Genomic DNA, 253,839 nt, shown 5'->3' with positions numbered 1-253,839 from the left:
ATACGCCCACATTTTCGAGAGATGGATAGAGAACAAGCTAACAAGAAAGTGATTTTTCCTACAATCAAGGGCCATAATTCAGGAAATTACAATTCGATATGCGCGAATATCGAAATGAACTGAGATCTTTGTGTTATAAACTTACATTTCAAGTTTCAACAAAATCGGATAAAGATAGGTTGCCAGGCAACAAAACATACGCCCACAGCAACTAAATCGGTACTTTTATCGGTAATTAAACATTTTTAAAATACAGATGTGACGTCACCCTTTGATGTTGGCGTACCATTATCTCAAATAATCGTACGGGCAACTTGCCAATAGTACTTTATTCATACCAGTGAGATATTGGACTAGTGTGACGTAAAAGCTCGTGCGGAGTGTCAGTATTTTAAGATGTTTAATGGTCTCGAGCTTACGACATTGCGTAATATATTGTAAAAACATTCGGGCCTGCGGACCTCATGTTGTTACAATATATTACTTAATGTCTCGCTCTCGACCATTAAACAATACATAATACACTAAAATCTGATTAAGAGCAACAACTCACGAAGTAATTATCAGAAAACTATTAGCATTTGTTTGGTTTTTATAAAGTTCTGCCCCATGCTAACGTTTTGTATGCAAAGCTTTTAATATCATGGATTTAACTGTTCAAGTCATAAAAATTCATTGAAAATCAATATACTTGTTCGTCTCAAGATCTTAAACTCTGTGTATCAATCTGAAGTCAATCGGATGATAACTTTAGCCTTTAGAGCGTCACAAGATTTTGCAAAGTGATCAAGGGCCATAACTTTGGCAGTAATTATCGGAAATCGTTGAAAATCAATAGGAATTTTCGTCTCATGACCTCAAACACTGTGTATAAATTTAACCTCAATCGGATATCAACTTTAGCCTCTAGAGAGCATCCACAAGATTTTTTGAAGTGATCAAGGACCATAACTCTGGCAGTAATTATCGGAAATCGCTGAAAATCAATAGGCTTCTTCGTCTCATGACCTTAACACTGTGTATAAATTGAAAGTCAATCGGATATTAACTTTGGCCCCTAGAGCGTCCACAAGATTTTTCAAAGTGATCAAGGGCCAGAACTCTGGCAGCAAATATTGGAAATCGCTGAAAATCAATAGGCTTCTTTGTCTCATGACCTTAAACACTGTGTATAAATTTAAAGTCAATCGAATATTAACTTTCGCTTCTAGAGCATCCACAAGATTTTTTGAAGTGATCAAGAGCCATAACTCTGGCAGTAATTATCGGAAATCGCTGAAAATCAATAGGCTTCTTCGTCTCATGACCTTAAACACTGTGTATAAATTTAAAGTCAATTGGATATTAACTTTGGCCTTTAGAGCATCCACAAGATTTTTTGAAGTGATCAAGGGCCAGAATTCTGGCAGTAATTATCGGAAATCGTTGAAAATCAATAGGCTTCTTCGCCTCATTACCTCAAACACTGTGTATAAATTTAAGGTCAATTGGATATTAACTTTGGCCTCTAGAGCGTCCACAAGATTTTTCAAAGTGATCAAGGGCCATAACTCTGGCAGTAATTATCGGAAATCGCTGAAAATCATTAGGATTCTTCCTCTCAAGACCTTAACCACTGTGTATAAATTTAAAGTCAATCAGATATTAACTTTAGCCTCTAGATGGGCGGACGGGGGTGACGACAATATACGACCACATTTCAATGTAGGCGTATAAAAATTGTGACCTCTATAGAGTCCACAATCTTGATATACCATAGATTTAATCTTTATGAGATCGAAGGACGGACATTTTTTCTGTCAGTTTTGGGCTGATTTTCATGAAATTCGAACTTGTCCTTAGGGTGTAACGGTGATATAATAATACGTTTTTTTTAAATCGGATAAAAATTATGACTTCTATAGGGTCCACAAGCTAAAATCGCGATTTTTCATACAAACAGGGGCCATAATTCAGGAAGTTACAGTCCGATATGCGCGAATATCGAAAGGAACTGAGATCTTGGGGTTATAAACTTACATTTCAAGTTTCAACAAAATCGGATAAAAATTGTGACTTCTATAGGGTCCACAACCGTGATATACCATATTTTTACGCTATTTGAGAACGAACGGCAGCCATTTTGTCTGTCAATTTTAGGTCGATTTTCACAAAATTCAAACTCAGAAATCCTTAGTGTATAACGATGATATAATAATACGTTTTTTTAAATCGGATAAAAATTATGATCTCTATCGGGTCCACAAGCTAAAAACGCAATTTTTCATACAATCAGGGACCATAATTCAGGAAGTTACAGTCCGATATGCGCGAATATCGACAGGAACCAAGATCTTTGGGTTATAAACTTACATTTCAAGGTTCAACAAAATCGGATAAAAATTGTGACCTCTATAGGGTCCACAACCTTGATATACCATATTTTTACGCTATTTGAGAACGAACAGCGGCCATTTTGTCTGTCAATTTTGGGCCGATTTTCACGAAATTCGAACTCAGTCATCCTTAGGGTGTAACAGTGATATAATAATACGTTTTTTTTAAATCGGATAAAAATTATGACTTCTATAGGGTCCACAAGCTAAAAACGCGATTTTTCGTACAAACAGGGGCCATAATTCAGGAAGTTACAGTCCGATATGCGTGAATATCGAAAGGAACTGAGATCTTTGGGTTATAAACTTACATTTCAAGTTTCAACAAAATCGGATAAAAATTGTGACCTCTATAGGGTCCACAAGCTAAAAACGTTATTTTTCGTACAAACAGGGGCCATAATCCATGAAGTTTCGATCCGATACATGCCAATATCGAAAGCAGCCGAGATCTTTTTGGGATAAAGCTATATTTCAAGATTCGTCAAAATCGGACAAGAATTGTGACCTGTAGAGGGACGAAGACAATATACATCCACATGAAAATGTGGGCGTATAAAAATGGATAATCGAGACTTTGTTTATTATCATAAAAGTGGTAGCAATCACAATCAAGACTACACTGTTCTTCAAACAGCCATAACTTCACTCAGAATGAATTCATTTGACTGAAATTTTGATTATATGCCCTTTAGGAACTACAATATAAAAACATTTATATTTTCATAAAAGTTTGTCATTTCTCATAGACAGGAAAAATATAAAATTTCACTATTTTTCATAAAATGAAATGAAAATTTTTTCAAAATATAAAATTAACCATAATTAGCTACTCCCAATAATAAATTTCTGTACTTATAAATCTGGATATGAATATGAGAATTATTGTTTATGACCCCCTGCTTGCTGCTCTTTCAGTCAATGTTATGTGGGTATATGAACATAGGAGAAGATGACTGCGACCATTAATACCACCAGTGCTACTGGTGGGATGTTCTTATCTGCATAACACTGGCTGAACACTACTTTATGGACCTGATATAAGTTATTTACTCTCAGTGCAGTTAAAAAAAAAAAATCATAATATTTGATAATGCTAAAAACATAAAGTCATGAAATGTGATAAAAACATTTAAAAACATAAAATTTGATAAAAATACATCATAAAATTTGATTGAAAAATATCATAAAATTCCATTAGAAGCTTTCATAAAAATAGTTATTTTTGACAAAAATCTATGTGTACAGTGCCCGAAATCTTTTATAGAAATCTTACATAATGGACCTTTAAAACTATTTTTGAAAGAGATTTGCCATGTTACAGACCATGAAAATGACCTATTTATTGCAGTAGAATAGGAAACCTTGATAGTATTGGGAACTATATCGGCAACTCCCACAGTTGCCTAAAACCCTGCATACCCCGATTGTTATTCCGTTAATTTTTTTTTGCATTTTCCTTCTTCAGAACTACATGGTGGGTTTCTACCAGATTTGGTAAGTAAGTTGATTGGGAGATAGTTATTAAGGTTTGTGAGGGTACCATAAAGAGCCGATTTGGACTTTTTCATATGAGCCATTAAGATAAACCATAGTCCACAAAGCATTATAAATATATGTAAAACTTTTTGTTCCATATAGAATATGTGTATATAAGCGATTGAAAACATTGCTCATAACAAATAAACATGATATATTTTTTTCAAAAAATAAATATCTCATTTTATATTATTTTACATCCAACCATACATGTAATTTATACATCAGCTATACACCTTATTTGTAATACAAATAAAACATTGACTAATTTCAATTCATCAGAAAGCATAGATCTGGCTCTCATCTGTATAGACTCACATAATGTGTGTATATTGTGTATACTCTACATACATTTTTGATCACAAAATCAAAGGGTTATCTTCCTTGAAAATACAATACAAGACAAAGTTCTTGACGAATTTAGAGTTGACATTTTAAACTTGTAAATACAGGACAAAATTCGCAAACAGTGTAACAATTTAGGGACAAAAACTTTAGCCTCTAGTGTCCATGGATGTACAGACAGACTGGCTACAAAGCCTCCGAAATCAGTTATCAGAAATTGTTGAAAATCAACACGCTTATTCTTCTCATGACATAGACTTTGACCACAAAAAAATTGTGAAAGTGTTTTTCTTAATCTGTTGATAATATTTGTACAGAAAACATTATACAATACTTTTGATAGAATTGGAAATAATAATTTATAACGACATAAGAGAGAGAGAGAGAGAGAGAGAGAGAGAGAGAAATGTCCACTCGACACAAACTAGGTCATTTTGGGACTAACATATTGTTCAATTCTATTTCAATAATTCGCTTGTACGTAGGGGTCTTTAGCAATGGGAGGAAACCGGAGGACCCTGAGAAAACCCATAAGGTTGGACAGGCTACCCTATGCCTTGTCATGTACAGCAGGGGATTCAAAACCATGCCAGTTGACTCAATGACAGGCCTTATGATACAGCGTGCATGTGCTAACCATTCGGACATCCAATCCCCTTATGGCGACATAAGAAAAGTATTACCACTCTATATACATTATAGTTTATGTTAATGAAAACATTATGATAATAGGTTCTACATTATGATTACAATATGAAAATAGGTTATATTTACTCTACATGATTACAATATGATAACTATAGGTTAAACATAATCTTTATACTGTAATTGCAAAATTACAATAGGTTATACATCTTTATGATTACAAAATGATAATATATCATCACATACAAATATACCAGTATTTAAATCACAAGCATAATCAATAATGTATACACATAAAAATAACAAGTTACTAGCCTAGACTAGACATTAGACATTAGGTTTAGTAATTTAATTAACAGTTCAACAGTTTAAAGCTACAATTTCATATTTTTAAGTTATATTTTTAAAATGTATTAAAATAAAGCCTTAAAATCGATGCTATGTATAAACAGTCCTACCTTGATAAAGAATAATCCTATAATTCACTATTGCCAGTTGAGAAATTGGCAAAAATATCATTTTCAACTTCAAATTCAAACGTTTGAAGATTCCATGGTAGGTAATTAGGAGGTAATTGTGTTATTATTTCCGGTGTGAAACATTTTTGAGTGTGAGAATGATAACTATGATCGATATAATAGTGAGTTGACAACCTATTGAGCAAAAGACAGAAATAATTTGTTTTGACTTTCTTAGAAAATATGAAATTTTTGCTTTAAAGGCTTAATTTAATGGCTCAAAAGGAAATAATTTTGTGCAATTCTTTCTTTATGTTGTTGAATCAGTTTGAAAAATTAAATAGGATATCAGATGTTTAGGTCAGAAAAATGCTAGGAAGATCTACATGTATTTTAAGTCTACTGATATTGGATCTTTGACATGTAGACCCATTTCAAGACTTCAGTTTTGCATCAACGAACCTTTAGAATATTGATGTATTAACCTTTGGACATGTGTTATAAAAAATGTATAACTGTGTTAGTTTTGTCATGTTTCAAATTGCTAAATGCTACTAAAGGATTTAGTTTGTAGAAGCTTCAATTATACAAAATAATGATATGGATGCAGACCACAATTAAATTTCACAATCATCGAACCCGTGCATGTGGTTCCTTATATTAATAGTATTTTTTCTCTGTCTCTTTTCTCCCCTTTTGCATGGCCATTTAAGTTGATTTATTAGTCAACAATCAAAGAAGAGGGTTTGAATTGACATTTTCTGCTGGGTTTGGTCAATTGTATGGTTTATTGGTCGAGAGCGAGACATTAAGTAATATATTGATACTGCACGACACGTTAGCCGAGTGTTGTCTCAATATATTACGCAATGTCTTTAGCTCGAGACCATTAAACAACTTAAAATACAGACACTATCCCGCACATGCTCTTCAATGAAATACGTCACGCTTGTCCAATATTTCATCTAGTAATGTATAGATAATCTACGATTGGCAAGTTGCCCGTACATTATTGGAAATAATGGTATGCCAACATCAAAGGATGATGTCACATCTGTATTTTAATCATGGTTAAATGGTGGAAGAATAACAGAAATAAGGGTTTGGATACGGTGATAGTACGGCGACTAATTACATGTTTATAATATAGTATGCAGTGAAATTTTTGGAGCAAGAACATGACCAGTTGTTGCTCCATCGGTGATGGAAAGAATTCAGCCAAACGAAAATTTAGAAAAAGGTGGGGCCGCGCAAATGACAAGAATCAACATTAAAGACAATGAGAAATTAATGGTGGTCTTCACAACTTATCACAAAGTAACACAGGGAACCAAAAATAAAATCATATAAATAATCAAATATCACTTTTCACTAAAGATTTAAAACCTATAAAACTTAAAATAACCATAAAAAAACCATATAAAACTTAATATAACCATATAAAACTTAAAATAACCATATTATACTTAAAATCACCATATAATAACAAATATAATATTGAATTTATGCTAATTACACTTCAACTATAATCATACTTCAGAATGAAGTAAAGTGGTGTATTTTATGTTATTTAATAGTCTAGAGCTACACATTGTCCAATATAATGATAAAACACTGAGGTCTTGTGCAGTATAAATATACTTTGTTCAACTTGAAATATTGGCACATAATATAACCTATTAAATATATTAAAAGGCAAGAGACAATAATATATACTGGTATTATCACAAATGTGCCATGAAATGCTGAGAAAAAAATCAGGAATTTCATGGTTTCTTTGTTCATGCAAAATGAGTTGCAAATTCAAACAATAACTGTAACTAAATGAATATTAGAATAAAAGTTATTTGTGAGATGGTGTGTTGTAGAACAAAAGTTATTTTGAGATGGTGTGTTGTAGAATATAAGTAAGATATTACATGGTATATTATAGAATAAAAGTAAGATGTGACATGATATGTCATAGAATAAAAGTAAGATGTAACATGGTGTATTATAGAATATAAGATATTACATGGTATATTATAGAATAAAAGTAACATGGTGTATTATAGAATAGAAGTAAGATATTACATGGTATATTATAGAATATAAGTAAGATGTGACATGGTGTATTATAGAATATAAGTAAGATATGGTATTGTATGTCATAGAATAAAAGTAAGATGTAACATGGTATATTATAGAATATAAGTAAGATGTGACATGGTATATTATAGAATATAAGTAAGATGTGACATGGTGTATTATAATATATAAGTATATTAAGTATAATATAAGTAAGATGTGACATGGTATATTATAGAATATAAGTAAGATGTGACTTGGTGTATTATAATATATAAGTAATATATAAGATGTGACATGGTATGTCATAGAATAAAAGTCATTTGGGACAATGTGTATTGTAGAATAAAAGTAAGATGTGACATGGTGTATTATAGAATGTAAGATGTAACTGTAAGTCATTTAAGATACAGAACAAATCTATAAAAGGAAATATCCAATGGACAAATTTAACTAAATCAATGGCAATGGAGGGAACAAATTTCAAAGAAAAAACTCTTTGGTTTGATATGTCCTCACAAAGACAACAAATTTTTATTACATTCAAAACTTTTATATTGTATAATAGGATACTTGTACGCTTAAAGAAATTAAATTATCACATATTCTAATGACAATATTTGAAAAAATAAATCGGATACACATTTACTGTAGCTTTATAGAATTTATTACATCTATAACAGATTTTTGGCATTATATAAACTTCTGTATTTTAACCTTTGTTGGACAAAAATAAGTGGAGATTATATCATGTTTCCATCTTATTCTTAATAAATAAAATTTTTGATCAACTAACATCAAGAATTAGCAACCTAACTTACGACATCGCATATGTTTCAATAAAATGAAACAGCAAACTGGAGTCGAACTATGCCATCATAAAAGCATGACATCATAAGGAAGACATTTTACAGTCATATTTTGACTGGATATTATGCACAAACTTGTTCAGCTTCGCATAGATGTTGTGGTCCACTAAGTGCACTCACAATATAGCAAGGCTAACTATTATACAGAAGGACTTCAGGTAATTAGTCATGCTTATAACGCCCCCTGACTTATACTGAACACCAGGTTATAACAGACACCATAGTGAGATTCTAATGTATCATAAAATTGACTATCACAATATTTTGTTATAAATTGATAGCATAAAAATACAATTGTCTACCACTATTTGTCATGCTCACACACTTTTACAATATGTGGACGTCTTTCAATTTGTTTTAATATGATGCTGTTTGTCATACACTAATGTGTTATGCATTCAACTCATATGGTTTTAACAATCTTAGTAAAAACAAATAACACCAGCCTTTCCCAAGTCCCACTTGACAAATATATTGTCTTCCCCCACTTTATGACCTGGAAGCTATACCTTAACTACAATACATGATCTAACACGGGAACACATAACTTCCCCTTTATGACTTCTTTGGACATAGTGTTAGCCATACTGTCTTCAGTGTTATCATATACAATCTGACACCATCTGTCATTAACAAGTCATTACATGGCCATGGCTTTCTTCTGTTTGTTGAGGCTTTTAGGTAGAAAAATACACATTAAACAACTTAACATAAAAACCAAACCAAAAAATATGAATGATAAATTAACATCGAATGGTGCTCCAATATGTTGTGATCCGTAACCTACAGACCAGGCAAATAAACTACCTCCTACTGTTGGTGCCAACGTTCTGAAATAAAAATAACAGGATATAAAGATAGCTTGGTCAAACTGAATGAATCCATCAATGTGGTTCAAATTACTAATGGTGAGTATGGTGAGGTTGGTTTTAACGCTTCATCAACACAAGAATTTGGTAATTATGAAACTAAAATTTTGTTAAATTTCTTTATTGTCACATGTGCAATGATAGGGAGGTGAACTTTGCACGGGTGTTTCTGCCTCATCTTCACACAATTCAGACTTTTAATTGTTCTTTTATATGGATGTCAGTGTGTACATGGGAGGACATCAGCCATTTGTCCTATCAGAACAACTAGAGCTACTCCTGAGAACGTGAATTTGTGGGATCAAGATGCTATTAGAACAGAAAGAAATGAATTGAAATGTGATTTAACATACTACTGTTCTGCTCTAAATGAGCTCATGAAGACAGGCATACACATTACACAATATAGTGTAATTTGAGGGAAATTTTGTCCGGACTGCTGTGCTACAGCCTACTATCATATCGTATTCCAACTGCCAAGGGATCTTCTACATGCATGCTAATGTGTACACTGAACCTTGTTGTTTTTTTTGTCCCATCTGAACGACTCTAAATGTCCCTTGCCAGGCCCTCTATCCTGCAACACTGACAAGGGGGAACCATGTAGGAAAATCCCAATGAATAGTGATTGTACACAGGATCTCCAGGTTAGTGAGCTAACATCTTACTAAAACATAAGACTAACAGGCTAATAAAAAAAAACAATTCCTAACCTTGCTATGGCTGTAAAGGTCATTGCCATACCATTAACAGCTCCTACCAGCTTTGGTTCACAGGAATTGTTAATAAGTAGAGATGAACCAGAAAAACAACAATTAACTCCAAGTTTCTCTGCTAGTAAAATCAGTATCAAAAACACCCATAGGACAATTTTTCTGAAACGAAATCAGAAAAAAGTTAATGTTATTATCAAGCACTGAAAACTATTGTCCTCATCCTCGGTTTCCCCAGTGGTCTCATTCTGTTTTACTCCACTATACCCTGCGTTAATCCATAGGGTTTTCACGATTTCAAATTATCTGCTCTACGAACCAATCAAATAAACAGATTACAAACCAGTCTTACTAAGACTCTTTAGCCTCTTACAATATGGTGGCTTGTTGCAACACGATGAAAGTTACTTCCTTCGCCAACTTTCTTTGCAATTAACAATTTATGGGACTGGCTGATAAAAATAGCACAATCATCAAGGGCAGATAACTTAAATATGTATCCTCACCATGGATTAACCAATCTAGGTTAGTGGAGTAGTGCAACGAAATGAGAACACTGGGGATACCGAGGATGTATTGTACTATATTTACAAGTTACATATATTACGCTATTTCAGCCAAAGCATTGGAAAGGTGCCCCATAATTTAAAAGTTTTTATATACAAGTACAATTTTAGTCAGTCCAAATGATGTTTTACAGTACTGTAATGAATTCAATTTTACAAACTGAAAGGAAATGTTTTACATGTTGTTTAATGACTTATGGGGGGGGGGGGTGGATGGCCGAATGGGTTGTCTCCAGTTTCCTCCCACTCCTAAAGACCCCTACATTCAAGCAAATTATTGACATAAATTTGAACCATATGTTAGTCCCGAAATGACCTAGTTTGTGTTGGGTGGACGTTAAACCCCATTTCTCTCTCTCTCTCTTAATGACTTGTGAATACATTTTTTTTCGATCATTTTAAGACAACCAGATGTGCCTAACAAAATCAGTATTATCAATATTCGCTGATGAAGTGTAATAAATCTCAATAATTGGCTCCAGTATGTTAAAATCGATTATCATTTAAAATGAAAGTCAACATAAACCTTTGCATTAAACTTCTAAAAAGCAGAGAGAAAATTATTTGCAAGTTGTGCTGTTATGGGTACCGGTAATTATAAATAAGTGGTTTTGGTTTGACAATGGATGTAATGTCCTCTCACATTAAGGATTTCTTACCTCTGGTATACTGTATAGTAACCTATAAATTTAGATTTATATTAAATACAAATAACTTACTTGTCATATATCAGATGTAAAACTGGCAGTGTTTGTACAGCTATTATTATAACAATATTAAATACAATAAATGACTGAAAAATAAAGAAGTTATATTTAATACATCAAATATATCATTGTAAAGAAAGAAGCAATGTTACCATTAAAAAAACCCCAAACAATTGTAATTGTTCTTTCAAACTGACCATAAACAAAAGTTTAATTAACTGCCTCTTTATCAGTTCTTCCAATATTTAAATTGTTCATAAAAGCTGGCCATAAACAGAATCTAAAAAACTTAAGTAAGCTATTCTTTTGACCAACATTGTAATTCCTAAATCAGTGATTTTAGAAGAAAATATTTACTATACTTTGAGATTTTTGAGAAGTATTTACTCTGCTTCTATTTAACAAAACTGAAATGGTTAAATCTTTGAGTGTATGAAAGTTGTAAAACGGATTTGAATAGCAAATGAAATGAAATGAAATGGGGTTTAACGTCCTACTGTTCTGCTCTGAACTGGGCTAATGAAGATGGGCATACGCCATACAGTGTGCTATGAGGGAAATTTTGCCCAGACAGCGGCACTACGGTCTACTCTTGTATCGAATTCCAACTGTGAAGGGATCTTTTACGTGCACGCCAATGTGTACACAGGACCTTGGTTTTTCGTCCCATCCGAATGACTAGACAGCTGTCCTTGCCAGGCCCTCCGTCCTGCATCACTGACAAGTGGGAACCACGCCGGAAAATCTGGATGAACTTTCTCGGCCAATGCAGGGATCGAACACCCGACCTCCAGGCTAGCGAGCCAGCGTCTTATCCACTTAGCCATATGATCCCCCGATTTGAATCGCATTAAGACACTAATTCTTAAAGTAGATAGTTCTCTTGTGCATAACGCTGAATATATATGACATGCTTGGAAACCAAAAGATAAGATACAATACAGTATAAAAGAGTGTAGTAGATTTCAATACAAACCATTTTAATGCCTAGTTTATTAACTATAGGAGGATAAATAACAAGTTGTATCAGTAATAATGGTATAGCTACAGCTCCTAATATGGTTCCTATTTCACTTGTATCAAAACCTAATCCATCTGAAATACATAATTAAATGCATGTTTTTATTATATAGTGAGCTCTGACTCTGAAACACTGCACAATATAGAGCATAGCTACTGCTTTAAAGACATTATGACTCTAAGAGCTTGTTGCACAAAACCAGTTAAAGCTACTACATGAACATTAAATATTTATGTCCGTGAATGAAAATTACATATTCATGTAGATAGTCTATCTAATCAAATTTCGATTACAATCTCATTTCAAAACTATCGGATGCAAAAACTCTGACAAGAATTGCGGAAAGACAAAGGGAGGATAACTCAGTGATTTGAGATAAAATGAGTTCTAAATTCCGATAACCTAGTCCAAATTTATTAAATTTTATAGGGTTATATCATACACATAATAAAAAATCTTGTCGATTTTTAAAAAAATTATGCCAAGATTCGGGAGATTCTGACCTGTAGAGTGTTCATAAGAAAATGATAACATCAACAATCTAAAGAGAAAGAGAGAGGGAAATGGGGTTTAATCAAATTAGGCCATTTTGGGACTAACATATGATTCAATTTATTTCAATAATTTGTGTGTAGGGGTATTTAGTAGTGGGAGGAAACAGGAGGACCTGGAGAAAAACCCATGATGCTGGACAGGCAAAATGATCTAAAGTAAATACCTAATCTTGGCTCAGTAGATGCCCAAATTGTAAAAATATCTTCAAATCCAATAACTCCAAATGAATAAACTGTATACAGTAATATACTGTTTCGTATATCTGATGTACTGAAAAAAAAAGAATATGCTCAAAAATTTAAAAATAAAACTTTATATTGGGAAATCATTATGGCCACCTCAGATCAAAATCAATATATTTTGTTTCCTTAAAACTCATAGTTCACTCAACACAAACTAGGTCATTTTGGGACTAACATTTGGTTCAATTTTATTTCAATATGAGTAGTTAAGTCTTTAGCACCAGTCTGATTAAAATGCAGATCTATATTTCGTTTCGTTTGTTTTATACTTTCGATGGCCTCTACTACATGACAATCTGACATGTTGTAGGGGAAGGTTGCGTCCGGGGTCACACGAGTGGCTTTTGACCCTACGACGTCAGACATTTGATTAACCAATCGGCGTCAATGTATCTAGTGGGTTACCCAATGTTCCGTGCATCTCACACCAAACACTCGCCGTAACAGACCGTTTCATTGGCTAATCCCTCACAACATCCAGAATGCAAGTTATATTATATAACTCTTCCAGATCCTAGTGCAGTAATGACAAGTAAAACAAAATTTTGAACTATAAAAAAAAACGAAACAAAATAGGATCTGTGTTTTAATCGGATTGTTTTAGCACTGGGAGGAGACTGGAGGACCAAGAGAAAACCTCTAAGGCTGGAAAAACCACCCTACTCCTTGTCACATATAAGCAAGGAATCAAAACTACTTGACTCAGTGACAGATCTTATGATATAAGTGCATGCATTCAACCATTTGGCCACCCAACCTCCTAAACTCATAGTAAGTTGACCATTAATACATACCGCATCAATACAACTGGTGTACTATTTACAAATCTTGACCAACAAGATTCCTTTTTATTACTTTCTCTATCTTTGTCATCTTCAGTACAATCTGTGGCTGAATCCTGACCCTTGTCATCTTTTGTTTCATATCTATTATTCAGTTTATTTATACTTAAATCAGAATTTGACTTCAAATCATTCTTTGCACTGGATTCTAGAAGAAGTTCTGTAACATTTTCACCAGAAATTATTTCATCTTTTGTTGTTCTGTTAATTTTAGCTTCACTTTTGTTTAAGCCTTCAGTGGATTTCAGAATTTCCTCTTTCATCAGATTTGTTTTAACAAAAAAAGTGCCTGCTTCACATTCATTATGTAAATCTTCACAAGAAATAGCCTGATATTGATTTAATTTCAAATTTTCTACAGATCTCGATTTGTGAACATTTTCAGAACTTGTCAAATCCATTTCTTCAACATCTCCATCAATATCTTCAATAATGATATCTATATCCCTAAAACATAAATAGATACAAAACATATTCCAAAAAGAGAATAATAACATCAAATCTTGAGCTAAAGGTATATTTTTTTTAGCTTATTATAACCTTTGTAAGGTCATGTGACATAGGAACTTTATAAAATATTTTACAGAAACAGAGATGATGATATTAAATATGAGAATTAGAACATAGAAGTGGTGGGAGGGAAAACACATGCCAACGAAGAAAGTTTGATCTTGAGTGCAGCCATGGTAGTGGCTCAGTGTGTAAGGCACTGTCTCATTAACCTAGAGGTCACGGTTCGAGCTTGATGTCTGCAGAGAAAGTTCCTCAGGGTCTTTCAGAATGCTTTCATCTTGTCAGTGGTGTAGGATGGAAATGAAGTGAAATGAAATGGGGTTTAACGTCCTACTGTTCTGCTCCGAACTGGGCTAATGAAGACGAGTATACGTCATACAGTGTGCTATGAGGGGGAATTTTGCCTGTACAGCAGCACTACAGCCTACTCTATTATCGAATTCCAACTGTCAAGGGATCTTTTACGTGCACGCCAATGTGTACACGGGACCCCGTTTTTTTCGTTTCATCCGAATGACTAGACAGCTGTCCTTGTCAGGCCCTCGATCCTGCATCACTGACAAGGGGAGGGTGTGGGATGGAAACCTTGGTAAGGAACATCTCGTCATTCAGATGGGATGAAAAAACAGTCTTGTGTATTTGACGGCATGTACATCAAAGAACCCTTGACAGTTGTTGGAATTTGAAATAAGAGTAGACTGGGAAAAATTTTCCTCATACCACACTTAATGGTTTCTGCCCATCTTCATTAGTCCGGTTGGTGCAGAAAAGTAGGTTGCTAAACCCTATTTAATTTCAATCCTGAATTTTAAATCCTTGTTTCCCTGAATAAAGCTATAATTCTATTAAGACAGTGTGAGATAATTTTATTTATTTTTGAGTTACTAAAAGATCTTTCAATACTTTAATGTCCTTACTTTTTTGTGCTCGTTTCTTCAAACTTAAAGAAAATCCAAGCAAATGAGAAGAGAGATACAGTAAAACAGCTAATACCAGGTAATACATATGGAAACATTCCTAGAAAACCATCTGGGTCAAATAAATTAGGATATTTCTTAGCTGGCGACGCTAACCATCCTGTGACAAAAATAGCAAAGTTTAAAAGTTAATAGAGCTATAAATTATATTTATGAACAAACAACATATTTCCAGTAATGACATTTTGAACAATATATAACCAAAGATCAGATATAACCAGTTATGGTAAAATTTTGTATTAACCCATGACTTTTAGGTACTTTGTAGTTCCTTCTGTGACTTTCTTTCATTCACCCCACTACAGCTGACAGCCTGACCCATGTACGGAAGTCACTAGAACACTGTACATACCCCTATATGAATAAATATACATATATCAAAAATGTCTAGAGTGCAAAGAGATTATAACTATTAGATCCCTAGGGAGCTGGTAAGGGTGCCTTAAAAACAAAAAACGGCCAGGCTCTAAGTTCCTGAGGTGCATCTCTGCTTCAGAAGTTCAGTCTAGTCTTCCTTATTGATAATACAGCCCTTAGAAGAAAAGATTGTAAGTAACAAAACAACCTCCGAGAAGCAACGGCGTCATTTTTATGCACTTTTATAGTGTAGCATAAACAATATGTAATTGTATTCTATAATCCTTTGTTTCATTTAATGTGACCAATTACTCAAATATTACCGTACCTCCTAGAGTTGGTCCAAGGATTAAACCAGATCCCCAGGCAAGAGATATAGTTGACATACCAATAGCTTGATTAGTATCATCAGATATTTCATATAATACCGCTTTAGCTGTTCCTACTATCCCTGAAGAAAGTGTAAAACATAAAATATTCATGGAACAACATAAACAATTCTGAATTTCAATAGGATTCTTTCTCATTGCTAGTCATTTTTGCAAGTCTTGAATGACTGGCAGTGAAATTGATCAGCTTATAACATAAATTTGGATTAAAACACAATCAATACAGTTAAATTTAGAGTTTTTATATGTGAAAACACTTGAAATTTTTGTCAAAAAAGGGGGTAAAGCTAAAAGAAATTATTTTGCGAGAATAACTAGCTAATCTGAGATGAACAAAATTTGCCAAAAAACTGATTAGCTGTTAATATTTTGAAGTGAAACAATGCCAGCCATTTCGATTAAAAAAATCTCTCTAAAACTCTGACCCAAAGAGCATTTACAATATTTTGGTGACATGGTCCATATAAAAATCATGGGCAACTCTAAATTTCAACAACACTCTTCCTTAGACTAACCAAGAAATCTCAGGATGTTCATAAAGAAAACCCTTAATGGGTTAGAGGACGGATAGTCAAGAGTGACCACAATAACTTTCCACACAAAATCAGGGTGGAATCAATTACCAGTACATTCCAGGGATAGAATCACCAAATGATTATCACAGTTTGAATACTTGGTTTATGTATTACCCAATTGAAGGACACAAAAATTTCATTTCACAATATACCATAATGTCATGAAAGTAAAGTTCTTGTTTCGTATTTTTAAAAAATATTTCAAAACTGTTGACAAAACATACCATTTAAAAGTCCTGCCAAAAATCTGAAAACTATAGCTAAAGCTAGATTAGTTGAAAACCCAAATGCCAGACAACATGAACCATTACAAAATATGCAGACAAGAAGAACTATTCGCCTTCCTCTAACATCTGATAAGTAACCCCATATATAACTAGAAAAATCAAAAGAGAAGTGGATTGAAAAATTATATTAAAATCTAGGCTATATAAAATTAAGTTTAAGTCTATGTTATAGAAAAATTATGTTTAACTTTAAATCCAGGTTACAGAAAAAGAATATATTATAACAATGTTAACAAGCCAACAGTGAGGCTGATGTCCCCCACCGAAATCCCAAAATAAATAGATGACACATATTAATTAATCGCACATTTATTTTTTTCAAAAGTATCGAGCAATCTAACTACACACTAAGTTTCATCACTCTCTATCAGATAGAATCAAGATTATCTTGTCCCAAAGCATCGACCAATGAAATCGATTAGCTCTGCTTAGCTTTAGCTTGAAATGTTATTCATTGAAATCAGTCAAGACATTAACCTAATGAACATCTACAGCAGGTTTAAACATTCTACCTCAATTAAAAGCAGAGTTTTTATGTTCCAAAGTCTTGACCAATCAAATTGCTTATCGCTCCTTAGCCCAGGCAGAAAATTCGCACAATCGAACTTAGTCAAGGTAATGATATAATGAATCTATATAAGGGAGTTTCAAGGCTCTCACTTCATTATAACCAAAGTTATCTTGCCCCTAAAGCATCAACCAATCAGATTGCTTATCTCTGCCTACCGTAAGCAGACAATGTTCATCATCGAACTCCATCAAGGGATTCAACTAATGAATGCCTACACCAAGTTTGAACATTCTATCTCAATTAGAAGGAGAGTTATTGTGTTCCAAAGTCTCGACCAATCAAATTGCTTATCGCTCTGCTTACCCTCAGCAGAAAATGTTCTTCGAACTCCATCCAGGGATTCACCTAATAAACACCTACACCAAGTTGGAACATTCTAGCTCAATTAGAGTTATTGCGTTCCAAAATCTTGGCCAATCAAATTGCTTATCGCTCTGCTTACCCTGAGCAGAAAATGTTCAATATCGAACTTAGTCAAGGTATTGATGTAATGAAACTATAGACCAAGTTTCATCACTCTCACTTAATTAGAACTAAAGTTATCGTGTCCCAAAGCATCAACCAATCAAATTGCTTATCATTGCTTACCCTAAGCGGAAAATGCTCATCTTCGAATTCCATCAAGGTATTGACCTAATAAACACCTACACCAAGTTTGAACATTCTAGCTCAATTAGAAAGAGAGTTATTGTGTCCCAAAAAGTGTGACGGACAGACAGACGGACGGACAGATGGACGAACCCATTTTAATAGTCCCCTGCTTTCTTTGAAAGGCGTGGGACAATTAAAAATATTGTTAATAGTAAAAACCATACCCCATATTAAGCTAAATGTGCTGCCATAAATTATATGGTGTGCTTTTCAAATGCCAAAAACAAAGTAGTTTCTGGCTTTATTAAAATATAAATTTACAGATATACTATACCTGCCAATGATTCTGCCAGCAAACACACTAGATGCAATTAACCCTACATAATATCCCTTTTCTTCTTCACTATAGCCAAACGTCTAAATAAAATAACAATATACCAGTTAAAAATTAGATATACATGTTCTATATAAGAGTTTGTTTGTTTCTTGGTCGGATGTCAATCCTAGATCATGTATATAATAACCCTCTACTTTATTATCAACCTGAGTTTGAACCTGGTGCCAGCCGAGAAACTTCCTTATGATTGCTCAGTCTGGTTTCCCCTTGGCAAGGAAACGTGTCTAGTTGATCAGATGGAATGAAAAATCAATGTCCACCCATTCATGTATAGGCATGCATGTACACGCGCCTGTTTCTTCATTTCATAATAATAATAATAATAATAATAAAAACTTTATTTAATGAGGCAACGTATTTAGTTTGCAAAAAAAAAACTAATCTTCCATAGGTCCCTCCTAAACTACAAAGACATATATACATGTAATATCAGGATAAATTTAAAATCATTAGAAATGCAATAGCATTTTAAAGTGGGAAGTTTGATAAGTCACTCCCAAACTACAATATAATTGATGATTTCTAGCAGCTACAAGTAAGCCAGTGTACAAATGTATCTTGTTTAAAAAACATTTCTTAAACCAACATAGTAACATACAGACAACAGAATAAGAGTGAAAAACATCATTTCAAAAATGACAAGTTTATTTTATACTATAGTTTTGCACGAGGAGTTTGACATATGCAATTAAGGTGCACGGATTTAGGCAAATACATTATTTGGGATTTTTTCCTTCTATTTTGGCATTATTTGTTTACGTCATTAATTCATTTAGTCGCCGATGCATGATGTCTAGACCGACAGCATGCACTTATTTTGCGACGGACTACTTTTTTCCCCGGGGTTGGTCCACCCCACATACACACACACATTTACGCCCCTGGGTAATTGAGTTTAATGTCTAAATTATCAGTATACTTTGAATTTAATATTTAATACAGTATACAGCTAGTTAAACATATCCATTTCATTAAACTTACCAAAACCATTTCAGGTAAAAATGGAAACAGAAAACTCAAACTGAAGGCACTTGATAACTGAAATTGTGAAATATATTAACAGAATATATTAATAAATAATCATTGTTACAGTGATAAAAAGAAAGGGCACTAGAGCTGGATTAATCAAAGACCACAGAAAATGGAAAATGTTTTCAATTGAGTCAGTTCCTGTTTCTGTTCAAATTTAGTATTAATGAAGGAGCCTTGAGGAATCGCAGTCGGTCAATTTTAACATGGTTTGCGTAAATGGTTGAGAAGAGCTATTTCATAAGGTTAATATATAGCTCTTAAAATTTGATTTCAGGCAAGGATGAAAAGCTTTCCTTTCATTTCATTATGACTGTGTAAACTACGCGCAACATTTTGGGATAATTTGTACCATAAATATTTGCCAAAGTAAAAGAAGATTACCAGAGCTACAAACATCAGACCAATACATTTCCAGTTTGGAGGTGTGGTCCCTGGTTTCACAACATTTAATTTTCTCTTGATCTTCTGCCATTGTGTGATCCTTTCTTCCGCCATTTTTTGTTTCAACAGTTAATCTTTATTACCTGAAAATACATTTTATAAATTATTGAGAAATGAATGGAATGTTTATTAGTGGTTTTCTATCAGGCTAAAAATCAATCAATGAGAGAAATTGCTTAGTATTAACCAACATAGTTAATCCCCTATTGGCAAAGGGCTGATTAAAGGTTATGTAAGGACTGTTTGTTAGCTGAGAATTTGGTCTACTTGACATGGAATGACTCTACATGACCCTACGGTTAAAATAATTAAAGTCTTGATAAGCCATTTGCATTTCCCACAGTTTAATCCATGCTGATATTTAATTTTGAAAACAAAATCAAAATACCAAAGCCAGATAATGTCCCGGCTTGGATTCAATCGGATTTTAAGAACGCATATCAATAATGCAGTGGTCTTACTGCATTGTGTGACGCATAGATAAATGAAATTTCAATTTCACATATCTTCGTAAATACTGAACGTAATAGAGCCATTTTTATACGCCCACATTTTCATGTGGACCTATTATGCCGTCGCCCCCGTCTGTCTGTCCATAATTTGTTTATGGACACCCTACAGGTCACAATTTTTATCTGATTTTGACGAAACTTGAAATATAGGTCTATTTCCCAAAGATCTCAGTTCCTTTCGATATTGGCATGTATCGGACCATAACTTCATGGATTATGACCCTGATTGTAAGAAAAATCACGTTTTTAGCTTGTGGACATTCTAGAGGTCACAATTTTCACCCGATTTTGATAAAACTTAAAATGCATTTTTATAACCCAAAGATCTTAGTTCCTTTAGATATTAGCACGTATCGGATTGCAACTTCCTGAATTACAGCCAATGATTGTACAAAAAATCGCGTTTTTAGCTTGTAGTCCCTCTAGGTCACAATTATTAATATATTATCCGATTTAAAAAACAGTTCAAATATATCACTGTTACACCGTAATGATGTTTGAGTTCCAATTTCATGAAAATCGGACGGAAATTGCCGACCCTCGTACACAAACAGTGTAAATTTATTGTATATCAAGATTGTGGACCCTCTAGAGGACACAATTTTGATCTGATTTTGATGAAACTTGAAATACAATATGTTTATAACCCAAAGATCTTTTTTTTCTTGTTGATATTCACACATATCTGATTGTAACTTCCTGAATTATGGTCCTTGATTGTATGAAAAATCATGTTTTAGGGTGTGGTCCCTCTAGAGGTAACAATTTTTATCCGATTTAAAAAAAACTTGAGTATATCACAGTCACACCCTAATGATGGTTGAGTTTGAATTTTGTGAAAATCAGACCAAAACTGCCATACAAAATGGCCACCCCTCGTACACAAATAGTGTAAATATATGGTATATCAAGGTTGTGGACCCTCTAGAAGTCACAGTTTTGATCCGATTTTGATGCAACTTGAAATATATCTTTATAACCCAAAGATCTTGGTTTCCAGTCGATATTCACGCAAATCGGAATAAAAATTTCTGAATTATGGTCCTTGATTGTACGAAAAATCACGTTTTTAGCTTGTGGTCCCTGTAGAGTTCACAATTTTTATCCGATTTAAAAAAAAAACATGTGAATATATCACTGTTACTCACTAATGATGGTTGAGTTCGAATTTAGTGATAATCGGACCAAAACTGCCAGGCAAAATAGCCGCCCCTCGTATGCAAATATTGTAAAAATATAGTATATCAATGTTGTGGACCCTATGGAGGCCACAATTTTTATCTGATCTTGATGAATTTATATCACAAAGATCTTGGTTCCTGTTGATAATCACACATATCCAAATGTAACTTCCTGGATTATGGCCTCTGATTGTTCAAAAAATCACATTTTTAGCTTGTGGATTCTCAAGAGGTCACAATTTTTTATCCAATTTTAAAAACCGTTTGAGTATATCACCTTTACATCCTAATGATGGTTAAGTTTGAATTTTGGGAAAATCAAAATGAAATTGCCAGACAAAATGGCCGCTCTTTGTACACAAATTGTGAAAAATTATGTAATACGACGGTTGTGGACCCTCTAGAGATCACAATTTTTATCTGATTTTGATGAAACTTAAAATATATCTTTATATCGCAAGGATCTCAGTCCTGTTTGTTATTTGCCCATTTCAGACCATAACTTTCTGGAATACGGCCCCTGATTGTACGAAAAATCGCTTTTGTTTTTAGCTTGTTCTCTATCCATCTCTTGCAAAATGTGGGCGTATCTTGCCTGGCAACCGCTGGTTGATATTCCTCTTAGAAATTCATCTATACTATAGCACTAAAATTACATATAAGGACTTTAACAAATCTATCACTTACTAGTTCCTATGTCTCTATCAAGCATTAAAAATAATTATGACGCAAGTATGCGGGTATGGTAAGGCAAACTAGACTTAACTGTTGTCAGTGTTGATTTCATCATATTCATAATTATTTTGGGCATTGCCGGGGGGCACTTTTTTTTTATTTGACTTTGTCGTGTTCGAAAAGAAAAGGAGGTTTAAAACGTAAAAAGGGCATGACGTCGATATGCTATTTTCTTATTTGATAAAGATCATACCTAGATTAACATAAAGATACGACATTATTGTTTTCTTTAAAACTTTAACATTGAGCAGAAGTCACTCTCACGTTTCACGTTTGACCTTCTTTCAGTTTCGCTTCCGGTGGTTAGTTTAATATTCAGATTTGGATAGAATCCGCATGTAATTTTGGACAGCAATATTTAATATGATTAATATAAAAGCTGCAAGACAGTGTTAATTTAAAGTTCAGTATAAATTGTCAAAACGTGTTGTGCTACCAAAAATGATTGAAATTCAAACAAAACAGAATGTCCCAATTTTCCTATTCACATTGCACATGTTCCGAAACCAAAATTGAGATATAACTGAGTAATCTACCTTTATAAAAGGCAAGCTAAAATGGCTGACGAATATTTTGGCGAATTATAATTTTATAAATTATTGCGAATACTTCCTTTTCTGTCAACAAATAGCTGCTTTGTCGTCTGCATTCCGGTTTATTTGGTAATATTTTGGTGCACTACATTTTTCCTTTTAAAAATTGCACTGCCTAGCAAGGTTACTGAACCTGGGTATACACCCCACCCTGTTGTGGTGTGTCTCGGAGTCGGATATATTAGTATTTTGTCTAAAAGTTTGGATTGTTCGTACTTGGCTTTATTTTAGTCAGGGTGTACTAGTACTATAGTAGTAGCATTGCATAAGCTTTTTTAAATTTTTGAATCTGACTAAAATTGAATATTTACTAGTTTTCCAACCCCTCTCCCATTTAAGAAACCCCCCCAAATTTCAATATCGATTAAGAAACTAGAACTGCGACGCAGTAACGACGGGTTTCACTGGTGCCCCGTTACCCTTGAACATATGTCACTTCCGGTACCGATGAAACTATTAAACAGGTTTCCATGTAAGCATTTCGCACATCAAATAAAATGTACGCAGAATCAACCAAATCCGGCAATATCAATTCATTGTATACATTTGTTACATGTAAGTGATCCTGACAAAATTACATTACTTCCGGTGATAATGAAAATTCTAAATTAGTTTTATGAAATCAAATATAATTTTAAAAACAATACAAATCAGACTCATTTGAATAAAATATCTGTTTTGAAGGCTAAAAATACAGTTTTTGCCAAAATGACGTTACTTCCGGTGACAGAAAAAGTGTTAAATTACTTGTATAACATCGTAAATGGCATTAGGTATTACACACAGGAAATTTTATGAAAATCGAATAATAATTGACACTTTTATGGACCAAAAACCTTGAAGAGTTACCTGTTGAAAACCATCTTTTTCTCCGCAACTGAACAAGTTAGAAACCATTTTGTGATATCTATATGATCGTATGGGTTCATTCTATTAGTTGCTTGGAATCAAATATCAAAATTTTAAACAAATAACAAATACGACTCGTTTGAATAAATTACTGGTTTAAAGGCTATAAATACATTTTTTGCCCAAATTACGTCATTTCCGGTGACATTGAAAATGTTAAATTGGTTTGACCTAGTTAAAATTGACAATACGCATCAAATGGTGTCACTTTTATGAAAATCGAATAATAATTGACACTTTTACAGGCAAACTAGCGTAAAAAGAGCCTCATGCAAAATTGCCCATTTCTCGGCAACTGCTTATATTACAAACTAATTTTCACATACATTCTCTTCGTATGGATTATTGCTACTAGTTTATGAAAGTTGCGAAAAAAAATTTTAAAATATGAAAAGCCTGAATGGGTTGTAAATAGCTCATTTTTTCACCCTTTTTCACCTTTAAATCGAAATTACCTGAAAACGAAATCGAAATTAAAAAAAGTGAGGCCGATGTTTTCTGCGCCTTTACAGGGCACACCCTTTCAGTCATACCAGATTTGAAAAAAATAATATTTGCTTTCAAAAAGTGGTACCGAACTCTCAAAATTGTAGTTTTTGCTAAATTTATGTCACTTCCGTTGCCAAAAGTCAATTTTACTGGTAAGAATAAAAATGACATTTTGGACCACGGAGTATATGAACTTTGTTTTATACAAATCAAACAATAAATAATTAATCCAAGACTGAAAAACTGAATAAGCCAATGGGGGCCAAGGAAAAATATGGTGGCGAAAAATGTTGCCATTTTTGGTCAAATGAGATGACTCTTTAACCCTAAGTAAAATACCACATAAAAATATTCATTAATAAAAAAATTTTTTGTAAAAATTTAAATTTTCAAAATTTGGCACCTAATATCTCCTAAGATTCGTCGAAAATAAAAAATCCAAAGAACTGTAGCTATGTGCCTTGTCTCTGGCTATGTCAAAATGTATCAAATATTACAATCCGACAATTATTGATAACATTATGGCAAAATATCGAAAAACGACAACTTCGGTGATTTCGGACATTTCGCATTGTCGCAGAACGTTGGAAATAGCTTTAAAATTTAAGTCAAACCCACTTTCCCAGTAACACCGAAGACATCAAATCGATCCGACAAGTAGTTTCTGAGATATACTCAAATGGAAAAATAATAATAATAATAATCAAAGAATAATAATCCGAACAAAAACAATAGTGTTTCACACTGGCTAGGCAGTCTGAAACCCTAATAAGAATGTTATTGAACTTTTATGGCCCAAAATTGATCGTGGTCAGTAATGACAGTATACACTTTTTTTTAAATTTGCAAAAAAAGTGACCGAAGACAATTTCTCAGCAACCATTGAAGAGGCATCAAATTTTCAGGAAACATCCATGCAACCATTAACTATTTATTGGAATTTTTAGATTTGGGCTATATAATTTATTTCCTTTGATATAGGGGTCTTTCTATCAGAAAATATGCTTACATTCAGTGACGAGCGCCGTTTTTGCCTTTTCCTGATTATTTTATTTTTTCGAAATATAAGAAATAAGTTGTGAATGCGTTTTTGAATGTCCAAACCACGCTCGACACAAACTCTGTTTTCGTCTCAACACGAAAAGCACAAAGTCGCTGATGTTGGTGTTCATACAACTTCCCAAAGTCGCGTAACAAAAACGACACATTTTACGGTCAGTTTTTTGACATTGATAAAAATATTATCAGTGGTGCCTCTAGCAAGCTTTTGCATTGCTTATAGTAGGCCTAGCTCTTATGCTTAGACTAAGAAGGAAATTTTGAATTCCTTACTCCTTGATATCCAAAATATATATGAATATCTGACATCAGAGACCTATGAGGTCAAAATTGTTTCCAACAGTAGCCAGTAACATCCTTAAGTACTCTTAGGCTGTCTGATTTCATGATGATCAGTCTATTGAAATCAGCCAAGAAATGAAAAAAAAATCATAATTTATTATTCAGACTTCACTTCCAATTATTTTTAGACCATGAACTAGTCCATGGAATTCTAACTTCTAGTTCCATTAAACTTTTAATATTGTATTGGTATTGTAGTACAAGGTATATACATGTACTGGTACATGTATGGTATTATACATGTTTATGATTGTTATATGTTAAGATGTCAAGCTGAAATAACATAATTTTCGTGACAAGCAACAGCTACTGAACTATTAGGTCCTGTTACAACTAAATTGCTATGTTGTCTTTAATGTTTACTTTTATTTTTTGCAGTCAACATTGTCATCCAGAACCCAAGACACCAATATAACATGAATCCAGTGGGGAATTTTAATGGTTTTCATTTACCACTACCAATTTCTTATTTAAATCAAGATATGAATCCAAATAGTGGCTATTATCCAAGACTGAATCTTAGACACAAAGTTGAATGTGTTGAATGTGAGAAAGACTTTACAAGTGATGCGGCTTTAAGAGAACACTATGCCAGCCATTTTCCCCCACTGCCATCTGCCACTCCTGAACGATCCAGTAGTAGACCAGAAACTAGCCAACCATCTAGAATTAGACAGAAAGGTCATCAATGTGAAGTGTGTGAAAAATACTTTCGACAAAAAGCAGTCCTCAAAACACACATGAAAATACATGAAGATGTCAAGGACCATCATTGTCCTGAATGTGGACGAGGATTTACATACAAGGCTAATATGGACGTACACAGGCGCATTCATAGTGGCGAGAAACCCCACAAATGTTGCCACTGTGATAAAGCATTTAGTCAGGCTAACACTCTAAAGTTTCATTTATCAACTCATACAGGTTATAAACCTTATGTTTGTCCCTCTTGTCAAAAATCTTTTATTACCAAAGGAAATCTTCAAGATCACATGATTAGTCATACCAAAGAGAAACCTTACAAGTGTGAAATATGTGGGGATGGATTTGCACGAAAAGTCTCTCTTCGAGTTCATGAACGTTTACATACTGGTGAAAAACCGTATGGTTGTAAATACTGCACATCATCATATGCTGCCTACTCTTCATTGAAATATCATCAAAAGAAACACTGTGGTCCCAACTCTAGAGATTATCTCAATAAACATAACAATAGTAATAATAGTATGGAGGATGATGTAGATTTTGACTTTTTACTAGATAATGAAGTGTTAGATCAAGTAGACACTAAACCCAATTCTGAGAAAGGCGATGCCTTGTTATGTTCAAATTGTAACAAATCATTTCGTTCTCGGGTAACATATATTAAACATTGTCAGGGGTGTACTGGTGGCAATGGTTCCTATTCTTGTAATCAATGTAGTGCTGTTTTTCATGAACCAGTAGCACTAGATCATCACATACAACAACATCGAATAGATACAATAGCTTCGGCTCGTCTTCATGCTGCTAATAAGAAGCATGAAATGGAGTCATCTATATCAGCAATGACATCATCCTCTTTAAAATCAGATCATGCTTGTGGAGTTTGTGGTCACAAGTTTAGTTCTTTAATAGCATTACAAGAACATATACCATTTCATCGATTTAAACTATTAAATAATCATTCTTCTACCATTCACGGCTTTTCTTAATACCTCAAATAGAGTTTTTAAGTATAAATTATTAACTATGTTATTAAATTCGAGTGTAGTGCCAAAGTAAAGTAGATCACTATAAAAAGTTTTGTAGTAACTTTGTAGACAAAATGGATCCGTCCTATCTAAAATTCTGGGGAATATGCTGATTTTCTTTGATTATAAGAAGGACAATAATAAATAATTAGGTAATATATACAAATAATTCAAATATATGTTTTCTGTAACTGATCAGCATAATGGATTTCACTGCTCATATAGTTTTAATATTAGTCATTAATTACAATCTTGTAGAATGGAGTACACATGTGTCTTGATACATTTTGTACAGCCATCTCTTACCGGTATTTCAAATTCCAACTGTCAAGGGATCTTTTCCCTACATGGGATCTCAGTTTTTCGTTCCCATCCAAATGACTAGAACACTTATCTTAGCTGGCCGCCCTTCCTGCTCCACTGACAAGGTGAACACAGGCTGGAAAATTTTTGAGGAACATTCTCAGCCAATGCAGGTATCAAGCCCATGACCTCCTGGGTTGTGAGCCACTGCCATAAATGTACAAACGAAAAGGAGAAGTTTAGTCATTGCTATTTCTTTATACATGTATGTTAATTATTTTGAAATATTAAATTAGTTATAAATTAAAAATGCATGATCCGACACACATATCATTTGACTTTAATTAGCAAATTATGACACCAGTCGTAAAGTTATGTCATAGTCTATCAGTCACCATTTATACTCTTCAAAAAAAGTAGTGGATATTCAGAAACAATACAAAACTGCGGAAATGCACTGCTGTATGCCCGTCTTCATTAGCCCAGTTTAGGAGCAGAACAGTAGGACGTTAAACCCCATTTCATTTCATTTCATTTCATAGGTATTTGCATTTCAATATCCCCTACTTTTTTTGAAGAGTATATAATCAAAGAGCTTCATGTGCTATTTAAGTCAATGACTTTCTTATTGTTTATACCACACAGCCACATGTTTCCAGAATAGAGAGAGTAGCTGTTATAGCAATATCACCAGGTTTTCTTTGTAAATAGTGACCAACAGTATTTGGGCTTGTGTATTTTTGAAACTATTCTAACATTAGATAATGAATGAAATATGATAATGGATGGAACATTTCACGAAGTTTACATAAGCTTACCTGCTTGTAGGTTATATTGAGTTGTATAGTGTATTGTGAAAGTGAAGCAAGGCCAGGCAGAGTAGAGAGCTTTTAGGTACAAGTTTGTCAGCCAAAATGGCTTTAATTGTTCAATAATTTGAAATTAGAAGATCTGCCTATGCTGATAAAAGATAAATTAATATTTTTTTATCAGTAGACCTAGTGGTCCATTTTTATACGCCCACATTTTCATGTGAAACTGCCAATCAGTAGAAACAGGAAACACAAACCAAATACAGACGGTTTGATGGGATCAATTTTGACTAAGTCAAAATGATGCATTTGATATTCGTTTTATCCAACGTTTCGTCAGTAAAAATACTAATGAAGAAGTTAGTATTTTTACTGACGAAACGTTGGATAAAACGATGGTTTTTTGATATTGTATTCTATTAATTATTTTATATCACATTTTCATGTGGACGTATATTGTCGTCGCCCCTGTCCGTCCGTCCGTCCATCCGTCAACAATTGTTTATGAACAGTCTACAGGTCACAATTTTTATCTGATTTCAATGAAACTTGAAATATAGGTTTATCACCTTAAGATCTCGGTTCCTTTCGATATTAGCATGTATCAGACTGTAACTTAATGGATTATGGCCCCTGATTGTACGAAAAATCACGTTTTCAGCTTGTGAACACTGTAGATGTTACAATTTTTATCTGATTTTGTTGAAACTTGAAATGTAAGTTTATAACCCAAAGATCTCGGTTCCTTTCGATATTCGCGCATATCGGACCATAACTTCCTATATTATGGCCCCTGATTGTACGAAAAATCATGTTTTTAGCTTGTGGACCCTATAGAGGTCATAATTTTTATCCGATTTAAAAAATCGTATTATAATTACACCGTTACACCCTAAGGACAGCCGAGTTCGAATTTCGTGAAAATCGGCCCAAAACTGACATAAAATGGCTGCCCTTCTTTTTTAAATAGCGTCAAAATATGGTATATCAAGGTTGTGGACCCTATAGAGGTCACAATTTTTATCAGATTTTGTTGAAACTTGAAGTGTAAGTTTATAACCCAAAGATCTTGGTTCCTTTCGATATTCGCACATATCGGACTGTAACTTCCAGAATTATAGCCCCTGATTGTACGTAAAATCGTGTTTTTAGCTTGTGGACCCTATAGAGGTCATAATTTTTATCCGATTTAAAACAACGTATTATTATATCACCGTTACACCCTAAGGACAGCTGAGTTCGAATTTCGTGAAAATCGGCCCAAAACTGACAGACAAAATGGTCGTCCTTCGTTCTCAAATAGCGTAAAAATATGGTATATCAAGGTTGTGGACTCTATAGAGGTCACAATTTTTATCTGATTTCGTTGAAACTTGAAATATAAGTTTATAACCCAAAGATCTCGGTTCCTTTCGATATATGCGCATATCGGTTTGTAATTTCCTGAATTATGGCCCTTGATTGTAGGAAAAATCACTTTCGTTTTAGCTTGTTCTCTATCCATCTCTCGAAAATGTGGGTGTATCTGGCAGCCGCTGGTTGTGTTTTTTAGTAGTCCAGTTTAAGGCAATAATGATAATTTGTATTGTTGTCCTGCATGTTGATATGTTAATGATAAATTTTAGAGAAAAGTGTACACGTGACGTAAATAATGTTGAATAGTTATTGTTAATTGTGGTTGTTGTTGATAATTTATTTCATTTAAAGTTATGTCATGTCCTGTTATGAATAAAATGTACACCATATACAGTATGATACCGCTGACTCCATATTGACACAATGAAAATATCTTTAACAAAATTATGTAGTGAGAATCATGTGACCAATAATCAAATGGCATAAAGCAATAATATTTTCCATGCATCATGAATTTATAAAAGATCATTTAATTATAATAAGAAAAAATAAATATTCATTCCTTAAACATTTTACCCAACGGCATAGGGGACATTTATATTTTACAAGAGTAGAATTCTTATGCTCTACCACTTCCATATTCTTAGTAGAATTCTTATGCTCTACCACTTCCATATTCTTAAAGAAGGCTGTATCCCTGCATCTAGCCTACGGTTACTCAGTTGACTTGCCAAGGAACACTGCCATGACCACCTCCCCTATTTTACGAAAAGACTAGATCTGCCCCTGTTTCCTAAAATTAATTCCAAACTGTGTGGTTTTTTTTTCAAAAATACTATAAAAGGTTTAACATAATTTATGTAAAGAAAGTTTAATGAACTACTTCCCATACAGAGATAATATTTAGGGCTGTGATGTCATTGATATACACATTTGGCATCCCTACGAAATGTTTGACTTGCAAAAGTTAAAAACATGTATATTGTATATGGTTGCTATAATATATACTTAATAGAATCACTAGTTTTATCCGCAGTTGTTAAGTTTGGCGGTTTTTATTTATAGCATTTTCAATAAATTCAGTTTTGTTAGAGGCATTAAATATCAATATAAATTTGACATGATTTGTCTTGTATTTTATTGGGTATCTTATATGAAAACAAAGTGGGTCAGTCTCATACGTGCTCCATAAATAAGTGGTTAATCTGGGATGTTTCATTTTAGATATTATAATTCAATATCAAAACTCTCCCTTGATGAATTGTATTTATTTCCTAATTCATCTTAAACCAAACTGTGTAATTTATTAACATTTATATTCAGTCTTGTAGCACAGTTACTGAGTATTACTGTAAAGTCTTTTAAGGAGTGTAAGATTCCACCCTCATCATTCTCCTCGATCCTTTTCTTTTGATGCCACAATGGCAGAATGTTGCTTCAATTACATGTTCTCTCAATTATCCTTTCGACACCCTGCAGAACACCTCATTATCTGGTATAATATTAAATTTAGAAAACTAGTGAACTAAAATGAATTCAGAACAAGCATAGAAATACAGCACAACAATATACATTACAAATAATACAAAAAATAAAGCACCTGTAACCTGGAGTTAGCTCCCTTGCATAGAATTCATTCAGGTTTTCATTTAGGATATCCGACCAACATACTCTAAAGAAAGTTCTTTACAGAATAAAAAGGTCAACAATTATTTTCTCCATTTGGTAAGCCCACTTACTATTGCTCAGTTGTAGGCAACCTTTTATCGTCCCTGGGATTGTGTTTATGACTAACAGTATACAGTTGCAGGAGTCACAGTGGGTCATTTGCCGAGAGAGAGAGAGGGGGTGGGGGGTAACGTCCACTCGACACAAACTCGACTAACATGGTTCAATTTTATTTCACGCCACTTGACTCAATGACATACCGTATAATGCAACGCGCACGCGTTAACCATTTGGTCACTCAATTACCCCCCGGTTAGTGGTGCAGAACGGAGGACCTGGCAAGGAACGGAGTCTATTCGTATGTGATGAAAAACCGGTGCCCCGTATACACGCACGTAACTGAAAACTTGACAGATGCAACAGAAAAATGTCCAACTTCTTCATGTGACCAAATCATTATAAATAATTTATTGGTGAATTGATGAATTAATTAAATTAATGTGCCAGAATTTTTTTATTTTTAAATAAATAATTACAGCACCATCATACAATGAATTATTACTGTATATGGCTATAAATCAGTGGCGTTTTATCTGGTTTAAGACGCAGGTGTACGAAAGCTCATTATGTAATAGCTATTAGCTGTATATTAATCACAATAACATAACAGTCACAGAGTAGAGACTTTTGGCAAGCGTAAATTTCTGGTCCGTATCGCGTGTCCGTATGGATTTTGCGTATGACGTCATCGATGTGTGTATATTTCTCATACGTGATACGACACACGGATACGGCAGCGTGTATCGAACAGCTTTTATACGGAAAAGTCCGTATAACATTGTCGTGTCCTTTTACCGTCTTTTTTGCTACTTTTAGACGCTGAAATGTTGTATCGTAGTGTTTTTATGAATCTTTGTGTATTCTAGAACTTGTAAATCTGTAAATGATTTTATTCTGTGGTAAAGGAGTATAAACTTTCTGAAATGATACATTAGTGAAACCAAAAATTGCAGTCGAGTCGAAGTCGAAGATTTTAAATAAGATTCGACATTAATTTTTTTTAATAGCTCGGCTCTAATAGGCACTTGACTAGTACTGATGGTGATCTTGGTAGATATCTGCCATCATGCTGTAATAGAACTAAGCTCGGCTGATCGACGCACACGTACGCGACACGAAAATCTGCCAAAACTCTTAAACTACAATGACGCAACGTATCACGTATCACGTATACGATACGGATGGGACAATTCCGCTTGCCAAAAGTCTCTAGTGTATCACAATAATTTCCGTATCCGTGTGTTAACTGTTCAACAGATATGACCTTGTCTTTTGTTATGGAGATATTTGTAATGAGTTAAATTTGGAGAAAATGATATAGTTCTTTTATACATTTTGCACCTAGAAAAGTAGAACGTTAAACCCCATTTTCATTCATTCATACATTTTGCCCCATTTTCGATGACACAGAAATACGCCCAGCATACTATATAGTGAGCGCGGAAATTTCATTTCTGTTGATTGTAAGGACACCATGTGATCAATATTAAAGGGGAATTATTGAAAATTTCATTCATATTACTTTATCAATGGTGGTAGTTTTGATATGGTGTGTGTATTGATAGTAACCACCGTACTGGTCATTCGAGTCTTAGCCTCTCTTCTCCATTTATAAATTAAATCATTAAATGGCCGAACCATTCTAATCTACTTAATATCTAAGTATGTCGAAGCACTACACAAGGGAAAGGAAATCACTAAGAACTACAGTTATTCATGTCATGATTGTGATGAAATTTGCATTCTTAGAAATAGAGCTGAATATCACTGATCTTATCAATCATTTTCAAGCCTTTTTTTTTTAATTATCAGAATCTATGCCAAATGAAACTGTAAAGAAGACGTTTCCTTCAAATTATTTATGTTTCAGTTATTACATCAAAGTAATTCGTTTCCAGATATGTATTCAGATTTTACATGTCCAATTTAAACAAATGTGGGAGTATATTGTCGACACCCGTGGCTTGAGGTTCGTACACTTCGCTTATTGACAACCGAAGGAAAAGGAGCCCAAGCATATGTCAAAACATTAGATGAGGATGTACATGGAATATATTTTTTAGTAGATGCAGTCAAAATAAGTCTAAATTTAGAAGGCAGAAGAATTACAAGTGAATTTAAACCGATGTTATGTTTTTGATATAGATTACCCAAGGCCGTATGCCATGTGTATGTGCTTATTGTTACTTTTATTATTGATGAACCAAACACTTAAGGAAACAGAACGAGAAACAAGGCATTTGTAAAGCAATTGCAGCAGGAATTTGATGAAATAACACCCAACTAATGTATAACATTACACCAGTTCAGGTGGAAACTACATGAATTTGCGAAATTGGTTATGTGCGCGATAACCGACTCGGCCTCGACGACTACAAATAGCACATTTTATGTCGGAAATTGACACAAATGTAAATTAAATCGTCTATCGCCTGCTTTTAACGTGTACGGGCGAAATCTCAACATCCGAGCTCCAATTTTTTGAAAACATTTGACACTGCACATGGTTGGAAAAATGGGCACTTGGGATTTTTTAGAAGATGAGACCTGAACTTCAGGAACCCACTTTGGTAATGGTCAGACATATGTTACAACCTTCTTTTTTTATATCAGAAATTGTTAATAAAATTCGTTATAAAACATTATCATCCCGAGGGATATGGATTTTATCACACAATTTATTAATTAATAAGTATATTGTATAAAACTCCACCGATCAATTAACAATTTCAGATCAAAAAAAGCCGAATATAACCTCGGCCATAATAAAAATAACCTCATCTTTATCTGTCTGCGATAAAATTCCATATTATTGACAAAAACAAGAATTTTGATTGAAATATCATATTCATATATTTTAATGTCCAACTTTACGGGTATCACTTGTCTAAATCCGTGTATTTCTTTTTAATACCGAATATGCATTGCTAAATGACATGTGTGTCCATGTCTCAACGTCTCTGCAATATCGCACGAAATGACCCGACCAAAATATGATAACTGCAGCATGGTATTTTATGCAGTTTGTATGCACTGCGAAGAATACGAGCCCGATCTGCTATGATAATGTAATGCACTAAAAAAAGAAGGTAATGTCGTTATGTCATTCACTGCCCGTTAAAATTTTTACACTATGCTGATTGCATAAATCAGTGGTAAATAATAAAGATAAACGGAATGGGTGGACAATATTACACGATATAAATCATTATGCATGTAATATACCTGTATTAAAGCATTAACCACCGCTAAGCATTTAATGTGGAAATGCGAGACGGTTTTTACCCGAACCCTATTATCATGTAATTTTAATATATTATGAATATTACAATGACATACAGTTAGTTCATTATAGTATAGAGGTACTATTGAGCAACAATCATACAATAGCCGTGTAATATATGGTTCCAGTGATTAATTGTACTGGCATCACCTATATAGATGATATGGCATTTTAGATCGAAATAACTCGAAATCAATAAGCTTTGTACGGCGTTATGTGCTAGCACGACGAACGAATAGGCTCACTATTTCCCTACCGTTATTCTCTCGCGCCTCGCTCTGCTTTCTAATTAATATTTACATGTGAGCTGGACTGAGACAGTGGCGTAGTGAGTGGCGGTTTGCCATAGTGTTCACAGTTATATTACTTCAGTTAGCCTGCTATTAAATAATGTCCTATGTCCCTAAACATTGGAATACGTGGTGATAATGTCCAGCTTGTGAATTATTGTGTTTTAACTCGTACGATTGGTTTGCAAGGCTAGTCGATTTGGAATAGAATCTGTACCAGCCTCCGTACATAAACTTCCAAAATGGCGGATCTGGAAGCAGTATTGGCCGATGTGAGCTATCTAATGGCAATGGAGAAGAGTAAATCGACTCCTGCCGCCAGAGCCAGCAAAAAAATAGTATTACCAGATCCAAGGTGTGTACGACGAGCTCGTTTTTGTGTATTTAATTGTCGATGTACCGTATGTGTTTGGAGATCAAAGCGAGCCGACAGTGCCCTGTCATCCGTTCCTTGAGCTATTACATATTCACTATGGTATATAGATCATGTATATTATGTTCTCTATTTATTTCAGCGTGAGGAGTGTTATGCACAAGCATTTAACTAAAAATCACGAAGTCACATTTGACAAGATATTTAATCAGAAAATAGGTAGGTGGCATCTTATTATATCGGTGTTGTAAATTCCTCCATCATTAAAAACTCCTACAGTCCCGGTGTGTGTGGTTTTTTTTGTTATATAGAGCAATGCTCCCCAGTCACAAATCATAATAAATAGAGGATGCGTCTAAATGTCAGTGTCTACTGACTATCATTATAGACTTGATTGACATCATTCTATAGTAGACAAAAAAAAAAGTAAGATACATGTATAGATAATTACACATAATATTATTGGTAAATATGTAAACAATAACTGCAGGCAATTATACAATGTTGCAGTCATGCATAGTAAGATTTGTTTTGGTGCCATATTTTATTGAATAAGTGCAGCATGGATAATGCAATAATCTGATATAATAATAATATAAATTTACTTATAATAATTCAAATATTATAATAAACATTATGCAAAATCTTATTTATCAAAAGAGGATTAGTAGGTTATATAACAGGATATTATTTACATGGTAAAAGATATTTGCAATCATACATACTATAGACTCATTTTACACATTATAATGCATACTATAGATGTATTTAATCATAAACATTATAATGCATATTATAGATGCATTATACACATTTAATATAATGCATACTATAGATCCTGGGTTCCCAACCTCTGGGTCGCGACCACAGCAGCACTTTTCATGAGGTTGTGGCGGACTACTCTGAAACTTTTGAAAAAATGCTATGGTGGGGTTGTGGATGACTACTCTGAAACTTTTGAAAAAATGTTATGTTTTCATGAAAAGCATACAAATAATCGTCTCTCCTTCCTCATGCTCACGATTTGTTTCCTCAATCTGTCATTACGACATTTTGATATGTAAATAATGATGATGTTTCATAGTAAAAGGTGACTTTGTTCTTCAAGGGGTCGCGATCAGATGATGGTTTCTGGAATGGGGTCGCATCCAACAATAAGTAGGGAACCACTGCTATTAGTGCATTATACACATTACAATACATATTATAGATACATTATATACGAGAAAATGACAATGTATTTTATATATTACTTATTTTTGATTATGCACGAAAAGCAGGTTCGTACTACGGAAAACTTTGATTGCTGCTGTCCATAAATCATTGCTACCCTTGGTTCGTGTTGACATGACTCGGGTTCGAGTGTCGTATGATTGCATTGACTATTACACTGTTAAATGTATTTGACATATAGAGTGTTGTGTATGGATAGTAATTATGTCACAGGTTAAAGGAGTATGTCTATTACTGCATTATTCCTAATAAAAGTACTTTTCACAGATAGTCAATGATTTTCATTGTGCATAGGCTATCCAACCATTGTGATTAATAGCAGCTTTGAAATTTCAAAGAGATAATAAATATAATGAGTGATATTCACACATGATATTAGAGTTGTACAATTCAGAACTGCCTCTGAGCCTTTAATGTAGATTTTCATGATCACATATTTGCCGAAGCATACTGTTTGGTGTGGGGATTGACCTGAGGTACAATACTGGCTCATTCGCCTGTTTAAAGTCTTTAATGTAGATTTTCATGATCACATATTTGCCGAAGCATACTGTTTAGTGTGGGGATTGACCTGAGGTACAATACTGGCTCATTCGCCTGTTTAAAGCTCTTGCCATCTTTCAGATCGACCTACCATAACATGTATATTAAAGTCATGAAACAAATGCAGAATGATTACTATGCAAAAGAGTGTTACACTTGTCTTGGGGCATTTTCATTCTTTTGGTTACTAATGTGCGATAACCTTATCTTTAACAAAACAGACTAATTACAACCTATTTTTGGAAGTTGTTCACCGCAAACCTGTGTACTGGTACAAACAATAATTGTATTTGTTTTATTTCTTTTTCTCGAATGTGAACGACATTGGTTGTCAGTTCTTGAATATTTGTACACTTGTGGGGACAATGTTATGTCCACATGACACATTTGCATTATTTATACACTTGTATATGAATTAATTTGTTTGAAGAATGCAGGGGACTATTAAAATGGGTTAATTCGTCTGTCTGTCTGTTAATCTGTCCATCACAGTTTTTGGGACACAATTCAGTTCCTTGATGAATATTTTCTGCTTAAGACTAAGCAAAGATAAGCAATTTGGTTGATGCTTTTGGACAAGATGACTGATTCTGATTGAGTGAGAGAGCGAGAGAGAGAAATAGGGTTAAATGTCCATCGACACAAACCAGGTCATTTTGGGACTAACATGGTTCAACTTTATTTCAATAATTTGCTTGCTCGGAGGGGTCTTTAGCAGTGGGAGGAAACCGGATGACTCAGAGAAAACCACAAGGTTAGACAGGCAACCCTAGTCCTTGTCACAAACAAGCTATGAATTGAAACCATGCCACTTGACTCAGTGGGGGGGGGGGATGGTTAGCTTATGCATGCTGTATCATAAGGTCTGTCATTGAGTCAACTAGCGTGGTTTCGATTCAACAGTTATACGTGACAAGGAGTAGAGTCGCTTATCCAACCTCATGGATTTTCTCCGGGTCCACAGGTTTCCTCCCACTGCTAAAGACCCCTATGCGCAAGTGAATTATTGAAATAAAATTGAACTATGTGTTAGTCCCACAATGACCTAGCTTGTGTCAAGTAGATATTAAACCATCTCTCTCTCTCTTTCTCTCTCTCTCTCTCTCTCCTATATGGTGAGCATTTTGTGCTCAGGCTAAGTTTGATTGCTTGATGCAAAGATAACTGTGCAATTAATTATTTATTTTGTGACAGGGGGAGGGGGCGGATCCGCCTCACTGTTTGCTTCTTTATAATATTTTATTGTTATAATGAGTGGGGTGTAAGCTTTACATATTTTCTGATATTTTATCGTCACAATATGTACAGTATAAATTTGCCAATGCCAAATAATTGTAAAAAAACACCTGTTGAGCTATTGTTTACCACACCGTGCAACATGTGCATTCAAACCACTATGTTCTTGTAATCATATGATGCCATATTGTTAACATGGCTAGAATCAACTCCGACAAGTCATCTTCAAATAATATATTACACACAAAAGACATATTTATTTTATGAAGTAAGTCTTGGCAAGTTTTTATATTAATTCAGTATTGATTCAGCAGTGTTACAAATTTATATATAGTCTTAAAAGAACTAAATTGCTAATATTTGGGATCTAGAAATTGACACAAATGGGTCGCAACGCATATAATAATGTTATGTGAATGTATATAAACTTATTTACATTCAATCGTTTCTGTTTTTACTGCAATTTCTAATCAGTTATGTTAAGTCTCAATAGAAAGGCAATCTCTAGATAACGTCTGGTTATTCCACTCTATACCGATAGTATTTATTGTGCATGCTCTCCAGATAGGAATATGGCATCACCGTTTGACATGACTTGTGGAATATATCTAGCCTCTTTCTACGAGTCCTTTGTTAAAAATGGCGCTGAAATGCACCATGGTACACGATTCGTGTACCAACGCTAAAATGTTTATTTTGTCTTAATTAATGGATATCAGAAGCCCATCTTTTCCCCGTAAGATCACAACATCAATGTTGATTTAAATTGACAAATAATTCGTGTTTTCAATGTCAAAGATTTTGGATGATATTGAGTTAGAGACTTAGCTACTTTAAGTTAAATTCAGCATTAATTCTCTCCTTGAACTTTGAGATCAAGATGGCATCGAGACTTTATGTTTTGTACTCATGGTTTAGATTAAAGGAGGCAAGTCTTAATATCATTCACAGTCTTCGACATTGCAAACATGACTTATTGGTCAATTTAAATCAAATTGGCACACAAATCTCGTGCCAGAATGCTTCCGAGCACCATTTGTAATGAAGCGACTTGATGAACGAGGCTAACCACATATCACAGGAGAATACTACTGGTGTAGACTTGAGTAACCAGACACCAAAAACTGCCATTCAATTTAGAAATTACAGTAAAAAACAGAAATGTAAATCAGTTATGCTACAGATAATAAATTAGGAGTATTTCAATGTTCTGTAATGTTTGGATTTTGACATGTGCTTAGCTTGCCTTACCACATTATTTCAACACCCTCATTTCTGATCCTGCATGACTTAATTACCACTGTTTTACATAACCTGTAGTGTGTTAAATGTTTTGTTTCTATTTCTACATTCTCTTTACATCTTTTTCACTGTTTAAAAATTAAATTGTTGATTCATTGCTTAAATAATTAATCCCTTCACCACAATTGTTTACATTTTTGTTTTAAAAATTGACATGTTTTATGTGGGGGAGTAAAGCCACAACACATTTAAATAGAACAATGGGTTTAGCACGTTTACACCATAAACATCTGAACAACATTCCGTGTATGAAATAACAGTAGAGGAAAGGATAAATGATGCACAAGTCATGATTTAGAAATATTAATGATACAGGAGTCAAGATTTAGAAATATTGCCGAATGTTGCAAAATCTTTTTAGTTCGTACATCCATAAATGATCACCACAGATGTTATCTTGTAATTGTATGATCAGCTTTTGTTTAAACTGTATGATGTTTTTAATGGATGGATTAAATGATGCAATAAAATCTTAAATCTTAAAATCATATCTTTCTAAATATTAAATATTAATTTTGGATTGTTATTCCTTTTACTTTGATTTTAATCTTTCACAATATCAGATTAACAATCCTTCAAATGATACTTTAAGTAAAATTGAGTCTTTCAAAATATAAAACAAAGAACAAAATTGAAAGACATCTGATTTAAATCATATTACTCTTGTCATATGTATATATATTCCTTTTTGTAGACTGGTATTTTAGGGTGCAATTCTGATATCCAAGTCTGTATTCAGCTGAGGGGTTGGGTGGTCAAGTGGACTAATGTGTGTGCTTTAGATCAAGGTCTATCATTGAGTCGAGTGGTGTGTTTTTTGATTACCAGCTTGTATGTGACAAGGTCACCTGTTAAACCTCATCAGTTTTCTCCAGGTCCTTCGGTTTCCCCCCCACTGCTAAAAACCCCCATACTTAAGTTATTGAATTAAAGTTGACCCATATGCTAGTGCCAAAATGATCTAGTTTGTGTCAGTGGACATTTAACCCCTCTCTCTCTCTCTCTCTCTCTCTGTATTTAGCTAAAACTATTCCCATATTCATGCATTTAAAAGCTTACTGAATCAATGCTGGATTATGGTTTTCAGTGGAATCCTAAAATGCACAATGACAATGCTGCAGTCATTGACTAATGGATTAAAAAATGACATTGCAGAAAAAGTATTAACTTAAAAATCATAAATATCCATTACAATATTGATTTGTTGTCATCTTGAGCACCATTTATTTTGTTGATTTTCTATCAATTTATAAAAAGGATAAGTTATAAATTTATATTTTGCAGTCTCCATGACATTTCTTCATGGTGTAATTTTTAATAAAATGTAACATGTATATAAAGATTCAGTATGACTGTATGACTATTAATATTTTTGGGTTGTGGGGTAACAGAGGATACTCAAGATAGCCGACTGACACTCCGTGATAGAAAAATGACCTGGTTAGTCTCAAATTTACCGAAATAAACTGTGGACAAAACATTCCTGTGTTTTTGCCTTTGTAAGTATGCCATCTCAACATAAGCACAAGACCATAACATTACCCTTGACCCGATCGACACAGCCTAATGGTACCAAACAGTGGGTCTCTGTACTATACTTCTAAATGCCAACACAACCGCGCCCAAAAACAAGTTAAGTCATATGATTGAAGCACCTGGCATTTGAGCAGTTTTTAGCCAGGTTTAATCATGATATTGTAAGCATTGCAAAGTAGTTATTTATAAAAAATACTATAGATGAGTAGTCTAAGTATAATATATACATACAATGTATGAAGTAGGAGTTAAGATGTCCATTATGTGCTTGAATTACCTGTAGAGTATTGTACTGTCTCCCATCATCATTACATGTAAACTATTTATTTATATATTTTGAATATTAGATTAAGTTAAAGTATGTTTTCTAATGGATCCATTAGTTTTAACATGCTTTCTACCATCTTTATTTAAACTGCATTCCTTTGTATTAAAGTCCCATTTTCACATTACAGTGGTAAAGTTACATACCATTACACTGATTGTTATTGTGTATTCATGGACAAGGAAATGAAATGGTGTTTACTTTTCTGCCAAGACTAAGCTAATAGACGGGCATGAGGGAAATTTTGCCCAGACAGCAGCGCTATGGCCTACTCTTATATCGAATTCCAACTGTCAAGGGTTCTTTTACATGCACTAGACACCTTCCTACACCACCTTGAAAAATCCCAGGGAACTTTCTTGGTCTTGGTCAACACTGGGATGAACCCTCATTTACTTGGAATATGACTGCCAGTTAGGACTGATAGCACTATATTGTAACAGCATTAAATTTTTTAATAATGGTCGAACTGTCCAAAAAATATATAAAGTGGTGATTATATTTTGAATATGTAAGGGGTCAATAGCTGTAGATATAAAATAGCTTTCAGAATTTCTGGCTCCCCCCAATAATTAAACCTTTGGAATTTTTCTATTGTAATAGAATATGCTTGATAAATTATTATAATCTGAATATACCTGGAAAAATATCATACTGTAGTATAAGAATATTAAAAAGTGTGAGTTGGGAGATATGGCAATCCTTACAACTAAAGCTCTTTAGCTCAAGATGGGATAATTGTACGCTGGGACTTAGTACGTCTCATACAGGGAAATTGTTTTAATCCTTATATTGTCAAGTCTCAATCCCAGTGAGTAAGCTATTAAGGATGTATAAATATGAACTTGTTTATGTCAGTAAAATGTTGGAAGAAGTCTTAACAACTCTCTCCTTTATTGGGTTAGTTTCTGGATAAAAATTGTGAATTTCGTTAGTGTTCATCCTGTCTGGACCACAATCCCATTATATGACCGATACAGTAGAATGACTTTGTAGATCTATATGAATACTATTATACAATAGATGCACTAAGCAGAGGATGCTGAACTTATTGGTTCTTGCATTGGACTAAGAATAAACCATGTACATTACTTAATTACTGACATATGACAAAGATTTGAATAAATTAAAAGAAAAATTACTATTTGGTTGCAAGCTTCTATAAAGTCATTCCATTATTAAAAGGACCCTATCCTTGCAGCTTGCAGTTCAATAAATTATTTTTAGCATTACATATTAAAACACGTATTCACTTTGTGGGGGGGGGGGGGCTGAATGCACTTTAGATCTGTATGGTTTAAATTCCCAACTTGTATGCGACAAGGAGTACATATAGGGTTGCCTGTTCAACTTTATGGGTTTTTGGCGAGTGGATGTTAAACCCCATTTCTCTCTCTCATCTAACAGTCCTGATACATTGTATTGGCTATACCACCCATAAGGCAGTATCGGTATCCCTAACAAGAGTGAACCAAAGAACCTAACAACATGACTACATGAAAAAATCGTATCACTAGTATCTTAAAGATTATAGGCTTGTGATGTTTTCTTGAGTTAAATGGGAGTTAAAATAGTATAAATTACCTTTAACTTTGGATTCCTGTAATATTAAAGATCTCTAAAATAACTGACAGCATGTGCTTCTTTTCTTGAAAAAAAAAATGCATCATGAGAGTGTAATTAGATGCTTTGGACAACCAGACCTACAGCTACATGTACCTGTAGTTTTGTATATATTCTGCATGTCTGGTTGAATCTTGACTATTGTCATTAATAATGTTTGTAAACATAGTTGCTCTTGTATAATAAAACTGTTTGTTTTACCATACACTAACCATGTACCATGTTTAAATTTAATGATGCACTTCTTGGTAATTTATAACATGCAGCTTGGCAGCAGACTTTAATTTGTTTATTTGAAAATTATATTTCTTATAGTTTATCTATTCTACATCTGTTCTAGAGTGGTGGGGAATTATAGGAATGGGGAATAATGGGGGTGGGGAATGGTGGAGTGAGATTCTGAAAGTATAACAAGATCTTTTTAATATCAAAGTCACTTAGAGACACAGGGTAACTGATTTATGAATTTGGTATCAAGTTAGTATTTTTAGACATGATAGATAAATCTGTTGATGTTAAAGTAGCTAAGTCTCTAACTCAATGTCATCCAAAATCTTCAACATTGAAAACACGATTTATTTGTCAAATTAAATCAACATTCATGTTGTGATCTTATGTAGACAGGAATAACCAGACGCTAGAAATTTGCACTCGCTTGAGACTGCTGGCTTATTTCGCCAAACATATCTGATTTGAAATTGGAGTAAAAACGAAAACCATTGAATGTAAATCAGTTTATATACATTCCTACTACAGTATTATATGCGTTACGACCCACTTTTGTCAATTTCTAGGTCCCAAATGTTAGCGATTTAGCTCCTTTAATATGTTAATCAGAGTGATTTAATCTGTATAGTATCCTGGTGTTTTATATGTAGTGGAATAACATTACACAATAGGAGTAGAGTGAGTAAACTATATCCAACCAAATGATACACGGTTTTATAGATAATTATGTATATTTATTTCTGTATACTTATAGGGGTTGGGTGGCCAAATGGTCTTAGATGTGGGCTTTAGAGCATAAGATCTGTCATTTTGTTATGTGACATAGTTTTGGTCTCAGTTGCCTGTACTGCTCAAGACCCCTTGCAAGCGAATTGAACCATATGTTAGTCCCCAAATGACCTAGGTAATTGTTGTGTGGATATTAAACCCTTCCTCTTCTCTCTTAATTATCTTCATTATCACAATTATAAAAAAAATACCTTATAGTTGTTATTTGTCTATTGTTTAAAGGCTTGATGCTTCATTTGCATTTAACACTGCACAACTCTCAATGAATGTAATTCATCAACGTGTGTTCTCTAAGTATCAGAAATAAATATTTCAGGAGCAAATAAATAACAGCAACAATTAAACAGCTTATAATTAATTTCCTGTAAATCGGACCTCCAACCATGGACCTTATAATAATCCTTATAAGACATAGAAATAGATTTCACTAAAATTAACACACTTAATATAAATTAAATGTGAGTGTAATGACCCGTATATTGGTGAATTGAAACTATTACAATATTGTAGATTCCTATAGCACTAAACAGTGCATCAATCCTTTAATTAATGGAAATACTTATTGGACTTTCTCTCACGTTATTCTGTTAACTAGCAGATGACTCAAACCTCCTACTTCCCAAACGAATACACCTACCCCATAGAATTTATCGTTTATTCTGCAGTTCAGTATTTATCATCTCCATGATGTTTATTGTCATTCTAATGGCTAGTTTTGAATATTCATTAAATGACCTTAAACATGCTTACTCACAAATCGAAAGTTATGGATCCTGACCCGTGTTTGTTCCCTAATTGATTTGAACATTAACCTTTCCATCAACAGAACTATTGTGTTCTATTTGCTGTGAAATCATTATGACTTTAATTGTCAAAGCTTTTAATGGTGCATTTTTTTGTAATGGAAAAAGCTGGGATAAATCAATGTAATTATAGATTAATCATAAAATTCATTCAGTTTATTGTCGGTTGGTGACGTCAGTGGAACGGTTGATTGGTAATAATTAGTATTTAATAGGTAAACAGATGTATAGTAGCAGATAGGTAAATCTGTTTATTAATATATATAAAATGTTTCTGACAAATAATCTATAATGATCTTAACAAGGATATTAATATATACCAATTGTATACATATCTATATTTCCCTATAGGCTAAATAATTTAACTATAATAATAATGCATTGCTATATCTAGATGTGTACTATTTGTTTGTGAATCAGGTGAGAATAACACCATTCCCAACCTCGGCAACCGCTGAAAATTTTTGTCACAGAGGAAATTTGTAAATTATCATAATGATCTGTCAAGAAAGTCAGGTGACTTTTTTTTTACTTTGGACTTTGGTCCATGAGTCCCAATACCTGTAGGGTTGTCAAAAAAATTTTTTCACCAAATAGTGCACAAGAAAATAATGCATATTTGGAAGTATTTAACCCACGATGCTGTGTTGGTTTAAGTCTACATCTGTATGGTAAAGTAACAATAATTCACAGATTTTGATAAAATCAGTGATTTTCTGTATGGATAGATGGGAATTATTTACAGTACTGATAGTGGCATTTGCATATGCCTACAAAATGATAAATTATATTTATAATATGCAGGGTAGAATGAATATAAATTATTGTAATATTTAGCTTTTGCTGTTTAATTTGACTTCCCACAGTCATAATTTCCCTGTTTACAACTTACTTAAAGAAGCATTATATATAGAAAACTAAGATTATTGTGTATATCATCCATGTTTGTGGGTATGAATAAGGTGTAATTAGTTCATATAAGCCTCATTTAAATGTTAAAAATCATTTGAAACTTAGTGATATAAACAAAAAGTTGTTAAGATGGGACAGAGCTTTTAATAACCTTCCTAAATAAGCCAACAAACTTCAATACTTGTAATTTGATATTTTATTCATTTTTACGTTGCTTTAAATTGATGATTTAAATTTGATAAATAGTGTTGGATCTATAATTGCATCTACATGTGTGTAGGTGTAACATTGTAACAAATATATTTAATTTCTCTTGTTGATGTAAGTAGGGAGAGAGTGAGAAATGCGGTTTAAAGTCCACTCGACACAAACCAGGTCATTTCGAGACTAACATAATATATGGTTCATTTTTATTTCAATAATTCGCTTGCGCGTAAGGGTCTTTAGGGAGGAAACCAGAGGACCCAGAGAAACTCACGAGGATGAACAGGTGACCCTACTCCTTGTCACATACAACCGGGGAATCAAAACCACGCCAGTTAACTCAATGACAGACCTTATGATACAACGCGCACGCACTAACCATTCGGCCATTGAACCCCCAATGTAAGTAGGAGTTAGGTATTCATTGTATAGATTATGTAGTGCTCTTTCAGAAATAATTCATACATCATAATATTTGTTAAAACAAGCCAGAATAAATGTCTTTACACTAAAAGAGTAGGACCTAGATACTTTGGACTCCTGAGGTAAATGTGAACGATATGAATTATATTAAATACCCTTGCATGTCTTTAAATTGCCAAAAATCAGGGAAAATGCAACAGTATATTTTCTGATGTATATTTCACAACTATTTAAATAACTATTTAAAGAACTCATTCACCTCTTTAACATCATCACCTAGTATCTTTGCAATTTTACATACATTCCCCTTTTTTCAGTAAGTCAAATCATTAGAGCCAAATAATATATAGGCAGGGAATAAACTCAATCATCAATCCCTATATTCCCGATTTCCACTTTTTGGCAGTTCAAAGAAACGGGACCATTGCAGTAAGATTATATGATACTGGTATCTAGTATTGACTTTTACTGTTGCTGTAATTTTAATCTGTTTCTCAAACTATTGTTCCCGGTTATTTATTGATTATATGTGCTGGATATGTTATTATAGAGAATGGGATGTGAAGAATTCAACCCACACAATTCATACAAATAGAAATACTTTATTTGTATTCAGTGTATTACTTAATATCATTTATGTTGAATGTCAGTCTGTATTTAAATGTTATAATGATAACTAAGTTAATAGCTCACCATTAAACCCTTAGATTAACAATGTACGAGACAAAATATGTAATGTCATTTATATGGGATATATTTAATATGTATTTAAAAATACATAAAAGATTAGATTATTTTCCAGTCATCTGAATATTGATAATTGCCATTTTGAACCACTGACAACATGTCAGACTCTATTTGAGACTACTACAGGGACCTTCGCTGTCATCACGTTGTCATCTGATCACTGAAATGTCATTTATACAAGGAGTCATACCTCCATTCAGTTCCATTTAAAGAAAATAATAATCCCGCTTTCTGAATAGTTAGGTCAAAATAAAAATTATAGTTACCCAACCGACCCTATTTTTATTATCCAAAATCACTGACTCTAAACACTTTTCTTTCATTTTCCAGGCCCTGTAACTTGATTTTCTGTAGACAAATTTCAACATTAGAATTTTGGTATTATTTTCAAGAACCTTACTCGGTTATTAAGCTCAAAATGCTAGGAAATAGATAATATAAACCCCACGAAAAAAAAAAAAATAATTTAAAAATATAAAAATTTCCCAAACCTTTTTTGGGGGACCAAGTAACTGTAAACACAGGTTTTTTTTTTCTTGGCTGTACGTTGACTGGAATGTCAGAATATGAAAGAATTTGAAACGAAATAAAATAAAAGTCGGAAGAAAACAACAGAAAATTGTCAACCAAATATATTGGCATGATGTACCTGACAAAACCTCATTGTTTATTAGAATAATTCATGTTTTGCTAGATACATTTGTCATTACTTAATGTCCATTTACCATATATATTGTAGCCTAAGTAAATTCATGGACTATCTTCTGCCAATTTCTTTTTCAGCCATTCAATTGCAGAGTCTGTTCTGTTGTACGTTTAAACCCCTCAATGTCCCCAAAACTACCTAACCATACAATGACAACCACTCCCTAAGTCAAGCTAGCAGACAATAATCCATCGGGCTGCTAGTTAGTGATACTCTTGACATTTTTGCCCACTGCTTGAACCATGGATGTTTTTGAGGGAATCCAGTATTTTTCTAGTAAGATTGGTCTTCTCTACTTTCAAAATATACCAAATTTGCCAAACTTTAATTGGAAATAACTACCCTATAAATTCTTCAGTGAGAATGTATCTTTAAGAAAAACTCTTGGCCAGATTAGGTAAAAAAAAATTTTGTTTTGTTATACTTAATCTTGAGGAATCAAATGAGAAAGTGGATCATAAGTGTTCATGGATGCTTTTGGAATCATATATTACTTTCAATTTGATTGATTTACACAATTGGTATTGGCTCGAGTCATTTTCATGCATTTTCTTCAGTTTGTAATAACAACTTTTGAAAATATATATACTAGTAGACAACTTCTTTATGTAACAAATATTTGAGACTAAACTTAATTTTTCTAATGTCTGTGTGTTATCGTTTGCCAGTTGAATGTTGTTATCTGAGTTTTTTTGCACATCATATATACCATTATAACAGGTTTATTCATTAACTACAGTATTTATGGCATATCTCCCAAATACTTTTGAACTCAAAGTCATTATAGGAAATATCAACCAGTAGAGTATATCAAGTCAAAAGCACAGTTGTTGATAAGCAGCTAATTACTTTAATTTACAAAAATGAAAGTTCCTTTCCTAAACCTGTTTATGTTTTTCCATTTTGTTTATTTGTGTGTTTTTGTGTAGATCTCGGGAGTTTTTTCTGTCAGAAGTATTATTAAATCATTGGGGGCCAATTTGGAATGTAGGATTCAGCTGTGATGTTTCTCTCTGACAATTATTTTTAAGCAACTGTAGCAGAACAGAAGTTATTATATGTTTTGATTGGGATCTTTCATTGTAGTCTTGTCTGTATGTTATTTTTGATTTTTTTTTTTTTTCATGTATTCCCTGTATATCAGCAATATGCACATAATTAGAGAACATACTACATGTTATCACAGTTTACATAGCTCACAACAGTCTTAATACTGTAACCCAGGCCAATTGGAATACAAGTAATCTTTTAGAGGCATTTAGTAACTGGATAGAGCAATAAACTATAACACATACTGTTCGAAACGTTGTCGTCTAAATAAATCAATAATTATTCTTCCATAAGAATACAAGTAGTGAACTGGTTCTTTTAAGCTGGGTTTTCTGTCGCATCATTACTTTCAGATGATGAAGATGAACTGGGGCTTTTTAAACCAGATTATCTTAGTTCTTTAACCACTCGAAACTAATATTCCGTAGAGCCCCCCAAACTGCCAGAATCATATGAATAGCGTTGGGGCCCCTAATTTGAGGAGGTCATGGGAGCTGTAGTTGGGGATATTTTCTGGCTGTACAAATTTACTAACTGCTAATGGCTTAAGCATCTGAACAGTATATTATGGTGAAGCCATAATTATGTATTAACTATAATCCAGTTGTAGTTGTTAGTCAGCCTGATTTTATTTCTACATTAAGTCAGAACCATAAATAATATCTTTTGTTTTAAAGGTCCCTGGGTCTGTGTATTTATGTAAATAAAGTGTGCAGTAGTAGGAGGTCTATAACATATAGATAAACCCAACTTAATAACATATTTACCACACTATATATAAACATAGAATGTAGGTCAATATATATATATGTATAGGAGTACTTCACCTAAACCTACTATTTAAGAGTCAATAGTTTACCAGACTGCCAGATGATATAAAAGATATATTGCATATCAGTTTAAAGGTAGTTTTACACAAGGAGAAAATAATAAAACAGATATTTGGTAATATTACTAAATATTGAATAATTATGCGTCCATGACAACTGTACTTTCTACGAGATAAAACCATTTACAAAAAGGCTATCTTGCATTATTTCATCCTATTTTCAAATCTGAATTTTTGACATGGCAATTTTACTTTCTACAAGATTAAATAGTTTACATTTAATTCAATTGTCAGATCTGAATTTATCTCATGGCAGCTTACTACAAGTTCAAAACAATTACAAAAAAGCCATTTTGCATATATTCATCCGAACAGCAAAAATCTAAAATCAGTTATTTTATACTGAACACCCATTTTCTCTCAGTAAACATCAATACAGAAGCAACTGGCATATGTGTTTTTTTTCTTACTTACAAAACACATACATAATAAACGTCCTCGGTGTGGACTGATAAATAAAATTAAATTTTTGTATTATACACACAATCTGATTTACACTCAGTCAGAAAATTTTGGTTCTGTACTCTTTTGGACCAAAATTTTAAGTTCTGAAAAACCAAATTCTATATAATCTCTAGTTGAGGTCATGATCTACTCAGTACTCACTGATGGTCAGCTAATTTTAACCAAAAGTACTTGATTTATTAATCAGTTGGTTTTAAAAGTATCATGTTTATAGTTCAGCAGAGTGTAGCATTTAACTTTTATTAGGACTTTTGACTGTGTGGGGCACCCTGCCTACATCTGAACAGCATCATAGATTAAACATAACTGTATGAGGGATTGGATTTGAATCAAGACTTTGAACTTGTGGTGGTACACATACCATATTCAAATAATAACCCCCAAATTATTCAAATTATACTTTAAAAAATAGGGTGCTTATTATGAGAGAATTGGACAATAAATTGACTAGCCTTGTTCATTGAAGGATGACTGATCATATAAGAACATAGAGCATGTAAGTATTTTATATATGGATACACATGCATGTATGTGTCTCTTCAATTAACCAGGCAGATCAATATGTAAAGTAACTAGTCATTAACGTCTGCCCATAAAGAATGGTGTTTGTCATACTTTGATGTTATTTAGAGAAATTAAGCTGGTTTAAATTGAGAACTCTCAACTTGCATGCAATAGTTATCTCCTAGAGCTGATGTACATCTTCCTGGCATATAGTGGTATAAAAGTAATGGTGGTGATTTGAGGTAATAAAACAGTCAGGTCAATGGACTCTCAACTAAAATGTCCCAGATTCTAATCCTCGCAGGAGCCAGGAAGAATCATGGGATTTTTCAAACCCAACACAAACTTAAACATACATTATGCAAGAGCTAAATCTGCCTATTGTAGGTCTTTCTTTAGGCCTGAAATGTTATATAAACTATCAATTAGACATTAATTAACGTATCCAGACCATAATCAACTTTCGATGTCAACGCTAGCCTGCGATAATTGTTGGATTATGATCTGATTTGCTGCATAACTTTCCTTCTCGATATAACGATTAAATGGATAATCGAGACTATGATTTTTGTCGCACCGACTTCAGTAATGATGACCAAGGCTATGCGGAACTTTAGATCACTTATTTCTTGGTTCATAGTGGATCAATTTGACTGAAATTTTCAGCAAATTGCCTTTACATTATCTAGTTTTTAACTATTATAGTGAGAACTGCCAACTCGTTATCTAATCTCCCATAATGTATCTTTAACTGTCATCAGCTGATATAGTGTTGCCTTGTGGGTTGAAAAAAAAAACGTGGTCCATCATATACTTTGGCATGGACATAAAATAACCTGTGATAGTTAGAATTTGATAAAGAGTAGGTGAAAATCTGACTGCCTGGGAAAAATTCTCTCCTTAACATTACACATGTCTAGAGAAAAAAATAATCATATGTATGTATGTTGCACTAAGAATGACTAAAGCACTGGGTTAATGAACTGTTAAAATGCCATTCAATACTATGTTCACATTAAGGTTGCAATAAAATATTGAGTAGCATTAGCATATACTGGTGATGAACATTATCAGCTCATTCATATACCATGATAAATGAGTGTTTCTCAATATATCTTCCCACATACTTTACTTAAATATCCTTCCTATAATGTATATATAGGGGATACATACATTTACCCCACATATCCCTTGGAATTGTTTTTCTTTCCAAGTAAATAGGTGAGATCTTTTATGTTGTTTTAGTCCAAAATTTGTTAATTCTTACTTTATTTCCACATATAATAATTCAAATCTAGTCACCCTAGCTAGGCAGGATGAGGGAATCACCATTTTAATGATTAGGGTTGCAAAGGATGGGAAACTTTTTAGGAATTTTCAGTGTTGGGAATTTTCAAATCTATTTTTAGAACTGAAAAATACTAAGATTATAATTATTTACTGGAATTTCCTTTTCTCTTTTACTTTCATGTATATAAACTATTAAAAATAGTCATAATGTATAGAAGTCTTTTAGATGGAAAAGTATCCCTGCAAGAATTAGCCATAATAGAATCTATCAGTATTGAAGCTGATATCCTAAAGATATTACTTAATAAGTTATCATAACGATATGTTAACAAACTTTTTAAAGCTGATAGAACCAATAGCTCAAGCAATAACTGAAGTAGAAGGAGATAAAGCAATTCTATCTGATGTGTTTAGAATTTTCAATGAATTGGAAACAAAACTTACTGAAAATGTTCAGCAATCCCCACTTACAAAAGCTGAAGAGAAGTCCGTACTTTGATTTTTACAGAAAAGAAAGCAATTTTGCCTTAAGCTTATTCATGCCGCTGCCTATATGCTAGATCCCAACTTTAACCGAAATGCTTTACCTCTTGGTGATATGGAAATTGATAAAGAATATGGATTCATTAGTTCCCTTGCATCACACTACAAACTTAATGATGGCAAAGTAATGGCTAGTTTGGCTAAATATCGGTCAAAAGATGGATTGTGGAAAGGAGAAAGTATTTGGGCATCATCAAAATATATTTCTGCATCAACTTGGTGGAAGGGACTGTGTGCATCAGAAGCTGTTCCGAGTATAGCTTCATTAATTCTTGCAATATCAACTTCATCAGCAGCATCAGAACGCATTTGGTCTTTGTTTGGTACAACTCATACAAAAGTTAGAAACAGATTAACAAATGAACGTGTTGAAAAATTGGTCTGTATAAGATCTAATTTGAAACTCTTCGAAGCTGACAACGATCCTTCCAAAACAGAAATTTCAGATATTCATGAAGATTCATCTGAACCTAAAATCTCACTTTTATCCACCGATGATGATGTAGATAATGATTTCGAAGATAATGATGAAATGGCAGAGTTACCTAACTTTGAGCATTAATTATAGAATGTGTAAACTGTGTATGAACAATTTAACAGAACTATCTCATTATTAGTTATTTGATTTTAGTATATAAGACATATCAGATAATATGTTTTGTATCTTTTAGTTATTAAAATATTACTGTCACTTGCAACTCATTAATAGCGACACAGGTTTCAGTTTATGACACCAAATTGAAAATTCCCAAAATTCCCGGGAATTTTGCAACCCAATTAATGATCATAATGTGAGAGCGCAGTTATATTATGCATATGATTTTATGTGAAAAAACCCAGTTAAAACACATTCCAAATGTAATTTTGACATAGAAAACTTTGCTTTTGAACGAGGATATAGGCCTGTTGGTATATAACTTTTAAAAAATTGTTACTAGTTTGACATCAGTTTATATTTTGGGCAACTGGAATAAACTGTAACTGATGTTTAAAATACAAATAAAGCATTAATCAAAACTAGGTATTTCACAGACTTTTTCTATTTTACTTGTTTTTTCTGATCTTGTGACAGTCAATTCTTTTTATAATTTGTTGGTTTCGAACAATTATCCTCTTACAGTCTTGTTTAACCCGTTAATTGCGTAGGTCGTTATATAATGTCCTAGACAACTGCCACTGCCTTGGAGGTATTTTCCCCAACCTATTCTTAGAACATAGTTCGTCACTTGGGCAATTCCCACGATCGCAGCATGTGTAGGATGTTATATTATGTCCTGGACAACTGACACTCATTGTGTGTAGGGTGTAATATAACGCCTTGGAGGTATTTTCCCCAACCTATTCTTAGAATATAGTACATAGTTCTTCGTCAAATTAATTACACAATTAGGGGGTAGTTAACGTTTTAAAAACGTCACGCTTAACGGGTTAACAGCAACTCTTTGTCTTCACAAGATTATCAATCAGTTGATAATCATTTGTGTTTCTGTTATCTCTCTCTACTTCAGTCAGTAACAATAATTACTTTCCTTTATTTGCATCATTTTCAGATTCTTCTAATTCCTGTTGTGGATCAATTGTAGTAAAGATCTCTGATGTTAATTTTTTTTAACCAAGTCTATCACATATGTAATATTGATGGACACCAACATTGTCCTTTAAAGGTACCGGTATATGGTTTGATTGAATCTTTACAGCGGTCAATGTACTGACATTTCTTCTTTGTAGGTTAATAAACATCATGGGGAAAACTGTTAAAAAAATAATAGGCAGACCAAACAGACATAATATCCACACAATGATAACAATTTCAAATGTCAAACAGAAATAAACCTTAAGGTGTTGTCAAACGTGGGTGCACGTAAGTCACCAGAATTATATTTTTTCATTTCTTATGGTTTCTGCAAATGATTTCTAGTGGATTGTAACCTTTGTATATACTATGTGGGCATGTGTGAGCTATTGAATATAGATAGAATTATATTTGATGCCAGGAATTCAAAGAATGATGAGTAGTCTTGAAAATATTTTAGTTCAATACTACTACCAGGATGAGCAAACATGGAAATGGAATCGGTAATCAGATTTCTCGAAATAAGTTAGGAATTTCGGATTAATTAAACAGTTCTTTTCTTGAACATGATCCCCACTTGTAGTCCTAGGGGCACTCTTACTCAGATTGAAAACTTGTGATATAGGTGAATGTTAAGACACTTTAATAGACTACAGACTGCGAGTGATAAGTGTTTTCTTCCACTTGTTACAGATCTGCTATAATCCTTCCTGTGCTTCATGGATGAATATTAAAAAGCTGTAGCAGAAGCCATTTCAGTAGATAATCTTATTGAGATATGTTTGAGATAATCTATAAATAATTGGATTCAGGATAAAAAACGATGAGATGATTCATCTTGCCAAATATTCCTGATGTTTTTGTTGGACTTGACATGCATCTTCCAGAAACATGTAAAAATTATTGAGATTTTCTTCATAATATTAAGATTGTGATCACACCAGTATTTGATTAAAGCAGATTGGAACACCATTGTATAAATTTTGTAACAGGGACCATAAATCAACCGCTTGTCTGTAGAAGCAAAGAATAGCTTTGAACGTAAAGGCATGGTAGCATACTTTTTTGGCAGCCTTAATGTTATTCACATTAGTCTAGCCAGATGGAGGTTTCGGTATTAAGCTATCTCTGCATTGACCGAGAAGGTTCATCCAGATTTTCGGACGTGATTTCCCCTTGCCAGTGATGCAGGACGGAGGGCCTGACAAGGACAGCTGTCTAGTCGTTTGGATGGGAAGAAAATCCGAGGTCCCGTGTACACATTGGCATGCACGTAAAAGATCCCTTGGCAGTTCGATTTAAGAGTAGGCCGTAGCGCTGCTGCCCGGGCAAAAAATATATCAAAACTTGAACAAAGGGCAATAACTTTAGTAATTATTACTGATAATTCGTGAAAATCAACCATTCTGTAGGATATACAACCCATATCAATTACAAAATGGTATATGGATTATTGTAACCTCTTGTGTACTAAGAAATGTGAAAGACAGAATGATGTAGACCATAACATTAAAGGAAAGGGCAAAACAATCAAGATAAGAAAGGGCAGAACGATCTAGGTGATCATAAAAAATCACTGAAAATAAATAGCCTCCTTTCTTTGAATAAGCTAAGCAACTTATACAAATTTCCAAGAAGATGGGATCATAATTAACATGATTTTGTAGAAATGTGGAATAACTAGAAGTTATTAGCAAACAACTCGCACAAATTGCAAAGAGATAAGATGATAATTGGAATATGGTTCTTCCTTTCAATAGAATAGAAAACCATTGTAAATTTGAAAAAAAATTGCTTAATAATTGCAGTCAGTCAAATTTCATGAGAAAGGGGCATAACTCTGGATGTGATTATCAAAAAATGTTGAAACTTAATTCTTGTTCCATTTCATACAAAAAAATTATAGATTTTCCAGTAATGTGGACTTCGAGGAGTAACAAAAACCTATTAGACTGGTCTGTATAAAATTGCTTCATCCCCTTTGTATTGGCATTAATAATAGATTTTTAACAGATTAGATACTTTCAGATATTGGTTACATTTTGGACTTTGAGTTGATCTAATAAGATTAAAAAGTTGAGGACAGAAAATGCTTGATGTTGACAATTTTAATCAAATGGCTTGTGAGCTATTGAATTAGATGATGTGCAGTTTGGACAATTTTTCTTGGGCGAAATGTAACAAAGCTGGAGTAGCCCTTTAATTTTGAGCTGTCCAGCCAAGCCCTCCTGTATTATTTCATGTTTGGAAGCTTTTTATGTGTTATACACATGTGTTTTACACAAAATACCAACATGTTTTATATTGTCTGATTCGTTAACTCATGTTATAAATAGATCATTTCCTGGCAATACGTTATTTTATTGATATAGTGCATAAAAAAGTCTTACTTGAAATGTTCACCTCCATATCAGTTTAGTCTGTGTGACATAAACAATCTGAATTCTGAGACCTACATAGAAAATCATGATGGGCAAAGGTCTAAGCTAAGAATATGAAGAAATTTGCTGTTCAGTGTAAATCTCTATAACTATGTGATAAAAGCAAAATTTGATTAGAATGTAACAAGAGCACAAAATAATAAAACAACCTGAAATCTAATTAAAATGTATGATTAAAAGAAGAAAATAAGTTATATTGCAAGCTGAATAATATCTTTATCTATAAACCAGATATACTTTTAACTTTTTCAACTCCACAAATTAAGTGATATTTTGATAAAATTCTAGTGCAAAACACTTTCAGGTTCTGAAAGTACTTGTATTACCATATCAACATGAATGTGACTTATATTTTCGCAATTTGTTGATGATAGAAATACAAGTAAGAGAATGTTGCCTTAATTGAAGTTTTATCAACTATATTTGTGCAGAAGAATTACTATATATATTTTATATCAAAAGAGCTTTGTATGTGGGCGTATATTGTCGTCTGTCGGTCCGTCGGTCCATCTGTTCGTTTGTCCATCGTCCACAATTTCTTGTGAACGCTATAATGCCAAAAGTTATCATCCGATCGTTTTAAAATTAATAGATGTTATTGTGAGATGAAGAAGTCTATTTAATTTCAATAGGGGGGTGGATGGCCGAATGGTTAGCATGTGCACGCTGGCGTGGTTTCGATTCCCCGGTTGTACGTGACAAGGAGAAGGGTCGCCTGTCCAACCTTGTGGGTTTTCTCCGGGTCCTCCGGTTTCCTTCCACTGCTAAAGACCCCGACGCACAATTGAATTTTTGAATTAAAATTCAACCATATGTTGTGTTGAGTGGACATTAAACCCCATTTGTCTCTCTCTTAATTTCAATATTTCTACTCTTCAAAAAAAGTAGGGGATATTGAAATGCAAATATCTATGCAGGTTGTGATATGATAAATAGTCATGGACACTTGACATGCTTTGAGAGTATGTTCACAGATGAAGAACTTATCGCCCCTACAGAACCCCTGAGCTGCACATGCGACACACAATAGCGCCATACACGTGGGAGGGGTTCATTGTCAAATTTGATACTTCAATGAAGGGTTGATGAAAACTGCCACGTACTGGTTTATCCTATCCATGTTTGCTTTCCTATCGGTTCTTGCAAAAGATTTACTGTTTAGCGTATCTTTGCTTTAGTGTGTTACGTTTAATTTGCAATGACACGTCTTCAACATGATAAAGGTCTACGTGCTATTGGCATGCTTCAAATGGGTTCTACACAGCGAGCAGTAGCCAACATGCTTAATATGTCACCGTCTGTGATCAGCAGACTGTGGAACCAGTACCAACAAACACACAATGTTGATGATAGACCGCGTTCAGGTTGTCCTAGAGCCACTACACAAGCCCAGGATCGATACATTCGTACTTAGGTCCTGCGAAATCGAGGACAAATGGCCAATTAGCTTTCTGTAAACTTGTACTTAGATATCGGCTGCATGCAGCCCATTTTCATGCACGATGACCGTGTGTTGTGCCTCCATTAACTCGCCAGCACATGGCAAACAGGTGTCAATAGTGATCTGATCTGTATGAAATTGTCTTGTAAATGCACCCAATTACCTACAAAAGCATAAATATGTGACAACCCTTGTCGACCGCTCGAACGATTTAGTGCTATGAGCGTATGTTTCATTGCCTGGCAACCTATCTTTTAAGCATGTATTTAACAAGACTAAAATTGATTTTTATTTTAAACTCTAATATTACATAGATATATTATATATATATATTTCTTTGATTTCAGGATTTCTGCTATTTAAGGATTTTTGTAATACTGTATTAGAAGAACAAGTTCCTCAGCTCAAATTCTATGAAGAGGTAAGAAAACATATCAAAATATTTAATAGGCAAAATATAGATGTACTGTATAATACTGTGTTTAAGACAATGGTTCACTAAAACACATCACACGGAACCCTGAATTACCAACATCTATCTACCTTATGACGTGAACGAAAGAATTTTACACAACAATTCACCCCGAGAAGGGTAAACACCCAAATTATATGAAATGAAGTATTGAATTGTACACAACAAATTCACATTGGTTGTTGAATTGAACTTAAATTGTACAATGTTGACTTTGAACTGCACTGATTCAATCCACTCGAATTTTGGACTGTACAAGTCTATCATATAAACACAAAACTTGTGAATGCATAAATCATCAGACATTACAAAATCTATACTAATATTTATGACTGTCGTTTGTCTGTTCAGGGTTGGCAGCTAGACTAGGGCCGTCCCTAGGCTGAAATTTGGTGTATAGGGGTAGCTCGGACCAGGGAGTAACATAGGCTAGGTGGCGTTGGCCTACCACTTCCGGTTTCAGAGTTATACTACATTCACGATTGGTCAGTGAAAATGAAAATGGTTCACTAACTAATAGTTCCAATGCATGAAGCAGGCAGAAACGCTGTCGTTCGTAACCAACACCCTTTTTGTAGAATAGGCGGAACACCACTGTCCAGGCCAATTTCCTTCATAGCGTACTTCATGGTGTGTGTGCCTCTCTTTAGCAGCTCGATTTGTGCAGTAAAGTAGGATGTTAAACCCCATTTTATTTCCATCCACTGGACACAGAAATATATATTGATATCAGCTTCAAGTGGTATGATAAAGGTAAGACTAATATGTGTCTAGGTTGATATGTGTTTTAGGGATTGGGCTTTGTATTTTAGTTAACATACTTTGATGAGTGAATGCGTTCAAATCAATACCAAAGTGAAGCTGCCTTATTATCTTTTGTGGAGATATTGGGGCTTAGGGTGCAAATGGAACCTGCGTAATATTGTGCACTGTACAGATTTAAAAATAATTTTGTCTAATCGATAAAAAAACACATAAAACTTGTGTATTAACTAATATGGCAATTAACATAAAAAATGTAAATGAACCAGTAATTGAATAATGTTACTTTTAGAATTTTTAACAATACATTTGTAAGAAGAACTTATGCTGGGACTTTGCGATAAGCACAGATGTTTCTAAAATGATCAAGAAATGAATACGCAGATTTAAAGATTTTTCTTTAATTTGACTTTATATTTTACAGCCCGTCATTTGCTTGCGTCATCGCTTGTCAGCTAAATGTTTTTATTACTACAAAAACTGTCACTAATGATGGAAGTAGAAAATATTGGAAATGTTTTTCTATTTCTCATTGTTTCCGCAAAGAGTTTCTAAGACAACAATTGATCCTCCATAGTTGGTATTGATTTGGTAATGAGCTTACGGGAAGAGTAGCATGCTCCCAGTTAATCATGACTAGCTCTATTGACCACACCTTATAAATATAAGATGGTAAAATGAAGGGTCTGTGTGAATACCTGGACAAGAAGATTATAATGTACTATATATGTTCATGTATATTAATCAGTTTTATCATTACATATTGACATATACAACATACACTTGATTTAACTTGACTTTATTCCAGCTTAGCCATTGATTTATATTACATATTACTGAGTTTATGGTAATACTACAGTATTTAGGTGGGTGGTGGTCGTCTATACAATAGATTGTGCAATCATATATTTTTCACACACTGAACTATTTCAGTAGGTATAAGGAAACCAAAAGCATACAAGTTCTTTTTCATATGGTACTGCTGTTGTTATGCACACATATTAAAATGTGGTTGTATGTTGTTGTCATGTGGGTTTGTCCGTATGTTCATCATACAGTGTAAATGTATGCAGCTTTGCTGGCAGCAAAGCTTATCATCTGCTTAAGTATTGATATTACATCTACAGTAGAACTTGCTCCGGCGTGCACTCCTAATCAGCGAAAACTTGCTTCACCGAGCACCAAAAAATCCCCCCGAGCGATTTTTAAGTAATTTAACCTATACTAAACAAGCACCTGTTCAACGCGTGCAACGGGCGTCACGATTAATTCCCCCCGTAAAAACTCTACTGTTTCAACGGGCACTCCTCTAACGCGGTCAGTGGTCACTATTTTACTAATAAATTCAACAAAACATCGCCCATTCAACGTCCATTGTTGAATGATACCATCTTGTCGTTCTTTCTCTTTAACAGTCCCGCTAATCCCGTGAGTAGTAGTTAATTAACTGGACCCCCACTGATCAGGTAAAAAGAAATGTAAAAATAACAATCAACCCGGGATTATCTGTTTATTAATCTTTTGTTTTATTAAACGACTAACCTGGTCATTGTTTTCACGCGTAACGACACATTATTTGATACTGATTGAATAAAATGAAAGTACCGAGTTTTGTCACGATCATCTAGTATCTCTTTTCCATTGCCACTTTTTTTTTATTAAACAGACGTTATAGTGCCCCCTATAATACAGTTACATCCCCTGTAAATCAGTGATAAAATCGGCGATGTTTTTTTGTTCATGTGCTTTTTTTGATAAAATAAAATTAATTCATCGATTTTCTTCACAAAAATGGATAAATATTATCGAATGCATTACAATGGTAGACAGTAGTATCGAAGGTTGCTACAAAATGACAAGTTTACAGAAGTTATGTTCAAGATTTGAGTAAAGAATTTTTGTTCGCCGCAAGATTCAGCGTCGGTCAAATTTATCGATGCAAGTATTGATGTTCGCTCCCAATGCACCCAAGCGTAATTAATTTATGTCAGCACAAAAAGCACCGAGATTTTTTTAAGTGGTCGCGTAATCCCTAAAATAGTTGGGGTGGGAAATACTCAAATTCACGGCATTTTGAAATGCTATGATTCGGTATGATGAAAGTAAAAGAAATATTGGGGGGCCAGAGATCCAGTATTACTAAACAAACATGTATACGCAACTACTTTGAATTCACAACTAGATGTATTGTTATTGTTATACTACATGAATAAAAAAATATATGCAATCTATATCTTTATTTTTTGTGGTAGGGGTTGGGGCAATATTAGATACCTCTAGTCAAAGAGCACCTACATTAAGCAAGCATTTTTAAATTTCCCTTGGGTGCTTGCTTAATACAAGTTCTACTGTACATGTATTATTTATTTATGTTAGTCCTAGAAAAAAGCGTATAATTATTTCATGTCTTGCTGCCCTTGAGCAAAAACTGCTTGACCATAACTGCTGTGGCATGTATGTTTTGTTAACTGGAAACCTGTCTTTACTAGTACTTACAAAACAAAAATCCTGAAAGTAAAAAAACAATTTCAAGAACAAAATTTTGTCATTAAGAAAATATATGAAAGAGAACTAGCTACTATTCAAGTGACAGTCTACCTTAAATGGTTTCCTATAGAATATGTTGTTGAATCAGAGTTTACATTAAATATTTACTAAGAAGATATGCCAAAGTGATATTATTTTGGGTATGACATAGTTTTTGGCTCTGTTTTCTTTGTCAGTCTATTTGCAGTTTAAATCCAACCTAAAATAGATGTGTTAAGGAAATATCTCTGTAGATTCTATGTATGTTATAGTTATAACTTCTTATGCTACAGCTTATTGAACAAATTTTAATTTCTGTAATGTACATATAAGTAATTTTGTAATTGTATCCCACAACTACCAGCTAACGCTTTCAGAAATCCTGGAGGCACCAATGCCAATAATTTTGGATTTTTACAACTAAACATTATTTAATGTGAAATAACTGCAAGGAATATAAAAAAAAATTTTTTTAATAAAAGGAAGGCTTGAATTATGTTGAACACATTTTGGACAAAGAGTTCCTTAAGCTTACTTGCTGTTTTTCAGAATACTAATTACTATGTTGTAAAATGGCCTTGCCTTATACTTTGCTGCATAGATTCTATATAGCCTGCTTTTAGGCTTAGCTTAAACTTTCCTAAGACTTCCTTATTGTGAAGCCAAAGCTTCTTTAGCTTTTCTTTGATGGCATTTAACCTTCATCTGGAACATCTCAATATGGTATAGCAATATCATCAATAAAGATGTTGTGTCGAGCAAGGTTATTAACTGTGAGGTATTTAGTAGAATGCTCGTATCTTTCATAGATTATCATTCTACAGTATTTACCTCCAAGCAGATGTCCTGCTTCAATATCCTATTGATAAAAGATACAGGGTAATTGATTGGTCGATAATGTGGATGCCATTATTGGAACCACCAATCAAGAAACTCATTATAAAATTTTAGATCGAGTAAAGATATACATTATACATTTATATATATATATATATATATATATTTTATATAACTTGCTTACAAAGATGATAGAAATTGGTTGTCGTGGTAATAGTTTTGTTATTTTCTGGAAGCCATGTTAATTTACTATCATGCTGTCTATTGGCCTATTGATTCTGTTTTTATCATCAATATTACATGTTTCATAAGTTTCCTTACATGACTAAAACAACCTCTCAAGATCATTAGGAAGAAATGAATCTAACATTAAGACCAAGCTATTGGAAATAAACTTAATTAAGTCTTTTCACATCATCTGATATAATCACACTAGGATAAAAATCATAGTGCTTAATAACATTTGTTCACAAACAGGTTTGTCATTGAAGACATCTCTTGTCTAGGCTTCCCAGCATATACCGTAAGCTACAATTAGTATCATGTCATGCCAAAGCAGAGTATGCTTAGTCTTTCCACTAGAGACTATCCTTAAAGATACATTATGTAAGATTTAGATAAAGAGCTGACCATTCTTGCACACACCTCTGAATAAGTCGCGTTAAGGGTAAAAAAAAATGTCCCTAGCATATTGTTTGTATTTTCATTGAACACATACCAAAGGCTGTTCAGAAGTGAAAAAATGAAAATCTTCTATAGACTAAATTCGAAAATATGCCAAATATAAGAAAAAATATATCTAAAGTTTACTTCTTACGCACTATTCTGACAAGTTATAAGTTTGGTTTAAACATCTATTAGTTGAGATTATGTCAAATTCAGGACAGGTTTTTTTATTTTATTTTTTGAATTTGTTTCAATCACAATTCGATCACTGTGCTTTCTAAAGTGGGTTAGCTTTGAAAAATGCCTAGCAAGGATGCCATCTTGGAAATTTGTTAACCTAGATACAGTTTTTTTTTACAAGAATCGGATAACATTTATAAACAAGCTAGTCTAGTGGGAGGTTTAGTTATAATAATGTGGGATTGTATTTTAACAATGTGTATATTAAGAAATATATCGTGACTGTAGATGTTTATTTATCTGTGTGTATTAAAGTTAAAGAATGTGATATCTTTGTTACAACAGCTTGTAAATCTCATGATTTAAACAGATTTACTCAATCAAACTACTCTTATATAAATATTTCATTCATTAAGTTAACATGAACAGGGCTAGCTTGCATTTCATCAGTGATGTTATCAGAAATTTTTGGAAGTTAGGGTGGGTAAGATTGTTAACTGAATAAATATTGTTTTTCGTCATTTGTAAAATTCTTGTAGAATATGGGGTTTGCTCAAAAAAGGGAATGTTTTATAAAAACTTAAATTGGAAACAAGATAATCATGATTTTGTGGTTGTGGCAATTCTTTTTTTTTTCGGATGTTAACATTCAAAAAAGAACACTGTAAATCTTGTGAAAATTTAAAAATTATAAGATTTCCAAATTTTTATCTCTAAAATATGCTACATGAAGTAATGTTTGGATTGTGATGTTATGTTTACATCATCTGGCTGTAGCAGTAATTATTATTATATATTAAAGTCTGCTGACTGCATGCAACACTAGAATTAATCCTATCTAATTAATAGATATGATTCTGCACAACACAAAAACTGCAACACTGGAGTTAAAGGCATACACATGTGTTTTAATAACTTTGGCATGGTGATATGTGAATTTTAGACAAAAGAATCTGATGCCCCAATGCATCATTTCTAAATATGAGGAAAGAAATTGGGTTAAATATGGTAAATGCCTAATTGGTTCACTTCACAAAACATGTGAATGTCATTTGAAGGATTGCGGAATCAATTGCGTGCTACAAAATTGTGCAAGCTAAATCTCTAAAATCAGTAGAAAAATGATTCAATTCTGTTCAGTATTTACAAAAATACGAGGAATTGAAAATTGTCAACAATCTATATGTCCTCGACAGAAGACATCTGTAACCTTCCCTAAAATCCATTGATGGGCCTTTTTTTTTTCAGTCTAACCCAGGAGATTATCTACTGTGGATATTTGGATTTTGTTTTCATAATTAGATGTAAAATAATGGTTTGAGTACACTTTAATGCGATAAAACTAAAAAATTTGATATTTTCTCACAAATGCAAATGACCCTCAGATACAAATGTAACAAATGTTCTACAGTTTTTACCCATCATATTAATATCAAATTGTTTGTATTCTGAAAGACTATTAGTACATTGTACATTTAGTAAAATGCAGGGTTGGATGCAGAATTATGTTCAGTCATCATTGAAAGTTGATCTCATGATCATAAATACAAGGAAAAGGAGCAGTGTTACCCTCCTAACCTTGTTAACCCCCACATGCTAGAGAATTAATAAAATTAAACCCCATACAAGTACCTCATCATCATCATTCAGAAGCATCTAATTCAAGGGACAAAAACCCACAAGATATAGACCTGTCATAAAACCCATTTGGTTTAATTTATGTCTATATTGTCCCATGTCTTGTAAATGCTCTTCCATTACTGTCCTCTTATTTCATCTGTTCTTATCCGGAGGTTAGAAACTGACTATATCCACAATTTGTAAGTCAATTACTAGCTAACTTTTCTCATCAGTGTCTGATTTTAGCTCAACTAATGTGAATTTTATATGCATGTGTGCCAGAAGCTTGTCCTGGGCTGTTTGCTCTATGGCTGGTATTTAATCATCAATATGATCTTGCTAGCGGAATATTCCTCACGCTTTCCCCTCCATTAACTTGTGATGATGGAGCTATTTAAACATGTATTTACCGGCAACATTATTAGGTTTTGTATAGGAGTGACTGGTCGACCTGTGACAGTATAGCCAATGAACAGATTTCTGATAGGAAAAGTCAATCAGCCTGTAAACTGTCAGGAAAATAATAAATGGTTCCATTTTCTCCCCTTTCTTTGTGGATGTATATTGTGGTCACCTTTGTCTGGCATCAGAACCACAATTTTGTCTGACCACTCTACAATTTAGTATGTTGTTTTGGGGCATATTAGTGGACCTGACAAGCCCCAGTCTATGTTTAATCTAGCATAGTTCAATTATGTGTGTTCAAATAAACAATAGGATTCTGACATTGTGACATATAAATGATTGATGAATAAACACATGGTTTTCCTTTTTATGCCAGTCAGAAGTCAGAACACTATAATTACCACGAACATGGTGTGTATGTATTCATACAGCCATTGACAAATATTATTAGCTTAATACTATATACTTGTTTACACTGAGAATGTACAGTGTAAAGGTTTGTGACCAAATAATAAGGAATTCTGCTTTTTTAATGGAACTGTCTGGGTTACAGAGTAAAAACAGTGTTGCGTAAATCGTGCATAGCTTTGGTGTAATATGTAGACCAATTGGACCTGACATTCTATTGAACTCAATTTCTGCAAGCTCTTACAGTACTCGTGCTTCATGCTAATCATATTATTAGCTTTTTACTTTATTTCATCAGCTACGCTAAGTCTGTTATACACAATGGCCTTGGGATATAATTATGTTACTGAACCCAGTATACTTCTTATTTCTCATCTCTAGCCACTCTAGGACTCTTAAGCTAAACATGTATATGATGCTCAAAGATTATCCCAGAATTTTTAACTGCCTTAATAGTATTTGTTAGCTAGGTTTGATGTATTGCCTATTATATTAGTCTTTCACCAAACCAGTTTATTAAAAACTTATAATTTTCAAACATTAAGTAGCTGACTTTTGATATATATTCTTCTAGGAATACAATGCTATAAGATATGTTATTTGTTAAAACCTCCAGGCTACAGCATTGTTTGCCTTTGTGGCCCCCAGAACCACTTGTTGCTTCATGGCACTTTTGGCCATTATGTCAATTCAAAAGTACCATTGATAAAGAAAAAGAAACTGATATTTGGTGAATAGATGATTTTGGAAGTGTATGTACTTCAAATTTTGAGCTGAAACTTTCGGAAATAGTCTGTTCCTTTACATTTTGGTGTTTGCTCTATATACTTAAAGGAACTTTTTCTCTCATTAAATACATCTAATACATAATCAGAAACTGCATTTACGCTTCAAGTTACTTTTTTGAAAATTTGCACCTTTTATATTGGTATACAATAACTATTCTCGCAAACATTGCTGGTTTGGAACTCTTCACAGAAACATTAATTTCGGTTCCCCATACATACCACCCAGATAAAAACAAATGCTAAAAACATATATCGTTTACACCACGCAAAGTTAACAGTGCTATTGTTTTCAGAACGGTTGCCAGACCAGCTGACTCTGGTGGTCCAGATTGGAGCTAATCTCAGAAGGGAACGCTTAAGTTTGACCCATGGTACACTACTGTACAATGAACTGTTCTGTTCTTGAAAAATCAGGTTATATTTGGCTCAAATAAATGGTAGTATGCCTTTAAAATGGTAGATAAATTAAAGTGGATTGTGTATTGTTGGTATTCATGTTTGCAGAATTTCCCCCAATCCTTAATTGGAGCAAACCTTATTTGCTGCATGTGCAAATGGACAGATTTTGTTGTCCAATCCCTTTAATTTTGGTTAAATGCTTTATAGACTAACAATGGAACTTGCTCAATCATTTAGAAGAGTAGTGTTCAGAAATAAAACAGTACACAGATACACCAGAAAATATTTATACAAGGCCAAGGCATCAATCATCTTTGTTATCCACTCAATATTCTTGGTTAGTCAAACTGGACTCTCGCAGGCCACATATAGTTCATTTAGTGCTGGTGATATGTTTTGACCATTAGTTTATGAAGTTGTACTAAGCTATTGATTCTGGTTATTGTGTCTTAACAGTTTACCACACAGATGGTCTTCCTTGTTTATTTATTAATGGGCATCTGAAACACATTAGTAGGCTACAACTTTTTAAACCTTGAAAGATATGTAATACACTTGTGTGGTCAGTTGTAACAATTTTGCGTTTCTGTGGTTAAAGTTAGGGAGAAAGTCTGTAACATACTTGATTCCTTTATTAATGCCATCGAATTACCAGTACTGGTAGGCAGGATATCAGGTAGGTCAATAGATATATCTCTTATCAACCATATAAACTATAGTAAAACAACACTCTCTAAACTACTGGGCAAAAGAAAGTTGGCACTCTGGTTACATATTCCATAAAAAAAGATGAAGAAAGTTTTGATTTAAACGATGAATATTTTATTGAGAGGAATAAGTTTCTGATGTCTGGAGCAAAAATCAAAACATTAACAATATTGTACTGGCCACAAGTCAGTGTTAAAGATCAATGGGGTCTAGATAAATGATTACACTGACACATGAGTCAAGGAGAAGCCCTTGAATAAGTCCAGACAAGAGACAACATTAGTAGCGTGTGTGGCCACCTTTGGCATCGATACATGCCAAAACGCATCTCCTCATGGACGTCATTGGGAATCCTTTGCCATTCTTGCAATAAAGCTTGCTCAAGCTGATGTTGGTTTGCGAGAGGAGGTGTCATTTGGCGATCAAGATAGGTTCATATCAGGAGAACCTTCTGGCCAAGGTAATGTGTGGACATTAACATTGTTTAAATAAACACGTTCCAGTCTGGTTTTATGTGGTTGGGCATTATCATGCTGCAAAATGGTAACGCTTTCTTGGCACTGCCCCAGGTTGCAGAACTTCATCTCTGTATCTTTGGCCAGTCAGTTTTCCACAGATGATAACAACCCTTGTTCTTTGCTGATCACAAATTCTTTCCAAAAAAATTGCCACCTCCATCATAAGGATGAACATCTTGAGTGCAGTTAGGTGCCAGTATCTCTCCTCAATGGTGATAAACACGAACCTGGCCATCATTTGTGAACAGGTTGAAGCGGCTTTCATCTGTTGCAAATCACGCTGCTGCCATCAATGTACAGTTCTTGTCCATTGTAACCTGCGCTGATGGTGTTGAGGGGACAAGATCATTCCTCCAACTAGGCAGTAGGCTCTTACACCAACAATGCGTGTTGTCCCAATGCTGTGGCCGCTGTTGCCATCCCAGTCAAAAGCCTGTTTCGGAGGTGAATTGTCTGAATATAGCAGTCTTCAGCTGGAGTTGTGACCCTTGGCGTTCTGCATTTTGGTCAGTCTTGAGTTTGGCCTGTTTGCTGAAACTGCCAGAAGAGATGACTGATTGAGGTTGGAATGCAGTGAAACGTTCTTGCAATTTGCCATTCAGAAGCTCTATCGGTTCTTGCATAAAATTTACTGTTTAGCGTATCTTTGCTTTAGTGTGTTACGTTTAATTTGATCGAGAGACGTGTTCGTCAACTTCAACACTGCAAGAATTGGTCGTGGCACTGCAAGAGGAGTGGGTCAGATTGCCCCAAATCGTGATTGGACAGTTGATTAGGAGCATGCCACGACGAATTGCTGAATGTCTGAGGATTAGTGGAGCAATTACTCATCAAGACAATTGGATGCAATTGGCCTGTTATTAACATACACTGGTTACCTCTAATAAAAACAGCAGTGCATTTCCGCAGTTTTGTATTGTTTCTGAATATTTCCTACTTTTTTTTTCGAAGAGTATATTTTGTCAAATGTTTTCTAGATAGAACTGGATTTACATGTGTCAACTTTCTTTTGCCCAATAGTTTATATAATAAATAATTTCAGTAGAACAGGACTTAGAAACAAAAGTATATCAAACTCATCCCACAGTAATGGCCAGATTGACCTACCTATGGGCCCAAAACCAAACTCATCAGTGGGCCGCCAAATTTATAGAAATATTGGCATGTTTCAGTATCCAATATATAACCTATATGCTGGCACACTGCATGCCAGATTGGTTTCAGTGGGCACCCCAGATACCTGTGGACCCTATGCCAATGGCCTTCGTGGGCTATCGGTAAATCTGGCTCTGTCCACAGTTAATGTATTTTAGGACAGAAGACAGCACCACAGTATATACAATCTTTAAATTGACCCTAACTGTAACATTGTCCTTGCGACTCACGTATACACGTTATGCACATGATATGATCTTTGAATCGTGTGTGGCAATATTAAGAGTTATCTATAACACAGACAAAAAGGAGGTGTTTGATTCTGTATAACAGATTGTTATGCCACTAGCATCAATTATCTACCCTTGAAGAGATGATGCTTATTATAACAGAGGTAATATGTGCTAATGACATTCTAACATTAGATAGTAGATGACCTAACCACTTTTCACAGTCATGTCCTCGCACCTCATTATCATTTCTGTCATAATTACAACTTTAATTACAATTTCAGTAGATAACTCCAGTGAGAAGTGAGCTGGTAAAGTTTATAGATTTAACAATTTTGTGGTATTATTAACATTTTCCAGATATGAATGCAATCGTGAATACAGTTCTTTTGGTCTTTTTTTTTAAAAAGATGATAACATTTACGTTTCTCACAAGGAGTTCATATGGTAGGACCACAGCACCTCCTTTAATTTTGTATTTCAAATTCTGTTACTCAGAACTTCACATGCCCCAGAGCCCATGTTCAGTTTTGTTAAGTTGTAAATTCGGTTACTTTCAACTTTCACAGTTGGTAATGAGACTCAAATCTGTCAGAAATCAACCAGAATAACCAATTACTGGCTTGGAATGGTTCAATATATTGATAGTTAACCTATGACCTTTCCTCATCTTATACACAGGTCTTTGTTAACAACCTAATCACAGCATGTTATGGGTGTGAAAAACATACTTTAATGTTTTCAATCTTAATGTTGTGCAATGTCTTTTGTAAACTTGTTCATAATTCTGAAGTGGAACATAGGGTACTGGGTGGAGATTTCAGAGTTTATCCTAATAACAGAAGCTACAACTGTGTCTAAAATTATTAAGGTGGTCCCAATCCATTTATTATTCATGTTAAATGATTTAGATATGAACCATAAGATCTATTGTATAATTATAAGGACAAATTAGTCATATCTTAGGTTTTTTTATGAATGGATTCCCTTTCATAATTATTGCCCTTGATGAGTTTAAAATATCTTGGGTATAGTTTATAGGCTATATTTATGCAGAGTATTATTTGTGATCAAGAAAAAAAACCACTCTAGAGTTCTGGTTATAAAATGAAGAATCTTATAGATTTTCAGTGATTTCTGGTAATTACTTTCAGAGTTATCTTGTAGACTTTCTAGAGGCTATAGTTAGGGCTCATGTTTGAGTCATATTTGCTAGTCTTGAGTGACTGACAGTTTAATTAATCGGATGAAGCATTTACTTATCGATTTACATGCATTGAAATTAGAATTCCCAACAATTTAACCATAAAACACAATAAATACAGTTTAATGTTTAGTTTTTAGAAGCAAAAAACACTAAAAAATATATAAATGAAATTGGGACAATGCTAAATATTTTACCAATTGTAGGTAAACAAAATAGCAAAATTTTGAAATGTGCATGTAGTGTTTTATGTTTATGAGATGAACAGTCTTTTGATTTTCAAGTATGGGGTATTTGCGTGCTGTATCATACAGTCTGTCATTGAGTTGTACGTGACAAGGAGTAGGGTTGCCTGTCCAACCCCGTGAGTTTTCTCCAGGTCCTCCAGTTTTCTCCCACTGCTAAAGACCCCTAAGCGTAAGCAAATTATTTAAATAAAATTGAACCTTGTGTTAGTCCCGTTTCTATGAAGTGGATGTTAAACCCTATCTCTCTCTCTCTCTCTCTCTCTCTCTCTCTCTGTAAAGAGTTTATGGTAAAAAAATCTGTTATCTATGAATAAATAGACTGCTCAGTCTACTTAGCTGCTTGAAACTGTTTATAAACTAGATAAATAAATAAAATTGTTAATCTTAAACCATTTAAACATACTTTTCATACCATTATATCTTAACTTTATGAAAATTCAAAATATGTATGTAATTTTGGAATATTTTTATCCACTCAAAATGATTATGTCTTTAGCACCAATAATCTTGATAAATTATTCTCAAAATATCAGTTTTGTCAGGGCTGTTCTTGCGTCAGTTATGACAGTTCAATTAATTACAAAATATTCTATTACTTGGCCTGTTCAGTTTTCAATATAGTTAAATTAAATACAGGACATTTAACAAATGACGCTCAAGGCCATAGAGAACCTGACGTCTGGAACTGATTTTAAAATGTTCATTGTGTCTTAGATATTGGATATCAAGTGCCCATATTTCCACAGTAAGATAACAACATCAATATTTATTAAAATCAACCAATACTAAACCCTATTGAGTTACACGCTCTTTTAAAATCGAAACTAATTTTGTTATAGTTTAAACAATATTTTATGCAATGAACTGAATAGGATTGAATAACAAACTATACACTGTGATAATAAATAAGAAATCTTGTAAATCAAATTCAATAACAAATAAAATATACAAACTTTGTTACAGATCTAAAGGACAATAAAAGAATATTGCCAAACATAGACCAGTCTTGGATACATGAAATTACTTTGTATACAGTCAGAATGATTGAAGAGGTTAATTAGCGTAATATCTATCATCTTACAGAAATAGGAAGAATTACCTTTTGCTTGATGAAACACAAAACAAATTATATATGATTTCTCTTTATTTGTCTTTATTAAACTTGCAATTAGCCAATTTCTTTACAAATTAACCTAAGTAAAGTGAATAATAACCACTGATTGGAAGCTATTGAGCAGACATATGATATGCAAATCAATGTGGTGGCTGTCTGTCACATATATATATATATATATCTCTCAGAATATTAATGCACAAATGAAGAAAGCAAATAAAGAATATCAATTGAATGGACGAGAATTGTAATCACCTTTTCCGTCCGTTGGTCCGTTCACTTTTTGCTTCTGCTCTCTGAAATATGGACTTATAGTAATCTTTCCAGTAACAGAATGTACCAACACTTGCTCACTCTAAAAGTAATTCATGGATTGACGTTGTGCGTCAATATGATTATGAAAATTGGTGAAGATCTGAGATATGGACTCGGGCTTGGCATATTCTCTCCATGTACCAACCGGTGCTCACCCAATAGGCTTTAATTATGTATGGATCTTTTTGATTATTATGATGTGCAGCATTGAATTTGGTGACACCTATTGATTTTCAGTAATTTCTTGTTGATGCTGAGGAGGCTAGTGTTCTTTATGGAAAATTTGCTGTGAAGCATTGGAACCATGATAGGATGAACGCTATCAATTTTCATACTTAGCTGTGCATGCATCCATATTTAAAGTAATATGGATATTTAGATGCTCAGATATATTCTGGATCTGATGCAATTCAGCATTGAATGTCCAGAGACTTTACAACCAGAGATATTGCCAGCATAGCGGCAAATGGAGATTACTCAGTAGTCAAGGCATAGGATTGGCATATTTGTAAAAAAGATGCTGCCTGATGGAGTTTATGTTGGTATGTTACGCTATAACTGTCGCATCATGTTACATAAGGTTGACTAACTTTATACTCATAGGCGTAGGAGCTCAAAGTAATTCAGGGGGGGCATAAGGGAAAATTGCCCGAAATCAATACCGTTTTTTCGGGCATACATATCATAAGAGAGCTTCGGGCATATTTTCGGGCATGCAGTGGACAAGAAAAAGATGAGAAAATACTTTTCGGGCAGTGTGGATCTCATAGAAATAAGTTAGTTATATTTTTTCTCTAAACGTTAATAGAAAAAAAAAGGTTGTTGAATTTTTTATTGCCCGAAAATAAATTTTTTGGGGGGCAAATGCCCCCCCCGGCTCCTACGCCTATGTTTATACTGCCTTTGGATTTCTGGAATATATCAGCTTCATTTCCAAATGGCTATTTGACATTTTCTGGTGGAAGGGAGAGTATTGCCTGTTTTTTTTTTAAACCTTGATACCAGGGGAATAATCTGTGAATTACATTGTGAGGTGTATACAGATTTATAAGTCTTTTACAGATTCTTTAGGAATATGGTTTAAAGAAGTTCAATAAATTCTGGGAGAAAAACATGAAATTTGCAACTAACCTTCTTCATACTGCAATGTTTGAAATAGGTCTGTCACTCTTGTCCATACCAGAATAAAAGTTATACATTTTTCTGAATTTGATAATAATTGATGTTAGATCTGAATTGTAAAGAACTTTATCAGTCAATTGTTTCCGGGTTCTGTGTTTAATATCCTGTATTTTGATTTCTGTTGCTATTAATAATCTTGCTGTCAATGTTCGTTAGTACATTGCTTGTTTTTATACACCCACATTGAAATGTGGTTGTATATTGCAGTCGCCCTCGTCTATCTGTCCGTTCATATGTTGGACCGGCATCCACAATTGCTTGGGAACATTCTAGAGGCTACAGGTAATATCCAATTATTTTTAAATTTATTCATAGTATTTAAGGTCATCAGACAAAGATGCCTATTGATTTTCAACAATTTCTGATAAATAAATGGCCCTTCATCTCTTTAGAAAAATCTTGTGGATGCTTTAGAGGCTAAAGTTAAATTTATACACAGTGTTTGTGATTATCAGACAAAGATGCCTATTAATTTTAAACGATTTCCGATAATTACTGCCAGAGTTATGGCCCTTGATCTCCAGAGGTCAAAGTTACTATCCAATTGATTTTAAATTTATACACATTGTTTACGGTTATGAGACGAAGAAGTCTTGATTTTAACAATTTCCAAATGACTAGACAGCCCTCCGTCCTGCACGACTGACAAGGGAAACCATGCCAGCACCGAGTTTGAACCCACAACCTCCAGGCTAGCGAGTCAGCATCTTACTCACTTAGCCACCGTGGATCTTTAAGGTCATGAGAACAATTAAAACAAATTCTAATGACTTCTGATAATTATTTAATGGGTTGTTACTCCTAGTCAAATTTTATTGTGTTGTAAATGTTTTCATTACTGACAAAAGAAAAAATATACGACAAAGCTTGCTGACTGCCCGGATGACTTAGCCGCTGTGGGTGTATGTTTCGTTGCCTGGCAATAATTTACTATACCAAAATTTTACTGCTGAATAATTTTGTGGGTTATTATATTAAAATGCTTTTATTTAAGGCTTGATGCATCATTTGCTTAATATATGCTAAACATGCACTTAGATTGGTTATTTAACATTTAATGAAAAAAGCATCAAAATGCCAATGCTGGATAATCTCATGGCTTGAATTCAGTTGGATTTACACTAGGCCCATCAGGTTTCTCCACTACCAATAAAAGATGGCGGTGTCTTGTTACACTCAAGCAGCATAGATTGATGAAATATCTATTAATCATAACTTTATATATACTGAAATTTTGGACTGATATTCCTATTAGATATTGACACATCAAGCCTTTAAAGATTTTTTTATGGAATAACATGAACAGTATATATTTGCATGCTTTCTTCAATTTTCAAGTACATCTTGTTAATTAATAATGACTTGGATGATCGAGCTTGCATTGTATACCTTCCCCCAATTGGCAATCTTAACTAATTAGGTTTTTGGAGATGTGTAAAATTTCTGATGCTTTATTAATTGAAGTTAAATCTGTATCATATATGAATAGATAATTATATGTAATATTTTCATATGCCCACATGGAAATGTATTCATATATTGCAGTCTCCTCCCTCCGTGCTGAGGGTGTATGTTTTATTGCCTGACAACCTATCTTTAATTATAGCTTAAATTTAGTTTCAGTTTTGTTTATGTCTCGAATTACATTATAATGAAATAGATAAAGCCACCATATACAAGAAGTAAATGTCACCACAGATATTCATCATATTAAACTACATGTATCCTATTTATTTTGCCCTTTGCAAAGACTAATGATTTTGGTTAATTTTATCCTTATTTCAAAGAGAATAAACATTTGAAGTGATGAATGTATTTCAATTTTTTGCTCCTATAATGTCACTATAGTTATTTAACTAGATAGATAGATACACAGCCCACGTACAAACCACACCTTGCTTTTTTTCTGGTGATAGTTATTCATTCTGCACACAGAGATCTATCTCTGCCACATTCAAAAATTAGTGAACTATTTTCTTATGCAGTTCTATTCTGTATTACATCTATCATACACATAAAAACTAAATAACCAGTTTCAGTTCCATAGTTTTCATTATTCTTGAAAGATACTTAGTGTTTTTATACGCCCACATTGAAATGTGGTCGTATATTGTCGCCCCCGTCCGTCCGTCCGTCCGGCGTCCACAATTGCTTGTGGACACTCTAGAGGCTAAAGTTAATATCTGATTGACTTTAAATTTATACACAGTGTTTAAGGTCTTGAGACGAAGAAGCCTATTGATTTTCAGCGATTTCCGATAATTACTGCCAGAGTTATGTCCCTTGATCACTTTGAAAAATCTTGTGGACGCTCTAGAGGCCAAAGTTAATATCCAATTGACCTTAAATTTATACACAGTGTTTGAGGTCATGAGACGAAGAAGCCTATTGATTTTCAACGATTTCCGATAATTACTGCCAGAGTTATGGCCCTTGATCACTTAAAAAAATCTTGTGGATGCTCTAAAGGCCAAAGTTAATATCCGATTGACTTTAAATTTATACACAATGTTTAAGGTCATGCGACGAAGAAACCTATTGATTTTCAACGATTTCCGATAATTACTGCCAGAGTTATGCCCCTTGATCACTTCAAAAAATCTTGTGGATGCTCTAGAGGCTAAAGTTAACATCCGATTGACATTAAATTGATACACAGTGTTTAAGGTCATAAGATGATGAAGCCTATTGGTTTTCAGCGATTTCTGATAATTACTGCCAGAGTTATGGCCCTTGATCACTTCAAAAAATCTTGTGGATGCTCTAGAAGCGAAAGTTAATATTCGATTGACTTTAAATTTATACGTTGTTTAAGGTCATGAGACGAAGAAGCCTATTGATTTTCAGCGATTTCCAATATTTGCTGCCAGAGTTATGGCCCTTGATCACTTTGAAAAATCTTGTGGACGCTCAAGAGGCCAAAGTTAATATCCGATTGACTTTCAATTTATACACAGTGTTTAAGGTCATGAGACGAAGAAGACTATTGATTTTCAGCGATTTCCGATAATTACTGCCAGAGTTATGGCCCTTGATCACTTCTAAAAATCTTGTGGATGCTCTAGAGGCTAAAGTTAATATCCGATTGAGTTTAAATTTATACACAGTGTTTGAAGTCATGAGACGAAGATTCCTATTGATTTTCAACGATTTCCGATAATTACTGCCAAAGTTATGGCCCTTGTGACGCTCAGAAGGCTAAAGTTATCATCCGATTGACTTCAGATTGATACACAGAGTTTAAGATCTTGAGACGAACAAGTATATTGATTTTCAATGAATTTTTAAATATTCAGAATTGACAGTGAAACACTCTGAACCAGCTTCTTGTGTGTTTGCAGCAATCAGTCCCAATTCTAACTCTGTTTAGTTGCTTCAGGAAAGGAAAGCTCTGTAACAAGAAAAGAGTTTTAACTTTGGCTATTGAAGGATTCGAAATTGCAGTTTTAGTCATCATGCTTTTAATAATAATAATAATAATAATCAATTTGTATAGCGCTGAGTGCTCCAGCTAACAGCTGCTCCGCTGTTAGATCTTAGATTTAAGATAAGTAGATCATTCTTATCATCAATCAGTTTAAAATCTATCCAAAATACAGGCTACAATTTAATACTATGGCTATGGTTGGAGAATGTATGTTTTATTACCATGCCACTTATCGATCATCTTCCAAGATCACCTGAAAATATCCTGCTTGTAATTAAGTCGTCTTTTGTATTAATCTTCTCATATTTTATTAGTTAGAATATTTTAATATTCAGAATCGTCTAGCGGCATTACAAGTGTTGAATCTGCATAAAATAATGAATTTATTTGCATTTCAACACCAAACTAATATCTGAATGTAAATTGCATGTTTTATTTGATGAGTCATGTACTGCATAATATATAGACCAGTGGTTCCCAGCCATTTCTTCATTGCGACCCAGTTCCAGAAACCATCATCTGATTGTGACTCCTCGAAGAACAAAGTCACCTTTTACTATGAAAAATCATCATTATTTACATATCAAAATGTAATAAAAGACTGAGGAAATAAATCGTGAGCAGTGTGAGAGGGAAAAGACGACTGGCAATGTGCCAAGAGGTGTATAATATATGTTTTTCATGAAAACAGCATTTTTTTAAAAAAGTTTCAGAGTTATCTGCCACCACCCCACAAATAGTCCTCTGCGACCCCAGCTGGGGGTTGCAACCCCAAAATTGGGAAGCCAGGGACGGCGTATGTTTGTTTGTCTGTTAAGAAACCATGGTAACAAGTTGGTTCACTAACTAGGATATCCAAGGTTCGATCCTGGTGTTGGCTGATAAAATCCCCCAGCATGGTTTCCATCTGGTCAGTGATGCAGGATGGAGAGCTTAGCAAGGAGCAGCATGTAGTCAATTTGATTGGACGAAAAAATGAGTTCTTGTATACAAGTCGACATGCAAGCGAAAAACCCCTTGACAGTTGGAATTCAATCAAAAGTAGGCGGAAACGTAGCTGTCCAAGCCAAATTTCCCTTCATGTCACACTGTATGGCATATGCCCGTCTTTTAGCAGAAAAGAAGAATGTTAAACTACCTCTCATTTCATTTTGTGTTGTGTCCTGTAATCCATCTTTCATTAATTCTGAAGTCAATTGCCATCTTGTTTTCTAGTTTGAGTTGGATGGTGTTCTGATTATTTTATGAACATGGGACAGTGCTTATTGAAGGTTAAAGACTTTATTTAAATGTTAATGGTTTTTCTTCTCATTAAAGCATATTGGGTCTTCCCTGATTTTATTGTATTTCATCTCCATGTAGCAGACAGCATTATAGGGCTATGATATGTATTGTTATCAAGATATTTGTTCATTAGAAATTTTGTCATTAGTATTTTACTTCTATATTTAATTGACCTTTTACAGGTCACAACAAAAGAATTACTGCATAAACAAGTTTCTCTTGCACATTTACTGTAATAAGATGGATAATTTTGTTTTACTGGAAGCTGTCCACAAATTCAATTTCATGTGAGTACTCAATAGGTCAGAGTACTTGATGGAATTTTAATAAACTTTGTGGAAATGTTAATTAGTAATGATGCCATTGTAGAGTCAATATATCTAGCCATTTCCAGATTAACATTTACACTGTCATCTCATTAATTTTTATGCCTGCAGCGATCATTAGCCGTAGCTTAAGAGAGAAACATTTAAAAATTCTGAATTTATAATTGTGAAATCTTGGCTGCTTTAAGCATTTTCCAGCCCAGTTTGTTATTAGCTATAATTTCTGTATAACAACAGTCACTTTATTTAATTCTGAAATGTCTACATTGATTTGCATAAAAATGTTAAAACTGCTATCTAAGTTCTGGATTAAGCTCCAAAAATAAATAACCTGGCTGGGTTTCTGATAATCAGCTTAGTTATTGGTGAGTTAGCTTTTATTTTATCTTGTGCAAGAACAAAAGAATTCATTATTATAAAGTGGATAAACTAATGTGAAATATAACTGTGTTATAGATTTTTATTTTTAGAAACGGGTTATGATGGAAAATGTATTATAAAAGTTCCATTCTACATATTTAATTATTAAATGATAACTTATCACTCTGTAGTGGCTAATTATTGATAAGATATATTTATTGATTGTGAGTGTTTTTAACACTTTTTGGTAAATTTCAATACGTTGTTATGTGTTACAAGTTGATTTATGAGTTGAAATTGATTAAAATTCTCCAAGACAGCTACAAACTCAATAGACAAAATGACAGAATTCTCAGAAATGATCGCAAATAATTCTACTATGACTAAATCTCATTCAACACATACATCTTTAGAAGACATATCGATTGATTTTTGTTTGAAAGCTAAGCTGATTAAGTGAATTGATTTTGTATTTAAAGATGATAATATATATATGCTTCAGTAGATTATTTCAATAGGAGATGTGGCTTAAGTTACTAAATCAGAAATATCAAATTACAGACATTAAAGGTTGCCTCTTACTTATTTAGCGTCTATTTTAGTTCTAAGATTTTTCTTTCCGGACAATTTACTGAACATGTCAATTAGATCAGAGATCTATGTTCAAGCTTTAGTTGTCTTCAAGATGCAATGGTTTATGTGTTTAGATGGCCACAACACGGACCAATTACCAAGTAGTCTTCTCAACCAATTGTAAAATTCTATTTAGGTAGATTAATCCCTAATCAATACTAAGAGAAGTTCTTAAGGAAGAAAACTAAGACTGATTAAGATATGGCTAGTGTAAATTGTATTGATATTTCATTGATTTGGGTGAAGATTATTCCTTGCTTCTAGTTAATTATATAATTATTCCTTTTCTTTTCTTCGTACTTAGTTTTGGTTAGCTTTTTATCAGTAGTTTCGCTTTCCCTAGAGGCTATATCTATTATTCATCTAACATTACAGGAATTTAAAAAAAATAGCAAGGAGATCACTATGAATGAATCTGGATAATGTAAATGTAGTAATGCTGAAATGGAATCCTGCCTTGAATCACAGTTAACACATGATCTATAAAGGAACATTGTTGGGTTGTTGTTTTTTCCAGCCATTGGTCTAATTATCATGCTCCTGTAGGAGTTGGCATGACATGTACATGTAGGTAGTTAGGGATTGTAGTTTATAAATGAATCAGTCTTTTTTTTTTAAATATTTGATCAAATACAAGTTATTTGCCCATCATTTTTTATTAGTGTTTTTTTTTATAAACCCAGAATGAAACGTGGTTGTATACATTATCGTTGCCCCCGTCCATCCGTTGTCCACAATTACTTGTGGAAGCTCTAGAGGCTAAAGTTAATATAAATTATTTAAGGTCAAGAGACAAACAATTGAAACAAATTCTAATGTTTTCTGATGATTACTTCATGGGTTAGTACTCGTAATCAGATTTTCATGTGTTGTAAATGTTCTCATTACTTACAAAAGAAAAAATATGCGACAACACTTGTTTGAGTGCCCAGACGACTTAGCTGCTGTGTGCGTATGTTTCGTTGCCTGGAAACCTATCTTTCATATAGCATTCATTTCAACACCAAGAAAATATATTATTGCTGTTCAGATATAAGCTTTTAATTTTCATGCCACACCAAACCGGAGCATGGTACTGGCATTATATAGTGTAGCATGGGGCACAAACTGAGTGTAATGCACAGTTTCCTATGTTACATCTGATTAAAGATTAGACAGATTTCAGTGTTTTTAAATAGTGCCTAGTTGTTTTGATGGGACTAAAAATTGAGGTCCTGTGTACATGTTGCCATAAACGTAAAACAAACCTTGACAGTTGGAATTGGTAATAAGAGTAGGCCATATTATGCCACTGTCTGAACAAAATTGGCCTCCAACACACTTCATGGCATATACATTAGCCCATTTGATGCAGAATAGTAGCATGTTAAACCCCATTGCATTTCAATTCAGACTTTTGATATATCACAATTCGAAGATGGCTGCTTCCTGGTGTATAGTACGGTCATACTTGTTTCATATAGTGTTTACATATTACTGCTAACTAAATTATTAAAGTAGCTAAGTCTCTAACTCTATATCATCCAAAGTCTTAGACATTGAAAACATAAATTTTTTGTCAATTTAAATCAACATTGATGTTGTAAGACAAAATAAACATTTTACTATTGGTACACGAATCATGTCCATAATGTGTTTCAGTGCCATTTGTAACAAGGGACTCGAAAAACGAGGCTAGATATATTCCATGAGTCATGTCAAACGGTGACGACATATTCTTATCTGGAGAACATGCACAATAAATACTATCTGTGTAGACTGGAATAACCAGACGCTAGAGTTTGCCATTTGATTGAGACTTCTGGCGTATTTCGCAGAACATAACTGATTTGAAATTAGAGTAGAAACAGAAACAATTGAATGTAAATCAGTTTATATACATTCATATTACATTATTATATGCATCGCGACCCATTTGTGTCAATTTTTAGATCCCAAATATTATCGATTTAGCTCCTTTAACCTGATATTTGTACAATTTGGTATTCAGGTTTGTTGGGTTTTTTTATCCCAGGTTAATCTGGTGTTAATAAACAGAGATGTTACTTTTGCAGGAATTGTTAATAAATTGAATAGATCGCCTAGAAACCAAGTAATTATATTGATCAGAGTTTACAAGGTACATGTAATTATAGTACATTGTATATGGGTTTAAAAATTAGGTTTTCTTCTTACTCACAGGGCATATGGGTAGTAAAATTAGTTTTCTCTTGACTTACTCAGATAACAATGTTTTAAAATTTGTAATGATATACATGATTATAAGGGTTCTACCAAGTCGGTTGTATACTATTTCTTAAATGTTTTCTTACCTGATTTGACAATATTTTTAAGGTATATATGATTTATTATGATTATTTTCAGATTTGATTTACTTTTAAGTTATCTGGAAGTTTAGGTTATAATTTGATTGAAATATATTACAGTTAAAGTAGCGAAGTTTCTAACTCAATATCATCCAAAGTCTTCAACATTGAAAACACAAATTATTTGTCAATTTAAATCAACAATGATGTTGTGATCTTACCGGGGGAAAAGGTGGGCTGCTGATATCCAATATTTAAGACAAGATAAACATTTTGCAATAGGTACACGAATTGTTTACCATAATGCGTTTCAGCCCCATTTGTAACTAGGGACTCAAAGAAGAAGGCTAGACATATTTCACAAGTCATGTCAAACGGTGATAACATATTCTTATCTAGAGAGCATGCACAATAAATACTATCAGTGTAGACTAGAATAACCAGATGCTAGAGGTTGCCATTCAGTTGAGAATTCTGGGCCCTTATTCACGAAAACTTAAACTAAATACAATCGAAATTTTAAGAAATACTGCAATTCGATTGGCTGACCAGTAAAATCAATTTGCATATATCCAATGAAGTTGCAGTATTTCTTTAAATTTCGATTGTAACTTAGTTTAAGTTTTCGTGAATAAGGGCCCTGGCATATTTCGCCGAACATAACTGATTAGAAATTACAGTAAAAACAGTTTATATACACTTGTATTACATTATTATTTGCGTTGTGACCCATTTGTCTTAATTTCTAGGTCCCAAATATAAGCGATTTAGCTCCTTTAATGGTATTTCTGTTTAATTGTACAATGTACAATTATGGTTAGTTTACATAGAATCTAAGGGAATAGGTCACGTTACGGGATACTGTTTATAATTCTTAACAATTATAGACTGGTAATAAAATGTTATACATTTAGGTTCAGTGATTAACTATAGACTTTGTGGTTCTTTTAGCTCTAATAGTTTAATGTATATTATCAACACTGGCCAATTAATGTACTGATATCTTAACATTATATTGTATGATTCAAAATATAACTCACTGATTGCCCAGACTTAACTTTTTTTGCTAAAATGTGCTCAGAATAGAAGAGAATGGGAAACTTTCTGTTTTGTTGAAGGTATCATGGAGGGGTGAAAGTTGGGGTTATTGAAAGTCGTGTCTAACAATTTTCACTCGACTTTGCACAATTCCTGTGATATGTTTATGCACTTTCACATATTCATTTCCCATATAAAAGGCTTTGGCAAATCTCCTTCCATCTTTGAGTCAGTTGAAAACCATCCATCTTTGAGTCAGTTGAAAACCTCCCATCTTTGATTTAAACAATATTTTATTCATTACCATGACATCTCTTTCTAGACAATCCTCTCTCCCAGAAGTGGGAGTTAAAAGCATAACAATACTAGGATGTTTAAACTGATTTTATTTCCATGCCAGATATTCTTATTTGTGAATATAAACCAAGATAATATTCCTGGAGTCTAATTCTAGAGTCTTGGCATATCAGACTTGGTTATTGTCTTTACACAGGTGAATGGCCAGATTTATTAGAAATAAGTGTTGTTTTTTTGTTTTTTTTAAAAAGGAACAACGAAGAAAATGATTACCAAAATATCTTACTGACAAGTTACATAAATCTAACTATACTGCTAAATAACATCAATTCGAAATTGCTTGAGGCAGAAATTAAACATTTTTACCTTGATTTAATGTAAGTTTAACCACAATGTGCAACTTTAAATTTGCTGGATAGCCGTTACTACATGATGATTGTTCTAATTTCTACTGATAACAACATCTGGATGATTGATCTGTGAATTAGTGACAAGATGATGAAAGAAGATAATGAGAAAGCTTTGTGGACTGGAGGAAGCAAGCTTTCCAACTGTAGCATGATAAAAATGCTATTGATGGCATAATATCCCATTGATTTTGAATGATCGCCATTTGAAATGGCTTCCACTTCCATTTATTTTTGGCTTTTGTAAATGGATGAATGCCAGAGTGACCTAGACTTCATTACAACATTTACCAGAGAATGGTATATTTTCAAGGCTCCCAAAATATTTATACAATATATACAATATTTGCACAATTCCTAATTTGTGACTTACTTTACAAGTATTGTAAATAAGCATTATTTACAACAAGGAAGTTTTGCTAAAATATTAACATGAAATGCAGACCCTGTATGTTATGCAACGGTTAATTAATGCAACCAGGTGTAACTGGCTTATTTCAGCATTTACAAAATACAAATCATGTCAAGGTAAATTTCTTAAAAATTTGCTGGTTTCATGGTATTTGGTTCTATTTTTAAAGATAAAAACCTTATAAATGAAAGTACAACAGAAAATTGTTGAGTGTGGAATTCTTTTTTCTGTAATTTAATCCTTTTAGGATAGAAATTTATCGTTTGTTCTAAATTACTTGAGTTTGAAATTGGCTCTGTTCCCGGAGGTTGAATGAGAGCAATAGTATTTTTACTCTTAATCCATTTCACACGTTAAACTAAGTTTTGCAGGAAATTGAAAGTTCTCCTGCTGACTTTATATTATGACTTACAGAATATATCGTATTCTCAGACACATACTTATAACTGACATTGAAGACTAGTGAACTTGACAAAGATGACAGAATTAAAGGTTTTGTTTTCTTACCATATATATGATTATAACATTTTTGAGAGATCAGAGTAAACAATTTTTTATTTGTTTTTCGATTTCTTTTTTTTTTTTTTAGATTTATAACAATATGAATATTATATACTGCACTGAGATATTATGTATTGGTGAAACTGTGATATATAGGCTACATCTATATCACAAGATAATAACTTGTACTAGCTTTCATCAACTAAAATAATCCTCATTAGCTAACTTAATTGTAAAAAATAGGTTTGCTTTGTGGCTGGTGTTTAAGTGATATTGCAGACAGTAGGGAACAGGATGGATATTCCTCTTTACCAACCTAATGGTCTAAGACATTCTGCTGCAGATCGTCACGTTGATCTTATCACATGTGCAAGCCTTGAAATGTGACTTCTGCCTAAACCTGGGTTGGGTTTTTTTTTCAAAAATGAAAAAGTTGTGTTGAAATTTTTTTAAAGCTTATATCTATCTATTCTTTAAATGGCATTTAGTAATTGGAACATAATCAAATAACACACTATTTATGGATAACAATTACTGTGGTTTATTTCACTGCGACGTTTCAACAAGATTTCACAAGTCGTTATGCTTGATAACGACTTGTGAAATCTTGTTGAAACGTCGCAGTGAAATAAACCACAGTAATTGTTATCCATAAATAGTGTGTTATTTGCTTATATCTATCTCTTGAACATTAAAAAGATTAATTACATAGAGAAAGAGATAGATATAAGCTTTAAAAAAATTTCAACACAACTTTTTCATTTCATTTCCTATATTTAAACAGTCAGTATTTTAAAATTTATACTTTAACGTACAACATTTAAAAGAAAATGAGTTTTAAGATTGCTCACTTGCAAATCTTAATCCATTAAAAGGAATTTTATCGGCCATCTTACTTCTTCAACAAGTCAAATCAATATCCACCAATCGGTGATCAGACGAAGCCTGTAATAAGATAGAGAAACATCAACTTGTAGAACAATTGGATTGACTAGGGATTGAAACAAACATGACTGAAGTCTTTTAGCACAAATACACATAAAATAGATAGCTAGCAAAGTCCACATCAATAATTCTCCCATCCAACACTAACACAATCACTCATGTCTTCTGTTTTACTTTGACCACTTGACATTTACCAAAATAATCCGCTTTACCATCTTTATTTTATAAAAATAGACCAGATACTTATGTCTCTTACATCAATTTGATATCCATGAATGGATGATTGGCAATGAATTTCTTATTCTGATGAAAAAATAAATTTGAATAGGAATTCACTTGTACACTGTTTGATTAGTATACAAAATCTCTTTATTCATGTAACTACAATTTCTTGAAATCATTTTAAATTCACCTTTAAGGTCTTTAAATTGCCAAGTAGCTGTTCAAGGGCTATACTATAGACCGAAAAACAATGGAAAACTACTGGAAAACACCATGTTATACTGAATACTGGAAAACACCGGAAAAACACTAAATACCGGAAAACACTGTAAATAGGTAACTCGGAGCCTGGTCCTCTGGAAAACACCGGAAAAACCTAACCCTAACCCCTAACTCCCCGCAAACAGAGGACCAGGTTCTGGGTTACCTATTTACGTTGTTTTCCGGTATTTAGTCTGTTTTCCGGTATTTAGTGTTTTTGTGGTGTTTTCCGGTATTCAGTATAACATGGTGTTTTCCGGTAGTTTTCCAGTATATAATATTGCCGCTGCTCATTCGGCTAACATAAGCCAATATTTTACTTGCTGAGTCAACATAAATTATGTTGTGTAATTCTAATATTATGACAAACATGAGAACGATAACCTTTTGTAAAATCAAATGGAATGCAGAATATTATGATACTAATACGCTATTAACACAGAAAACAATATGGTGGTGTCTTATATTTGAAAAGTATTGTTCCACTTGAAAGAAATCTGTTAGCATCATTGAAGGGTGATAATATTTAATTATCATGTTTTATTATATATTTACATCAGTGTATTATATAAGTAATATAATTGTGTCAGTTGCATAACCATTGTCATGTGATTAGAGATATTTTTGTAGATTTGCATTGGGATTGGGATGAGAAACTTATTTCAAATATGAAATTTAATCTTAAGATATTTGGTGTTGATAACTAACATCCTTTTAAATTTGTATTTAAAATCATTCATCTGCTAAAAGGACCACTTTGTCTACCATCATAATTATGAGGAGTAGAAGAACGAAAAAAGGTAAAATAATCTCCTGACCTTGATATAAAAGGATTAAAATTCAGCGCAAACACATACCAGTAGTACAAAAATAATCTGCACAACAGAATGAAGGCTACATTAACAGTACTTAATAAAGGAGCTTAATCGCTATTCTTTGGTGCCTAGAAATGGACACAAATGGTTGCAACGCATATAATAATGTAATATGAATGTATATAAACAGATTTACTTTCAATTTGTTCTGTTTTTACTGTAATTTCTAATAAATTATGTTTGGCGAAGTGTGTGAAGAGTCCGAATTGAATGGCTGGTTATTCCATCTATACCGGTAGTGTTCTCCTACATGGGATATGTTTAGCCTCACTCATCGAGTCGCTTCATACAAATGGCACTCAAAAGCATTCTGGCATGCGATTCGTGTGCCAATTTTTAAATTTTCATTTTGACTTAAATATTGGATATCAGATATTGGTAAGATAACAACATCAATATTGATTTAAATTGACCGATAAGTCGAGTTTGCAATATCGAAGGCTGTGGATGATATTGAGTTAAAGACATGGCTCATTTAATAATCCAAGAACTGTAAGACAGATATGTAAAAAAAATTTACTAGATTGTGTGTTGTCTTCAGATTGGATATTGGATATATAATGTTGACATACTGGTATCTGTATTTTTCTGCAGTGTTGTAAATTTATGAAATATTCATACTAGTATCAATAAAATTAATTTAAGTTATAGGACATTTATAACGCAAATAAATTATTGGGATGAGAATAGATACAATTTGAGTAAAAAGTCTATAAATTAAATAAATTGAAGCATTTTAGATATTGGGGATTCTTGTGTCCTCCCTTTCGATTCAATAGTTGAAATTAATCTGTAGATGGAACTGTTAGACTTGTTAAGTGGTGAAAATTAATATTAGTCTATAGAAATGAGGTCAGTGTTACATGGTTGAACTAAAATATAGATTTTCTAGAAATTAATAATATAAGATATGTAAATCCAATTAACTCAGGTGTTAGTTTTCATATTGTATAGTGATCAACAGAGATTAGGAAAGAGATATTATTATTTAACCAGAGTAACCAATCTAATAAAGCTTGCTTTTTATATGCCCATGTTGTCCGCAAGCTGTGGATGTTAAAAGTTATCATCCGATTGACTTCGAGACGCCTATTAATTTTCAACGAATTCGAATAGCTCAAACAGTCTAAGTTATCATCTAATCTAATTTTAATTATCTCTGATAATTACTTCATGGGTTGTTCACCAGACGAGTTTGGTGTGTTTATTAATGCCACCCCCATTATATAAAAACTAATAAATATCCCACAACCTTTGTGGACTACTCAAGTGACTTAATACAGCTGCTGTGGATGTATGTTTGTTGCCTGGCAACCTATTAATCCATATCCTTCATATTCACCTATTGATAATCTTGAAACTTTACGAGTCTATGAACATAGTTCAAAATATATGCAAGTCCCATTAGTACATTGATACCTGGTACTGTACATCACATCTGAGTAGTGAATCTCTGTCATTGTCTAATATCAGCACAGCCTTAGGATATCTTCATAAAATAAAATGGATAGTAAATTGCATCGTGGTAGATCATAAATCGTTGCTTTGATAACAAAATTTAAAAAATATATCAAATATAAATGTTTGATATATTTATAGCTCGATACTCCTCCTTTCTACCTACGCCTAATTACAAACAAATCTTCCCTGGAGTCTGATATCAAAGACAAGGAATTTGATTACATGCCAAGTTGTGATGATCCAGTTAAAAGAGACATGAGATAATAACAATAACAATGTTAGCCTTTAAAACAACCACACATGTCTTTTACAATATAAACAATGATAATAGTCAGCCAACTTTGATATTTAACATGGCATTGTAATACTATAGGATGTAGGCAGGTGTAAAACTTATATTATCAATAAACATTATAGACATAATAATATACAAAACAGCTATAGTTTAAAGTTTAGTTTTATGGCAATCTGGTTAAAACACAGATCCTATTTCGTTTTGTTTTTATAGTTCAAAATTTCGTTTTACTTGTCTTTACTACACTTGGATCTGGAAGAGTTATTATTTAACTCGTGTTCTGAATGGTGTCAGGGATAAGCCAATGAAACGGTCTGTTACGGCGAGCTTTAGGCGTGTTTTGCACAGAACTGTGGGTAATCCACTAGTAACATCAATGCTGATTGGTTAATCAAATGTCTGACGTCATAGGGTCATAAGTCGGTCTTTTGACCCCTGACGTGACCTGTCGCTATAACTTGTCAGATCTTCATGTAGTATAGGCCATCGAAAGTATAAAAAAACGAAACGAAATATGGATCTGTATTTTAATCAGGTTTTATGGATTAACCACAGGAAACAAAAAGATTTTAGCCTGAATATTTTGATTGTGAACCATTTTGAAGTTGTAGATACCTCTACCAGCCTTTATGTTTTTGAATACCAAGTTAACAGTATTTCGATGAAGAACTTGATCAGTTACTGTTTGGATTATGGAAAACTTTCATGAAAAAGTTTGACTCATGTCTCTTTAATATCTGCCATATATTTTTGATTGACAAGTCGATTTGGAAACCATTTTGTTAGTAGATGTTAATTATAGCTTATCAGCTAAAACTCTCCTGACAATTCTTGTATCTAATGATCTAGAAAGTTTCGAAATAAATATAAAGAATTTCTTGTGCTGATATATCAGATAGCCTTTTAAATGTCTATAATATATGTTCAGACATGTAAGTTTGGGGAGAAAAAAGCTTTGTTGCAAAACTCGAAAAAATAAATACTTCCTTGGAATTGAAATTCTTTAAAGCTATATTGCAAATTGAAGTGCAATCAAGTCCTATATTGACCAAACAACCATTTTAGACTAAGATATTTGAAGGACACTCATAAGTCTATTGATTAGGTTGAAGAAATGGGTTGTTCATTATAGAAATAAGGATGCGAGGAGTGAGGAACTGAGGGACTGCCTCAATGGAAAACCCATTGGAATTTTTTTATGTGCAATAAAAGATTTAATACAAAATCAGTTGTGCAAACACACTTGTCAGTATGATTGGAAATATTTTTAAAGATTTAAGTATGTACATCTCCCTTTATTTGAGAAGAGTGTATATGATTGTATGAATGTTGTATATTTTCATATTCAAGTATAGGTAATGTCCCCCAAGTTAATTCGTGGGTCTTGGATTATATTTCCACATTAATTTTGTCAAATTTTTACTTTTAAAAGTGTGTGCATAAAAGTAGGATGTTAAACCCCATTTGATTTCTTTTCAACGTCAAAATATTATTCTAAACTTGGTCAAATACAGGATTTGTATTTACCATATCGCAGAATCATCTTCGTTGTTTTGTTGATAGAGATTATAGAAGAGTGACCACAGTGACCAAGGTTTATATCTAGTAAACTATTATCAATCTATAGTTCTCTATAGGAATGACTGATTACACACTGATTGGATGAATTATGTGATACATACTTTGATACTGTGTCATTATTTCTACGTTAATCACTAGTAGTTGATTGGTTGTTTAAATTAGTGTTGATGCGGACCTTAACTATGCTAGTCAGTTATGACTAGGGTATCAAGAAGACAATTAAGGTTGGTAGATTACTATAGTCTTCATGGTGCTGAGGTTAGATTGCTTTCTTCACTTGTACTCTCTATCGACTTCACTGGTTCATAAATCATTTATAATGCTATTAGAAATCTACTTCTGTGACCCTGTTAGCTTGACCCAGATATTCCATACTTTTATTCTTATTTCGACTTAATTAACTTTGTGCAAATCATCTATGATTTCCTCTGTACATTTTATGGAACAACTTTTTCCAAGGGTTGCATATTGTTTACAATATTTGAAAAAGTAAAATAATTCGACCCATATTTTCTTCATTTTCTTGTTACAGAATGGGTAAATTCCACAATAGACAAGTGTTTGTTTGTAGTACATGGATAGTACAGATAGCTATTTTGCCATACTTTAGATACATTTTTGAATACTTAACACCTGTTTTAAGAAACATATTCCTGTTGCAATTCCATATTTTTAGAAATTCCTGAAGGACATCAAATTATTTTCCTTAGGAAACATAATTATGTCATGCAATGATGCTTTAATAAAGAATTACTAGAAGATTTTCTAAGGGCATACAAACTCATTTGTTTACTATATTCTTCAAGAGGGCCTGAGGTAAAAAATCTTATAGTGCACATATATATCTGTTATTTAATGGAATGTCAACAATAATGTAACAAATACCATAACCGTATGACATCAGAATTCGGATTTGGCTGCTAGTAAAGGATGTGCTATAAGTGGAGGGGGGGGGGGGGTGGAAAGGAGAGAGAGAGAGAAATAGGGTTTACTTCCACTTGACACAAACTAGGTCATTCCAGTACTAACACATGGTTGAATTTTTTATTTCAATAATTCACTTGCACGTAGGTGTCTTTAGCAGTGGGAGGAAACCAGAGGACAGGCGACCCTACTCCTTGTAATTTACAATCGGGGAATTGAAACTACGGCAGTTGACTCAATGACAGACCTTATGATACAGGGCGCACATGCTAACCATTTGGCCATCCAATACCCTGGTGGTATTGTTAAGCAATAATTGTAGGAAATGTGAATATTATGATATTGAGATAGTAGGATTGGTTTTTTTTTTAATTGGTATACATTAGTATGTAGAATTGGGCTAGTACAGCTTACTATTTAAATATTCTGTTTAATTCCCATCATATTTTTTATTACTTTAGTGCACACAAGGGGTCTTTCCTGTGGAAGGAAACCAGAGTTCACCTGCAAGGTTGAGAAGGCGCCCTATCTCAAAGCCAAGCCACATACACTACAGGAGTCTGACCTTCTATCCGTATATATATGCATACACCATGTCCAACCATACGTCAATATATAATAAAAAAGAACAGGAATGCAATGCCTGTTGAAGACTCGATTTTACCTGCTCTTGCTTTGGCTCGTTTTTTTTCAACAATTCGTAATGTCAGGCAATCAAACCTCTGTCGATTCACTCAGATATGTTTTTTCTTCAATCTAGTCATTTTAATTTGCATAAATACTCCCACAAAACGATATCATAGCCACTTGTTTCCAATATTTACATTACTTTCGTCCATTTCCATTTTGTCACTGCCGCCATGCATACACTCACACCAGGTGACTGGCCAGTTAGAGCTTGAAGCACAACACACCATCATAAAACCTCTTCATAACGCTATTCCCTTCCTTTCTTTTTTATAGTTAGTCTATTGTTCATTGTGATTAGCTGACGTAGTGATACAGAAGAAGACAACCATTTTTATTGTTATTTAGTAGAACAGGTGTCATTATATAGGTAATTTTAGGTATATGTTATATATAGAGGGCACCTGATGACTGTTACAATATATTGTGTACACCATGCCTTGAACATGTTATTTAACACTAACTGTCAGGTGTGTATGATATTGTATACGATATCATGCACACAGTGTATGTAAATTTACTTACACCTAGGATTGGAATTGTATTGCAAATTGTTTGATTTACATGCAGGTTTCAGATGTGCATCGTGAAATAGTACCCTGGACCAGAATGTAACAAGTTTGAATCTTGCTGTGGGACCAGAACAGACCTGCCAACTCCTCAGAGCTGCAATGCAGTAGGAACTATGATTTGGCAGTAGATTTCTAATAGTGTGTAAATGCGGACTTCCAAAGATAGTTAATTTAAAAATGATACATTGAACTACAATATTTAAATTTTTCAATAATTAGTTTAAATGGCTTATAGATATGAAATATACAAGCAATGGTAACCATATAAAATTTATGTAATTTATCAAATAACTATAATTTAAAAATTGAATAATGTGTAGCCTGCAGAAAGAAATAATGTCAAATATAATTACAATTACCACTTTTAGCATGATTTTAAAAATACCCTTGTGTTCCTTATTATATATTTTGTTTGATATAAGATAATTGGTACGCTTGTCCGATTTTATAGTATTTTTACATTAGGAATGGGGGGGGATGTGCTTTAAAAAATTGTTTTGCATAATAAATATTGGCATCACTGATTGCGATTATCCTCTCGCAATGTCAAGCAATTTTTTCTTTGAGTTTCTGAAAATCTGTTTTAACATTTACTCGAGAGAGATAGTTCCATGTAATTCAGAATTAGAGAAACATATTCCCATCTTGAAAATATAGTTCCAGGTTGTGTTGGATTCAAAATATTGAAGCTGTACTCACACAAACGAAAATGTCAGCCATTGCTGCCGTAAACAGGTCGCTATTTATTTATTTTATCGATACGCATTTTAAGGGTAGTGAAACGCGTATCAATAATTATATCTGCTTCATTAACTCTAAAATAGGTTGAAAATATTTGATAACAAATTACACCTTACAATAAACCCCAAATCGATGTTGATAACTGAAAGTCGTGACCTTTTTTATTTCCATACAAAGAGTTGCGTTCCATAGTTTTGCCAAGAAAATTAAGAAAAAAACTGTTTGAAAATATTTGATAACAAATTACACCTTACAAAAAACCCCAAATCGATGTTGATAACTGAAAGTCGTGACCTTTTTTATTTCCATACAAAGAGTTGCGTTCCATAGTTTTGCCAAGAAAATTAAGAAAAAAACTGTTTGAAAATGCAGTAGAAATCTATTACTGTGCAGTAGAGCAGTACATGAGGCCTTTTCGCGACACTTTACCGCATGATGTGGTAGAGTTGACAGATTTGGACCAGATTTTGGAAGAAATCAAATATGAATGTGCAGAAAATGCTGCTGTCCAAGCCAAATTCGGATCTGTAGCATTGTGCCGACGACAGTAAATAAATTTGACCGATTCTGATATATATATAGTTATACGTAATTTATAAAGATCATTTTAAGACTGACGTAGAACTTCATTTTGGAAGTATATTTATTATTCAGACTGTTCTGCATGTTAAATGCATCTACAAGTAAATTTTATCTAGATGGCTTTGGTTGATGTGTAAGAAAATCTATGAACATTGATCAATAATTTTCCCACAGGTTCCCAACATGGGGATGAGCATTTAACATTCAGAGGTTTTGGGTTGAAGAAAGTGTTAAACTGAGTTCCAATTTTTCGGTCTAACATGTTAATATAGATAGTGCTTCAAGCTATGTAAAGGTTATTTTCATATTCAATCAATCTGAAAGTTGCATTGAAACACATGGCTGCACAATAGATAAATTACCAGTAACTTCTATCAAAGCTATTGTTTGTCTAGCTGCGTTTAATAACTAACTTCATATTAAATCTGCTTTGAAAATTGACATCTATCCATTAAAGCCATAAATAGCTGACAGCTTCAGTAAAATCTGTGTGGGTGTTTTACTAGCATACATAAATATATTTTAGTAAATTTAATTATAAATCAAGTATAATTTCAAATTCTATATTTTGATATGCAGTAAGTTCCCACTGATTTGACTTCAGTCAAAATATATATGATTAAATAATTTAGGCTAAACCTATTTGAAGTTGTGTGTTTCGAAACACATATTTAAATTTTCCTGGAGGTAAATATAATAATTTAAAAGCAGAAATGGTTGGTTACTCTTCTCAAATCTTTAAGAGTTCCAGAATTTAACTTTTTTAAACAAGACACATTTAACAAGACACAAGTGGTTTTCTTATTTATCATGACTAAATATTAAATTGGCCTGATCCTGTGACACCATATTTTACTAAAAAAAATAGTATTGGATGTAAGTTTTTTATAAATGATCTGAGGTTCCAATTTGAAGTTCATTTGATCTGAATAGCATTGATATTGGCTACAATTTTAACTTTAATAGTATTTGAGGCTTTTTGATTAAACGGCTAACCTGTAGTTTGAATCTTGGAAGATTTTTGGGATCAATTTGAATGGAAGTAAATACAGAGATCCTGAGTACAAGCTTAGAAAGCAAAAATATAAAATGTTTGATATGGTTCAACTTGACAAATCCAGGTCCTTACAATTATGTGTTTTGCTTAGGTGTGGACTACAAAGTGTTTATATTAAAGTGTAACTATGATAATGTTCAGTATTTCTCTCAATTACTAATAAAAACAATAAATAGAATTGAATGGTAATTAAAAAAGTAGTTATTGTGAAATTTTATGTGATCTGGTTTCTTTTTATACGCCAATATCCGATTGACTTTAAATTTATACACAGTTTTTAAGGTCATGAGACGAAAAGGCCTATTTAATTTTATTTCAATAATTCGCTTGCGCATAGGGGTCTTTAGCAGTGGGAGGAGACCGGAGGACCCGGAGAAAACCCACAAGGTTGGACAGGCGACCCATCTCCTTTTCACGTACAACCGGGGATTTGAAACCACACCAGTCGACTCAATGACAGACTTTATGATACAGCGCGTGCACGCTAACCATTCAGCCATTCAACCCCCATATGTTTACAGTGTAGTGAATCATCTTTTCTCAGATTGGAAATTGAAAAAGGATAAACATTCTAAGAGCTACCGAGCCAAATGATAAAATATTCCAATGATTGAATTAGATGTCATTGTTTGATTCCGAGTTCTATCTGTGTTTTCAAGTCTGCCTTTGACTGTTGATTAGGAACAGTATCTGGTTATTTTGATGGGGAAATAAATCTAATGTGTCATGTACACATTGATGCAGCAAAATTCAATCTTTGGGATGTTGCTGATCCATCAAAATTGTATCTTGAAAGGGGTAGTGAGGTTGATGTTCTAAATTGTCATCCCAACATTGTACATAAAAACAAAGATATTGAATATTTTTAGCTACGTTAACTTGAGAAGTGGTAACAGGTGTTCTAAAAAGAGTAAAAAATCCTCTTATTGCTTACAGCTTACTGGAGTAACTGTTTTGAATGGATTTCAAAACTAGAAGCCGGATGATTCTATTCCGATTGTAATGTGGAACTATAGTTTACTGTTGAACCATGGTTACATTAAGATAACTACCTCTTCAAAGATATCAAACTTTGGTAGAATCGATCAATCTTTTGTTGATTTTGCTAAGATGAACACACATCATGAGTTTGGTGTTGTTGCTCTTTTTGTGTAACTGGTTGCATTCTCATATCATTATCTGTGGTTGTCTGATCACCAGTAAAACATTATGTAACTGAGCTAGTAACCTCTAGAGATTGAAGTTTTACATTTTCTTGAATTGTATGAATAATTCCTATATGCTTCCAAAAACTTCTATTTTTTTATCATTTACATATCTATCATTTGAACTCATTAACATATATATAAAGAGGGGCTTGACCACTACTTAAATGTATTCATTCACTTGATTTTGTGAAACAAAAGATCATTATATCTAGCACATGTTTTATCTTTTCATTTCTGGGTTCATAATCATGAAAATTTAAAACCTGTTATAATTGATGACTTTTAACAATGGAAGGCCCATGATGGTAACAACTGTTGATTGTCCGTATAGTTAAGAAATTTAACTTTATATGAACGAGGCGCCAGATTGATCCAGATCTTCAAGTTTCTTTGACACGGACACTATTAGCCAAATATGTGTTGATGGTTTTTTTTGTAAACCAGGAACTGAACCCCTAAACATTTTGGGTGAAAGAGCCAAGCATTGATAGATTGTTTGTTCATCTATACCCATATGCATTGTTGTCTCTCTTTGCAATTAATAAAATGACTGTTAGATAAAGATTGATTGAAGATTATTGGCATGTTTGTATGGAAGAAGAAGAGGGGTGGCGAAGACATCAACAGAAATCAATCATACGGTCTGTGTGTATAGTAGGGAAACATATTGCATAAAGTTAGTCTGACATTGCTGCATATATCAACGCTATAAATTGTCTACCAGTAAACCTCTCTAACATACCACTAAAAGACGACCAATTTCACCTCCAAACTATTGATTCAATCTTCATGTTTATCCACTAATTGAATTAGACGCTTGGGAAATCTTTTGAGTCGACAATTTTTCCACATAAAATAGAAAAACTTGGTAACAGCATCAGTAAATATTGCTATGGCATATGAACATTTTAAAAAATCTCCACAAAAATGAAATGTATATAATTGCAAAATTGAATTATAAGCTTAATTGCTTTGAACTGAAATCCCAGCTTAATAAAACTGATACTTTAAGGTAATAAAATTAGATTCAGTAAGTAGTTATATTGTGTATATAGGAAATTGGTAAGCAATCTGTCTCATTTATAAATTTATTTTACCATTAAACCATGAATAAATAATTAACTATAGGACTTGAAATTATTGTGCTTTGATATCATTGCTAATCGGTAATGCTGTACTTGGACTGTTCTGAAATTAAACAGAAACAATGAAGTAAAAATTAAAAGGTTGTTTGTTGGGTTACCCGATGATACATATATATGTTAAGAAATTAATGCAACCTTTTAATAGCAATAATTTCATGACATAAATAGTATGATAAAAGTCCATCAAACAAATCCAAGGCTGTCTTATGATGGATTAGAGCTTCATAGAACCATAGATTTAGACAGATATAAAATAAATTAATATTGTGTCACACTGACAGAGTTTGAAATAAAAATGTCTTAATTCTTCAGAATTGTGATTATGAAGAGGAAATAAGGGAAGATGATAACTGTGTGATATCTGTCACAATGAATTGTTAAAGGGTCCCAGTGGTCTGATCTTGTAAACCTACTGATCTTTCTTGTGATATCCAGTCAGATTTAAATAAAGAAACCCCTAATATAGATATGTTGAGTTTAATATAAAGTAGATAATGTCATTTATATTTATCCATAGGAAGCTACTTACTATCAATTTCAAGTTCCCTACTTGGCTGTTGAGTTTGAAAACTTTTAGCACTGTATTAAGAAATGCAACAACAATCTAAAAGAAGCAGGACCACTTTCAAATTGTACACTAGTACGTATAAAATATAATTTGTCTCCACCATGATAATTTAATAATTAGCGTGTACCTGCAGGTGATAAGTTATCTAATAACATCTCTAGCTATTCCATGATAGTTACTCTGCCAGTACTCTGTGACTCTGTCATATTAATAACATTAGAATATGCGTTCCTTCAATAGTTATCTACTCTGCTTACATATTTGCTTCACCAAAATTTGTAAAGTATGAATATCAATGGAAAGTATATAATGTTCTTCTATAGATACATAAATTTGTGATTTGTACATAGTATTATTCCTCTGTAAAGATGAGACCAGTTCGAGAGGAATATTCAATCACATTTTCATTATCAACACTTTCATTAATCATGTAACTATATTTTATTGTGGAATCCTCATTTCCTTTCTGTCTTGATTTTATTGTCAAATTCCAGGCAATATTGGCACCAGTTATTGGTAAATAAATAAATTTTGACAGTCATTTTGATGTTTTGGTTTTATAGGGGTTTTTTTTCCCGGAATTAAAGAAAACATGTAATACCCTAGAAATCACAGTGGGAACACATCTGATTTAAGTCCTAGCCTTTGATGATATAATAGCATAGAAAATATTTTGTGTGCTCATGAACCCATCATAATCTTCATGGATCTTTTGAAACTTAATGTAATATAGTGTATCTGTATTGCAGTTTGTCAAATATATGCAAACCTGACTTTGTGTGAGTTTCGGCAAGTATAAGGTTTGTGCGAGTATAACCCAATCAAAATTAACACACAGACTTGTGATTTTAACTATAAAATAATTTCAATTATTTTTTTTTGTTTTCAAATATTACATAATGATGACTAGTGAAAGGTCAAAATTCAATAATTATATAATTTATTATATATTATGTATCTAGTACGAAAGATATATGATAGTTATAAATTGTATAAATTTCAATTCAATCGGATATTAACTTGAGTCCATAGAGCATGGGATGGACAGACCTATGGATGGACGGATGAGGTGACAACAATGTATGACCACATTTCAATGTGGGTATATAAAAACAGTATAAAGCTTATAGTACCTTTATGTATTGTTGTAACTTAGACACATATCTTGACAAAATAATGTCAGGGAGGACATATCACTACTTCATTTTTAATATCCTAAAGGCAATATTCATCAATGTTGGTTTTAATTTCAAATAATGGAAACATAAATATTGAAAGAATAAAAAAAATTGAATTTCAAAAGTAGATAATGTGTACTTTGCATCATATTTTGTTGCTATGGAAAGTATTGAGCAATTGGTAGTATTAACTATATATGTCTTGTGAAATTTGTTCCCATTATTTCACAATACCATTACATGATAAATATTTAGAACAAAAAACATGCAAGGTATTAGATATTTGTGGATTAGAATCTGTTTTGTACAGCAAATTGAAAAATGTTTATTGTAAACTACAGGTATCTAAGATGTAAAATAAAGGGTACAAAATTGTAGTACCGTTCTGGAAATAAAATGATCGTTCATGGCCACACAAAAACAAGAATTGAGGGAATTTATTTTATTTGAGTATGCTTTTATGATGTTTGTTTGAACTAGATTTCCCCTGACTACAGTCTAATACTTTCAAATTAGAATAAGTTAGTGACACCTGTATATACCGAGTTACAATTCCCATGGGGGTATGGTTAGGTGACACTAACTCTTAACTTTTAATTCCTGTTCCATAGGGAAATAACCTCGTCGACAAGCAGCCTGATCCCTCCAACTGACCTGAAAATAGTGCAAAATATATAAGGCCTGGCAAAATTCCACTTGGTCATGCATATTTAACAATAGAAAATATAATACTTTTATTTTGATTGCATTGATTGTTAATGATGCAGATGAACAGTGGTACTTTTTCAATCATCTCTTGACCTTGGATTCTTAAGCAGTTTCCTCTTAAGTAATGTTATAACCACCCCCACGTTCTCTAACTTGATGTCTCATCATGTTTAGACCACAGTATAACGACTACAAAATCAACGCAAATCACGCAAATTTCAGACAGTTCAATAGCCATTCCAAAATCCACAAGTGTTATCATTAAGCCATGCCACAGCCAGTATGAGGAATTCTAATGGTTATGTGTGCCATTTGTTTAAAGATCACTGTTAAAAGACTAACAGAGAGGTGCTACCAGCAGCGGCAAGCAATACCAGTACAAAATATTGATTTTTAGACGTGGCATTAATCACAGAGACTTGGTCACTAGCATAGAAGTACGGAGACCCATCCTACCAAACAATTTCACAAGAATCCTATAGGGACAGTAATATGAAGTCTGTCAAGATACATAGATCGTATTCAGGGATAGGAGTATAAAGATATAATCTAGACTAGAATCACGAACAGAATTTAAAAGAAAACTGTCGTCTTGATGTCTAAAATGTTGAGGATATTCATACAATGGGAATATTAAATTCTGTGATATTCTGGTATTTTGGCAATCAAATCATAATTTGATCTTTATTATATTCTGGTTTTAATTTTGGTGGGAAATTTTGACGACATAAAAGGAAACAAAAGTGTTATCATATCCAGGCACAAGGGGATGGCTGGACATTGCCTTTCTTTAGAAACTTAAGACAGAGTTTTAGTTACTGATCACAGAGCTTTTGATATTTGTTTAACGCGGAGCTGTAGATATTTACATGTGACCCTAGGGCTAGAATGAAGGGTTCTGGCTGCCTCTACCGGAAGTAACCAGTTGTTATATGCTAACATGGAAATATGGTTATATATTGCCGTCACCCCCCCTTTTTTTGCACGTCCTTCTGGCCGTTGTCCACAATTTCTTGTGAACACTCTACAGATTACATTTATCATTTGATTGTTTTTAAATTGATATATGTTGTTTACATCAGTGAGTTGAAGAAGCCTATGTATTTCAATTATTTTCCTTGTTTCATTTGTTGAGCCTTATGAACGCTCTAACGACAAAAGTTATCATCCGATCTGTATGAAAGTTATATGCATCATTTAAATTAGGGAAACAAAGACGACTTTGGCCCGTGTTACAATTTTTTTAACTTTGTGTACGCTCTAACAATAAAATTTATCATCCGATCTGTATGAAATTGAATTTCAGTAATTTCCTATAATTAAGTTTAGAGTTATTGTCATTGTTTAACTTTGCTTAACCTTGTGAACATTGGAATGATAAGAGTTATCATCTGATCTGTACGAAATTTATATGCATCATTTGAATTAGTGAAATGAAGAATCCTATTGAATTCAACTGGGGTCAGTAAGTTCTATGCACCTAAATGATCTTTAAATTTGACGAAAGGTTTAGAGCACTTTATCACAACAACCCTTGTCGACCCTCCAGACGATTTAGCTGCTGTACACTATGGAATTTCTCCTTTAAAGAAATTTGAAGGTAGAATTCAAATTTATGCATATATTATGTGTTTTGAGTTTTTGACCCATGTGTCGTATTTGCAAGAGCTGGTATTTTCACCCATTTTAGATACAATATGCCTTTCAGAAATAATATTAATGTTATGAATTTCTTTTTGTGTCATAGTATGATCTTATATTGCCAAAAACAACCATTGTCTGTCCTTTATGTAACAAATAATCATAATCATAAACAAATTCATAATCATAGCATAATGTATGCCTGCTATGGGTCAAATTTGTCTCTAGACGCTAGTCTATAATACCTGTTAATTAACAGTAAAGTTATGCCAGGTTATGCCTTCCCTTTTTTTGTTAATAATTTTCTTTTATTATATTGGTGTGAAGATTGTGGACATGAGAGGATGAACCTTATCGATATGGAACCCTATCAATATAAAGCCTCCTGTGGCATTCCATTCTGGAATTAACTCTTTTTCTGAAACATTGCAAATGTGATAGAGGCTACAGTTTTTAATAGTTTTTTTTCATGTTTGGTGTCAAGCAGTAAAACTGTGAGAGGATGAACCCTATTGGTTTCCAGATTTGATGTAAAGCATTGGAATTAGAGATAATTAATTCCGTTTATTTTCATCATTCTACTAGGACTTTCAGTTTCTGAGATATATTGTGTATGAGAAAAAGCTTGTGAACAAGATAGAGATTTATTGAAGGCATTTCGGTATTAATTTTGGGCAATATTCAAGTTTTCTTTCGGATAAGCTGCTATAGCTATCTTTCTTTCTAGACATAACTTCTGTGTGGACATATTTGCATGGCTTTTTATTCCTTCTTTTATTGAACTGGCAGTTGAACAAAATTTAGTAAAATACAAGTGTATAAGTGCTGTAACATTTATTTGTAACAAATGTGAAGTTTGTTTCATTTTATTGCCTTTTTCAGTCTTAAAAATGCATAAAGTGTTTTTGCCCCTGGGCAGTGAGAACCTTAGCAACACTATTCCCATCAACAAGAGTTTTCATCTATTATTTATACTATTGAAATGAAAACAGAATGACTATATGGGTGGTCACAATTGATCCAATTTTAATGGGATAAGGTTGTCTTTAAATGCCATTACAGACAAATTATTGAAGAAAAGAAAATAGGAATTGTCTAGCTTGTCTATGGTTAAAATGATTATTGATGTTCTAAATGTTAAAAGAAAACTGTATTGTCTGTCTGTACGAGGGAGATGGTGACTAGGGTATTTTTTTTATAAAATATAGATTCATATGTTATTTATGGAGATATTTATTTCGATAGATTAATACATCTCTGTGTTTCTTAAAACAAAGATTACAGTTTGTAGGAGATATAAATATATGAACTTAACACTGTTACATTTTACATTGGTTGTATTGATACATGTTGTATGAGTATATTATTAATTATTAAAACTGACATATTCAATCTTTTTGGCATATTTAAGACATAACAGTTTGAGGTAATCTTGTGGTTTGAGGGAATAAGATATCAGAAATCTTGTGTATCGCTCAGTTAAATATATGCAGAAACAAAATTCCAGACTTGATGCCCATGATTAACAATAAGTAATGTACCCAGTGCTAGCATTTCTTGCAATATGGTTATAATATTTAATAAAAGAGGAATTGATCTTGAAATTTGCTCTTTAAAGCGATAATTTCATATTTTCTAAGAAAGTCAAAACATAATTATTTCTACGTCTTTTGCTCAATAGGTTATCAACTCACTATTATACGATTATAGGTATTATTCTCCCTCTTAAAAATCCTTTGACCCCGGAAATAATAACACAATTACCTCCCTTGTTTTTCTATTCCCCCCCATGGAATAATCTTCAAACGTTTGAATTTAAAGTTGAAAATGATATTTTTGCCAATTTCTCAACTGGCAATAGTGAATTATAGGATTAATAGGATTATTCTTTAAATAGGTAGGACTGTTTATAGATACCATCTATTTTAAGGCTTTATTTTAATAAATTTTAAAAATATAACTTAAAAATATGAAATTGCAGCTTTAAATAGATTTCCAACATGTTTTATTGGCCAAATGTTCCTAATTATGAAATTTGTGTATGGAGGGCATTGTATGAAATATTATATTTCGTAAATAACAAACGAAAATGACCTATTTTTATACGCCCACTTTCAAATGTGGTCATATATTGTCGTTGCCCCTATCCATCGGTCCAAGGTTCCCAAACAATGGTGGACGCTCTAGCGGCTAAAGTTAATATCCGATTGACTTTAAATTTATACACAGTGTTAAAGGTCATGAGCCAAAGAATCCTATTGATTTTCGGTGATTTCCTATAATTACTACCAGAAAAATATTGTGGACGCTCTAATATCCAATTGACTTTAAATTTATACACAGAGTTTAGTGTCATGAGCCAAAGAAGTCTATAAATTTTCAACGATTTCTGATAGTTTCTGCCAGAGCTGTGGCTCTTGATCTCTTTGAAATATCTTTTTGACACTATAGAGGCTAAAGTTAATATCCGATTGACTTTACATTTATACACAGTGTTTAAGGTCATAAGAAGAAGAAGCATATTGATTTTCAACAATTTCCGATAATTACTGCCAGAGTTATGGCCCTTGATCACTTTAAAATATCTTATGGACGCTCATTCATTCACTGTAGAGGCTAAAGTTAATATAAATTATTTAAAGTCATGAGACAAACAATCGAAACAAATTCTAATGTTTTCTGATAATTACTTCATGGGTTAGTACTCGTAATCAGGGGTCATGGTGGCTAAGTGCATAAGACGCTGGCTCGCTAGCCTGGAGGTCGGATGTTTGATCCCTGCATTGGCCGAGAAAGTACATTCAGATTTTCCGGCATGGTTTCCTCTTGTCAGTGATGCAGGATGGAGGGCCTGACAAGGACAGCTGTCTAGTCGTTCAGTTGGGGCGAAAAACAGAGGTCCTGTGTACACATTGACGTGCACGTAGAAGATCCCTTGACAGTTGGAATTCGATATAAGAGTAGGCCGTAGTGCCGCTGTCCGGGCAAAATTTCCCTCATAGCACACTGCATGGCGTATGCCCATCTTCATTAGCCCAGTTCGGAGCAGAATAGTAGGATGTGAAACCCCATTTCATTTCATTACTGACAAAAGAAAGAATATGTGACAACACTTGTCGACTGCCCAGATGACTTAGCTGCTGTGGGTGTATGTTTCACTGCCTGGCAGCCTATCTTTAATATATATTTTTACATACGTTCCATCATTGACGTTTAACTGACTGAATTTAAAAACATCATATCATTTTGAAGTTGAACCGAGACAGCAATACAGTTGAATTTAGGGACTTTGAATTGCTTGCAAACTATAATATTGTGACCGTTGGATCTCTTAAAGGAATATATCACTCCAAAATTGTTCATTGCCATTTAGTATTTACAAAGATATGATGAATTGAAAATTTATATATGTTCCTATTCAGTTTCATGATAAAATCATCCCGAACAAGGTGCCGTTCTTAATTATCAATTTTCAAATAAGCTACCAAGTATTAAATAGAGCTTGTGATTAAAAACAAATTACAAAAACTAATTTCAATACACAGGTTATTTTAATGAAAGTCAAACAATTGAGTTTAGAATAACTTGCACAACAAGAGCTTGTGATTAAAAACAAATTGCAAATACGAGACAAAAACTAAAGCTTCAATTCACAGATTATTGTAATGAATGTCAAACATTTGAGTTTAAAATAACTTGCACAACAAAAACACAGAGATATAACTTAACAATGGACAATGTACCAACACTAAATCCTAATGTCAAGAGAAAATTCAAAGGCGCTAGCTAAGTGAACTTGCCAAAGTGTAATATCATGCAGGCTTCTCTGATGAGATCGTGCCCATAGGCTGAAATGCTTTCTAGTGAATAGGCTAATGATGAAAGAGACTAATATGGTTCTTGCTTTGTTATTTCTCAAATGACGACTGTATGATGATTAGTAATATGGAATTAATATGGTAATCATAATTTGATTAACATGCCTATTTCTTTCTGTGTACTAAATTGGATTAAAACATCAAGAATGTGATGTCATATTCAGTATCTGATTCCTTCAATAATATTATTATACTGTAAAAACCCATACAAACAAATGAAACCTGTGTGCATGCGCAGGTGATATCCATGTTTAAAATGTCAATAGTGTTTTGTCACTTGTGTTCAAAATAGATATTTCTCAAAATGCACAATCGAATTTGATGTCATGTATTTCAACAACTATATTTCATAGTTTGGATCCTTAAATGAACTGTTTTGATGTCAAGCAGTCAGCGACATGCAATTCTAAAGCATGCAATTGAACAAAGACATCAATCTTTTTTGCATTGAAAGGTGATAGACTGCTCTTACCAAAAAAGTGTGTGTGCATGTGGGGTTTTAGGTTTGCAAATATATCATTGATAATTACAAGAGTATCAATTGATTACATACTATACAATGCTGTAAGGCAGGTGATTACAAAGGATTATTAGTTAATTATATCATTTGTTTCTATGTTATTATGTATAAAACCTCTAGCGATATAACATAAAATCATTGATTCTCGTATAATACCAACCACCATACGTAAATGTAGACCTGATCACAGCTATTTGCTGCTGGATGACACTGCACATTATATTCATTCTATTGTGCTATTTTATTACTCACTAGCTGCCTGATATCTTTGGCTTAACTCTGAAAACAGTCAAAATCATAGCTCTATTTTTCGGGAAGTGACATTTTCTTTACATGAACTGAACATGTATTTGGAAAGTTTGGATGGTCTTGTGTAATGTGTTTCATTGACTTCCACCAGCATTATAAACAAGACCATTCTATTTTACACAAGGTCTTCTTACATCCATCTACACTGGAAAATACAGTTACTGTTTCTTGGCCAACAACAAAATTGAACATTGGACCTCCTGGTTTGCAAACCAGCGCCTATCTCACTGAGCCACCATAGATCCATTTTATGTTATGAACATATGTTAGATGTCAAAGGCGTACCAGTATACCCCCCAAAAAAAATCAAATGAAATGAAAGTGAAAACTGATTTTAATCCGATAGAAGGTGTCTTTAACTTACACACATGTATGTCTGTCACCAAATACATGTATTACCATTTAATGTTACCAGCAGTGTAATTAATAAAATGTAATAGAAGTTTTTAGTGTTGTGTCTAATAGCTGAACTGATGTATTATATATTTTTTGTCTTTCCAGATTAAAAAATTTGAAAAGTTAGAAACAGATGAAGAAAGAATAAAGACAGGGAAGGAGATATATGATCAAAACATAATGAAGGAATTACTGTCTCAATCACATGTAAGTTTTTGTCTTATAATATTCTCCCTGATATCCATCAATAACGTTAATTTTGCTAACAGCATTTCCTTTGCATGCATACAAGTATTCCATATTTGCTGTGGTTTTATTTTTAAATATCAATATTTTAGCTTGCAAACTTTGTTACTCTTGCACTTTCTCTTGAATGTAAATATTAACCTAAAAATCAGCTGATGAAACTTCATAATATGCAGAAGAAATAAGTATGGAATATCCTGACCTCTTAATACAATTTCTCAACAGATAATGCTATCTATACTCTTCAAAGAAAGTAGGGGATATTCAGAAACAATACAAAACTGCAGAAATGCACTGCTGTTTTTATTAGAGGTAACCAGTGTATGTTAATAACAGGCCAATTGCCTACACGTGAACATAACCAGTTCATATGGGCGACTTATCTGACGGCCCTATTTCACTCGCCAAGAGATACACTGTCAAAAGTGAAAATGGACCAATTGCCTACACATGAACATAACCAGTTCATATGGGCGACTTATCTGACGGCCCTATTTCACTCGCCAAGAGATACACTGTCAAAAGTGAAAATGGACGTTTTTGATTTTTGTCTTAATAATGTGTAATTGCTCCTCCAATCTTCAGACATTCAGTAATTCGTCGTGGTATGCTCCTAATCAACCATCCAATCACAATTTCAGGGCAATCTGACCCACTCCTCTTGCCGTGCCATGTCCGATTCTTATGCAAGAACTGATAGGAAAGCAAACATGGATAGGATAAACCAGCAAGCGGCAGTTTTCATCAACCCTTTTTTGACGTGTCAAATTTGACAATGGACCGCTCCCACGTGTATGGCGCTATTGCGTGTTGCACATGCACCTCAGCGGTTCTGTTGGAGCGATAAGTTCTTCATCTGTGAACATACTCTCAAAGTAGTCAAAGCATGTCAAGTGTCCATCCATGACTATTTATCATAGGTATGTGCATAGGTATGCGCATTTCAATATCCCCTACTTTTTTTGAAGAGTATAATTTAACACAATCAGCATTATTTTGTCCCCTGCCTTTCAAAGAAAGCAGGGGACTATTAAAAGGGGACACAATAACTCTCCTAATTGAGGTAGAATGTTCAAATTTGATGTAGGTGTTTATTAGGTGAATGCCTTGATGGAGGTCAAAGATGAGCATTTTCTGCTTAGGCTAAGCAGAGATAAGCAATTTGATTGATTGCTGCTTTGGGATATGATAACTTTAGTTCTAATTAAGTGCGAGTGAGAGTTTCATTACATCAGTACCTTGACTAAGTTCGATAATTAACATTTTCGGCATAGGTAAAGCAGAGTGATAAGCAATTGTATTGGTCAAGACTTTGGAACCAAATAACTCTCCTAATTGATGTAGGATGTTCAAACTTGGTGTAGGTGTTAATTCGACGAATGCCGTGATGGAGTTCAAAATTGAATATTTTCTGCTAAGGGTAAGCAGAGATAAGCAATTTGATTGGTTGATGCTTTGGGGCATGATAACTTTGGTTCTTATTAGGTGAGAGTGATTAAACTTAGTGTATAGTTTCGTCACATCAATACTTTGACTAAGATCGATAATGAGCATTTTCAGTACAGCTAAAGCAGAGCGATAAGCAATTTCATTTGTTCAGACTTTGGAGCTATACAACTTTGATTCTAATTGAGTTGTAGTGTTGAAACAAATTTTCTGCTTAGGTAAAGTGGAGACTTCAATCTGATTGGAACATAATAACTCTCCTTCTAATTGAGGTAGAATATTCAAACTTGGTGTAGGCATCTATTAGGTGAATGCCTTGACAGAGAGTTCGATCAAGCACATTTTCCATTGAGGCTTAGCAGAGATAAGCAATTCAATTGGTTGAGACTTGGGAACACGATAACTTTGGTTCTAATTGGGTGAGAGCAATGAAACTCGGCTTTCCTGCTTAGGCTAAGTAGCAATAAGCAATTTGATTGTTCAAGACTTTGGAACATAACAACTCTGCTTTTAATTGAGGCATAATGTTTTAATTTGATGTAGATGTTCATTGGATGAATGGCTTGACTGAGTTCAATGATTAACATTTCCCACTAAAGCTAAGTAGAGCTAAGCAATTTCATAGGTCGATGCTTTGGGACAAGATAACTGATGGAGAGTGATGAAACTTATTGTATAGTTTCACTACCAGGTACTTCAAAACCTTGACTGAGTTTGATTGTGACATTTTATGCTTAGGCTAAATATAGATAATCAGTTTGATTGCTCGATACTTTTGAAAATGATAAATGTGCAATTAATTAATATGTGTCATCTATTTATTTTGGGAAATCAGCGGGGAACATAAGCTTCACTGTTGGCTTGTTATAAAGTAATATTATTTATTAATAAACCATTTTAGATGAGAATATTTTTTTTTTGTTCCACATTCATTTATTGATCCCAATGGTATAAAGTCATTGCCATAAAATAGTTGGTTTGTCACCTTCTTGTCTAGAAAGTCAGATGACTTCTACAAGTTGACGAGATTCAGGAGAACAGGAATAAAACCACTATGATAGATATGTTCTTCTAGACAGAAATCATTATTTGTCCTCTTTTCAAAAGTTAGCATAACAACAGTTTCAACACTACCATCAAAGAGTTGATAGTAAGTGTCTATATGTGGTGTTATATTAACAAAGAAGCTGGATGGTGCTTCCAATTACCCCAATGTCATGCTAAAAGAGAAAAAGTGCAGTACAGTACTTGCTTTGCTTTCCTTCTTAATACTTTTTGGATTTATCATTATACAGATCATACCTGTAAGCTTTCATTTGGGTAACACATACTGTACTGGGTTATGATCTGGCATAATAAATTTGTGACCAAACTGTTCTCAGCTTAATGTGTTGATCTCTTCATTGAAAACTTAGTTAGGTTGATACATATATGTACTGGTTCAGTGTCAATTTACACAAACAAATTTTTGATGGATCCTAGATAAAGACGATCTCACATTTGTGTACTAGTGTTAGTCCGGACTGAGGACTGTTTGACATAAAAATATAGCAGAATTGTACCAGGTCTGGACTGGATACCAAATTACCAGTCCATCTTTGTTGTGTAAATTATGTTACGCCTAATTATTTTCTAGGTTATGAACTTTTAAAGACTTTGTTTTTTCAACATATTCCTATATGCTGTCAATTGTCATCTCAATCCTTTTTGGATAGTCACAATTGGTGACAGATTTTTTCATGTGATAAATGTACAAAGGTTTTCAGATAGCAGTTATAGATCTTACCAGTATATCTCGATCACCAGATTGTACATTAATTTATATGAGTATGTATATATGGTGGAGTGTGATAGGATCATACAACTATTTTTGTTGAAGTACAAGTTATTTACAGATTTTCAGTCAAACCTATGTTATAAAGGTGAAAGTGAGAAGTAGGAGAGTTGGTGATAAAATCTTACTTTGATTAACCAAGTTTATGCTTTACTGTCTGCATCAAGAGAAATATAAATCATTTGGTGGTTAAAGTTACATGATGTGAAACATTGGTTATATTGATATTTGTCTATTCTGTTAATCAACAAATGGCTTGTAATCAGTATTTTGATCTTTATAGTTTGGTCTTACAGGAATACAGTATGTGTCCATCACCAACTGCAAGAGAATGGGACGGCAGGCTGCAATCTGTTTAAAATATCTTCAATACTATCAGTAGTGATGTCAGGATTTTTGACGATATTTGTAGGGGGGATGGATTTTATGGGCAATAAAATGGTATTTGTTCAAAATTTTGATATTTTCCTTAATGAATAGTAACAGTTGTCAAAAAGATATACAATTTTAAAGCTAGATGATGGCAGAAAATCTTCTTGATGAAGGTGACCCTTAGTTTTAGTGACTGATGGAATTATATATTCCATTGAAGTTTGGTCAGTCTTAATCTAAGAAGATTTGATTATCTTGACAATAATATGTGGTATTGTCTCAACATCCGAGTAATACAATACGCTACCTTAATTTCTTAGCAACATGTAGTCACAACCTTAATCAATAATTTAAACTTCATTTCCCACATATCTAGTATGGACAAAGACTTGATAATAAATATTTATTTTGTTCTTGTAACTCATAATAGAAGTAACTCCAAGCAGGATGTTGTCCTAATCAGCTGGTGTTAGGAAGGAATATAATGTTCAAATATTTATATATCACTGAGTGATATAAGGTTGTCACACATTTATGGAACAGAGTGTCATCTGATCTGTTTGCTGAAATAGATTGTTGTGTTTAGGTAAATTTCAAAGTTAATTTCAGGGAAACCAGTCGTAGTAAATTATATTTACTATTTAATCATTTTTAGTTATATTTTATTGTTTTGTTCTTTTTATCATATCCACAGTCATAACATATATGTCGTTATGTCTGTTCATGGTATCCTTCCATCTGCACCAATGATCATCTTTCTATACCTCAATAGCTTTTTTCCACAACATTTCTCAACCTCATCCTATCTCTTCTTGCTCTTCACTCTGGGGCTTCTCTCTTTCAGAACATATAACTTTATGTGTTTTTTCAGATATACCGATTGTGTATATTTTAAATGATTTCAGCATAGCAGAATTACCTATTTGTCTGGGCAAATGATTTAATGGATAAATGATTCTCTTACAGGAACCAGTCGATGCTTAAAAAAGTGATGAAATGCACATATTCACAAAATTTCCTATCGTCATCATTTTTAAACCCACCTCAGCAGATGGCATAATTAAATCATGTTAAGCAGCAACCCTTCCGGGAGACTGGTGACAATCTGGTTTTATTTACCTCACTTTTGCTTTCTAAGGATACAGTTTAGCATACTTACTGTAACATATATCTTCAGAACAACAAATCAAATTAATTTCAGTTAGGCATTCTATTTCCAGTATTCTATGTCTCAATAAATTTTTATTTTTGTATTTCAGACCTATACAAAAGAAGCCGTAAATCATGTACAAGAGGCTCTAACACAAGCCCAAAAAACACGATCATTAGATCCTGGTATTTTTGAGGTAAGATATTACTTCAAAATTAGTTATCGTAGTATATTGTAGATTATAGTAGTCCATAGAAACAGAATGTGAACATTTGAATCTTGGGAAAATGCTTGTGAAGCCCATGCATGGGTTGTGGATAAATTAAAGCATATATATCTGTCCTGTTAAAGATCCAAATTACATTGATTAATAATGATTCTATATTAAAATTAACAAATAAATTGAAGATCATATATCCTCTGTACAAATTAACCTCAGTAATTTGAAAATGCAGAATATTGGTAATAGTGAAAACACTAAAAGATCTATAGTTGAATGTGAACATTTTACTCCATGTGCCAACTATTTATAGAGTATTTAAAATTTGGAATGTGATAGCTATTAGGTAGTTGACTTAAGAAATGACAGATATTGGATAGTTTAAAACTTGGCATGGAAACTTGAGGTTTTGAACAAAAAATGATAATACATTTATCTCAAGTTGTGATGTACATAGTTTGAATTTGTACTTTATTGTGCTCAACATTTTGATGTATCCAGCTTATTACTATTTAAAAAATTAATCTAATGAACAAAAGAAAATTGAATCAGAAGGTTCAGGAACTTTATGAATTCTGTAACCGCCTTAATCCTGTTAAACATGGATTAGACAAAAACAAACGGTAAAAATATGAAATCAGTACAAAAATTTCCTTTGTACAGTTTACCATTTTAAATGCTTTCTTCTTCACAGCACAAAAACTATTAGTTGAGAATATTGAAATTAGTTTGTCAGTGTTTTGTCTTCAAACACAATATTTTCTACAATATACATTTATATTTGACATAAGGACATAAAAGCCTACTTGTACAAAAGAATTACACAATGATAGCTCAATATTTGTTTGGCAGATTTTGTTGCTATGGTTTCCAGAAAATGACCAATGGTGAATAGTAGTTCTATTTGCAGTCTTTTATCTTTGTGCAGAAAAGTAGGACATTAAAACTAATTTGTTAGTAATCTTTAAATGGCATTCAGTAACTGGATAGAAGTAACAACAAAAACACATACTTATGGAAAACAGCTACTAGTGTATTTTACGGCGACGTTTCGTAGAGTATTCTCACAACTTTATTACGAAATGTTGCTTTAAGATACACTAGTAACTGTTTTCCATAAGTATGTGTTTGTGTTGTTAATTTGTCAACGTTGAGAGAATATGCTACGCAACGTCACCTTAAAATACACTAGTAGCTGTTTTTCATAAGTATGTGATTTTGTTGTTAATTTGTCAATGTTGTTTCAGCCATACATAGAAGAAATATGTAACACATTAAGAGGCTATATATTTGAACAGTTCCTAGACAGGTAAGTTTTTATGATTTTCTATACAAATCTACAGCACAGTTCCTTGTAACCTTAATATAATCGAATTGAAGGTACAATTTGTTAGTATCTTCTGTACATAAACTACTCTTCAAATTGCTGTTTTATCTGGAACAAAAATTACAATGGCCTTGAGCTTTGCAAAAATGCCTCTTTTACTCAGCTTTTAATTTTTTTGTATCTAATGTAATTTAGTTCAAGTTTCAGGATAGAACCCATTAATTCACTATTGATTTTTTTATATTTTTAGTGAGAAATATACCAGGTTTTGTCAATGGAAAAATTTAGAATTAAATATTAATGTAAGTATTATAATTCGATTTTATATGTATATATTTGAAATTATATATTCTAACAATTATTGGCCTATTCTATATCTCAAACACTCATTTGTGATAATTGGCATATTGTATTGGCTATGTCTGAAAATCAAAGGAAACATAGATTTATTTGAATTATGACATATTCACATTACTAATAAACATTTAAAAAGGTTTTTTTTATTCATATATTCAACTAAAGACTGGAAACCTTTTTGGAGAATAAATGTTCTAACTTCCAGAAAAGACATTAGTTTATTTATACGCCCACATTGAAATGTGGGGGTATATTGTCGTTGTGGACTCTCTAGACGCTTAAGTTAATATCAGATTAAACATAGTGTTTAACGTCATGAGATGAAGAAGCCTATTGATTTTCACCGATTTCTGATAATTATGGCCCTTGAACGCTTTGAAAAATCTTGTGGATGCTCTAGAGGCTAAAGTTAATATCCGATTGACTGTAAATTTATACACAGTGTTTAAGTTTATGAGATGCAGAAGCCTATTGATTTTCAACGATTTCCTATAATTACTGCCAGAGTTGAGGACCTTAATCACTTTGCAATCAATATCTTATGGTCACTCGAGAGTCGAAAGTTAATATTCAATTGACATTAAATTTATACCCACTGTTTAAGGTCATGAGTCGAAGAAGTCTATTGATTTTCAATAGTTTTCTATTACTGCCAGAGTTATAGCCCTTGACCTCTATGAAAAATCCTCTAGAGGCTAAAATTCCATTTCATTCATTCATTCACTTTAGAGGCTAAAATTGATATAAATTATTTAAGGTCATGAGATACACAATTGAAACAAATTCTAATGTTTTCTGATAATTACTTCATGGGTTATTACTCGTAATCAGGTTTCATGTGTTGTAAATGTTCTCATTACTGACAAAAGAAAAAATATGTGACAATCCTTGTTGACCGTCCACACGACTTAGATGCTGTGGGCATATGTTTCGTTGCCTGGCAACCTGTCTTCTTACAGATTGGTATATTCTGAATTTCAGTTAACAATGAATGACTTCAGTGTACATAGAATAATTGGTCGAGGTGGGTTTGGTGAAGTATACGGGTGTCGAAAAGCAGATACAGGAAAAATGTAAGTTATGGTAAAATTGTTAGATAAAGTACACAATCCAGCCTTAATTATATTATGATGAAATTGATCCATATATTAGTCCCAAGTGGACATTAAACCACATTTCTCTCTCTCTATGTATATTTTTAATATGTCAGTTATAGTCCCACAATCCCTCTAAACAATCGTGATATATTTACATCGTATCACCACTGCACATAAGATTTACTAGGTAACGACATATTGCCCTCAATTTACAAGGTCATGTTGCTCAAAGAAAAGGAGCCACGGTGGCTAGGTGGTTAAGACGCTGGCTCGCTAGCCTAGAGGTCGGGTGTTCGATCCCTGCATTGGCTGAGAAAGTTCATCCAGATTTTCCGACGTGGTTTCCCCATGTCAGTGGTGCAGAACGGAGGGCCTGACAAGGACAGCTGTCTAGTCCTTCGGATGAAACAAAATCGAGGTCCCGTGTATATATTGGAATGCACGTAAAAGATCCACTGGCAGTTGGAATTCGATATAAGAGTAGCGATAGTGCCGCTGCCCGGGCAAAATTTCCCTCATAGCACACTGTATGGCGTATGCCCGTCTTCATTAGCCCAGTATAGGACCAGAACAGTAGGACTTTAAACCCCATTTCATTTCATTTAATTTCATTTGCTCAAAGAAAGATGTTACCATCCACTCTCATACTATTTCCACTCTTTCATCGGTATTTACTGTAATTCCTTCAAAATAATTTATCCAACAGAAAAATGCTGCGATAATGAGTGATTGGGTAATGTATGTATAAAATATGTCTCACGAAATATTTATGGTTATAATTTTTGTTAAAATCAATGGATCCTGTCTCCCAGTCAGTTGATCTGTAGAAAGGGAGAAATATCGATAGACATGTAAATCGGAGGCTATCACTGGTCTGTCAGAATATATTGTGAATAATAATAATAACTTATTACATATTTGTTGACAGGTATGCAATGAAATGCTTAGATAAAAAACGTATTAAAATGAAAAGTGGTGAAACATTAGCTCTTAATGAAAGGATAATGTTGTCTCTAGTCAGTACAGGGGTGAGTAAATATATATAGTTGTTAAATATACCAACTAGGCTCAGTCTGAATGATGACCATTTATGGCATTCACAAAATTGAGTCAGAAATAACTTTCAAGAGATCTTATACACTTTATTCATTTTCATATCAAGACACAATAACCAACGTGACAAATTCAACACACTAGAAACAAAATTCATAATTTTACCTTCAAAAAGTAAATGGCTGTTTAGTGTACAACATATTTTTCCTCTGTTTGCATAATGACAGTATGGAATAGTTGACACCAGCCTGAAGCACTGCCTTCAGCCAGAAAATGGAACACGCCAACTCCCAGAAACATTGATTTCTGGCAGTTGGAAATGAGATACTCATTTACTTTCATGTTTTAGCCACTGTGTTACCTAGTTATTGCCTCCTTTTTTGTAGGAATGTAAATTGTGTTTAACCACATGCAGAAGAAGACATATTTTGACACACACTGGGATTATTTTTAGTGACATTTTGTAAGGTTTCTGTTTATTGTGATATTAGGAAAAAATATTTCTGTACAACAGCTTATGCTGTAAGTGGGTTTACTTGAGACTAATGTTTTCTATATTAATTCTATTTTGGATATGTCACATAATTCAAACCCCTGAAAGTCAAATTACTTGTAAGATTCTAATATGAAATCTTTCAGTAGAAATAAACGTTCCATTTACTTACTCTGTCTGGTACAGCTGATGCCAGGTCTCAATACTTTAGAAAGATTTATAATTGATTTGCTATTTTTAATAGAAATGTATATGTTATTGTTGTCATAGCAACTACACAATATCAGTCTATAAACCGTTCCATTGTGATAATTGATTGAAATCAGATCCATTGTTTACTTTATTAATATTTCCTCTGCTACAAATGAACTTGAAGCCCATATCATAGATTTGTGTGTTGTTAGAGAAAATATTCAGAACCAGCCAGAAACAGATCAAGGTCACAAATTTACAATGTCTCTGTTGAATTTGTATACACTCACATTTAATACAAAGTTATGGCCATCACCCCTAACCACCCATTTGTCCACTCTTTTTTGTGAACATGATAGTTTTAATTAAACTTTAAGCGAGAATTTCAAATTTTCTAAGAAAGTCAAAACATAATTATTTCTATGTCATTTGCTCAATAGGTTATCAAATCACTATTATACGATCATGGGCATTATTTCCCACTCTTAAAAATCTATGACACAGGAAATAACAACACAATTACCTCCCCTGTTTTGCTATTGACAACATGGGGCAGCCATTTTCCAACGTTGGAATTTGAAGTTAAAAATGATATTTTTGCCAATTTCTCAGCTGGCAATAGTGAATTATAGGATTAATAGGATTATTCTTTAACAAGGTAGGACTGTTTATGGATACCATCTATTTTAAGGCTTTATTTTAATACATTTTAAAAATATAACTTGAAAATTTGCAATTGCAATTTTAACATGTAGCAATATGTCCATGTGTCTTGGATTAGATAAAGTTGGAACAAAAATTTCATTTGATTGCCAGATTACCATATTGCCTTTGAGTTTGTCAAGATACATGTACATCAAAATACAGGCAGCTTGTGAAAATGATATATGATTAATCTGACTTTAATGAAACTTGGCATATCGTCTCGTATGTCCATGGGATCTCCTATGTGTTTGAATTTGTCAGTTACTTGTTGATTTGTTGACTTTGACTTATATGTAGCTAGAATAAGTCAATTTCCGCTAAAATAACCTGAGAACACCGTAGAATTTGCGTTTTCCATTTGATTTTAATGAAACTTGGTTATCTATGAGACCTCAGTTAAGTTGAAATAGAACTTCAGGTTTGATGTACTCGATTTTTGTGAAAAATATGTCAGAATTGCTTGCGAATGCTCATTTCACCCCCATTCATACTACACATACTGACACCCCAGAATTGACATTGACTGCTGCAATTTCCGAAAAATGCTGGTTGTAAGATAGATGCGTACTTTCTTGTATATCCCTATATATAAATCATTGCAAAACAATAGATTATTCTAAGCATGGCTTATAAATATAGAAATAATTAATCAAAAAGTGATACAGGTTCCTGGTTGATCTATTAGGGTATTATCAGAACTCAAGACTTTTGACCTTTTATTTCTTATGATAACTAATTCTTTCAATGTCAGTTGTACTTAAAGCGTGTATTGCCAATTAATATGAAAACATGCAGAAAAAAAACCTGAAAGGAAAGTATTAAATGCCATCAGTTCTTTGAAAATACGCAAATGAAGTGGGCCAATCAAAAGAAATGAGAAAAGCAAAAAAAAAGCCAAACAAAATAAAAGAAAAGGTGTGAGAAGTTTATTCGGATTTATTCTTTGATGTCTTTGAGTACAATCGTTGAGATTCATTAAAAGGCAATGTTAGTAATGTAGAAAAGATTGAAAATCCTCCTTTGGTTTAGAGATGTGAAATGGGAATAATTGAGATTGATCGATGGAAAGACTTCAAGCTGTTTGTAAGTTAGTGTACTGCATATTCCTTTACTGCTTATAACATCCCCAACCAAATTTAATAACAAGACAAACTTCAAGTACTGGTTACTGAATAATAAAACAAATGTAATTTTTTGCAAATTTGGATTAATATTTGATAAAATCTTAATCTCCTCTTAATTAGATGCTCTTTTGTGACTTACTGTAACATTTGCCCAAATCAATATTAAGTGCAGGAGGATTGCACCACATATTAACAATTACACAAGACAAACCCATGGACAGTTCACAATATACACAAATGTATGTTGGATTTCAACTAAATATGATATATGTTGCTTGGTTGGGTCAGAGGCAATATCGGTTTTCTGTCTGCCGGTCCGTCTTTCAGTTTATCATTTTCTCTTTCAGTTTATCATTTTTGTTTTCCTGAATTTTTATACCCCCACATTATATCGATCTGTCATTGTGGATTGACTTGAAATTTATACACATTGTTTGTGTTCATGAGATGACGAAAACTATTTATATCCAACAATTTTCGTAATGTACACATTCAAACATGTACTATGGCACCAATTTATGAAATCCATTAAGTGTTGTGGCATAATATTGTGAGATCTTAAATGGGCTTTAATGTCAACTTGTTGGAGAAATTATCTAAGGAGAAATTATTCAAGGAGTCATTGCAATTTTGATAGAAATTTCAAAAATAGCTTGAGAATGTTTTGGAATCCTTATGATTTGTTCAGTTCTTGTTAAGCTTTGTATCTAGTTTGGTAGTGTATTTGGTTTGTCAGGGTGAAAATGACATGGTTCTAACTAACACTTGGGTTAAAATTGAGTTTGATAGTGGATATTGTTGGTATTACAAAGCTCTATCTAATAACAGGATTAAGGAACAATAAAATATAGTGATCTTACGTCCGCACCACAAGTACAAACTTAGGTATTCACTAGATGACATCTTCTTCAAAATAATAGGGTTCTATCTTTCCAAAATTGAGGCCTATATAGGCTTAGCCAAGAAGGACGTTTACAGATCACCAATCAGATTTCATTATGGCTAAGCCTATATTCGTGGAAAGTGGCAGATAGAACCTTATTATTTTGAAAGTATCCATGAGTGAAAAGTTGGAAAAAATGGACAGTTCGAGATATTATACATAGAGTTATTAACTATTGATTATATTGTAATTTGGCACCGGTAGCAATAGTAACAATTAAAGTTGGTTTATTTTCGTAGTTTTATTGTTTCATTACTTTTTTTAGAAACCCCTTGAAATTAGATAGAACTTTGTAAATGTCACTGGTCTTTTAAATATCAAAGTAACAAGGTTCCATTTCTTACATTTGACTAAGTAGGCCATTGAGGTTTGATGAAAGCACAAAAAGAATGAAACACTGTCAAGTACTCAGTACGACTGAACATTCCAATCACTAACTAGAAGTATTCAATAATAAGGGTGTGCACAATAAGCAATCAAACTTTGCAAGCGTCTTTCTCAAAATGACCAAAATGTTAGTTAGAACCCTGCATTTCTCAGGTCACGGTGGGGGCCATTCAAGGGAATCTTTTGACCTAAATGCTTCTGCTGTTGCCAAACATTGAAGACAATTTTTTCCATTTGAGCATGGACAATATATTCAACCTACTTTCAGATTTTTAAAAAAAACCCAGAAAACCCAACACCTACCTTGCAATGTCTTTCAGTGTACCCTGCTTGTTCAGCCCCTACTAATGTTTTGGTTTTGTTCTACATTTTGTATGTCTTTAAGTCAAAGATAAACCCCAGTATCCTCTCATGACACAAGTGACCAGGCAATACTCAAAGAGAATGGCTCGCAGACGTCGATTTCAGTAAGCTATTGAGGGAGATATCTCTGTTTGGTTCTTCATTTTTCTTGATATTTTTCTTATTTTTAAAAATGGATTTTACATTATAGAACCAAAGTGTGTGTGCTGAAAATAGTTATGTGTTTCGAACCTTAGGTTGAAACACGTATTGTTTTCCTAATGGTTTTTATTTTTATTGTTTTTTGTTTTTGCCGATTTTAGTTGCAGACAAAACTGGGCATGGTGCAAACATTCTGCCAACGTAGATACTGTTGGCCTCTGTGAAACTAAATATTAAATATAAATTAGGTTAGTTTTGACAAACAGGAAGTGTTTTATGGATGGGACAAAAAAATAATCTCAGATTCCCCATATCTTGGTTATTTGTCAACAGATCTTTGTCGGGTTTTCATTTTTGGATTCTTTGGTTGAATCCCATAGATTTGCAAAAATTTTCTTCCCCCTTTTTTCAATATTCAAGATTTAAAGTATCAAGTTGAAACTTGTTAGAAATAATGAACACAATGATGCCTTCAAAATGACATATTAAAAAATTTTGTGACAGCTTCTGGGAACTTCCGGAAATTACAGAGACCTTTCGATTTTTCCTGAACATGAATAGTTCTCTCCATTTTAAAAATAGACCAAAAATGACATGTGGTAGTGTTAGCCCCAGATATTATCTTTCATTTTCAGAGACCTTGTCCGATAACATTTACGAAAACTTTTTTTGTTTGTTTTGAACCTACTCCAAATGGCAACAATTCTTAGGGAGCCGATTTTCGAAAATCGATTTCGTTTACTTCTGGTTTCACTTTGAATTTTGTTCGACTTTTGACCTTCTATCTGGTGACGTAAACTTTCAATGATCCTTGACCTTTGTATGATGACCCTGATGTCAACTAACAGTTAATATCAAAAGTTTGGTCTTGAAGTATAACTTCCGGTTTTATTAAGAGTTCAGAATGACAGGTTTTTCCACTTTAATAGGTATTGGATGTTAGTTGTTACTATACTCATTAATTCAGCGCGTAACTTGATTGTTGACGTGACAAATGATTGACCTGACGTGACCTGACATGACCTGATGTGACCTAATGTGACCTGACATACTGAAACACGTCAGTACTCCTTTGGAGTTCTAATTTTTGTTTGTTTGTTTTTTCTTTTGGAGATTAGTGTTCTTAAAATATTACAGTTAACAAATTATGCTTTGTTATGCAAATTTGGTGATTTAATTTGGGAGAAAAGGTAGGAGCAGTTGAAAGGAAAATAGTCAAAAATTGTTCTAGATGTTAAATATTATTGATTAAAGTGTGTAAAAGAATATAATATTGGTTTTCTCGTACACATACCTATAATACAAATGTGTTTAAAGTAACTCTTTTATTATCTTTCTCATCATTTTTGATTTTGTGTAAGCATCCTGGTTTTTTTTTGGGGGGGGGGGGATTTTGGTTTTTTGTTTGTTAAATTGATATTGTCGGTGTGGGTGTGTATTATCTGCATTTGACTGGCATTGTCAGTTAGATGGCATAGAGACGTATTTAGAATTATCGTATGTAAAAGTACAAAGTATTTGTAAAACCGTTGATAGTGGGGTACTAGCTGCTCACAGATTTAAATTAATATGTAATTTCTTTAATTTCTGTTTATTTCAGGAGGGGAGTCCATTTATTGTGTGTATGACATATGCATTTCAAACTCCAGAAAAATTATGTTTTATTCTTGATCTAATGAATGGAGGAGACTTACACTATCATCTTTCTCAACATGGTGTGTTCTCGGAGAACGAAGTTAGATTTTATGGTGCAGAAGTTATGTTAGGATTAGAACACATGCACAGTCGCTTTGTTGTTTATAGAGATCTCAAGGTCAGTAATATTGTCCTACTTTCTTATATAAACTGCTGTCTATTTAATCTGTCCAATGAACAAAGCTGGGTTTCTGGTATTGAAACATTAATTATCTACTAAACTTAAAGTAAAAATGATTTCCAAGAAAAGGTGCAAATATGCACAAATAATGAATAATTTTTTATGTCTGATGTACAAAAAGACTCATAGTTTGAGAATGAGCAATTATTCAAAGATTGTTACTTCATTCCTTGATATATATTTTAATGCTAAAGTATCATATTGCAGCCTGCCAATATTTTATTAGATGAGAATGGACATGTTAGGATATCAGATCTTGGTTTAGCCTGTGATTTCTCTAAGAAAAAGCCCCATGCTAGCGTGTAAGTACTAATTTTATCTACTGATTTTATCTAAGGTCTGTCATCGAGCCAACTGGTGTGGTTTCGATTCCCGGTTGTATATGACAAGGAGTAGGATTGCCTTTCCAACCTCGTGATTATTCTCCGGGTCCTTTGGTTTTCTCCCACTGCTAAAGACCCCTATGCGCAAGCAAATTATTTGAAATGAAATTGAACCATATGTTAGTCCCAAAATGACCTAGTTTATGTCGAGTGGACAACTTAAAACCCCATTTCTCTCTCTCTCTCTCTCTCTCTCTCTCTTTCTCTCTCTCTCTCCATTCACTGATTTCCAAAGACGATTTCCAATCTGTACAGTAAGTTGCTCTTATTAAATTGGGATGGGGAAAATGAATTTTTAAAACAAAATTATAAAGACACCAATGTTCGGAATCAGTTATCTCCGTATGATTACTGGAAAGTTCCCAAAATAGAGCAGTTGGAAAGTCAGTTTAGACATTGTATCTATGAAACTAAACTGTTTAAGAGAATGATTTAAAATGATACTTCGCAGGACCCAAAAAATATTTCAAGCAGAATTTGATGACAAATAGAAGCCTTATATCAATTTTCTCATCATTTATCCATTTTTTTTTTACAGTGGTACTCATGGTTATATGGCACCAGAAGTCCTACAAAAAGGACAATGTTATGATTCTAGTGCAGACTGGTTTTCATTTGGTTGTATGCTTTATAAACTATTAAAAGGGTAAGTGTAAGACCGTAATCAAATGCTTGTCTCTGTCCCACAATACATTGGTATTCCAGATCATAACAAATATTTCTTTATGCTATGAATATACTGTAAGCATAACATTGCTATTAATATATAATACTGGTTTTATAATTAAATTAAAAAATGGTTAATGTATAATTAGAAACAAGAAAAGCAGATTTGAACAGTTTTGTCAATTAGAATAGACTTGTTAGCCTCGTTTTAAATTGTTTTTGCAGACACAGTCCTTTTAGGCAGCATAAAACTAAAGATAAATATGAAATAGATAAAATGACTTTGACTATGGTAAGAATTTTATAATATTATGCAAAAAAAGCAGTATTGACGTACAGTTGCAACAACTCTGTGGAGGTGGGCGGTAATGGTACCCAGAACAGGACGACAGGTTGCCAAGTAATCAGGGTCATGCTTGTAGATTCGTCCGATGCATAGATGCTGGTTCAAAATTTTGCTCATCAGAATTTTGAATATGATATACATCTTGATGTCAGAATGGGCATATTCCCGGTTGGACGTTTGCCAACATGTGCAGGTCATGTCCGGCATATATGGGTGAATCATCATCCATGGTTCAGTGTAATAAGCAAATCTGTGTAAATTTAAAGCTGAATTTCTTTTGAATTTCATTTCTATTCAAGTTTGAAATCAAATTTCTAATAGTTATTTACCATATGAATACCTGTAATATGTGTTTAACTTCAGGATGAAAAAAATATTCTCTTTGACATGATTATCTCCCTTTAGTCTTCTTGATCTGTAAAATCTCGAAAATTTTGTTTTTATTGGCAGTTCTGTAATCAGAAGCTTCTGTATGCTATATCTACTGTTGAAGCCAATTCCTTGGATGAAAAATTATTTTTACAAAAATCTAGTTGCCCCTGGTTTTATGCTTGTAACTTTGTCCATTTCTGGATTTAAAAGCAGATGAATAAATTCACTTTGATAGAGTGTATGGATAGAACTTCTATTATTGCTTGAACAATGACTTAGTAACTGATCGAGCCTCTGTCCAATCAGAATGTGTTCTGATTTTACCAAATATGGTATATGTAAACTATTGTATAGCTCTACTGTGTAACATAAGTAATTAAATATGTACATGACATATTAATATGACTACTATTTTTTTATAGAATGTAGAATTGCCAGATTCAATGACACCCGAAATGAAGAGTTTATTAGAGGGTTTATTAAAGAGAGATGTTGAAGAAAGACTTGGGTGTAAGGGTAGAGGGTAAGTTTTACAATCGGTATTTTAGAAAATAGATTTCAACTTGAATAGAACCCATATTCAATTTCTGACTGTCCAGGTATCCATGTAAACGTGTACTGTAAAAGTCTTAAGACGCTTTCCTGCTTTCAATCTACCTTTCTTAACAGGCTCATGCTTTCAAAACTCTGAACAATTTTGCATTTTCTCTTTATTTTAGGGCACAAGAGGTGAAGGAACATGCATTTTTCGTAGGTATTGATTGGACACAAGCATATCTACAGATGCTTTCCTGCTTTCAATCTACCTTACTGAACAGGCTCATGCTTTCAAAACTCTGAACAATTTTGCATTTTCTCTTTATTTTAGGGCACAAGAGGTGAAGGAACATGCATTTTTCGTAGGTATTGATTGGACACAAGCATATCTACAGAAATATCCACCTCCTCTCATACCTCCTAAAGGGGAGGTAAACGCTGCTGATGCTTTTGATATTGGTTCATTTGATGAAGAGGACACCAAGGGTATCAAGGTAGTACATCCATTTTATATATAGATTTACTTTACCCTCCAGGAGAATTTATTTTGTTCTAAAAACAAGAGACTACATTTATAATAAAGAGAAAAAAGGACATTGTTATATTATCAATCTGTCATTGAGTCAACTGGCATGGTTTTGATTCCCTGGTTGTATGTGTCAAGGAGAAGGACCGCCTGTCCAACCATGTGGGTTTTCTCAGGGTCCTCCAGTTTCCTCCCACTGCTAATGACCCCTATGCGCAAACAAAAAATATTATCAATCTTGTAATATGTTCATAATAACCTATCTCCGAAGACATATATTAAATTTCTGTGAATATTATTACCTGAACATTTCATTTCCTCCTGAAAATTTACAAATTTATTTTTACCCATTTCATAGTTAACTGAAGCTGACCAAGAATTGTACAAGAATTTTCCATTGCTTGTGTCTGAACGCTGGCAACAAGAAGTAGCAGAAACAGTATTTGATGCTATAAATAGTGATACTGATAAAATAGAACAAAAACGTAAACAAAAACCAAAAATAGATGATCAAGATGCAGGTATGTTTATGCATAGAAAATATATTACCTATTTTAATTCTCCAAATTTTGTTTGACATCACAGGTAAAATTTGGTATAGGCTTGGTATTTATGGACAAAAATGGAATCGCCATCCAAATAAGGAAACAGTTAATTTGCATCTTCGAAACTCAGCCTGTCAGACACTTTATCCCAAAAAGTTCCTATCAATCTATTTATGTCAAGAAATGAATGGAAATATAAAAGGGCTGATTTTAATGAAATAAGGAATGGGGTAGATAGTCATCTTGTGTCACCCCTTGTCTAGCTAATAATATCAGAAGTGAACCAAATTTAGTCAGTAAACTTAGAATAGGATTGTTATACTAAATCAAAATAGCTGAGAGCATTAAAAATCAAATTCCGATTTGGTGATATTATTGACAAATTTATCCTCAAAGCTTCAATAATAACTAGAACTCCTAAAGGAGTACTGACATGTTTCGGTATGTTACGTCACGTCACGTCATGTCACGTCACGTCATGTCATGTCATGTCACACTATGTCACATCAACATTCAAGTTACACCATAAATTATTGGGTATAGTAACATCCAATGTCTAATAAAGTGGAAAAACCTGTCATTTTGAACTCATAGGACAGGAAGTTTTACTTCATGACCAAACTTTTTTATATATACATACAAAGGTCAAGGATCATGGAAAGATTAGGTCACCATCTAGATGGTGAAAAGTCGAACAAACTTTAAAGTGAAACTGGAAGTAAACAGAATCGAAATTCAAAAATCGGCTCTCTAAGGATTGTTGCTATTTGGAGTAGGTTCAATACAAAAAAAATTCGGAATTAAAATGGCAGCTGAATATCGATTTGAATGTTTTTTGTAAAATCCAATATTGTCGAACTAGGTCTTTGATAATGAAAGATAATTTCTGGGTCTAACACCACCATATATTATTTTTTGTCTACTTTTAAAATGGAAAGAACTATTCATGTTCGGGAAAAATCTTAAGGCCTCTGTAATTTCCGGAAGTTTCCAGAAGCCGTCACAAAATTTTGAAAGCATTGGTGTGTACCTTATTCCTACCAAGTTTCAACTTGATACCTCAAATAGTGATGGAGATATGCCATCTTGAATGTCGGAAAAATGATGAAGAAAACTTTTGCAAATCTTTGTTGCTAATATTAATCGAGGGAACTTCCAAATTTCTAAAAACCGTCAGTCAGAGCCCATATGGGATTCGTCCAAAGAATCCAAAAATGAAAACCTGAGGAAGATCCGTTGAGAAATAACTGAGATATGAGCAATCCGAGATTATTTTTTTGTCCCATCCATAAAACACTTCCTGTTCGTCATAAAGGACCCAATTTATATTTAATAACTAGACGCACGGAGGCCAACCACATCTTCGTTGGCAGAATGCTGGCACCATGTTAAGTTTTGGCTGCACAAACTGACTAACTCCAGAAAAAAAAATAAAAAAAAAATAATAAAAACACTTACGAAAACAATAAATGTTTCGACTGAAGGTCCGAAACACATAATGATATCTGTAAATCAAAAAAGTAGAAGAAATCAAGGAATGTCCCCATGTGTTAAAGGACTATTTCCACAGTGGCATATATCTTTGGAAAATAGTGCCTATGGCAAGCACTGGAATTTTGCCCCTGTCTAAACATAACTTTACCATAAAATCAGCTCGAAAATACAAGTCAGTTTCATTAATCATTTAACAAATAAATGATTGCACTACATGAAAATTACAATTGCACCTTTCTTGATTCCAATCATGCAATGGTCTTACTGCCAGTACCTTTCAGTGATGCCCCCTTCATGTGCCCTACCTGCCATACTGTAGATATGCCACTTTATCTCCATGAAATGAAAAACATTGGTCAAAAGCTAAAGTTATGATATGTTATCATTCTATATTTTAGGGCCAACTGATTGTATAGTTGAGGGAGAAGTAATGAAGTTAGGTGGGCCCTTTCTACAAACATGGCAGAAGAAACACCTGAAATTATATCCTAATCGTTTAGAATTCTACCATAAGAATCGTGATGGACAGATAGTGAGAAGCAAAGGTGTTGAGGTAAGTAAGAGTTTGAAATTATTTAATCACATGGGACAGATATGTCATAACATTTTATTTGATGGCAATCTGTTGTGTTATAACCAATTTTTGCAGCTTATATTCTATACTCTTGTTCAGAAAACTCTCTGTGACAACAGTCTTTTCACAAAATTACATTCTTTTAATTACAGATCAATTAAAGACTGAAACAGACATTCCATATGCTATTAACTAATATAAAGTATTCCATGTCCTTCGACACTCATTAAGTTTTTTTTTTTTTGTCTATTGTCTAAGCCAATAACTTGCCAAATATGATGTCATATCATTCTTGTGATTTAATTAGATTGCACTTTACTTTATTATTTTTTTCTCTTTTTTTTTTTCTGATTGATCATCTATTATTGTAATAAGTTAACTAATATTATTTACATATTTTGTAGTTGATATCTATGCTGGATATAAAAGAAGTCTATAATGATTTCCAGAAACTAAATAAAACAGAAAGTTGTATAGTACTAGTATTGAAAACAGAAGCTAAAATCGCTATTACCTCACCAGTAAGTTTGAGTTTTATAATAGAATTTGGAAAAATTTCCTCCTAATATTATGTTCCGTGGGTCATTTAGTCTAAAATTCAATTTAGATCTTTGTTTCGATAACAGACTGGTACATGACAAGGAATATGCTAGCCTGCCTAACCTCATTTGTTCCCGCTGCTAAAGACTGCTGTATGAAAGAAAATTAGTGAAATAAATATGTTACTTATTGTAGTCCCGACATGGCGTACTTTGTGCTGCATGGATGAATTCAATAATTTGCCGAGTTATTGTAGAGTAGGTTTCCATGTAATTTGAAGGAGCTCCACCTCTTTCTTAGTCCTTTACAGTTGTCTTATAGGAGAGAAAATCTCCCCCAGTATTGAGACAAATTAATCATACTCAAACTGAAATTGATCAGTCCTAATCAGCCCAGAAAAAAATGTTATTTTACTTTCTATTTTTAGGATAGAGTGCTGATTACACAGTGGAAAGATGAAATTATTAGCGCTTTTAAAATATCTGCTCAAATAATGGCTAATATGAACAAGAAAGCCAGTAAACTATATGGCTCTGATCTTACTAATAGTCCAAGTAATGAAAACTTAAAATCTCCTTTAGAACACCGAAACAGTAACGGTGGAAGTTAATATGTTAGTCTTAGAATTATCACGGTTTTTTTCATTTTAAAAACATACATAACATGGATATGGGATTGACAATACAAGTAAATGCTATAAAGAATGGATTAATTTCTACATGCAGAACTTCGACAACCCTGTTCCATGTAATTCCATATTTTTGATTAATAACAAATAATATAGTGAACTTCATATTTTAAGTATTGAACGTCCAGTGATCATGTTCAATAATAATAAAGACACAAGCATTCTCATAATGTGATGAACTGGAAAAACAGATCTAGAGAATTATATGAATCTATATGAATATATATAAATGTGTGTACAGTGATCTAAGTCTGGTGTAGAATAGATTATCCAGAAAATACAATCAACACGAACAATGCAGTGGCATCTCACTAATGCTCAAGGGAGATAACCGTGTGAGTGGTGTGGTATTGGAAGGATAAAAAAACTTATTACATCAAACTGATTTCTTAAAACTATTTATTTTAGATCTCTCCAACTTTTTATGTGTGAGCTCAGTGTACGTACATGTGAAGGTCGTATACATGTGATGTGTTTTATTTTACGTTACTTGACATCAAATCTGTGTCGCCTGTGCATGTCATGTTAATACCATGACAACATATAATTTATTATTATTATGGGATGCATTAAACAGTCTTTCATCTGTTCCTGTGACTTGGTGCAGAGTCTGTGAACAATGAACAAAAAGAAAAAAAAGGTTAGAAAACATCAAGAACATCAAAGACAGCTTCATGACAACAAAAATCACTTCTGTGCAAGTATCTGTCACCATGACAGCCCATAAGAACAAAACCATGACGACAGAATAATGTGATAAAGATGACTCCATCACTCCGATGTATCCTAGCGACAGAAAAAGGTTGCTATAGAGAATGTGCACATGTATTAGCTATGTCACCTATTCTATAATAGCCTGTATATGCTAGTATTGTCATATTACTCTGTGTTCGAAAGGTTAAATATTTTGTTTCTTATTTATTCTCTCTATATAGGCTGGCCCTGTAATACAGTATGTCTTATTTTATGAGTCACATATTAAAATAATTCACTTCCTGTGGATGTATATGTATATATTATATTTTATGCTATATCAGTGAATACACATGGTAACACTCCCGTGTTATGTTTTGAACAATGGCTATAAGCAGCTAGTCCGTTTAATTAATAGAATCCTAAGGAAGAGCAAGTGTTGCTTTCTGAACTTCAAAGTAAAATATGATACAAGTATTTGAAAGCCTACTTTTCATTTCCACTTGGTAAACATATAGAACTATTCAGTTAATTTGTAAATTAATATCAATTAACTCAACTAAATGCTTTGAGTTATGTTAAGTCAGTACCCTATGATAGAATTATGCCATTTCAGGAGTCTGTTAAGAAATACTGTCCATAATGGTGATTTTTTTTTTAGATTTTTATTGACAATTTTGATATTTTTGGAAGACTTGGTATCTTTATACAAAGAAGAATCTCAATCTCATTGTGAATAGCTTTCAAGTATACCGTAATATTCTTTCTGTCCTCCAAACGTCTAAATCCTCATAGACTCTGGCATGTTGTGTAAATACACGTTACTAGGAATTTCTGTAATTCTTTTGTCAATGTAAGAAAGTGGGTTAAGATTTGATAGATACAGACATAAATACATATGTAGATACATCTAAATCCTTATGTATCCAGCTGGTTATTTATGAACACTGCCGACTGTAAAAATTTTTTATTAAAAACATGCTTCAATTAATATTAACACTGCCTAGACAACTCCTATAATCTTACTCATTTAATATCATACCTATTATATTATGTTCAATTTCATCTGGGATCTCTATATGTTAGTCCCAGATTTTACACAAGTTTAACATTTATGTTTTTGTTCAATGACAACTGATTTTGTTGACAGAACTTGTCCTTATCAACACGTGTATGTATTTTTGAAATATTGTATTAGATATTATATCAGTACCTGTATATCCACTCTGTATATATACGTTTTAATTGTTATTTCAAAATTATCATTAACTTGATATTGGAATTCAAATATATCTACATTCTCTAAAAATGTTTACTCAGAATGGTTCAAGTATCTTATTATAATATGTCTCAAAATATTGAAGTTCACAGATTGTCAAGTTGTAGAGATGGATTTTACTTTTACTTCAGTTTGCCCTGTTGTGTTGTCCTTTATTAATACAATCATACAGTTCTATTCATGTTCAATAGAAAGAGTCCAAATTCTGAATACTACAGCTAGACAGTCAAGATTTGAAGTGATAAATTTGATAGTGATGTGTAAGTGAGAGATAAACTGAGGTCAGAATCTATAACATGTATAATATGAAATAGATAAACTAGATATTTTTTAAATTTAATGGAGATGATATACTTGTGCACTAGAGAGAATAACTGTGGAGAAATTTGATTAAGGGGAGATAACCTACATATGGACTATTATTAATGTAGTATTTTATCTTGCAATATTTTACCCAAAACAGACTGTAATCAAACACCAACCAACTTACAATTTAGCCACACCAATGTTGATGAAACTTGTCAAGATTCTTTGAGACATCTGTATTTTATTCATAAAGAACATTCTTAATAGAATTGTAATCAACAGTTTGTTACTTTCACTAGTGTTATATGATTTCATTGAAATGAGATACTATGAACTTACATACGTCACAAGCTTTGGGTCATGGTTTTCAGTTTTTGCGCCCCTCGAGTTTTTGTGCCCCCTCGTAAATGGCAAAAAAAAAATCATGCGGTTTTCAAGACTATAATCATAATGCTCAACCAGTGTCAAACATATAACATGGGTCAGATATGCTAGTAATTGACTCTAACATGTTCCACACAGCCCAATATTACTCAGTGGCACTGGGAGGGCCCCCCCACACACACACACACACACACACACATACACATACAAACATACAAATATTGTTTTTGTTGGGCCCGGACGGAATCTTGTTCCTCATGCAAAATCATGGATCACCATGCCCCTGATACATGTAGATATATATTAAATAACATATATTGTATAACAAATAAATGCACAGTAAGGTCTGTATGCATTTGTGTTATCAATATGAATGGCATGCTATGTGATGTATCAAACCATGGACCCTATTTAAGGTCAGTGGTCAAACTCAATACAAAAAACAGTTAATAATGACTAATTTGTGTAGAAATTCTCATAAATAAGCTAAATATTTTTGTGTGATATGAATTGGCACAAGGTTTAAACTTTTAAGAAGTGGCATCACTTTTTCAATGAATTGGCAGACATATTTTTTCACTGTGTGTAGTTTGTACTATATTGATTCAGAGCTTTGATTGGCTCTTACTATTGTGTGACTATGGATAATAAACAAACAAGGTGTCTGTGAATTATATTTATTTTTATTTATTGTACGAGAGAGGTAAAAGTCTATTTTTGAAATTAAACCAGAGCTTTACGAAAATAAGAAATAGAAAGGTTTTGCCATATTAGTGAATTCTTTCACTTCTAGTCATTAAAACAAATAATATCTTTTGAATTCAGAATTTATATATCTTGGCAAATAGACCACTTCATTTGTCTAATACCCGTCCCACAAAGTTCTAAATTGTTCATAATAATCAATTGTAATTTGAAGTATGACAATTTGAAGTTTACATTGATTGATATTTATTGGTTATCTAGTTTGTGGAGAATACTCAAACCAAATAACTCTTTTTTTCCTCAGAAATGCTGGGAACTTTACAATCTGATTAAAATACAGATCTATATTTCGTTTCGTTTTTTTTTTATACTTTTGATGGCCTACACTGTCTACATGAAGATCTGACAAGTTGTACTCAAAGGTCGTGTCAGGGGTCATACGAGGGGCTTTTGACCCTATGATGTCAGACATTGATTAATCAATCAGCGTTGACGTTTCTAGTGGTTTACCCACAGTTCCGTGCATGCTTGTTAAGAAGTCGCCGTAACAGACCGTTTCATTGGCTTATCCCTCACTTCAACCAAAATGCTGGTAATATAACAACTCTTCCCGATCCTAGTTTAGTAAAGACCAGTAAAACGAAATTTTGAACTATAAAAAACAAAACAAAATAGGATCTGTGTTTTAATCAGATTGGGAACTTTAGTAAATAACCCTGCCCACCCCTTATGAAATTAAGAAAATGAAAAGAATTTGGAGCCAGTACACTTAGATAAATAAAAAATTAAGACTTTGAATGATGCAATAGAACTTGATCATCTAGTCAAAAATATTATGTCTATTTTTCTAGTGTGGACCACACATGGGTAAATTAGTTTTAGAAGATATTTTTAAATATGTGCAATGTCAAACCGCAGACTGGATGCTTCCTCCCCCTTCATACAGAGATAATGACTATGTTTTAGTGTCAACCACATATGCATGCCAGATTATAAGGGTAGTTTTAGAAGATATTTTTAAAGACTAGATCTTTCCTTCCCCCTACATACAGAGATTGGTAATTTAGTTGTTTCACATGATAAAAAATTATTATTTTTAAATTTTTGAATCGTCAGTTTCAAAGAGACAAAATGGTTGTCAAAAAGTATGGATCATCCATATATTTATGTAAATTAAGTGTCAAGTCTCCATTAAAGTATGTCTTAAAAAAAAATCTAATCCACAAAGAAGTTGTTGATTTGTTTATTAGTATGAAAGTGTGTTTGTTGATAATTTTTAAAGGTATATATTTGAATTTATTATTATTATTATAAAGACCTAGGATGTATATGTATTTTAGTCAATTCATGGGACATAAGATGAATCTTTATTATTATTATTATAATTATTATTATTATTATTACCTGCATAATGTATGATAAAAGTGTATCTTGTGGTGCGGTAGTAATTAAGCTGAATGTGCAATTTATCCTTTGTTAACCAGGACGGTTAATATTTACATGAAATAATAAAATAAGCTCAAAAGCTTTGTGGGATAAGAAACAACTTTTGAGAGTTCCCTCAAATTTTAGATTAATTGTATTGAATTGTGACATGTATCTGGATTTTATAGCTATAATGTCTAAATTTTGAGAGAATTATGAATAAAAACAGTATATATTAATATTATTTATATACGGTATATCCAATAAATGTGCTATTTGAGCAATTGTTAATATTCTTGTTAATTATGTAATTGTACAAAAGCCTTTAGGTTTTTTTTTACTCTTTAATTAGAAATATTACTGTGCTATGTATTAAATATAAAGAAGAACCATTTTTTTGTTTCCATCTCTATCAATCTAAGTGTGTAAATATCAAACATTGTCTTTATTAAACATGGAATCTCTTATTAGTATTGTCAAGGATTTCTGATCCATGGTTTTCCACAGGGTTAAAATAAAGGACAATATAACATTCAGTTTTTATTATTTTATTTTTTTGTTTTCTGACAGGGTATGATCTTGTCCAATTGAAACTAAGCAAGGATTACTGGTAGATGAAAAACCCTTTTGAAATTTGATCAGCTTACTGTAGATAAGGATAGCACAATTGTGTCCCTTGAATTACTTGGATTATAATGAATCGTTAAGGGCTGTGCTAAATTTGACCCTATGTTTGTATCCTTTTGACGATTACATGAAATGAAAGGGGGCTTAACATCCTACTGTTCTGCACCCACTTGGCTAATGAAGACGGGCGTACGGCATACAGTGTGCTATGAGAGAAATTTTGTTGTGACAGCGTCACTAAGGCCTAGTCTTAATTTGAATTCCAACTGTCAAGGGTTCTTTAAGTGCATTTTTGGTCCCATCTGAATGACTAGACACTGTTCCTTGTCAGGCCCCCCTTCCTGCACCACTGACAAAGAGAAAATATGCCAAAAAAGCCAGAGGAACTTTCTCAACTAACACTGGGAACAAACCTGAGACCTAATGGTTAGCAAGCCAGTGTCCTACTCACTGAGCCACTGTCGCTCCCTGAAAAAATTAATGATGAAATGACTGCTATGAAAAAATCTTTCATTGGTAACCATGTTACATGAAAAATATTCTCATTATACACCACCTCGTTAGTTGATGCTCTGGTTATGGTGATAAGTGGAAGGTTAGTATGCCCAGATATTATTAATATGTGGTCACTCCTGTTCGTCTTTCCCTGTTCACTAAGTTCAGTTCTTGATCGATTCTCATCAAATTTTAAGGGAAAGTTATTAGTATCCTGGTAAAGATGACCTCAAAATTAATTCCAGATGTATGGCCCGACTTATTGATTGTTGAACAAATAATAGGAGATACTTGACTGAACATTCTGGAATTGAATCCTCAAAAGGTGTCGATCAGGAGAATGTCAGGGGACTGAACATGATACCATCTTAATAAATCACCAGAGCTTAAAACATTTTATTACACTACAATTCTGCTCACACCAAACACTTGTGGGCATTCTAGAGGCTAAAGTTATCTGATAGAATTGAAATTATAGTGTTTTAAGTTCATGAGAAGAATAAGTCTACTGATTTTCAAATTTCTGATAAATATTGTCAGATTTATCACCCTTGATCAATTTGTATAGCCATATGGATAATCTAGAGGCGAAATCCAATTGATTTTAAATTTATGTATTTATCCTTTTGATTAGAAATTTATGTAGAGTGCTGAAGTTCACAAGAAGAAGAATCCTATAAGCCTATTGATTTTTATGATTAGTCTGGAGTTATGTCCCTTGATCAATAATTTTGCGCATGCCAAAAAAGCTTAAAGGGCAAATCCCGATTAAATTTTGGTGAATTAAGCCAAGCAACTAACTCAAAATATGTGATACATTTTCAAACAACTTAAACTCGCCAGTCTTCATCTAGAAATTTTGACCATTTTCCCAAGCTGTATTATACTGTGTCTGGATAAAAACCAGACTTTTATTTGATAAAAATAAGGGGTAGGTGAATTTTCCTGCACTGTATAGACCTCTAAAGGAATGGCAATTGATTATCAGGTCACCCAAAGAAAAATTTGACCCGAAATCTTAAAAGGGTTAATTTTATGTGTACGGATAAGTGGTTTTGACGTTCAAGTCCAAATGACTCAATATTTTGAGCTGAAATTCGGAGACAAGGTAAATACACCATTCCGCTTTATTTTGGCAATTAAATTTTATATGTACATGGACTTTTATTTTTGAGACTCTGTTGATATCGGGATAGTCCCTTTAAGTTATTATTGATGACTCAAATAGCTTAGTTATCTAATTACTGGTACATGTTTTATGTAAGTGCTTGGACGAACTAGTCCTCGATCGATTTTTATACGCCCACATTGAAATGTGGTTGTATATTGTCGTTGCCTCCGTGCATCCGTCCGTCCGGGGTCCACAATGTTTAAGTTCATGAGATGTAGAAGCAGGGTTAGGGTTGGGATTAGGGCTAGCCCTGTTTACATCTCGTGACACATGACGGAAAATTGGGCTGGCCTTAACATTTAACGCTAACCCTGATTTCCTTGGGCCCCCATCGCACTGAACTGACATGGCGAGAAATGAAAGTATTTTATTTTACCGAGGATTAAAAAAAAAATCCAATTTGGGACGATGGGTCCAGGCTGACCCCCCGTCCCGAGTTCGCCCTCTGACCAAGTCCGACGGTTCGAGTTTTAGAGGCCCAGTCAGGTCCTCATTACGTGTCCGCAATCCGCTTTTTTCTTTCAATAAACTTTTATTTATTGCCTAATGTCAGGCAGTTATTATTCGAAACAAATTAATTAATTATAACTCATCTGCAGTAAAAGAGTCTTATTTTTTCGCCATTATATCACGAAATCCAATCAACAGCACAGATCAAAGACATCTAACATATTATTTACCTGTCCGCGCAATGACTTCTGGGATAATTGTCTGTTGTATGTCGCACGCGACGAAGCGTCCTTAGTGACTGAAGTAAACGAGGTAATATTCGTTTTGTCACGGACCGACTTGCTAAAAATTATGACAGTGTGAATACTTACGGAGTAACGGCATAGTGTCAAAAGGTAATATTGTTATTTAACTTGATATTTCAAATCTAAAAACATTTATTTTATATGAAACGATATATTTTCATAAGAAATATATACATACTTAAGGTGTAATATTCATTATAAGGCAAAGTGTATAGTATCATTATTATATATTGTTATAAGGTAGCTCATTCTATAGATCTACACAATCGTTCTTATCAATCAAGAGGCAATGTGGTCAAAGATTGGCCGATATACTATTCATATTATATCTATAATAGGATAATATGAGATGTGTAAATAATTTTATAGTTTATTATTATATATACAAGAAAGGATATACATAGATATCAAAAACTTATCATTGTCTTATATTAGTCTACAGTACATATTTTAAGTCTAAAGCTTATGTTCTTGTGTTTGGGTATAAAATAAAGCTGTCTTTTTAAAGAGTAGGCTTACTTTTTATCCCTTTAATTATTTAGTAATATTATTTAAAGTGAGATTTATATTGAAAGACCGCATTCACAATCTAACTGTAAGTTCTTGATAATACTGTACATTAAGATACTTGGCAGAACTCATGAAAAAATAAAAATGAATATCAAGCAAAATTATCATTCACGTACTAATCGGTAAAAAATCTTCTGGATATTATATGGGCCATGCAAGCAAGAGTTGGGGAAAACTTCGAGCGTGTAAAAGATAACCCCAGAGAAAATCGTTACAAAGTTTACAATGTAAAGACCGAATGTATCTTTCTAACTTTTAATAACGGACTGAACTCCATTACCTTTCTTAATTATTTTCCTCCTGATTTGTCCTGATGAATTTTTGATTTTTTTGGGATTATCTTGAAATAACCAAATGAAAGACTTTTATTTTCTTTTTCAAATTCGTAATACCTCTTTGATTCAATCAGAAAGTTGGATATAGTAATAATGTTAAAAGATGTCCTTCGTATTCCAGTCCACAATCGTCGTTCGATAATTATGCACAGTTAGAAATTGTACCATGACCGATAAAGACATCACACAATCTGATGTTGAGCTAATTAGTTTCACATTAATCGAATTAATCAACAGATTATGTGCATATCCAATTAATAACTTAATTGTTGAAGCGGACGTTAAAGTCTCTGTGCGTCATTTGCATTTGTCGGCAAAAATTTTTACCCGGCTTAAACCACTCCAAAATGCACCCAAAGTAGCTAAGTCTAACATTGAAAACACGAATTATTTGTCAATTTAAATCAACATTTATGTTGTGATCTTACCGGGAAAAGATGGACTTCTGATATCCAATATTTAAGACAAAATAAACATTTTACCATTGGTACACGAATCGTGTACCATAATGCGTTTCAGCGCCATTTGTAACAAGGGACTCTTGAAACGGTGACGCTAGATTCTTATCTGGAGAGCATGCGCAATAAATACTATCTGTGTAGACTGGAATGACCAGACGCTAGAGATTGTCATTCGGTTGAGATTTTTGGAGTATTTCGCCGAACATAACTGATTAGAATTTACAGTAAAAACAGAAACGATTGAATGTAAATCAGTTTATATACATTCATATTACATTATTATATGTGTTGCGACCGACTTGTGTCAATTTCTAGGTCACAAATATTAGCCATTTAGCTCCTTTAACATATTTTTGAGAAGATTTTGTTGACAAATTCTGAACGGAATTGAACTATATTTCGACTAATATTCTTTTTGGAGATTCAACTTTTGTAATAATATAGTTGCAAGGGATTCCTCAATCCCTGAAATTACGTTCATAGACTTTGAGTGAAGTTATTTCACACACACACACACACACAGAGCCAGAGGACAGGCCGCTAGATCGACAATAGTACCCCCACCCCCAACCCATTATAAACATATTTATGGTACAAAAGTTTTCTTTTAAAGAACTGATTTGGGAGCCCCTGTGATATTGGAGTCCCTGTGCCCTATAGTCAGTCCCGCCCCTCAACCTCCGCCTTTCCCCCTGCCCAGACCAGTAACCATATTTTAGTTTAGATAATAGAATTTGATTACCTCCCTGGATCTATACTTTACACGATTGTTATTTACAATGTTTTGCCTCTTATTTTTTTCTGTCCTTGAGGTATCTGAATAGGGTCTATTTAAAGCTTTAGTTTCTTTTTTTCGTGATGTGATAATAATACGTAAAATATTATGAAGTATAAATAATGTTTAATATAGGTCTATACATGTAAGTCTATATTGATATAAGTTATAACTACTTACTGTGTAAACTTTCTACTTAAACCCTGATGACCTCCTCATTTAAATAAAGTAAGAGTAGTTTATTTGTTTAATACACTATAGAGATATACATATATACCACTTATACTAGAAGAATAGGGGGCTTTATACTACATGATTATATCACTTGAAAACCATCTCCCAGGTTATAAATATAACCAGAGTCTTATAAAAACGACCGTCTTCATTAGCCCAGTCGGAGCAGAACAGTGGGACGTTAAACCCCATTTCATTTATCTTATATATACGGTTCTGAATATAACGCGAGGATAGAGTATCGCTGGATTGGCTTATATTGTCTGTCGCTCGTGGCACAGATGTTTTTTGTTTGAAATTATTTGAAGGAAACAATAAGACAAAAGTTTCAATTCATTTATGTATTGATTTGCGTAATAAATTCTCTTGAAAACATAAACATTCGAGTGGAGCGATACTTTATTCTCTGTGTGTGAGAAAATATATGTATAGCTTACCGTCTGTTGTCATTTTGTATTTTAATAATGGTGCCTCTTGTTACATATTACGCGGTATTGACAATCATTTAATTTCAAACTTTTGAATATTCATGATCCCAGTTAAATGTTTAGTATGTATACAATAGAAATTATACGGGAGTCATTAATTAACAGGTGTGTAACTCGCTGTAAAAGATGTCACTACTGGTGGTTATTTATAACATCTATCACTATTGAATTCACAAACCGAGACAATAGTGGTCTATATCATTCAACAGTCACCAGTAAAACACCTTAGTGACATAACACCTACTTAATGACTACTGCCTGATTACTAACAATTTTAACTAACTAATACACATGACGACTTTGATCTATAAAGGTTATTTGTTGCTTAGTCAACGATATCGACTTTACAGACTACAGTGATAATTTATCGATATTGTAGGCTATACCTTTCAACAACAAATTCAACCCAGCTAATGTAAATAAAGTATAAATATGTTTTCATGTTATGTTTATACATACAATATGATTTAAGTAAATAAAATATGTATGTACATATAGATATGTTCTTATCTATACTATCTATATGTATACAATACATGGATTATACATTATCTTTCTCGGCTGCAACACACATTAAAGTGATTTTATATAAAAGCCACTTATATCGCTACGGGTTTTTATCATGTTAGACCACAGTAAGCCTTATATATACAACATAATTAAACATGACCTTAGTCATACTGAATTATATAGATCTCACATTATTAGAAAAGGTCGAATTGATCTTGCTGATATGAACTATTTGGTCATGGTAACATTATATTTCAATGAGCAATATTTACTCAATTTACTTTAAAAATAGAATTTGTTACGACGTAATAAAATATATAGAATATTAAAACCTACGACCTTTTATTCACTTCAGATACCCATGGACAGCATTATAAATTTATAATTGTGTATTATAACACATGTTTTGGAGGGTCTGCCCCAAACCATAACTGCCATGGTATAATTTGTGTTTTTCATTTCGAATATTATGGAAAATATTGAATTGGAGGTTTAGCCTCTTTAGCTTTGTGTTAGAGAATGTACTTTTTATGTGGAGTTTTTAAATAAAGGGATATTGTTTATAGACAGTGAAATTTTCCATACACACACACCTCAGTCATCGTTATGCTAGAGAATGTACATTATATGTGGAGTTCCTAAGTAGAAGAAAGATGTGACAGGCAGATGTTTTATTTGCCAAATCTGTAGTCAGAAGGTTTTATAGTTGTCACCATCTCCTTGTTAATTATTAAAGACCTGTTGAACCAAAAGAAGGTTCCCGTTTCATAGTTTCCATTTTACATATTATGTAGTAGTCACCAGTATCGTGTGAGGGCCCTTACATAGTTAAGGGTGCATAGGAGATCTGTTGAATTAAAACATAATTCCTGTTTCATTGTTCACATAATTATTACAGTAATTACGACAGTCGTGCGAAAGGCATGATATGTCCACTCTTTATTGAAGCTGGTGCCATTTTGACACGTTCGATTGGAAACTTTCACAAACTGTCACACTAATATGTTGTTATTTTAGTGTTTATGGACTTTAAATTCTACTTTCTGTTAAGATCGATCGATTTCTTGTTTTTAGTAATCTAATCTATGGCCCAATCACTAGCATTATCTCTTCTTACAGTAACTTATACTTTGCAAATCTTAGTAACCAGATATTGGCAGATGTTGACCCAGCTTTTATTTATTCATGATATCAGATAAAACATATCAGATAAAGGCAATGAAATAAAGGAATACATATAATTTATTTATAATAATGTCCTTATAAAACTTCACGCATTTCCTTGTAGGAACGACAATAAATCAACGAGTTCGTAAAAAATATATAATATAAATACAAGAAACAAGACTGAATTTCAACTTCAGTGACTTCGTGACTTCAAGAAAATAGATAAAAGAAATAACAACCACCACTTTTCTTGTCAAAACTCCCATTTCCCGATGTTTCACTAAGTCGTAATTAAAACGCAGGTTAAATAAAAATAAGTGTAAATTGTTGTATCAATCATATACGAGACTAGTAACGGTAGTTTAGACACGGATTTCAGAATTCCATTGGCTAAAATGTGACCTCGGGGTCTTCGATCACCAGTTACCGTAGAGTCATTTAGTAATATCCGGGATTGTCATTTCGTAGTTATTTGCTGATTAGTAAATCATTAATATTGGTATATTTAGCTTAACAAAATAAATCGAGACGCAATAAAAACGCACCACTTTTATAAATGTATGATTGTAAATCTCATTAATCTTGCAAGTCTGAATGTAACAACACATACGAATGGTGTTTTCACGATAGCGTATACCACATATTATTTCTCTATCAAACACAGAAAATCGAATTCGACAGAATGAGAATGGTGAAATTCAGTACAAAAGTTCTGTGGGTGACACCTGAACACCAAAAATACACCAATGTCATTCAAATCAGTGGTGCGTTTTCATTTATCTCAGACAAATGGATCATTTAAAAGTCTAAAAAAACACCGCATATTAAGTGAAAAAGAACATATTTACAAAATATATTATTTTGTGTTTGTAAACTGTGACATCGAATAGAGTACAAACCTTAGAAATTCAGAATAATGAAATGTGAACAAACTATGGTGGCCTGAAGACATGTGGAAATGATAGTAATTTGGAACCGCTACACAGCGGGTGTTCTCATTATAAAATAACATGTTATGATTTTTGAGAGGATGTCTGTGAGACCAGTGTACTATAGTAACCATGATTTATTGATTATTGTACCTTGATCAATATTCCTGATATTAACTTCAGACTTCGTGACATTGTTTAATACCTTGATTGATTGGCGTTCGAAAACTGTTAATAATGCACATAAATAATAAAGGGTGTTTATCTAAAAAAAATCTATCTCTGTCTTTTGTTTTGTTTTGTAATACTACAAATATATGGAAGCCACTGTAAATCCTTAGAGGATTAGTGATTATTTCGTCTTTCTTATGTATAGGAAGACTTATTCTTTGAAAATGCACGCCGGATGTTGTCACCTTTTGCCCTACGTTTTAGTCCATTTGAGAATGTGACCGATCGGTTGGAATTAAGAAATATTTTAGCTATCATAGCTGTATATCTACAAAAAAAGAGAAGAAAGGGTTCGGAAACATGTTTCAACATGCATGTAAATATCAACTATCACAAATGTTCAAATTACTTAATCAAGTGAAAGACAACGCACATTTGTTTTACTCGAGTATTATATTAGAAATTGGCACAAATCGTATATAATGCCTTATAATTTTTTATATGTTTATACACAGTAAACACAGAAGTACTTGTACTTTATCTACTTTAATCTACATATTTATATAATAATATATAGTTATTGAAAAACTGGTCATAAATAGTTTTTCCATTCATATTGAAAATATAATAAAATTCTTGTATTTCAATCTTCTTCTTACACCCTCTGTTATTTGTGTATACATATTGAAATTTAAGTGTTTGATAAAGTCGCAGCGGTTTCCAAAAAAAAAGAAAATTAGAAGAGTATCACATACGAAACTGATCGTAAATTTAGTGTTTGAAATTTGACACTATACTATACATATCACCTACAATGTCGGGTATATAAAAATAAATTATTTGATGAAAATGTCTATGCAGTGAAAAAAGTAATTGAACATTTATGAGCCCAATTTTAAAAATCTCTCCCATTTATTTATTGAATTTGGCGGTTATCTTATTAATACAAACTACATGTATTGAAAAAAAACCCTGTTGAATTAACAAGTGAAAATTAAATTTAATCATGTCTCTGGCATAAAAAATACACCCTTAAAGACTTACAGATCACAGTGTCAACAAACATTACCCCAGATATTAGGTAGTAAAGGTCGCCATCTACGAGGCAGGGTTTCCTGACTATTTAAAACCACACCGAAAACACTCCTCAATTGAGGAGTTCGCATAGCTAACATAATTTTTTGAACTATTGTATCTCTAAGAGAGATCAAAAGCTCTGGAAGTTACTATCTTTTATAGCAGACTTCGGATACATAATAAGTACTATTTTATTTTAGTTACATGTACTTGTATGTGAGTTCCGTACGATGTTCCTACAAGGATACTATATCCAATTAATGATCATAATTACAGATATTGGATCTGTGAAGATGAAGGAGAAGATCTATGGATGGTATCCATCTATAAAAGATGTTTATAACGATAGGATTGGTGTTCCATCCAGCTATCGTAAGTACACCAAACAAAATTATATTCACTCGGTCAAAATGTAACAGACTGACGTAATTTCTACACAGGGGCGTGGCCAGGAATTTTAGCAGGGGAGGGTCCAAGGTGGAGACAACACCAAGTTTGGCGTGCGGTCTGGGTGATTTCCCGAGGTCGGAAGCTGTTAGACATTTCTGCTCATTTAGTTGCAAAGTATGTACCACACTGATCCGCAGTGAATATTTGCTTGGCCGCGACAATCACTGCTAAGGATGACATTGTTGCGGCTTAATGAGCTAGAAATATTAACTTTTTTCCTGCGACAAATTAAATTCTAAAACATTTTTTGTATATATTGGAAAAATAAATAAAGGCGTTTTACGTATTTGTAGGTAAAAATTATTTCCTATTTAGTGTAAATGGGTATTAAATTGACTAAAATGCAGCATTCTCTCCGAAGCAGTTATGTCTTATGTAAACAATGCACGCGCCATTCAGCCAATGATTCACACCGCGTGCTGTGACAGCACGTGTTAAGGCAGTCATCTATGACAGATATATTATACGAGACTCGTAATTCTCTGTGAAACAGATTGAGTATGTATATGTACAAGATTAGAGTGGGGTGAGAAGAGAGAGAGAAATGGGGTTTAACGTCCACTCGACACAAACTAGGTCATTTCGGGACTAACATATGGTTTTAATTTTATTTCAATAATTCGCTTGCGCGTAGGGGTCTTTAGCAGTGGGAGGAAACCGGAGGACCCGGAGAAAACCCACGAGGTTGGACAGGCGACCCTACTCCTTGTCACGTACAACTGGGGATTCGAAACCACGCCAATCGACTCAATGACAGACTTTATGCTACAGCGCGCGCATGCTAACCATTCAGCCATCCAACCCCCCAGTGGGGTGAGGACAAAACGTTTGTTTGTATGACCATATTTCGATGAACATATATTTACAATACAGCTATTTAATTCAAAATATAAAGTGAATAATATTTATGTTCTAGTAATGGATTGAAAATCAAGATAATTATATTCGAAGGTGTTGTCGAATTTTACCAGACGTTTTGTATTATGACACCATTCTTTGAATTGTATTGTAGATTTGGAATGCCTTTATAAGTTCCAGGGTACTATGTACCAAACAAAACCTATTCGACCTGGTCCAGATAATCTAGTTATACAGGGTCATTCAGCAACCTCGCCTGTCAGAAGTCGTCCATCAACTGCTGTCAAATCTCCAATCACTCTAAACAGACAAACACCTCAACGCCCGAAAACCGCTCCTATTCCCCAATATAGACCAATAAAAAAATTACGCATCCCAACCCCCCAAGAATGTTGGTCTACGGGTCTAGACGAAACAGCGTACAATCAGTCCTACGTTGAGACTTATAAACCTCCACCAGTTCGAATTCCTTCAGCAGAGTCAAGTCAAGATATACCATGCTATAATCCTACCCCTGTTTATACGACGCCCCCACCTGATGTTCCCCGCCACACGAGCCCAAGAGCCCAGAGCGCCTCCATCCATCGACACCGACAGACGAAGTCTAAAAGACCAGTAAAGTCAGCTGGACCTATTCGTTCACTGATGACACCAAATGCAACACCTCTTACAACACCTACCCCGGTCCACAACGTTTCAGGCCCCATACCAACACCACCAGAAACACCAGTTGTTATCCCATCTCCAAGTCCAGTCCAGAAATTAAAACTAGATCAACCGGAAATTAATTTATTCGACGACAATGGTAAAGTTATTCCAGATTATGACCAAGAAAAGAAGAAATACGGCTGGGCAGTCGAAGTTCACGGAAATCCTTATAAATACAAGTAAGAGCGAATCCTATATTTGACATATCTTGTTATTTCTAATGTAATATACCCCAAAATGTGTGGAATTATGAAGGATGTACGCAAGAAAAACTAATAAATTAGCATTCAAAATTATATCCAAATACACATTTGCCTTTGCTTCAACCTGATACAAGAGAATATCACATTTACCAAGTGTTTTGAACGGGTAAGCCACAAGGAAATATCTCTCTTGCCAAGTGTTTTGACTGGGTAAGCGTAAGTACACACGATAATTTGATCCGATAATATCCATGATACCAAAGAATGATCCTACGGAGCTTTTATAGAAATCGTCCATGGATATCCCCACAAAGGAAAGACGATCTCAATAAATTATAGCAATCGCAAGTACGTTTCATTCCGACCCTTCAGCGTTCACGATTCCTAATTAAAATTAAACAAGTAAACAAATATAAAACCGAGATTCATTTTTTTATTGCTTATAATTTTAAACCTAGAATTTCTGTCTCCGTATATTTGCAGGAACATTCCCAGAAGACTTCCATACTCAATGAAAGTAAGTGAACCAGAAGTAGCACCTCAGCCCCCAAAGATTCACATGGAAACGAACGAGACGTTTTTTCAAAATACGATACCACGACGTCCACTGGCTTATAGTATCAACAAAGATTGGGTCTCTGAAATAATTCATGCCAAACGCATGCAGCTTCAACAGAGAGAAGGGATCAAATATAGATGGAAAAATTTTGCATTTGTTTACTAAAATTCGTATAATTAAATGTATATACGTCGTATAGAAGCTGAACCACTTAAAGTTGATAATAGAGACTTTTGGCTAGCGGATTTTTCCCATCCGTATCCCGTATCGTATGCGTGATACGTTGCGTCAATGTAGTTTTAGAGTTTTGGCAGATTTTAGCAATTTTTGGTTTCACTAATGTATCATTTCAGAAAGTTTAGCCCGTAGATCAACCAGTATGCAGACAGGCGGGAAAAATATGAAAATTCCGAGAAAAACCCATCAAAAATAATGATTAAATTCCAGTCGTTATCACTGTTAAAATCACATCAAATATACACCTTCGTGTTCTAGGATACACATAGATTCATAAAAACGCTATGATGCAACATTTCAGCGTATAAAAGTAGCAAAAAGACGGTAAAAAGACGACAGCGTTATACGGACCATTTCCGTATGAAAGCCGTTCCATACGTGCTGCCGTATCCGTGTGACGTATCACGTATGAGAAATACACAGACATTGATGACGTCACACCCAAAATCCATACGGATACGCGATACGGACCAGGAAATTACGCTTGCCAAAAGTCTCTATTATGTATGAAAAACACTTATCGTCTGAAAAATTTGTGAAATCCATACAAAATTCGATTCAAATAGTGACCCCTTTTATTTATTAAAAATACGTGTTCGAGTTACTTACTGTTTATAAATAGTAAGCTAACAATATGCAAAAGAGTATAGGGGTTATAATCTTTCATTAGCCCTGTTTGTATCGTAACACGCTGGTAATAACAAGCCAACGCATTTCACAATACATGATACACAAATCACCTCCCAGTTGTTCGGCCACTGACAGTCTCACATTATACGTTAAGTGAGGGTAACTGTCTCTCATAGTAACTTTTACAGCATATAAAATATCATAAAAGTCTAATTTACACGGTGTTAGAGGCGAACGTTTTTGATTTAAATCAAATATAATGATGAATGGATTAGATTGATCTGATTAACCATTTCGATTAGTTATAAGTTTACTCACTTCATTTCAGTTAACCTTGTCTTTATCTTTTATAAACCCAGATCTCACAAAATGGAGTTATACATCATAATGGGCACTTTTATTCTTTTGACCAAAATGAAGGAAATATTTTGAACTTTGAAATATATTAAGTTTGGACGGACACAGTTTCCACAGAAATCTGAAAATGTTTAGAGATTTTTTGTTGAAAAGTGTTATAAGCTCCAGTAAACATTCAAATGATTTCGTATAACAACATTCTATCGCATTCTTTATCGTTAGTTCAGCTTCCCTTCCCTGGTAACAGAATAATGTACAAATATATTGATAACCAAATTCTATAAACTGATTAACATGTATGTATTTAGATATGTATATTATGTAATTGTATAATGGAGAATCATAATGTTTGATGAATAAGAGATATGAAAGGCAAACATGTATTGTAATTTTGTATTTATGGTAAACAATCACCTTCTCTTCTCGCTAATGATTGTTTAATTTATATATTGGTATAAGTCATAGATAATATTATTATACATTATATAGCTAAGTCACGATACATGATAAAACTTTTGTATTCGACAAAAAAATGGTAACTTCACACCCAAGGGAGATAATGTGGCAATCCTTTCATTGAAAGTCTCCGCTTACTAAAATCTAATTCGATAGTCCAGAAATTCAAATAATTCTTTCTTTAATTTTGAATCCGAGATGTACAAGTCTAATTAAAAGTAGAAGTTGATTATAAATCCGTTTCTTATATTTCTGACATTTGCACACCGAGTACAACACCAGAAATGAAATGAAATTGGCATTTAATTTAACGGATAATTCTTCTATAATAATAATAATACCATTGACCGTAAAGGGTTCTATTATTATTTGTAAAATAAAATCTCGCTAGTCTGATAAATGTCGTACCTCATTATAGAACGACAGTCTTTTCCGACGCTTACAGTCTATTGTTGTTAATTTAATTTTTATTCTGAAAATTTCGAGATTTCGATCAGAATTTAAATGAAAGCCGTTTTGTGATATGTAAATAATATATTGTCTATTAACGCATATAAACGAATGGTATATTTATAATGCTGATCAGTGTCATTGTCTTAATTTTATGTACCAAAAAACATAACACACGGGCCTACTTTTGTTAACATTGAGATGGAGCAGATTCAGTGGTATTTCAACCAGTTAAATGTTAAAATAAAGCCTTAAAATACATGGCATCTATACACGCATTCCTACCTTATTAAAATACTACCAAATCCTATAATTCATTTGTGTCAGTTAAGAAATTGGCAAATATATCATTTTCTTTTATAATCCAACTTTGCTTTTTAAGGTGTTATTATCACGTGTGCAGGTTGACCGCAGATCCCCGAGGTGGGTATGGGGAGTTCTCCCCAACAAAATTTTTGAAGCTTTGAAGTCGATTTCCTTGCATCTGAGGCATTTAATTGCATAGGCCCTCTCCCATACTCCCCTCTGGTTCTGTTTTGTTTATTCGAGACCGGCTGTGAGCATTTGGAAGGTTAAAATTTTGAGCACGTTTTCGCTTCGATTCGCTCCGCTCTGTCGCTTACATATAAACATGACATATGCGTCCGCAGGCTTCAAAGAATATTTACTGTCCAGATTCTAGCTATGCGCTTTTTGTACTGTCGGTACTGCTAACATGTGCATGTTATATAACCACAGCGTATCCTTTCATACTAAACTCAGGCTGCCTGTCTACAATTAGCTCCGCTTGAGAACAGACACTAAGCTAGTGGACCGACATTTTAAGTCCTAAAACACTAAGTTTAATTCGAAAATTTTGAGAAGTATTTACTCTGCTTCCATTTAATGAAATTGAATAGGTTTAGTCTTTGTATGTATGTCAGATGTGAAACGGCGTAGAAACGCACCCACTCGCCATCCAGTCTCCCTGTAATGGGACCTGCTTTCAGAGCTTAAAGGGACTATCCCGATTTCAAAAGAGTCTCAAAATTAAAAGTCGGAGTACGTATGAAATTTAAGCGCCAAAATATAGAGTAATGGTGTATTTACCTTCTCTCAAAATTCCAGCTCAAAATATTGAGTCATTTGGACGTGAACCTCAAAACTGCTTATCCGAGCACGTAACCCTTTTAAGATTTCGGGTCAGTTTTTTCGTTGGGTGACCTGATAACCGATTCCCGTTCCTTGAGAGGTCTATATAGTGAATGACCCATGTGCTCTACTTGATAACGAAAGGAAAATTTCCCCTACACATTATTATTATTAAATAAAAGTCTAGTTTTATGCATACACCGCATAATACAGCTTGGGACACCGGTCTCCATTTCCAGATGAAGACTGACAGGTTTAAGTTCTTTGAAAAAGTATCACAAATATTGAGTTAGTTGCTCGGCCCTTAGCTAGAGGAATTTGAGAGATTTTAACACAAAATTGAGCAGTTTTATTCTCCAAAAAATATCGGGATTAGCCCTTTAACTACAAAACAATAATATACTAATTTTTGGATATGGTGGCCATTCAGGACAGATATATTTATTCTCGAAGTATGAAGTAGATGGGTCTCTGTGTGCAGAATTGCGTATCCTTTATTATATAAAGATAGATTGTCAGGCAACGAAACAACAGTTTAAGGGTTGTCGCATATTTTTCCTTTTGTCAGTAAGGAGAACGTTTACAACACATGAAAATCTTATTACGAGTAATAACCCATGAAGTGATTATCATAAATCATTAGAATTTGTTTTGATTGTTTGTCTCATGATCGTGAACAATTTATATTAAATTTAGCGTCTAGAGCATCCAGAAGATTTTTCAAAGTGATCAAGGGTCATAATTCTGGCAGTAATTATCGGAAATTGTTGAAAATGACTAGAATCATTCGTCTTATGACCTTAAAATTAAACACTGTGTATAAATCAAAAGTCAATCAGGTATTAACTTTAGCCTCCAGAGCATATAAAAGATATTTTGAAGTGATCAAGTGTCAACTCTGCCAGTAATTATCGTATATCGTTGAAAATCAATAGGCTTCAGCGTCTCATGACCTAAAACACAGTGTATAAATTTAAAGTCAATCGTATATTAACTTTGGCCTCTAGAGTGCCAACAAGATATTTCAAAGAGACCAAGGGCCATAACTCTGGTAGTAACTGTCGGAAATCAACAGCCTTATTCTTCTCATGACTTTAAACACGTGTATAAATTTAAAGTAAATCTGATATTAATTTTAGCCTCAAGAGCGTCCACAAGATTTTTCATAGTGATCAAGGGCCATAATTCTGGCAGAAATTATCGGAGATCGCTGAAAATCAATAGGATTCTTCCTCTCATGGCCTTAAATTTAAAGATATAAATTTAAAGTTAACCTCTAGAGCGCCCACAAGATATTTCACGACCTTAAATACTATGTATAAATTCAAAGTCAATCGGACCAATGGCCATAACTCTGACAGTAATTATTGGAAATCGTTGAGAATCAATAGGATTCTTCGTCTCATGACCTTAAATACTATGTATAAATTCAAAGTCAATCGGACCAATGGCCATAACTCTGACAGTAATTATCGGAAATCGTTGAAAATTAATAGGCTTCTTCGTCTCGACATGTTGGCGTATAAAAACGTAAAATTTATAGTTGCATTTATAAAACTTCAGGGAGCTACGGAAAATTTAAATGACCCTTTTCGCTTGAATGTTTTTCTTTTCTTACATCTCTTTGTTTGAAATAACATCACTAGATAAGAACAATAATAGCGCGGTGACATCATAGAGCACAGTAATGACCAGACCTATTTATGACTTTGCCGATAAGATTACAGATGTATGGTGGCCGATAGTGGCTGTGTACTTTCTCGCTTATTACATACACGATACGAATCACGACAGTATACTAGAGGTCGGCCATTGTCTTAACAAGCTCGGCTTATTATCCCGAAACATCTGCATGATCGCGCATCAATGACTTTCCTAACTGCTGCTACGGCCAGAGGTCCACATTGCTTCATCAGTGCCGACTACGCCCTATCCTCAGCCTTATAGAGTGTGACCAGCTGAAGGGATAGAAACTGCCAGCGGACATCTTCCGTTCAGAGACAGTTCCTAAAGGAACACTGTTGCGATATACCATACCGATGATATTTGAATCGAAAAAAAAAACGCCTAGCCTACACTGTATGTCTCAAGCTTATATCAAATTGATGAAAATTCACTCCTTGGTGAAACTGAAGTCAAACATAATGACTTATAAAATCACTTAGTTCCAACACCGATTTCCTCGACGTCGGATGCTAAGTCCCTGCCCCCCCCCCCCCCAGGAAAAGAAACCAAGAAGACGACTACCAAACCAAAGAAAACGACTACCAAATCGAAGGAAGAAAAACAGAAGATCCATGAATCTAATTTTAGCCCCAAATTTAAATCGGAAAACCGCTTCATGGACTACATGCAAGATTTAATACAGAAGGCAATTTCCAAAGAGGATCAAAAGACCAAACTATTTCATCAATGCAGAAGAATTAGGGAATTTCATCACTGCATCCAACACGACAAGGCGGCAAAGGGATGACGTGGATGCCGAAGAGAAAGTTGGTCCACAGGTAAATCTCGCTGTCCGAAGGGGGATCTCTCGTGTTCGCCATTTTAGTGCTTAGCATACCGATATTGGCACCGGTTAGTGAGATGCCAGTGAATCAATAGATCTGAAACACCAACGCGCACCTCTCCAGACAGTTATCATGGCGAGACAGGTTAAAATTCTACAACTTAACGTTAACCGACTGATGTGCTGAGCTGAGAAAATACCTCAAGGATGTGATAGGTTTCCAGGAAATGAAACTACTACCAAAGAAGAGTGACACCCACCCATCCGGATACAATATTAGCGAAGGGACAGACCGGGCACTACAACATACGGGGGCGGTCATGTCATCTACGTCAGTGACAACATAAATTATATTTCTGTTCCACTGAAGCAATGGGCATAGCCATCACATTGAGCAATAATAAAAAGTTTACAATAGTGAATGTCTATGCACCCCCAGTGGTCACAATAAAACCAGATGACTATCAGTCACTTCTCGATCAGCTTCCGCAGGGCGAATCTGTGTTTTGCGGGTATTTCAAAGCAAACACGCTTTGTGGGGGTCATAGAGGAATGACTGCAGGTGACTAGCCTATGCCCAATAATAGAAAGGAACGACCTATGTGTACTGAATGATGAGAGTCCTACATTTGTTGTAGGAAATGCTCCACCTTGACACCTAGACCTTACATTCTGGACGCTGGGTATAGCGTGATAGAAGTTGAAACAACCAGGGAAGTCTATAACAGGAGACCCAATTGGAAAATGAAAGAGGTTGATGGGAAACCTTCCGTGTAGGCTGCCTTGACTGGAAGGAAGAAGACATCATCGACACCAACATCGACGTGAACTCTGCCAACATCACAAGTGCTATTATAGGTGTCGCAGACGACTCCAATCCAAAGACATCTGGCAGGAAGTCAAGGAAACCAAAACCTTGGTGGTCGCCAGAATGTCTGATGGCAGTTTACGAAAGAATGAAGGTATTTCGCCTACGTAAACGTCACTACAATGAAGTCAACCACCAAAATTACCCGAAGTTTAAATACGCTGCAAGATACATCATACATTCTGTTGAATCAAAGTACGCATACAGGTGTCGTCTGGAAGAAACTGAACACCATGAATGGAAAACGCAGAACATTCAATATACCAAACCCAGAGAATGAAGATTAGTACGTTACCAACGGCAATGAAAAGGTAGGTCTACTTGCAAAAACATTTGCAGACGCAAGCAAAGATGAAAACCAATCGCCAGAATTCCTGAAGAGGAAGGAAATCTTTTACTCACAGCACCCTTCATTAGTAATTGAATCGAATGAAGAGGCTGAACCAATGAACCTACACTTCTCTGAGGATGAGTTAAATGAGACTCTTTCCCTCAAGAAGGATAGAGCGGCTGGTGAGGACAAAGTAACGTCATCAATGCTCAAACATCTGCCTAGAAATGCCAAAGCGATACTGCTAAACGTCTTCAACACATCCTGGCGGAAAGCCAAACTATCGACCAGTAAGTTTGACATCCACACTATGCAAAACCTTGAAGCAATGGTTAACACCCGATTGCAGTTCTATCTAGAGAGCAATCGACTGATCGACGAAAATCAAAGCGGGTTCAGGAAGGGGTGATCAACAATGGACCACTTGGTGGGGCTACAGCAAGTTATGTCTCAGACACTCATCTAGGGGAACCTATTATGTGCCGTGGTTGTAGACTAAGGCGTTCGATTTAGTCTGGTTAGACGGGCTGCTCTTCAAGCTAGGACGTATCGGAATAACTGGCATAGTGTTTCGGTGGATCAAAAGCTTTCTGAGCGATAGAAGGATACAGGAGAATATTGGTAGATTCCTGAGTGCCGAGCAAACATTAGAAAATGGCATGTCTCGGGGCTGGTCATCAGCTCCACTCTCTTAAATATCATGATTAACGACATACAGAAATCGTCCTATCTCGACTCCAGAACTAAGTTAGCGAAATTTGCTGACGACAGTACGACTTGGAGAAGAGGGGCAAGCAAAGGACCTTAGACAAATTCATGATAAGGGCAAACGATTGGGGATTCAAAGTCTCAGAGAAGAGACAGTCGGCATGCTTGTGAGTAGGGATAGTAGGAGTTTAAAGACCTGGGGCCTGTTTCACGAAATTTTAACTAAGATAAAATCCAAATTTTAGTAATTTGATTGGATAATATTATATTGATTTTAGTGCTTAGCCAATCAAAATTGAAGTATCTACTAAAATTTGAATTTAATCTTTAGTTAAGATTTCGAGAAACAGGGCCCAGACCAAGTTCCTTGGCGTAATCTTTGACCGAAGGCTGACCTAGAAACCGCACATCGACTGGACTGTACATAGATGCTCCAAGATCCTAGATTTAATGACAAAAATAATGGACAGTTCGTGGGGAGCCAGTAGATTTACATTAATGATGGTATTTCGTGCTCTAATACGCTCTGTATTAGATTACGGCTCTCTGGCCTTCATGAACTGTGCGCCAACACTTAAGTAAGCTTGACCCCATCCAATACAAAGCTCTGTGTGTTGCGACTGGCCAAGGGCTGGGAACCAGGACTACTACAGGAAGCCGGGGAGTTGCCCCTACCCCTAAGAAGAAAGGAACTAACGACAAGATGCTGGGCTAAGATTTCGCAATTAGGCTACAGATCCCCAACCTTTGTCAGCCTAAAGAAGACAAGATTTGTGAGAGACCATAGAAAAAAAAGCCTCGGCTAATACCCCCAGTCATTATGGATCTACTACTAAAACGGACAAGAGAAATAATCCTACTGTTGCATGTGCTTTCTCTCGAGAACACCTGGAAGACAACTGGCCGTCTTATGACTGGGACTATGTTTATACGGGGATGGGGGGGGGGTGGCCGAATGGTTAGCACGTGCGCGCTGTATCATAAGGCCTGTCATTGAGTCAACTGGTTTGGTTTCGAATCCCCAGTTGTACGTGACAAGGAGTAGGGTTGCCTGTCCAAACTCGTGGGTTTTCTCCGGGTCCTCCGGTTTCCTCCCACTGCTAAAGAACCCTACGCGCAATCGAATTATTAAAATAAAATTAAACCATATGTTAGTCCCGAAATGACCTAGTTTGTGTCGAGTGGACGTTAAACCCCATCTCTCTCTGTTCATACGGATGGCTCACACAATCCTGATAGCGTCACCAGCTCGTTTGGAATACACCTGCTAGGCGGCCTTACGTTGGCCCCAATTCTGACTTGATATTTTTGCATATGACATCTGCAAATTGTCTATGTACTTAAAATCGTGTTTACATTTTGAAGACTAGTACAGAATTGTAGACCCCTAAGTCATTGGCATGACTTTTTCTTGCCTAGGGTAATGAGTCCTGTCATAGTGCTGGCAACATTACGTTTTTTTGCAACCACACGGCAATAAGTATCACATAACTGCAGTGGTTTTTATTTTGAAAAAAAGGGTCACCATTCAGCTGTGAAGCTAGTCAAAATCTACCAAGGTAATATAATGACACTATCCAAGTCCAAAATATATGTACATACATGTCCCTACAGCACGTATAAATAACTTGTCTTTGTAACATAAAGAGAAAGAAATGGGGTTTAAAGGCTCAATACCACTCTTGTTGTAACTGAATAATATGTCCCAATCTTTATTCTGGTCAACAAATAATTGTACTATTTTAGAATATTTCAAATAATTGATGATACAAATTTCATCTTAACACACCTTATTTAAAAATTTTGAAAAATTCAACATAATGGTTTGAAACGTCTAACGTAAACCTTTTGAAATGAAACTTCGATTTAAAAATATTTTCGAACCCTCTGGACAAGTATAATAGGATGTAATGGATAATTTACACAACAGGTAGGACACTTAAACATCTAGTACTTAGATAGAGATATTATTTATTTTCTGGAGCTTTCAAGCCAGCAAGAGTGTTATTGTCCCTTTAATGTCCACCCCACACAAACCAAGTCATTTCGGGACCAACTTGTAAATCCTGGAAAGCGCTGTTGCTACCAAATTATCTTTGCATTTAGACTTCAGCAATCTTTATGGTGAATTCCGATCATCTTACAGGACTGGACGTGGCACGGCGACTGTTTTGTTGACGGTCATTATATCCAAGTAGCTTTAATATACATTAAATCTTGATTATAATATCCCTCTTGCTGCAGATGATGGTAAAGTCATCACATCGTGACCAAAAAACTACAGCAAGCCGTTGCTATCAAAGAAACTACACTGTTGGTTCCAAACCTACCCATATTTCACAATTAAAAAAATGAAACTACGAGTCCAAAGTTCTTCAAGCAGGAGTTCCCCCATGTGATCGGTAATCGGTTTAATCCTACACGGTTTTTACTGTCAACAAATCTTCAGCTACCATTTGGAGCTTTAGAGACATTTTGTGCAGACATTAAAGAGTAGATGACTACCAACTTACTGAAACATTACAAAACAGAGCTAATGTTCATTGGTCAACACTCAAAACTAAGCAAGACTCACATAGAACAGTCACTTTAGATCGTAAAAGCATCTTGCATTGTCACGAATCTTGGTGTTTGGTGGCTAAATATGGTTCATCTTGTAACTAAGGTTTGTCAGGCACAAATATGCATCTCGGGAATATTGGAACATTCTGTCCTTATTGTCACAGGATGGTCGAGGTGTGACCGTACTGTGGAATAACAAAACGAAACACAAAAAAACTCCAATAATTCGGGTTATAATAAACAAGATGAATTACATTACACCATAAGACTTACGTAGTGCGCGCACATGGAATTCATATAACTATAATGTCGTCACATACGGTCCACCCATCGGCAATACCATTCATCGGCGATCGGCTATTCATAGGCGATACCATTTACCGACGACCTTATCACCAATCGGTGTGTCGACGATACCGTACCATTCTTAGACGACGATACCATTCGTAGACTCCCATCGACGACACCATTCTTAGATGACGATACCATTCTTAGGTATATGTAGTATACAGTCACCAGGAACCCATATGGGACCTGGTAAATTAGTTAAACATTTCTACAAAATGAATTATTTACCTATCTATACAAAAATACACAATACATATAATGAGTAAATATACGAAACCGGCACAGGAAATTTTGAACTATAAAAAGATAGGTTGCCAGGCAACGAATCATACGCCCACAGCAGCTAAATCGTCCGGTCAGTCAACAAGTGTTGTCGCATATTTTTACTTCTTTCGGTAATGAAACATTTATAATGCACTCATGAAGTAATTACCAGAAAACCATTAGAATTTGTTTGGTTTTTAATATCATGGATAAAAATTCATTGAATATCAATAGGTTTCTTCGTCTCATGACCTTAAACACTGTGTATAAATTTAAAGTCAATCGAATATTAACTTTGGCCTTTAGAGCGTCCACAAGATTTTTTGAAGTGATCAAGGGCCATAACTCTGGCAGTAATTATCGAAAATCGCTGAAAATGAATAGACTTCTTTGTCTCATGACCTTAAACACTGTGTATAAATTTAAAGTCAATCGGATATTAGCTTTAGCCTCTAGAGCGTCCACAAGCAATTGTGGACGCCGGACCGACGGACGGGGAGACTTTAAACTAGGCAGTCGTCCAGGTCATCTCCAGGAGAGACCCAGGAGAGGACCTATACATTTGAAAGAGTAGGCTAAATATTCTTCAGAAATTGCCTCAGATGCAATGAAATCGACTTCAATCATACAAAAAGGCTCTGCTGTCAGTCACGCCGGAATACCCCCCTTCCCCGCCGATCCCGATCACTTTTTCTGCACACGCCCATGTTTCCGAGGAAAACTTTGCACAAACTTGATTAAGGGGCAGGTGAAAATCGAGATAATTGTCAAGTAAATTCTATAGTTATACGTTAATTGACATGAAGTAAACATTGGCGAAAATGCCTAATTAAGTGCTAACAAATATTTTAAGTGAAACGCCGCATCCCGTAACATAGAGCAAATCTAACGATATTTTATAAGTGAGCTTTATTAGATTGCACTAATACGTCTCCATAGTATTGCATACAATTATCAGCCATTTCATAGAAATCTATCATTCTACTTTCTCTTTCAATTTCAAAACACACACGTAGAAAACACTTACAGACACTGTAGTGTAGATCGAACATTGAAACAGACTGAAGGCGTTGATGTTCAACCTTGTAAAAGGTAATTGTCTTTAAAGTAGGTAAGTCGCTAACGATTGAATGTAAATCAGTTTGTATACATTCATATTACATTATTATATGTGTTGCGGCCCATTTGTGTCAATTTCTGCATCTTCATTAGCCCAGTTGGAACAGAACAGTAAGACGTTAAACCCCATTTCATTTCATTTCGTGTCAATTTCTAGGTCCCAAATATTAGTGATAATTTTGGAAAGTAGGCCTACTGTACAATTATAAAGGCATAAATAAAGAGTAGACTAGGTGAAAAATGAAATGGAAATTTAATGTCCCACTTTTCTGCACCGAATGGGCTAAAGAAGACCGGTTTCCACAATACGGTGTCTCATGAGAGACAATTTGTCTGGACAGCGATGCTACAATCTACTCTTATTCCAACTAGCATTATATTAGTGTCAAGGGTTCATTTAGGCTACATGCACACCAATGTGTAGGCTTACACGGGCCCTGGGCCCTGCACAACTGGCCAGTGAAACCCTGGGGAACTTTCTTGCCCAACACCGGAAGCGAAACCGAGACCTCCTGGTCAGCGAGCCACTCCTATATAGAATAGGTAGCTGCAATTTTAGTTAATGCTTTGCTCCAGTAAATATAGCCTCAAATAAATAATTTCGATCACATTTTTATACGCCCCTGTCTGTCTGTCCGCTTAGGTACGTCTGTCCGTACGCTCTGACGACAAAAGTCATCATCCGATCCATATGAAATTTATATGCATCATTTACATTAGTAAAACGACGAAGCCTATTGCATTAATTATTTCTCAGGTTATGGCCCTTGTTTCACTTTTTTTGATCTTGTGAATGCTCAAATGACAAAAGTCATCATCAGATCTGTATGAAATTTATATGCATCATTTATCTGTATGAAATTTATATGCATCATTTATTTCTGAAACGAAAAACGGTATTAAATTTCAGCAGTTTCCGTCAATTACTACTAGTATTATAGCCCTTGATTTACTTTGTTGAATCTTGTGATCAATGCTTGAACAACAAAAGTTATCACCTAATCATTAAATTTATGTGCCTTATTTAAATTAGTAAGATGAACAAGCCAACAGTGAGGCTGATGTCCCCCGCCGAAATAGGAAAATAATTAGAGGACACATATAAATTTATCACAGAACATTCTAGCTCAATTAGGAAGAGAGTTATCGTGCCCCAAAGTATCAACCAATCAAATTGCTTATCTCTGCTTACCCTAAGCGAAAAATGCTCATCTTCGAACTCCATCAAGGCATTGACCTAATAAACACATACACCAAGTTTGAACATTCTAGCTCAATTAAAAGTTATCGTGTCCCAAAGCATCAACCAATCAAATTGCTTATCTCTGCTTACCCTAAGCGGAAAATGCTCATCTTCGAACTCCATCAAGGCATTGACCTAATCAACACATACACCAAGTTTGAACATTCTAGCCCAATTAGGAAGAGAGTTATCGTGTCCCAAAGCATCAACCAATCAAATTGCTTATCTCTGCTTACCCTAAGCGGAAAATGCTCATCTTCGAACTCCATCAAGGCATTGACCTGCTTATCTCTGCTTACCCTAAGCGGAAAATGCTCATCTTCGAACTCCATCAAGGCATTGACCTAATAAACACATACACCAAGTTTGAACATTCTAGCTCAATTAAAAGTTATCGTGTCCCAAAGCATCAACCAATCAAATTGCTTATCTCTGCTTACCCTAAGCGGAAAATGCTCATCTTCGAACTCCATCAAGGCATTGACCTAATCAACACATACACCAAGTTTGAACATTCTAGCCCAATTAGGAAGAGAGTTATCGTGTCCCAAAGCATCAACCAATCAAATTGCTTATCTCTGCTTACCCTAAGCGGAAAATGCTCATCTTCGAACTCCATCAAGGCATTGACCTAATAAACACATACACCAAGTTTGAACATTCTAGCTCAATTAGGAAGAGAGTTATTGTGTCCCAAAAAGTGTGACGGACAGACAGACAGACAGACAGACAGACGGACGAACCCATTTTAATAGTCCCCTGCTTTCTTCGAAAGGCGGGGGACAAAAAGCCTGTCGTATTCCAATCTGATTAAAACACAGATCCAATTTTGTTATACGCCCACATTTTCATGTGGACGTATTATGCCGTCGCCCCTGTCCGTCCGTCCACAATTGTTTGTGGACTCTCTACAGGTCACAATTCTTATCCGATTTCGACGAAACTTGAAATATAGGTTTATCCCCAAAAGATCTCGGCTGCTTTCGATATTGGCATGTATCGGATCGAAACTTCATGGATTATGGCCCCTGTTTGTACGAAAAATCACGTTATTAGCTTGTGGACAATATAGAGGTCACAATTTTTATCCGATTTTGTTGAAACTTGAAATATAAGTTTATAACCCAAAGGTCTCAGTTCCTTTCGATATTTGCGCATATCGGACAGTAACTTCCTGAATTATGGCCCCTTATTGTACGAAAAATCACGTTTTTAGCTTGTGGACCCTATAGAAGTCATAATTTTTATCCGATTTAAAAAAACGTTCTATTATATCACTGTTACACCCTAAGGATAACTGCGTTTGAATTTCGTGAAAATCGGCCCAAAATTGACAGACAAAATGGCCGCCGTTCGTTCCCAAATAGCGTAAGAATATGGTATATCAAGGTTGTGGACCCTATAGGGGTCACAATTTTTATACGCCCACATTTTCATGTGGACGTATTATGCCGTCGCCTGGGTGATACAGACTGCTACAAACACAACTTATTTCCGGGCTGTTCAAGTTACATTTCGGAAAGTGATAGCGCTTCAAGTTTGATTTGTAATTAATAACGCCGTGAAATGACCAATTTAATTACATCAGAAGCTGAATAATGATCAAATAAGGTCTCGTTGGCAATTAAAACGACGGGAAGTGTTAGAACTAGTGAGTATTGTGAGGTGATAGCAGAAGAAATGTCTTGAAGACGTGTAAACAAAGATGGCGTCTGAAATACCTTTTATATACTATAATATATAGTCAAGCAGTAGTAAGAAGTTTTATTTTAATCCCTTCAAGTGCCTGTGGTCGCGACAATCACTGATATGTATTAGAAAAATAAATAAAGACATTTGAAGTATTTGTAGGTAAAAATTATTTCCTATTTTAGTGTAAATGGGTATTAAAATGAGTAAAAGGCGCCATTCTGCTCGAATCAGTAATGTCTTATGTAAACAATGCAGGCGCCATTGAACCAATGTTTGACTCCGCGCGATATGACGTCATGTGTTGAAGACAGTCATCTTTTACAGAGATATTAGAATACTTTCGTAATACTCTGTGAAACAGATTGGTGTTTTGGATGTAATTTCTATTAAGTTATAGAACTGAAAATAGCCTATATACAACAGATTCTATAGATTTATGAAAATTTTAATACACATAACATCTAATAAAATGAAATGAATGACGGCTACATTAAAATAAGGTGTTACTAGAATATTTTGTAAGAGAGGTTACAGAGGGCCAAAAATAGCTCAGAGCAACGAGGGGGGGGGGGGTGTTCTCAGAGGTGCTGTAAAATTGACAGACAATGTAATTGAGGTGAATTATTTTTTCAGTGGATACGAAGATGAATTTTAGTTATTTTGAAAAAAAAAATATATGTCAAATTTATTAAGTGTAGGCTACCAGTTTATCATTAGAAACTTGCCCTGGACCAAACAAAAAGCCTCTGATTTTGGCAAAAATGTCTGGAGAAAATTATGAAGGCCCTTGTATTTTGGGAGATTTTTTAGCAATTTCCACCAGACATAGATTAAGCGTGGGAGTGGGGGGGGGGAGGGGCCTGACCAGAATGCAAACAAGAACCTCAATATTAAAGGAGGCCCCCAAATTAGTTCTGAAAAAACTATCTATGATTTGATTTATTATGTTGTGCCAAATAAATCTAATATTGAAATGAAACTGAACCATATGTTAGTCGCAGAAATGACCTACAGTAAACCTCACATAAGTTGGATTCGTATAATAATAATTTTATTTCCAATCAAGGGTCCACAGGGCACATGGTACAGATCAAACAAAAAGAGAATAACCCAAATGACGGTCAAGTAATAATATATAACAGTATACATGGCTCCCAACAGGGGAGATATACATATAAGTACCGTATGCACTAAGGCTTTATGCCGATAAAAACAGCTCATGAGAACATTATTATTAATCATGAAAGGGAGATAAATCCACTTAACTCTTAGTGTTACAGATCAATATTAAGCAGAAATTATGTAAGCCTACACATTATTCCCTGTATGGTGCTTAACCAAGGTAACGAAAATAACCTTATGGCAAGTTCTTGTGCAAAAAGCGACCAAGTTCATTTAATATGTCTACATTTTCACAAGTTAGTAACCAAATATATTTTTTTGGACTACTCAAGTTGATAAAGAAGTTAGTATTGGATTTTTCAATAACCTCAAATAAACATTTCCTGTCTGTTGACAGATGTGCACAATCAATTAAAAGATAGGTTGCCAGGCAACGAAACATACGCCCACAGCTAAGAAAGCAGGGGACTATTAAAATGGGTTCGTCCGTCTGTCTGTCCGTCTGTCCGTCCGTCTGTCCGTCCGTCCGTCTGTCTGTCCGTCTGTCTGTCCGTCACACTTTTTGGGACACAATAACTCTCTTCCTAATTGAGCTAGAATGTTCAAACTTGGTGTATGTGTTTATTAGGTCAATGCCTTGATGGAGTTCGAAGATGAGCATTTTCCGCTTAGGGTAAGCAGAGATAAGCAATTTGATTGGTTGATGCTTTGGGACACGATAACTCTCTTCCTAATTGGGCTAGAATGTTCAAACTTGGTGTATGTGTTGATTAGGTCAATGCCTTGATGGAGTTCGAAGATGAGCATTTTCCGCTTAGGGTAAGCAGAGATAAGCAATTTGATTGGTTGATGCTTTGGGACACGATAACTTTTAATTGAGCTAGAATGTTCAAACTTGGTGTATGTGTTTATTAGGTCAATGCCTTGATGGAGTTCGAAGATGAGCATTTTCCGCTTAGGGTAAGCAGAGATAAGCAATTTGATTGGTTAAAACTTTGGGGCACGATAACTCTCTTCCTAATTGAGCTAGAATGTTCAAACTTGGTGTATGTGTTGATTAGGTCAATGCCTTGATGGAGTTCGAAGATGAGCATTTTCCGCTTAGGGTAAGCAGAGATAAGCAATTTGATTGGTTGATGCTTTGGGACACGATAACTTTAGTTCTAATTAAGTGAGATTGATGAAACTTGGTGTATAGTTTCATTACAGTAATACCTTGACTAAGTTTGATAATGAGCATTTTCTGCTCAGGGTAAGCAGAGCGATACGCAATTTGATTTTTATATGTGTCCTCTAATTATTTTCCTATTTCGGCGGGGGACATCAGCCTCACTGTTGGCTTGTTACTTTTTGCGGTAGCCTAATGAAACATTTATAATACACTAAAATCTGATCAAGAGTAACAACTCATGAAGTAATTATCAGACAACCATTAGAATTTGTTTGTTTTTTATAAAGTTCTGCCCCATGTTAACGTTTAGTGTACAAAATGTTTAATATCATGGATTTAGCTGTTCAAGTCATAAAAATTTACTTGTTCGTATCAAGATCTTAAACTCTGTGTATCAATCTGAAGTCAATTGGATGATAACTTTAGCCTCTAGAGTGTCACAAGATTTTTTGAGTGGTCAAGCGCCATAACTCTGGCAGTAATTATCGAAAATCGCTGAAAATGAATAAACTTCTTCATCTCATGACCTTTAACACTGTGTATAAATTTAAAGTCAATCAGATATTAACTTTAGCCTCTAGAGCATCCACAAAGATTTTTCAAAGTGATCAAGGGCCATAACTCTGGCAGTAATTATCGAAAATCACTGAAAATCAATAGACTTCCTCGTCTCATGACCTTAAACACTGTGTATAAATTTAAAGTCAATCGGATATTAACTTTCGCCTCTAGAGCGTCCACAAGATTTTTCAAAGTGATCAAGGGCCATAACTCTGTCAGTAATTATCTGAAATCACTGAAAATCAATAGGCTTCTTTGTCTCATGACCTTAAACAATGTGTATAAATTTAAAGTCAATTGGATATTAACTTTGGCCTTTAGAGTGTCCACAAGATTTTTTGAAGTGATCAAGGGCCATAACTCTGTCAGTAATTATCTGAAATCACTGAAAATCAATAGGCTTCTTTGTCTCATGACCTTAAACAATGTGTATAAATTTAAAGTCAATTGGATATTAACTTTGGCCTTTAGAGTGTCCACAAGATTTTTTGAAGTGATCAAGGGCCATAACTCTGTAAGTAATTATCTGAAATCGCTGAAAATCAATAGGCTTCTTTGTCTCATGACCTTAAACAATGTGTATAAATTTAAAGTCAATCGGATATTAACTTTGGCCTTTAGAGTGTCCACAAGATTTTTTGAAGTGATCAAGGGCCATAACTCTGGCAGTAATTATCGGAAATCGTTGAAAATCAATAGACTTCTTCGTCTCATGGTCTTAAACACTGTATATAAATTTAAAGTCAATCGGATATTAACTTTAGCCTCTAGAGCGTCCACAAGCAATTTGTGGACAACGGACCGAAGGGCGGACGGCCGGACGGGGGCGACGACAATATACGACCACATTTCAATGTGGGCGTATGAAAATGCACTTCGTCCTCAACTTTCCCTGACAGGCATTTTTCACAGAGGCGTGATACCCGATTTAATCCTATATACCTGCCAGTTTCTATTTTGAGCCTATGTGAGGATATTTTTAGCTTGGTGATATCCCTTCGGAATTCATATTTCCTCAAGGATAGATAATTTTCATATCCAGAGTTAGTTTTATGTTGGACATATAAATCTAGTTTCCCAGTATGCAATGATTCCCTTTGCTTAAAGGAGCTAAATCGCTAATATTTGGGACCTAGAAACTGACCCAAATGGGTCACAACGCATATGTGACCCACCGCATGTTATTGAGTCGGAATGCGGCAAAATTAATTTTGCACAAGTGACAAAATAAGCGAAAATATTGATTTTGATCGAAATTGAGATTTTCACAAAAATGAGTCTATAAATATACTATCTATCGACTCAAAAGATCAAAATAGCAATAAAACATTTTAAAACGCCTTTATTTGGACGTTTTGTAAGAGTACCGTATTCTTAAATCTGTCATTTTCTGAATATTCTCAGCGGAATTAGATATTTTTCTCTGCTCGCAGTGGGGCGACCTGTCAATCCTCCTGCAAAATGCTTGGCATCGTTGTAAAGCGGAGAATCTCTAGTTTATAAATATGACCAAAGTATTGCCGATGAATTCATTTTGAAGAAATACAAAAGGGTTTTAAAACTCCTTAAAATGTAAACATACTCCGCTTGTTGCTATGCCTCCAACACGACTCGTTTGCTGATTGGCTCAGACGACGCCTGCAAAGCATTGTGGTTCCGTGGCCGCATCGAGGCTCAAGCAGACGATAGCAATTAGATTTGGGCAATGTTATGGTGTATCTACATGCGATTCACTCTGAGAAGTGGCAGAAAACAACTGTTGTTGTTGTTTATTAAAGATTTAACGTTCAATACAATGAATATGATATTATGGACAGGTTGATTTAATTAAATTATTTACGCTTGAAAACTGTTAAAACACAAAATAAAAAGCTCCTCTGATACCAACAAATTAATTCTGATCGTATATAGATAGCCGTTGAGTGTTAATCAAAACATTGTAAATCAATCAACAAGCCGTTCGTATCATTGAGTAATACTAATCTGTAATCACTTCTCACGGATTAATGATTAGTTGATTGATAATTAACAATGATAAGGCCACCGACAATTCATTATTTACTCCGAATAACTAATCAAAGCAGCGACGATTTAATGTCTCGATTGGTCTGTTAGAAAATAATTTATAGTCCTTAAATGGAAATAAACAAATAGCCAATAATTTTCTTTCCGAAGAGAATTTTATTGATAGGTGAATTCCGTTTACTATAGCTTCATACGGCATGCAAAGTTAAGAATGCATATTGGATATTATTATTGTTTAAAATTCTTTTATCACCATGGGTCGGGAAAATGAGAACGACCAATGAGTCGAAACGCGACGATTAGGCTGACCTTAAAAATATCTTTGTTTCACCAAACCCGACCCACAATCGAGGAGAAGGGTCGGTAGGTCGGTTTTTTTTCAGATTTTTTTTTTAAGAGCTAATTTGACAGCTTGATAATTTTTCGGGTGCAAACATTCGTCTTCTTTTATTGGCAAACAAATCAATGACATCGGGATTTTTCTTGATGCACGACTCGCACACAAATTGCCACAAACTCACGTTTGAAACTCCCTCAACACGTTTTTAACGATCGTGCGGGTTGTGCCTTCATTTTTCTCGAAAACGGATATTGAAAATATCGTCGTCATGATTAAAACGACGCCCCACAGACATAGAGGCAGAATCATTTCGTGGGAATGGACGTGCTTTCGTCTGCAACCATTTTGTTGAGAAGCGACACCTATGACGCTTTCGTCTTGATCAACCAGTTTCAATAATGAATCAAACCATAGCCATAGTAAAGGGAAATAACTCTCGTGATATATTTCAGGTTGACACACAAAATAAAATAAAAAGATCGCGGAAAAGTGCAATAAAATAATTTAAGTCGGGGGTGGTTTTAGTTAGTCGGTCGCGTTAGGCGAAACAAAGATATTTTTAAGGTCAGCCTTATCGAGTGGGAAAAATAATCTGCCATTGTTTAATTACACCGCTTCCAAAATGAAGGTAAGCATTTCATGCCAATGAAATTGAGATTTCTATTCTATTATGGACTCATATTTTGATACCGTTATGGTACCTCAGGATTAAAATAACAATATACTTATTGTACACGCAAAATCTTAATTCAGGCATGCTGCTGTGGCGGCTTCTTTGATGATTAAGATAGGCTACTAAACTTGATTACCCAATCAACAACTTTAATCTTCTGACCACTGGCACCAAGGTGCTAAATAATTGATGAGATTAACTGAACTGAAGTTAATCTCACCAAAGTTATAATATATATACTTAGACTACTAATGTATACACTGTTCTAAATTATAACGCTATCATTGGAAATGTGAATATGCCGCATGTGTTGTGGATGTTTTACTATGAAAAGAGCGCATTTAGTACGATTTTCGTTATCGGCACCCTTGAAAACCTAAAGAAGAAAATATTAATATTAAACGACAAAATAACGAAAGATTTAATGGCATGGTTGCTGTGTGATATTGTTTTAGAACATACCGACACCTTTAACTTGCGTTTTTCTAAAAAATGCAGATGTCAGTGCATTCAATGCATTTGCAACTGAGAGCTCGCCCTTTTCAATTCTCGAACGTTAAACAGTCACCCATGCCCAATGAATTAATAAATTAAATTCTCGTAATGCAATTATATCCGTGTAAATAGCGTTTGTTTACAGCTTTCTATACACTGGCATCGTAACCGTGCCATACGAAAACTCCATAGTATATACAATGGAACTAGTTTCAATTAAGGTGTATAGTCAAACCATGTTAATAATGTATCTTTGATCATAAGGCCTAGTACCAACTCTTTTAATTAGAACTCGGCAATCGCGGTCAAACCACGAACAGTGATATTGTTCCACCACCAGCGGAACATTAAATTATTAATCATATAAAACACCCAATAGCTAAATGATTCCGCCGCACCCCACCGTATCGTAGCAAAATGAACTGGCTCATCTAAGGGCCACATTTCCAGTGCTTGAGTTACTTTTCTTTTACAAATCATCCTATTTCGAGTGCTATTATTATTCCATTTGTTAATATATTTTATTTAAAAAAATACTAGTAATTTGTGATGCATTATAATACAATTTGTTATTATAATTATTTTATTAAATTTATGAGAGTTTTTAGCATACTGTTGTCTTTTGAAAACTGTTCTCTTTTCTTATACTTGATAGCATAAGGTGTTGAATACCGTCGTTTCATTGGTATACCCTAGCCTGCAAGGTGTGACCATAACTGATGGGTGACAATAAAATCATCGAATATGTAAAATGATAAATATTCGTTGCATCGACCCAACACCATGTTTTTCGTATTCAGCACCCCCGAAAACCTCTAAAATGATATATTACACGAGTATCAAGTATAAGAACTTCAATAATTGCCATTTTGGTGGCCATTTTGAAAAACAAGATGGAGGATACAGTCCAGTCGACCCCTGATGCTACAACCTTTATGCCTAATAAAACATATAAAATGACATGGATACAAATATACGGTGATAAAAAAACAAAACAGAATTGTCATTTTGGTCGCCATTTTGATAAAACAAAATGGTTGATATTGACGGATTAATTTTACTACTACGATTATCATTTTGGTCGCCATTATGAAAAACAAAATGGCGGGTATAATCGGATTTACTCTTATACTGCAATTGTTTGATGTAGCACCACCAAAAACCCATTCAATGACATTAATAAACACATAACTTATGAAAACTCGAAAATTTGTCATTTTGGCGTCCATTTTGAAAAAAAAAGATGGCGGAAATTGTCGGATCAAATTGTTACTACAATTTCACCACCCCTGAAAACCTCTAGAAAACAATATTCAACGACAAAACAGCAAATAAATGGCTTGGTTGCTATGTGATTTTGTTTTGAAACATACCAAATCTTTAACTTGATTTTTCTCAAAACTTACTTTGGTGAGTTGGGTGGCTTTAAGCAGTCACAACTCAGTCAATTTTCGCCCGATTCAAACAAACTATACATCAAATTGAAGGTAATGAGTCGGAGAATGTGAAAATAACAATAACGCAATTTTCAAAATTTCCTCATTGCGACTCAGTATGCCATGGGGGGTCACATATAATAATGTAATCTGATTGTATATAAACTGACTGACATTCAATTGTTTCTGTTTTGACTATAATTTCAAATCAGTTATGTCCAGCAAAATATGACATGAGTCTCAACTGAATGTCAATTTCTAGCGTCTGGTTATTCCAGTCTGTTGCGCATGCTCTCCAGATAAGATATGGCGTCACAGTTTCACAGGAGTTGTGGAATATGTCTAGCCTTGTTCTTTCTGGTGACTTGTTAATACAAATGATGTTGAAACGCACTATGGTACACGATTCGTGTACCAATGGTAAAATGTTTATTTGTCTTAAATATTGGATATCAGAAGCCTGCCTTTTGCCGGTAAGATCACAACATCAATGTTGATTTGAATTGACAAATAATTTGCGTTTTAAACATGTAAGACTTTGGCTGATATTGAGTTAGAGACTTAGCTACTTTAAGCCAAGTTTCTTTATGACATTTGACCAGCAACTTTTTCAAAGTGGTCTTAAATGTTGAAAATTTATAACATGAAGTGTTTATTAAGGGCATGTTCAAGAGTTGACATAACTCAGTGACAGTGCTAAACCATGACTGTCCAACTTTGGAAAGTTCTTTACTAGTTGCGAGAGCATGAGCTAATAATGAATCTGTAGATGAGCTCTCAAGGTAATGCTAAAAACACAGGAGAGACTTAACTATTTCTAAATACATTAGGGATCGACCTAATTTGGCCAGAACTGGAAAATTTAAACTCTTTTTGTGTACCCGTTAAAGAAATTTACAAAATTTAACATGAAGCTTATCAGGTTCTATATATATCTTTTCTAAAGAGAAATCTTCTTTGAATTTAGGACTAAGCAGGGGCGGATCCAGAGGGGGGGTTTGGGGGGTCGACCCCCCCCCCCCCCCGTACTCAGTTACATATTTTTGTTTTGTTTGTAAATCAACAATTTTTATGAGAAAAGTTTCTCAGCTTTATCGTCAGATGTGGGACAGGATGGCGAGATAATGATATAGACATTATGTGATATCACAATTAATGCTTTGCATCCATGAAATTGAATCACAATGTCATTGTATTAATTCATATTAAAAATTGACGTCAAACGAGGTGTTGAATTTCTCTGTTTAAAAAGCTGAATGTGTATGTATATACGCCAAAAAAACCGATAGAGACCATGCGGGAGGGGGGGGGGGAGATACATTGTCTCAGGAACCTGGCAAACCCCCTCCTGCAAAAATTCCTGGGCTCGCCCCTGCTAAGTGTATTAAAAGCTCCCCATATTTCACTGCCATACAATATTATGGGTTTAATAGTATATGATTAAATATATATGCAAACTTGTTTTACTGAAAGACACCAGTCTTTGCAAAAGTCATCTAATTTATTAAGTTTTGTTGCTCAACTCGGATGAAATTGTTTGGACCCTTTGATCCTGCACGTTTTTCTTATTAAATTTCTGCATGTAAGTCGGATTTCCTAAGTTGGACCTTCACACAACTCGGATAAAAATGTTTGGTCCATTTGATCTAATACCGGCTTCTTTCCTTCGCCTAAGTTGGATCAGCAGTATGTTCACAACATGCTGTTAAAAATATGTGCTGGCTGACGCCATATAAGACAAAATGAAATTCGAAGTTTTTAAAAAATTTGATTGTAATTGGGCTAGGCAAAGCAATAATTGACTGAAGCTCCTCAGCTTTTGAACGATTCTAATTTTTCCCCACCCCAGCTTACCTAAATTTTGTTTCGTCTTATATGGCCTAGCCACGTAAATCCGTACGCCAACCCACATCTAGACCTTAATGTTTAGCAGAAGGGGACGGGTTTTTAACAGCATGTTGTGTTGCACATACTGACTCTAGTGAGGTAAGCAAGGTCTTATTTTCTCACTAAAATATATGTTTATATCCAAAAAATCTTGGAAATTTAAAATATATCTTTTATCCCAAAGATCTCAGCCCCTTTTGATAGTCTGTCTGTCCGTCCCACTTTTTTGGACACAATAACTCTCTTTCTAATTGTGCTAGAATGTTCAAACTTGGTGTAGGTGTTTATTAGGCCAATACTTTGATGGAGTTCAAAGATAAGCATTTTCCGCTAAGGGTAAGCAGAGATAAGCAATTTGATTGGTTGATGCTTTGTGACACGATAACTTTAGTTCTAATTAAGTGAGAGTGATGAAACTTGGTGTATATTTTCATTACATCAATACCTTGACTAAGTTCGCTAATGAGCATTTTATGCTCAGGGTAAGCAGAGCGATAAGCAATTTGATTGGCCAAAATTTTGGAACACAATAACTCTCCTTCTAATTGAGCTAGAATGTTCAAACTTGGTGTAGGTGTTTATTGGATCAATGCCTTGATGGAGTTTGAAGATGAGCATTTTCTGCTTAGGGAAAGCAGAGATAAGCAATTTGATTGGTTGATGCTTTGGGACACAATAACTTTAGTTCTAATTAGGTGAGAGTGAGGACACTTGGTGTATAGCTTTATTACATCAATACCTTGACTAAGTTCGATAATGAACATTTTCTGCTGAGGGTAAGCAGATCGATAAGCAATTTGATTGGTCGAGACTTTGGAACACAATAACTCTCCTTCTTATTGAGATAGAGTGTTTAAACTTGGTGTAGGCATTCATTAGGTGAATCCCTTGATGGAGTTCGATGATGAACATTGTCTGCTTACGGTAGGCAGAGATGAGCAATTTGATTGGTTGATGCTTTAGGGGCACGATAACTTGGGTTATAATGAAGTGAGAGCGATAAATTCATTATATCATTACCTTTGTGCGAATTTTCTGCCTGGTCTAAGCAGCGATGAGCAATTTGATTGGTCAAGACGTTGGAACATTAAAACTCTGCTTTTACTTGAGGTAGAATTTTTAAGTCTGATGTTCATTAGGTGAATGTCTTCACTGATTTCAATGATTAACATTTCAAGCTAAAGCTAAACAGAGCTAATCAATTTCATTGGTCGATGCTTTGAGACAAGATAATCTTGATTCTATCTGATAGAGAGTGACGAAACTTAGTGTGTAGTTTGATTGCTCGATACTTTTGAAAAAAATAAATGTGCGATTAATTAATATGTGTCATCTATTTATTGGGATTTCGGGTGGGGACATCAGCCTCACTGTTGGCTTGTTTTTTTAGCTTACTCTCTCTTGCAAAATGTGGGCGTATCTTGCCTGGCAACCACCGTTCTTTATAATTTGATGGTTTACAACAAGATAAATGTCAATGTATTTAGTGTCATATATTTATTGTGACCCGGAAGCAAAACTGTAACATATTTCTTTATGTCACCAACACAAAAAAGCTGGCTGTGGGTTGTGTTGTGTTGTTTTAGAATCTAGATATTAATATACATATATTTCATTTCTTGTTTTATTTTGATTCTTATTGATTTTTTTATTAAATTTTTGTGAACCTTAGAGACAGTGGCTATAACACTGAGCAACCTGAAGAGGGGGTGGGGTCTCTCCCTAAGAAACTTTATGTGTACTTTTATTTAACTTTCAGATACAATCACCAAAATGATGTCATTGTTTATCAACTGCTAGGAATGAGCAACAGGGGTGGAAGAGGGGGACGAGGCCAAGGGGGTCGAGGGGGAAGGCAAAACCCTTCATTCCACCAAAGAGATCAAAATCGTTCAGATTCGTCCAAAAAACAGACAAATACAGAAAGTAGAGGTAATGCTAAAAGTAACAGAGGTCAAGCACCAAGAAGGGGCCAGGCTCATGACAATAGAGGTTATCATCATGGCAATAGAAGTGAAACACATGTCAGCCAAGATTATAAGGAATTAAATACTAGAGACAAGCAACCTAGTTATCAAGATCGGAGAAGAGATGACCGACATGACAGCCAAAGATCGATCAGTAGAGAAAGATTTGAAGATTCAAGAAGAGGTACACGACCTAGTGCTCATGGCAGAGATACTGAAGATTACAAACATGACAACAGAGGTTATAATAGAAATGAAAGACGATTATACAGCCCTGAACGTCATGATGGTAGAGAAAGGAGACGATTCAGTCCCGATAGAAGACGTGATGATAGAGTTCGATACAGTCCTGAGAGAAGTCATGATGAGCAGAGTCGATACACACCTGAGTATCGGGATGGTAGACATCACAGTCCCATGCACCGGGATGGTAGACATTACAGTCCAGAGCGTCGGGATAGTAGACATTACAGTCCAGAGCGTCGGGATAGTAGACATTACAGTTCAGAACACCGGGGTGGTAGACATTACAGTCCAGATCATCGAAATGGTGGACATTACAATCCAGATCGTCGAGATGGTAGGCATTACAGGTCTGAGTATCGGGATAGTAGGCACTATAGTCCAGATCGTCGGGATGCTCGATGTCATAGTCCATATAGTCAGAAAGGGCGACGCTACAGTCCAGAACGTTGTGCAGAAGAAGATAAACGAGAATCAACAATTGTTAATGTGTATATGAACCCGGAAAAGAAAAATACAGCTAACAATGAACAATATCAAGAAAGAAGGAGTTACATTTCAGTACCACCACCAGAAATTACACCTGGACCCCAGCTGAGTTATCTAGCTCCGTCTAGTAGGTATCCACCAGGACTGCCAGGTGGATTACTACCAACACCAGGAAATTATTTTCCTGCTAATTCCATCCCACAGATGGTCCATGCTCAACAATTCATGGTCCCCCCTCCTCCGCTAATGGGTACCATTGGAAATCCGGGATCATCCATGCCAAGCTTCAGCATACCATCTAATCAACCATTATCAAGTAATTACGATAGCTCTTCCAGATACAAAAGTCAGGTATGTCACTTTAGTTAAAGGTACATAAAATGAACATATAAAAGTAGCATGTACTTGAAACCTGTGTGATTAAATAGTCTACACTTTATACCAATTTCATACTGATCTGATTGAAATTTTTTGATACATAATAACGTTTATCTGTCACACGCTCTAATTGTTAGTGCAGGATGACCATGCCACACATAAACAATTACACAAATAAACACACAATATACACAGGCATTTCAAACCACGAACACATATATCAAATCAAGTGAATGGATCAGGTCGGGGGTCGGGCTAGCTGTAGGGCCTGAAAGCGTCTACTTTTTGATTTTTCGATTATAGTCATATCCGTGTTGATTTATGTGACGTCAATATCCATTCTTTACACTACATACACATGACCAGTTGGGTAATATTTTTTGACAGCACAGTTCAATTAACACTTAATGGATTCTATGCTACAAATAAAAATACACTGTTTAAAGCAGAAAAACTGTTTATTGCAGCACTTTTTTTACTAAAATTATTATAACTTTTAAAGGTGTGATTAGAAAATTTTAATCTAAAGTGAATCTGAAAATGGCACAGTATTTGAAATGTCCATTTATAGTATCAGTGATAAATGAAACTGCTAAACATTGAAAAAAATAATTGTTATTCTATTTAATTGTACTTTTATCACATTTTTATACGGCCACATTTTCATGTGGACGTATATTGTCGTCACCCCTGTCCGTCCGTCCACAATTTGTTTGTGGACACTCTACAGGTCACAATTTTTATCCGATTTTGATGAAACTTGAAATATAGGTCTAACTCCCAAAGATCTTGGTTTCTTTCGATATTGGCAGGTATCGGACCATAACTTCATGGATTATGGCCCCTGATTGTACAAAAAATCACGTTTTTAGCTTGTGGACATTCTAGTGGTCACAATTTTCATCTGATTTTGATGAAACTTGAAATGCATGTTTATAACCCAAAGATCTTGGTTCCATTCGATATTCGTGCATATGGCCCTTGATCACTTTGGAAAATGTTGTGGACGCTATAGAGGCTAAAGTTAATATCTGAGGCTAGAAAATTTATACACAGTGTTTAAGGTTATGTGACAAAGAAGTCTATTGGTCCTAATCACTTTGAAATATCTTGTAGATGCTCAGAGGGAAAAGTTTATACATAGTTAAATTTATACACAGTGTTTAAGGTCATGAGACAAAAGATCCTAGTCATTTTCAACAATTTCCAATAATTACTGCCATAGTTATGGTCTCAATCTCTTTGAAACATCTTGTGGATGCCCTAGAGGCTAAAGTTATGAGACGAACGATTCTAGTCATTTTCAACAATTTCCAATAATAACTGTCAGAGTTATGGCCCTTGATTCTATGGATGCTCTAGAGGCTAAAGTTAATATAATTTGTTCAAAGTCAAGAAACAATTGAAACAAACTCTAATGATTTCTGATAATTACTTAAACATACATTATGCAAGAGCTAAATCTGTCCATTGCAGGACTTTCTATAGGCCTAAAATATTATCTAAATTATTAATTAGAGTTAATTAGACATTAATTAACTTATCTAGACCATAATCAACTCTAGATGGCATCGCTAGCCTGCGATCTTAAGTGGATTGTGAGCGGATTTACTGCATAACTTTCCTTCTCGATTAAACGATTAAATGGATAATCGAGACTATGCTGTTTATCGTACTGACTTTAGTAATGATGACCGAGGCTAGGCAGAAATGTCATTCGCATAGTTCTCGGTTCATAGTGGATCAATTTGAATGAAATTTTCAGCAAATTGCCTTTACGTTATCTAGTTTTTAACTATTATAGTGAGAACTGCCAACTCGTTATCGAATCTCCCATAATGTATCTTTAATGGGTTATTACTTGTAATAAGATTTAATGTGTTGTAGCCTAAACATTCTTCTTACTGACAAAAGAAAAAAATATGCGACAAGCCTTGTTGACTGTTGGGTGACTTAGCTGCTCTGGGCATATGTTTCGTTGCCTGGCAACCTATCTTGATATTTGAGGTCATAACAAATTTTGACTAAACTTACCAGAATTTACTGGACGATATCATCTAAGGGGGTACAGTTTATCCATTTATGTGATTTGACACGGAATGACCCACTTTTGACTTTCAAAATGTGTGATTTATAGATACAAGTTGTCAAATATTCTTTATTTAATGTTCTTTATTTGTAATTTTCAAATACTTTTTTACTCCTTATGCCAAATTTTCTGGATCCATCCTGACATTAACATCCAACATTGGCTTATCTTGTATATCTTGTTTATGTTAGTAATATAGAAACGTTTATTAAAATACAGGAGTTTCTGATAATAGTTGTAGAATCTGGTGCATTATTCGCACTAACGTGGCGAAGAAGGCCATCAAATCTGGTTGTTTTATACTTCTTCAACTGCTTGCTGGATTTCAACCAAATTTGGTAATATTTTCGCCTACTTGTATCGACACAAACTAGGTCATTTCAGGACTAACATGTTCAATTTTATTTCAATAATTTGCTTGTGCGTAGGGGTCTTTAGCAGTGGGAGGAAACTGGAGGACCCGGAGAAAACCCACACGGTTGGACAAGCGACCCTACTCCTTGTCACGTACAACCACTCCAGTTGACTCAATGACAAACCTTATGATGCAGCGCGCACACGCTAACCATTAGGCCATCCACCCCCCTGCGATTTATGGCACTTCAGCAATTATGTTTTAATACTGAGATCAATATTTGTAATTTTACAGAACTCTGGTAAATACGGTAGAAGTAGACCTTCAAGCACATCAAGTAGCCAGAGTATGCCGAGTGATATGAGAGGCTCGAGACAAAATTTACTGGAAACCAAGGCCAGTACAGGAATGAGTAGTATGCCAAGCAACATGACAGGGTCCAGGAGTGACATCAGAGGAGGGGGTAGAGGAAGAGAAGGGAGTAATATGAGAGGGCGTGGAGAAGGGATATCGAGCAATAGTGGTAGAAGAAGGGGGAGAAGGGGTCAAAATAAACAGGATGGGGCTGATAACATCTCCAAATCCTCAAACCAGATGGTGGATAAACATCCAAAGACGGGGAAAAATCCAACATTACTTTTCATGGTTTTCAAAAACAAAAATGATGACTCGTTTGACTACACCAGTTGTCTTAGTAAAAGAACTGAAAAATTAAAAAGCCTAGACTATATGATTGAATCATTCAAAACCGTAGGTAATGATAGAATTCTTCTAGTAAGTTTCCCATCTAAATCGGCCTCGACTAAAGTGATTAAACTGTTTCGCAAAACGAACGCCTCCTCTGATATTGAAATACTCTGTTTTATGAGACAAAATTTGCCAGACTATTTATCAGAGCTAAAGTCAGTTGACACTGAGTCTAAAAAGATCCCAGAAGAAAAACAAGTGCAACCACAACAGGAAACGCGCAAGGCGAAGAAGAAAAAGCGAGCAGGTGATAGCGAGGCCAAGCAGGTAAAACAACGTGAAACAAATGTCTATGTAACACTGTATGATACAGTTAAATTTGAAGATATGGAAGGATTCTTGAAGACAAGAATGGGATGTGGTTCTGTTTACCCATTCAAATTAATAGCTTCAAAGATTGACGATAAAGGCACCAAAACAGAAGTCATTATCCAATTTCCTAGTGAGGCAATGGCATTGAGTGCTATGAACAGTATTGGAGACAGCAATGTGGACAGCCCAACACAAATTTCTTGCTCTATGACCCCAAGTAGTGATGCATCCGATACAAAAGAGGTCCGCTTATCGAAATTATTGGCAGATATACAAACCCGTTCAGATTACAAACTTAAGGATCATAGTGTCAAAATCCAAGCAGCACTAGAAGATATTAGCCAGGTTGTTATTAAACAAAATATATCAGTTGCAGAATACCAGAGGAGAATGGAAGAAAAGTCAGCCCTCGAATCAAAACTTACTGAACTCAGATCACAAGAAACAGAATTTTGCAGTTTTTTGACGAGAGTCAAAACCAAGCTATCCGAATCTGTCATGAGTGATGACTTCGACACGATTTTAACCAATCATAGTAAATCTTTTGGAATAGAAAGTCGTAGATTAGATTCAGCTTTACCTATATATGCCAGACGAGCTGACATTGTGGAATGTGTAAAAAACAACCAAGTCACAATTATTCGTGGAGAGACTGGGTCTGGAAAAAGCACACAGATGGTCCAGTATCTTTATGAAAATTTAAGCAGCGATAAGATCATTGTGTGTACTCAGCCACGAAAAGTAGCTTGCATAAGCCTAGCAAGCAGAGTTGCAGAAGAACTGTTAATCCCTCTTGGTCAAGGTGTTGGGTATAAAACTGGAATGAAATACAAAACCTCTGATAAAACGAAGATAGTTTTTATGACTGACCATTCCTTGCTCAATGAGTGTCTTAAAGATCCTTTGTTGAAGAAATATTCATGTGTTATTATTGATGAAGCCCATGAAAGAAGTATCTATACCGATCTGTTGCTTGGGATTGTAAAGAAATGCCTTCCACAGAGAAATGACCTCAGAGTGATTATATCCTCAGCCACCATAGATATTAAAGTCTTTTCAGATTATTTTAAAGGATCCCAATCGATGCAGATAGCTGGACGAACTTTCCCTGTGGAAGAAGTTTGGTTGTCAGATGAAGAACATGCTAAGTTAGATAGTTACATGGATGGGGCTGTTAAATTAGCTGCAAAGATTCACAAAGAAAAACACGAAGGAGATATTTTGATTTTTATGACAACTCCATTAGAAACGGAAAAATGCAAAGAATCACTGGAGAAAATTCTGGGACTCACAAATGATTACATATGTTTGCCTTTACATGGACAACTCCATGCAGACGAACAACAAGCTGTCTTCAAAAGTCTTGCAAAAGGAATAAGAAAGATCGTCTTCGCTACAAATACGGCTGAAACTTCTATAACCATTCCTGGTGTGAAATTTGTGATTGATACAGGCTTGGCTAAGGAGATGAACTTTGACGCCAAAAGGGGCATTAACACATTGAGCGTGGAAACCATTAGCAAAAGTTCAGCTGAACAAAGAAAAGGCCGTGCAGGTAGAACAGCCGCAGGAACATGCTACCGACTTTATAGCCAGAAGAGTTATCAGGATATGAAATCATCAAACATACCAGAAATATTACGAGTTCATCTTGGTCAGGTTTTGTTGAAGTTATTGGAACTTAATGTTAATCCGAACGAATGTGACTTTGTGGAGTCACCAAATCCGGAAGCCATGGCGTCTGCTTTACGAAATTTGGAGGAACTCAAAGCTATGGATGAATATAAAATTACAGAGCAAGGGAAATGGCTGGCTAAAATTCCATTTGAACCACAATTAGGCACTATTGTGAAGTTAGGTTTTGATAATGGACTAATTTATGATGCTTTGGTCCTAACCACACTGATAAGTTCTGGAAGTTACATCTTTTATCGAGGAGGATCTGACGCAGATAAAGATAATTTGGATCTACTGAAAACCAAATTCTGTGATTCCAGGGGTGACTGTCTCACGTTTTTGAACGTGTACAAGGAATGGATAAATCAACCAGAAAACAAGAAAAGTAAATGGTGCTTCGATAATGGAATCAATAACAAAGCAATTCGAGGAGCAAGAGAAACCATAACAGAAATAATGTCAGTCCTAAAGAAAGAGCTTAACATTGAAGTCAAACGAGAATTTTCAAATGATGAAGAAGCTCTAGAGATTCTTCAGAAAATAATTACTTTGTCCTTCAGAAATAACATAAGTCACTATATCGGCCACAAAAACGCTGGATATTTTGTCCCTACACTTAACCAACAAGTTTATCTCCATCCTTCTTCAGTTCTGAAGACCCTGAATAATACTAGTGAATGGGTCGTTTACACCAATATTCTTCAAACATCCAAATATTTTATTACCACAGTAACTCCAGTGAAAGAGGAGTGGATTTTAGAAATAGCGAAGGAGAATAAACTCTTCGATATTGATGAAGCAAAAAAGAAGAAAATTTCTAACATCCATACAGAGTGTTTCGGACCAACTTCATTCTCTTTCTTTGTAGGACCGAGATATACCAAATTACGAAAGTATGAATCGATTTTAACAGAGAAATGTTCATCCATTGTTATGCTAGAAGCCGACCGAGATCGTGGCGAGATTAGGGTATTTTCTTCCAAGTTTACGTTGGATGCCAAAGCAGCCTTGGCACAGTGGGTAAATGAAGCAAGGAATGCCATGGTGAGCCGTTCCACAGAATACAGATTGGGGACGAAAGAAAGTAGATCCGGAGGCGTTAGGATAGTGTTAGGTTCAGGTGGTGAGGGAAAATTAATACTTATGCAAAACGAATACCGAACAGTGTTTATTACTAAGCCAAATTCTAAAACGACATCAAAAGAAAGAATTATTGAGAAATTTTCAAAATTCGGAGATATAGCCGATTGTTGGGAAGAGAAACGCTCGAATCAAAGATGGGGAAGGGTTACCTTCACATCTGGAATTGCTGCTATTGCTGCAGTGGAAGGAACTAAAACTGATTTCGATGAAGTAGCTATCCCAGAATTTAAGTTATCAGAAAACCCTGATGGTTTGTTTAAGACCAGATTAATTTGGTCAAGACGTCCTTCAAAAGGAATGGCCTTTGTAGATGTTGAACTGTTATGCCTTGCTCAAGCAGTTAGTTTAGGAAGGATCAATGTTCTGGGTGAACTAGCCTCGGTAAGCTTAGATGCCAAATCTGCTACTAGTTTGTGTGTGCGTAAGATACCACTTACTGCTACGGAGACTGATGTTCGTAACAGTGTGTATGAAGCCATGGGTTACATTACAGAAGAAGATAGACAAAATGTACATAGAGTAACGGTTGTCAGAGAAAAAGCGTTCACGTCTACTCCACACATTTTGGAATCTATTAGAGCAGAAATAGAAAATAGAATAGTACAAGTCATCGGTTCCAAAGAATTTACGGTCGATATTATGAAGCCAAGAAAAGATGGAGATACCATTTACAAAGCCCATGTTAAATTCAGCAGACCTGATCATGGGAAGTTGGCGTGCACAAGACTGAATGGCATTTTGAATATTGGGGGCCAAATTGTCGAGATGACTCCAGACATATCCTCGTATATGAACGTTTCTAGGCATGTTTACGATCTCATGAAAGGAGCGGTGGAGGAAACAATACAGGCCATGAATTTCTTAGAATTTAAACACCATGTTAGGCTATTAGATAACGATCGTGTAATTATTAACTTATACTCTACAAAACCAGACGACCTGGCACGTGTGAAGTCTGTACTAGAGGGTATACTTAAAGGAGAAGTCATCGAATGTTGGCGAAATGAAAATTATCGACATCTATTCTTAAAATCGGGGAGGAAATTTATTCGTGATGTACAGGAGAGAACGTCCACGTATATTCAGGTCGACGAAAGGCAATATACCATCAGCATTTACGGAACAGCAGCTAATTTTACATCAGCTCAAACTGAATTTCAGAATCATCTAAATGAAATCCTTATGGGCACGGGTAAAGAAATCGACCTTAGAGCTCCAGGTCAGCCTAATGGACTAATGAAGAACTTAATAAAGGAATATGGTATGAATTTGGAAAAATTGGTGGATGAATGCAACTTGAAGTCAGCTTTATTGGATCACAAAAGACAGATGGTGAAGTTGATTGGTGATCCACAAAATATTGACCAAGCTATTTCGGTGATATTGATGATGAGTAAGAATCTGACAAAGAACCAAAAACAGACCTCGACAGTCGAGGAGGATTTCCCAGAATGCTGTGCCTGTTTGTGTCCTATAGAAGACACTAGCCAACTCTACAGACTAGAATATTGTGGCCACGCTTATTGCTTTGATTGTCTTGGGCGACAAATAACAGTTGCTATTCAGAGTAAGGACCTACCAATTTTATGTGGGGAAGAGGAATGTCAAAAGCCATTGGTTTGGAATGACTTTGTCAACAGCTTTAAAAAAGCCCAAGTAAACCCACAGGCCTTAGTGGGATCTGCAGTTACAAGATTCATGATGAATGATAAACATGATGCTTACCGTCATTGTTTGACACCTGATTGCCCAATGATTTACCGGGTAACAAGTGAGGGTAATGTGTTTTCTTGTTACGAATGTGGTATACGAATTTGCACAACCTGTCACGTAGAGTACCATGATGGACTGTCTTGTCAGCAATACAAGGCAAATGTAATGGACAAACTACAAGTTGAGATATATTTAAAGGAGTATGGTAACACTACCAAACATTGCCCTGGGTGTAAGATCCTTATTGAGAAGAACTATGGCTGTAATCATATGGTGTGCTCAGCTTGTAAGATATCATTTTGTTGGTTATGTTCCGCCAGCTTTGCATCATCAGGGTTGTGTTATGATCATCTAAATAAAGTTCACGGTGGTATAATGACTGAAGATGATTTACTTTATGATTAACGTCTTTGATCCTTTCTACTAATTATTCTAATGGATATAAAACAATAATTAGATATATTATATATTGCCTATTGACAAATCCGCTATGCACATGATTACTTTATATAAAAGCACTAGGTTGCACTTTTGAAACTAACATATTTCATGTGATTCAAATGTCTATTTATTTATAAAAACCTCCCGAATAACTGAAAATTAAACTGGTTTGGCCTAATGACTATTACGTAACTCTTATTGAATTAATTTGTTGTAATTTAGATATTATCCTCTTTTATCTATCAAAGGAATATATCCTTGTTTATTAATGGTTTAATTCAAAATCAATTAGTATAATAGGTCTAATTAAAACCATTAAAGTTAAAATCCATTAGAATGATAAAGATAATTAAATTGTGGAGGGTATTTTGCTTTAATTGGTATTGAATTATACTTTATTACTATATATTTACCCGGTGTTAAAGATTCATTGTGTAAAAGCTAAATTTGCATATTACATGTCTTTGTTTTGTTTGCTTCATATACATTATTAATTAGGCGTTTTTTTATATTTTATTTTATTAAATATTTAACAATCATTGAGTACCCTTTTGCCGTGGAAATTTTGATATTTTCCGCAAAATGCAAATGACGTACAGAAACATTCCGTTTACAGAATAACTTGTTCCAGAGTGAAAAAAAAGTTGAAAATTAAAACCTAATGTGATCGTATATTGTCGTCACCCCATCCATTGGTCCCTCTGTCTATTGCTCACACTTACATGTGGAATCATAGAGGCTAAAGGTAATATCCAATTGACTTTAGATTTATCCAAATGTTTAAGGTCATGAGACAAAGAAGCGTATTGATTTTCAACGATTTCTAATAATTATTGCCAGAGTTATGGCTTTTGATCACTTTGGAAAAATCTTGTTGGCGCTCTAGAGATTAAAGTTATCGTCTGAGTGACTTGAAATTTATATACAGTATTTATGTTATGAGACGAAGAAGCCCTTTGATTATCAATTTGAACAACTAAATTTATTATATTACATGTTTTGTATAACAGCATTTGAAAGAAGTAGGAGCCAACAAACAAATTCTACAGATTTCAGATAATTGAATTGCTACACTTTGTCAGTTGTTAGTGTCTTGTAAATGTTTCTATTACCAACAAAAGAAAAAAAAAACGAGACAACATTGTGGGCTGATTGGACGACGTAGCTGGTGTGGGCGTATGTTTCACGACATGGAAACCTAGATATATGGAATGTTAAAATATTTTATTGTATGACAGATAAGAGTTTAATATTCGTCAAGAGGAGCACTGGGGTTAATTAGTATTCATGTTAGAAAAAAAGCCATATTATTATTCATATGTCTTATCTGTGACTTCAAAACTGCCGAATAATACAGGTAAATTGTAGTGCAGTATAGGATTTGAAAAAACATATTTTTTTGCTCATTACTTTTAATTTATTGGATTAATAAAAGATTTTGTTCCGTTTATAAGAATCTCTGTAATGTTTACCCCTACGTCATAGCAAAAGGTGGCAAAGAGAAATAGTCGTATCCGGCAGTCATTATGCAACTCAATTTTATTGTAATAAATAATGCATCACAAATCCAACCTGATGTTCTGGGCACCGAATGTATAAACTGCACGTATGTACCAGACGTCAAAATTAAATGGGGGTTTAACGTCAGTGTGTTATGAATGAATTTTTTCCCGAACAGTGGCACTCTTATATCGAATTCCAACTGCCAAGGGATCTTTTACATGCACACCAATGTGTACACAGGACCCCGTTTTTTCGCACAATCCGAACGACTATACGCTGTTCTTTGCCAGGACCCCGCCCTGCACTACTGACAAGGTGGAACTAGGCCGGAAAATTCCGGGATCGAACACGGGACTTCCAGGTTAGTGAGCCAACATCTCACTCACTGAGCCATCGCTGTTCCAGGGGTTTTAACCATGAACATCTATGATGTAACGTCCTATTTTTTTGTACCCGGAGGGAAAATGAAGACGGACATAATATATGTCATGCAGTGTTATAAATGATAAGCAGGCCCGTAACTAGTGGGGGTGGGGGCGCAAAGCTAGGGTGTCAAATTAAAAATGGCGGTCAGATTTAGCGAGAAAATATAAAAATATTTAATATTGGCTTCTGAGGTGGCTATTCCTATGTTTTAAGGGTCTCTGAATCGAAATATTGGTCACGGATTTTAGATCTCGTACCCAACTATATTGGTCGCTCTCGGTTGATTGACGGATCTGTATTATCGAATTTATACGAAACCTTACAGTAAGCTAGAAAAAATATCCAGTTCGAAAGATCGTGAGTGCGCCACGCCAATAAAGGTTTCCGGAACTTTTCAAACGCAAAAGAAAAACACTGCTGATATTCTATTCTTGCCGACGGCGCGGTCTTTTGGGTTATACATTCTACTAAACAAGAGATGCCGCTCTTAACGGTAAAAAATATTAAATTGCAAAGCTCAACAATCAAATTATCACCGGTTGCGTTACAATAGAACATACTAGCACCATATCCAGCGAACCAATCCAGTAGCTAAACCGACGCCGCTTCATTTTCGACAACAGGCTCGGCCAGATATTTCAAATTACCTCCAAAGTGGATAATCCCGAACATTCATGGCGAATGTAAAACTACTAAAAATATTACATCTGGCTAGAAATTGAAATTAATCTTTGTAATGATAGGCCCATGATTGGTCCATCATTTAAAAATCATATAATTTATTAATAGAGCGGGAGCCCGGGGGGGGGGGGGAACCTAGCTGAAAAGTGTACCAATTTCTCCTATATGGTATCAATTCATGTATATCTGGTATCATCAGAATGTAAGTCTGTCGGGTTTCTGGGGTTGGGGGTGGTATTCCATGCTCAAAATGTCATGCCGCCAACTAGGCTAGATTAGCTCAAAAGTGTACCACACGAAAATCTTACTGCAGTGTACCGTACATCTTCAGGTGTTACAAAAACATTCTGACAGACATTTGTAGTGGTTGGTTACCCCTGACAGAGCTATGTAATTGCCAGACATGTAGTGGTGGAGTATCCCTGACAAGAGTTTTCTAATTTCCAGACCACAGCTAGGCTAGAATAGCTGAAATCTGTACCACCTAAAACAGCTTTGAAGTTGTTCAGTACCACTACAGGAATTATGAATGACCACTGCCAGACACTTTGTGCGGTGGGTTACCCCAAACAGACACGCCCAAAATGCCAGTGGTGCAGAACGGAGGGCCTGACAAGGACAGCTGTCTAGTCCTTCGGATGAGACGAAAAACCGAGGTCCAGTGTATACATTGGAATGCACGTAAAAGTTCCTTTGTCAGTTGGAATTCGATATAAGAGTAGGCGATAGTGCCGCTGCCCGGGCAAAATTTCCCTCATCATAGCACACTGTATGGCGTATGCCCGTCTTCATTAGCCTAGTATAGGAGCAGAACAGTAGTACGTTAAACCCCATTTCATTTCATTTAATTTCAGATTCCTTAAGAAAAACACCTAACTAGAGTGATTTCCCTTTAATCGAACACTTCGAAGAAACCATTATTTAAAAAATATTCGGGATACTCGATTGAAAGTTCCAAAACTAAATTGAATTCTCAGTCATTCGAAAAGTTTCAGACGAGTAAATACGAGAATTTCGGGGCGACAAGGCATGTGCGAATATATAATATTACCTCGAAACAAACAGCACAGCTGAAACACTTGATTGTGTGTGCTGGATTGTCAATCAGGAACGTTTTGTAGGCTTTTGACTATGGCGGTATATTAGATTCCAAATCCTAACGTGATATCGTCTAATTTCTAACTTCTATTCATGTATTATTTGTAACTTCTATTCATATAATTTCTAACTTTTATTCGTGCGAATTTTACATTGAGGGAATGTATAATCCAATTTCTTTATTTGTTCAGTGTAAATTTTAATTATATTTCACGTTATTTCTATGAATTAGACGAAAAACGTCTTTATCATTGACGCTTTACACTTTAGCATGAACATCAAATTCAGAATTTGTTCACTTCTGCCTAGCTACCATCATTATGAAGTCGTTTGGTGTTGCTACTGCGTGCTCATTTGGCGACTGAACACCTGGTCGGTACCATTAACTTCTATTCATGTAATTTCTAAATTAAGACAATGTATAATCCAACTTCTTTATTTGTTCAGTGTAAATTTTAAATTTGTTTTATCTTACATATATTATTAGGATGGAAAATGTCTACTTCATTGTCGCTTTACATGTTTAGCATGAACGTCGAACAAATTTAGAATTTTGATACTTCTACCTAACAGCCATTATTATGACGTTGTTTGGTGTCGCCAAAGTGTGCTCAATTTGGCGATTGAGCACCTGATCGGGACCATTATGTTGACAGTGGTTGAATGGTTGGACGGAGTTCTAAAATTGAAAACAACATCGAACGTGATATGGTTTGGAAACCAGATCTGGCGTAAGAACGTTTCAAGGGATTAACAGATAACACACATTATTTTGGCATGACGTTTGGTTGGGACTGGCTGACGTCAGCAAATTTGATGTAGAAAATGTAATAGATTTCCAATACATGCGTTGATTGGATGACCACCTTAATTGTACATGTATGTGCAAATCAGTACTCATTAGACGGGGACAGGCGCCGATTACAAAGGCCAACCACGCCCGATAAATCGAGGAATTTCGTAACACCGGGGCGAACCCAAGACCTCCTGGTTAGCGAGCCGGTGCCATATAAATTGTAGCACCACAGCTCATTGACGAGTCGTGGACCTGCACATTTTCAAAGTTCTCAGCAAACGCCGGGGATGTGCTCTTAGTATCCAACCATTAATGTATTTATATGCCTAAAAAATATAGAACAAATACAAAATAAATGTATTTATAGGCCTGAACCAACGGAAAGCAAAGAACGATCAAAGTTGAAAGTTGTGGTTAAATTTCAACAAGTTATAGTATTTTAAGAAAATGGGTGAATGAAGTAACAAGAAACATAAATACAAACTAGACCTGTTCTTAACAAACCAATCATACACTTATACATTAATTTCAACATCTAGTAGAGTAATATGTTTTGATGTCCTGTTTTTGTTTTCAAGAATCTTAATGAAAAAAAAAAGGATTATTAAAATCTGTCAGAAAGTCCGTATCTTATATAGCAAAAACATTTTAGCGAGCAAAATATTTCCTGTTTTTTTTAAAACAAATTGCACATAACCAATGTTTACAGACCCATTGTTATAAAACTTTCAGAATAAGCACCAAATGGCTTAGTTAATCGTTTACCATCAACATTTTACCCGATTTCAAAGTTGAGCAGTTGCTCAAAAAAAAAGAAACGATTTTTTTGTGGTACAATCAGGGGGCATACTCCAGGAAGTTACGGTCCGATATGCGTGAATCTACAGGAACTTAGATCTTCGGGATATAAACATATTTTAAGTTTCATCAAAATCAGACAAAAAATTTGGCATCTAGAGGTTCCACAACCTTAGAATTACATATTTTTACACTATTTGCGTACAAGGAGCGAGCGGCCATTCTGTCGGGCAGTTTCGATCCGATTTTTACGAAATTCAAACTCAACCATCATTATGCATTATGACCCTTTTGTTGCACAGCAATGTGTACACGGGACTGAACGATTGAACATTGTATCTTGCCAGGTCCCCCAGTCTGCACCAGGGATATGACGAAACCACGAGGAACTGTTTCGGGCAATACCCGTAGCGAACCTTCTTGTTAGCGAGGCAGCGTCTTACTCACTGAGCCACCATGGCTGTTTTGAAAAAATAAAAGTAAGATTAGATTTTCAAAAAGGCTCAAATGTTCTTAACGAAACCTACTAATCTTCTAAATATTTTAAAACAGCGCCACAGAAGAGCTTTAGTTTTAATGAAGACGTCATGTAGACAAAAGTCGTGTTATACTACGTAGTAGTATAAAAACTAACTAGAGATCAATGAGTACTTTATAGTAAAGTACCGGCAGAAACCAGATGTCATTGTAGGAGTCTGCAAGAACCTGAGGGGGTGAAGATACACCAGGCAAGAACTAAATGTAAACCCGAGAAGCAAAGGAAGGAACGCACAGTAACACTGCTCAAACGGAGGAGGACCACAGCCAGGATGAACACCACGTCCACAGAGCTGAGGACCTCTTACCAACTGATGCTACTCAGACCAACATGGAGTCAGAGCCAGATGATACAAATCCTCAACAGACTACCCCAGAACTATCAAGTGACAACAGAAAATCAACAGTACAATGGCCATCAACAGATGATAACCGTTGGGAAGCAATTGACCAAGACCTTGATAAGATTCTACATAACACACTGGTTGGTCATGTGCAGAGGAAGATAACATCATTATCAACAATAGTATATGCAGTAGGTATGAAACGTTTTGGAGCTACAGAAATGAAGCGTAGAGGGAAACGATAAGAAACACCAAACAGACGCCAGCAGCAGATACAAAACCTAAGAACCAAGATTAATACGATCACTAGACAGTACAGAATAGCATGCGAGTATGAAAAGATAGATCTCAGTGAGTTACGATCGATCCTGAGCGAGAAGAGGAACAACCTACAGAGAGTAGAGAGAATACTTAACGCCAGACGAGAGAGAGAGAGGGGGAGAGAGAGAGGGGGGCAGTGTTTGTATCAAATCCATACAGATTTATCAAAACAGTCAGGGACACGGAAGAGCTCCAAAGATAAGGTTGAGACATACTTGGTAGAAACACATGGTAACGAACAGCAGTGGAAATCTTTAGGACCATGTGATAGAATAGAAGATGTACCAGAACCAGATGAGCCAATGAATGAAAAGGAAACATCATGGAAAGATATTAAGAAGGCCAGAACAGCATCGGCACCAGGCCCTAGCAGTATCCCATATAAAGTTTACAAGAGATGCCCAAAGTTCTTGAGACACCTTTGGAAGCTACTGAAAGTAGTATGGAGGACAGGGAAGATTCCATCTTGTTGATAGATGGCTGAAGGATGTTTTATACCGAAGCAAGAGAACTCTAAAGGAATTAATCAGTTCCGTACGATATCTCTGTTAAATGTAGAAGGGAAAATCTTCGTCTCAGTACTAGCCAGGAGAATGATACCATACATGACCAAGAACCAGTACCTGGACATATTAGTACAGAAAGGAGGAGGGCCTGTGTTCTCCGGATGCATTGAACACACCAGCATCTTAACACAACTAATTCAGGAAGCAAAGCTCGGCAGGAAAGATCTCACAGTAGTATGGTTGGATTTAGCAAATGCCTATGGAACCATTCCACATATGCTCATAGGGGAGGCTCTTGTACACTACCATATATCTGAACACTTCAGGGTGCTGATTAGAAGGTACTCCAGAGGGATACATCGAAGCTTCACAACAAACAACTTTACAACATCGTGGCAGAAACTACAAAAAGGTAATGTGATAGGATGTGCAAGGTCAGTTATCCTATTTGTAATGGCCATGAAGATGATAATCAAAACAGGAGAAAGAGAAACCAGAAGTCCAAAGACATCTATCAACATCAGGCAACCACCAAACAGAGGCTTCATGGACCATCTAACAATCACAACAGACACCCATGTACAAGCTAGCTGGATACGAAAGGGAATTAGATTAGACTGCATCATGGGCAAGAATGACCTTTAAACCCAGAAAGTCGAGATCCATTATTATAAGGAAAGGTGAAGTTTCACGACAGTTCAAGCTCACGATCCAGGGTGAGAACATTCCATCCATCATTGCTTAGGCAAATGGTTTGACGAAACGCTGGGAGATACGATAAACATCCAAAGGATAGAACAGCAAGCTAATGAAGGGGTGCGGAACATAGACCAGACAGGGCTTCCTGTGAAATTCAAGGCATGGATCTACCACCAACATGGTCTCTTAATACCACGCTTAACCTGGCCCTATGGGTTATCGGGGAGAAAACTGGAGAGAAGCATCAACAAACACCCAATGAAATGGTTTGGAGGGCAACAGAACAGCCAAGGTTCAATTTCCTCGGACATCAATGGTTGAAGAATTTAAGACTGACAAGGCAAGACTTATCATGACATTAAGAAATTCCAAAGATGGCAAGGTGAGATTAGCTGGAGTGTAAGTATGAACAGGGAGGAAGTGGTCGGCGACAAGAGCAGTAGATGAGGCTGAGAGCAGGTTGAGACATAAAGATATCGTAGGAACGGTAGCTGTGGGAAGACAAGGTTTCGGTACACCCAAGAGCAGTTACTGGAAGAAAGCTGACAAACTAAGAGCCGAAGTATCATCCAAAAAGAACCCCGAACCAGGGAGGAAGAAACCCGGAAAGCCAAAGCTGTGGAATTTATTGCTCAGTGAGCCTGGACAAGATGGGAATCAGACCAACGAACAATATCCTGGAAATATCCTCAATTTCAACTACAATTTCTCCTCCGATCTGTCTATGATATGCTACCAACACCAGCTAACCTCCATAGATGGGATCTTGTAGATACGCCAGAGTGTGCCCTGTGTGGAAAGAGCGGAACACTACAGCATATTTATCCAGTTGTCAGGTGGCTTTATCACGCGGGGGGGGGGGGGGTGTACATGTGGCGTCACAACCAGGTTCTACGGGAGCTGGCAGACTCTTTGGAAAAGGAGCGGAAGAACAAGGCCAAAAAACAAAGGCAAAACCCACACAAATCCATTTTGTAAGGGAGGGCAAAACATCAATTAGGAGAGAAGAAAAATCTTTTGGAATTTTTAACCACCCTGGGAGTGTACCGAGCTAGGGGTCGAAACACATGGCTGAGGACGTCGGCGGTGCAGCAGCAGTAACATCACAGCTGGATGTAAGAACAAATGTCTAAATTAAACAGAGCAAGAGATAAAAATTAATGACAAATATGACGATTATTATTTTCATGCAAAAAAAGAAACACAGATAAGCGAATATTTAATGAATTGTGAATAGTTAGTGTTAGTTGTATTTTACGTCCGCTTCCACCGAGGTGATATCGCAGACAAAGAATTGTGAATAGAAGACATGACTTTAAATGACGCCTTCTCGTATAATCAGCACATAGCATTTCTTCGTTTCATTTGTGAATTTTCAGGTAGTTCTAATTCTTACAGCAGAATAAAAATACGCGGGAACTAAAGGCATTCCGATCATCAAGTCGCATTATGTTTATTATTTTGGCGTTCGCCGTTCTAGGAGAATCAAAGCCACCGGGTTATTACTTACGTGCATTAGACACTTGAGGTCACTCTGACAATTTTTATGTTATCCTGTATTAGTAAGTGCAGGGGAAAGTAATACAATCAAACAAACCGAAGAACAAACCGGCGGACAAGACATAAAACAGCAACCACTTAATGGACCAATACCAAATGTCACAGGAATTTGTCAAGCAATGGATTTGATAACAGTTTGTATAAACCTAGTGATGATTAGACCAACTATAACTACAGTATCGAATTGAAAAATATAAAAGTACAAAAATTGGTATCAGATGTTCTAGAGAGAGAAAGAGAGTAAGCATACCGTCTGTTGTGCACGACATCATTACTATTTATAGCCAGCTAACAATGGCGACAATAGTTTTGATTCGGGCTCACACTAGTACGGTCTAACGACGTATTTAAATAGCTTGTGTTCGTTGATCTTCACTTTCATGTCAACAGTACTACAGTAACTAAATTACGACACCAACCAGTCAGAACGTGTAGTGTGGCCAAACCAAAAAGAAAACTAGAATGTAATAAAAATCTATTTTTAAATAGATTGTTATAGGAGCTACTTCAGTACATTGTCCTGTCCTGTGTGATAGAATTAGCCTATTACAATTATTTGGTGCAGGTGGCTGTAGTAAAAAGTCTTCATTCAGTGCAATTTGAGCGCACAGCATGGACTAAGAACTGAGCATGACGTCATCGCAGCCATCTTGGAATTATGACACCATATCAAAAATCTAAGTCCTTCAATCAATGCGCAATGGTCCAAGGAGTGCGAATGACAAGTTTCATGTTGATCGTAAGTGAACTGCAGAGCTTTAGGCTTATTTACGCACAGCGCTTGCTGGTTTAAAAACCCAACACAGTAGCCTACTTGTATTAATACCATTTCAAAAGAGGTGTACCGATTACAGCGTAATTCCACGAAATATAATCATCTTATCTGTTTCATGAAAGGAACATGTTAAATGTCCAATTAAAATAACCGGAGATTGAAAATGATCACCCCTGAACAGCCCAACTGACTCCTCTGCCCTTTTACTCTTTTAATCCAGGCAGACAATTTTTTTTTTTTGAAATAAAATATCAGACATTCGATAATAGAACTTTCTAAACAAATTATTAGAACAATTGGCTAACTCAAATACAATGACAGTCTTTATTTAGTTTAACCAGTATCACAAATAATTAAGGTACATGGCAATACTTGTATCCATGGAAACCTAAATCATTAAATGTTCGTCTTTCGTCCTGTGGTGATCCACGGATACCAATTTAAACTGTAATTCTAGTCTTCCTTTGATTTGAAGACGTTAAACCAAGGTAAATTAAGTTTATTGCGGAGAAAAGAGAACAAAAACAAGACACAATTACCTCCCCTTATTAACTGCCGATACTTAATACACGTCTGCGATTGGTTCCTTTTATCGGCTAGTTACACGACTGATCAATAGCTTTAATAATTACAAATGAGCTATAGCAGACTGCATGCTTTGACATTTAAGCCTAATAAGTTAATAAAGATAGCCGATTCTATAAGAACATATGAATGTCCTGACAGATGACAAGTAAGATGAAACTATTGTTTAATTATTTCGATGGGATTTGGAGACAGGGATTGATCATATTTACCAACAATGATCTATTCATCATGGTAGTGGAGATTCAGTTCAAGTAATTTAAGATTTGGACATAATTGCCTGGTGCTAAAGAATCCATTTTAAGCTGAACGGTATTAATCCAGTTTGTTTCTACCAAGCTTGTTTCCCGCTGCCCAGCATTTTTAACGGAAAACGTTTTGATCTTGGAGGCAGCAGTCTGACTTCCAGCTAAATCAGTGAAATTAATTTATAACAAAATCAACATAATATATAATATAATTCATTTTATTCAACTGTCATAAAAGTGTTAGTTGTTACGCCGCAACCCAATGCCATAAAGATCAATGCGTTCAAGCTAAATATTGAATACTTCTGGGAAAAAAGTTAAGCACCCTTTATGAATTAGTGCGATGCGTATTAACGAAGTGCTTCTGAGAAAATAATAACACCTCGTGGCAATAAATATGAATTTACTCGGTAAAACAGCATATTGCTAATCAACATACACGACAATTGTTAGTTACTTTGATGTTTTAATGACCAAAATTAAAACAAAGCAAAAACGGCGAGTATTTTGAAGAAATAAAATGACATTTTAAGTATTGCGCTACAGATATCATTAAACAAACCAAGGTAGTTCTTTTGGATTGTAAATGTCACATTTTGTACCTACCATGTATCCTTATCCTAATGGGTCAGTAATATGCAGCCGCAGATGTAAACTCAAACCCAACGTGGTATTAGATGTTCTAGAAAGGTTAACACACATTACATACCTCGCATCATGATCGACGCCCGTCAGTACTTATACCTATAGCTGAGGTGTGGTTTGCATCTGGCTTTTAGAAGATAATTACCGTTTTGAAAAAGAAAAAAATAGAAATGTGATGAACATTGGTGATAATAGAAGTAGTTACGAGAACGTTATTAGAGTTTCGCGTATCCGTATCGATTTTGCGTGTGACGTAATCAATGTGTGTGTATTTCTTATACGTGGTACGGCACAAGGATACGGCAGCACGTATCGAACAGATAATTACCGTTAAAAAAAAATAATAAAAAATAATAGAAATGCGATGAACAGTAGTGATAATATAAGTAATTACGAGAACGTTATTAGAGACTTTTGGCAAGCTTAGATTCCTCGATTTTGCGTGTGACGTCATCATTGTGTGTTTATTTCTCATACGTGATACGGCAGCACGTATCAAACAGCTTCCATACGAAAAAGGTCTATATAACATCGTCGTCATCTTTTTACCGTCTTATTTGCTACTTTTAGACGCTGAAATGTTGTGCCATAGCGTTTTTTTTATGAATTTATGTGTATCCTAGACCACGAAGGTGTATATTTGATGTGATTTGAATAAAGACTGGAATTTAATCATTATTTTTGATGAGTTTTTCTCGGAATTTTCATATTTTCCTGTCTGTCTGTCTGCATGCGGTTGATCTTCGTGCTAAATTTAGGGAGGTGGGACCTTGCAAATATGTAAATCATGTAATTCTATGGAAGGGTGGGTCTGGATCTGATTTAAAGTGTATCTTCTTTCGTTTAACTAAGGATTTTCGGAATATGGGGGGGGGGGGGTAATACTGGATCAAGAATAACCACCCATAGACATTTTCAGTGGTAGGGTATCCCCACCGGGCACTCCCAAGCATTTTCAGCGGTGAAGTATACCTCTGCCATGCGGAGCGTACAAACTTTAAATCGGACCGTTCCCAACAATAATTGTCTCACTGTAGCTCTTTATCTCAAGGACGAACGTGATCACGATATCGTATACTAGTAGTTTAATTGCTCACTGACTCTTGATTTACCTTATACAGAACATTTCAGACATGAAACATGATACACAATTATATAGCCCAGTCGCTGTAGAACAGTAGGACGTTAAACCTCTGTCCTTGAGTCAACTGGCGTGGTTACGAATCCCCGGTTGTACCTCGCCTGTCCAATCTCATGGGTTTTCTCCGGTTCCTCCGGTTTCATCCCACTGCTAAAGACCCCTACGCGCAAGCGAATGATTGAAATAAAATTGAACCATATTTATGTTAGTCCCGAAATGACGTAGTTTGTGTCGAGTGGACGTTAAACCCCATTTCTCTCTCCACGCCATCACGCCAGTTAGTGACGAATGTAATGCATGAGGCGCGTAGACTTATTCATTCTAGAACACACCCATCTATATAAAACTCTGATTTGCCGTTCAGGACGAGAAGGAAAGAAGATTGTGGGGATTAATAAAACTATGTTATTTCGAGACTAACATAGGTAAATTTCGAAATCGAAATGAAAATGGTGCATGTACTTGTAATCCGACGCAGTAATGCCTCCAACCACCGTCAGAACTCTGCTTCCTAAAATAATACAAAGACTTGACACCCGGTACCACTTTTAATTTAGTAGTTGAGCCCAGAAAGCTCGCAGTTCTAGTGTTGCATGAGAGAGAGAGAGGGAGAGAGAGAGAGAAATGGGGTTAAACGTCCATTCGACACAAACTAGGTCATTTCGGGACTAACATATGGTTTAATTTTATTTCAATAATTCGCTTGCGCGTAGGGGTCTTTAGCATTGGGAGGAAACCGGAGGACCCGGAGAAAACCCACGAGGTTGGACAGGCGACCCTACTCCTTGTCACGTACAACCGGGGATTCGAAACCACGCTAGTCGACTCAACGACAGACTTTATGATACAGCGCGCGCACGCTAACCATTCAGCCATCCAACCTCCAGAGAGAGAGAGAGAGAGAGAGAGAGAGAGAGGGGTGTTTACCGTCCACTCGACACAAACTAGGTTATTTCGGGACTAACATACGGTTAAATTTCATTTCAATAATTCGCTTGCGTGTAGGGGTCTATATATATATAACTCTCAGTTAAACATATAAGTAAAATTCAATTATTAGAGAAAAAACACTAAAAATTAAAATTTTGGCTAGTACTTTCATCGTTATCAAACGAATCGTCAGGCCATTTTAATCTTTTAGAATATATATATATATATATATATATATAAACTAATTAGCTTAGACCTTACCTATTAACCCAGTATATTTTATTGCACGCCACATTGCCCTATGGAGCTGTAGCACTCCGTCACCCCTTCTGGCAACAGCGGTCGTGTTTAATTGGAATTAGTTCTAAATGCACAGAAATACAACTAACCTAACAAAGAATACAATCAGGTTCATTATCCGGATTATTCTAGATAAATTATATCCCCTGTCGATTTTGGAAGTCGGATATATCCGAATGCGACTTATTGTAATATGCCAGCAGACGGCATGGCATGCTTTTAGTCAGAATGCGAGCACCATATTATTGTCTTCAATGATTTTATATTCGTTCCCGCGGTGCCGACTGAAAATAGATAATTCGAACTAATTTACAGCTACAGCTCTACTTAGAAATAAAACCGTTTATTCAGATCTCTATCTGATTACCATTAACGCCATAACTACCACACTTAACCTCTATTTCTTCTAAATACACAGTAGTCTATTGATAAGCGATCAACTACAACCAGAACACGCGGAAATGGCAGAAAATTGGCTCGAAAACGTCGGACAAAACTTAAGACCCAATATACGTTATATAAATCATTTTTGCATGGTGTTATTTTTTGGGGAAAAAAAGAGGTGATGTTTCATCATGGTATTACGTAAATTGACAATGTCTTGGCGTGGAGAATTTGGAGAGTACTTTGTAAATCAAAAATGGTGTTATTTCTGAAGGTGTTTAATTTTCGTTTGATTGATAGTAGAGATTCTCTTTCATGTGATAAGTTGAAGTTGTAAATGGCAGGAACATTTATTTTCTAAAGATTTTGTGTTTTTACGGTGGAAGTGGTGATTAAGTAAGTGTTTGGTAATAATCCCCGTACCGAATCCTGCCGTGGGGCATTTTAATAATCTTCAGGATATTTCAAGTACGGCCTTCACTTGCCAAAGATGGCGCCGGTGGGGCAGGCAACGAAAGTGACTTAGTCATTTGAAACCCAGAGGTCCATCCATGTAGAGATTGGTGTTCACCTAAAAGAACAGATTGAAATTGAAGATGAATAGACTGAAAATCTGTTGTCCAGACCAACTTCTCCCACCTCACATGTTATGTTTGCCTCAAAATCACCGACGAAACAATAACGCTATTCCATTAAATCTATCCGAGGAGGCGAACATTCTAACCCTGACTATGTATATCGAGTTGTTGTCACCGTATTGTTAACCCCTCTATTAAGCAGGTAATGATGTTTAGAAGGTGTGAAGGAGATTTTAATGAGTCTTGTTCTGGCGCAACTGTAATCCTGTCAATCTTCCTTTAACACTGACTGATTTATCAACTTCACTTTTCTTCCAAATATACATGTATAATTCTTTTCTTCCACTATACTCAGACATAGACATAAACCATTGATCAATTGGTGGAAATCATCAAATATATGTGCTCGCAAACATTGTGAAGGTCAATTTAAAACTCAGACATCATAACGGCTCATAAATATCGGTTTCAAACTGCATGATCGACTTTTGGTGTTAATGGTTTAACCAGAGCCGTAACTAGCCCCGAGCAACGAGAGGGGGCGGAAATGTTCTCAGGGGTGCTGTAAACTTGACTGCTAATGTATATCTATTGTTTTTATGGTCGACAATTATTTCACAGGGGGGTGGGGGGGGGGGGTGAAACATTTTGCAGGGCCTGGATTTAACCGAACATTCAGCATTACAAACATGTTCAGTATTTTAAAGTATATTATTATTGCGTACGATAGATATTTAAAACAAAAATCATTAATCTCGCCGTATTGATACGGTGTCGTTGATTACTACTAAAATTATTACACAAGTACTAACTTTCTATAACTTCCTGTACTTTAAGACGGGTCAAAGTTCCTTTCTACGAACCCAATGGCCTGGACCCATAAGTGGTCACCGATGAGAAATGGTGGTAAGCTGTTGTCCAGTTTTTCGGACCATCGCAGTCGTGTGCTAGTACGGGTCGTCGTTTTCAACTAGTCTCACACTGGCCATTGTAACCGGATGCATGTAATCTCTACTTTGGGAATAATACCAACTCTGTATTCCCTCGCTTACTCTTCAAAAAAAGTAGGGGATATTCAGAAACAATACAAAATTGCGGAAATGCACTGCTGTTTTTATTAGAGGTAACCAGTGTATGTTAATAACACGGCAATTGCCTACACACGAAAATAAACAGTTCATATGAGCAGGTTATCTGACGGCCCCTTTTCACTCGCAAAGAGATACACAGCCAAAAGTGAAAGTGTAGCAGTCGGGAAAACCCGGATGGCCGAGAGTAAACCCACGAGGTTGTGCAGGCGACCCTACTCCTTGTCACGTACAAGCTGGGAATCGAAACCACACCACTTGACTCGATGACAGACCTTATGATCTAAAGTTCACTCGTTAAACCATTCGGCCACCCAAACCCCAGAATTTTCTTTAAGCACTGAGAAGACCTTTCTTACTTCAGTTCACGAGAACGATGTGTACATTATCTTTACAGTAAACTAAAGCTGAAATAAACTGTAGGTGGGATACTGTAATAATATGTTTGTTTATCATAGTTTATCAGACTAGAACATAAAACTCTAGTTTAATGAGGAAACACAACATGTGAAGTCATTACAGAATACGTGGCTTTATACTTAAAGTTGTGTTCTGTACCCCTCCCCCCCACTAAAGCAAAACACACGGGTTTATATTGTCTGTAGATTAAAGATCATGGAAACACCCCCCAAAAAAACCCAAATAAATAGATAAATAGATAGATAGATAAATAGATGATGATAAATAAATAAATATAGAAAATTATAAATATAAATTAAATTAGTGACAAGCTAAAAATAAATAAATAATACAAATAAAAAAATATAAAATTAAGTAAATTAAATTATACAAATAAGATTAAATTAAATTAAATTAAATTAAATTAAATTATTAAATTAAATTAAATTAAATTAAATTAAATTAAATTAAATTAAATTAAATTAAATTAAATTAATATCTAAAAAGAAATAAATAAATAAAATAAGATAAAATAATTGAGATGAAATCAACTACAACTATACAATGATTATGTGATTACCCAATCACAAAGACAAATTACATGGGTCATTCAATACACACACAGGATGTAAAATGTTGCTTACTATGTTCAGAAACAGACAGTTTAGTTTGGTAACCATCCGGTTTCCAACATTTTCCCCAAGGACAACCAGTGAGACTTGACCAATTGACAACTATCTAAAATTAGCGAGATATACCCTTAAGGGTCTCGACAGTAATTAAAGCCGAGGGCAAATAGATCATATTAACAAGAGTAAACTGGTATTCCAAATGTGTATAAAACAGTCTCGGGGTTAGACTATCCTTCAACGACTTTAATAACTAAATGGAACACCATCTATTATACTCTGAATCCAAATCAAATGAAATGAATTTGTTTTGTGACACTGTGCTGGTTAACAATAAAATCAAATAAGATATAGTTTTATTTGCCATCTCAACAAAATATCAATTGAATTGAAATACCATAATTTTACGAGAAGAGACTGTTGTGTAAAGGATACTGCACGAACTATTTTGGAGAGAACTAATATAGGCCTTTGCCCGGTGTCTATGATTCTCAATAAACGGCGAATGGCGAACGCCAAAATATAAGAATAATGCGACTTGATGATCTTAATTCCATTATATCCCGCGTATTTTTTGCTATTCTGCTGTCAAAATTAGAACTACCGGGAAATTCACAACGAAACGAAGAAATGCCAGGTGCTGATAAATCCCATTTAAACACATGTCTTCTATTAACTTAATTCATTAAATATTCGCTTATATGTGTTAGTAATTCTACGCTGATGAAATAGTAATTATTATTTGCAGTTTCTCGACCAAAATTTATTTCAAGATAATTTACATGGGCAGATTTGTCTGAATTGTTGCATACTTTGTAATGTAAACATGTCCGACTAATCTGCACAGTCAAAAGAAAAAAAGAAAAAGAAACATTGCTGATCGGTGGCGATAGCCAAAGTGTCTTTTAATAAACCTAACTGGTCGGCAATGTTTCTTTTTCTTCATTTGACTTCGCCATTCGCCGTTTTAGGAGAATCACAGACACCGGGCCTTTGCTTGTTATTCAATCCAATTCAGTTTATTGAATAAAATATTGTTTAAACTAAAAGTATTTGTATCCAAACGCGGCATGCGTATTAATAAGAGCAAGCGTGTCCTATCAAACAAGAATAGACACAAAATGTTTGTAATGCATATACCACGATCCTTATCTTTTATTAAGATCCGCTCAACAAATTCATGCTCAGGAAAATAATCAGCTATTTTTCTGAACTGTTCCAACCCAACTAATTATTGGCTTGAAATAAACTCGCAGAAACAAAGGTACAAATAATTGTATAACCTTTTCAATTCGATAAATGTACAAGTGACACTCAACAAGGATTGAATCAAGTTTGATTAATGTCGGGTCAAATCATTCACTTTACCAGTAACACACTTTTATAATGAAACAACGTCTTGGCTTCAGATAATTGATGATGGTGGGGGTCAGAGGTTACAATAAGCTAATGGTGCTGATGAACTCGTTCGTCCAGTTCAGTCCACTGGGAATTATAATAAATAGTCTACTAAATGTACATACGATTTCTTATAACCTACATCAAGGAAATGAATTAAATTTATGACATAATAGTATTGCTACAAACACTCCATATTATTATAATAGAATTTTCGAGACAACCTTCTTGTAAACCGCTCCGTACGCCCAAATTTTCATATGTTAACACATTGTCGTCAACCTTGTCTCTGCATTTCTACCTTATATCCCTCTCACTCATACCAGGAACTGATCGTAGTTTTTACAAAGTAGACTGGACATCATGAACTATAAATTAAACCCATGTGATATCAGCGTTTCTTTTCTTTTTGCCATTTTATACTTCAAAAAATAACAATTTATTCGCCCAGCTGAGGTAATGAAGCTCTTATTGTTACCTGTTTTTTCATCGCCCCCTTCCTCCATTGCCTTTTTTTCGGCACTGACCCCTTAGATTTTCCCAGGCCCCATGAGGGGAGATTGTAAACACTGTTGTAGACTAAAGTCTATTTATATATAGCTAATCATATATACGATTATATATGGTTCATTGACACTATAATTACATACTTTACTTACTGGGAGTTATTCCAACTTCCGCAGCACATAATAACACTTAACTGATAAAATCTCGCAAAATATCGCGTGAACGTAGCACCAGTCCCATTAAGCGTAGGGTTAATGGCCGCCAGAGATAAATTATCATCGGCAAGACAATTGGTTTAATATTAAAAATATAACCAATTAATGAGATTAACGAGAATCAACTCCAGGCACTTCTTGTGTGGAATTGAAAAACTTGTAAGGAGTGGTCTGTTCTATTTATTCCATTCAATTAGCCATGACCGCTTTAAGAAAAATGGGATGAAGCAACCAGAGGCAAAACACCATCCTTACATCATGTTATAATTAATAATAGATAGTATTTTAAAACTGTTCCTTTAGTGACCAAGCAACGCCCTATGCCATACCCCCTTGTCTAACATTAAGCCTGAATTATTTATTATATTCCAGGGCCATTGTCCTTTATAAAGTCAGTGAAACAAGAAGGATATATAATAAACGTCATACATTATTTACCTTGGTTTTTGAAACTATTTCTTTTGATCTCGAATGTCGATCACAATCACGCGTCTGTGTTTCGTCTTTTCTGAACATTTATAAATATGGAACGAGAATGTAAATGGAGTTTAATATTATTATCATGACCTACACTCCAATGAATCTTCATCTTTTATGAATGATGTTGACAGTGTAGTTTTCTATCAAGCCATGGAATGTTTTTTACTGTCCTACTTTCTGCACCAACACGGATAATATAGAAGAGCTATATGTGTCATGAACGGGGACATTTTGTCAAGGGTTTTTTACGTTCACACCAACGTGTACACGTGACGTCGCTTTCTTTTTCACCAGAACGATTAGACATTGTTCCTTACAAGGAGAACCCGCGCTGAAGAAAACCAAAAGCATTTTCTCGACCACCACCAGAATCGAACCGAAGAGCTTCTAGTTAGTAGGCCTCGTTTCACTTCATACGCTAATCAGGCGCGGATCGGGGGGGGGGGGCAGGGAGCCGTGGTCCCCCCTCAGCCCCAGTGAGACTGGTCGTCACTGTTCAGACCAGCACCTGCAGCCAGCAATGGGATTCCCAGATTTTAGTTTCTGTTTAATGAGGCCGCGACGAAGACTCCGGGGACTACACAAAACCACTAATGCATGCGGCACTCTGATGATTACCCTCTGCTCAAATGTCCCTCCCCCCCCCCCCCGGCGACAAAATCCTGGATCCGGGCCTGCTAATACATCCATTCGTTCCTTTACCCTGAATTTTCTAGATATCCAAAAACGAGAGAGAGAGAGAGAGAGAGATGGGGTTAAACGTCCACTCGACACAAACTAGGTCATTTCCGGACTAACATATGGTTTAATTTTATTTCAATAATTCGCTTGCGCGTAAGGGTCTTTAGCAGTGGGAGGAAACCGCAGGACCCGGAGAAAACCCACTAGTTTGAACAGGCGACCCTACTCCTTGTCACGTACAACCGGAAATTCGAAACCACGCCAGTTGACTCAATGCCAGGCTTTATGATACAGCGCGCACGTGCTAACCATTCGGCCATCCAACCCCCCAATCCAAAAACTGTTTTTTTACCACAGCTAAGACAATTCCCATTGGTATATGCCATTTTCCTAAAATATTTATTACTGGCTTTTTGAAGGCAGACTTCCTGGGATAGTCAAAACGACAAGGAGCTGGTTTTGTCAGTTTTCCAAACCTTCCAAAATTAGATGGCCATTGGCTGTTTTAGGCGAATTTAGGAAACAACTTAAAGAGTCTAGGAGAAATTGAACTTTTTATTATTAAAAGCAATACCATTATGTAAGTTAAGCATGTAGTTATAATCATCATGTCATGAAAATCTGTATTGGTTTTTTTATAATCGAGTTTTTCTAAGTGCTGTAATTAAATTAATTTTGTTTATCTAGAGGCGGTGACCGTGCATTGTGGATGTAATACCGTTTTAAAATGACATCAATGTGGTTTTTAGTATGCAATGTGGATATTTTTAACTATTGAAATCTATGTCTTGCCAGGATTATGACGTATAACTTCCCACGCCTGTTTATCAAGTTTTTAAATGGCAAGTGTTCTTAAAGATGGAATTTGAAGAACTCTATTAGTAAGTGCAAGGGAACGCACTTCATTATAACAACTAAATAGAAACCTACGAGGCAAACCCATGGGCTCCGGCTGAGCTAATGAAGACGGGCATACGCCATACAGTGTGCTATGAGGGAATTTTTGCCCGGACACTGCCACCACCACCACAACCCAAAAAACATAACACATACCATAGACAGTAAAAATTGTTTTTGTTGAAAAATGAAAGAAACCGGTAATCTATCGCCCGACAAAGATAGGTCAACACTGAAACAAACCCCCGGCTTGTTAAACATGTATAACATACATCAAAATCACGCTATAGTTAGTGATTAGTACATGGTATACAGATATTCTGTTGGCTCTTCAGTTGTGTGGTAATATCATGGGTAATCACAACGCTTTCAAGGGTAAATATTAATACGTAGTTTGTGTTACTTTTGTGAACTAGTATAAAAGTAAACTTTCAGTGAAGTAGCATAAAAGTAAACGTTCAGTGACGTAGTATAAAGTAAACTTTCTGTGGAGTAGCATAAAAGTAAACTTTCAGAATTTGATAGTTGAATGGTCTATAGTTTAGGTCTGTCTTTTATGCCAGATATACGCCTGATGCTTAGGGGTACCTGTCTAACTTCGTTGGTTTTCTCCAGGTTCTCCGATAACCCCTCAAATAGTGCTGGGTATTGACAGTTATTTTTAACTATCGATGATCATCATTGAAATGTTGATCGATAATCGATATTATCGAAACAAACTTATTTTCATGTTCGTAATGAAGACTGGATTACGTGTTTAAAAGTCCAAATCATACAATGTTGCGATATATGTTTTTTTTCGTCTAATTAATAATAAGCTTTCTCATATTACGTATATAAATTGCTGTTTATTTTTAACATAATATAGCCGTGGTTCCGAATGAAGAAATATCGCTGATATGTATGTCGAGGTACCAAAATAAATGAACACGAGTCGATTCAAAACATTACGTACGTGAGTGCGACAAATACCAATATGGCGGAGAATTCGTTGTCGATTCGCGTGCCAAAAGCAAAGAAAAATTAATAAAGAGCTTGTTATCACGAATTCGTATTTTTTTTTTATTATTAATATAATGTAGCCTTGATTCTGAATGAAGAAATAAGCCTTTTGTATCCATGATTGCTATGCTATTTGTACTTTATTATAATCATGAGCAGACGAATTCTGAAAGGGGAAAAACTCTGAATTATTTAAACATCTGGGTATTTCCGATTTTGCGATTTCCACGATATGGCGATTTAACAAAAATTGTTTCGACTTCAAAGTACTGTTTAAATGAGAGCAAATTCATATTAACGTTTTTTAAATGCTACATTGAAACTTTAAAGTAATTAAAGTGACCGATGTATTGTTTTATTATATATACGAAGGATTAACTCACAGAAAACACCGAATGGATTCCAACGTACGAAAAATAGACAAAGAGAACCATAATCGATAGTTACATAACGCTATCGATAGTGCTTTTTTGGCATGTCTAATCGATACTATCGATTTATATCGATATTTTACCCAGCTCTACTCCCAAGGCTAATACGCTATGAATAACGATATATGAAACGTTAGTTCGGGAATGACCATGTCCACTGACCCCCACCCCTATCTCGCAAACTCTCTGCCGTGCTCTTTAACAATAAATAGGCTTCGTTATTCTTGAACACAACTTTCTAGGTAGTATCTCATAACTGAGTAATATGTCATCATTATGACTTTGTTTTCAATATTACGATCTTGTCTCTAAATATGTGGGGCTTTCTGTTCCATCCACGTTACGATAATTGAATTCAGTTGAATTAATCGGGTCCCGGGTGGCTCGAACTTGCTGAAAAATGAACAGATTAAATTGTTCACAAAAAAGAGAGAAGAAATCCAATTATTTAAACGTTTCTTTCATACTGCAGTGAAATTTCACTTTGTGTTATTTCTCTTAATATTAAACATTTTTATTTAGTGTTACGTTGTTAGATGTAATTTATAAATATTTTAAGAATGCATTAACAGCATAGATTTTGATCTGTTTGTAGCCCTTTTATTCTATTTATTCATTTTAAACCCCTTTCCGCTATCAATTGTCATAGCAACCAACATTACAATTATCAAGACCCGCTGTTTGGAATTTATGTTAAATGTATCAGAAATCAATGCATTTACTTAAAGATACATTATGGGAGATTAGATAAAGAGCTGGCAGTTCTCACTATGCACACATCTTGTCAAAATTACAAAAAGTGATAACTTGGCTCAGAATGAAATTTTCAATATTTTCATTTTACATTATCTATGGTCAGCTCTTTATCTAAATCTTACATAATGTATCTTTAAATAATTGATTAACAAAAACTGTGCAATTCCCAATCAAATGAGATTAATACTAATGAAATAAAACATATTATGTTGGTTTTAGAAGGCGATTGTATTCGATGAAACCAATGATGAACGATCTCATCTGCACTCAGACGGAACATCTACTTTTATTGTGATGAATGAATTGAATGGGTCGAAACCAAATCTACATCAGTTCATTGACCTGAAGCTGATGTTGATGATATAAATAACATCTTTAAGACCTCACCAGGAAATTATTAAACCTAGTAATTCTCTGATGATTCTCAGAAGGTTCATAAACTAGCGGAATTTTCTCATTTATCATTTAAGTGATGTCAAGAATCTTGGTAACTCAATCTTACAAGATTTAGATCAGAAAACCACTCCTCCTCATTTGCATTTTTCTGACAAAATTCACCGAACTCTAAAATATTATTCAAATTCATTGTTTAATAAAGGAATCAAAATATCAATGGAATTTAAAAAAGGAGGCCCAGGAATAGATTTAAGTGAAATTTCAGGTGGGACTGGTTTATTTTGACCATATTCTCTATATATCGTCTGCTAGGATGCCGGATGTTGACAGGTTTTCAATTCATCTATCTTTCTACTGAATGGATATGAACTATTTTTAGACTGACACTCCTTTTAGAAATTCAAATTTCACAATATTGTTGTTTGTAATGAATTAAACATCTTTCAAATGACTTTAATAAATTTATAATGCGGATATTTTACATAATCTACGAGTGGTATTTACATAATATATAATTTACTTGCGTAGATTATGTTAGATTATAGTATGGTTCCCTTCTATAACACCTGATATCACTTCTTCTTAGGTATACTTATATACATGTACTGCTGGAATGGCCATACAATTATACCTATCTTCAATTTAATGGACGGCAATGCATGTATTGAAATGAGTGCATTATCGCTCCAGCCAAGAAAAATAAGTGTGTTAATTTTAGCACGTTAGGCAAAACACAGGCACAATGATCGAAACATCCTAGTTCCATGCAACAATACTTATTATACCACATCGCACCTTTAACCGTCAAACACGGTTTGATACTAGAATGGCACACTGAACGTAAGCTGTATTTTGGTTTAATTGAAACCATTCTGTATAGAATAAGGTACTTTATGATCCTGAATATTTTATGGACCTATGTAATTTTGAAAATATTGATTAGTCCACGTTCGTGCTTCCGGAGCTGGAGACCAACACCACCATCTTGCTGTCACCGATACAGCCTTCTACAGACATTATTGGTAACAAACTGATAGACTAACACGTGTATACGACCTATACGTAAATTAGATATTTTTTTGAGGGGCGGGGGCGGAGGAGGAGGAGGTGGTGGTGGTGGGGGGGGGGGGGTGTACATGGACAAGATTCCAGAAACACGTAATATTTGGAATACCCAGGGATCGAATACAACACAATTCAATAATTAAGAATAACACGACAAAGAATTTTAATTGAACCAGCTTAGATTGGCAAACCCACTGCCAAAAATGGTTTTAAAATGAAACTTTTTTTTCAAAAAATCAGCTCAAATATATCTAATGTTAAAGCTACCAGGTAGAAGATAGTCTGTGGTTCAAGGGTCGCCAATGGGGTCACCAGCCTAGTACCATAATTTTTAAATATGGTTAAATTGTGTTTAGTTTTGGGAGGGTGTGTGTGGGGGGTGGGGGGGTCGCCAAACCATAAACTCAGTTGGAAACTCACGATAACTTTTATCCCTTCCAAGAAATCGGCGAATTAATGTATTATATTTGTATCGTGCTGATTATTACAAGTATAACGTGAACATAATAACCTGGGGGGGTGTTACTTCTCCTCTTATTCTCAACAAACAGTAAGTGATGAGACGAACGTCGAGTTATAACACACCGAGTGAAAGGAAGATATTATAAATATGAGTTATAGTTTGTGTTGCATGAAGAAACAGGTTGGCGTGGAGTATAACTATAACCAACCAATGGGTCTCGTCTTACATCTTCTAATTGACTTCGTGTTAAATAATTCAGTAGATATAAGAGGTAGGATCATATAAACCTAACGGTGTGTACAATTTGGTTTTTTCTTTCTTACATATCTATATGATAGATATATAGGCTAGAAGTAATTCCCTGTGTTCTCATGGGTATATTTAAAGTGGGATGTGTTTATCTATACTAGTTGTTTCATCAAGAGTTCTACCAACACTCGCCATTCTTATTATATTAGCAGAACGTTATTTTGTAGCACGTGTGAATCTCGTTCTATCTAAATAATAGGAAATTTATCCAAGCTGTTATTTTAATTCAGACGGAATTTGTGATATACGTTCTGTTCCGTTTGAAAATCAGTGATAACTGTGCAGTAGAATATACTTGGCAGTATATGCGTAATATACTTATTCACATTTTGATTGTTATTGTCTATAAGACACCTGTTCATGAATTGATTGGAATTATCATAAAAACATCAAAGTTTAATATAATCATTTGATCTGGATCGCCTTTATCAAGTATACACTATCAAGGTAAGGTCTATTTATTAATGTTAATTGAATGAATGAATGAATTAATGATTTCATGATTTTTGTAAACGAAATAAGAATATAATAACGAAATCTAAAGGTTCTAAACTTCATTGAAAGAATAAATGAATAAATGAATGAATGAATAAAGAAAAAAATATGGATATGATAACGAAATTTGAAAGTGCTAAACCTCCTTGAATTAGGAAAAATTGAAATATGGAATTGGGTTGATCTCATTTGTTACTAAACGAGCTCAATATAATTAATGTTTTTCTTTTATGACATCCCAGAAAATAAATCAGCAAATAAAATCAAATATTTTTGACAACCATGAATTATTGTCATTCATGAAATATATATGAATATTTGTGGAAAAATGAAATGTATATACGACCCTAAGCCCGATTCGGTGGATCACACAAACCCGCCAAAACAGAGAGAGAGAGAGAGAGATAGAGAGAGAGTCAGGGTTTAACGTCCACTCGACACAAGCTAGGTCATTTTGGCACTAACACACGGTTCATTTTTATTTCAATAATTCGCTTGCGCGTAGGGGTCTTTAGCAGTGGGAGGAAACCGGAGGACCTGGAGAAAACCCATGAGGTTGAACAGGCGACCCTACTCCTTGTCACATGCAGCCGGGGAATCGAAACCCCGCCAGCTGACTCAATGACAGGCCTTATGATACAGCGCGCGCGTGCTAACCATTCGGCCACCACCCCCCACCCCCTCCACCAAAACAACGTCTAGAGGTGATTAATGTAGGTGGTAAAGACTTGCTAAACACTGTAGTCAGAGTTTTAGTAGTTTTGTTAAAAGCTTGTGTCAGTTGTTTGGCATGTTGAAATACAATTAGCATTGGTAGGTAAAAACTTGTGACTAGGTGTAAATATAACATGATAGATACATACATAGCTATGCTGTTTATTTTTAACACTAAAGTGAAAATATTAAATATATAAACAGAAACTATAGGTATGTTATTGTTTTCACTCTATTCACAACTGTCAAACGTTTTTTATAAGACTGCTAAGTGGAATACACGAAAGCATCCCATTAAGAAGGAGATTGGTATAAGGTTATTGTCGTACAAGATACCAGAACAAAATAAAGGCCCATACTAAGATGTTTGTTTGTATTACTGCACTGAAATCTGACATCCCATCGACTAATTAAACTATCTGGATATACATGCATAGGCGTACGAGCTGGGGGGGGGGGAAATGCTGGGAAAATTTGGGCACACAATTGTACTTTGTAAAAGTTGTATAAAAAAATATTGTGTTCTTGAATGTGTCCAATTTAACAGCGAATTTATTATTATTATGTAACATACTAAGAACCTAACTACATTTTTTGGGCACCAACCACCCCCCCACCCCCCAGTCAAAATTTTCCCCGTACGCCTATTATATATGTATACTTGGTTTGTAGTGAATTATTAAAAGGTAATAACCCAAGTGCATATACGAGTGATGATTCTGATAGGATGTATGTTACTATATACAGTATAACTGGTTGAATAGACAGAACTGCCACTGACAGAACATGGTTTTGATAGAAAGGTGCTTATATCCAGAAAAAAAAATAAACAAAACAAAATATTTATCTAATTTTAATTAGATTGTCAACGAACGTCAAACCGTTCATAAATTAGTCGTCACCTTCATAAATAAGAAGCTGTCAAGTTTCTTCTTATATTGTGTATAAAGTTAGCGACATCTTTCTGTCTTAATGTTGTGACATACTGTTAATATCGTACATCTCTTGTAGCATTAATAATAACGCTACTATCGTACACTTTATAGCATTAGTAATAACGTTACTATCGGACAATTTACAGCATTAGTGTATAAAGGTTGCAATTGTACACTTTGTAACTTTAGAGTAATAACGTTATTATCGGATACATTTTGCCATCAGTGTAATACCGTTACTATCGTACACTTTGTAACATTAGTAATAACGCTACTATCATCCGCTTTGTAGCATTAGTGTAATAGAGTTACTGTCGTCCACTTTGCGGCATTAGTCTAATAGCGTTACTATCGTACACTTTATAACATTAGTGTAATAACGTTACTATCGTACACTTTGTAATAACGTTACCATGGTACACTTTGTACCATTAATGTATAACGTCATTATCGTATATTTTGTAACATTAGTATAATAACTTTATTATCGTACATTTAGTAACATTAACAGAATAACGTTATTGGTGTACACGATTGGTGGTATAGCCTTATGATATTATTATGCTCGTACACTTTTTGTAAAATTTAATTGGCGTTATAACGTTTTGACCGCACATTAAAAATGTTGTTGTAGCATTAAGCAAATTAGAATTTGTAGTACACCTACTCGTAGATTGTTTATTACAATAACGAGCTAAGCACCCCGATATCCTTGACCTTAAAAGACGATATAGAGTTAAAAGAAGTACACTGCTACTATATCTTCCATGTCATTATTAATTGTTCAGTCCAGCTGTTCCGCCATACATGGTAAAACTAAGTACCATGAATAGAATAATACCACTACTTTGTCATATTCCAGGACTAGCACTTCATGGTAAACTGGCAAAACATCGGGCAAAGAAAATAAGTCTTGATGACCACGATGTTCTATGGTTTAATATAAGATACTAAAAGAACAAGAATAAGTTTATGGCATGCCGGTCGCCAAAACGTGAACTCATTGTGGTTTAAGGCTAACTAATATAGTGCCATTTATTAGATCTCAGTGATATGAGATGAGATTCTGTAAGGTAAGAAAGATGTTAGATCGCTAACAGATTAATCAGTCTGGTATCCATTCTTTAATCAAAACTCAACCCCCGTGGTATCTATCTAAAGGTTCGAACACCTGATGTATCCGCTAGCCCTTAATGAACATTCTGTGTTTATTGATTTTCAATCTGAATTCAACCAAAATAAGTATAGCCCTTCAAGATGTTACACTAAACTTCATCTTTATAAATACAAGAGAGTAATGAGGTTTTACGGCCACTCGACACAAACAAGGTAATTTCGGGACTAACATATGGTTAAATTGTATTTCGATAAACCATTCAGCCTCCCAACTAATTTGTATTTCATTTTTGGATTACCGTGTCGACACAGTAATATCCCAAAGCGTAGGCTAATACTTTAAACTAAGACAGATTATCATCCAACCAAAAAAAGTAAAAAAATACAAACCATTGAAATCAACATTTAGATCAAGCCGTATTGGTCATCGCCTTTAACAACAGCCCTACCCCAAGCCACCCCACATATTTAGTAAACTATGGGCGCTTCAACGATACACGAATAGAGACAAAAAAGCATACACATATTTTATTTTAGTAACGGTATATTTATAAATTAATATGTTCAGTTGAAAAGTGTGTTAAATGCCAAAATGGTATACTTGTAGATTCTGATTTTTACGATTTGTGTCTCGCGAAATCGTATAATATAGTGTTTATGTATGATCTAGATATGACATAGCCGACTGACGATGTATACACTTCAGCTTTTAAAGGATTATTGACTGAAGTGGATCCAAAGAAATTTGTTAACATTACTGGCACCACCTTCTAATGTAAACAGTTAACAAACAACCTGTCTTTGTGTTATATGTGATCATACTGAATCCTTCTTTGTTGTAAATATATTACCATGCTGTAATGGTCACATACAATTCCAGTTCTTTCTACAAACAGCCAGGGCCGGATTTACCGTGCATGGGTCCCTGGCTGAAGATAGATTTTGGGGTTCTTTAATATTGGAGCCTCCGGCTGCAGCCCAGTCAGACCCCCCCCCCCCCCGCCCCCCAACACACAAACACGCACCTTAATTCGACCCTGCACACAGTATATAATTTCGTCATGTTTTTGGCTTCAATATCCAAACAAATATCACCTTGACTGTTAATTGCGGTTATAAACAAAATTCGAACCATCTGTTGTTAGAGGTGTTACAACATCGCGCACTAGTATATTTGCTAGTGAAGTTGATATACTGGCATATATCGCTTAAAGGTGACTTAAAGTTAGAATTTCACTCTATATGATTTCTGATATATTATTTTAGCCTTTATATAACACCTTTATATGATTCCATTTTATATGATTTCTCGTATATTATGCTAACCTGCAGCAAACATCGGATTCAGCGCAATAATAATAAATATTCTCTGGGAATATGTACAGACCTTATTTTGCAGTACCGTTGTATTTAATATTTCTAGCGCTGAATTATTTTAATATGTTTTAAAATATTAATATTCTAATACTTGTATTAAAATTTCCATACTCATAAACTTAATCCAGACCTTGTTTAATATGGCAGCCAGTACCATGTTTTGTCATAAATCTTTATAATCCCCTTTTCACATGATTAAAACCTTAAATCTCATTTACATTAGACATGGGATTGATTATTTGTATTTACACGGCGCTCAAACTCCAACAACAATGTTACGTACCAGTGTTCGTTTTACGACCAGAAATGTATTCTTTGTATTACGTCATTAAAATATAAGTTGATTTTACCTAACGCTAGACATCGACGTCTACTAGGCCTACCATCTTTGATTTTATCGATCCTGCAACGCATTTTTCTTTCTTTGGTAAGTAAAACATGCTGTTTTCACAACATTTTGATTTTGAGGACAATTTTGATTGCAGTGCAGAGTCGTGAATTCTGATGAAGACACCTATTTTTGATTTCAGTTACAGTTGAGTTTTCCCATTAAAATATGATCCAGATTTCAGTCATCATGGCAGTCAATTCAAGCCACACCATATTTGAAATTTGTTCGTTTTACGAACACTGGTAACAATGGTTACTTAGTAGTCTTTCTGTTTTATGTTCGTAAAACGAACCTTGGTATCATACAGTGCTGATATTATTTGTATTTGTGATTGCCTATTTTGAAAATTAATATATAGGATACCCCTCTCAGAATACGTGTACCAGGTGAACAAAGTTATGAACAGGCTCTGATATAATTCCAATACAATAAAACCAATATATTCCAATACAATAAAACCAATATATTCCAATTTCCAGGTATAGCCGAACTGCCTTATTACAGAACTTGATGAAATAGACAATGACGTCATTGGCGTCAACAATGTTGTAATAGTTCCATCTGATAATTTAGGAAACTTATCTGATGAAGATGAAAATGCTGATGTTATGCCAGCTGACGTACCCGGTGAATTAGAAGTTGAGTATTATGACAGTGTCAGCAATTCAAGTAGTGGTTCCAATAATTCGGACGATGTAACCGAGGTAACACCACCCGTTGCTAAAATGGCGAAAAAATCCAAATCAGGTCCTGTTAGATGGAAAAATTATGAAGATATATTACTGGATGATACTCGAGATAAACTGGCCCGCCTGAAGAAAAACATGCTGAGCTTTGCGACAAGACCCACTATGAACTATTTTCGTTGTTTCTGAATGACGGTATGATAAATTTGATCGTAGATGAAACAAATAGATTTGCAAAACAGAAAAGCAATCATATGTTCGAGTTAAAATCTGTAGAGTTTTTGCACTTTATTGGCATCTTGTTGCTGAACGGCTGTCACTTTCTCCCGCAACAACACAACACTTGTTCTGGGAAACACTAGATCACTAGAATACCCATAGCTACTAACGGCCCGTCGAGAAGCCGATTTTGTGAAATAAAGAAGTATATTCATTTAGCTAATAACTAAGGTATAAATGTTAATGACAAAGCTGCAAAGGTTAGGCCAGTTATTGATAGAATTAGCCAGGGATTGCTGCAGTTTAGCGTATTCAGTAAAGATTTGAGTGGGGATGAACAAATGGTGCCATATTTTGGTAAACATAGCGCAAAGCTGTTCATGCGTAACAAGCGTAACAAATCTGTTTGACAATTACTGATTACGATTTGCTTAAAGGTCTGGCAGACAAAGGGTTCGCAGCAACGGGAACAGTTCGAGAAAACAGAACGAAGGGGACAATTTTACCTAAATCGAGCAGCATGAGGAAGAAACGTGTGGCACGTGGTACAACAGAGTTTTGCAGCACTGGGTCAATTGTGGTCTGTTGTTGGAAAGGTAATAAACCGGTATACTGTATGAGTAATTATCTTGGTGGAACCCCAACGGGAAAGAAATGGCGTTATTCTCAACAGTAGAAAAAACACATTCAGAACGAACGTCCACAGATGATAGCCAGTTATAGCAAAACCATGGGGGGAATTGATTTATGTGACCGATTCCTCAGTTCATACAGACCAATCATAAGAGGTAACAAATGGTATTTCCCTATCTTCATACGTGGTATAAATATGTGTTGTTGCTGTCTGGCGTTTGAGCTGTGCTATTGGTCAAAGGTGTAGCCAACTTGAGTTTCTTAGAATTATAGTGAGGTGTCTTTTGCAATTTGAAACAGCTGAAATGAAAGCGTGAGGATATGGTCCTGCCACACAATTTGATGAAATTCGTTTCGATAAAACCGGTCCTAAATGCATAAAGGGCCCAAAGGAAGGTTGGTGTCGGTCGTGTCACAAAAATACGTATTACCGATGTGGTAAATGCTATCAAATATTGCACCAAAATCGTTTGCTGGTTATCAAGTTAAACCTTAATAATACTTTCTAAAGTTGCAATATGTTCTACCAACATGTTCATTTTTAATAAAGTCATCTGTTTTGCAATTTGTTATATGCCCTTGTACCACAGTTCGTAAAACGAGCATGCACGTGCTTTAAACGTGCACCAGCGAGACTATAGAACCAAGTCCAAAACCCCATAATTTATATGTAAACTAACATTGCTTCAAGAATTTAGGAAAATATTCATTACAAATCGCTTATTGGTAAGCAATGGGTTAAAATATGACGACGTGCATTACGCGCCCTTCTCAATTAAGATGTAAATTTATGCTCACATATTACTGATAATCTTGGTTTCCAACCAGAATATGTTTATTATGATTCTTTAATCTCAGTAAGTATATTAAACGACGAAAGACGTGTAATGATGTGATAAAGAAGAGGAAAGTTCATGATTGCTGTATTTCCTATCAGTCGTTCTAGACGCTTTTCTATATATCAGATAATATTCAATTTCACGGTATATCTAATATCCATTTACATGCTTTATCTTAGTTTTGAACAGCATGCGATTTCTTTTCAATTTACATATTCACAGCATGTATTCAGATAGGCCTATGAACATGTATAACAGACTGCATCAATGATAACTTCAGAATAGGCCCTGTTTGCCTTTCTTCTTTACTGGACTTGAATCAGGGATGGTCCATTCGTAGGGCCGGATTTACCTACTTTTGGGCCCTAAACCAAACTCATCAGTAGACCCCCTATTATTGAAATGTTGGCATGTTTCAGTCGAAGACAACCGTGGGTCTTTACCTACAGGGGCCCATACTTCGGGCCCTATACTTATTGTACAGGGCCCCCTTATGATTTTGTATAATACACGGTGTGTGCTTGAAACAAGGCTATACACTAGTACACATTTGTTTAAGCAAAGAAATATGTCGCTATCAGACAATAGACTACTTTCAATTTATTTTCTTTATCGAAGGCCCGGCCCGATTAGCCATACTACGCACGTGGTTTCACCAGAGTCGCGGTCAACGAGTCATTTTTCTTATTGTATGCGTGCTCGATTCCCCATTATTGTATGGTAACTTATTATATGCCATGTTGATTTCCGCACAAAGCATGTCGCCACAATACCCCGGTTCGATGAATTTCGAGAAATGTTTTTTAGAGAAATGTTTTTGGAGATTTTTTTTTAGAGAAATGTTCTTAAAGATTTGTATTTGGAGATTTGTATTCGGAAATTTGTTGTTCGAGATTTGTTTCTCGTTGTGTTTCTCTGATGAAATTTAAATGTAGGCTAATGATCACATGATCTAGAAGAGATAAAATCCTCTTTAGTTTAAACAATATTTTATTCAATAAACTGAAATGGATTGAACAACAGACAAAGGCCTATATAAGTTATCTCCAAAATCCTCTTTCGTTTATCCAAAGAAATATGTCGCTATCAAAAAATAACCTTTTTACTGAAAATAGACTACTTTCAATTTTTTTTTAATGCTAGATCGGATTAACCAATATATAGAAACGTAACACGCACGTGATTTCATTAAAGTCACGGTCATCGAGCGATGTTTCTTATTGTAAATAACCTGCTCGATTCTCCTTTATTGTATGTCAGGTTGATTTCGGCTCATGTCATAATGTTCCGGTTCGATGAATTTCGAGAAATGTTTTTGGAGAAATGTTTTGCAAGATTTGTATTTTGAGATTTGTAGTTGGAAATTTTTTGGGCGAGATTTGGGCGGGTTGGGTGGCCGAATGTAGGGTCGCCTGTCCAACCTCGTGGGTTTTCTCACGGTCCTCCGGTTTCCTTCCACTGCTAAAGTCCCCTTCGAATTATTGAAATAAAATTGAACTATATGTTAGTTCCGAAATGACCCCCCCCCTCTCTCTCTCTCTCTCTCTCTCTCTGTGTTCGGGATTTGTTTTTCGTTGTATGTCTATGATGAAATGTAAATTTAATGTAGGCTATTTTTTTATTTACTAAAATAAATTTTATCTTTATATTAAAACACAATTAAATTAAACAAAAATACATTTAACAAATCTGATATGACAAATGTCTGATTTGTAAAATAAATATTGATGTTATGGTAAAAATGATAATTTTAGTGTATAAATGTAGAAATACGACAACAAATGAAGAAATAAGAATTAAGGACTATGAATTAAGAAGTAAAAACTAAGAACACTGAATAAAGAGCTGTTTGGTTTTCCATAGAACACATGGAATCTTATTTCACTATATAAAGGTATCCTGAAAGCGACAATCGACATCTTGTATTAATCAGGATTAAAACTTATCAGTTAAATACAAAACCACGACACATTTACAATGACAGAACAAAAGAAATACTTTAAGAAGAGAATAAAGAAGCCATAAATAGCTAGCACTATATTTTGTAATCTTACTGAAATTATCAATAGTCTGGTTCCTGTAATGCGATTGCCCTAAAAATTTCATCTGAATAAAATGATCGGACTGCGTAATAGGCGGTTGCATCATAAGGCTAGCCTTTAGATCTTATTAGGGGTTCCTTTAAATTCTCCACATAAACTAGCTTCGTTTAGGTTGTAACCTAATACTGACCGTTCTAAAGTTGCTTGATTATTATTTATTTGTGGTTTCTGAAATGAAATGGGGTTTAACGACATCTTACTTTTCTTCGACTGAGCTACTGAGGAGAATCTTGCCAGGAAAGCGGCGCCATGGCCTACTTTTATATTTAATTCCACCTTCAAGGGATCTTTTACGTGCATACGAACGTGTACACGAGACCTCGGTTTTTGTCCCACATGAAAGACGAGACACTGTCCTTGCCAGGCCCTCCAGCCTGCACCACTAACAGGGGTAAACCATTCTGTAAAATCCTGGGAACTTTCTTGACCAAAACCGAGATCGAACCAACTCCGAACCTCCTGGTGGGTGAGCCAATACCTTACTCTCTGAGCCACAGCGGCCCATATTTGTAGTTTGTACATACTACATTTGCTAGTGACAATGAAGAAGCATCCATGTATTTTTGGTACTTTCTGGTATAAGTATCTGGTATGCATATAATTATAATAAGTAGGACAATATGATAAATTTTGTACTTCATTTATTAAACAATAAGCTTATAGTTTGTTATAACAAGGAGTAAACACTGGTATAGTCAATTAAGGTCACACTATCTAAGAGTTAAATCTGTCAGTCATTTGTTATATAAATTATTATTTAGACATTTATGCATATGCAAAGCCTATAATTAACTCGGATGCTCGAGATTTAAATGGATTTGAACACCCGCGAGATTTAAAAATTTAACGATAAACTAGATAATCGAGACTTAGTCTCGGTTGACAAGGATCTATGATAATAAACGATCTACTCTTTATCTTCAAACAGTCATCTTCAACTTCGGCCAGAATAAAGCAATTTGAATGAAATTTTTAATATAATCATTTTTCATTGGCTAGGTTTGAACTTTTATAACAAAAACAGAATCTTTAACTTTGTGTATTCTATAGGTGATAATGATAATTCTTCTATTGTTACATATTCACAGTCAAAATACGACACAAGAGCGTTTGAAATTTACAATCTGAAAATTCCCAATGTGTCACAGTAACTCAGAAATTATAGGGTTCTTTCTTATGGTCAAGTCTAGAATCCGAAAAAGAGCCGTATAACTTAGAGCGCTGACATGAAATGTTGGACGGATCGACGATAGAAATCGATGAAAAGAAATAGGGTTCTTCCTCTGAAATAGAAAAATTGTATCTTCTAGAGTTTTAACACGACAGGGTGCCAACAATATACGTTTACATATTTTGGTAGCTGTGTAATTATTTTTATATGTAAAAAAAGAAATGGGATGATAATAGGAATCCCATACTTTACAATCATGACGTAATCTTCAGTTCAAATTCCGTCTTTGCCATTATAAATATCGTCATATTATCGTAACTATTTTAAACTATGAATATATTGTTTGATTACATGTATATTATTATTTTTTCTAAAAAAAAAAGAACTAATATACCCTACATATCCATAAACCATGATTACAATTCCTAACTAATCTCACCTCTTATATAATATTATATTCCGGGAAAAGCTGCTTAAAAGGGATTTAACTACATCATAAGTCATCATTTAATATCCTACAGTCAATAATCTTAGGTCAACATAACTTATGACAATAAGTCTTCTTTAAACTTCTTATATTTAGGGGGGGGGGGGTGTTGGATGGCCGAATGGTTAGCACGTGCGTGCGCTGTATCATAAGGCCTGTCATTGAGTCAACTGCCGTGGTTTCGAATCCCCGGTTGTACGTGGCAAGGAGTAGGGTTGCCTGTCTAACCTCGTGGGTTTCCTCCGGGTCCTCCGGTTTCCTCCCAATGCTAAAGACCCCTACGCGCAAGCGAATTATTGAAATAAAATTAAACTATATGTTAGTCCCGAAAAGACCTAGTCTGTGTCGAGTGGACGTTAAACCCCATTTCTCTCTCTCTCTCTCTCTCTCTCTCCCTCTCTCTCTCTCTTATATTTAGCCCCAGATGAACATAGAGCGTTGACGGAAAGGTAATGAATGGGGTTTTACGTCTTCCTTTTCTACATGCACATGTCGGGCTAATGAAGATGGACATACGGTGCAATGGGTGGTGTTCTTTAATGTGCTTCAAAAATGGGCTGGACAGAGAAATTCTCCGCAATCACTGGGATCGAATCCGGAACTTCCTGGATATTAAGTCTTGTACAATACCCACTGAGCAGTCGTGGCTGCGAGACCCGGAAGTAAAACGCATCAGTCAGTTATCGATATACACATATCAGAGTTACTCACCCATACTTCCCATAAAGTAATCATATTACACTCCAAACTTAAACATAAACATGTGAAACTTAAACATAAAACATATTCAAATACATATCTAAAACGCTAACGAATCAACAGCTATGAAAAATTAAAAATCAAATTCCAAAACAAAACAACCAGGGCCAGTTGTACCGTACCTATAGAAACGGACGAGCTTCGCGATTAAAAATCCATGCTTTGAAAATAAAAAATCCGTGCTTTGAACATGCATTTGTGAGTATCTGAGTGTGTACTTGTGAATCCGAGAAGATTGTATGAAGAAACTGAGCAAGTGCACACCAGTAATCATTATGATCATGGATCTTGTCGTTTGGCTAGGTATCTAGTCTCATGAATTCGTTTTAGTTTCGCTTTGTGTTTCCTATGTTTCGTGTTTTCCATCCAGATGTCTGAAAATAAAGGAACCGTTGACCAAAGTGACGCACCACCACCGTCTAAATCCTAGTGCAGCTGATGGTTTTGGACTGTCAATGATACTGATACGTGGTTTCAAATATAATGTCAATTCTGACAGATTATTAGGTTATAAAAGCGTAAATGTTGTGATAATCCTGGATGTTTTTACTCCACTTCTGGAATCTCTTCGTTTGTTTTGTTTATGCCCAATATGGTCAAGATGCCAAACTGATAATGGCGATAGGTGGTAATAAACTGCGCCTGCATGTCTTTCTTTCCGGATATAACATTTTGGAAATTTTCTCGAAAAGCAAGGAATGTCAACTTCATCCATAGGATCTCACAACCTCGGAAACAGTGCTTCGTCAATTAGATCTTAAACTAGTCCATGAAAACAAAAAATATATAAAGCATATATCAACAATCTAAGTGACAGGGAAAGCAAACCCCTTGCATATTAGAAATAAAATTGACAACCATTAGATACCAAAATCACAAGCACTAATTCCTTAAAACACTTGGCAACAGAACATCTTGACATTAGCAACTAAAACCCAAGACAGTACCATCCAAATTACCAAACATTTAGTCCCGAAAGTAGACTGTTAGTCAGTGCTAGACATTTCACCAATCAAAACACTAAACACTTAGTGTTTGCCTTTTATGTTAGGCTTTTTCTAAAACAAAATACAACATACTTTAAAAAATCACAAGAGATTCCATCTATCAATAACACACACATCACAAAAAGAAAACAACCAAAGGAAGCGCCGTCAATGACATAATACATGTATATTAGCACAACCGTAAAGCTGCACTACTTTGCTTCACGGTAAACGATGAAAAGATAAAAGGTATGCCAACACAAACTGATTTCAACTCCGGTTTAATAACATTTTAACATTTTAAAGTACTTTTCGTCCGTCTTGGAACTATTCATAAATAATGTCATCATTGCCTAGAGATGGAAACCATAGTATATTTATGCACATTTACATGCTAACACTGTGTTTTTAAGTTACCATTGTCTATGGTTACATAGTATTATAGGTAACTAACAGAAAACATGCATACACGTGTGTTAATCTGTTCTATATGGATAGATTAAGAAAATTAATTAATGAAATTAATGGCCAATTGTTACTTATTGACTATTAATATTTTTTTTTAATAAATTGGGTTTCCATTAATTTCCTTTTCGCCATGTCTATTTACAAATAAGAGCCCATTTTCAATATTACAATCCGTCGATGGTTGTATACTCCATCCCGTAGATGTGTTCCCCTTTCCCCGATAAAAAAAATGTTGAGATTTGTTGTGTCACAATTAATATTGTAGTTGACACTAAAAGTAAAGTTATGAAAATTACATTTGTTATTTTGTGTTATATGGTCGCAACATTTATACCGAATATGTAAATAAATGTCATATTATGTATTATTTATAATCCATTGCCATGGAAAACTATTATTCTACGAATGTATATATGTATGGTTAAATGTTTAATTGTTTATATACATTATTAATATCTGAAGGCGCATATAAACGGCAGACAGCTAACGTATATGCTTTAATGTATGCCAGAATGAAGTAAAGTGGTGAATTATTTTTTTCTATGTATTTATCTACCGTAAATATAGAAGTACTTGTACTTTATCTACTTTAATATATATACTTACTGACATTCCATGTATATTTATCTCGAACCTGTTTGTGCATGTGATATATAAATATTTATAATATTATCTATTCTATCTATATATCATATATACACCTGGCTTTCATTGACTGATAATTTCATTGTATAAATAAATAAATATAAATGATGTAAAAATATATCACGAAAACCACAGCTTCAAACATCACCTTGTTTTACCCTTAGTCGAACTACACAATAAATTACAAATAGTCTGTATTGCTACATAATAAATTACAAATAGTTTGTATAACTAAATAAATAACAAATAGTCTACATAATACATTACAAATAGTCTAACTACATAATAAATTACAAGTAGTCTGTATAACTACATAATAAATTACAAATAGTCTACATAATAAATTACAAATAGTCTACATTATAAATTACATATAGTCTGTATAGCTACATAATAAATTACAAATAGTCTACATAATAAATTACATATAGTCTGTATAGCTACATAATAGATAACTAAAAGTCGGTATGATTACACGTATAGCTTGTTTAATAACACAGTAATTTGCAACTATAGTCTAACTACACAATAAATTGCAACTCCAATCCATTTCAAACAATTAAGTATTCTAGCCCACATGGCGAACATTTCCGCTTTTCACATATAAACGCCTGCTATAATTATGACATCATTTAATTGCATATTATAATATTCTGTATATTTTATGTATGTTTCGCATTGCCTACTTAGTGGAATTATCTTATCAACTTGGGGATTATTTCCAGCAGAGTATGTTGATTTCAAACCTTCTGACAAGGTGCCGAGGTGATGTCTTTGAATTTTGACATTTCAGTAGACGCTCTGTGGGATTGGTGACTGTCTGGTAATACTTTTATAATGATGTGTTGGTCCATGGTGCGAAATAAGATAGTTCTAGTGACCTTTAATATCCTAATGGTTCTATTAATAGCTAGACAAATATAAATATTTTCACTTTAGGTTAAAAATAGAACTATAGAAACATGTGGCTTAAAGAGAATTCTCCTTACATATCATATTCTCATATATTGCATTCAAAACAATGCCGAAGTCGTACACTCTTTCTAATGCTATTGGATATTTTGAGAAAACAAGAGCTGTCTATTTAGACTACCTAAATAAAACCTGATCGGATATGTTTCAAGTCATGTCGATCCATCAGATGAGAACTAGATTCATTCAAGTTGAATTGATGAATGTTTGGTTTGATTAAAATGTTCCTAATAGTACATTTCTTCTGGGTTAATTAGGTTTTCTAAAGCCGGGCTTATGTCGCGATACGACACGACAAAAACAATTGGAAATCACCACAATGTGTTGGTTTATGTCGAGTACGATCTGAGATAGGTGAACAACTGATAAAAGTTGTTGGTCTGTGTGATAATTGCGATAACATCCGACTGATATAGATATGTTCCGTTGATCAGTGAAGAGAGAGAGAGAGAGAGAGAGAGAGAGAGAGAGAGAGAGAGAGAGAGAGTTTAGCGGCCACTTGACACAAACTAGGTCATTTCGGGACTAACATATGGCTTGCGTGTAGGGGTCTTTAGCATTGGGGGTCACGGTGGCTAAGTGGGCAAGGTGCTGGCTCACTAGTCTGGAGGTCGGGTGTTCGATCCCTGCATTGGCCGAGAAAGTTCATCTAGATTTCCCGGCGTAGTTTCCCCTTGTCAGTGATGCAGGACGGAGGGGCTGACAAGGACAGCTGTCTAGTCGTTCGAATGGGACGAAATACTGAGGTCCCGTGCACGCCCAAAAAATCCCTTGACAGTTGGAATTCGATATAAGAGTAGGCCGCAGTGGCGCTGTCCGGGCAAAATTTCCCTCATAGCACACTGTATGGCGTATGCCCGTCTTCATTAGCCCAGTTCGGAGGAGAACAGTAGGACGTTAAACCCCATTTCATTTCATTTCTTTAGCAGTGGACTGAAACAGGAGGACCTGGAGAAAACCCACGATGTTGGACAGGCGACCTTACTCATTGTCACGTACAACGGGGGAATCAAAACCACACCAGTTGACTTAATGACAGATGTTATGATGCAACGCGCACGCGCTAACCATTCGGCCAAAATTGCTGCCAACAGTCTTATCGTATTCAGGCACCGACTGACGAGATAAATAATGTTGACCAGCTACGGCCTGATCACTATTTTATTCGACTAGAGAGGAAAGTGTCAAACGAATGGACTTGCGAACCTCAACCAAGCCCCCCAAATTTTGAAAAATAGACTGTCGAAACTACACTCTGGCAGTATTTTGGGCACTCATCGTCAAGATAAATAGAGATTACCAGATACCGCCTGTCGTCAAATCACTAGTTAATCAGACCAGAGAGGAAAGTGTCAAACGAACGGAGTGAGTGAATCAAAGCGAATGAATATTTTCGCCACGATATTTTGAGAAATAGATTGCCGGAAAGACAGTCTGGGGCAGTATGTCAGACACTGGTCGTCGAAATAAATAGAACTGAACAAATAATGTATAGCACCAAATCACTAGCATATCATATCCGAACAAAAAGGGGTGTGTCAAACGAACGGGGTAGGTGAATCAAAGTCCATGAATATTCTTGCCGCGTTGAACCCATACCCAAAAACTTTGAGGATCGTAAAAAGCAGATTTATGGAGGGGGGGGGGGGGGCAAATTTCGGCCGTCATGGATACCACATACGATTATGGTAAATGAATAATTTTCTGCAGGCGATGTTTCTAAATTTCGGAGGTTTGACTTTAGTTTTTATATCGATTTTTAACTCAGATAAAGATAGTGTGGATTTTAAATCCGGACGTAAACTATTGAACTGTTGAATGGTTTTTGAGAAAAGGGAGTTCTCTCTTACAGTTAAACGACAATGTGGCACTTCTAGATCATTACAGTTTCTAAGACTATTATTATTGCTATGATAACCTATTATCTCTTGAAGATAAGACGGTCCTGTTTTGTGAATAAGCTTGTGTAATATGCATAATCGTCCAATCGTGCAGTTTCAAAATGAAGCGATTCAAGTTTTTCTGAATTATAATTTGGATTGTGTTATCCCATACTTCACAGGCATACTCAAGATATAACATTTATATAATTTATTTAAGCTGGATTGTGTGAGTTGAAATTTAGCTCTACGTAAGTGGTTAAGTTTAGAAGACGCTTGTTTTATTATAGATTCAATAACTGGTTGTGTAGACCAGGTTTGGCGGCTAAATGAATGCTTTAATAATATCAGAATAACATATAGTTACAAAGGAAGGAACTATAGTTGTAGGATCTACACAACCCTTTATTAACAATGACAGTGCATATAAATCTATATAATTTGTATTTAAACATCCAGTGAAATGTTAAAATTGTTCTGTGTTGCTGCTGGCTCTTCTTTCCCGAATAGAAGTATTGAATATTGTTGTTTTTTGTTGTTTTTTTTTAAATCTAATTATTACAGCTAACAAAGTAGCATAATACATGTTACCTTAGAGATCGACTTAGCAAATAATATTTAGTTATTATCGAAACATACACATTACTTGTGTTAAAAATATAAAACAAAAACACAAGATTTGATAAGTTTACACAAGTTTTTGTTGATGCAATACAAGAAACACAAACTTGTGTTAATGTATTAGAAAACAACACAAACTTGTGTTAATGGATTAGAAAGCAACACAAGCTTGTGTATTATAATTTTAACACAAGTACTGGTGTTGATCTGCAACACAAGATCTTTTTCAGTAGACACGTGCTTTGAGATTTAATATTTAAAGAGAACAACATTTTTGTTTGTAAAGATCATTAATTCAGTTTTTTTTTCAGGATTAAAGGTTATTAGTCATTTATTAGCCTAGACACACAACTGATTTAAATCATAATTCAATGCATACTTATCCCAACCAAAATCCCAATTCGGGACCTTCACGCTGGCTTGATGATTGGCGAGAACTTTATAATTGAGCGAATTAGGAAGTGATCTTCTCAGAAACGTTACGATGGTTGGGGCTTCTCCAGAACTACTTCGGGTTTCCAACTGACTGTTGACTGCATGGCTGTACGTTGGTGATACAGTTCCTCTTTCTGGAAAACTTTTGCTAAATGCTACATGGCCAAAGTGCAAGATCTATTGTATTGTGGTAACAACTACGTTGTGAGAATATGTCTATGATTTGTGCCTATAGACTTCCTGTAATGTCTACAATTCGCGAATGTTTTATGGTCTTACTATGTCTTTGGCCCGGTATTTTGGGGGTTTGGCATGGGTGAGTAAGCTCGAATAGTTTGCTTGTTAATTCTAACATAACTAAGCTATAGACAGTATCGTCTAGTTTAAAGAAAGTATATTCGACTATATAAATGAGCAAATCGTGATTGTTAGAAACTTTAATTTAGAAAAATAATCGTTTTAGCACACCTGCTCTGCTATTTAAACTATTGAAGGAATGTTATTTATGTGCGTTTTTTTACCTTTTGATTGACTTGTTTGGTGTTCAGTTATGTTCCAGAAAAGGTGCAATTTGCGAATTATATCGAAACCGTTCTCATGCTGACATAGATTTCAACTATATCGCTTTAGTGATCTCTTCGACCTACATTTCTTTTATTTTGTTTTTAAAACTGTACAGGTAGAATGCCAGCTGTATTTATTATACTTGGCATTGATCTAAAACAATTGTTTTTGCTTCCGTGGAATAGTTCGTTGTTCTTGATTTCATGATAAAACAAAATAGGCCACAAAATCAAATAGAATATATTATATATATATATATATATATGTGTGTGTATGTGTGTGTGTGTGTGTGCAGGCCTGGTTGTAAACCACTCGAACCCATTTATTCCAAATATGGGGCAGGGTAAGTTGGAGATAGATGGATTGAGGGACGGGGCATACTCTAGCTTTGAAAAATACGGAACAATGTACAGAAAAGTTTGATGGCGTGTGGGACATGTGACTTTTTTCGTTGTTGAAGTAAATTAATAAGAATAAAGTAAATTGTTTCAGAAACGACACAATGTTTCCAGTATAGCATTATAGTCTTCAAAATTGGCTTTATTTAAACTTCCCCAAAGCACATAGTTGACAATATTCCCTTTTTATGGTTGCTGCTATTGGATCTGGTTTATATAATTCCAAACCGCTTTATACCCAAAATTATTGTTTAAACAACATTTTTGAAGATCAATGCATTTGAAGTAACGTACTGATTCCTGTGTACAAATGGTGTGATTTGATGATATATTTGGACTAAAATCTTGTCTAAATACACTAGCTGTGTCGATTGGACGTTAAACCCCATTTCGTGATTTCAATGTTGTTCTTATACTAATAGCCACAATATATATGTTGTTATCATTCATAAACTACATTCCCTTTTAATAATCTTTTCTTTTTTTTTTTCAAAAAAATATATACATTAAGAAAAGAAAATAAATAGCTTAAATTAGATAGCACGTAATGCGAATATCGCCATTGTTAATTTAGCATCTATTTTATATTCATTGATTATTTTAGATGTGTCCATTATTAATTAAAAATACCCATGCATTTACTTCCGGTTCTTACTTTAAGTACACCAAATGAAATACATTATTTTTAATCTAATTAAAATGAAGAGGGGTTTGATTACCAAGATTATATTTAGTTCTACTCTGGGATTATTACTGAAAGGATTTGGTCTGTCTCAGGGCATATTGCATATATTTCCAAATGTGGTAACTAACTAAATAAAAAAATGAACACTAATGTAATCCGGCAAATGTCCTTTCCACTAAATTTTGATGGACTATTTTAAAAGGACAAAGTCCAAAATTATTTATCATCCCTACACTCGGCTTACAGTCAAATTCCTGAACAGTTTAAAAACCTTGGTTACTTACTAAAATAAACATTGTGAATTGGGGTTTCAAGTTGAAGTTTATTTTGTAGACTATTTGAGTTTGTAAACCAAGCGTTTATCACAAAATTACTAAACAATGGAGATTTGTTCGGGTCATGTTTGAAATCCGAAATTCGAAACTAGAACCGTTTTCAATTCGATACATTCACATTTGGTGTCTTAAGACAAGCGTTAAGACAATGTAACTTAAACAGAAAGTCGTTATGTTTCAAATTTGATTTTGTAGACCATTTCGGTAATCAATATTTATTACGTTACTGACAAGTTTTCTTTATTGCTAGCTCCGTAAGAACCCTAATTTTCAACAGGTTTGTTTTGGAAGTAATGTCTTCTTAAACGTGCATTGCAGTTAATGTTACAAGTCATATTTAACTCTGGGATTCACGGTGGTTCAGTGAATAGGGCTTTGGCTCACTGACCAGGATGTTTTGGTTTCGCTCCCGGTAAAGTTACTCTGGATTTTTCGGTGCGGTCTCCTCTTGTCGGTGGTAAAGGGCGGGGGCCTGGCAAGGACAGTGTCTAGTCGTTCGGATAGTGCGAAACATCGTGTACACGTTGGTGTGCACGTAAAAGATCCCTTGATAGTTGGAAGTCGATATGAGAGTAGGCCGTAAAAGGCCCCTTGGTCTTTGGAATTTGAAAAAAAAGCATATCATAGCGCCGCTGTCCGAGCAAAATTTCCCCCATAGAAAGGTGTATGCCTGCGTCTACATTAGCCCATTCGGTACAGAAGCTAGCCGCCATATTTAACCCGCCCAAAGCAATTGCAAAATCAGTTAGTCCGTTTGTATTTCATGTGATGAACCTAAGAGCATAAATCTTGTAGAGCTATCTGGAGGCAGACCACCATTAAATTTCATCATCTCAGTACCCACGAATTGTAGTTCGTCTATTTATAGCAATTCTCTCTCTCTCTCTTTTCTCCCCTTTTGCATGCCCATTTGTGTTGATTTTCTGGTCTAGAATGGACGAAGAGGGTTTGAATTAACATTTTCTGCCAGGTTTTGGTAAATATTCATGATTTTGAGGCGGAAGGATAAGAGGGTTATCAGGTTAGCTACGGCGATATGTACGGCAACTAGTTACATGTTTTTAGTATGCTTCTTCAAGTTTGTGTATCTCAAAATTTTGGTGGTCAACCTCATACAAATTTTAGTGCAAAGACATGACCATTTGTTCCTCTGTCTGTAGTGAAAAGCATTCAGCCCAACGAAAATTTGGGGAAAAGTTGGAGGTGGGCAAAGAGGCCAGAATTAACATTGAAGTCAATGGGGAAATTAATGGTGGTCTGCCTCCATCTCTAACTTTCTTTACTAATAGATTTCCCTGTCTCATTATATTTTTGATTTGTATACTGTTTATGCCTATTGTATTTGTTTTTACCATATTTCCATGTAAATATCTATTTATTTATATATTTATAATATTTACGTATATTCATGCATCATGTTTGTATTGTATGCTGTCCTCGTGGATGTTTTGGTGCAATAAATCCTATCTTATTTTATCCCTAAAATGACGGTTATGAATGGCTTTGTTCAAGTATAACAAAGAAGGCAAGACACCGGTTAACTAGTTAATGACATTGTTATTAAAAAGGGCATTGATAAAAGCTTATGGTCTATTTAATCATCGTTGATTATTTTTTGTTTGTTCGAACAGGTGTTAATTTTGACATAACGCATTACTTTCTTAATCAGATTTTGCTATCTTTTTGTTCTCAGTTCATTTTTTAATCTCTGATTAGATCACTTCTAAAACTACGTCAGTATTATACTAGTAATTAGAATTAACCTACATAGGACAAAGTGTATTTCTGTGAAGGTTATCCCCGCTATCTTTTTATGACGTCATAGAGTACCCAAATGTCAATGGAATACCATATTCTTGTATATAGTCGATATAAAGACCGATAACTGAAGGTCGGCATATTAGGTAACTCCCGAGATCTTTACGATAATCCCATTAGTCAGTTTTCAAATATTTAAATGACGTCAAAGTAAATTTGATAAGCCCGAGCTTAATTAAACAAAGACAAAAGGGAAAGTATAACTAGATCTATGTATAGTATCTCATGGTTTTCAGGCAACTGTTAGCGATTTGTCTTAATGATGTTTTCAGACAACTGGTAGTAATTCGTCCTGATGTTTTCAGCTGCTTTGGCTGAATTCTAGATAGTACGAGAAATTGTGTTCCGACTGCATTAACTGCCAACAACCTACTAACACGCTGAAATATGAAAGGGTCAGCCACATGTATATGTTACACATAATAAGAGTGGGACAAATCAAAAGATCTGCCTTGAGCTGGCTGTTTCCGGTTATATTGTGACAAAAGACATGTTATTTTCATCTATCTTGCCATGAGCCGTTTTATTACTTGTTTGTCTTGATAAATTAGATTTTAGCATGTGTCGACGCTATTCTAACCTTTTTACGCAGATTTTATTCATACAAAGACGAATTAATTGAATTCTAATCTTGATTTGCTTTATAACAACAATATCTGGAAGTGGTGATTTTTGTGAGTTACGTATTTTGTCCCATAAAATAGTTCTATTTGTGGAGAAAATAATTATGTGTATGTGAGAATATCATTGACTTTAGAACACTTGAAGCGGTTAACAAACTTAACACCATTGTTAATATGTCTGATGTCAGGCCTCCAACCATTCACTTAGTTCAAGATATATGCGTCATTTGTTTTGTCGTTAACTGAACTGAACTTTTATTTACAAATCTCAGGTCTTTACATGACATATGAGAAAAGCTTCCAAGACAGTATAATCTTAAAGCCATTCAATATTGCGTTTCTTTAAATTTGTACAAGGTGATAAGTCGCCCATCTTCTAATGTCTTAAATTTAGGTTTTATCAAAAGAATATAATTGTCGTACTGCTCTGTACAAATATTTCGTAGATGCGCTAAGCTTTAGTCAGAAATACTTCGTAGAGTATAATAGAGTTATATTCGGTTTTATTAATGTATGGCTGTATTTGCGAAGTGTTTGTCTTCCCAAGAATAGAGTTAGGTCTAATTACTAAGGCCAAGTGTAGATTTCGTCAAAGGTCGCGAGATGTAAACCGGGCTATAGCGCTAACCCTAATACCTAGCCCTATAACCCTAACCCAAACCCAGGGCTAACCCTAGCCCTGTTTACATCTCGCGGTCTTGACGAAATCTACAGTTGGCTCTAATTTCTAGATTTCACCCAGGAATACCCCGGTCTCGTTTTGGCATACAGGGATATCTCAAAATACACAGGTTTTCATTTGAAAGGTATGACAATAGACATGGATACAGCGACGACCCGCTATTCCAACTATCTGCCGGTACCCATTTAATCGATTTACAATTAGCAAAATTATTACCTTATTTACCGTAGATGCATAAAGATGAAATATGGAACCAAACAAATTTAAATTTTCACTTGTCCATTTAATCCAATATGGTTAGACGTATTAGACCAGCGGTTGCCAGGCAAGATACGTCCACATTTTGCAAGAGATGGATGAGGATCAGGGGCCATAATCGCGCAAGTTATAGTCTGAAATGTGAAAATATCGAAAGGGACTGAGATCTATGGGATATAAAGATATATTTTAAGTTTCATCAAATCAAAAAAAACTTTTAACCTCTAGAGGATCCACAACCTTCGTATTACATATTTTTCCTGAAATTCGAATTAACCTTAACTATAGTGAAATGGTGATATATTTAAACGATTTTTAAAATCGGATAAAAAAATTGTGACCTCTAGAGAATCCACAAGCTAAAAAACACGATTTTTCGTACAATCATCGGCCATAATCCTGGAAGTTACGGTCAGATATGCGCAAATAGCGAAAGGAACCGAGATCTTTGAGACAAAAACATATATTTTAAGTTTCATCAAAATCTGATAACAATTGTGACATCTAGAGGGCCCACAACCTTGGTATGACATACTTTTACACTATTTGCGTACAAGGAGCCGCCATTTTGTCTGTCAGTTTCGGTCAGATTTTTACGAAATTCCAACTCAACCTTCATTGATGTATAACGGTGATATATTTAAACGGTTTTTAAAATTCAATACAAATTATGACTTCTAGCAGGTCCACAAGCTAAAACTGCGATTTTTCGAACAATCAGGGGCCATAATCCGGGAAGTTACGTTCGGATATGCGCGATTATCAAAAGCAACAAAGATCATTCTAATATAAACATAAATTCAAGGTTTCATGAAAATCGGATAAAAACTGTGGCCTCAAGAGAGTCCACAACCTTGATATACCATATTTTTTTTTACACTATTTAGGTACGAGGGGCGGCCATTTTCACGAAATTCAAACCCAACCATCATTAGGGTGTAACGGTGATATATTCAAACGGTTTGTTTTAAATCGGATGAAAATTGTGGCCTCTAGAGGGACCACAAGTTAAAATCAGGAAGTTGTGATCCGATATCGAAAGATACCAAGATCATTGGGTTATAAACATGCATTTCAAGTTTCGCCAAAATCGGATCGAAATTGTGATCTCTAGAGGGTCCACAACCTTGATATACCATATGTTTACACTATTTGCGTACGAGGGGCGGCCATTTTGTCCGGCAATTTTGGTCCGATTTTCACGAAATTCGAACCCAACCGACATTATCGTGTAACGGTAATATAATGGAACGGTTTTTAAATCAGATAATAATTGTGACCTCCAGAGGAACCACAAGCTAAAAACACGGTTTTTCGTATAATCAGGTACCATAATTCAGTAAGTTACGATCTGATATGTGCGAAGACCGAAAGGAACCAATATATTTCAAGTTTCATCAAAATCAGATGAAAATTGTGACTTCTAGAGTGTACACAGCTAAAAACGTGTTTTTGTACAATTAGGGGCCATAATCCATGAAGTTATGGTCCGATACATGCCAATATCTAAAGGATCCGAGATCTTTGGGAGATAGACCTCTATTTTAAGTTTCGTCAAAATCGGATAAAAATTGTGACCTATAGAGTGTCCACAAACAAATATGGGCGTATATAAAACGAATCTGGCACACACCTTCAAGGGTGATTGATAATGCAACTGAACCGCCAGCATCATTCAAAGGCAAATAAATTATACAAATAACAATAAAATAAAACCAAGTACGAACAATTCAAACCATTAGACAAAATTCGAAGTCCTAAAAAAAAAAAAACCAAACAAAAAAAAAAACGGTATAGGCAAAATAGTATAATAAGGCAAAATAGTGTAATCGGCATATAACAATAACACGATGGTACAAACAGAACAACTGTCACTGTAAGGGCGTTTATTGTTGTTTATTCTTAGACCTCTTGATGTCATTCCTACTAACTATACCTTGGTAATGTTCTCTCAAAAACGGTACCCGTAAAACATTGCATCTGAAGACTCCCTGCCTAATCAAAACAACACAAAACAAAACAAGCCCAACCGCAAAACATGTAGAGGCTATCTAGCTAAACAAAAACCGGTAAACGATTTTTTGCTGACACAAGACTCTTGCATGTAGAGACATAAAGACAAGATCAACTTTTGAAAAATAATCTTCAAAAGCCATGATTAAAATTGTTTTATTTAATTTACGAGGTGAGAGAAAAGTATAAGGAAGTTATATACGCTTTTTCCATTTCCATCTGGTCAGAGAAAAGTATAAGGACGTTAAACACCAATGCATTTCTACGAAGTAAGGAAGACTGTAGCGCTACTGGATTACTGGATATATTCCTAACTGACAAACCAACACCCTATTATCTAATATTAACGAGGATATATCATCGATGAACGTCTCTTTCATCTTTGTTATATCACATCTTAGATTATATAAATCCCCAACTAGTTGTCTATATTCCTCTTATTATTGTAAGATGATAAGAACATAAACAAACATGGCCCCCATAATAATCTCAGATTTTATCTAAAACTAATATGTTTTCTAGCCTATAAAACTAAGTTAACACCATATATTATCATTGGTGTTCTATACTCCAACTAGTAAAGAATATCATTTTAAATTATGTGTTCTCGTGTTTTAGTAACAAATAAAATAAATTAGAATTCGTTTTGTTTTCGTGCTCTGTTGTTTGTTTGAGATCACGAATTTTCAATTATGTCCTTCTTTTAACTTGTTTGTCCGTGTAAAATGAAAACGAAAAGATATGAATATGTGAATACCAATTTAGAGACTCTTTCACCCTCTAACACATTACGAAATTTCATTATTCTAACTGGCGTGTATATTTTAATAGACAAAATTATCACACAAGAATAATAGATGTCCGAAATTGATGTCTGATTGGTTGAGAAACGTTAATTTAGTGCTGTTAACCAACAGACATCACTCGAGGACACAATTACATGTATCAACTATTATCATGTAACGCCATGTCTATTAGTAACTGTATGCCAGTAGAAATAATCAAATGGCGTGTCTATGTCATTCCCAGTCAAATTTCTCAATTCAGTATTATATCATACATATAGCTGCATAATCTAGTTTACTGTGAACTTTGTAAATGGCTGGTATTGCCGGTAAAAGTTTGATGAGGTGTAGATTTGTATAAAACAGGTGGTATAATAAACATACTCTCTATACACCTTATATTAGTTCAAGGCACACCCACTCTCTTCGATATCTGACCTTCGATTTACCTTTCATAATGTTTGGTCTTCAAGGAGTCGGGATCATCTGGAATATATGGAATATGAGTAATTGTTAGTATTGTTGGTGATCTGTTAAGATCAAGATTTAAAACAACTAACAAAATAATAAAAGACCGTAAATTAAATTGTTTGTTATTCTTGGACTAGCTGTGTAAACGTCCATTAAATATTCTACACTCTCACATACGTCAGACTTTCTATATTCTTACACGCAATTTACTATAACATCGGTATGGCTCCCACGCCACAAGTTTTTTTTAAAGCACGTTAGAAACAGAATATTTTTCTAATACACTGGCCAAATCCGCAAACCAGATGATACGTATTAAGATGACACGCATTACTTTTCACCACATTGATATTGTTAAAGTTACTGGAAAAGAATAACTTTATTTTCTGCTATAAAGACCTTCAAGAAGAATGGCGAAAAGAGAGCGGGGGTGCAACAACCGTTCGTTAGAGGCGAGTTCTCAGGGCAACATTTACTCCGAAATGTATATAATAATACAGGTCCCTAAACCTGCCTTTGAACTACTACCAGGTTTTTTTTAGAATATTGTACACTGATCCTGGTATCTCACTCTAAAATCTGTGCAAGCCAAAATAATTTGTCGTCATAAATCAGCTATTAACCATACTAATTGTTTAATAATATGTATTTTAATTTAGAAATTTGAACAGTTTAAGCTCTGGTACTTACAGTCGTTTTGAATAATACTCATTGGTTGTATCACTCTGTAAAGTCGGTTCGGTAACTGTAAACTATGGAAGCCTGTTACGGAGGTTTGAGAAATGTGGAGGTTTGTGAGATTCAGTAAGTTTACAGATGACCATAATTCTGGTTGCTTTTTACATATTTTATTATATCGCTACTTTAATCTGATCATAGCCCGAGCGAAAGTATTTGCATTATACATTTCAATACGTTTGTGATACATGCTATAGATTTGTGTTTTTCTTATATTATGTATGAAGCTGATATAAAATAGCAAACATTCTTGAAAACTTTATTGAATAACCTATGAATAATTCACATTATCTCCACAAGATCAACTATCAATAAAACCCCCAAAAAACAAATGTGCCAATTTTAACATGATACACAAAGTAAAGGCCAGCGTATAGTCAATAATTTCGTCATGTCGGCGATATAATAGCGGACCCACCATATTGAGTTACAGTTTTGTGTATGAATCTTGATGGAATCAAACACACTAGAAACAAAAGCTAAAATATTGAAAATGCCAATATATAAATGTTCTCTATGGCATCAGAGAGAGAGAGAAAGAGACAGAGAGAGAGAGAGAGAGAGAGAGGGGGGGGGGTTAACGTCCACTCGAACAAACTATGTCATTTCGGGACTAACAAACGGTTCAAATTTATTTCAATAATTCGCTTGCGCGTACGGTTCTTTAGCAGTAGGGGAAACCGGAGAAAACCCACGAGGTTGGACAGGCGACCCTACTCATTGTCACGTACAACCGGGGATTCGAAACCACGCCAGTTTTTCAATGACAGACCTTATGATACAGCGCGCACGTATCATCAGAAAGTGGCACCTAATATTGCAGAAACAGTAAGCAAAGTTTTTCTTACTGCAGGTAATCCTTACTTGGGATCTTCTGAGTGAAAAATTAAAAAAGAAATTATCTACAATATACATTTGTAATGCACCAGTATAAACATAATTTAAAACAAAAACATGTACACTGTATAAGGTACCATCAAGAGCCGGGTAAACCTTACTTCAGATCTTCTGGGTGTAAAATTTTAAAATAAATCATCTACATTGTACGGCACCATTACCATCTGTCCATCTTAAAAATAGATTGGGTTCGTTTGTTTCTGGATTTTTACATCTATTTCCACCAAGGGTGAAATCGCAGACAAAGGCTGTATTATATTGGTAAACCCTCATACATTTATACATGGTGGTCGTATAAGAAGGCAGCGGATAATATAGTCTGTGTAATAACTATTTGACAACCGGATATTAAGTACACCACCTAATTGAGTTAATCAAAAGAGGTCCACTTGTTAATGAAGGTGTTAAAGGGGAGTTCTATGTATTCAAATGTATATAATTAGACGGGATGAAAGAATAAAGTTACTTCCGGCTCCAATAATTCGCTTGCGCGTAGGGGTCTTTAGCAGTGGAAGGAAACCGGAGGACCGGGAGAAAACCAACGAGGATGGACAACTGGAGAATCGAAACCACGCCATTGACTCAATGGCAGGCCATATGATTCAACGCGCACGCACTAAACCCCTCCCCCCATAGATGAATGACCTATAACATCGGGACTCAGGAAAACAGCATGAATTTAGCAATTATTTAAATGACATCTAGAAGTACAGTTAACTATTCACAAAAAAATACAAAACACGGTATATAGATATGACTATTTGGAAACGTGACGTGTGTGTCACGAAACGTTGTTATGAAATAACAGAGAAGTAGTTATATCCATATATATATAGGCCTATACCTTATGCTGTGAATGATTTTAGTTAAAATGATATTTACTAGTATGGACTTGTCTGTTCTCAAAGTGATATAATCCCAAAGTCTTTCTAGACATATAGGATACCATGTCATATTCTAGTTTGGGGGGTTGGATGGCCGAATGGTTAGCACGTGCGTGCTGTATCATACGGCCTGTTATTGGGTCAACTGGCGTGGTTTCGAATACCCGGTTGTACATGACAAGGAGTAGGGTAGCCTGTCCAACCTGGTGGGTTTTCTCCGGGCCCTCCGGTTTCCTCCCACTGCTAAAAAGGCCCCTATGCTCAAGCGAATTATTGAAATAAAAATTGAACCATGTGTTAGTCCCAAAATGACCTAGTTTGTGTCGAGTGGACGTTAAATCCTATTTCTCTCTCTCATATTCTAGTTGTCGGTGACGGCAACAGTTTCAGTTCGCATGTTAAGTTTAAGTGTTTTATGACAACTGAGAGTAGACATATTTTGTATGTAATTACCAGGTGGATATATTGTATTATAGTTGTGTATTGTGATTTTAACTTCTCTGGAGATTTTATAACTTCACACTAATCTATATCTACATAATGAAGACAATTTCTTTAAATGTTAACGTCTGGTTATGTGTAACAATATGTATGGAAAATCTTCCAGATTTGGCTTATTGGGAACGGCTACAATAGTATTCTCTTACGCAATCAAACATTACAAGCCGGTTTTGAAATGTAGAAATTAATCTTAATACATATCGACATCAAACCAGGAGGGAATAATACCGGGAAGCAAAAATATTACAATGTATTTAGCAGAAGCGTGAAATTTGTTCCGATCTAAGACACTACGTACGCCTACTCACCTACAATTAATTCCGAATTCAGGGCTTCTTATATGTGTACGCATGTCTACACGGGACATTGTTTTTTGTGCCACCCGAACGACTAGACATGTTCCTTGCCATGCCCCATCCTGCAACCACTGACAATGGTAAACCACGCTGGAAAATTCCGGAAACTTTCTCGCCCAATACCGGAATAGAACACCGAACCTCCTGATTAGTGAGCTGGTGCCTTACTCACTGGACCAGCGTGGCGACTCCCATTACGTATACCCCCTTGCCTATTGAAATACGAAACAAACAGATGAATTTGTTGATATCAAATTTGTAAACCATACTGAAGTTCCACAAGACTAAATACTGATATCATTGCAGAAAGCACATAATTTCCTCTTTGATGCAGTAAAGTAAATTAATTTTTAAGACAAGTCATTGGACGTAAGCGGGACCAAGGACTAAACAGGTTTCTGTTGTTTTATTAAGTTTCAATCTGGGTTGTTTTGTTGTTTTTATGCTCTAGATTAAAATATAATATTTTCTTCTTGAAATATTGCTTCAACCCAATCCAAACATGATATATCAGACTAATATATTCCACATTCTATTACACTTCAGGCACAAAGTTTAATAAAAAAAATAATAATAATAATCAAAACCTGGTACCACAGTTATCGTTCATCCTTAACCAATAATGATTTTCCAACTCTTAAAAGACAAAATATAAAAAAGTATAAGGCAATATGTAATAGAACTTTTTAATCTTATACCTTAAACCGAATTATCTGTTTATGTTTATATTTTAGAATATAGATAAGAAGCTTTAGTTAATAAACCGAATTTAATCATTCGTCAATTAACTTCAAAGAAAATCTTTGGCCTTCTGTAAGTAGCATAATCATGGACTCCAAATAAACCCCTATCTGCGACAGTCAGTCAGAAATTGACGTAATGACACTAATAATATAAGACAACACCAGACAGTTGACTAGATTCTTTTCCATTATGAAGAAATGCTCGGGTATAGTTTGAGGTGAATATAGGAATAATGTCTACACACAGTCTGCAGTTGACAAGACTCCGATGTCCACCTGAAGGTAATTCTTCTTAGATCGATGAGGAAGTACCAGGTCTATGCGGCACGATCATTTCAGACGATAAAGCGACGAGTAATGTTATTATAAGCTGAAATGAATTGCTGAGAATGTTTCTTCTAATACTCCTATATGGAGTTACTATATGTACTGTTAAGGAAATTCGGTGATGTTCTTTGTGCATATGGATTTATTGTTTGTTGTTCATGGCTCATTGTTCCAAAGCAGTAAGTTTTAAAGGACGATTCTTAACAAAGTTATTTCCTTGTTTCATTAATTTTGCTAGCTTTGAACTTTTTAATAAGCTGATTTATTGAGTTAGATCTGAGATTCAATGATTTTTGACCGTGTTTTCTGTCTATATAGGCACTTGGTTTTAACTGTGCAGCTGTGTTTTGAAACTTTCGGAATGATTCCTATTATTTATACAGGTTCAATTATAATATATACGTTTATAGACTGCTACTTTTTTTTAGAGATAATATTCCCCGTGCAAGTGCATGTTTTATTTCTATACGAAACTGGATCTCTTCGCTGAATACGGATTCCCTTGAAAAATTTTACAGTTCTAATAAGTATATATTAAAAGTTCAACAAATCGCCCCAACAAGCGAAACTAAGAAAGCCAAAAATCAATCCAACGCTTGCTTTAAAAACATTGTTATTAATCGTAGTTTGTCAGCAACAAAATCCACTGAATTGACGATTGAGTTTTTGTTTGAATAGGAACCGTTAAAACATCAAGTCTATTATTGTGGATGATAGATTTTTGTTCTTTATAACTTTATTCTTAGACTTGATATAATGCAGTTTTGACGACTTCCTTCCTCCTCCAGGGACGACTCTTGGACTAATATTTCTTTGTCAGATCTTAGGATTCGGACCATATTATAGTGCCCTCTCCTAATAATATCTGCGCTGTCGAATTGTCGTGCTGAATTAATTTAGTTTACATATAGTCATCAGTAAATAATACTGAACAGACTACAGCCTCAAGGACTGGACGATTTGACACTCATTCAGAGTAAGGTTCCCTAGGCTTGCACCAATATACGCAACATTCCCAGAGTTTGAATACAAATTAAAGGGAACTTTCATGAGTATGTATGTTTAGATAAAATGTATGTTCGGTTCATTATTTACAATATACCAGCGTTTCGATCATGACAATATATGGTAATGTGCTTATTTTATTACTTAGTATAATACACACAGACACGTAATAGACAATCCTCTTTATACATACTTATAATATATTTTATAATTAAACTTCACCCAGTGTTTTATCATATTTAGATGAGTAATAAATTTTAATTATAAAGGTAAGATTTAAGGCGAGTCGTCGCGAGTAACCTATTAAAGGGGACTTAGCAAAGTGGGAGTTATTGCATTCTTATTAATCGGATATTACATTTTATCAGAGATAGACAATTCCTTTAGAGTTTGTTACGAAAGGTAGAGTGATCTTAAGCGTTGGCACAAAGCAGGGTATGCCTTTTCTGACACCATTGCTCATTTGAGGAGGTCACATAGCTAACAAAATTGTCTACCATCCACGATATAATCTCAACATTTTCTTCTTTCTTTTTCAGAAATCAGTGGATGTTAATCCTAAAAGAAAACCATCAAACCTGTTAAAGAACGAATAGTTAAAATTCCCACGAGACGACCAATCCAAGACATTGGACACATTTGGAAAATACAATACAAAAGCTATTATCTTCCTAAATAAAAAGTGACATTCCTTGTGATGTTTGTTCAACTGTCGACCAAGTTATTACACAGCAGTAATCTGTAGTTTGTTTAGCTAATCAGAACGTTAAAGGATCGCCGTAGAAGAATAAAAACATTGTTATGTGGAGAATCAGATAAAATTCCAACTAACAATGATTATAGTTAAATAAAGCAGATGTTTGTTTCAATACTATACGTCCAATTAAACAAGGTAGGTTGATAAAACACTTTTTGATTAATTTGTGATAATTTCAGTTAAAGTTCTCATGTAGTTTGAGAGACCTTTTTAGTCTTGAATTTACGTCGTTTTTGATGAATCTCATACTCCTCGCAGCAGTGTTTCGTTTGATCAGACCTAATCCCACGCAAACACTGCCATACTCAGTGTAAATTTCTGTCCCAAATTATGATTGGTTAACAGTCCGATCAACAACCGGCACATAACGACGTAACAAAATCAATCGGGATGATTAACCAGAGCTCTAAATATGTTACCTTAAAGTGTCTGTTGACAAACGCGGCTACATTACGTCAGAACACGCGAAATGTATTACGCTCAATTAACTAGTACATAACAGAATGTCGCAGAGAAACTAATTGTGTGATAAACGAGGCTATCCAAAATAGCTACAATGTAAACTTTGGTAATCGCTGTGCAAGTGGAATCTCTTACCATCTCTTGGACCACACAGCAGATCAAAGAGAAGGTCTGGCATGTTGCGTATTGTGTTTCAATAAACTGGATAGAAATACGGCACATTCTGCTTTTTTGATAAAATAAATAATTCGCGGATTTTCTTCACAAAAATGGATAAATATTATCGAATATTTAAAGGTAGGCAGTAATAATTGGTACACCTTTATAGAACTTATATCGGAGATTTGAGTCAAAGAATTTTCGGTCTAATAGCGAGTTTCGGCCAAATTTACCTATGCGAGAATCGATGTTTGTTACCGATGCGTGCAAGGGTAAAACTTTTCTTGAAATCAGCACTAACAAACACTAGGATTTCTTTTAAAGAGGCCATCCCGGTTAAGTCATGAAAGTTCCCATTATTTTACTCGGGAGAGATTTGATTGGACGATGAGAATGGACACGCTCCGTCAAAGATCTCTCGGGCCATTACTCTAGGAATAAGATGAATCTGGGGTTTTGGTTCTTAGGGTTGTACTCTAGCAAGCACCAGTTACAGTCAGCAGCCCGTCCCTGCTGATAACCATCGGTCAAGGTCAGTCAGTTTGCTTCAGATTCAGGCGCCAGATTTCCAATGGATGTGTTAGGAAATGTTTTCAATATGGAACGTACAGTGATTTTATTTCTTATCTCATTGATTTACATGTCACGGAACAACTGTCAAATCTGTCTGATTACCAAACTCAAGAATTGTGAAACCGTGTCGATCCTAGTTATAAAGTTTCTGTGGTGTGTTCATACTAGACTGGCGGTTTCGTTCCCTTGTACCGGTTCAGGGAACCGCGTTCGTGTTGGCTCAGTGAGGTCCCCGTATTGGTCGAGAAAGTTCATAGGGAATTTTCGGTGTGGTTCCACATTTTCAGTGGTGCAGGATGGAAGGTCTAGCAAGGCACACCCTATAGTTGTTCGTATGGGACAAAAACATGTCCCGGGTACACATTGGTGTGTACATTAAAGAGCCCTTGGCAGTTTGAATTCGAGATAAGTGTAGGCCGTAGAACCGATGTCCGGGCAAAATGTCCCTCGTATCACACTGTATGGCGTATGTCCTCTTCATTATCTCAGTCGAAGCAGAACAGTAGGACGTTAAACCTCATTTAATTTCATTTCCCTTGTGCAGTTACGATTCTAAAGCGTTAACCTTGTGTAATCTACTGGGTTTTTTCTGTACTGCTGTATTTAGGGAACTGTTGATATTATAAGACACCTGAATGGTCATGTGTGTCCCCATTTCTTTAAAGGACAATATTGGTGCCAGTCATTATCACATGTGTGATAGAGCTGGTTAAACACATTCCAAATATAATTTTAACACAGAGATCATTGCTACGATAGCTGAGTTCGTGGCACCAAGATTGTCCTTTAAATCGATATAACAGTTCGCCCAGGAAAAAAAGTCACCACGTTATATATCTAAAAAATACACCTATAAGTACCAGCAGTAAATCGACTTAAATTTCAATTAAAGACAAATATTTTCTATACTATACAGACCTAAGTCAATGCATTCGATTTTATTAAGAATATTAATAAATGGATACTGTCAGGTATTTCAGCTGGGCATAATACATGCATTTCTTCACAGAGACAACGCTAACGTTGTGAGCTTTCAAAAACCAAACAAAAGATGTTAAGATATAACATTTGCATAAATCATTATTCCGATCGAAGTTCATCCATGCAAGCGATTTTTCAAGATGAGCACATCCCAAGCGCCTGGATATTGGGGGTAACTTTACCGACAATTTAGCGTTTTTGTACAGGAAGTTAGAATATATTGTCTCTATTGTCCAATGAACATTTCTTTGGGAACGCGACATACGTCTTTAATGTCAAGTTTATAACAATTAAGAACTATTGAGAGAAATTGTATTGATAAACCACATTACAGAGCAAGCAGTTACTTGTATACTTATTATTTTTATTGTTTTGAAAAGACTCAACTCAGCAGCGACGTATCGCTAAATTCGACAGTGTCCCTTCAGATTACATCTTTATATAATAATAACGGTACTGGCTTAATGACCAAAGTATAAGACCAATTGTAGTTTTATGTTACTTTATCAGACTAATATAGAAAAACAAATAAAAATACTGGGTTAATAATGCCCTAGTTTCGCTCAGCAAGAGAATAATTTCATGCAATATAATTATGATAAAAATGATTTATTAAATGAAAGTATTTATGTAGGAAATAGAAAGAGGACAATGATTGTATCTACGTATAAATCTTAATAAGCTTTATTGATTGGGTGTATTATGACCCATAGAAAGATACGATGGACACCAATTCAACACCATGTTTATGTTTATAGAACGAAGATGCCAGCCTGTTGAGTTTCAACAAATCTGACAGTTATTGCCCTTGATCATTAAGAAAAATCTTGTGGATGCTCGTAGGAGTAACATCATTACCGGATTAGCCCTAATAAGAAGCTTATACAAATTCAAATGCTCCCGTTACCTACAAAATAATACAAATGTAAAAATCTTTATGGACTGCCCGACCACCTTAGCCCTTGTTTTTGCTTGGCAATCTATCTTTTATTTTGTTCTTGCATTGCAAAAGTCGGTGATTTTTTCACATTCTAAATCATCATATATCACGTTATAGTGCAAAAAGATAACTGTAATATCGAGGCGAATCTTTCGTACATGTTTAAAAACACAGAACACTTGTTTAATGTCCGGGTTATCAACTATTTATTCCAGTCACCCAACACTAGATAAATATGAAGAAACGGGTTTAGATTAGTGCAATAAGAAATAGGAGTGCCCTTTTCTATGCGATTTACTTCAACTAATAAAGGTGGTGGGCTTACATAGCCGTTCATCACACCGTCTTACAATTGGCGCTGTTACAACTGGCGTGGTATATGTACTCGTTTAAGAACATCAGTGAAATGAAATGAAATGTGGTTTAAAGTCCTACTGTTCTGCTCCGATTGGGGTAAAAGACGGGCATACGCCATACAGTTTTGCCCGGGCAGCGGCACTATGGCCAACTCTTATATCGAATTGCAACTACCATGGATCTTTTACGTGCGCGTCAATGTATACACGGGATCTCGGTTTTTTGGTCCAATCCGAACGACTAGACAGCTGGCCTTGCCAGATCCTCTATCCTGCACCACTGACAAGGTGAAACCACGTCGGAAAATCCCGATGTGTTTTCTCGGCCAATCAAGATCAGTTGAACACAATTATTACTTTCTATATCGCATTTTGTATTGCTATATTTAAAGATATATTATGGGAGATTAGATAAAGATCTGGCAGTTCTCACTATAATAGTTAAAAACTAGATAATGCAAAGGGAATTTGCTGAAAATTTCAGTCAAATTGATCCACTCTGAACCGAGATTGAATTTTCGGCCTAGCCTCGATCGTCATTACTAAAGTCGGTACGATAAAAAACATAGTCTCGATTATCCATTTCATAATTAAATCATGAATGGAAGTCGAATAGCAAATCGAAACCTAATCCAATAAACATGGCAGGCTAGCGATGACATCGAGGGTTGATTATGGTCTGGATAAGTTAATTAATGTCTAATTAATTATTTAGATAACATTCCAGGCCTAAAGAAAGACCTACAATAGGCAGATTTAGCTCTTGCACAATGCATGTTTAATATAAAAACAATTTTTGTCCGAGTTTTGTTTCCTAACAGGGGGGGGGGGGGGATGGCTGAATGGTTAGCGTGCGCGCTGTATCATACAGTCTGTCATTGAGTCGACTGGCGTGGTTTCGAATCCCCGGTTGTACGTGACAAGGAGTAGGGTCGCCTGTCCAACCTCGTGGGTTTTCTCCGGGTCCTCCGGTTTCCTCCCACTGCTAAAGACCCATACGCGCAAGCGAATTATTGAAATAAAATTAAACCATATGTTATTCCCGAAATGACCTAGTTTGTGTCGAGTGGACGTTAAACCCCATCTCGCTCTCTCTCTCTCTCTCTCTCTCTGTTTCCTAACAGACGGTGTGCCGCAAGGGTTTTGTATTAATCTCTGCTCAGACTTGTATGCTGCTTATTGTGCCTCGGTCTTTTTCAAAACATAATAAAGAAAAAGCATGAACACCTCCGCCTTTTGTCTGCTATTTTACAACATGCATTCCCTATTCGTCACGTGTTTTGGTCACGTGTTTCTTGTATATTGTATTGCTATGTGAGGTATCCAAAATTATGCGAGATTCCGTATAGTAGTCGGTAGTTCTTTCTCCACACTTTTGGTATCCAACACGGCTATGTAATTTTCATAAAACCTTTTTGATTGGTCAATAATTATGAAATTGTCCCAGAATGCTGACTATGAAAGAGTTTTAGTGTGGAATAATCATTGGGATCTTTTATATAGAATAGAGTTTAGTTCTTTTAATTTCCGTTACGTTAAAAAATCCCACAGGACCGGAAATGTGCGGAATTTAAACCAACCTCCAATGTAATGTGAACTGACTTGTACAGATAGTGGACTGACTTTAAAATAGGATTCAAAATGGAACTAGGTAATCGTGATATAAATGACAAAATGTATAGATCATCTAAAAAAAAACCCAAAATACTATACCACAAAATTAATACACCCTGGGGTCAGTAATATAAAATATAATCACATTTTACAGTTAAATAATTCAACAGAACGTTGGATCCCCTGCTGGAAATAACGGAGTGTGTTCGTGTAATGGTATTGCGTACTCTTTGAGAGTACATAAGTAAGAAATGTCATTTAGTACCATTATCTGTCTAACCACACAAATCAGCTGACTAGCACAAAATCCAGCTTAGTCCATTCATTTCAAGTTTGCGCTGGTGAATTTATATTAGGTTACTGCGTGTTAACTGATCTTTGCGTATTGCACTCTTTATTATAATAACAGTGCAAACCCAAGCTATATCTTTCTTATCTTTCAACCCGATCTTAGTTGGAACTGTTTAAAGTTTATCTCATATTTGTTTCAACTCTGTGCCATACATCTTTTAAAAATCTATTACAAACACAGAAAAGATAAAAAATTGTGTGCTTAACAAAATGGCGGGCACCCAGGAAGATGTGTCTGACAAAGTCTTAATTTGGATGACTTACTTAGGTTAAATTAAATTAGAAACTCGATAGTTAAGGTATCTAATATTATGTTTTGAAAATTATTCTGTCATTGAGTCAACTGGCGTGGTTTCGAATCCTCGGTTGTACATGACAAGGAGTAGGGTCGCCTGTCCAACCTCGTGGGTTTTCTTCGGGTCCTCCGGTTTCCCAGTTCGGAGCAAAACAGTAGGACGTTAAACCCCATTTCATTTCATTTCATTTCCTCCGGTTTCCTCCCACTGCTAAAGACCCCTACGCGCAAGCAAATTATGGAAATAAAATTAAACCTTATGTTAGTCCCGAAATGACCTAGTTTGTGTCAAGTGGACGTTAAACCCCATTTCTCTCTCTCTCTTCTCAATATTCGTTATTGATCACTGTCTGATAAAAATACCTGTAGGAGTATTGAAACGTTGCATGTAGTAAACTAAGAAGTAGTTATCCATAGAGTATGTTGTTATGAATACTATATACATCATTAAACATTATACCCTTTATCTTGGACTAAAGATATTCTTTATATGGTGCGGTATGTAATACGAACGTTGTTATTGGTTCACGCTAGATCAATATACCAATCAGAACCCGTGGTACAGAAATTTTCATGAAATCTTATAGAAGCCTTTGATAATCGAGGTATTTGATTGGATGACCAGGAGATTCTAATCTAGATTTGAAAATATCGAGATCACCGTCAAATCAAGCATCTGAATTGATACCATTGACTGCGGTTCGTAACTTGATCGAATTTGACTAACGATTTCTTATATAGCCAATATTAGTTAGTTTGTTTTTCTTTAAAAGGGACTGGCTGTATTCGTATCTTGAATAAAGTTTGAAGGTTATGTTGTTATACAAAAAAAGCAATATTTCTAATGTAATTAACATCCGTATAATCATATCTATGACCCCGCCCACTTATTGACTTGTCACGCGCCTCTATCGACTTGTCCTCCACAAGGTTAATCCGGCCCTACTTTTGTCCTTTAATAGTTCCTTCAATGATAGAATTAAGAATTGATAATACTTTCATTTTTGCAAGACGAGTAGTCTCCGGGTCTATTTTAACGTGCCTGGGAGCATGTCCGTGCTCTGATCAGCGAAAACTGTGCTCTGAGAAATAAAAAGACGTGCTCCCAGAAAGTTTCAATTTGGGCAAAAAGGCACTTTGAAGAGAAGCCCACGAATGGGCCAAATCCATATTTTTTTGAAAATTTGAATCTGAGTTGTGATTCGTTGTTTTGTCGCTATAGGGCCCGTCGAGCTTGTGACCACGCTTTCCCAGTCTAGCATAAGTTCGTCTAGGGGTGTGGAGAAAGCGCCAAAGTGGCCAAAGTTCGTCCGTTTCTGTTTTTTGGCAGTGACCTCTGCTCCCCCCCCCCACACACCTCTTCCTCCGGGACCCCCTAGTATTAACGTTCTCGGAACGTGTTCCGAGAAAATTTCCTTAAAATAGGCCCTGAGTAGTCTCTATGAATGGAGTGGATGATACAAAAACTAGTTCACGCGGAACTAAAATGAAACGAAATGTAGTTATTTTACCAGACATGGCAGCCTTTATTTAGAAACAAAATATTGTGTTCCAGACGACAATAATTACTGCTTATCAGTGATATATGGGATTCTGAAAATGCGTTATTTTGTGTGTTTAATGGGTATAAAGGCCGCTTATATCATTATATTACATATTATCTTAAAAGTAAAGTATAGCTGAAACACAGAATCTGAATAGAAGGTTACCATAGCTCTCGATAGGATACTGTAAGCCAGGAAAACTTCATTACGGCCAAGTTTTGGTTGGTTGTATTATATCATCACTGGGTGATCAAGTCATTATTATGGGTATTAGGAAGTAGACTTTTTTCTACCGGGTTATTTTAGGACTATGTAATTACTGACTGAAGACATGTTCTGCAGTAAACTATACGTGATTAAGTGTGTAGAATACCTAAAATTGCATTAGATCAGACTTTGCACCTGGGCAAGTCAATACACAAATCAAAATCATCTTATACTTGATAAAATAAATCTTATTATAATGGAGTGTTTATAGTAAAGTTCTCAAGTATTTAGTATGATCAGTTTTGAACTACTTGCCAAGCCCCGAAGAGGTTGCATTTAGCCCACTCGACACGAGCATGTCTGGTTTTAGATTGGCGTAATGATCTATTTGAATTAACTTTTTGTAAGAATCATGGGTGTGTATGAAAATAGTACAAATAACAGTACGGTATTCATCTATTGGTCTCATATATAAACCACAACATAATAGACATAACTTCAATTATTGAAGGGTTATGAACGAGACATCGAATAACTTTCCTAGCACCCATGATGCCAATTCCCAGGGCTATCTAGTGTGGGTTGTGCTTTTATATAATTTCCGTTCTGTGTCCGATTACCACAAATAAGTTATATATATATACGGCTATATTGAACTTGGACGTGTATTCTTCCATCTGTATATCGCTCCGCAAGTGTGTGGTTTCTGGTCAACATTCGAGAGGTGGGAGTTCTTACAAATTCAGTCCAGTGGGTTATAAGTACTTATAAACCTGTAACGGTAAATCTCTTTGATCTTTGGGGTATATTCTATGCCCAGAATAACCCGCGGTCTGAAAGTCGGGGGAGGTTTTGGATATATACAAGGAAATTTGGAGTTATTCTTCTGAAAGTTTTTCTTTAAACCTGTAACAGGTTATTCTTCCAGGGTAGGTTTTTTTTCCATAAGAAAACATGATATAAGGTTTTTCTTTCGGGAATTCTGGGATATTATTCTCATCTTGCGTACATGTAAACAGACGGTTTATAAGCAAGATAAAGTCCTCGACTTCGGTTATGCTGGGGGAGAAAGACTTTAGAAAACAACAATGACGGAAAATCCTCGACCTACCGGCCTCGGTTTTTACTTTTTCTTGGGGTATATCCCTCAGTCTTTCTTTCCCCAGCATAACCTCAGTCTCGTACTTTATCTTACACAGAATATATCTCCCCGCTTAGGGGATCGTAAGGAAGAAAGCCGAATTTTTAGATTGATGAATTTTCAAACTTGGCTGGATTATTCATCGATTTAAGTAAGAGTCCTATCGAAATTCCAAATTTTCTGATCGTAAATTGCGAACGCGAATCGCAGAACCTTATCGAAATTCTGAAATTTCAAAGATCACATGGAGTTATCTCCGATATACAAATTTGAGATTGTTAAGACCATGAACACGATACAGCGCAGTGTTTTCGAAGGTGTTTTTAAAACTGAGGTCATTAAGGACATACAGAATAAACACCCGATCCAACATTATTACCGCCTAGAAGGGAAGAATAATAACGAAATAAATCGACTTATAAGGAGGTAAACGGCAGCCCGAATTTTATGAATGTTCATGGCAGCAACAGCAGTACATCGCAATCACTTTTAAAGCTTACGAAGGCGATAAAGAACGAAGTTTTCGGGGGAATTTTTTAAAAGTTGATCTGAAAAACACATTTGCAATTAAGAATTTTACGATCTTAAATGGGAGAATTTTATCATCGTTTACGCTTTGACTTTCAAAATTGATGAACGACACAAGCAAGAATACGTATATAGCCCATGGATGTGTTTTAAGCTTAGTTTATATATATATATTATGTATATATAGCACTGACGACTATGTTGTTGGTGGACGTATACGGAGGTCTGACAAGTTTCCATGAATGTTTTTAGATTTAATCCGTAAGCAGATATATCAGTCAGTAATTGTTTGAATTCAAGAAATATATTGGTTTTTCTTATCCTATTTTTTAAAATTAAATAAAGTACGGATTGATTTAACTTCGGCGTTGGTTGGAGAATTTGAATATCTTTACAATCAGACAATGGTTTAACATTTGCCGCCATGTGGCAATCGATAGATACCCATATCCAATTTCCTTTTCATAATCATTATCATCAAAATCGTATTAAATCGAAAATTTTAATTTATCGATAATCGATATCGCCGACGTCTCTTTAAGATTTAACCCAGAGATTTTGATAGGTTTTATATCGTTTGAAGAAATAATGGCTAGTCACATGTTCTCTACTTGTATCAGATTATTGCTGATCTCTCCTCGGAAAATAACGAGGAAAAAACGACAACGTGTATTATAAAATCATGAATAAAGAACGATATCTCTATTTTTAGAACCATTGATAATGCTATATGAAGGACCTTAAAGCTTTAGGAAATTATTTATTTACTTTGGACCTGGAATGGTTTCAGATCTTAAACATTAGTATGTTATTATTTTTATATACGATTTACTAAGCTATATCGTTACTGTTTATTATAACAATAAGAAGAAAATCTCTACGGTCGACTCCTTAGATCTTGGGTTAATCACAGCACAGTTAAATCTTTGCACGACTGTCGACATTCATCTTTCAACTACAAAGGCTTCTTGGTTAGATTAAAGAAGAAAATAATTAAGATGCAGGTGAAAATGATCAGTTACTAAAACGGGCATAGTATTGGTATGATCAGCCCTGATAACTATATCTTAAGAGCACAAATGCTATAATCCAGAAAATTGTCTAGTGTGGTTACTGCAGAGTTCGAACGGTCCAGAAAATTGATTACAAATTAATTTTCTTAATATGATTTCTTAACAACAGGTTATTTTGAAATGAAATTGCTATGTGTCGTTATAAAGTCCGATATTCGTATTATGTGTAGCAGCTATATATAGATTAGGATAAACTGTCGGACGTGGGTTCAAAGAAAAGTCTACTTAATAGTTCCATTCAGAGCATAAACTAAATAGACCCAGTACCACTACGTGGCTGACTGCACGTTTTCGTGAGTGATAAGCATATATATATGTATACATGTATATATATATATATATATATATTTCTCCCAGGGTATCGAAACTCACTTTGCTATCTTATACATAACATATTGGTTGCTAGATTTAAAACCAAATTTCTATTTTTTTTAGATGTGTCCTATGACAAAGCAAATCAGAGGCCAGCATAACCCTTCACTTTTCCTTCATGTGGAATCAGAATAATTGGTGATATCTACTACTCTTACTTGTACAGGCGCCAAACCTTTCAGACCCATTTATTTATTGTTCGGTATTCAAACAAATTTCCCCAAACATTGTTAAAATCTCTATTATTCATCGTATACTCGATTCGCACAGTTGGGTGATTGATCTGCGGGTCTGTTATACCATATCGTTTTCCATAATCTATAATTATCACTGCAAATGACCAATTATACTAAGAAGTAGTGATCAGTCCTAACTATCGCATTGTTTAACTTTAAAGTTGTGGTTGTCATATACGAGGCACAGTATGCTAACTCTTTCTAGAACGTTATTTCTTTGACTTCACATTTACATAGTACATGTACCTGGAAGGTGTCGTGCTAAAACATCGTTCGTATTAAATATTTTTTCTCTTCATATATATTCTGAAATTGGCTTAGAATTTAGTGAACATTAACGTTATGCAGTATAGAACACTACAGGCCTCACAGCTAATTGACGGGGGCTAAATCTATTTGTTAAGGCCAGCTCAATTTTTTGTCAAGGTCGCTGACCTTAGAATTGGCTTAGAATTTAGTGAACATTAACATTATGCAGTATAGAACACTACAGGACTCACAACTAATTGACGGGGGCTAAATCTATTTGTTAAGGCCAGCTCAATTTTTTGTCAAGGTCGCTGAGATGTAAATAAGGTTAGGGCACGTGATTGTTGGCGAGATTGTAGGTTAGGATTAGGGTAAGCATTGGGGCTAGGTCCAGGGTTAGGGTTGGGATTAGCGCTAGCCTTGTTTACATCTCGTTGAGCTGGTCTTATTATTTAGCACTAACCAGTGTCAAGTTCGGATCCTAGCATGGTCAGTTTCTGAACAAGCTGTGCTGTAAGGAAAGGTGGTATGAAAAACTGAGGTCCTGTTTATTTAGCAGTACAGATAAATGATCCATTGACAGTTGAAATTATATAGAGAATGGGCGCAAACGCGGCTATTCTGGCAATTTCCTCATAATTGCATTCCACACGTAACCCATGCCATCTCAATTACAGCATAATGTTCCTAGTGTGTCTTTATAACATGGGTATATTTTTATTACACCTGCAGCAAGGCATTGAAAAGATTTTATTATTGGCATTCATTTATTCTCTATCTTGTCTTTTCAGCTGAAGCTGTGATTCCAGTAATAGAAATGCACACAGTGGGCTGAGTTCTAAAGAAGAGATCTAGCTACTGATGACTGACTGATTGGACAGGAAGTTATAGTTGAACTATACAGATTTACCTTAACACTCTAGACACCAGATCTGGCTACAGACGTTTAGAAACCTTTCAACGTGTTGAGCTCTTTTATAAACAAATTATAACATCGATCAATGCAAGGTGAATGAATTTTGTGGATTTTAAGTTCTGGAAACGAAACGAAAGGGTTTTAAATGCCATTAAACTGACAGCAAAGACAATCTGGAATGAATTGATGATTTTATTGCCTGATCTAAGACACTCGTTTAGACTGATAAAGCATCTGCTACAGAGAAATCACGCCAGATCTCGTCCATCTTTCAGAAATGTATTTATTACGGAACGAAAAGAAAAAGGTCTGGCTTTAATATATATCCGTAATTAGTATAATAATTATAAGTAAATGAATGAAATAATTATCGCGTTTGATCATAATGAAGTGTTACCTAAACTATCATGGAGAAACGCGTTTGTTATTTAAAAAATGTAACATACGAAATCTGGTAAATATCAAATTTTATTAGAAAGCTCAACACCAAACGTGAAACGAAACCAGGTTAAATTAGTACATCCGATGACTTCCTCCATCAGTATTCTCATAAAATAACGCGTTAATTACCAGATGACTGTCTGTTAACCGAACATAATTTGTTCTGGTTTTATAGTCGAGATATTATCTCGTGATCTCTCGTGTTTTCTTGGCATTCTAAACTGATGGCATTGTTTGGCAATTTTTTCAATAAGTCTCGCATCGTCTCGCAATATCTAGTCCATAAATTATATTTAATCATACAATACGACATATTATGATGTTAACTGCGGTTTGATTTTATTATCATACCGATTAAACATCCTTCTTATCTTGATGAAATGGTGGAAGAAAACACAACCGCCATTTTAATGGTAACGGATAATATACTGGATGACAACGACATATCACATAGACTCTGGTTTCCAGACACTGTATATATATTACGCGGGGTCTCCTTGATAATAATAAGTTTATTTGGCGCCATTTTCAACGCATTTATGGTAATTGCTATCGTACCTAATCGACGTCTGCGGACTGTAAGGAATGTTCTACTGGTGCATCTAGGCTCCGTGGGGTTAGCCGCTAGT

General features: G+C 34.7%; 6 protein-coding genes across 6 annotated transcripts in view; 5 read left to right on the top strand and 1 right to left on the bottom strand.

Annotated features, from left to right (window-relative positions):
* Nucleotides 1–8,067: 8,067 nt before the first annotated feature.
* Nucleotides 8,068–22,650, bottom strand: LOC126823364 (uncharacterized). Its single transcript, XM_050552160.2, has 13 exons — nt 22,565–22,650; nt 19,884–20,026; nt 19,452–19,508; nt 18,408–18,490; nt 16,849–17,000; nt 15,989–16,111; nt 15,244–15,403; nt 13,766–14,260; nt 12,893–12,999; nt 12,130–12,248; nt 11,166–11,239; nt 9,881–10,042; nt 8,068–9,128 (listed from the first exon to the last, which is right to left on the bottom strand). Exons 2-13 carry the CDS (start codon nt 19,995–19,997, stop codon nt 8,939–8,941), a joined length of 1,836 nt encoding a protein of 611 aa, XP_050408117.1. The 5' UTR covers nt 19,998–20,026; nt 22,565–22,650; the 3' UTR covers nt 8,068–8,938.
* Nucleotides 22,651–22,907: 257 nt separating this feature from the next.
* LOC126823375 (zinc finger protein 501) lies at nt 22,908–31,086 on the top strand. Its single transcript, XM_050552185.2, has 2 exons — nt 22,908–23,033; nt 26,142–31,086. Exon 2 carries the CDS (start codon nt 26,180–26,182, stop codon nt 27,455–27,457), a length of 1,278 nt encoding a protein of 425 aa, XP_050408142.1. The 5' UTR covers nt 22,908–23,033; nt 26,142–26,179; the 3' UTR covers nt 27,458–31,086.
* A 4,204-nt stretch (nt 31,087–35,290) lies between these two features.
* Nucleotides 35,291–134,254, top strand: LOC126823361 (beta-adrenergic receptor kinase 2). The gene is made up of 19 exons (XM_056101823.1): nt 35,291–35,623; nt 35,784–35,860; nt 58,795–58,868; nt 107,035–107,136; nt 112,087–112,173; nt 113,445–113,506; nt 113,775–113,826; nt 114,863–114,954; nt 115,907–116,006; nt 121,980–122,192; nt 122,463–122,557; nt 123,177–123,284; nt 123,530–123,596; nt 124,445–124,545; nt 124,891–125,053; nt 125,444–125,606; nt 127,523–127,677; nt 128,103–128,219; nt 128,666–134,254. Exons 1-19 carry the CDS (start codon nt 35,511–35,513, stop codon nt 128,846–128,848), a joined length of 2,124 nt encoding a protein of 707 aa, XP_055957798.1. The 5' UTR covers nt 35,291–35,510; the 3' UTR covers nt 128,849–134,254.
* A 2,452-nt stretch (nt 134,255–136,706) lies between these two features.
* On the top strand, nt 136,707–148,521 carry LOC126824332 (uncharacterized). The gene is made up of 4 exons (XM_050553533.2): nt 136,707–136,856; nt 143,760–143,855; nt 144,946–145,678; nt 146,186–148,521. Exons 2-4 carry the CDS (start codon nt 143,777–143,779, stop codon nt 146,424–146,426), a joined length of 1,053 nt encoding a protein of 350 aa, XP_050409490.1. The 5' UTR covers nt 136,707–136,856; nt 143,760–143,776; the 3' UTR covers nt 146,427–148,521.
* A 24,200-nt stretch (nt 148,522–172,721) lies between these two features.
* On the top strand, nt 172,722–183,631 carry LOC126823214 (uncharacterized). Its single transcript, XM_050551872.2, has 2 exons — nt 172,722–173,926; nt 176,692–183,631. The coding sequence occupies exons 1-2, from the start codon at nt 173,261–173,263 to the stop codon at nt 182,392–182,394; spliced, it is 6,369 nt and encodes a 2,122-aa protein (XP_050407829.2). The 5' UTR covers nt 172,722–173,260; the 3' UTR covers nt 182,395–183,631.
* Nucleotides 183,632–253,620: 69,989 nt separating this feature from the next.
* The window catches only part of LOC126824312 (visual pigment-like receptor peropsin), a 1,245-nt gene continuing 1,026 nt past the window's right edge, over nt 253,621–253,839 (top strand). The window contains exon 1 of the mRNA XM_050553512.2: nt 253,621–253,839. This exon is cut by the window's right edge and continues 1,026 nt beyond it. Within this exon, the coding sequence (XP_050409469.1) occupies nt 253,621–253,839 (219 nt within the window).

The sequence above is a fragment of the Patella vulgata genome, chromosome 6 (assembly GCF_932274485.2).
Source record: "Patella vulgata chromosome 6, xgPatVulg1.2, whole genome shotgun sequence".
NCBI lineage: Eukaryota > Metazoa > Mollusca > Gastropoda > Patellidae > Patella > Patella vulgata.
The sequence above is the reverse complement of the archived record's forward strand: the minus strand, read 5'-3'. Positions and strand labels throughout refer to the sequence as shown.

Bases quoted from the DNA above. Each gene is read 5' to 3' on its own strand.
- LOC126823375 (XM_050552185.2), top strand. From the start codon at position 26,180: ATGAATCCAGTGGGGAATTTTAATGGTTTTCATTTACCACTACCAATT.
- LOC126823364 (XM_050552160.2), bottom strand. From the start codon at position 19,997: ATGGCGGAAGAAAGGATCACACAATGGCAGAAGATCAAGAGAAAATTA. The intron at 19,509-19,883 runs GTAATCTTCTTT...TCACAATTTCAG, and splicing joins GTCTGATGTTTGTAGCTCTG to TTATCAAGTGCCTTCAGTTT. The intron at 18,491-19,451 runs GTAAGTTTAATG...TATTTTATTTAG, and splicing joins TTTTACCTGAAATGGTTTTG to ACGTTTGGCTATAGTGAAGA.
- LOC126824332 (XM_050553533.2), top strand. From the start codon at position 143,777: ATGAAGGAGAAGATCTATGGATGGTATCCATCTATAAAAGATGTTTAT. The intron at 143,856-144,945 runs GTAAGTACACCA...ATTGTATTGTAG, and splicing joins TGGTGTTCCATCCAGCTATC to ATTTGGAATGCCTTTATAAG. The intron at 145,679-146,185 runs GTAAGAGCGAAT...GTATATTTGCAG, and splicing joins GGAAATCCTTATAAATACAA to GAACATTCCCAGAAGACTTC.
- LOC126823214 (XM_050551872.2), top strand. From the start codon at position 173,261: ATGCACCGGGATGGTAGACATTACAGTCCAGAGCGTCGGGATAGTAGA. The intron at 173,927-176,691 runs GTATGTCACTTT...GTAATTTTACAG, and splicing joins CTTCCAGATACAAAAGTCAG to AACTCTGGTAAATACGGTAG.
- LOC126823361 (XM_056101823.1), top strand. From the start codon at position 35,511: ATGGCGGATCTGGAAGCAGTATTGGCCGATGTGAGCTATCTAATGGCA. The intron at 114,955-115,906 runs GTAAGTTATGGT...ATTTGTTGACAG, and splicing joins AAAGCAGATACAGGAAAAAT to GTATGCAATGAAATGCTTAG. The intron at 123,597-124,444 runs GTAAGAATTTTA...ATTTTTTTATAG, and splicing joins ATAAAATGACTTTGACTATG to AATGTAGAATTGCCAGATTC.